The sequence below is a fragment of the Pteropus medius genome, unplaced genomic scaffold (genome assembly GCF_902729225.1).
Source record: "Pteropus medius unplaced genomic scaffold, Ma_sr-lr_union100, whole genome shotgun sequence".
Classification (NCBI taxonomy): Eukaryota; Metazoa; Chordata; class Mammalia; order Chiroptera; family Pteropodidae; genus Pteropus; species Pteropus medius.
Window position 1 is genome coordinate 7,279,919 of NW_024340696.1, and position 269,902 is coordinate 7,549,820.

General features: G+C 35.1%; 2 long non-coding RNA genes and 1 other non-coding gene across 16 annotated transcripts; 1 reads left to right on the forward strand and 2 right to left on the reverse strand.

The window, feature by feature from the left end:
- Positions 1-15,172: 15,172 nt before the first annotated feature.
- LOC120605280 (uncharacterized) lies at positions 15,173-240,302 on the forward strand. 11 transcript variants are annotated; one of them, XR_005653580.1, is made up of 4 exons: positions 15,173-15,333; positions 15,441-15,570; positions 155,411-155,553; positions 157,045-157,567. It is a non-coding gene; the product is annotated as an uncharacterized LOC120605280 (long non-coding RNA). The 11 variants fall into 11 exon arrangements; XR_005653587.1 differs by lacking the exons at positions 155,411-155,553; positions 157,045-157,567 and adding an exon at positions 240,284-240,302; XR_005653586.1 differs by lacking the exons at positions 155,411-155,553; positions 157,045-157,567 and adding an exon at positions 196,148-196,166.
- LOC120605301 (uncharacterized) lies at positions 34,044-215,151 on the reverse strand. 4 transcript variants are annotated; one of them, XR_005653604.1, is made up of 5 exons: positions 214,887-215,151; positions 213,590-213,668; positions 197,617-197,771; positions 105,117-105,177; positions 99,961-100,302 (listed from the first exon to the last, which is right to left on the reverse strand). It is a non-coding gene; the product is annotated as an uncharacterized LOC120605301 (long non-coding RNA). The 4 variants fall into 4 exon arrangements; XR_005653602.1 differs by lacking the exons at positions 99,961-100,302; positions 213,590-213,668 and adding an exon at positions 34,044-36,989 and having other exon boundaries at positions 214,887-215,143; XR_005653599.1 differs by lacking the exon at positions 213,590-213,668 and having other exon boundaries at positions 214,887-215,143.
- On the reverse strand, positions 144,935-145,027 carry LOC120610820 (small nucleolar RNA SNORD116). The gene has a single exon (XR_005655008.1). It is a non-coding gene; the product is annotated as a small nucleolar RNA SNORD116 (small nucleolar RNA).
- Positions 240,303-269,902: the final 29,600 nt, after the last annotated feature.

The following is a 269,902-nucleotide window of genomic DNA, read 5'->3' on the forward strand; positions in this document are numbered from 1 at the left end:
GTAACCTAGAAAAATAATAAATGCTTGGCAGAATGAGGCAGTGGAGAATTCAGGGGTTCATGACCTGTCTTAAGTGTATGGTTGCCATAGGCCCCCAGCAATTGTTGCTATGTAGATATGTAGCTCAAAACTGCCAGCTATTCTGATTTTTCCAGGAGAAAAACAGGATCTTTAAAATGTGAAAACTACCAATTTTTACACGTTGGCAGCTATTTTGCAATTAAAAAAACCCTCTCAAGGCCAAACAAAACACGTTTGTAGGCCAAGTATGGCATGTGGGTCACGATTTTGTAAAATCTGTCTAACTCTCTTATCTGGCAAGGTTATGGAGCATTCTGGTTAGTCACATTCTGACTGAGTTGCCACATATGTTATATAAGGCTTCCCAACCTTCCAAGAATAGGAATACATTAGCTACACTCAACATGAAAGTTTTATTTAATATTATCAGTTTTCCCTCTTAATTCAAACTTATATTTACTCAAGAAATATTTATCATTTAGCTATGTTTGATATACCATGATAGTCATCTAGGGATATTGAACTGTGAATGAGATAAACCTGTTCTCAACAGTTTGTTAAGTGTATAAACAAAAACATGAATAGTGACAACACGAAAGTCTGACAACTTGGAATAATTTAGTATTTCAAGAGTATCAATGATCAACATATAGAAAACATGGATAATGGAAGTTGGTAGCATTTTCCAACTGATATTCTAGAAGCTATGTTCTACAATGTTAACTTTCGATACTTGACAATTTCTCAGAAGCACTGTGTCAGATTCTCAAGCAAGATTCTGTGCTAGCCTCTGTCTTTTCTGAAAATATTTTTTAAGACTTTTTTTAAAAATTTGTGCAACAGGATCTGATTTCTAAGGATTAAAAAAAAAAATTCATTCTAAAGTATCTGGGCTTGTAAATTAAGTTCCACAGGTAGGAAAGAGGAAGTAAGAGGAATGTGTCTGGATGCTTTCCAGGAAATATTCCCCTCCCATTCAGTCTGCAGCACCAACTTCTCTCCTAAAACAGTTCTTCGCTACCCTGAAGAACAAGGTACACACTATGTCTCTCCATTCTGGTCAATACTGTTCAGCAACGTAAGGAAATATTAAAGAAATAACTACAAAAATGAGTATTGATTATTCTGTCTCTCTTCTCTAACATTCGAAATCCCTGGCTACATACCCATTTTTATTTTTCATTTATTTTTTGCATTTTATTTATTTATTTTTAATAATTATAGTTGACATACAATATTATATTAGTTTCAAGCATACAACATAGTGATCACCATCTGTCACCATACAGTTGTTCTGATATTATGGACTATATTCCCTATGCTGTATATCACCATGAGTTATTTGGTAACTGGAAGGTTGTACTTCTTAATCCCCTTCCCCTTCTTTGCCCATCCAACCTCCCAGCAACCAGCAGTTTATTCTCAATGTCTATGAGTCTATTTCTGTTTTGTTTGATCTTTTGATTTTTTAGATTCCACTTATAAATAATATCAAGGGTATTTGTCTTTGACTTATTTCGCCTAGCATAGTAGTTTCTAGGTCCATCCATGTTGTTGCAAATGGCACGATTTCATTTTATTTTATGACTGAGTAGTATTCCACTGTGTGTGTGTGTGTATGTATTCATGCATCTATCAGTGGAGACCTAGATCGTTCTATATCTTGACTATTGTGAATAATCCTGCAATGAACACAGGTGTACATATTACTTTTCAAATTAGTGTTTTCATTTTCTTTAGATAAATATGCAGAAGTGGAGTTGCTGGATCTTATAATAATTCTATTTTTAATATTTCGAGGAATCTTCTTACTGTTTTCCCTGGTGGCTGCACCAGTTTATGAAACCACCAACAGTGCTTGAGAGTTCCTTTTTCTCCACATCCTGGCAAACATTTGTCCTTTGTTGTCTTTTTTATAAAAGACATTCTGACAGATGTGAAGTGATATCTCATTATGGAAACTAGTATTTACATTTGTTTCTTCTTTAAGTGTTACATGTGAGGCAAGCAGAGAGAATATATTTTTATATGCAGTTTTGGACAAATATTTAGGGCAAGCAGCTATAATTCTTTTCGCTTTTAATGTAAAATCAGTGAACCTCACCGACCTCCCTAATTCTCATCATCATTTGTTGTCCCTAGAAAACTGTTCCAAAAGTTCAAAGTCTAGACATAAAATGTTATTTTGTTTTTATAGTTGATATATCCCAAGATACGAACAGGTCTATTACAAAAGAATCCACAGATCAAGAAAATAAGAATTAAAAGTATAAAGTCCTCGGCTCAACATATGAAACAACTATTTTTCCTTTATGGTAGTATATATAACACCATGTATCCTAAGCTGTGTAGAGAATAGGAACTGAATGATGCAAGATTAATTACTTCACTATTGTCATCTGTAGCTAATAACAACATAGAGATCAATCTCGCTGTTAAAGCCTCTCTGGATGTATTTGTTTGCTTTCGGCATAAATTAGGGAAGCATACAAGTGGGGAAAAAAATAACACAAAATAAAGTTTGTGCTTTGGGAGAAACAGAATTTGTTATTACTTTGTCACTGCAGGCAACAGGGTGTGAAGCCAGTAAGAAATCAAGCCAGTTCTTGACGTCAGTTTTTCTTAATTTGGAGCAATTGAGTGCGTCTTTGACTTATGTGCAAGAGCTGATCATTGATTAAGCTGCAGGGGTGTTTCCTATAGTGTTCCGTTGCCCTTATTACTGTGAATAGCAATGCGTTGTCAGGTTGCTTTGCGTTTTATGTTTCTGTTTTGTTATTTTCTTTCTCCAGAAGACCCTAAATTAAAATCTTCCTGAATTTGGTTACAACCAAACTTAATAGTTTCCAGAATATTAGACACAGAATTTTCCTTGAGTTGTTGACCTTCAGCTTTGGGAAAGCAGATGTAACATTTCTGAGGTTTCATAGACACAGAGAAACATTTTAATCTCATGTTTTCAAATTGGAATAAGTGGCATAAATAGCAATCATTTTGACAAGAAAAATAAACTCTTCAGTTATTACACATTCATAATTAGACTTTTTAATTTAAATGAAATATTGCTTAAAAGAAAACACAACTGGTATAAATCTCTTTTTAAGGTATAGGGAAGTTATGGGGTATTTTAATATTTGATAAAATTAACAGCCATTATGCAACCTAAGAAAATGGCTAACATCCCAAGGTTGTCATGAAGAAAAATGAAAAGAATTTGAGTCTTCAGAGACTTTATAGACCTACTAAATTACCCAACTCTGACACTATAGCCTATAATTATGTTTGTTATTTGCGACTCCCATGTCCTAAAGATCTCGTTTTTTACTACTAGACTGTGTATCAAGATATTTTCCTAAGTACGTACAGGCTCTTCCCTGAGATCAGTTTGGATATCACTTGTTAAGATAAGATTAAAAATAATCATCTCTGTACAATGAAAATTTACTAAGCTTTTACTATGTGCCAGGTATTATACTAAACATTTTACACAAATAATCTTGTGTATAGTTCTGGAATTATGCATTATCATTATTCCCATTTGATAGTGTGGGATGGTATTCCGCTTTGAAAGGAGACTTTGGATTCAGTGAATTTTAAAGAATTTGTCCATGTCCGATAAAGTCTCTCTCTCAGTATTGAATTACTTCTTTATGGGAAAAATAAACTCTCTTAAATTAGTGATTTTTAATGTTGAAAATATACAAGACTATTTCCATTGTAAATCTCTTTATCTGAATACGGAGTATTCTCTCTTCATCGGTTCTCACCTTCCCAAGAATTATGTCTGTATTTTGGATGCCAGCAAAGGTTTTTCTGTTTTCTCAGTTTTGAATTAAATTGACTTGAACCCCCTATTTCACTTCCTCTGAGAAGTCTAATGCCTTCTCCCAGGTTTCTCCTGGTGTTGTCTCTCAGTTACTGACTCTTCTGGATTCTCTCACTTTCATGAGTTATCTCTTACTTTTTTGGTTAATGTAAACTCAGATGTAGAAATTGGCCCCATTGCGATATTTGTGCAACTCCCTGAACAGAAGGCATGTGGCGCACAGAACATTTTGCTAATATATACTCAGTAAAAGTCCAATTAGTCTATGACCAACAATTTCTTATGGATCTTTCATCTTGCTTTGCTGGATTATCTACTTGTCTTGGTGATTTCCACTCCATGCTCTCCTATCCCTTCTCCTAGTTCACATTGTCCTTTCTAACTTTTATGTGTGTTTATTATACAGAGTACTTTAAATATACTATTCAAACTAGTTTTTAATATTATGCCTCTAAAACCTCTCAATTCCACATCCAAACTTACTTAGCCCAGGCACTCCTGCTAGCAAAGTCAAGCTTCTCCCCAAAGTGTAATCTTCTGCCAATTGATAACATAATTAATTTACATCTGGGTTGTTAATTCCTTAACTTTTAAACACTTAGATACTACTGCCATTTTCTTTCTCAATTCCTCAGGGACCAGCTCCACTATCAGTTGGAATATAAACATTTTTTATTTATTTAAACATAAAAATGAAAATACGTTGGCCACTTGTCAGATAAAAAATGATAAAGAATGTTTTGTTATGCATCTGCTCTATTGTAAATACAAAACAAGCTTATTTACATCCATTTTTCATTCTTTATAATAAAACTGAGAGATAAGAACTATTTCCACCAGATGACTTTGAAAAGGAAACTAAATCTTGGGTTAGTTAAGAAAGTTGCTTGTCACATAATTATTAAGTGATAAAGCCAAAATTTCCAACCAAATCTGTTTGATTCTAAACTCATGCAATTCCATTTGATGATTCTGAGCACAGGCATCCTACTCCATCTCATTTACAATATGCTTTACTAAGAGGGAAGAGGTAGGATGTAAAGATATCTTCTGAGGTTCTGTTCTTTAACATAAATAGAGTAGGTTAATAAAAAAATAAATTATTTCCAGGATTGAGAAAGGATGCAAAAACTGCTTTACATCTCACAAGGTTAAAAAAAAGCAGAAAAACAATGAACAAAGGGGAGGCGGAGTGACAGATGCTGGGACAGATTGTGTACCTTCTCCCCAGCCTCAGACTAGAAAAGAAAGGGAGGAAAGAGAGAAAAAGAGAGAGAGAGAAAACAAAACCTGATCTATTTATACTCGTGGGATGTTTTAGGTCTCCTCTGGCATAGTTGATGTCTATCCCTCCTAAAAACACATTGAAAATGTGCCATCATCTGCTTTACACCTCTCCTATTGGCCAGAATAGGACAGCTGGCTCCTTGCAGTCAGTCTCAAGTTTCTAATGGTTCAGTATTTCAGTATTTGGTTGATATTGTCTTTAAAAAATCTCATGCTTTATTATGTCGCTGAGCAAACTGAGTTTGTTAAGTTGCTTAGGAAATATAATGTAAACATATAAAAGTCTCTCCCCATATTTTCACCTCCCCATCTGTGAGGCATTTTGAGTATCTGCCATGACCTCTTGTGGGATGCTGCTAGTTTATATATGGCATTACTTATGTACCTACTTACTTCCTTCATCCTTGCTTTATTTAGTTCCATGTTTGTTGGTTTTTACAAGTCTCAAGAAGAAAAGAAGTCACAATCACTCTGTTGTTATAAGGTAAATAAAAGGCTGAGAAAAAAACAATTTTAAACAAAACTGAAAATGCTCAGCCAGGTCAATAGGATGCTAAAACATTTGTCTATAATATGAAAAGTTTAGTCAATTGATGGCTCAGTAAATATAGCGAATATCCATTTGGGGATTTGTTTTGTTCTATCTCTGGCTTCACCGAATCTAGAAGTTGGTCATATTGGCACAATATAAACCCAGCTATAGGTTGGTTTTCATCTTGTAGAGTGCTTGAAATATACAGACTCACAAGAGCATACTTTAAACAACATCTAGAGATGAGAAGAAAAAAGGAATTAATACTTGTTGAACACATTGAAAATTATACCATTATGTAGATGGTATCCGCAATTTACGAATGAAAAGTTTAGAAAACATAAAGAATGTAGCCTACAGTCAGGGTTAATTAAATGCAGGGTTAATTTAAATTAAATTTAAAATTTCATCTGTGGAACTTCAATACCTATGCTTGTTCCACTATGCAAATATAATGCTATAAAATCATGTTCCTGAGCTTACACAAAACTAAATTTACAAAACATTTATTTTTCAATTATCTAATAAGGATTTTTCGATACATAGTAGGTGAGCAAAGTGCACATACTCCTCAATAGATGAAATAAAAATGACTATTTAATGACAATATTTCAATGTACCAGTTATTTAGAAGACTCTACTCAGATCTGAAAAATCTTAAATTAGTAATTTGAGACCTGAGGAAACAAGGTTTCTAAGAGAGAGGAGTAGAACTAATGTCGATCGAGCTCCTGCTACGTGTGAGATGATATTATTTATTTAACTTTTTCCAGGGCCAGGAACATGAGTATTCTACATTTATTACATCCTTTAATATTTACAATGACCTGGTATGGTATGACACATTATTAATTTCATTTTACAGTGAAAAAAGTGAAGTTACACAGTAGTGAAGCTAGAATTCGGACCCAGGTCCTTTGTCCTTGTCCTGGAAGAACATACCAAGCCAGTAGCTCTTCCAAGCAAGTTCTGCTTAGAGTAACTTCATGGTTGCTTCCTAGACCAGAAAATGAGCAGAGAATTTTTATCACTTTAAAGATTCATCACTCAGGATTTCCCTTTATTTGTTTCATTAAGTCTTTCCTCAGCTAGTGTTAGTGTTTGGCCAGTTTAGCAGTCTCTCAGCCTCACTGTGTTTGTGGACAGGTCAACCAACAGAATAATTTTCATCCAACAAGCTCCAATTGAACTTGTTTCCCCGGATCATTAAGCACATTGGCATGTACATTTACAATCATTTTCTGCCTTGTTAGTTTCCATCTACTTCATTCACAAATTAATAAGAACATAAAGAGGACTCAGTTAATGCCTCTTCGCACACCACCACCAGCCTTCTTGGTGGCAGATAGTGAAGATTTGATGTTAAAAGAGAAAGCCTGGAAACAAGCTAAACTCAGAATGGAATCAAGATTCATTCATCTTTTGGGACTTGGAAACTATGCCAATAGGAATAAATCCCTGGTTTTGTAATACCAAATTTGCTTTAGACATTGTCAACATGCCCTATCCAGAGCCCTTTCACCTGAGGGTCTCATCCTCAGCACTATTGACATTTGGAGCTGGAAAATTGTTGTGGGGCCTGCCGTGTGCATTGCAGGCTGTTTTGCAGCATCCTTGTCCTCTATCACTTGATGTCAGGGGTATCCCCATCTTCTCCCTACGCCTGTGGTGACAGTTGTCAAAAAAGTCTCAGACATATCTAAATGTCTCTTTGGGAAGCAAAATACCTCTATTGAGAATGACTGCTCTGTCTTCATCAACACTTACCCCTCTGTGCTATTCTCCTAGACTTCTGAAAGTAACACCACAAGTCTTAAAGATCACATTCTCTCATTTCACTGTTAAAAGAACTAAAACCTTAGAAGAGGAAGTTAGTTGCTTAAAGGTGCAATATTTGATGTGTGCCAAGATCTTTTACATATACTAAGGGGATCCTCATGGGATAATCCCCACTATTCTTAATTTATAAATGAAGAACTGAGGACCAGAACTTGCCCCCAAAGTCACAACTACTAAGTTGCCTTGCTAAGACTCATATATGAGAAACTCAAGGTTTAACCCAATACAGATATCCCTCAATATTTTTTAAATTCACTATAAAGACTTGAAAAAGTTTTTATTGCATATTTACTATCTGAAATGAAAATCAGCTCTAATGGATTCACATAGTCACAGAAAAAAAATATTTTAGTTGCCCTCAAGTTCAGGCAAGAGGATATTGAGTCTTCTTTAATTATAACACAGCTGTTTTCCAGTGGGTATTATCTCCTGCTCTGTTGTTTAACATGTTTTTTGTAACCATCTTCTCCACCTTTTTTCTTAAGATTTAACTCTTCATGGGTACCAAGTGTTTCCTTCTGCCAGGTCTGGGGACACTATCAAAAGATTTCAATTTATATAGTACCTTAAGATTTTTAATATTATCTCATTGTTTGTTTGCTTAAACATTCCTTAATTCCTTAAACATTCTTGAAGTGTAGAAGGAAAAAATCTCAATATATATCTGGTACTCTATAGTATTGCAACTTACTACATAGATATATGAGTTCTTTAAGTGTTAATAATTTGATAACTGGCCATTTAAATACTGTATCTTATGCTGAATTCCTGCTTAAAAGTGTTTTAATACTGTTTGGAGAACTTATTTAGGGTTTTTGGATGGATTGAGAGCACTATTATTTTCCCATTTGTAATGGGAAAATTTAATAACCAAGACATTTACAAGAGTACATTAGAAACGGTAAAATGGAATCCCTCTAATCCTTTTCTAAAAGCATCCAGGATCCACATACTTTTCAGTTTCTCAATAACCTCCTTTTCCTGAAAATTTGCTTGTTAATAACCTATTCTCTGACCTTGAACTTACTGCCAATGAAAATGTATGTGGAAGTTTTAAATTATAGATCTAAATCCTCCGATTGTCCTCTCATCAAGACTGGGGTCTCTATTTTCTCTCCTTGAATCTGGGTGGGCTTGTGACTATTTGGCTGATAGATTTGGCAGATGTGATGCCATATGACTTCTGAGGCTAAGTTATAGGCCATGTAGCTTCTGCCTTTTTATCTTAGAAGGCCCATTTCTGAACATTTCCTCTCAAGGTGTTTTATCTGATAACCCAATGTCCATGTTATGAGAAGCACAAGCCACATGAGGTCATGTGTAGTTGTACTGATCAACAAATTACCTAGCTGAGACCAGCCTTCGGTAATCATAGCACAGGGGCTTAAAGACATGTAAGTAAAGAAGCCAGTTGGACACAGATCTTCCAGCCCCCGATATTTCAATTCATAGCTATATTAGTCACCTCCAGCCTTTAGACTGTGTAACTCATGTCTCAAACAATATGGAACAGAGACGAAATATCCCCACTTTGCCTAATCTAGATTCAGGACCATAGAGACTATGAATATAATAAAATGGGATGATTTTATGCCACTAAGTTTTTGAGTGTTTCGTTATTAGCAATAGATAATGGGGACATTGCATATATCCTGGTCCATTCCCTCTAGGTCCTTTTTCAAACAATTAATAATGGAAACCACTTGGAATAATCAGGAAATCTCATTAGTTCTAACTTAGTTAAAATACGAGAAAACTTTTTAAAATTTTTTTGCAAAAGATTTCTGGCCGACCATATAGAAAATAACTTGGTCATGAGAGAATTCATGTCAGGCCACTTTTCCAAGTAGACCTAGTCACTCCATGTAGAAGTTTTCAAGGTGATAGGGGAAAATGGGAAAGTAAATTCTAAGAGATATGAATAAAGGACAAATAAAAATATAAGTAGAGAGAAATGTTTTGACATTAACAAAGAAACTAAAAACTTTCTCTTGCAAGTCTGACCTGAACAAGTGAAACTGACTTTTGTAATCAAGGTGCAGTTAGGTTTGAATTGTATTTTCAAACTATGCTCTACAAAATAATATTTCCCATTATGTAGACATAAATTGATATACATTTGTGCATACAGTAATGGTTAAATGTTTGTCTAGATGTTGCTCTGAAGATATTGTTGATGTGATTAAAATATACAATTAGTTTAAGTAGAGAATATTCTCAATAATGTGGGTGGGTCTCATCCAATAAGTTGAAGGCCTTAAAAGCAAAAACTAGTTTCCTAAATTAAAAGGAAATCGGTGTAAAGATTATAACATAGAAATACTGCATCTGTATACACACATACATACACATATACACACACACACATTTTATTGCTCTGGAGAACCCTGATTGAAACACACATTGAACTACACACACACACACACACACACACACACACATTATACATACACATGGACATGCAAATATAAGCTCTAAATTTTGAAAACATTAGTATATCTCAACATTTATAACATAGGAATACCTCCGAAACTTATTATGCATGTCACCATATTTCACTGTGTACACACTGTTTCTCAAACTTATTTTATCATACAACCCTTTCATTACAAAGCACTTTGTGAAACTTGTGTTATATGAAAACCATTTTGAAAAATTCTGGATTAGCAACTAGAGGGAAGCAGAGAAAGTTTGGAGTACCTACCAGGGAAAGTGAATGAGGTAAGTCAGATGCTTTTTAAAAAGCACTGATGTCCCAGATATTTTATGGAGCACAAATATTGTGCAGTCAGTTGGCCTACTTTATGATTTTCTTCGTGGATAAAGTAGATGGTGGAATTTATACACTTGGTATTAGAAAAGGTGCAAAAGAAAATCAAGAGGATATGTAACCCTAACTTATTTTTAAATTATATTTATAAGGCAATTAGACTAGGGGAAATTTTTCTAACTACTCAGGCTATTTACCTAAGCAAGAAAGCTGGCAATCATTACTAAACTTCTCCTTCAATACCTTATATCAGAAGAATGCAAAAGCAGATAATTATACCTCGTAATTTCTTTTAAATCAGTATCTTTTCCTCAATCCATTTTGCCTTAAATGGGTCCCATCATCTCAAGCTATATTTATTTACTAGCCTAATAGACTTGCTTTAGTTCAGTCACCAAAGGATTCTCCTTGCTATAACCAGAACATATATAACTAGAACATAAATATGATCTTATTACTCTGAGACTTAAAACCCATTACTTTCATAACATTCAAATTCAGAAAGGGTATGGCTTACTAATAGCTACATGATGTCACCCTGCCCGATCCTCATTCCCTCCTCCTTCACCGTATCTGCACATTAGTCATAAATCCAAACACACCAAATGGAATATAGTTTTCCTACTCAGGATAAGAAGTCTTCATGTCTTCATGTCTTATGTATGATTTTCCTATTGCTTGGGACACTATCCACTGAGCCATTGAGATACAAAGCCATGTCTAAAAACTATACTCACAGTTATATAAGTGAATAGAAAATAAACCTAGGAAATTGGAAACCTTTGTAGTCACTTCTTTTAGGAGACAGGGGATTAGAAATTTATTTCCAAGTTAAAAACACATAAGAATATGCAATACTTGTGGAGCACCTGCAGTGTTCAATTAACTGAGGTCAGTCATTAATAAGTAATGCTGCATCTCCATTGGCTCCTTTATTGTTTCAATATTACATTTTAAGATGTATGTTAATATATTATGAAGCTGGATAACATAGTGTACAATTACTGCAATTATAATAATCACATGAATATTTATGATGAAAAAAGTGACAAATGTGTTATATTAACAAATAATTATGTCTTAAACAGCTAAACATAATAACCTTTTTGCTATCCAACTAGTTCTTTTTGAAAAACATTTTCTTGTAATATGAATTCTTTATTTAGAAATTTAAAAAAACATGCACTTAAAGAAGAAATGTTTTAAAAATTTTATCTGTATATGTATTATTGAAAAATAGCCATTACTAATATTTTGTTTTGGCTTAATTGCTTTATCAGGTTCTTTATGCAAATATCATCTTTTGTAGTAACAAAACTGGATTAAATGGTAATATTATCTAACAAACTTTTCTGGAATAAGATATACCATGTTTATCTTTTCATATTATCACATATTTTTCATGGAATAATCTTCAAAGGCCTCATAATGTTGCATGATATGAAACTACTATAATTTAAATAATTAATTTCTATGACTGGACGTCAAGTTTCTTTTCATTGTTTCATTATTATAAGATTAAACTATAATAAGATTCTGATAGCTATGTCTTTGTAAACCGAAAGGTCCCTTTCTGCTTTAATATTGATTCCTAGAGGAGGAATTGCTGAGTCAAGGGGTGCAAGTGCAAACACACTGATAATGTATTGCCACATTTTTCTTCAGAAATATGCTGTAACAATTTTCATTCCCATCAGCAAAGTAGGAGTCTGCGCATTTTCTACACCGTTTCCAGATTTAGCTGTTTAACCATTTCTAAAATTATTATTTAAGAGTTTTTTAGACTTTTATTTCTCTAAGACCTTGTCTTTGCTATCCTGGTTTTCTTTTCTTTAAATAAAATAAACTTCAATATGGAAAACATAAATAGTAAGAAACAGCTCACCTCCCAATAAGCCTAGAAGACGGGAGCAATGCAGGGAGGAGGGGATCTTGCAAAATTTATAGGAAGGAAATAACCACAAAAAGATGTTAGAATTTAGCTGAGTGGTTTTACAATGTTCATAACTGTCATTTTTTAGCCAGTTAGATAGTATGGAAAAACAGGGAACTGTGTGTGGGTGGTTGTATGTGTGTGTGTGCGTGTGTGTGTGTGTTGTGTGTGTGTGGTATGTATATATATTTTAAATTTTAGTTAGCTTAAATTACCCTTGTTAGATCAGAATTAGGTCCACAATGAAATGCTAAAAGAAATGCTATAAGATATTATGATGGAAAAATGAGAAAGTTCTATGTTCATGTTGGACTAATAATAGTTAAGTGGATGAAACACTTAAAAAAAAAAAGGAGTACATTGAATTATCCGATTGTAAAAAATTAGTGACAGAAATAATGATACATCTACACAGGCTTGTACGCAGGATCTATTTAGCTAAGCAAGCTGGCATTAATATTCAGCTGACATTGGGGAGGGGACAACAGCAACAAAAACCTCACCATTATGCACAGAGGGTTGTAAAGCACAAGACTGTACATATGTCTATTTTTACACTCATACTCCCTCATTTTACACATTCTCACTATACTCACATTAATTCTACCAGGCAGCCTTTACATTTACATTTCAGTTTTCTCTAGGTCACTGTAAAGGAGCCTTTTTTATTGAACAAGTATAATTATGACATTCAAATCTTATTCCTGTCTTCATTTTCTTCCCAAGAAAATATGATTGTTTCATTTCAACAAAGCCATGTGTGTGAAATGAAGAATGAACTATGGAATTTTCTATACTCAGAAAATAAATATTACATATAAGCTTTTTCCTCTCCTTGGGAGTTGCCCAGAGCTAGGCAGAGCACCTACCCTGCCTGATCAGCTCCGGGTAGTGCTTGTCAGTGGAGTAAAAGTAAGATATTTAATTATTTTAAAAAGATAGGGTAGCAGCTTAGGATAAAAAGGAAATATTATTAGCCGAGAAGGCAGTACTCCTCCTCCAGCAAAAGCTGGGCACCCTAATGAAAATATAAATAAATGAATTAGGTAAGAAATGCCAGCAGGCCTGAAAGGGCACTGTCATGTGACTGTCCAGCATTTATTTAGAGAAGTATAATCTTTTCTAACAAAATGAGTGGTAAGGGTAAAGGGACTGAGATTAGTGGGAAGAGAAACTGAGTCAAGACAAAGCCTTAGGTTCTTTAAACAGGAGATCTTTCCCACGTGTGTGTTCTAAGGTGAGTTCTCATGGCCTTTCCCTTGTGGGACCTGGGCTGGAGGGTGACGAGAGAGACAGACGGCTTGCTCAAAATTCACAGGGAAGAAATACGCTCCCTGGTTTCACATTAATTAGCAGGTGGTATTTTTCATGACTAGGTAGGAGTGTAACTGCTTTTTCCCCTTTCTTTTTTTATTTTTAACCCTTTAAATACACTACCCAGCATCCTAGCAATTGCCAAATCTGTTTGTGCATATGCCTGTGCATGCACATGTGTGCGTGCGTGTGTGTGTGTGTGATTTGCCAGCATATGAATGCTCTGACAATGACATCGTATTGACCATATTCTCCCCCATGAGCTATATGCACAGAGAAGACTAATTAAGCAGAAACCTGATTTTTATAAATAATCTCTTTTTCCTTTTGCAAAGCAGGGGTTGTTTAGAGTGGCTTTGTGATCACACATTTGTAGCTTTATTCCTCAGATTGTAATGCTGAAACCAGGCTGTCATTAACACTTGCACTCTCTTATTCCAAAGAAGCATTTTAATTAAAAGGCCATTGGTGGCAATGGTGGAGTGGGTTGGGGCGGAGAGAGTGGATTTTAGAATGTCAAGGTATCCCATAGTCATAAACACATCGTGCTATTTAAGTTATATCTTTACCCGCTGCAGTTGGCAACTATCAGAATGCAGAGGAAGCCAGAAGGGGGATAAAAAAAACGACATCTTTTAAAAAGAGTGAAGGGATTGATTTTTTACATCAGTCACTTGAATGAGTGATTCTCTCCAGGGGGTGCAGGGAGGAGGCTTCTCTCTAAATGCTAGGAGTGTCTATGGATTTGAATAATGGATTAGGAAGTGCACAAACATCACGATTTTCAGATTTCTCCTGCTGAATCAGGACAGCTTGTCCAAAGCTTCAGGAAGAAAGCTATTCTTTACCTTGGAAACACTGCGACAGGGGGCCCAAATAATGACATTGCAATAGGGAGCAAGTCTCTAAAGACCAGTGTCATATGAGGCTGAGCTAAAATGATCAGAGGCAGTTAGCTATAGGTGGGTGGGCCTCTGAGCACTTTTCTGCTTGTCATTTTCTCTCCGTTAGGGCGGGTGTGTGTGGAGGCTAGGGACTGTAAATTCAGAATGCTTTAGGGAGAGCAGGTTGTGGAGGTTGGGGCGGAGGAGGGATTCTAGTTATTTTCTGACTAGTATCTTTGATGGCACTGTCCCTAGAGACCACCGTGCTGCCAGCCTGTTACTCATCCCCGGAGTGAATATTACTTTAGGAGAGGTCCCCATTTATGTGGCATCTGTATTGAAGCCTAAGAATCATTTCTAAAAAGAAGAATAATGCTGTTCAAACTATAAGAATTGGAAATTGTGTTAAAATCCACCCCTGGATCTTAGGAAAAGATTACATATTAAAAGTATGCTACAGGAGCTAACGTAAACAATCCAGGCCTTCAGCACTTTCTCTGAAAGGGAAAAAAAGGGTTTTACATTTGAGGGATTATGGGAAAAGCTGTGGGGAAGGGTCGGCCTGCTGACAGGAAGAGGATAAGACATTGAGTGGGAGGGGAAGCATAACCAAGTCATTTTTCTGGTCAGTGAACACTACCAAACAATTACGAGGATGGAAGCAGACATCTCTCATCTTCTTCAAAACAAAAAACTGAGTGAGCAGCCATATGTGAGGCTATGTAAACAGGACACTTCTGATCCCAGGAGTTAACAAAGACAGTGCCAAAAAAATGAGTCACTCAAGCATTGCCAAGGCTGAGGTTGGGGCTGAGTCATATGCGAATAAAATGTAACCTCACGTCCCTGCCTTCTTGTCCAGCTTCCCTGGATGGTGCAGGTGAAATGGACTTTTAGCTGCACCTCCTATGAACATTGGCTGTGTAGGTAAATAAGCCAGAAAATTCAGGATTTTTTAAAAGGATTTTCTTAAAAGTAATTTTTCCCACTGAATTAGCCAAGTCAGCCACTCGGGCCTTCTTTTCTTTCTCCAGAGCTAACCAGGCTGGTGTCTAGATTGGGAGAAACTGTACCCAAGTCCAGAGAAAGCACACTCCAAGGAGTCCTCGGTAATTACTGAATGGAATTATCCACATGCCCATCTGGCCAAATCACCACTATCAGGTGAGTAACAATCTGTGTACACAGCACACCTTTCCTCTGCCTCCTGAAGCAAGTCCTTGGATCCCTGAAGAGCTCTCTTCAATCTCTGACCACGACATTTAATGCTGGCTTAGTCAGCCAACGTGTCTAAGACAAGTCATTGACTATGACACAGTCACTGCCCTGAAAGAATTAATTGTCTTTTGGTAAGATAAATTAAGTAAACATATAACTTTCAAACATAGCAACAAAATAAAAGTGTTTATGAGAGAGAATCAAGGTGAGTATATAGACATAGATTTAGGCATCTCAAGGACAGCTTTTTAAAATATAGATCTATATTGTTGGTCATATTGTACAGGCCTCCAGTCACAAGATGAATAAGTTTTAGGGAGCTAATGTGCACAATAGTGATTATAATTAATAATGATGTATACTTGGAAGTTGCTCAAAGAATAGATCTTAAATTTTGTCAACACAAGAGTTGATTATATGACCTTATAGAGGTGTTTGATAACATTACACTGGTAATCATTATAAACAAGTATATAACATGTTAATTTGATACACTTATATATTACATATTACAAATTAACATATTATATACCTTCAACTTACCAATGCTTATATGTCAATTATATCTCAAAAAGCTGTAAAAATAAATAAGAAAAATATATAATATAGATAAATATATACACATTTATATGATATGTATAAATGTGTCTGTGTTTGTGCAGGTGGTCTGAAATGAATTTTAAAACCGAGATAGGATGCTCTCGAAGTCCTTCAAAATGTGTAATATTGAGACAGGCAGAAAGGAAAAAGGAAGATAACTCTAATCACAGGTTAGTCTGAAATGAAAGAAAATACTGTTTTTGACCCACAAGTAAGCACCACATAAACCACTTTAAAATGATTCTGTCATCTTTATAACTCCTTGAAAACTTGGTATGAGGCAGTCTCTAGGATGACCGAGGTTACACATGAGTAGAAAAGTCAAGATTTGCAACCAAATTATTTCCCAACTTCAAAGCCAACACTGTCTACACTGCACATATTAAATTAAGGCAGATACACTGAGAAATTGGAAGATTCTACTTTTCCCATCAATCAAAAGCATGAAGTAAAGTCAAATGGGTAAAAGATTTGCACATTATTAAAGAATTTCTGTGTGCATAGGATGAATATATAGAATCTTTGCTTGACTTCAAAGTTTAGCTACAGTTTTTCAAACATGTACTATCATTTGTTCTTTTGTTTTCAAAACTGAATAGTCAAGAGCAACCAGGTTGAGTTCAATGAGAGTTGAATTGAGGCTAAAGAATTACCTCTTTCTGGAAGACCAATGATTTTCACATTCGTCTTTATTTTATCCAGTTAAGGAAACCTACTCTTTTATCACTAGCTTCAACCTTCTTTCTTGGTCTTTTTTTTTTTTTTTAATTTGACAACAAAACATGAATGAAGCGTTTAAGTAATTGCAGACACTATAGCCAAAGATGATGATTCTGATCAAATTCTTCTGCTGGCTAGAAAAACAGTATCTGCATGTAACATTATTAAATGTTCATTTGGGAGCTGACTTATGGAAATGCCAATTCTGGGTGCAAAAAGAAGCCTCAAGTTGTTGAACAATGCATATGTAAAAAAATAAAGGTTGTAAAGAGCCAAGTCTAGGAATGCCATTGCTGATTATTATAAAATGAGTCCCTGCATTTTTAACAATCTGGAAATGTGGAGAACAATTTATTCTCTTTGAAAGTATAATAATTTTGTATTAATTCACTAATATTTAAGACATTTTATTGAGAATATAACCATGAACAAAAACAAAAAATCTTTTTAAGTGCTTCTCAAAACCAAGCTTGAGAAACATATCTATGTTATTTTTGAAATATGATACATGCTATATATATTAATCATCAGAATGATCAGAATTTTGCATATTTGGTATGACATTTAAATTCCCAATTCTTGGTAGCCTATGTGGGACTAAGAACTCCCTTGGAGCAGTAAAATTATAGGAGTAAGTTGCCTTGAGATAGTTGAGCTGGAGATAAGTAGAATTCCTTACACTGTATCAAAATGAATCTAAAGAAATATGTACATATAGTTTTGTTGTGACTAAAACAAACTAGCATTCACAGTGAGAAGAATGACCCAATTTACATGCTGGAATATTTTATGTATTTTATGTTCTGAAGAATTATTATTACTAACAATGACCTACATTTTGAATACTTAAGATCAGGAATATCTATCTATCTATCTACCTCTTTATCATATTTTCAGAGTGATACAGATGTAGATATGTATATAAATATTTGTACAAGTATGAAATTTATTTCAATCAAAAGACGCAAGAGATATCATTTTTTTTTTCTTTTCTCTAAATCAGATTCAATTGCCTTAAAGCTTTCACAGTGACACACAGGAATTCCAATTTGAGTAATTTTGGGACTCCTTATCTGCCTACAGAAATTTAAACATGGAGGAAGCTAAAGTCTTAATCCATAGAGATTGTCATTTTTTAAATTGTGCCTATGACCAATAATGCTGTTGCCAACTGCCAGTCCTGGCCATCTGGCTTTTGAAAATTGCTGCTCCATGCTATCTCTGAGATGACCCTCATACAAACTCCCCTATCGACCTGATATCCCACAGCCGTTCCCTTATCTGAGGTGCTGGGACATGCCAACTGTCTCTGCCACCCCATCATTTGTCTGTCTCCTCCCGATCTAGGGAGGAGTTAGAACTTACTCTCTGGAACGGAAACCTGAACCTCCTCTATTCAAAGCACTTACTTCCCTCTGTCCCCTTCATCTTCCCCCATCTTGACCTTTAGAGACATAACATTTTTGTTAACTTCCTCTGTTATATATGGAATTTTCATACCATATAATTTTTAAAAGTTTATTTCTCGCCAACTGGATTTTGAAAAATGTTTCAGGCAGTTTACTCCATTCAAAAATGTCATATGAGTTATGAATATGCATTAGGTCAGCATGCATCTGAACATGCAATGCTTAAAGGACTGACCTCCAAAATCTATTTTAAACTATGTTGAACCAAGCAAATAAATTTGACTCCAATCATTTAAAACAATTATTTAATCAGCAATCACGCTTTAGTTGGCTGAGTGCCTTTCAAGCTCTCCTCTCATTTTTCCCTCCCTGGCCAAAGAGATCAGGAGCTGAATAAGCTGGTGTGATGTGTTCTTTTCGAAATGACTGCTTTTACCATTAAATTGGCCAGATGATTAATTTAAAAAATTAAACTGTTTGGTCAGATACACGTACCCCTTTAAAGATCATTTGATACTGGATGCTGAATATCAAAGACTCACAGTAGAAAAAAGGAAACATGGTTGTTAAAATAGCCTTGTACAGTCGCTATAAACAGAATTTTTTAACATGCAAACTGTACAGTGAGTACAGTGTTTAAATCCACAAAGATGCTTTAAATAGAGTATTTCTGTAATGTAACATCTTGTGTTTTCATATTTCCCCTCATATTCAAAAATATTCTTCAACATAAAGAAAAAGTACAATATATTTGCATAGTAGGAATTAAGAGCTGAAAACACCAGAGACTATAAAGAAACTGGAATAATAAAATATAGTACTTTCTGATTTCTGTATATTTTAAAAGGGAGTATTTATACTTTTAAATTATTATATACAGAATTACTATCAAATTCATGATGTTTTTAAAAATAGAGTAACAATGTTTTCTGTAAATGCTGGACTCACAAGGATTAGGCTATGATTATTTTCTCAAGGACATGTAGATGTCAAAGTGATGTATATGCTTATGGATTATCCTTTATAGAGAGGGAAAAAACTAAGCAAAGTAATATAAGTAAAATAAATCTAGCAATCAGTGAAAAATTAATTAAGGCCTTGCTTACACATCTGTAGATAAGGAAACCGACTCACGTTTTTTAAAGATTATCTGCTTTCTTAAATAATCACTTAGAGAAATGATTAATCACTTATACTCATTTTAATTTTTATAATTAAGCTTGTATTTTATTCATGTTACACTTCCTTGAAGGAACAAGACAGTGCTGAGGGAAAGGAAAGAATGGTTTATGGGTTGCTTCAGGCAGCATTTTCTTCATTCATTTAATAAATACGTATTGTGTTAGTTTCTAAGAATATAGCTGAGAATAAGACAGGCACAGTCTAAGCTCTCATACAATCAATCCTAGGCCATTATTAAATTAATAACGATTATTCTTGAAAGTATATATAGACACAGTTTCTTGATTTTGAATTAACCAATTATTCTTTTTAAAGGTGGATACTAAAAACACATAAGTACACAAATATTTTATTTCTAGCAGTAAACTTGGCTATAGTTTATATTAACTCTTTCACCACACATTACATGTGCTCTCTTGTTGCTATAGTTCTATTATTCCTAGAAAGCTAAACTTTCCTTCCAAAGATGATTGGATAATTCAAGCAAGAAAATTCAACAACATTTGAAAAGGAATATTTTACAGTTAATGATGGACCTTAGCTTATTTATGGTCTTCTCTTAAAGTTTGGTTCAAACTGGTAATTTGCTTCTCGTATACTCTAATTGTATTATTTCAGAAATTCTGTCAATTTGTAACATTCCAAAAGTAGAATAGAAATGGAAGTTGTTACAGTCAGTTATTGCTGCATAACAGACAAAACCAAACTTAATTGTATGAAATAAAAATCACTTTATTATGCTCATGTATTTTGTCAGTCGGGAACTTAGAAAAAGCATAGCACAGATGGCTTGTCTCTGCTTGACAATGCCTAAGATCTCAGCTGAGAAGACTCAGAGACTTGAAGTGACTCGAAGGCTAGGATTGAAATCATCTAAGAACTCACCCACTCACAGGTCTAGACAATGATGTCAGCTGTGACTGACCCTCACTCAGGGCGTCAGCCAGAATAGTTACATGTGGCTTTTTTATGTCATCTTTCTTCCTCTTCACAGCCTGGTGACTAAGTTCTAAGAGTGAGCTTCTTGGTAGAAACTGTATCACCTTATATGACTTAGTCATATAGTGTCACTTTCATCATATACATAGGCCTACAGAGATTCCATATTTTAATAGGAGGAGTATCAATAGTACAATGTAAAAACATGGAGAGTGAGATAGCTTACTGTGGCCATGTTGAAAAGCTCAATCTACCACAGAAGGAACTGAAAATTAAAGACACATAGTTCTCATCACATTTTTTGTTTATAAGCATTCTGTTACACTATATTCTTTCATTCGGGACCGAAGGACTTTAATAGCAATAATAAGATATATAGTATATATTAATATAATTATATAATACATATATTATGTATAATAAATAAATATAACAAATACATATATAATAAATAAAATAATAATAGTTATTGTTACTTTTTTATATCATACCTATGAGAATTTCTCTAAACGTGTTTTTTATGACATACTAATAGATTGAAAATGAATTTAGTAAATAAAAACTAAAGGACTAGTATTTTTTTAAAAGTTAAGTGTCATGTTACAATAAAATGGGAAATGTGATAATGTTTTACACATAATAAGTATTGCTTCAAGAATTTTTTTTTATTTTAATTATCTATGTGGGTTATGTGTGTGTGACTGGCTATGAATTAAATGCGTGTCTTCCCAATTTTCAGTCAAAAAAGTGTGAAAGCCACTTCCCTAAACTATAGTAAGGAACCTCTAAATAAAATGGTGAATTAAGAACAAGGAAAACAAAACAAGATGATTAATCCCATAAGATTGTTGCTGATAAACTGGTTAAAATTAGGTTACTATTTGTCAATGAAAATTATTTTACTTTTAAAATAGATCAGATCCCTCCTTCTACAGAAACCACTAAAAGTGTCCATTGTTTTTTCAGAATGCCTTAAGTTTTACTAATAAAAACCAAATGTTCTACATATAAGTTATTGTTTCTCCTCTTCATCTCTGTATAAGGGAAGGAGGTGAGGGAAAGATGAAGGCAGTTCTTTGAAAGTAGCTGAATATCATTTTAAAAAAAAACGTTAAATGAATGGAGAACAAAGTTCTTGTTTTATTTTTCTGAAATAGTAGGACATATGCTCTATGAGTATTTATAAATGGTCTCTTACGGTGAATTTTTGCAACTTGGCCTATAAATGAATCCTGTCTAGAAAGTGAAGGATGAAGTGACATCAGTGAATGCTACATAGAGTTGATAGTGTCCCAGTAGTCTTCCACATGTAAAAGTGTGGTTTGAGTGTCCTAAGTTTAAATTTACTATTTTAGTAGCTGTCCTACAATTGGAAAAAAATGTCCAATAAACCAGAAGGCCATAACTGAAATATTAGATTGTTGGTGTTTGGAAATATGACATCAACTCTTTCCTAGATTCCATTGAAATAATGATTGATATCCACAAAAAGTACATATGAATTAGCTAGTGATGATTATTTATTCATGCCTCTATGTGGTTAACAAGTATATACTGACTACTTGTTATAAGCCAGGCACCCTGACAAACCCAGGAAATGCAACAGTAAACTAAACGATTAAATTCTTTATTCTCATGAAGTTGACATTGAAAAGTTCAATTGCAGAGAATGACTGTGAAAAGCAATTCTTCTATAATGTTTCAGGTGGGTTTTTTTTTCCCTTATCTCTCGTGCACATAAATTTTCCTATCCAATGTATTTTGTATCAAGAGCAACACTGCAGGTATATTGTAATAGGCTAAGAAGTTACATAAACACCTTTTTGCTTTTTTTCATTGTTAAAAAGTATGGAGTAATTTAAGTGAAATGAATCAGTATCAGCAAAATATTGAACCTAGGAACCAGAAATTTTAGCGAAAGCAAGTATGTATATTCTTTGGTTATAAATCATCATTATAAAAACAAAAACATTAAAATGTCTCTGGGCCTTATTTCCTTTACTAAGGTCAGGTATCTTTTGTTATCATTTAAAATTTTTGTCCTTGTTTTGTTTTGTTTCATTTTCCTTTTGAAAGAGGAAGTGTGGGGAAATTACCAGGTGTATCTTAGTCACGTTTAAACCAATTACATAATTTGTATCAAGGGTGTTGTTCAATAGAATTTTGTTTAAAAAATTAACATTAAGAATAAATTGCTTTTAGAATTTGTGTACAAAATGGGGAGGAACAATATGCAGCAAAAAAATGTGTGTGTGTCTGCTGCAGTGTGTGTGTAGTGTGTGTGTGTGTGTGTGTGTGTGTGTGTGTGAGAGGAGGCAGAGGGAGTAAGAGAGACAGAGAGACAAAGAGAAACTTGTGCTTAATTTTGAAGCTGTTATTACTATTGTTGCCATTCTTTCTTGGGGGGAAAGAAAAGACACAGTACCGATCCTTCAATATTTGGGACTGAAAGCCATGTTCAATTGATATTTTACCCTCACTGATCTAGAGCATATTTATAGGATGGTTAATGAGCAGGGTGATCACACTTCCCAACTTGCCTTGAAGAGCTCTATTTTACATGCCAGTGTTCCCAGAGTAGTTATTAATTGTGTTTCTTATAACTCTCAAAACTGCTCTTATTTGTGCAATAAATTCTGTGGTCACCTTGCTAGTGAGGGATTGTGAAAGTTTTTTAAAAAGTTCAGTGTAAAATATTAAATTCTATTTGATTTTAGCTTTTGTATAAATAGAAGAAATCTCTGACAATCCACAAAATAATACATGGCATCTGAATTTTAATCTTGCAAAGTGTTTCCTAAATCGAAACTCTAGATTGATGCCTCAACTTGCATAATAACTAGTTATGTTTATTTTGATGAAAGCCAAGAACAGTGAGAGGAGAATCAATTGAGGCCAGACTTTTGGGATTTCTAGTCCTATGTGGATCGATCCTATAATACAGCTAATATACCATGTTCCCCTAAACAAAATAAAGCAAAACCCAAAATGACACTGCTGAATTTGAAAATCTTTCCAGTAACAGGAATGAGGCTGAATGATGAGATGATGAAGTTCGAGGAGTCCGGACCTATGTTTTAATCCTTACTTTGCCCTTGTCTGGAAGTGGGGATCGGTAACTTGGAAAATCACTCACCTCCTTTGAGGCTCAGTTTTATCATCTATTAATTGATGAGGTTGGGCTCCATCCAGAGTTTTCAAACTTTGTTGTTTGTGTGGGAGGCAGGGAGGGGAAGTCAGTCAGAATATCCAGAAGCTCTTTCCTCTAACTGTATCTCAGGAGAAACCCGAAAGGAAAAAAAAAAAAGATAAAAGTGAACTACTGTACTCAGTTCGAAAGGAAAACAGGGATCCAGAGCTCTGTCAGTTGGACTTCTTCTTATCTTCTATTATAACGTGCAAGAGCTCTGAGGAACACAGACTTTTAAAAATGCTATAAAAGATGATTGCTCAGGTGCTTTCTTCATCAAAAATTCATAGGCTCAGAGATTTCACTCGATGCTGGCACTAAAGGTATTTTGCTGTGTTTTTCACTCATCATTTCAAAACAGTGGTGGGAAATTAACAATTCTGCAGTGATTAATAACAATGAGGCTGAAGGCTCTATCTTTTAAAGTACCTCTTTTTTTCAACTCACCACAACCATATATGAGTGGTTGACAGGGAAAATGTGATTATTTCTGCTTTATAGATGAAGAAACTGAGAGTCAAAAATGTTAACAAACATGTGCAATGACAGATAACTACTAAGAGGTGAATGTGATTCATGTTGCTTCACTATCAAACATGCCATATTTTCTATTCAAAAGGATAAAATAATGAAGGTGATTGTTTTATTTATGGACCTTAAAGATGTGGAGTTAAATATCTTCTTGTTTAGAAACAGGGTGAGTTTTCTAAACCGCAAAATCAGTGACGAAGAAGAAAACTCATGGGACTTTTAAATTTTTCTTATGCAGAAAATGTAACCTAAGGAAGAAGGTGCCATTTATTGCTAATCCAGTAGATAGGAGGTCATAAGAAGAAGTACATTACTATGGAATTCAGTATTACGACTGTATTACAAAAGATAAAGTGACGAGTAACAGTGACGATGGCAGTGGTTACTCAGTGTGTTGCCCCCTTTAATGTCTCTGTTTTTAAGGAAATGTAATTCATCAAAGGAAATACTATTATACACTCCTGTGATAGGAGGTGAATGTGGGAGAAAGTGGAGGCAGAATTAATATTGAAATGGAAAAAGCAATGCATTGGAGGACAGAAGGCTTAGGTATATTTTGCCACAAAGTAGCTTTATAAAATGAGGTAAATATCTCTCCATTATTTTAAGTCTCAATTTCCTTATCCAGAATTAGAGTGTTGGACTTAAAATTCTTAGTTTCCCTATGGTGATCCTTCCCTGAACAAGCCCGATCCCATCTGATCTCAGAAGCTAAGCAGGTTCAGGCCTGGTTAGTACTTGCATGGGAGACCTCAGTTCTCTGTTAGCACAAATATTTTCTCATTTTAGGAGTCCCTTTTAAGTTAATGTGACTATCAATATTACTTAGGAGATCCAAGAGGGGAAAGTCAAGAAGTTTCACCCATACTGTAGAGCCACCTATCTGGAAAAAAAATAAATCCATTTCCTTGCATGTAATCTCGGTTATCTCCATGTCAAACTTAAGATGCATGTTCTGTCAAGAAAATATTCTCACACCTCATTGCACTTGTGCCTGTCAGAACTCTTGGTGGCAAATGACAGAAAACACAACCCAAAACAAAGTAATTAATAAAGGGAAACGATTGGCTTATATAATAAAAAATGTCGAAGGTACATAAGACTTGAGGTGGAAACTCAAAAGGTATCATAAGGAGATAATCTCTATTTTTGACTCCATTTATCTCTACATTGCATTTATTTTCAAGTTACACAAGGTGTTAACATGGCTGCCAAAATCTTCAGGCATGAGTTATTCCAGATTCAGATTCCCCAAAATCGTTCCAATATCTCTAATACAACTCCCAAGATTCACATAGATTGGAACATTTTGGCTTTATTCATCCTTTAATCAATTATTATTGTCTGGGGGATGAAGTACCCTAACTGGTCAGGCCTACTACAGAGGCAAATGTTAATTCCTATGGACTTGACTGTTACTGATCCAGTAAATGTCAGATCCTCAATTTTTCTTGAAACTGCAATAGCACTCTCCATAAATAAAGTACTTTCCAACTTCATTTTTCTCCATAGCACTGGTATACTTATTTGTACATATTTGTTTGTTTATTGTATATTCCTCCTCAACTAGAATGAAAACAAGTTGCATGAGAGTAAGAATTTTTATCCTCTGGTCTGGAAAAGTGCATGACATTTAAGAGAGCTCATTAATGAATAGCACTGTGAGAATCATATGTTATTATTCACCTTTTATAGATAAGGAACAAAAACTGAGGCACAGAAATAAATGTTAACATGTCTGAAGTCATAGATCTATTAAGTAGCAGAGCTGGAATTCACACCAAGGAGTCTGACTCTAGAGATCATACACTTGGTTGTTACACTAGTCACCAGAAAAACTTGTTTATTGTTGTTGTTGGTAGCATTCTGAAATTATCAGTGACATAGAGACTCTGAATATCAGGTTTCCTCAATAAAATAAGATCCTAATACAGAAGATTATGTCATTTTGATAAAAGAACAACCCAACCTCCCTGAAAATTAGTTCAAATACCAGCTACGTTTGCACATCATAGTTGTGAATATTTCAGCTAAATAAATATCATTAACTTTTACCTGATTGAGCTCAGACACCCCTAGGTAACTTTCTCAAACTTCTCCCATTCATAGATGACACAGCTGGGTAGAAATTAGTCTCTAAAAATACTTTCACACAACCGGCTTGTTTTCTAGTCACTGTCTGCTTATGTTATGCTCATTCCATCTGTCAATAGATGTGAGTCACACATTCGACCTTTCAGCTTCACTTGCGCACATAAATTTCTTCCAATTTCCTGTGAAACAAACACTTTTAACTCTTTAGGGTTTAGTAATTTGTACACAGGTCATTCAGGGATGATTCAAGGAACAAAGTAAGCCCTTGTCTGTGTGACAAATTTGGCTTGAGACCTTTATTACAGAAATAGATTTTCTTTCTCTGTTTGACTAATAAATGTAGGTCAATATATAGAGACAGACATGTATATTTATATTTCGATATATTTCTGTGTACATATAACCAAGCTTTCCAATGGCTTTCCACGATGTAGGATATCTAGATTCAAAACATTTTAAAGGAGGCACATGCATTCGCTATCAAATCCTGCTAACTCCCCCTACGTGTATATAGTTCTCCCTTTCACAATTCACATGAAAGAAGAAAGTTGAAGTAAGAAAGCAAAGTTGATCCCTCTCTAATATCTACCTGTCATCATGACTGACTGTTTTATCAAATTGGTCTAATCTTTTTTTTTTTTGATTCTGACTCTACACAATAAAGAATCCAAATCAGAAGATATGTTGGCAGAAATACATTTCTGTTTTCAGAAATTTTATTTGACTGAGTTTAAATCAAAACTAGTTCCTTGATTTAACAAAACCCGCAAAACTCTTCCCGAAGCCTTTTATGATAACAAGCACACAAACAGTGAATAACACAATGACAAAATCAACAAAGGCAGCAAATAAAACAAAGTGTTCTTATCTTCAAAAATATTCTTACCCTGAACAAAAGAGAAATAACAAGACCCTTTTCTTCCGTTTCCTCCAATCCCAGAGTGCCTGAAGCGATGGGATCTGTTTCTTCAAGTGCTATGGATGGGAGCTGTACCTGCAAAGCTCCAGGAAAATGGGAAGGAGATATTCTTCCTAGTTTTGTGCCAATATGTTAAGGACTATCCCTCCACGTCTATTTTTATTTATTTTTTGTGTCTCCTTTCCTCTTATTTGGCAAATCTGTTGACCTCAATAAGATTTTTTGACTGCAACTCCTGCATTATGAGATCACAGGGACAGATAGTTACTCAGGAGAAGGTCTATGATTATTAGTAATCTAATCAAAACACCTCATGTGAGACCAAGTGGCTTTCCTTGGTCACACACTCTGGTCATGGAACCTGAAGATCTGAATTCACTGACCAGTGCTTGTTAGGTTATGCCACACTACCTGTTCCATATCTCTATTCAGGCTGGTAGAAGTGGGTACTGTGAATCGTCCTACCAAAGAGTACAGAGTATAGGCCATGGTTTATCCTTAATATATAAATCCCAATATAAGTCCCAAGTCCTGGCGTGACATCCCCTGAAAACTTTTTGTGTTACTTCTGTGATTAATCTGAAATGTAGGAAGAAAGACAAAATGGCCAGGGACCCAGGAGCAACAGATAGCCACTGAGCATGATGATTGCTTAGTAGCTGCTCTAAGCATATGGGAGAAGGTGGGAGATGAACGAAATTTACTTCAATGGCACCCATGGAAGTTTAGAGATATAGCCTATTCCAGCTTTGCTGACTTGGAAATGAAAGGAGACAGAGCACCATGTAGTATAGTAGAAATAAGTCTGTCTTTGAAATATAAAGCAGATATGGGATTCCAATGTAACCTCTGCAACTGAATGGTCTTGCACAAATGGCTTAATTTTCTCAGCTATAAAATGGAAACAATGGGGGACAATTTGATGATGATTACTAGCTTGATAATAACTAGGGATTAAATGGCATGGGATCCTGTCTGTGTTATTCACCACTGTATCCCCTATTCCTTGGTGCTGTCAAGGAATGGCTCCCCCAGTTCCCTAAGTTTGGCACATAGTGAAAGATCTCTATATGTTAGTTGTTTTTCTCTGCTCTCCCTCAACTTTCTATTTACTTATTTTTTGTGTCTAAAAGTAATGGGTCCTCTTCCAATTTTATTTATATTCATCATCTTGAGAATGTCTGAATAATGAAAAAACTAATCAATTTATTACTGATTTTTTTGTTTAAATTAATTATTATGATAAGCCTCAGGAATAGAAAATCCTAATGTAGGGCATGTCTGGAGCATAAGCAATAATGGAGATACCCAAGAGGTAAGAAGGGACATTTAACGTGTGACCAGGCAGTTAGTCACAGGGTCTGTTGTCCCAAAGGCTGCCTTATTAAGGAAATAGCCATAATATATCTTCCTATAACTTTGGTGATACCAAGTTCAGAAAAGCTTAGACTTCATTTAAAAGTCTAATGAAATATACTACTAAGAGAACAACACTCAAATTCCAAACTAAAAGGAACATACTCTACATAGAAAATGTGTGCAAGAAGTTTGGAGCATAAGAGCCAGAATGATGCCAAATCTGAATTTGATCCATCTAGAAGGAATAACCATTAAGAATATCAGCCTCTTTACCCAGGCCCCAAACAAACAATCAAAGAAGACTTAACCAGAAAAAATGAAGAAAACAAAATGTTAGTTGAAAATAAACCTTCTTGGCAGGAAAGTTTATCAAAATGATGACTCCTTCCAAGAAGGTGATTCAGCCAGCTTCCCAGGAGGCATATGAACCCAGGTTGCACAGAGGAATCAAAAGTACATCATGGTGAACCGTCTGCTTCCCCAATTCCCTGGGTGTGCACTGAGCACACCAATAAAGTCGTTCCATCTTGTTTCTCTGTGATTTCAGCACAAATTGCTCTGGGGGGTTCCTGACCCCTGCTGGAGCTCGGGAAGTTGCCAATAGGTGACTAAATCAGTGGAAAAGATAAAAGTAAGGAGACTCCCTAATCAGATTACTGTGTAAATATTAGAGATGCTTCAGAGGGCCCAGTGTATTTGGACTCTGGCTTCTGATTCAAAAAGCAGATTTGTTCTGCAGGTATCTGTGTTTATGGCCTCAGCCTACTGCCCAGTTGTCGGTATTTCTAAACTTTATTTCATGACACTTTAATCACATCCCAAAGTTATTCTTTATAGGCAGTGAGTCAAAAGAAAGCAGCAAACAACATAATCAGTCTTGTAGCCACTTTCTTTTGCCTAGAACTTTAGTAGGACAAGAGAACTACTTAAGGTGGTCACTTCATATTGCTTTTTCCCATCATTGGATATTCTTGGAAGTCTATTTATACACTCTCTGGAACAAGCTGGGATATAACTAAATGATGAAAAATAATCCTGTTCTAGTAAGAAAAACCACTACTACTACTACTACTACCAAAAAAAAAAAAGAAAGAAAGAAAAGAATAAATCAGAGGAATAGAGACCTTAGTACCAGTTATGTAGGATTCTTATCTAGAAATTTTTCTCCCAAAATTAAGACTTTATAAACCTGAACTAAATCAAATTGGCATATTGAAGAAGGCAAATGGAAGGCTGGATACACAGTCAGAAATTTAGCTTTGAAACTTTATATTTCCACTCTTCATTTTAGCCGCTGTGTGTGTTTCAGCTAGTTTGCTCCAAAGCTAGTTCAGATACGGCAAGCTCCATTTTCTCTTTTATTATCTTCAATATAAGTGGGGCAGAAGACACAAATGAAATGAATATGTGTCCTTTGATAGGTGATTGGATAAAGATGATGTACATATATACAATGGAATATTATTCAGCCATAAGAAGAGATGAAATACTGCCTTTTGTGACAACATGGATGATCTTGAGACTGTAATGCTAAGCAAAATATCTCAGATGGAGAAAGTCAAGAACTGTATAATTTCACTCATATATGGAATATAAAAATAAAAGCAACAAATGAACACACAAGAAAAGCAAACGAAAATTCATAGACACAGACAAGAGTATGGTGGTTACTGGAGGGAAAGGAATTGGAGGGTGTAGATAAGGGTAAAGGGGGTCAAATATAAGGTGATGGAAGAAGATTTGACTTTGGATGGTGAACACACAATGCTATATACAGATAATGTATTTTAGAATTGTAGAGTTGAAACTCATATAATTTTATTAACCATTGTCACAACAATAAGTTTAATAAAAAAAATTTTGAAAAGCAGTGTTGTAGTTTAAATGGCTAGCCCTGTTACAAATTGGACACAGGAATTATAAAATAATAATGTGTAGCGTTTATAAAAGGTTTTACATTGTCCAAAGTATGTTCACATGCAGTCATCTAGCTGTCAGGAAGTTAATTGAAACGACAGAAGAGTTTGGACACAGATAGTCATAGAACAAAATTTACTCAAACCACAATATATTCTTGTTCAGGTTAGTGGCAGACCACATACAGATGACTTTTTTTCCTTTGGTATCATTTTGCAACCAATATTTCTGCCATTGGTGTTAATTTAATCCCACTTTGCTACTCTAGATAATAGGTTTTCAGATCTCCGGTAGGTAAAATCTCCAAAAAGAATGCAGTATGGATACGTGGGGGCCAAGGGCTAGTGCCTACCACTGTTGATTTATTTGATTGCTCTTAACTCTGGAATCCTTGTTTCCTCAATAACTACTCAAACTTGGCTGTCAGACAGATCTATGTAAATCAAAGTTAAGCTACTTAATTGTGAGAAATGTAGTAAACTCTTTGAAAATGAGCCTCATAATAGCTACTGTTGATGGTTGTTTTTAGGAGCGAACAACTGACAATGCACCTAGCTGCATATCATTAACGATCAATAAATGTTTTCTTCTTTTACTCACTCCTACTTTCCCCACCTCAGATCTACATCTCCTAAGTTACATTGTGAGATGTTATCACAGTATTCTGTCTTACCCCAATAGTCAATGACTTGCTATAAATTGAGGACCATCCCCATTTACTTAAGAGCAGATTATTGCCAAAATGCAACTGATACATGAACTACTTTGTCACAAAGATCTTAGAAGACACGATATTTATTTTAACATTTTATTGTGAAACTATATCTCAGAAAAGTTAAAAAGAAAAAAAATATTCCAGAATAATAGTTATAATCCAAACAGTTGCTTAATTAGCACTCAAGAGATAGAACACTGCTATCAACCCAGATTTTCTTGTGAGGGTACAACTTTTCTTAGACATGGTCACATACATGTATGAAAAGCAATTGTGATATAGTGGAAAAGACATAGATTGTAAGATCACACAAATCTGAGATTAATTTTGTTTGCCTAATGTATAAGCTATGTGACTTTGGCCCAGTCACTTAATCTCTTTGACCCTCAGCACCCACATCTGTAAAATGGGAATGATAAAACCCACATTTCGGTGTAACTATGAGGATGTTATATGTACACAAACACGTGGACATGTGTATGTGTGGGCAGCATATATAGTTCCACAATGAGCAGTAACTATTACTATTAGAAATCATACATACATCAAAGGCATCATGACATATATTGGCTTCAATACATGACTTCACTTATTCTAGTAATTTAAATTATAAACCGTTGCCTTGCCTAAAATTGTCTTTTCAGTGATTACTAGTCTGGAGAACAACGATTCTTTTAAGCAAAGGGATATTTTAAATAAGAATATTGAAGGTTTATTTAATAAACCTTTAGGTATTGTTTGTATGCACTGCAAATTAAAAACATTTGTTAAAAGATACCCAGCAGAATTTCCACTTAGATTGTACATTGTTATTACTAAAATGTTAAAGAGATATTTTATTAAAATGTTCTAAATTCATACTTTGAACTAATTGACCAAAATAGCCATCTCTACTTAATCTGACTTAATGATGTTTTGATGAATTATTACTCCATTTCTATCGATAGCCTTTTGTAGTAACATAACTTTTAAAGTATTATGACTAAATTAAATGGATCATTAAACTCTCTTCTTACAGAATAAATCTTATATCAGAATATTCTAGCATTCCATTCTTGAGAAAATCTCTATATAAATTAAGACAATGAGAGAGGTGGTCCCAACTTTACTAGAATTCCCAGAAACTGCATCTTTTTGCTTAAAAAACTTCTGCACCTATGTTAATAAGAGCAAAAGAAAGTTTAAATGCCTTTTATGATGGCAAGATTAGGGAAGGACTAATGGGAAATATATTTAGATAATTCACACGAAGGGTTACTTCATGTTTAGTCTTGACTTTTGTCCTCCACCTGAGAGAACACACATGGACAATTTTATTTTCCCACAACAGTAAATGTTTTGTGTTCTTATTATGTCTTGGACTTGATGTAGTCTCATTCATTTATTTTTGCTTTTAATTCTCTTGCCTTTGAGGTCAAAATCATAAAATTTTCTCTAAAACCAAGGCCCATGAATTTAGTATCTATGTTTTCTTTTATGCAATTTATTGTTTCAGTTCTTATATTTAGGTATTTGATCCATTTTGAATTAATTTTGGTGTATGGTGACAGCAGTCTAGACTCATTCTTTTGTGTGTGGCTTTCCAATTTTCCCAGCACGATTCATTGAAGAGGCTTTCTTTTTCTCCATTGTATAATTTTGGCTCCTTTGTCAAAAATTATTTGCTCATATATACGGGTTCATATCTAGGCTGTCAATTCTGTTCCATTGGTCTGTGTGTGTGTGTTTTTCTGCCAAAACCATGCTGTTTTTATTATTGTTTCTTTATAATATGGTTTGAAGTCAGGCCATGTGATAGCTCTGACTTTGTTCTTTTTTCTCAGGATTGCATTGGCTAGTTGAGGTCTTTTGTGATTTCATACAAATGTAACATTTTTTTTGTTCTATTTTTTTAATGCCATTGGGATTTTGATGGAGATTGCATTAAATCTGTACTTTGCTTTGGGTAACATGGACACTTTTAACTATGTTGATTATTCCAGTCCATGAACATGATTATCTTTCCATCTCTTTGTGTTTTCCTCAATTTATTTTAATAATGTCTTGTAGTTTTCAGTGTATAAGTCCTTCATATGCTTTGTTAAGTTTATTCCCAGGTATTTTGTTGCTGTTGTTGCAATTGCAAAAGAATTATTTTTCATTTGTTTTTCTGACACTTTATTATTAAAGTATAAGATTTTTAGACTTTTGGCTTTTTGAACATTGATTTTGTATCCTGAAACTTTACTGTATTTTTTAAATTAATTCTAGTAGTTTTTTTTAGTGGAGTCTTCAGGGTTTTCTATATAGTGTGTCATGTCATTTGCAAATAGTGACAGTTTGACCTCTTTGTTTCCTATTTGGATGCCTTTTATACCTTTCTATTGCTTAATTACATTAGCTAAGACTTCCACAATTATATTGAATAGCAGAGGTGATAATGGACAGCCTTGTCTTGTTCCCGATCTTAGAGGAAAAGCTTCCAGTTTTTCACCATTAAATATGATATTAGCTAAGGGTTTGTCATATATGGCCTTTATTATGTTGCGGTACTTTCCTTCTATACACATTTTACTAAGTGTTTTAATCATAAATGGATGCTTTGTCTTATCAAATGTTTTTCTGCCTCATTGATATGATCATATGATTTTTATCCTTTATTTTGTTTATGTGGTGTATCATATTGATTGCATGTTTTGAGCCATCCTTGTGCCCCTGGAATGAACCCCACTTGATCATGATGTATAATCTTTTTAATTTATTGTTGTATTAGATTTTGTTTAGGATTTTTGCATCTGTATTCGTAAGAGATATTGGTCTGTAGATTTTTTGTGTGTGTTGTTCTTACCAGGTTTTGGTATCAAGATAATGTTGGCCTCATGAAATGAGTTAATAAGAAGTAATGCCTTTTCATAATTTTTTTGGAAGAGTTTGGGAAGGACAAGGATTAAATCATGGTTGAATGTTTGGGTTTCATCTCTGAAATTCTTCATATTTGATATTGATTTCTTAATGTCTTTTAGTTTTTGTTTCCTCATTATCAAAATTGAAATAACAATACTAGCAGTATCTACATCATAGATTTATACTAAAGATCAACTAATAATGTATGTAAATATGTATGTTTTAAAAACCATGAATTGACATGCCAATGGAAATTATGATCACTATTTTCTCACCATGCAAGGGTTTAGTCAATGCAATTTTTATAAGTTGTAATGTTCTTGAGATGGATTATTTTATAGGTCCTACTTCACTGTTTACCTAACTCTGGAGAATGTCTTTAGAATATAAAAGGAAAAGTTATGTTTATCACTACATACTTTGTGGATTAATGGTTCTAAGAACAATCTCAGCTTTATCTTTTAGTTAGGTCAATCAAGTGGGATCTCACCTCTCAGGAATGCACTAGTTATGATTCAAAAACTTTGAGAATTCACTCTTACATTAAGATGGATAAGTCTGTTTATTTACTGAGACTTGTAGCTAAGATTATTCTTTAAATTATCTGACTACAGATTTAGTATGGATACAGCATTAAGCATATTAAGCACATGTAGATCCATCAAGGAAGTTGCTATAATGTTTCTTTTTTCTGAAAAGTTCTTACACCTCTCTTCCTATTGAAATCTGACATATACTTCAGAGTCCAGATCAGCTATTACATTTTCTATAATGATAATTCCCCAAACAGACTCAATTTATGGCCTCACCTCATTCCTAAAACATCACCTCTCTTTCACATTTATGCTGCATCTCTCATTCATTGGATTCTTGAGGTCAGGAACCTAGTTAGTCTCATGCATCCTTACATCCTTTGGGTTATCATAGTGCTTTTCAAACTTCCTCATTGTAGTGGCAAATGCTAGATTATTCCAATTCCCCAGGTATCTGCAGAGGACCCCCATACCAAAATCCATGGATGCTCAAGTCTCTTATTTAAAATGGCATAGTATTTTCACAGGTACAGCCGGGTATGACTACACATCACTTTATTTCACATGGATTCTACATAGTGCTTGGTTTGTGAAGAATTCAATTTTTGCTTTTTTGAATTTTTGAGGATTTTTTATCTGAATATTTTTGATCTGTGGATGGCTGAATCAGCCAATGCAAAAATCTCAGATACAGAGGGCCAACTGTATCTTACCTTGCCTTCTTGTGTTTTTCACTTGGGCATATGCCTGCCCAGAATAATGACTATCTTTCTCAATTTAGGTGTGGCTTTGTGTCAAAGTTCATCTAAGTATTGATTTAAAAGCAGAAATTACGTAAGAAAATTCTGAGCTGCTCTACTTAAAGGGAAATGTATTTTTTTCCTACTTCATTTCCCTTCCTATGAGCCATCTTGAAACATGCAGATGAGGGCAAACATTCTAGGGATAAACGTATAAACTTCTATGTTTAAGCTTCTATTGCTTTGAGCATTTGTCATAGAAGTCAAAACTAATACTCTAACAAGTGTACTACTACACTGGGCATGCAAATAATAATGTTTGGACATAATATAATCATGTTTATGTACTATAAATTGAAATAGTATATGTATTAATTAATACAACTACATTACTCTCTTTGGGCATTTTTCATTGTTTTTGCTGTTTTTGCTTATAGGTCATCTAAGCTTTGGAGTAAAAATACATTTGGGTTATTTATATCTGATATTTTTGTGGTATTTAACAGCAGGCTCTTATCTTTAAGAATAAGATTCTAAAAGGAGATTGCAGAAAGAGTATCATTCACTCTTTGGTATAGCGTTGGCTGTGAATCTAAATCTGGAATATATTAGAAATAGGTTCATTCATTTTCTATGACTTCATGAAGGCTGTTTCCATTTTATAGGAAGCTTGTATATTTGAGATTGCTTTATGACCTAGTCATCCTTTTGATCTCAATTTAAATATTGTTTCCTTTGGAAAAATCTTCCCTGAACTTACAGACTTATTAAAAATTAATATAATATGGTATCATATTTTATAGCACATATTATTATATAACAGTTCTGTAACATTTGTACAAGTTTTATTTTAATGCCTGATCCTTCTACCAGATTATGTTTCATGAGGGCCAGAACTATGTCTGTAAAATTTACTGATGTATCCTAAGAGCTGGAATAGTCTATGTGGTTACTAATTATTTGGTGAAAGAAAAAGAAAGAAAGAAAGAAAAATGAAAAAGAAAAGAAAGAAAGAGAGGGAAGAAGGAAGGGAAGGAGGGAGGGAATGAGAAGGGAGGAAGGAAGGAAGGAATGCAAGAAGGTAAAAGGGAAGGAAGGAAAAGAGGAAAGCAATGCAGCCATGGAAAGGAGAACTAGAAGCCAGTTGGAGATCTGATTATTTGAAATATCCATATAATGGAGGAGAATATGTTTCTAAAGAGAGAGAGTTGAATCATTAAAATTAATTTACTAAATTCTCCTCTTCATTCTGTGTGGGTAGTTATAGTAGGAAAGGAATAACTCTTTTTTGTTTTTCAATTTTCTTCCAGATCCAAATAAATCAAAGCTTGAAAACTTTGCATATTTGCAAATCAGCAGTTACCTCCAAAAATTTCTCTATAGTATCTTGGGATGTATGCCCAGGATCTTCCATTTTCTCTTATTTCCTGAATAAGAGTTTGCCAAAAGGGATTTGATCAGTCCCACCTCTGGCGCTGCCAGCCTGACTGAATTTCCTGGTCCTCTAGGTGGTGTTGGAAATGTCACTCAAAGGAGCAATGCCAAGTTAGAAAATGACTGCTTGTGCCTCCATATGCGGATAGGGACAGGTGTCTTCATCTGGCTGCTGGCACTTCCAATGCCATGAGAAGTTTCTGTAAATAAAAGAAAAAAATGATAAAGATTTTTTGAAATAAGGATTTAAAATTTTCAGTACACTTCATATCAAAAGTCTTTGACACAGTTGATCTTCCCAGTTGTTGATACACTTTTTTCACTTGGCTTCAGGATACCACATTCTACTGGTTTTCTTCCTACCTCACTGGTCACATACTCTTGGTCTCTTTTGCTTATTAGAATGCCTCATAACTTATTCCTAGGGTCACTTCTCTTTCCTACTGCAGTTCCTTGAAGATTTCATTTATACTCACAGTTTTGAATACCAGTTGTGCCCATGACTCCCAACTTTGCATCCCCAGTTATACTCCAGAACCATGTATCCAAATGCCTACCTAACAATTTCATTGGCTGTCCACAGTCATCAAAAATTCATCATATCAAAAGCTGAACTTCCATCCCACCTCCAGATTTGCATATATAATCTCATTTGATCGAAAGTCAAGCTTCCAGTTGTGAAAAACAAAAGCGATATTAGGATGCAAGCTTTGATGTCTGTCTTTCACATTCCACTGTTGACCCAGCAGGACATTTTGTGTACTCCACCTTCAAAGTGCAGTAGCTCCCCCTTACCTGTGGGGATACTTTCCAAGATCCCAGTAGATGCCTGAAACTGCAGATAAATACCAATCCCTACATATGTTTTTTTCTTATACATACATATCTATGATAAAGTTTAGTTTGTAAATTAGGAATAGTAAGAGATTAATGAAAGCTAATAATAAAATAGAGCAATTATAACAATATACAACAAAATTTATCAAAGTTATGTGTTCTCTGCCTCTCTCTTTTAAAATAGCCTATTGTGGTATACTCACCCTTCTGCCAATGTGACAAGATAAAGTGAGGTGAAATTTTCCATTTAATATTTTCGGACTGTGGTTGACCATGAATAACTGAAACTGCTATATATAAGGGGTGATTAATGTATATCCATATTCTGACTATTTCTCAATACTGTCATTGTCACCACTCTGGCCTGGACCCACACCATCTCTTGCCTGCATTGTTGAAATAATCTCCTTATATCATCTCCCTGATTTTACTGAATCTTTGGTCCCTATCACCTAAACTTCAAACAAAAACCAGAGTGATTTTTTTAAAAATATATGTCAGATCATGTCACTTTTCTCTCCAAATACCATAATGGCTCCCCAGTCCATAGAGTTACAGCCAAAGTCCTTTTCTGCATGGCTTTGTGTGGTCTGCCCCCAGGGTCTGCCTAACCTCATCTCCTTCCCTGCCAGTTGCTCACTCTGCTTCAGCCACGCTGGCCTGCTTACTGGTCTTCAGACGCACCAGGCACACTCTATCCTTAGGTCTTTACACTGGCACTTCCTCTACCTGCAGTGCCCTTTCTACAGATATTGACATGCCTAACTCTCTCACTACCTTTGACCCCTGCTCAAATATTAGTTCCTCATGAGATTTATCCTGTACCACCCCACGGATGCCTGACACTCCCAATCGTCCTCTTCTTATTTTTTCTCTGCTGCTTTTTCGCTAACTACAATAACTTCACCTTCTACATTTTATCTAATTTATGTATTTATGATGTGTATTACATATCATACTTCATCAATGCACAAAAGTTTATTATTTTATTCGATGATAACTAGAATAGTTTCTGGCATATAATAGAAGTTTAATAAATATTTATTGAATAGATGACACTTTCTCACCAAAGACAGGGACATGTCAAGTTTGCCTGCTATCACTGCTAGTACTGAGTATTATACTGGATGAACAAGTCAACGCAGGAGGACAAGGAAAATAAATGAGTTATAAATGATAGAGAGGGAGAATCAAAATTGTGATTCTGTGCATATAATATGATTATCTTCCCATAAAAGTAAGAAAGTCACCTAAAGAGATCTAAGAACTAATGAGAGAATTCAGTAAGAAGGATACAGTCTTGCTAAATAAGTATTTTTTCAAAATTAATAATTTTATATATGTGAAAAGTAACCGAATATAAAAAATAAACTCGTGGACAAAAATGGATTTACAATATCAAATGAAGAATAAAATGCCTAGAAAGTCACCTAATATGTAAGGATCAAGGCTTACATTAGAAAAAAATTCAAACGGAAAATAAATAAATTTATATTTAGCATTCCAAGTTGATAAACAGGAAGATGTATTATTCTATACAGAAAATTTTTTCCAAAGTAATTAATTATTTTAATGTATTTTAATAAAAATGTAAACAGGAATTTTTTAGAATTTGACTTTTTTTCAAGTGAAAGAAAAATACATAAGTATATCCATTACTCTTCTACTAAATATTAAAAAATGTATATTAGTACAAGAAGAGTATTTCAAATCCCTTAGGAAAAGATGGACTATTAAATAAATCATGTTTGGATAATTGGCTATTTATTATAAAAATAATAAAGTAAGACTATAACTCAGATATGCATTGAATTAAATTTCTGATGGATCAAGGAGCTAAAATTAAACTACATAAATATCACGAAAAATGTAGGGAGATATACTTTTACAGTAGAGAAGGGCTTCCTTAAGAAAAATACAAAACCCAGAAAGTCTAAGAAATAAATCACCCACTTTGACCTCATAAAAATGAATATAAATAATTTTTAAAGATAGGTTATCATAGGCATCATTAACTTTCTGGATGAATATCCAGGCTCATGGAGTTCCTTCAAATCAATAGAAAAAAAGATAGGCCGTCCAGAGGACAAAATATACAAAAATACAGGTTATAGAAAAAGAAAACACAGACAAATAAATATGAAAAGCCTTAATCTTACAGATAATCAGGGAAATCCAAACTGAAAGAGAGTATTTTTTTACACATCTAACAAATGTAAAAGTTTTAAAGATTGCCAACATGGAATATCGACAAAGATGTAGGGGAATGTATATTACACCGCCAGGCTAAAAGATGAGTACTTTTTGAAGCCATTTATTTAATGACTTGACTCCCTTGTCACTCTCTTTTAAAATATTTCCTATTAACCTAGAAGGCTCAAAAGCTCATCATTTTTGTTTCCTTTCTTTCTAAATAAGGGAAGGAAGAAAATAAGAGGGGCATGTAATAAGCATTCTCCTCTTTTTGATGCAGATCCCATTCTTTCTCATTGATTCCAATTACTCCTATCAATTCAACCAGCATTTATTGACTACTTACTGCCTCCCAATTATAAATGTTATAGCAAAAAAAAAAAAGATAAAAATTAAAAAAAAATACTGAATCAGAGCCCTGTTCGTTTTCTGAGCTGCACAATCTGTTGGATGAAGAAGATCCTCTCATAAGTATCTCTTATTCAAGATAGATTGTTAAGTGCTCTGATAAAGGCACACTCCAAGTGCTACGGGACCATGGAGAGGAAGAGATTAATCGCTACCATTACCACATTTTTAAAATCAATTTATCAGGATCCCAGCTTTGCAATTAAAGGAAATTTGCCAAGGCACTTAGAACAAAAGTATCTGCATATAATTTTCTTTCATTAATCCTTTCTTCTAGGCCCTTTCACCCAGTGGGTTGTATAAATTAGTATGGGTTTTTTTTTTCCTTATTTTTTTTTTTTTTCCTACTCGCTGGTCAAAATGTGACTAAGAATGGGAGATCGTCTTTGGACACAGTATCAAAGCCTTATATGGCTTCACTCTTGCCATTTGTAATCTCAGAAATACCATACAATAAAGGTCATTCATTCTACCAGCATGACAAATAGTTTGGAGAAAAAAAAATTGCACGTAAGAATATTCTGAATTACTTACACTCCAAAATTGTGAAGGATTTCTACCAGTCATCTCTTTGGGAGGTATTGTTCTGTTGATTATTTCCAGTTTTCTATTTGTTGCAAATTATATAATTTATCCAAATTTACAACAAAACATTTAGAACATAAACTAATTTTTGTTGCCAAATTACTAATTAAATTTATTCTCAATGTTTATTTACTTATTCTTTCAACTAACATTTGTTATGCACCTACCAAGTTCAAAGCACCCTTCTAGATGCTAGGAATACAGAGGTAATAAAATATACTAAGTCTCTGAACTCATAGGACTTGTTTTCTGATAGAGAAAAACAAACAAATAAACATAAACAGAGCACAACTTTAGAGAACAATAGGTGTTAAAAGGTTCAGCACAGGGGCAAATTTAGGGGATAGCAAGTGATAGGAGGAAAGGCTATTCTAAGATAAACTGGTAAGGAAGGAAGGGGTGACATTAAAGCAAAGTTCAAAAAAAAAGGGAGAGCACATGACACATGAAAATATGAGAAAACACCATTCCAGGCAGAGAGAATCACAAGTACAAGGACCCAGAGAAGAAATTAGGTTTGTTTCAAGAACTCTTAGAAGTGGAGTGAACAACAATGCCAGTTGTTGGACTGAGAGGATTCTGGCGATGCTAAAACAGAAAATCCCAGAAAAACAGGGATAAGATGGTCATCTTACATGGAAAGCCAAACTGACCAGAGTGGATGAAGAGTAGACAAAGTGGTGGGAGGTGAGTTTAGTGAGGTAGACAGGGGCCAGAAAATGTGCAAACTTTAGAATCTGGTAAAGAGACTGAACTTTTTAGTGTGACAGAAGTCTTTGGAGGGATATAATCAGGAGAATCATGTAATTTGAGTTATTTGTGGTATTACAATAAGTAGGCATCCCCTTTATCAAGAAGGGTTATTGTTTTCTCTGAAGTCAGAAGCATAGAATGTTGGGCAGCCTTCCCATTAGTCCAAGCAATTCTGAAGATCAGAGTCAGAAAATTCTGGGCAGAAGATTCACCTGCCCTCAACAATATTTCTAAAGATATATTAGGAATAATTTTTGTAAGTGCCTCAGGGATTGTCTGTTAAGAATCTGGAGGAAACGGCCTTCCCTTAGAGGAAAATGTTGAGATAAACCACAATGGCTTTGTGTCTGGGACAGGTATGAGTCCCAGACTCTGGCATTACCCATTAGTCACCTCTCAGCCATTTTGAACTGAAGGCACCAATGTGATCACTGATAGGATTTGAGCCCAAGAGCTCTTTATTCTGCAGAAATACTGGAGGCTTTTCTCACTGTACTTTCTGTGTTAATGTCTTTTTTTTATAGTGTATTTCCTGAAAAGTCTCAAAGCAATTTCTCTAAGCTATGAAAATGTCCTTATCTTTTGGTCCAAATGGAGACATATACCCCTTCAAGGCTAGGAATGACTTCCTCTGAATGCAGTCATGTTCAGTCCAAACTATAACAGAAAAATACCTGAAGTCTTGTTTTTTTGGTGCTGTGCTTTACTCCACTGTGTTTCATTTTGTCTGAGGCATAGATACTGAGAAAGAATAAAAAAATTAAAATGACAGAAAAGGAAGAAAGAGGTGGGGAACATTATGAGCCAAGGAAGTACAGGATGAAAGAGGAAAGATGAAGTAAAGGTGAGGGAAGGATTCCATTTAGCAAGGATACCACGAAAAGCTCACTCTCTCTTTTGAAGACCATGAAGGGCTGGGGCAATTCCAAGTCTTTCTCTAACTGAAGGATGTCTCAAAAGACTGAGGTGAGATCCAAAGTGGAGAGGGTAAAGACAGCAAGAAAGAAAAGAAGAAGTTATAAGCACAGCGTTTTTCTTAAATTTCCTTTGACCCTCAAGTCCTCCATGAACATGCCACTGCCCCTTTCTGATCAGAACGTAAAATTATTTCTTCTTAAAAATTGAGGCTGGAAAAAAAGAAGTTTAAGAAATATTATTAATAATTTTCAAACAGTTATATCAGAATGAAAGAATCATTAGCAAATCCTTTTAATTAAATTTCCTTCTATGCCTTTATTTTTATGCTGTAAATTGAACAGAAATCAGTATACAGAAAGATACATGTAGATAGAACCAAATTTATTGTTAAATATATCTAGTTTAAATTAGTTCAAGTAAGTGGATTTGTAATTAACGGGATATTACATAGGTATATATAACATAAAGTATACATAGCGTATACATAGCACAAGGTATATATCACAGAAGGACAGAGCAGATAGACTGTTTAGGAGATTACAACCCTAGAATATTAATCATCACAGTCTTACACAAAGAATAACCCATGTATAATAACTGGTTTCTAAAAGCAGATAATAAACACAGACAAACTGAAAATATATAATTATGTGCACAATCTTAAGAAGAGACTTTATACTGGACAGTCATTAAGAAAAACATCTCAAAATCATGTATGTCGTGTCTTGGGAAGAAGCAACAGAAATTTGAAGAGAAGATGGGACCAAGTCAAGGACTGGCATAAAGGGAAGCATTCCCAGAGGATTACCCTGTTTTAATTTGAAAACAGTAATATTCATCTAGGCATGAGCACAGTACCAAAGAGAATCAAAGGGAGATATACGGGGCTTCAAGAAGCTCCTTGAGAGGAAATTAGATCAATTATCCTTTATTGAGCTTCTCTATGTGGCAGATACCAGTACTTTCCAGTATATTATCTCATTTTATTCTGACAGAAACAGTCAGGGGCATCTCAGCCAATTTAAATGACTATTGTAATAGAGATCTTTAGGGCTCATTCATATCCACTTCTCATCACCTTCTTGGCATTCAGGAAGACTACAATTCTCAGGTGCCATGAAGCCAGGCAGAGCCATATCACTGGTCAGTATTAGCCAGTGAAATGTAAGTGGGAATGAAAAGAGTCACTTTCTGGACAAAGCAGTTATCAGCTTGTATGATGCTTCCATACTTTCTTTTTCTCTTCTGAATAAACTTGGAGGCCACATATGAAGATGGCAGAGCCACAGGATAGAAATTACATGCATCCCTGAGTCATTGATTAGAAGAGGGGTCTGACCCTCAAAAGCTGCCCAATTCACATTGAACTCAGTATGAGTAAGAAATAAATCTTCCTTGCATTAATTCACTGAGATTTCAGGATTTATTTACTATTACAGAAAAGCAGTTTATTCTTAACTAATATACTTATATGTGATATACAGCAGGCAAAGGTAGAGTTAGATATTGAAATCTATATTTACCTGACTCCAAAGACAAAGCACTTTCCACTGAATCATACTACTTTTAATGAGCAATATAAAAACACTACTGATATGTGGTGACACTGACTCTACATGCCTTATAAACTCAGGATAGAGGAGGTATCATTTTTAACTCAGGCTCATCATTGTAGGTGGGCTTTGACTTGGATTTGAAGTGAATGGTGGAGGATGTAGGGAACTATCAAAAAGAAAGGGAGGCTGTCATAGAGGTCATATAAAAACAGGTCATAGAGGTAGACATGAAAATGGCCTATTTGAGGAGAGAGAGAGAGAGATCACAGAGTATAAGATTAGAATGGAAGAAGAGATTTTCTGGAGAATCTCAATACCAGATTGGGGAATTTAGGTTTAAGACAATGGAAAATGGTGGAGAATGCACTGGACTGAGAGTTAAGAACACTGGAATTTTTCATGCTGTCGTTAGTAGCTTCATCTCTGCTGACCATAAGCGCCTCCTTCTTAAAGTGTGAGGTATATCCTGAATAATCTCTAAGATCCCTTCCAGTCTGTGTATCTTCAAGTCTACATCTCAAAGTTCTTTTGTGTGTATTCATTAGTTGTTCTGTTTAGGGAAAATTAGAACCAATGACTTTGATAATCATCAACTTTTTAGTGAAATGTCTAATAATCATCTAGATTTAGAAATGTTCCCATACTTAGACCAGGACATATAAATATGTTTACATTGACTTAGCCACAGGGAATAATGTCACAGGAATGATTCTGCTATTGTAGGAAGTTATGGCAACCTATCCATAGGCTAAATTGAATAACTATTTTTTTTCCTATTGCAAATGGGTACAGCCATCACTGCTTTCTGTTGGGCAAAGTTTACTATTACCAATTTCTAGGAACTTGATCACCAGGCCCTCTTTCCTCTAGTTCTTATTCCATTTCTCTCTAAAGCATGTCCCTCCTAGGAAGTCCCTTCATTCAGAGGCAGAGAGAAAGGTAGTATATATGACTGCATATGAGCATAGGCATACATTGACTATCCTATAAATGCTAGCAATCTGTTGAACACTAAAGATTATATAAATCTTAGCAGCTTTACTGATGCTTCATACACAAGCAGCTGTTGTTTCTTGGTCGCCTGATTAAATATGCTGCAAAATTTCTCCCAAGAAAATCTCACCAAAGTTGATTCCAGCAAATCCTTCATAACAACTCGGCTAGCGAATTCGGTTTCTAAGCAATTCGAAGAAAAGACCCAATCAATAGCAATTCTTTCAAGGGGGTTGCTCTTTTTCCTTTTAAGACAAGGGAGTAATAACGCCTGACCAAGTGTTCTAGTCCTGGCTCCGCCATTAACCAGCCATCACTCAACATTTCCAAAATGAAGTTTCGACTATTTTGAAGAGACATTATATGGATTGAAATGTGTGTTTTTTGACAATATGTCTCTCTATATAATCTGTAACTATTTCTAGATCATATACATACATATATATGTGTTTATATATGTATATATATTCATAAATAAGAAGAAAAATTATGGTCTACATATTTAGAAATAAATTCAGAAAAATATATCTAGCCAAGCCTAAAGCTATTAAAAATCATATTACATTCATGAAATGTTTAACATTTACTGGAGAAATCAAATCAAAAGTCTACATAAAATATGAGTTACAAGTCTTTTGTTCACAAGAATAGGGCCTAATAGGGCCTAAGCCTATGCAAAATTTTTGCGAACTTCTTTGAGTCTGAGTTATCTACCTTTTATTTATGCTTCTACGGTCCCCAATAGTTACCATGTTTGTTTGATTTTCTATTAAAATGTACTTTTAAGAAATGAATCATTCTGTTTTGAATATTGTATCCTTAGCAGAAGGATACACATAGATGGAACCAAATTTATTGTTGAATATATCTAGTTTAAATTTAGTTCAAGTAAGTGGATTTGTAATTCAATAAATTATTGAATGAATTATTGACATTTACATGTAAAATGTATTATTATATTAAAGTGGTACACATAAATTAAATGTCACATAATGACTGATCTTTAGGATATGCACCATATTTTCTTTCCTGCCACAAGACTTTCATATATGCTATTCCCTAAGGCCAGAATGCTTTCCCCAGTGAATTCATTAGTGGTTGCTATACCCCATTCCAACATCTAGTGGTATAGCACTTCTTCAGGCACCTTTCCTTGACCACCGACAAATCCAAACCTTCCTAGTGCATGCTCTGTGTATCCACTAACCTCTCTTACAGCACTTATAATTTTCAAAATTTTATATATCATTGTATAAATATTTGTGTAATGTATGTTTTCCCCTCTAGACGATAAGCCCTAAGATGGCAGGGGCCCTGAATGGTCTTGCTAATCACTGCACCCCTGGGTCTAGCAGTGTGACTCGCATACTGAAGAATCCCAATAATGATCTTCTGAGCTAATGAATAAGTGACTTACCATTTATGCATAAAATAAGAGATTTAAAGAGCAAGAAATTGCCAACAATTTTCTAATATTGTTCAGGGAATAGGATATACAGTAACTGCTCACTTACCATCAGTCGGTAGATTCTGCAACTATGTACAATGAAATCAGTATATCATAGGCCAATTGATATAAACCAGAGTTAAGTTTTTATAGCATCACATCAATATTATAATGAAAATGTATTGAAGGAAACAACATTATTTGAGAACTTGCTGTATTTTATTTATGAATAATGGCTATGTATATAGAAATGTAAAAAGAAATATTCTAGACTTTAATGATTGGCAGGAATGATCTACTAAGAGCATATTTTTTGTTATCGTTTGCTCTAGTTTCATGGTCACCCAGAGACCTGATCTGTAAGTTGGTCTTGATTAATATAAATAATAAGCAAGAATATCCTGTGCAGATATTCAGAGTTAGGTCATCTGCCAGAAACATCCTCTACTATACATTAATCAATTTATATGTCAGTTCCTTGAGTTTAGTTACTGTGTGAATATAATCAAGAGGAAAGTGATATTTATTGGCATATCCATTTATTCACACATTTATTCATTTTTTTATGTATTTCTGGAATGCCTACTAGGTGCCAGCACTGTGCCAAGTATCACTTTGGTGAGCACTGGGCCTGGGCTGATACAGAATTGGGAACTCGGTGTCTGTCTTCTCAGAGTTCTTCTTCCTTGGAAACTACGGAGTTAAGAGAAATGTGGAACGTTGAGTCTGCCTCATCTGCTGCTGTATTGAGCTATACCTGCATTGAGATAGCTGGGATTAGGCATGCAGGCCTTGGGCCTATGTAAATAGAGATGTAAAAGATTGCTGAAAAATTAAGGAGTAATTTCTCTGAGTCAAAATGACCCATACACTTCTTAGTTCTTAACGGAGGCAGCTGGGCTTATCCTACATGGGTGTGGGCACTAACTCTGTGAACTCGGGTAATTGCAGGTCTTCCCTTGAGATGAAGATGGCATAAATGCTGAATATCCTGTCTTATAAAATTAAATAAACTAGCATTAGATTGAAGCCTATTTGTGGCTCATGCGAATAATTACCTTCTCAAGCCTGTAATAACACTGTGGTAGTATACTGACAAAATCTGGAACTGAATTTCCATGCCAAAACTATACCTTTACCTGAAAAAGTCCCACCTCATATCTTGCTGGCTTTTCTCTATTTCTCTGTCTACTCTGTTGAAACATCCTATGCTCGTAATAGCTTATGGTCAGCATCTCAGTAAGAGACAGATCCGCATTCATATCTCAGCCCCACTACTTCTTGGCTCTGTGGCTTTGGCAAGTGATTTAATTCCTTACATCAGTTTCTTCTGCAGAATGAATTCACCTCTGTGTCTCTGGCCAAGTTGCTAAACCTCTCTGTGCCTCAGGTTCCTTCACTACAAAATGCAGAGAACAGTGAGGATTTAAAAAGTTAATATATATATAAAATCCTTGGTACACTCCCCAGCACAGAGTAAACCCCCAATAAATGCCAGCTATTAACTATAATTATTATTATATTCAAATTTCAACTTAATGCTTATTCTTCCAGTGTTTCTACTTCACCAAAAGCAATGAAATAATAGGTTATTTGCCTGGAAAGATTAAGTAATAAGAAAAGGGCTACAAATTCTAAAAATGCATAAGAAAAAACAAAAAAACAAAACATAACTAATCTAGAGGGGTCACTCTTTGTCTCTTAGACTGAAGAAATAATGGAAATAAGTACAATGAGACAGCATAATTCCCAAGCAGCAAATTAATTGAGAAACAGCAAGAAGGCCATGGCACATATGAAGTCGCCATGGTGATCCAGAACAAATCATCTTCATTGGCTCAATCTATTTAATATGTATTACTCCATGTTTCACCAAGGATTTATACAAATGGATACATTGCTTCCTTTCTCTTAGAGCCTCATTTTGCTCTTCTATTAAACAAGAGGGTCAGATGAGATGAATTCTATGGCCATTTGTAGTTCTAAGTTTATATTACCCATTCAAACTAAGGAACATGAAGATGAAAACTCTCGGGTGCCTAGTCCCACTGGACAAGAATTAATGTATTTTTTTAGCCAAAAAAATTTAAATAAATGTGTAACTCAACTTCCTCTTTAACTAAACACCTAGAGATTTTTTTGAAAGATTAGTCTATCTTATATTCTTCATCTGCTTATTTTAAGTTTTGTGAAGAATTTCCATTTGCCTATGGAGAAATTGAATATTCAGCCATGCCCAGCATCTAGTCATGTTTGTCTCCCACACAATCCAAATGTTTTCGTGACATTTTCATTGGTTCAATAAATTACTCTGCAACATATACTTGCCTTTCCTTTGTCCCCCCAAGGAGAAATAAATAAATAAATATAAATGAACCTGGTCTCAGCTGCAGAGATGTTCCTAGTTGCCTCCCACCCACACTCACCCAACTCACCTAGCAGCTGTTCATAGTGATCATTTCAATTAAAACAGAAATCACTTTTAATCAGGAATGCTGGTCGGCTTTGTCTGTTCCGTCTTGTGGCAAAGTTTCCTCAAGTTCCACAGATGCACTGTAGGTGATTCAAACTTCTTTATGTTCGTTATGTTCATATGAGAGTTTAACGTGAGTGAGCTGATATAGAAATAATTGCCTTTATGCAGCTGGGGAGGAGACCTTCAGCTACAGCTCTCTGGGGCTGGGGGCGCTATAGGAATGTTCTTAGCCAACCCAGCCAGTGAGTGACTGCTCACAGACACCTGAAACCACAGACTAGGAGGGCTCATGGAACATAGAGCTCCATACAGAAATTCGTGGTCATCACAGCCTCTTCTGTGTGTTGGGATAGATTCAGAGTCAGGAAGTTTACGTGATCCCTAGGTGTGCTCTGCCCAATCTCCATAGAATTCAGAAGTTTTAATGTGGCATCATGTGTAAGGGTTTTGGAATTCGAATGACCTCAACTGAGTTTTGTACTTTACAAATTATCTGCTTGATGTTTTTGAAACCCAGCCTTCACAGCTGAAAAACAGTAAAAAAGTGGAATATACCGTATAGGACTTTTATGAATATTAGCCAAACTAATTCATTTAAGGTGCTTTAATACTGTATTTGGTTTCCAGTATTGGTACAACAAATGCTTCTTCTTATTATTATTATTAGGGATAAATTATGGCTGTGATTCCTATTGACTCACTCAACTTCATTTGGTAAAAACCACATTCCAAAGTTCTAGACCTTTTCCAAACATATGCTATTGAGTATACAACAAATGTGCCAACAGTGTCAAAAATAAGAGCATGCTCATTGCTATTTCTACAGAGCCATCTGAGATTGGATATTTATTTCTGAGAATGGCTTATGGCATTATTTTAATATGCTTTATAGTCATTTGAAGGATGATGCATGGTAATATGTTCATGTACAAATAGTATGGAGATGAGGTTGAGAAATGTTTCTAGGTGCGATGGGAAGAAATCTTCAAGTGCTTTTAAAGCCTGTAGGAGGCTCTAGTTTGGGCCATTACCAGGCTGCCCCAGTTTATTAAAGATCTCACCCTAAAGTTTGTAATGGATGAAGATGCAATCTAAAATTCTATTAATGTTTTTATCTACATGTGGCAACAGCATCACTTCAACCCAAGCATTATTAGTCATACAACACTTTTCAAACAGCAGTGTAATCTGGTAACTGTTCTCTTCCGATGGTACTGCTAGAGATGCTTCTGATTAAAAGCTACCTAGAAGGAGGCTCAGGACAATTTGTTAAACATTCATAGGGAGAAATAGCAAACATTTGATAAGCTATCAGAGATACTACAATATTTATATTGCTTTAGGTATAACAAAATAACTAACATACAGTGTATGTGAAGAGATCTAGTGCATTGTGCTTTTTATGATTTTTAAGGTGTTGATAAACTTGGCCGTCTATGAAAATTTCAAAGCCTTTGTGGCATGTCTACTGCATGCATTGGCTGAAGAGTTGATCACAACCTCCAATTGTGAATTGAGCATATGGATAGAATTGGAACAAAGAGCTAGAATCAGGGACCCATACATTTCAGTCTTAAACATTACTTACAAGGCACATTTCATTGGATACTAATTTTAGCCCTGACATGTTATTATCTTCATTTTAAAGATGAAAGAAGGTGATGCTCAGAGAAGGGAAACAACTTGCCCATGATCTTATAGCTAAAATGACAGAGCTGAATTTTAAGTTCATTAATACAAATACGATCTCCTCTTACCTAAATTAAAAGAAGAGTAGGAGTTGAATGATGAGGTCTGAGGGATACTAAAGACCTGCCATGGCTGCGGGGCTTCTCCTTGAAGCAGGCACTTCTTCTAACATTATGATAATTACAAACTGTGAGAGGGCTTTTTTCAAGCGTACCTTTATTTAATGAGTGCCAACTATTTGTTCAGTCTTGTTCTAGGCCTAATGAATAGAGATGTAGAAAAAGAGAAGAAGGTGGAGAGAACAAACACAATCTCTTAAAATTAGCTTATAATCATCAAATACATGTAAAGAACAGCTTGGGAATTCTGTTATTTAAACCAGCGTTTGATCCAACAATAAATTTTCTGGCTTATGCTCTGTTTTAAAGCAGATCTACAACGCACCAGTAAGCCTACAACCTGATCAATCCTCCCCAAAACATAATTGAATGTCATTCTGTTGGATATATTATATCATGGGTTTACAGAACAGGAATGACAATAATACCTCCCATGTAACCTTACTATTGAACAAGAGTTGTTTGAAATCCAGTCATTAAATCATCAATTACCACACTTAAAACTGCTAATTAGGTTTATAGATTAACTAATTTGAGTAATAAACTACAAATCATTTATTTTGAAAAAAAATATTAAACACGACTAACATAACTGAAACTCTAAGATAAAAAAATCACTACACCATGAAACAACTTTGAAAATAAACCTAATTATGTAGACTTAATTACTGACTCCTATAAACCATGTGTATAAATCATTTGACTTTGCAAACAAACTGGTATCTGACAGGTATTTAGTAAAGTAAAATTTTTTTACAAAGCCTTAAATTTTACTTAATTATGTGCTATAAATATAAAATGAATTCAGAGCATAGCGTGAGAATCTCTCATTTGATTATGAAGTTGCTTGTGCCCTTATTAGGTGAATATGAGCTGCGTTTGTTGCTGTTGTTCTCTCTATATGCCATGGTTCTAGATTTATTTTTCTAGAACGTAGCTCTGTTCTCTTCTTTAAGACCATATCACTTCATATTACTAACTAACCTTTCAGGAACTCTTTATTGACAGGTCATACAATCTGTTGTTGTCTTTTTTTCTGGGTTGGCATTCATCACTTTCTTGGAACTCATTAAACTCTCTTTCTAGCAGTACCTTCCACTCCCCCCCCCAACTCAAACGTGGCTTATATTTTGCTATATTATTATTATTTGCTATGCTGTTCTTTCCATGGGTGATTCTCTTCAAAACCTACTCATCCTGAAAGTTAGTGACAACACCAAGTGGTGGCTCCAATGAGCCTAAGCACAATCATCCATAATATCCATTGGTTCACTTAAGTGACCTCAAATAAACACACTTTCTAAACTGAAATAAACCTCAAATGCAGGTTAGGAGACTGAAAACGAACACGCACTTCATTATGAGGTTATTTACTAGCATGTACTACTCAACCTGCAAACAAGCAGTTCAAAGGGAACACGGGATCAAGAATACAAGCAAGAGGCAAGACTCTAATGTCCTTTCTGTTCTACAGAGATGTAAACTGAATTTGAAGTCATTAATTGGCGTATTAGAATGACAAGTCCACTTAATCAGAGTAGCTCAGAGTCACAGACTCACAGCATTTGCCATATATAGCTGGAGAACAGATCGTGTCAAGAGTCAAAAGTGCTCTCATTAACACATATAATTTTTTTTATTATGTCTGATATACATACTCCCACATTCTATTCTAACTGCAACACTGGGCCTATAGCTAGTTAGGCAATAGTTCACCATAAAAATAAAATAGCATGTGCTTGCTCTGCCAACGTAACCTTGTGACAAGTCACGTAGGTAGAGGTACACCCTCAGCTAATCCTTTAACCTGACCACCACTGCAAAACAACTTCTGAGCTGTTTCAAGGTAATGTTTCAAGGTCAAGCTGAAATACTAACAATGTGGGACATTTTCTAGACATATCCATCTTCTTTTTGCAACTGAGAGTAACCTTTCCCTCCAAACCATCAAGAGCTTCTTTGGCTGCTTTCGTGAGTTTTCACATTTTATTTTCCATAAAAACCATAGGAGCGGACAAGAGTATATCAAGCCTGGTATTGGCCAGAGACTTCATTGAGCCATTTATTAAAAGAACAAAAGAGGTGAATGAGGGGTTGTTGATTTCTTTTGCTGCTTGAGTGAGTGAGTTAATTCTCCTTTTCCAGATGGCTGTGGTCCCGACCCTTAGTTCTTTGGATCCTGACCCTTAGTTCCCCATCAATATCGTGAAGAGAGAAGCTGAAGAGAGAGCCACAAATGTTGACAGATATCCAAATGACAGAGACACATATGGAGTAAATGCACTTACTTGGCCCATTGCCATAAAAATGATATGAGAAAGAAGTGGTTGTACCTTTAAAAGAATGGAATACAGCAAGCTAGACTTTGCACATTTCTTAAATGAACCAATTAATCAGTGGTATAAAAAAAAATACCAGCTTCTTAAACATAAAGCCAATAGAACAAAGAAATAAAAGGAAAGAATTTTTTCATCTGTTTCTGTATGAGATATAACTATGCACCAAACAGAAATGAAAGGAGTTAAAATGTAAAGCAAATAACTGTGAACTTGACACTCAGGGCCTTTGATGTTGCTTTTGTAATGAGATTCTCCTATCAACCCCATGTACCTCCATTTCACCAATGAAGTATCAGGAAATAGTGTAACTTGCCCAAGATCACACAGCCCCATGTGGCAGAGCTAAGATCCAACTGTAAATCTGACTCTAACATGCATGCTGCCTCTCTTGGCTGAGCAAGTATGGTGCTACTTTCTATAATAATCACTAGAGAATGGCATATTATAGAATAGCTATTTAAAGAGAAAGGTGAAACTGTTTTGAGGGACTAAAAATAGATTGAGGTTGAAGAGAAGTTCCCCATGCCAGAGAGATTAATTAAAAGTAGATATTTAATAACATTGTCATTGAAACACAGAATGGCAGCTGTAATCAAATCCATAAAAGGGGTGAAGTATACAAGCTCCCAGTGTGTGAAGGACACAGCTATTTCTGAAATCAAAACAGTAACATGAAGAGATTACAGTTTGACCCATTTCCTGGCATAAGAACTTGGTATTTCCAGATTGCTTCAGAACACCAATAACCTTACCACAGCTTGAAAATATTATTTAGGATCAACAGATCTGCAGGCAATGTTGAGAATGGATGCTGAGGCACTTGAAACAGATTTATCTATTACTTAAATTAAAATGTTATTAATATCTTATATGCAGAAATGGCCTGGGGGCCAGATGGCTGCACTATCGCATGTTCTAAAGCTCACAAAGCACATTTGATTTTGGTTTCGAACTCACAATTTCTGCATTAAAAAAAAATTATTAAAGCTACATATAGACCCCATTCTCAGTAATTAAAAATGACTTTTAAAGACTTCTAAAATGCTTATAGCAGACAGAGGACACAGATTTACTTCTAGGATGATTTGTGAAAGGCAAGTGATATGGCATGAATGGTTATTTTCTCCAGACATTCATATTCTCCTTCAGTGATAACTAGGGGAAGTCAAAATGTTTTCCGTTATTAGGGATTGAACCCTGTCCCTAGAAGCTGCAGATCACTGTGTTTTTAAGAAAAATAATTTGCTTTAGGAACACATAAAATGTCTTATCTGCAAAATGACAACATTCCAATGAAAAGTGGAAAATGCAATTTACTGTTTTGCTTTTGGGAAACATTTGGATATTCATCTAAGTATAGCTCCTTGGAATGGCTTTGTCTATGTGACCCATGGAGATGTTTGTCAGAAATTACCACTTTCATCTGGGTTAATGATAGCTTCCCCTGGAAAGAAGTATCCAATAATGATATTAAAAAAATTTCATTAAAAAATAAAGAAATCAGAAACCACCCTTAAAAGACAGTGGACTTTAACAGCTTGGACTTGGGAGTGGGATAGATCTAGGTTTAAATCTCAGCTTCGACTACTTAATCGTGATTTGACTATGGCTAATTTATTTTTAACTTCTCTGATATTTAATTTCCTAGTTTGTAAAATGAGAAATTATTAAATAAAATAATGTATACAAAGTACTTATATAATATTTGAACTGTAGTAACTACTCAATAAATGTTAGCTATTGTTATATTAGATTGAACCACGTGAAACTGCCACTTTTGTATGACAAATCGAACATTGGCGGTTTTATATGATTTCATAGAATTCTAGCTTGCATTATAAATTTCAAAAGTGCTGAAAGAGAGTGGAAAGTGAAGGCTTAACTTGCCTAACCAGATCAAAGGAGAGGAATTCCCCAAAAGGCAAGGAAGCATCCAACAATACCCACAATCATACGGCGATATAATTAGATCGAAAATGGTATTGAATTTTTAGAAGAAATGGCAAATTTCAGATTCGAGCATGGGACTGAGGGTGAATTCTTTGACAAAATTTGAATATCCAGGATGGTGGAGGAGTAACTATCTACAGGCTTATATTTTTTATTGATTTTTTTTTTTAAAGAACCTTAATAGATCAAAACAGAATAAAAAAAAAAGAACATGGAAAATAGTCAATTTCACATACTCTCTTGAGTAACTTTTCTATGACTTCAACTCAGGATAACAGTTCAATGACAACAAAGAGGATTCCTTTACCCTGTTCATATCTTTTTTACAATTTTTTAAAAGCTATCTTTGAACTTTTTTAAAAAAATTTTCATGCCCAGAAGGAAAAGTTGTAAAAATATTTTTAATTCTTATAAATTGCAGGCAATGCCCATCCTATTTTTCATATGTTTTAAAGTCATTCTAGTGGGCAATTTTTTTGTGGCTGTTACTGGGAAAAATACTAAGGCTATCCAGAAAATAGGAGGAACGTGTATTTAAATTCATCTTGATAAGGACCAAGGCTCCCCTAAAACCTTGAAATAGCCTAGAATTCTGAACACCTCTGCCTACACTCTCCAATTCTATTGTCGTGTATTTATACTCATATTCCATCCTTCAAGTAGAAATGCACGTCAGTTCACAAAAAAAATGGATGTGTCCCTGAGATTGTCGATTATAATAAAACATTCTGCAGTTGAATGATTTTTACATTTGCTTCCAAAACAGAAGGTGTTCTAAGAACCATATAATGCTAAATAGACACACTGTACCAAGCTCACATTCACACACACACAAAAAGAATATACAGTAGAGAATGAAGAGAGCAGGGCTCCGCGATGAGGTTGGAGAGTTAAACAGGTCCCCACCAAGGGCCCCGAAGGCCATCTTAGGATGTGTTATTTTACATTCTGAAAATTTCACCCTCGTGTTAGAGCGGAGAGGAAGAATAAAGAGAATCCAGGTTAGAGACCCATCCTGTCGTCCCTTCAGGAGATGGCGGTGAAAAGGAACCAAAAACCAATTTGGGCCGAGGACTCAGAGGCAGAGTCTTCTTTTTGATCAGTTCTTTGGTCTCCAGAGGTAGCATAACTATGGACAACGGTTGGGGGAAGGGGTCGCACATGCCCCAGCCACAAGCCTCAGTACCGACTTAACGTGGTCTCCAACTTCTGCTTCTTGAGTTAGTTGTACTAACTGAACATCAAGGGGCCAGAAATACTTGGAAAACATATATTTTTCTCAGCAAGTTTTAGTGTTATTTTAAGCCAGAAATTCCCTCCACTTTGTAAACTCAACTATCAGGAATTTAGTATGTCAAGTTGATTTATGATAAAAGATGCCTTCTAGTTTTTTGAAGGACCTCTTCAAGGATCTTTGCCAATTAGCTCAAGGAAAATTTTAAAAGGCAGGGGAGGGAGTGGTTGAAAAGACTCTGAACCACATGTAGAATTTGATAGAAGCAAATACAAGCAGTGCTCATAGGAAATGTTTCAGATAACTACCCTGTAAATCTTTTTGAGTCCACATTTTCTCTCCTATCTGATATTTTCTTCACATATGTTCCATTCTCCTCTGCAGAGTGATTTCTTCTTCTTACTCACAGCAGCAGCTTCCCCGTGACTGCAAATTACTTATGGCTTTGGTTTGCCTGTGAAACTCTTACTCTGACACAGGGTGACTTTTCTACCCTACAGCCGTCCTCCTTCCTTTGTCTCTCAGTTCAAATTTTTTCTTAGGCATCTAGATGGGAAATTTCAGTTTGTGGTTGCTTTTTCTCTTGGTTCAAATGTTTGCCCAGGAAACAATAGATTATCATATTAGGAGAGTTTGGTTAACATGACTGCCCAATTTTTGAGTTTCTCATCAAGTTGGATCAATTTAGAAGAAAAAGTTGAGCCTAGAAGAAATCGAGTTCACATCACAGATTCAAAAAAAAATAATAATAACTACAATAATTTTAAAAAAAATACAACTTGAGTTTTCACTCTAACCAACATCTCTAGAAAGTACATAAAAGGGCAATTTGGGTAAAGCTAATGTTCACCAACGTACTTTAAGCTTCCCCTGGTCAAGTAAGACTTGTACATTGGGTATCTTTAATCTGTTGTTGTGCTATTACATTCCCTAATAGCCCCAACCACCTATGAAATGCTATAAAATTTAAGAACAGAGAGTTGCTTCACAATGCCAGTATACACATATCATCTGGCTGGGTTTTAAAGTTTGGAACGTGGTGAAGACAAGCGTTTTCCTGGTCTGAGGTATTTATTTTTTCCTTTGGAGACACCATCACTGGGCTACTCTTGGAAAATGAAGGAGAGAAAATGAGACATCACTTTTGGCTGTGCGGGAGTCACCGGCGAAGGAAGATGGCTGGGGACAGCTCACAAAGTACACTCCATTTTTCAAATTCCTAGCCTTTCGTGTGCAGGACAGACGCTCGAGAGCCATCTAGTGGTGTAACATCATAGAACTAAAACATTGAGAAGAGCCAGGTTTAGACTTGAGGGCAAACCCATATACAACTCCAGTGGAATCTTACTACCTCTGGGAACAATCTCACAAAGAGGAATCATTCATTTCAGGAAGGCAACTCTGGCTGTAGATGTCCTGGGTCTAGGAAGGCAATGGACATCCTCTCGCTCTGCCTCATTCTCTCTGACTATAGCTTCCTGTAGCACTGTTTCAAAATGTGCATCATCTAGTGACCTAGATGTGGTGGAATTTATAAGTAATAGTTATTTCAAACAATGAATCCATAAAATTCAAGACTTCATCTATCCAGTAGAAATTAGAATCTGTTGGTGACCTTATTAATGACTTCTACAGAACTTTACCTATTTTCAAATAAACACTTTGGGGCTGAGGTTGGGTTGTCAAGGGTGTATAATGGCTTTATGTTGTAAGGATAGAGTTTTATTTTAACTGATATTTGTGATGCTTGAGGAATAGAAGGAATGGAAGCATTATCCTGTCCCTGAGACTGAAAACTAACCTTCCCTATAAAGATTTGGACTGGATGAGATTGATTTGCAGTAGTTAGAAGAAGTTTTCCTTAGAAACTGCACTGGTACCTTCTTTCTATTCATTTTGCATTTCTTTTACTTGGGAAATGAATTAAGCCCTGTGGCAGTTGTTGTCAGACTTCAGTATGCATCAGAATCAACTGAAGGTTTCTTCAAATGCAGATTTATGGGCCCTACCCTAAGAGTTTCTGCTTCACATAGGTCTGGGAAGAGGCCAAAAATTTGCATTTAGGACAATTTCCCAAGAGATGCTGATACCTGATACCATTGACTTTGCGAACCACTGATGTGAGGAATCAGGCATGGAGGCCCACCTTTTATTGTCTCTCTAATTTAAGGATAAGGCCCAAACATTCTTTCCCAGCTCCCGATGTGCAACAGGTTTTTATTGTTGATAATTCTTCTATTTTTTAAATAGACCTGATTCTTTAAATGAGATTCTTCACAGAATTCCATTATATAAAACAAATCAAAATAAAGCTGCTCTAATTAAAATGAAGATTAGGGAATATCAGCTCACATGGCCTTCTTCACTATCCACAAATTTCCACAGCTTATATTGAAACTATCTCCGCAGTACCTCCAAGCCATCATGGAAAAACAAAGCAGTTGTTAGTATGACTGCTGTCCCATTAGCTCCTCCCCAATGGTCACTAGCTACACAGCTTCTCAGGAGCTTCTGCTCATCATACGGACATCTCTCACCAGCTGTTCCATGCCAGCCTCAAATCCATTTCCTACAAAGTGTCCCTTTTGCACCTCACCACTATTTACCAATGGGCGGGGTGGATTTTTCTTGTGAGGGTAACACTTGATGATAAAATTTTTGTTTCACAGAACTAGTCCATGAGATATTGGGAACAGTATAGAACATTAATAATGCTTGAGGAGCATCTTCTTCACAGCCTGGTTCTTTAGGACTTGCAGGAGTAGCGCACCGTGATCACCACTGCCCCAGATGCTACCACTGCCACTATGCTCCCTACTGACCCCTCCACACTACAAAGCAAATAATTTTTATTGATATATGATTTATAATTTATCCCAAACAATCACAAGTATTTATGCGGGAATACTTTTAAATCATACCTTTTAACTCGATATTTCTTTTCTTCGATAGCCCAATACTAGTTTATTGTAGAGCAGAGAGAAAGAGCAGGTTAAGAACTGTCGTCAACTTGAAGACTTTCTAAGTCACAGCCTGTATCGAGCTATCTATGGGAATACATAACCATGTGATTTTTTTTCCTCTCCAAATGAATTCTTGAATCTAAACCAATACTCAATAGCATAAAGGTTAAAGATTCTGTATCTCTAAGTACTAGGCTTGCTTTAGGTTATATATCTAAAATCAATTCGCCTCAGGCTGCTGAGAATTGTATTAGATCCTGTGAGATAAGAGCCAAAAAAGAATAGTCCCATGATTTTACTATTGGAGATCCCACCCATTTTGACGATCAAGGATAAACAGACTGGTCATATTACAGACAGGTACATTTTTGTTATTGCTGTACCAACAACATAAAGGAGAGTTTTAAAGAAACTCACTACGAAGTATCTGTTCACTTTTGGCTTGATGTTTTCTTATTTTTACAGATTTAATGTGAATTTCTTTGAGCATATTTCAAATAATCAATATTCTTTCTCCATGAATGCATATAGTCTCTATACCCATTGTCAAAGATCTGTTCCTTAATCTGAACTATAGGGAGGCCCTATTCTGAAGTCATTAATATTTATACCTACTACATAATTTATTGGGGAATCCAAGGCTCTTTCAATGAGGTCAAAGGCAAAATTGGCTAATGTAAAGTGTAGATCCAGAAGTTAGGAATGAGTAGGATGATCCAGAGGTAAAGACTAACACTTCTTACAAAAGCCAGTCCTGCAGATATCATTAAGAATAACATTAGAAAATCCAAATGTGTGTGTGGATTCAAGAGGTGAATATAAAATGAGCAATGGAAGATAAAAGTTAAAAAGTCATTTTCTAAACAAATACAGAGGTGCAGAATTAAACTAAAAATAATAAGAGTGGGCCAACGTCACATAAGAAAACAGACATAATAAATGCTTGGTGACTCTATTTTATGGGTTTGTATTGCTAGGCATATAGATTGAAGTGTATATTCAGAATACACATATAACATGTCATAACAATTCCCAAATGTTTTGTCCACTCTTTTCTATTGCTTATGTGAGACACACCAGATGCCTGAAAAGGGGGATCTAACAACAGGAAAAAAAAAATCAACCAAATTAAGTTTCCGAAGGGACAATAGTGGAATACACATTTAAAAATATGATCTTGTTTTCTGTTCCAATCCCTTAGAAATTGGTGTCCACTACCATATTATGCAAGTTGCCTATTTATTTAGTCACAGATTAGTTCACTCTCTATGGAGCACACAAATTCTCAAAGGAAACTTTACAAAAATTCTTCAAATGACATCCATCAGGGGCTTTTTACATAGAGTGCATAAGGACCCTATCCGTGGCAGGGTGTAGAAGATGTGACATTAAGAAATGAAGGTGAATTGCCTGACTTTCACATCGCAAGGTGATCCTGGAATCATAAACATCTCTCAAGGTTTACTGCTCTAGCTCTAGCCACTCTCTCTATCTCATAATTAAGATCTATATGTAACTCTCTCCAAATTCACTATTTTTAGACTTGGGAAAGAAAAAAGAAAAAAAGGAACCACCCCCTGCTTATCCCACCCTGGAAACAACTGTTCAATTTTCTATGAAAAAAAAAAAATCAAGTATTTTATAATACACTGAGGAAATTTGGATAGCCGTCCAAATAAATCCTCCAAGCCAACAGACCTATGATTTTTCAAGGGTTGTTACAAAGACTATGCCCGTAAGCCAAATAAGCATCATCTTTGGGGAGATTTTATTTGTGTGATCAATTCATATCTGGACAGGTCTTCTGCTGGTTGGCATAGCAACTAACTGAAGTTCATTGAACTTTTAGATGTGTTTGCTAACAGTCTAAAGCCAATTTTTCCCCAATAGGGACCAGAAAAGGCTGTCTTTGTTAAACCTCTCTAGTTGCATTCAAAAATACATCATTTTATTCTAACCTACAAACACACACATTTGAGATTTGGGAAGTAATATTAAGAAAATCGCTTCTATCGTATAATCCCATAATAATTTTCCTCTATTTTCTGAAAAAAAAAAAAGGCTAAAGTTAAATATCACTCTATTTTTATCGATTTCTAGGTCTTTTCATAGTAATCTTAGGAGATTTTTTCCAAGAATTTTTTTTAAGATTTTGTTGAATAGTCTGAGCAGTGACTTTGAAAATGTTGGTTTTTACTTTAGCATTGATAAAGTTTTAGACTTGAAGTTGTTAGATCTTTGCTTCTTAGTCAGGTGAAGCTCTCCAGTAAATCATTTTCATGCTATGTTTGTTAAGCAAAGAGTTAACCAATACATATAGAGAGAAAGGCTTGTCATAAACCTGTGCAAAGCACTGTGGAAGATGAAGAGCAATAAATGCCATTGGCTTTTCAATAATTTATAATACCATTTTTTTAAAAGGATTAAAGAAAAACTAGCAAAGACAATGTCTCTACTACAAGGAACAATACAAAAAAGACTTAAAAAGAACAAATTTCTAGTTATTTCCTACTCTTTCCTTGCTTAATTCCCAATTTTGAAAGCATTATTACTAGGAGAATTGAAGAAGCTTAAGGCGTAGGGTAGTTTCCTCCAGAAGAATGTAGTAATCCTAACCTATGTCTACCTTAGAGAATCATCTTGCTATTTAAATAGGTAAGAAGAAAAGATAGCATTTAAGAAATCATCCCCTTATGAAGAATAGAATGAATGCTATTCTAATTATTTATACAAGAAATATTCTTGTTTCTTGATTTTTCTTTAAAGTCTGCAAGCAGTACCTAATTTTCCCAATTTCACAAAGATTTTATTTGCCTCACTTCTTTGGCTTTCTAGAGTAGAGGAAAGATGTCTCAAACATGGTTTTGTAGTCGTTTGTCGATTGTGAATCTGTTGGAGGCCACACTGACTTGATTAAATAATTACAATCTAACTACTCACAAAGACTGTTTCCTTCCAGCCTGGACTCCAGCCAATCTACTGCCAATGAGGCTGTTACACTTCAATGACTTTATTGATTAACAGCGATTAGGTCAGGTTGCTGACAATGTGTAACTGACCACTGCTATTTATAAACAACCACTTGGCAACCCCCCCGAACTAGGGCTCAGTTGCATGTGGTTTTGTGGGCAGCCGAGCCTGGCCTCCTGTGTCTGGGGGTCTTTTATAATGAAGCTGATGTATTGTATGGATCTTCATTCATAAATGTCCTTTTTGAACTGAAGAGCCTACCTTTGTTTGATTCAGAAAAGGGGGAAATGAGAAATGTTTAGAGCTGGGGCTGCAGGAGGCTGTGGGCATATGGAGAAAAGGAGAGTTGAGTGCCAATTCTGAACAAAACCCTACTGTGGGATTTTGAAGGGGGGCATGTAGAGTGAGATTTAACATTAACCTATACTGCCATCCTGTGGAGAAAAAGAAAATTCTTGTCCCAGTGAACATGCTTCAAGAACTGCAGGGAACTTAAAGATAAATAGGAGGCCAAAGGCTGACTTCAAACAGTATACTTTTAATTAAAAATATCTTGGAGTCCACGTTATTGCTTTAAATTACAGGCATTGGGGCACTTTCTAGAGTATTAAACAAAGCAATCCTCCGGGACTACTAACAGCCTCTATGGGCCTGAGGCCAAACCTCTCTTACACAAGGGGAAGGGCGAGGCTCTGAACCTAAGTTCTTTCATCCAAACTCACAAACCAAGAAAAAAATAATGAAAAGTTTGCAAACAAAACTCTCTAAAGCTTAGACTAGAGAAAAGAAGAAAAGGCAAGAGACATAAATTTCAATAACAAATAAGTATGAGTAGAAGGGAAATGATAGAAGAAAGCGTTCGATTTGAAACCAAGTGACTCTGAATTTAAGCCTTGGCAATCATTTCCTGAGTGTTCTTAAAGGAAATTATTCCCTTATTCATGTCAAAGAAAAATAGTACCAGGTGGAGTTAAACAGGAAAGGAAGACATTACGACAAAAGTACTAGAGGACTTTAGGGGGAGGTTTGATCAATGTGATTAGACCATCTGTGTTTGCTAATTGATGCTTATGAAAGTTAGGCTCCTACCTTCCCACAGAGACTGATAGATAGGGTCTCAGTATTGATGATTACACTTGAAAGGGTTGGCTCCCACGTCTTTGAAAGAAATTCCTAGATTGTAAAACTGGTAAAGCTTGGGAGAATTTTTACATTTCCAAGGAGCAGAGAAAGAACTTAACCATTACAAGTTTTCTAAAGTAAATCTTTAAAAAAGAAAGGTCTTTAAAAACGAAGGTCAGGGGCCTAATGTCAAGGAGAAACTTGCCTAAAATTTAATTAGGTCAAAGGGAACATTTAGGTCATCTTGGTGAATCAGTCTCCCAATCTGTAAAATAGCCAGAGTAATCTCAACTGTCTTTATCTACAAACGTGAATGTGGGCATTGGGGAAAATATTAACAAAAAAGAAGTATGTAAATGTGCAGGAAACCACTAAATACAGTCAATGTTAACGTATTGTTACTATTTTTCTCCATCTTACTTTGGGAATATGCAACTAAAAGGAAAAATGTTTCTACAAAGTAGAGGCAGGTCTAACAAAACCAATCTCAGATTCAGGTTTAGCTCTATAACTTACTAAGCATGGAGGCTTAAGAAAGTCATTTAATTTCTCTAAACTTTAAGGGAACTGAGTGCACCAACACTTACCTCACATGGTGGTTGTAAAATTTAAATTAGAGAATATGTGAAACTCCTAGCACAGTGTTAGCCCTTAGTGAATACTAGCACAATCTAAAGTTGCATTATTCTAGCTCTGTGTTGTGGACTAATTTCTAACATGATTTTCTTATCCCTGATTCGATTCATGCATCTGGCTATTTTCACAAAAATATGATATTATAGACCACCTTCAAACTTAGTGTCTTACAAAAATGAGCATTTATTTCTTGAAAGAATGTATGAAAATGTGCTGTAGGTTTCATGGTGCTTCACAAGGCTGGGGTTCAAGAGATCTAGACTGGATTTGGCTAGACTTCAGTCTAGGTTGTAGATATACTTCAGCTCTGTGCCATGTGCCTTTATGTATTCTGGGACCAGTAAGCTATTATGGTATGCTCTTCTCATAGTGATAGCCCAAGTGCCAAAATATAAGCTTTTGCTCATGACATATCTGTTGAAAATCAATTGGCTAAACAAATCATATAGGCAAACTGAAAAGCAAGAGATGGAAATATATAAAATTCCAGAAGGGCAAGAGGATGAATATATAATATTACTACAAAGAAATAGAGGACTAAAACTTAATCTCCCACAGTATATCATCCATTTTTTGTACATGTCGTAGCTTCCCCTGTATACCTGGGTGCCCCCAATCTTCATATCTTCAGTGGTGATTAGTTATGGAAGTAAAGAAAGTATTTGAGCATAAAGCAAAATCTAGGAGAAAAGTGGGAATATTTTTAACATGTTCCCCACCACATATTTGGAGAAAAACATGACCCAAACAAAATCTTGCATCTTTTTGCAAAAACATTTCATTATGCAGGTTTTTATATTTTTCAATTTTTCTTAAAGGTTTTCCCTTATTGAGAGGTATTCTTATGACAAATTAATGAAATAGAGATGCCAGGCCAAAGCAAGGACTTTGAATTTGCCAAATACAGGGCAAGTAAGCAATTATCAAAAGGTGATCAAGAGATGGATAAGAGTGAGTACTTGCCCCCTGCCTTTTTTTTAATCTCCTCACCTCCTACTCACATCCCAACTAACAAATCTGCGTCATTTGAGCTGAAAGAAGAATTCATCTCTGAATATAGATCTGAGTTAAAATCATTCTGCAATGGTCCTACTGAGAACAATGCCATCTCTTAAAATAACTGTTTTCAATCGTGACCTTCAGTGCGTCTGAAAGTTTGTGATGATGAATAGCGAATGGTGAATGGCATGCTACAGAATGCAGTCCCTAATCACTCACGGAGAAGTCACATAGGATTTTCAATCTTTCTGTTTATCCCAATGCTTGGAAAAGATCACTGAATCTAGACCTATATGGAGCTACCAGACCGAATTAGAAATGAAAATTTTCATTTGAACCAGCTACTCAGTCTTTTGTGAAACAATTTGGGGGAAGGGGCGGTAAGAAAGACAGTGTGTAATGATGGCGTGCACAAACTTTGGGGTCAGACATGTGTGCTTAAATTGTGGCGTTACATTTAATAGCTGTGTGACCTTGAGCAAGTTGGTAATTCTTTTGCATTTCAGTAATGATATCTGCAAAATAGAAATCATCATCACTCATGGGGTTGTTGTGAAGATTTAGCATACTAATATATGTAAAATATGGCACATAGTTAAGTATAATAAGTACACAAGAGAAGACAGCTGTTGTAGTAGCTATTATAATGTATTAGAGAATTTGTTTTCAGCAAAGAATAAGAAACCCAGTCTGCTCCTACAGGGGTAGAACCTGAACTCAGGATGACAAATCTATGCTGTGGACAAGGCAGGGCTGTGGGATAGGTGAGGAAGGAGTTTGACAAGACAGGTTGGCGGATTTGTAGGGAACACATCTGGAGGAAATGTTCCCCCAGAAATGTGAAAACAATAACAAAAGCACCTCTTCTTAAACTACTTCTTCTCCAAGGCTGAGCATTGAAAGTTTCTTCTGGGATGTTATATTCAGGTCAATGACCCTGAATTTGATGACTATTGTAGTGTAAAGTATGCTTTTCAGCCACTGGAATAAAGGAGGGAAGGGCATGGTGGTTAATGTTATGTGTCAACGTGACTGACCCAGAGGGATGCTCAGATATTTGATTAAACATTATTCTGGATGTGTTCGTGAGGGTGTTTATGGATAAGTTTAACACTTGAATCCACAGAGTAAAGGAGATTGCCCTCCACACTGTGGGTGGGCCTCATCCAGTCTTCTGAAAGCATGAATAGAAGAAAAAAAAAGCAGAGGGAGAATTCTCTCTCTTTATATGACTGTCTCTAAGCTGGTACATTGGTTTTCCTCTGCCTTTGAAGTTGAACTCAGACTGGAACATACCCCGTCATCTCTCCTGGTTCTCGGGTCTTTGGACTGGGACTAGAACTCTACCATTAGCTTTCCTGGGCCTCTAGCATGCAGCAGATCTTGAGACTTCTCAGATGCCACAACCATAAGATCCCATTAATTATAATAATTTATATATCATTTTCTACAGAGATATTTAGAGAGACAATCCTAAAATAGTACTCAAAGGCAAATAACCCTAGGAATTCCTCTCCAATGTCTGTATTCTTAGGAAAGCAGATGACAATCAACATCCTGGGTAGCTCCGAAGGAGGAGAAAAGCAGCTAACTGTCAGGGGGTCCACCTAGAACAAACTTTGAAGGGCATTACCAAAAACTAGAAAAATAAGGAGTTTCCAGGCAAGTAGATTGAACACAGGAATGGGGAATTATAGAAGCAACACTGTGTAGATTCTGGGAGACAACAGAGGGACTTCTGAGAGCAAATCACAATGAGTCCCACCTGAGTAGGGAGTGGGAGTAAGGGGAAGAACCTCCACTTGGGAAAGAAATGGAATCGACGTTACCAGACTTTAGTCTTGTTGGATTGTGTTTGGAGCTGAGGATTAAAATTAGGCCTCAATTTAGACATGGGGTACAAAATGGTGTCTTGTTCTCAGGAGCCAGGTGGAAGCCTGGTCACTGGTACTAAAATGCAAAACACAGGAGGGCTGGAGGCTGATATGTCTGGATGTGAGGCACCAGGGCTGCTAATTAGAGTCCTACCAAAGCATCCAGACAGAGGACAGCTCTGATCCAGGCTCAAAACTGCCTTGGATAAGACACCTTGACAAAACTTTCATAATGATCAGACTACCAAATAGGCTTTTGAGCAGTGAATCTCCCTGAAATGTCTTCTTCCACGCTCATGGAAAGGAGGAAGTCCCTGCTTTTATCTTGGTCCAAGTCCTTACATTCATGAAGCTTCTTCTGGTGAAATCCCAGAAGAGAGGCTAGATTTACAGACAAAATCCTGAAGTGCCGGCTCAACTCACTGTACTCATGATCCAGTCTCAAACTGTTCTTTCATCTCTGAGTGGTACTGACTCTCTCATCTTTAACTCTACTATATCTCACACTTCAGACGTGATGCTCAAGACTGTTTTCTTAGAGCCATCCTTGGATACCTTCTTTGAATTTGTTGAAGTAGAATCATAGATACACAGGGGTCTAATTACTGAAATAGACTTAGAAATTAATGTTCTCCATCTCTGTCAGAGCTCTTGAAGGCAAGATGGATTTATTGATCAGACACATGCAGGGGCTTTCCTTTACCCTGCCCACGGCTCAGAATATGTCTGCTAAACAAACACTCTACCATACTCTGGACAGCAACATGTTAATCTATATGAAAGGAAGAATAAGAATAGGTTTCCTAGGTACAAAATTTATCATTTCAATTTTTTTAAGACTTAGGGTGGGATGCCAAGTAGCCTGGCAGGGAACCCTTGGAAAATTAAAGTGTGAGATTAGACCTTCCAGAAAAAGGGCGATGGTTACCACAATAGACTGTCTTTCCTGATAATCTTTCCTTCTGCTCTTCTGCCCCAGGGGTATGAGTAATCACCACTTGTGTTGAAGTGAATTTGAATTTGAGATGAGAAGTTACCGACTTTGAGAAGGTTAATAACTCATTATAAATGTCTCTCCTTTTGAATTAGATTTGGATTGGAAACCTTTTCGGATTCTAATGTTACAGGGGCAATAAAATATCTTAAAATTCAGCAAGCCAAATGGTTTCTGTCTCTTCCTGAATTTATTCTTATGTTCCAGTGGGAAACTAGGCAATAATTCTTTACCATTACTGAACTTAGTAACATTGGAAGTTAGCAGAGCAATTCGTAGACTCTTTCTGGCCCTTTCCCTTCAACCTACTCTCACCTCAATTCTCTAATCATTTGAGATAAACCATTTTGAATGAAAGCAATGAATATGTGTGAACAGATTCTATTACCAAGCCCGAGTTCACGTATCTGACTCTTCGAAAGGCTAAAATTCAAAACATCAGAGTTTGGAATAAGAAAAGTTTTATTGATCAAGAAGGCACCAATCGAGAAGATGGGAGAACTAATGGTGCCCCAAATCCATCTTTCTCATTGGACTAAATTAAGTGTTTTTAATGAGTTAGCGAGTATAGGTATGTGGAAGTGCTGGCTGAGCAAGTTTTCATTGGAGGACCTTAGAATTTGGCTATTATATGGTAAAGAGGTGTCAACATCTGATCTTCCTGGACAGCAGACCCTTTGCTTCTGAAAGGGTTTCAGTGATCAAGCTCTGCTTATGTCCTGGTCCTTTGGTCCATGGGGAGGTGAGAGGGGGTGGGGGAGAGGCATGGAGACTTTGGTTCCAGGTACAGATGGAGGTCAAAGTTCGCTCCTCTGGCATGTTTTGGCTTCCTGACTTATAGTTTTGGTATATTGTCTCTAAAAAGCAACTCAACATCTTATTAAATAGAATAGAACCATTTTGATCTGATTCTGCAGTTACAATTCAATGACTTGAAGCAAGAGATCCTGGTTGGCCAGGTTGCCCTTTATCTGTCAATAAACTAAGCATTTTACTTGACTGCGCAGGGCTAGTAAGGCTTGTTTCTCAGGCCTTTCCCACTAAGAGAGTTTTCGAGCTGCCATGGAAGCAGAAATAAACTGTGATGTTATGATTTATAATTAGAGATATATATTTGTGGCCCAGAGCTCCTGGACTTTCCTAAGTGCTAAGACAAAGGTATCTTTTGTTACGTTAATGAGGTGACATTGAGACTGCACCTAAGGATGGGAGCTGGTTGCCAAAAGAAGGAACCTTGTATTAAAAGGTTACAGTTTTCAGTTCTACCTCTCTGACTTTTGGGGAGGAAGGTGGGACTGGCGATTGGGTTCAATCACCAATTGTCACCAATTTAATCAACTTTGCTTATATAATGAAGCCTCCATCATAACCCAAAAGGACTGGGTTCGGAAACTTCGGGGTTGGTGAACACATAGAAATTTGGGGAGAGTGGTATACCCAGAGACACCATGCACTCTCTGGGCCCTATCTTTATATCTTGCCCTATGTATCTCTTCCATCTGGCTCTTCCTATGTTATCTCCTTTTATGATAAGCCAGTGCTCTAGTAAGCAAAATGTTTCTCTGACAAATTAACCAAAGGCAAGGATGAGAATTTTGGAACCTTCAATCTGCAGCTGATCAGTCAGAAGCACAGGTGACAACCTGGACTTGCAACTGGCCTCTGAAGTGAGGGGGTGGGGGAGTATTGTGAAATCGAGCCCTTAACCTGTGAAATATGAGGCTATCTCCAGTTAGGTAGTGTCAGAAGTCAGATGAGTTGTAAGACACCCAGCTGTTGTCTGAGAACTGCTTCTTGGTGTTAGGACTTCATCCCCTGACATTGTAATTGGGTGCAGAATTCTTACGAGCATCAAAGATCTTTCAAGTGTGGCCTGACTTTATTGTCAGACATCTTTTTCTGTCTTCTGAGTCAGGTACCAGAAAATTGATTAATACTCTCTTTTCTTGATGCACCCACCTTGCTGTGAGACCACATGGGCTATATGGGAATTTACAAAAGACATTGAGAACAAAACATTCTTAAATGAGTTACTGAAAGAAATTTGTTCTGTGTGTTTAAATGCTGAGCTCAAATAATACTTGTGTATTTATAAAAACCCTTTATTATTGGAAGAAAATTTTCTAAAATGTAAACAGAAGCTGTCTTCGAGTTGTGGAATTATAGATGACTTATCCTTAGAATTTTTTTCTTTACTTTTATTACTATTTTTTATTAAGTTTATACTATTTTTATAACCTAAAATGGTATAAAATTAAAATCCTACTTATTTTTATGGGCACTTTAATATCTTCCTATTCGTGTGTATGTGTACGTGTTAACGTGGCTGCATCTCTGAATTATTATATCACAACTGCCTCTTTGCTATATTATACTTTTCTTTGTCCCTCAAAATTATTTTTAAGCTAGAATCAGTGAAAAAGAAAATTACATTCTGTTGTGGTTTGCTTTTCTTACACCCATCCATCACTTTAATTTACTCTGATGAAATGAACTCAGTAGGCATCGTTAGACAATGTAGCATTCAAGAGACAATATACCTCTTCATTGGTGCATTGCTTAGTATACGTGCCTCCCAAGAGATCCCCATCAGGGCAGACAAATTCAGAAGATTCAACTTTACCAAACACCAAACACATACAATGAGTTATCTCTGACTGCAAGATTGTTCACAGTTCCCCAAGAGGTCAAGAGTGGAGGTCCTGACAATGATGTCTAGATTTTGCTTAGAAGCACTTAGAGCAAGAAGGGTCTCGATTAACTGAAGATTAAACAACTTCTTATGAACTTGTATGTCTGCTCCAGGTTTGACTTAACCTGTACGATGACACTCAGAGGCAGATGACATTATCCCCATTTTGTAGATGAAAACATGATCAAAGAGTAAAGCAGCTTTCCTGCCTTTACATGTAAATATATGAATATTCATCAAGTGACAGATTTGGGATTTAAGGCTAGGTCCTATGACTCTAAATTTCCGTGCCATGACTTTACAGAAAAAGGGCAGAGTATATAGAAGTAGAGCTGTTCTATATAAACAAGTGGCAGGGGGCCAAGGAGGAGTAAAATGAGAGAATGCAAAACAGTGGAGAAAGTACGCTTTCAGATTTTCACCTATATTGACTCCAAAGAGCTCCTCCATCCTTTCCCTCCTTGTATGGCCCACATTATTTCCCTAAATTCAATCTCTTCTCCAGGTTGGGCTCAAGAAAAAGTCCCAAATAAAGAGTAACTAAATCTCATAAAGTTTAGGAGATTTCTGAATTTTCAGTCACCTTATTTTAAATGAACAAATTCTCTAGAAACCGTCTCAATTTTTGAGCAAAGGAAGATATTAGTGATGGCAGGGCTGATTCTATGATAGACTGAATAGGCAAGCATTCAACTTCAAAATGACTTAAAAGGATATTTTGCTTCAAAATATTTGTAATCAGAATGTAGCAGGATTTAAAATCAGACAGATGAAGGGTTTGAAATCTAGCCCTTACCAGATAAGTAAAATTGAACAAGTCACTTCACCTCTCTAGACACAGGAATAAATGACTAAAGTATATGCTTACTCAAGGGCACACTGGGAAGTAATGAAAGAACTGGGCTTGGAGCCCAGGTCCATTGATTCCTAGCCAACCATGTTAACCAAGAAATAACCCACAGTGGGCCCCAAGTAATTGATTGACGCTTTTTAATTTGCCTTCCTGCAGCCTGGAGCCTGGACTCTTTTTGATGACTTGATAATCACAGCATATTTCTGATTCAAATGATAAACTTTGAGAGTCTTGGAATAGCCAATTCTGGCCGCCAGCTCCCACCATCATGGAACGCAGACTAGAAAGAAAAGGAGAAAGATTTATTTTTTGATAACCCACCAGACATCAAACACTGTAGTGTTAGCACATTATCTCACATGTTGATTCATGTCATGATCATGGTTATTCTCAACAACAACAACAAAATGGAGAAATCGAGGCCCAGAGAAGTAAAATAACTTTCTAAATATCACAGTGCTAAGAAGTAACTACAACATGAATGAAGGTCCATGCTGTTTCTCTGTCCCCCATGCTTTTCTCCACGGAACACTGAGAAATGGGTTTGTTAGAGATGTAAGAGGTTTCTATTAACCCACACAATTGCTAATCCACCCTAAACATGTCCTTAAGATTCCAGAAAAAGGGGAGAATGGAGAAGCCTATTCTGCACAGTGGTCCACGTTGTTCTTGTTTTTCTCTGTTCTTTCCCCCAGGTGGAGGTAAAAGCAGATTCCTTTCCTGTCGCCTCAGAGGCCCCAATAAAAGATGAAAAACTAGGAGAGTAACGGCTCTGCTCTCTGGAGTCTTCACGGGGGCCGGAGTTGCCTCCTTGAACACCCCTTCTCTGTCAGTCCTGTTCGTTTCCCATCCAGGTTGACCAGGAATCTGCAAAGTGTGGGTTAAGGAACAGTGGTGTGGTTTTCTGTTCCTCGTCTTTTACAAAGAAATGCAGTTGGTTCTGGTTCAGCTACCTCACAAATCAAAACCTTCCACAAAACAGCATTAGGAAGAAAAACCAAGTCAATCCTGCAGAGGGCATGGACAGCAGAAATCCTACATCTGTGACAAATAGGTTTATGTGATTTTCTGAGGCCCTGAAAAAAAAAAGACACCGCCTGCCTTAGAGAACAAATAGTGGTCCACAAGGTGGCAGCACACTCTACATCTGGCTTCCTAGGCTGCTGCTTTGGAGAGCTTGCCCCTCTCCATGGGAAGGAAAAAGGAGGAAAGGCGGGGCAGAAAGGAGAATGGAGGGAAATGAATATTTCTTGAGGTTCTCCCGTGTGCCAGATCCTGATGTACACGTTTTAAAATACATAATTCATTTAATTCCCACAGCTTCTTGAGGTAGATACCCCTGTTTTAAAGTTATTCATATTCATATTGAATATTAAGGATATTCATATTGATATTAAATATTGAGGATATGAATATTGAATATTTACTCCATGCCAACCACTTTATGTATATTCACTACCTTATCTAACTTCCTCAATACCCAAAAAAATGGGCACTCTTATTAACCTTCTTTAAAGACGAGCAAATCGAGGTTTAAAGAGGGTCAGTGATTAAAATCACACACTCATTAAACCAGGGCATTGGAATTCGAAATCTGGGGAGATAATATCAGAGTCCGTGAATGACTGTATACACTCCCCGAATATAAGAAAGATTAAATAGCTTCAAATGTAAAAAATGACAAAGGTAGAACTAAAGCCTATGCTTCTAATCATACTTTTTTTGAGTATAAAAAGAATATTGTTTTTCACGAAGAAATTTTACATACAGGATATTGACCAAAGGAATGTAATTATCATCTATAATCACACGATCCAGAGATAACTACTATTAACTTCTATAATCACACAATTATCACCTATAATCACACAATCCAGAGATAACTACTATTAACTTCTACTTCTCTCTGTGCGTATGTGTTATTAATGGATCCAATCATATTGTCCATATAGTTTTTGAATAGCATTTATTTCACTTAATATTCAAGAATTTTCCCAGGCCATTAACTATATTAAAAATATAATAGTCTACAAAATGCATGACATTAATTAATTATATACATGTTTTAGAATCTGGATCGATTCCAAGTTTTCACTACTCTAAACTTTGTTATAATGTATAGCCTTGACTATAAATCTGAGCACATATCTCTACTTCTCTCTGCAGGTAAGTTTCCTATCAACAGAATTGCTGGATCAAAGGATCTGATGCATTTAAGTTAATGCCTGCTATCAAATTTATTGCCAGAAATATTGTATCAGTTTTCATTTCCTCTAGCACTGTATGAGATCTTCTGATTCATTTACTCCTTTGTTTTTGAGCCTGTTCTACGGCCTCTTATGGATTATTTGGCCCACAATTACATCCCTTCCTTCTAGAACTGTCAGCCTCTCCATCATCCTAGGCTCTTTTTCTCTGCTTTTAAATATGCATCCCACTTATCCTCTATCTTGACTCAAAAGCAAAAATTCCTTATTTGACTCTGGTACTCCTTAAGCCATAATCTATTTTCCTCTGCCAGTTCATTATCAGTTTTCTGAAACACATTGGTTCCTTTGGCACGCTGCCATGTGTCACCACTCTGTCAGTTCCCTCCAATTAGGGTTCTACCTTCTTCAGTCTAATGAGGTAGTCCTCATAAAGAGAGCTGATGATCTCTTACCTTTCCTGGTCTTTGTTATTACTGCTTCTCTGTATCATCAAACTTTGTCACCAGATTTCACTCACTAAAACTTTTATTCTTTAGTCTATATAACATTGTACTTTTCTGGGGTGTTTTTTTTTTGGTTTTTTTTTTTTTTTTTGGTCTTATCTTTGACTAACTTTTCTCTCTTTTACTGGAACCTGTTCCTTCCCCATGGAAATCCTCAAACTGTTATCAGAGTCTACTTTTTCTAGGCATAGCTGAATGCATAGCTTGACTATTTTGATGGCAACACAAACTTAAAATATACTAGTATTTTAATCTCTCAAATAAGCATAAGATCTGTCCAAGTAGATGGAAGAGGCAGAGTACAGAGAGAGTTTTTAAGGCAGAATAGTAGAGCAAAGATAGAGACAGAGAGGTGGATGCTGCTTGCAAGAATGATAAAAGTAGCACTTCTGCTAGCATGCCAGGGCATTTGACAGGTTTTGCTCAAAATAAAAGAGAGAGAAAGCAAGGAAAGGTATTTAAATATCAAACTAATTTGGGAAACATGGCACAAAAGCAAAGGACTAAATGAATCTGTGCTTGAAGACATGAAAACTGATATAATGATACAATATTTCTGGTAATAAATTTGGTAGCAAGTATTGACTTAAATGTGGTCAGATCTTTTATCCAGCAATTCTGTTTATAGAAAACAAAATATAAAGACCTGTTTAATCCAACCTTTCTAATTCTCATTTGACTGTTGGACCTTTAGTGGTAGATGACCTAGTAGGATACAGTGTAGGAAATTCCAGACTGAGAAAATGAGGTTCCCCATGATGAGCTCAAGAAAAGCCAGATCATGGCAGGTCTTAGCTGCCCAGGAGCAGTAAAGGGATATTTCTGATGTTTTGTTCAGCTTTGCAGACTGATTAGGGGTATTTAAAAAGGGAGTACTCTGGCGGAAATACGCTTTTTAGATAGATACTTTGAAGTATTATGTTATCAAGGGCCTAAAGCAAGGTGATGGATGCAGAGGATTTTGAAATTGATAGGACTTCACTGAGGAAAGATGTGCTGCTCAATTCTCATTATGATGCTGGGGGTGGAGAGAAAGACACCCAAAAAGGGAGATGGAAAGAGCAAAACTTCGTAATTGATTAATAGAGAGAGTGAAGTAGAGAAAAGAATCAAATGGCACTAATGTTTATTAATTCACTTATTTATACCTACAACAAATATCTGCAGTGCTAGTAGTTGCAATTATAAGTATCAGCTAAGTTTTTTAAAGCTCTTGCTCTCAAATAACTCAGTCTGGTGGTACAAGAAAAATGCTCAGAACACTACCGGTATATATCAATAGCTACATCTATATCTGCATCTATGCCTATACCCATACCTGTATCTATGTCTATATCTATATCTACATCTATCTATATATCTGTATCTATATCTATATTTATATCTATATCTATATCTAGCCACAGAGATAAAAAGAATTTTTAAGTAAAAAAATTAAATACACAAAATGCATGCATAAATAATTATGTATTAAACATAAAATAAATATTGAATATATAAATACATAGAAGTAATTATACATAAAAATGCATATGGAATATATTTTATGTATATAAACATACATAAATAATTTTTTATTGGATGTATATGTAAATAAAATATTCAAAAATACATAGTTATTACATGAACTATGTACTTAACACGGAATGCATGTGAATAAATATACTTAAAAATACATACATAATGTATTTTATGTACCTAAAACACATACATAAATAATGTTATATTATATGTGTACATATATATAAAATGTTCACTTTCTATAAGGGAAGCTCTCTCTCTTTCTCTCTCTGTCTCTGTCTATATATATAATGGTATCCTCAAATTCTATAAGGAAATAAGATAAATCCTGTAATATAGAGAATAACTGATATCACACCTCCCAGAACTCCTGACCTGATATTGATGCAGCATTAGAAATTCTGCTTCCAAAGCAATCAACCTATTATGCACTATTTCACTGCACTGTTCTTTTTTAATTTTTATAATAATGATAACAACAAATTCATCAACACCTGGTGATCAGAGCATTCTACCACCAGAGAAAATCCATTGTGAAAGATAACCAAATTTTCTGATTTGAAATGACACTAAAAAATAAAAAGGAACACAGAAAAAAATAGACAATTTTGTATCTAAAGAGAGAATTCACTCTCTTTGCTGCAATTTTAGAGAATGGGATATAACAATCTCTTTTGGTTTAATGTCTGTGCATGTCTCAATATTTTTGTAGAAAATGGTAATATAATTTCTAGTCTCAGAATTGAGCCGACATAGCTAGCAATTTTTAGTGGCCCCTAAAGAGGAGATAAGGTTAATATGAATTACAGCTTTGAAATGATCTGTATACGCACCAGCATTATTCATTGAAATAAAAGCCAGAATGTTATCACAGAATCAGAATGAGACAGAAATGGACAAAACACTTGATCTCACAATATTTTGCTGTTTCTGGATAAATAACAAATCAAATTGCCAAGCACGTACTTAGCTGCCCAGTTGAGGGAAGCTCCATGCTAAGCGTGAGAAGACAATGACAAAAGAACATATGTGCTGGAGTCAAATGGTTATGGAGTCCGTCACTGACCAGCTGTGTGATCTTGGGCAAATCATTTGACCTCTCTGAACCATGATTTCCATTTTAGAAAAATGGGGAAAGTAATTCTAAAACATCTTATATGATTGCTATGAAGTTTCAAAGACATAAAAATCAATGCCTGTCATAGAGATAGGACTTAATAGTTATTATCTCACCTCGGCCAACATCATTATTTTATTGTGAGGTCAAATTGGACCCAGGTTCTTTGAGACCAGGATGTGGTCCCTATTCTTGAAAAAGTTGTAATCTAGCTAGAGAATCCAAATGAAAAGAAAAATAGACTAAGCAATTTTTTATAAGGCCCATTCAAGAAAAAGTAGTGAGCCTTTTCTCGATGAGTTTCACTGCTGAGTGTAACCAGTAAATATTCCAGAACTGAGATAGTCACTCATGATAAACATTGATCCAGGCGTGAAATGATTTTAAGATTCAAGAAGGTGTGGAGGGTCAGGAGGAAGTCTTCCAGGTAGGCAGAGGGTTTCAGTAAATATGATGGCAGAAAAACATATTTCAGAGTATTTAGGGAGAGTAGGCTCCTTACTCGGAAAATTGATAATTGGCTATATTTCATCTTTTACAGCTAAAACTATCTTAGGCCTGATTGAAAGGAAAGTTCAGTAATTCGAGAGAGAGAGAGAGAGAGCGAGAAACATCTCGATTAAAAACTAGGAGTCCAGGGAGATGAAGATACTACATTGACAGTCAAAATATATCTTTCTTTCATTTGCTATTAAATTATTGATAGGTTTCTCAATAACTATATGACCTTGAGGAAATCATGTCAGTTCTCTGAGCCTGAGCAACTTCACCTACAAAACCTCATCTAAATTGGATGCTTTCTTATGTACTTCTAGTTCTAAAATACTATAAATTTGTTCATTTCTAAACACAAAGAACTTTACAATTTTTTTTTTAAAGAACCCCTACTTTAGGGAGACACATTTTCTAAATCTATCTAAACCTATTCAATCTATTTAAGAAGGAAAACAGATGGTAAATGTATCCTAAAATGCCATGATTTCTCATCTAACTGTATACCTTGAATTTCCATGAAATTTCCTAAGGATAGTCAATCTGAAAAGCTTTCTATACCTTAGCCTGAAAAATGACACACCAGCAACATGCTGGGCCTCCTAATTATCAGGAATGCAGGGCCCATTAAACTGTGAGAATGCATATGCACACCTAATTATGTTTATGCCTACTTATAAATCAGCAAAGTGAAAGCATATGCATGTTGAAAATTACCCATCATTAACTTTCCTAATTGCACTCAAATAAAGAGGGAAATAATTCACTTCAGAATATGTTTTCATCCTTTGGGCAAAGCCTACACTCATCTTGTTTAGGTTTTGAAAAATTGTCTTCTTGCTCATAAATGGAAATCAATTCTTTGGGTGCCAAAACACAACATAGTTCTTCCCTGGGTGTTGAACCAGAGAAAATGAAAAGATTTAGAATTGAATGTCAGAATACTAGAGCATGGATCTAAGAAGCAAACAGCACAGAGAGGAGATACTAGGAAAATGAAAACAATTCCATCATTCTGAAGAATGCAATGTAGATGGTGACAGGCCAACCACAGTTACAATAGAATGCAACAATGAGGGACAGATCCTCGGGGAAAAGGAAACATTAAATCTAGATGTTAGACAGAAGACTCAATTTCATGACACTAATTGAGATCAATTGGAGGACTGTCTGCACTCCTCATTCACAATCTCCCTTGTAGTTTCTCTGAACAATTACTGTTCTATTACTGGCAGGATTAAGATAAAACAGACAGGAGTTGTGCATGCCTAATAGGGTTTCCATATATGGTTTATTGCTGTCCTTAGAGACAGGAAGCAGAAAGGTGGGAAGGTGAAAAACAAGGCTTTTGATGTTCATAACAATGGGAAACGCTTTGGGTACTAATTCAGTGGTGCAGAGTCCTGAATAAGAAATCTAAGGATCTGCCTCCTAGTAATTCTCTTCTAGGCATTTACATATATTATTTCATTTAGTCTTGACAATAGCACTGCAGACTTCTGTTATTGTTCCCATCATACAAATGGAGAAGATGAGGATAAGGACATCAACTAAGATGACCCAGTGACTAATCGATGGGGTGAAGATTTAAACTCTAACTCCTGACTCACAAGCCCTTGTTTCAAGCTATACTGCCGCCCAACACAAAGGAGCACAGATTTCCGGATTCAATCTTCATTTTGCCAAAGATTCAGAAGGACTTTTATTTTCCCTTCACACTACTATTTTTTTAAAAAATAAAACAACTGAATTAATGACTGTAATACGCAACATGTACCAGATGACTTTACTGACTTCTGTTGATCTGTGCTTGGGCGATGTTTTCACTTGAGTCCACACACCATTTTTGAAAATCCTCCTCTATTTTAGCATATTCCAAATTATAAGCCTAGCCTTCCTAAAGGAAGAAGCTAGAAAAATCTGAGCTAGACTCTACCAATAAGATTCATTTGTGCAAGATTTTGACTGAGAACTGAATAACTCAAGGAAGCCATGTGTCTGGGATATTGAAATCAAAGAAAGTAGAATGCTGGAAGAGTCCAATTTTTCGTAGATGGCCATGGCAGTACTTCTGGTTTCTAATCTTGAACATAACAGATGTTGTGCTATGGTATCTAAAGTGGACTTGGGCATTGATTGTGGCTCTAGTGCTCAGTGTCTTGTTCTCTTACCTCTTGGATAGTCTGTAAATTATCTAATACTCTAATAAATCCCTTTTTACTTTTACTAGCCAGAGTGGATACAATTGTTTGCAACTAACTCTAATTTTGACACCAACTGAAGTAAGTACAAACTCTTCTCTGGCATTCACAGTATTTCCCACAAAAAGGCTCCAGTAACATCCCCTATTATTCACTTTTTCATACCAATATTCTAGTCAGTGTTACCTCTACTTGGAAGTGATCTTATTAAATTAGACATTGCACTAGGCTTAATGCACCTGAACCTATAGAAAATCTAAGGTAACACTTATTTTCCAATATTCTTCCTCTCTGTGAATTTTCCCATTTTTTTAGACAATATATGTAACTCATCCCATTGCCCAAACCAAAACTCTGTCATCCCTGATTCTACACCTTTAGTCCTTAAATCCAATCCTTTTAATTGCATCTCCTTTATATTTTTCATATCCTTCCTGTGTTCCTCTATTCAAGCCCTCTAGCAGCAGCCTCCTGCTGATTTTCTTACTTCCACTTTCTCTGCTGGTTTTCCGTTCTCCATAAGTACAGTAGTGTGACTTTTCCAGAGCAAAAATACGATCATGTCTCTCCCAGCCTAAAACTCTTCCAAACACCCACAGAATGAAATCCGAACTCACTGACATTGTATGCAGGACCTCCACGATCCACAGAATAAATCACCCACAGAATAAAATCTAAACTCACAGCCAATGCATACACCCCCATTGCCTAGAAGAAGAGACAGATCCGATGTCTGCCCTGTTGTCCGGCTTTGGTCAGTGACTGATGCTTGATGGTTTGTATAAATTTTCCCAGCTTATTTCCATGACATAGTTGGATCTTATGAATTCCTCTAAGAATTCTTTATCGAATTCACCTGTATCTAGCAGTGAATGAGGCACATAATATTTTAATGATGATGATTAATAGTAATGATGATAATTAATAGCAATGATAATTATTAGCTACTATTATGGGAGGCTACTATATGACACTGAGTCATTTACCATCCACCACAACACTGTGATAATAATCATTAATAATAATCATTATCAATTTGTAGGTGAGAAAAATGGAGAATAGAAGAATTAAGAAAATTGCCTTGTGTCATAAAGCCTAGATATAGCAGAGCCTGCAATTGAACCTTATTCTCTTTGATTCTCTGACTTTGTCCACTGGTACCCCTGCCTTCAGTCTTCAGGTCCACATTCCAGATGACTGGGACCCAAGAACTTCCTGCCCAAATGCCCCGGGGCCTTTACATCTTCTCAAGGTCCTTTCTCCCAAGAATGGACCACACCACTGGGGTGGCTGTTTGTGGTGGAGTATGAATAAGGCTTTGACGTGAGGGCTGGGGTGTCCACACACATGTAGACAACGTTCCTCACACAGTGCAATGGAGTTGGTGTAGGAAAGTCAAGTGTTATGCAGATGAACAACAGAGCAATTTGAGAATTCTAGGTTTGAACCTGTTTTGATGTTGCTACAAGGCTGTATTTGTCAAAGTAGGAGGTACAAGATGTATTATTTTCCAGTTTCTAGTTTATGACTTTTAAATATTTAGATATGTGATATCTTGGCCTCTTTTTGTCTTCATGCCCTTGACCTTGTAAAATGTTAGGAGTGGGGCTTCCTAAAATCCAGGTTAACAGGCCGACGATGTATTCCACATCAGGTCATTCATAACGGCATTTTTACAGCAGCCTTCTCTCTCAGTATCAAAGGAAGTCAAAAGAGACTGACGGGTTAAGTCTGTCAAATCCTTTGGAATCTTATTTGTGTCCACCACGTACACTTTCAATCTGTATCTCATGTCCCTCCAGATGTCTCACCAGTTGTATTTAGGAAGGACATCAACTCCACAGAGTCACATGCCTCTCTCAGTCACAGTCTGTATCCATATAAAATTCCTAAATCTTTTCGAGCCTCACTGTTTAACACTGAGAAAACTTCCACCCTTTGTGTAGCAGTTCCCCCTGAGTGCAACTCTTGTGGCCCTCGCAAGCTTAGCCATGGTACATCGTTATGAATGTAATCTCTGAAGTAATTAGCATGCTCAAGCACAAAAGAAACAAGTTTTTTTCCCCCTATTCAATACAGTACCCAGTTAACAAAAATTTTCTAAAACTATTCAATAAGAGAAAGTGGAGATAGTTATTTGTATTATGATTGCCATATTACCAGTGAGCATTGTTGAAAGTTGGGTTAAAGAATTATTTCTCAGCGGATGAAATGACAGTAAGCAATTATTATTATCTTTTATCTTATAATATTATCATAACATATTTCACATACATTACACGATTTTATGCTTTAATTTATCTCTCTTAAAAAGAGCTTCATAGTGATTTTCTGCAGCTTAAAAATATAGTCCAAAAAAAAAAAAAAGCTGTATAACCAAAGCATTTAAATTCTTTGGACCAGAGATTCATTTGAGAACCCTTTAAAAGCTACGAATTCTCTTCTCTGGAAGAAACAGATACACATATATGCAACTGTTTGCTATAATTTTCCAGGGCAGATGTAACCACAAAAGTCTGAAAGAGTACTCCATAAATTACTTAGAACTCCTGAATAAGGATCTTGCCTTTCCATGTGTCTGGAAGCTTTCTTCAATATTTTGATAAGAAGATTATAAGAGAGGGAGTATGTGGAGAATAAAAAGTGAAATCCTCTAAATTGAGAATTTAGACATACGGGAAATAATAATAGAAGAGGGAATGGAAACATGAAGAAATGAAAATGTAGAGATCGAATTTGTGGAAATGGCCAAAAAAATTTTATCTCTTGAATCTCATATTAAAATTATTTACTGTGTATCGTGGTCGTGTAAGCTCCTAGTTTGTACCTTCAAATCTGCAGTAAAAGTTTCCTGTACATGTCTGCCTCATGCAAGATGAATCTGTGGGAAAGCGCTTAAGGAATAGAGAGCTGTTTTCAACATTTGAGTCAATGACAAAGCAGAAACAGAGGAACAGATGCAAGATGCAGAAGCCAGAAATCAGAGCCAGAACAGATGAGAAATATAATTTTTCAGAATGTGAAAAAATTTTGGAGTGTTTGAATTTCCATAGAATGTAGGACTGTCCTTGGAGCCCATCCTATCCTTACTTTAAATGGGTAGGCAACCTCGGCTGGTATCTCAGTTACTCTAACATTTCACTAGCTTTTGAAAATTTGCAAAAGGCAAGCACGTTAATTATCTCATTTTATCCACTTTAAAAGCCCGTGAAGTGGGTCGTGGTTGCCCTTTTATGAGGAAATTGAGGACCAGAGTATAAAATAACAGAGATCATAGAATTAGAAAGACTTGGCCCACAGAGCTGTGTCTAAGGGTTCTAACTTCTGTCCCTAACAAATCTCACACTCTGGGCCTCATTGCTTATTTGAAAGCAAAAGTTAAATAATGGACAGCTGGTTCTTGGTCTTTATTACTCCTCTTCCACTTGTGCCTGTACCCCACGGCTGCATACAGTTAGAGCATCAGTACACGACTAAACACTCTTCTTCCAGGGGCCACTCTCATCAGGTGAGAATTGGCAGTTAAAGTGAAACCTATTCAACATTGCTGTCTGACATGACTAGGAGTCAGACTTCTCCTGGAGGTCACTGAACCTGGACACAGGAATCAAAATCAAGGTTTTGTAAAAATGATTTGGCCATCAGCAGTTTCCAATTCCAGCTCTTGCTTTCACACGTATGTCCCACTCCTGGACTTTGAGTGTGAGCTTCCCACAAGACATTGCAACGCAGATCCACTTGTGACCTGACTTGTCCCAAAGCCAGGCAGAGAAGCACATGTGTGTGAGTCCAGGTATAACAATCACCCGTTGATGTTATATGAAACTATCCTTACAGGATTGTTTTCTGATTCTCATGTTAGATTAGAAACAACATGATTCTCATGTTGTTTAGCACCAGGCTCTTGCTTATTTGAAAGAGGGGCCTGCTGCCCTTTGCCATCACAGTTAAAGTAGGTCATCGTCAGAGAGGCTCTCCCAGCCTCCCTTTTCTAATATTTGCTAACCTTTTCCCCACCCCATTTTCCTCCTTCACAGCTCCCAAGTCATTCATCTCTCCTTGCACTTATCATGACTGGAAATTAGTTAATTATTGTTTAGTTATAACCACTACCACTCTGGTGTACCCTTCACAAGACAATTATCACGTCTACTTTGGGCACTACTGTATCCTCTGGCAGAGGGCCTTACACATAATAGGTGCTCAACTAATATTTGTGGAATTGAAGAATCTGCGAAACATATACACCAATAAATAAATGGTGGTGTCATCTCTGCTGGAGCCTAAGGATCAGTGTAATTAACCATGCAATCCCTTATCCTTTGTTCTAATAAACAGACACATTCTTCTGCACTGCTCTCCATTCCCACCATCATTTGTTCACCTGTTGTAGTAGCAATGCCCCCAGTCTCTGAGTCTGTGCCTTGGATCACTGCCCTGGACTGGCTTCTTCTGTCTTGCATTTCCTACTCCTCCTAGACACTGACTTTAAGACCCTGAGTGCAGCCACTCTGCTTGGGCTTTGATTGCTACTGTTTGTTCTCCTGATCCCATGATGCTCTGCCTAAAATGATGCTCATTCTCCCTTTTCGGTGATAGTAAAAGTGAGGTAGTGATTCACAAACATTAATAAATGCCCTAGCTTTTTGTATATCATAGCTACTCAGGGCCAGACTCTAAAGAATCAGAGTCTCCAGGCCTACGTATAAGGAACAGGTACTTTCTAACAAGCTCCTACAGTGATCATGATGACCAACATTTAGGAGCTACTCGAGTAGAGAAGAGCCTACCAGTTTGGAATCACATATGAGTTTGCATTTTTGCTCACAGATGGATTAGCTTGATGCTAGTTAATTAAAATGAGCATTTCCTGCTATAGAAGATGGTAGGGAGATTGGCCTTGACCCTCCCCCAGTCTATTCAAATGCAGACCTACTTTTCATACTGACTGAAAATTCTGTAAGGACCCAGGTTCAACCTTTTTAGCTTAAATAGCTTTCCTAAATTCTAAATTATAAGGTAAATCCATTTTCTAGAAAATGTATTCAAATCAGAATATACCAAATTATAATTATACTTAAACATAAAAGTAGTGCAGAATATATGATAACCCAAGCCGGTTATAATAAATAGATGAAAAAAACTATTGTTTAGATACTGTTCTACTCCTTCCAAAGTCCCTTACCTTGCTACCACCAGACGCAGAACTGCTGTCACTGGTTCTACCTCCGGTCCTCATCCCCTTTCACACTCTACTGCCTTTAGGCCAGAAAGCATGCTGACCTAACTCCACTGGATTCCCAAGGCCGGTAACTAATGTCCCCATTATTGGATTTATTAGGAATCTCACTCCTGCTCCTGCTATGGTCTTCATTACCCTGACCTGGAATTCCAAATTAGTCACTTTTTACAACTGATATTGCATATAATGCATAGGATTTTAAGGGTCATCGCCAGTAGTGGCATAATTCATTTGCATTAAAAGATAGATAGACATTTGTGGTGTTTTAGTCTGGCTAAAGGTGAATTGTCCAGTTCTAAAGGTAGAACTTAGAGCTGTTTCTTTGCCTAAACAAGCTTAAATACCACTTCCTGCTAACCTTGACCTACTGGGGAGGGTATAAGGTCCATTGCCTTCACTGCTAATAGGGTAAGGTCTCCCCTCTCCTTATTTGGATGCGACACAGCTGTGTCTTCATGTGGTAGCAGGCATGTAAGCTGGTACCCATCTCCATCACCTATTGGTCACACTTCTCTCCTCACACAAAACTAAACAATCAACAGTACAGTCTTCTCAAGTCTCCGGCAGTCCATCACTCTTCCTGGTTAGATGCTCCTGTTCATATCTGAGCAATGACTCCCTCCCCTGCCTTCAGGGGCAACTCCATTTTTTGATGTTTTCTTCATGACATCATGGAGAATGGTGAGGGGTGTGTAAAGAAGAATTTAAAGTGATGGGGCACAAAGACCTGGAAGGTAAAAGTGGGAGAGAATGAAAAATAAAATCGCCTTTTCTTTTCTCTCTCTCTCTTCCAGAAAGAAGAATGAGAGAGAAATTAATTTCAACATATATTTTCTGACCACACTTAAGCCAAACCTATATTTGTAGTTCTGTCCAGTGTTTCACTAAGGTGAAAGAAATATTGAAATTACTAAAGATCCAGCTAACGCCAACCACTATGCTTATGTCATTAAATAAAATAATTTTCACTAGATCATCAGTTTCCAAAATATTGTTGGAGAAAATATGAATAGGCTTGTCTCCTCCTCCCAAATTGTTTGTTTTTAGTGTTTAAATAAGTCTAGGAAACTGTCTGCTGTTCTCCCCTCTTAGAGAGCCACATTCATATATTAAAGACTACCCTAAAATCTGATAGAAAGAATACTATTAAACATTGCTTAACTCATTGTTTTCCCATTTCATTTACATCCCTCCCCTCTCAAAAAGCCCCTGTACATTATTTGTTTTAGAGATTGCATTAATATTTCTAATATATTGATTTGGAAAAGACTCTAGGGCTGCCTTTGTCCCATCCCCCACCATTTGTAAATGTGTATGTGGGGCTTGATAACCCCTCTTCCAAGATGTTATAGAGACACTGGCAGAACTAAATTTCTCAGCTCCAACTTCTCTCATGTTGATTCCCAGGAAAGACACTGCGATTTGGTAGTAAAAATAGCTCTGGAGATTGTAAATGGCAAAAGCAGGGGGAAAGGGAGGCAGAAAATGATAAGAGATGGAGCTAAATATTTATATATACAAAAAATGAAAACATGAAAAACGTTCCTTCTGAAATACATAATTAAGCTCAAGACAGAGTAGGCAGATGGAGTCAGTAATTACAGGTTCCTAATGTATCTAAAATTCCCAGAGAATGAAAGCGCTGGTACTAATTTTGTAGCTTCACAATTTATATAGCTCGTTGCTCTACCAAACAGACTCTGCTCCATTAACACTTGATGTTCCAGTTAGATAGCTTGAATTTTAAAAATAAACCTAGCAGAGCGAAGTGGCACAATTTCTGACCTAATTAGACTATTTTTGTAAAAATGCAATGTAAACTAAGGTTATTATGCAACTATTGAATTTGTTATAGATACTATCATCCTCATTATTATTACAGGCAGTTGTGGTGTCACAGAAAACACCTAGTTCTGGAACCTCATTTAATTTCAGCACATATTGTTTGAATGCCTGCTACTGGCTAGACACACTTCCGAGCCGTTGGGACACATCGGTGAACAAAAAAGACTTTTATTCCTGTCCTTGTGGGGCTCCCATTCTGACAGAAATTAAGGAGCAGGGAGACAAAAATAAATAATAAACAAAACGAATAAGTAAATTATATAGTATATTAGTAGGTGATAAGGGCGACTATAAAGGAGATTGTATTGGGTAAACAGGTTTATCAATAGAATAGTTGAAGCAACATTCATAGAGAACATGATGCAGGAGCAAGACTGAAGGAGCCGGCCATGTGGGTGTCCGTGCGAAGGGGAGGGGGGCAGCCAGGGCGAAAGCTGTAAGGCGGGAGAATGTTGTCAGCCCTGTTAGGGAATAGCAGGAGATGGGCATGGCTGGAATGGGCTGACAGACCTTGAGACAAAAGGTCAGGCGGCTGACAGGGAGATCTTATAGAACCATGGTGGCCATCATAAAATTCTTGACTTTCACTCTGAGAGAAACTGGGATTTGTTTCAGGAGTGCGGTAAATTGACTTACATTTAAATTTGGGACCCTGATTGCTAAAAGATTTGTTTCAAATTCTCTTCAGGTTATATGGCCTCATTTTTTTTTTTATGTGTATAGTAATAGAAAAAGAATGTGAATTCAACCACGTCGCTTCTAAACACAGGACGGTGGTGGTGTGGTGTATTACTTTTAACAAAAGGAGTTCTTTTTTAGAAAAGCACTATAACATTTTTCATAAAAGTGATGCCAGTTTTGGAAGACGGCCAAACCGTCTATGCCAGGCCCACCACATTTTCCCCACTATCATTCATAGATTCATTTTCCTTTCCCAGGGCTTGAATTAAGAGCGTAATCTCGGAGACAGCTTCTCTGATGATGAGAAAAGTTATACAGCAACTCTAGTCCATGACCTCACACTCCTACTCCATTTCCACAGTCAGGATTATAATTCTATTTTGTTTTTTAACCCTCATCTTCTAACCCCTTCAGAGTCGAGAATAACCAGAGAAAGCCAAATGTGCTCCCTAACCAATCACATGAGAAGCCTTTTCATCCAGTTAGCCTGGTTCCAGCTTCCCCATGCCGACAACTGCCAATCAGGCACAACTGAAGCCTTCTTTTCTTTTTTCTTTTCTTTTCTTCTTTTCTTTTCTTTTCTTTCTTTTCTTTTTTTCTTCTCTTCTCTCCTCTTCTCTCCTCTCTTCTTTTTTTTTAATCATGAAGCTTTCCCACTTCCCTATCTGCATTGGAGTCTCTGCCAAAGGTAAATAATGATGGCTGACTCCCTTGCTACGGCACACAGTGGAAGGCCTGTTTTCATTTTTTCCGTGTTTATCTCCATAGAAGCATCTCTGTTCCCCACAAACATAGAAGAAAAGATGGAGACAGGCAGGGAAGAGAGAAGTGCCCCGCGGCGGGGGCGGGGAGGTGGGGACAAAAACAAAAACACCGGTTTACTCTCTGCGGTTTCTCCCAGTTGTGGATAGAGTGGCGGATCTGGCACGTAGGGCCAGCCAGCCTCTCCTCTTGTCCTTCCTGAAGCTCCTGGTGGATTTTTAAAGCCTAAGCTCCTTGGTTAATTGGTAGTCAGTGCTTTTGAAGGCCATGGAGGTGCTGGATAGTCACTTTGATTGAACTTGTTGAGAGAACAGTGGGGCACTTTGCACACCTTCATCTTCCACTGGCCCAGGAGCCCTGCGTGAACAGCAGCAGGCACTACTGGTGCAGCTTGCATGCTGCTGCTTGCATCCAGCACCCTTTCTTTCTCCCATATCATCTTATCAGGCTCCGTGGAGCTGGTGATCTTCATTCTCCATGTAAGTGTGGTGAGCGAGGCTTGGCCTCTCAAAATTATTTTTCTTTATCACTGCCTCTACTGCCCACCATAAGAGGTCTGAGAATCTCCACTCAGTCTTTGCTTTCAGGCCACTTCAGGCTAATTCTAGCAAACCTGAAACAGAGTTTTCTGTGCATAAATCTGAAAGAGAATTCTCTGCAATTCCCGGTGGCCCCCTGCCAGACCTGGTTGTTGCTGGAAGGAAAGACTGGAGTCACACCACAGGGGAGATTCTCCTAGACACAACTGTAAGGGCCACCTAGTATGGACAGTTTCCCGGGCCAGTTGGTTGAGCCTAAGGCAGCACCACTTCTGTTGATGTTGTGAACAAAAGTGAAGGCCATGGGGACACAACAGAGGGCTGTGTTTGGCCATATATGGCACCTCACAGTGACTCTCCATTGGGCACAGCCTCAAGGCCTGGTGGAGTCACACTGAGGCCATCTTGGATGCTTGGTGCAGGCAGGGTGGGTAGAGACATGAAGGAAAGCAGGAGCCAAAGAGGCCCCTTCTTTGGCGCAGTTAGGATGACTTTGCCATTCTGGATGGAAGCCTCTCCAAAAGCAGGAAATGCTTGCTTTGCTTGTGCTAGTAAGGAAGTTGCTATTTCCTGAGGGGCGAGGGAGTTCTCCCACTCCAAGCTTTGGTTGGGGATGGGCAGACATTGGTTGTGCTGCTAGTTTTCCATCCTTACTCGTGGTCCTCCTCAGGCCACTAATTTCCTATGTTGTTACTCTAAGTATTCTCAGAGTAGGAACTAAAGATGGGATGGATAAGCTCACTACAACTCTGACGGTTGGGGTTAGCAGAGATGCTATGGTGTACCTTGTGGGATGGGGAAGGAGTGTTGCTATCGGTCAGATCAACTGGAGGCTGGGGCTTTAGGATGATGTGTAGCTTGGATTCCTTGTAACTCTGGAGCAGACAAGTGGCCATTGCTTTGTTGTTGACCTATCAGGAGACCTGGATCTCTTCCCATGTGTAGCCCATGGACACCATCCACTCAGACCTCTGGAGGTTCTTATAGTCAGGGGGTAGCTGCACATAAGTCCTTAGTTCATTATCTTCAGCACTCACATTCATCCATTGATCTTTCATGATTTTCCCATGCATGCTTCTCTTGCTGGCATTGAGAATGAGAAATTTCTTGAGCAGGTTTTCACACTACATGGACATGTAGAAGGGAATATGGTATTGTCCTCTCTGTACTTCAGTATGTACACTAGGATTTTCTATTTTCTTGGCAATAAAATGCATTTAAAAGAAGTCATACAAGGTGTGTTCTCTAACCACAAAGAACTTACTAAGAAATTAATAATACCTAGAATTACTCCAAATAATATGAAATTAAATAACACTTCCAAATAATCTGTAGATGAAAGAGGATGTCGCAAGGAGAACTGGGAAATATTTTAACTTAAGTAAGATTGAAATACAGCATATTAAAGTATAGCAAGAACTACTTTTGTCCCCTCTACTCTTTCTATTTTAAGTACTGATTCAAACTCTCCAAATATTTCTTTATTTTGATATCTGAACTAGACAGGCTTCCTTGTTTTCTTGTTATCAAAATTTCTATACCTGAATTGGGTCAACTAGATAAGCATTCTATTTTTTAAAACAAGGCGGAAGCAATCTTTACTTATTTTGGAACGTGTTGTGTACTACAGTTTCATAAATACCTTGAACTTCCTCTCATAATCATATGTTTTAAAATGATTAGTTTATTCTCATAGCACAAATGTTTCTTTTTATGAATATCATAGAATCTTACCAATTAGGAAACTGAAGTCTAAGTGCCAATTAGCGATATAGCAGAAACTAGAGAAAACCAGTTGTTCATATTTCCTGTGTCCTCTTTCCATTAAATTATCTTATTCTCCTTAAAAACCAAAAATTAAGTTCATATGGCTGAAAATGTTAACTAAAATTGTTTCCCTTTTTATGTATTAAATACAATGGCCAATTAGGAACTCTTTCTTCTACTCCCTTTTACATCCCTTGTTCCTCCTAACTCGCTTTTCCTGACATGAGACGCCAGATTTGAAGACAGATAATTCATTTAAAACAGCACTAAAGTGACCCACATATTTTTATGTTTACAACCTTTACCTCCTTGATTTCCTCTTCTAGTCTTTAAATTAATTCTTTGTGACTCTTCCATAATTTCTTTAAGAAGATCACCACTACTACCATCACCATCACCCTCATTATTATCGCCACTATTTCTAATCTTTTTTGAGGATTTATTAAATACATGCAATGTTCTAATTTTTGACTTGCATTATTTAATTTAATCTTCACAAAAACACCAAGTAACAGAAAACACTGAAAACTGACTCAATACTTTAGGCTGGATCAGTTAGTAAGAATATCCTGAGGGAGGAATTCAATTTCTAATTCTTTTAGAAAAAATAGCTTCTAAGTCAGAGTAAACATAGATCCATATTTACAAGTTGCCCTGAAGGAAGCACCAATCTCCCTGACAAGTCTTTTATCTTTGAATGTTTGTTCTCATTACAGACATGTATTTGTTTCACTTTCAAGAGAGGAAAGATAAAATTAGTGTATTTAGCTTCTTCTTGCATAATTTCTTTAGGTTTTGGAAAAGCTATTAGGGTCAACTGAAACACAAAGGAAGGTCTGTAATCCCAGAGAGGAAACATGGACATGGTGCCACGGAGATGTGGCTGCAGAATCAGCAGACATCTGGACATTGGATAAAAACCAGAACCATACCAGAGTCAAGAAGTACTAATGCAGCAGTTGCTGGTGAGGTTTGAGTGGGAAGAACACTAGACTGAAGTCAGCAGGTGGGACACTGGAGTTCTAGCTCCACAATTTATAGTTTTATGCTACATGAACTTGACCAAAGTAGTACTATCTTTCTCTAGGCCAGCCTTTTTTTTTTGAGAAGAGGTCCTTGATTGAAAGGAAATCTGATGTAGTGGTAAAGGCACCAATTTTGAAGTCTATCAGAAATGAGATTGAATATGAGCTTTGCTGCTTACTGGTGTGCGTTCTTTGACAAGTTATATAATCTCTCTGAACTTCAGTTGTGCTAGAGGGAGTTATAGGATGGAATTTTTAAGAATGAGTGTTTTATTTCAAATATTTTATAAGAAGTTAAATAGATACTCATTTCTTAAAGATATTGTGAGGATTAAATTAGAACATAGTTAAATGCTAAACATGGTATACACCCAATAAATATATCTGACATTCACTCTTTTTATTACGTGTTTCACCTCTATTCCAAGGGTAAGCTAAGAAATCAATCTCCTTCATTGCTGTGACGTTATGTAGATAACAGGTAGAAGATGGCATCAGAATACATAAATCCACTGCCAAGATCTTAAGAGAAAAGAAGTCTCCTAAAGACATCATAATGAGGAATAAGTAAGATCAGTATTGCTGCTGTACCTTGTTGATTGTTCAAACTTTATACACTGGTACTCCATATAAATTTTACATATAACCAGTTATAGAGCTTTGACTCTCAACCCAAATATCATTGTATCGATATCCTAGCAAGAGCTAAAGGACAGGGATCACTGCTTTTTCTGATCTATTTTTTCAGCCATTTGATAATAATTTAATGATAACTTCCTCTCCTCCAAAGCTGTTCAGTAAACTAATTGGCATAACTTCCAACACCAGGTTTTCTAAAGTTTATCATTGTGGCCTTACCACTTCTTACATCCTTTTCTTTATCCTTTTATAAATCAATTTTAATAATTTTTAAATTACGTATACAAAATATATGATGAGTTGACTTTTGGACCTGTCCTGAACATCAAGACACATTTGCTTCATGCTAAAAAATTCCAGAAATTGGGTCCTATCAAAAAGAAATCAGGTTATTAAAAGAAATAACCTAAACCTCTTATACATCCTGAAAACTCAATGAACTACAAATAGAATAAAGGTAAAGAGACCTATAAAAAGACACATCATATAAACATGCTGAAAGTAGAAGACAAGGAAAAATCTTGAAAACAACAAGAGAAAAATAATGCATCACTTACAAGTGAATTCAAATAAACAGTTGACTTTTCAGAAGAAACAAAGTGTTCAAAAGTAGTTGAAAGTTAGCACTAATCTTTACTTATGTTTATTTTGGAGCATTACAAAAATTTTACATTAAAAATATTATTGACTGTCTTCTATATTCATACACCTCCTAACTACTCCAGAGCTTCCTACTCTCCATCTACATATTCCTTTTACCAAGAACTTTCTATTAAGGATCAGCCTACCCACCTCTTGTTTTTTGTTGTTGTTGTTCCTTCTTTTTTTTTTTTAATATGCACCTCTTTAATGTTGTCTTTCTGTACCTATTTCAATATTCAACTGACAAAAAAATGACAATTCTCTTTAGGGGCTAAGATAGTACTGAACTTAAGCAGGTGAATATTAAATTCTCTTTATTAAGAATTGGACTGTGGGAGTACCAAGGAACATTAAAAAGTAGTACAAGTTAATCCATGGGATCTAATGAATTCAGGGGATATGTGGTCTTCATTTTGAAAGAGTCGTTTGAGCCATTATGAATAGTTGTAGCTATGTGAAGAATGGGAAAGAATATTTTAAGCAAAGAGGATTATTTGAACAAATGCCTTGAGATGGGAATGAGAATGATGCATCGGAGAGGCAAGAAAAAAAGAGCTTTGTTGGTTGAAGAAATGAGTAAATTTTAAAATGGCTGGTAAGGTATGTGGTCTAGAAATGAACCAGAATGTGTTAGGCTTTGTACTCCATATTAAGTAGTGTTTTCCTCTATTTTTCCTTTTAATAATTGAAATTCAATAACTCTTTTTCAATCATGAAATATTAACATACTTTCACTGACCTACCTGGAGAGGATCCATTGAAGTACAATATTTTAATTCAAAGAGTTCCAAAAGAATGTGGTTTTGTTATTTTTAAGCTTAGACAAAACTTGGAAATGTTTATGTGGTTATTACAAGTCTTAAAGGGAGCTTAGTGGGGTGGATGAGACTCATCAGTAAATATTAGCAACATTTGCATATAATTAGTCTTTCGATGTCTTATAAAACAGTTTTTCTCTTAAGAAAACTTCAAAGTTTTGTTTATACTCCTCGATTTTTTTTTTCAAAAAAAATCGTGTTTCTATCAAATTTCATATAAGGGAGTGAGTTAACAGAGATTTTACTAAAACCATCTGGCTCACCTAGGAGGCTCTAAATTCATACAGGATCTCCTAGAAGAAAGTTTTGACTACAGATCAGGGACCGAGGAAGTCTCTCTGCCTGAGGTAAAAAATACAAAACAAACAAACAAACAAACAAGCAAACAAAGATAGTATTTTCTTCACCTGATTTAAATAAGTAGATATATCTGCCCTCATCTCTCATCCAAAATTTGCATTTTCTCTTCTTTGGCAATTTTTTCTATCTTGATTGTATCTAGTACTACATACTGGGTATGGGAAAAAGGAATGGGGAGGGAGAGTTGTAAGGCAAAATAGTGTGCTAGCTGCTCAGACCTGCACCCCAACCAAAAGGCGATCTGTAGGTGATTGTGTAAGTGGAGAGGGACTACTTTATTGAGCATGAGTGTGTGAGATTTTGTGAACATTAGTGTGCTGAATTTGAGTATTTTTATATTTTTATTATTTTGCATTTCATTCATTGTGAGAGATGTGAATGTATGTGATACATGTATGCATGTATGTATGCATGTATGTATATGGATATCTTTAAAACTTATTCATAAAACAATAAACAGACTATTCTGGTCTATGCATTGCAAGTGCTTTTTCTTTGGCTGTGAGAAACTAGAGAAATGGAGACTAAATTACTTGTGTTTGATACATCTGCCTACAGCTACATATTTCCTGTTTAACTCTTACTGTTCAACCTGTTAGTCAGCAACATTTATTGACTTTACTGTGCTAAGCAGGAAGAGGTGCTAAATTAGGAGACCTTGACTTTAGAGAGCTCATAGTAACAAAGGAAAATAGCAGGAATCAAATTGCTAAATATAGTCTACCCTCTTGAGTAAACAAATGAAGGTGATTCTTTTCAAGAGCACTCAAGAGTGAAAGGGTGGTAAAGAACAGTGTTCTTGCAGAGAGAAATTATAATTCCTTTCTTCTAAGTCCCATCTTGCGGGCTGTATATGTCAAGCAGTTTGTTTGTGGGTTGGTTGGCTTTTTTTTTAATGCACCATTGGACATAATATTGATGAAAGACCATCCAAAGCTGCATAAAGCTTTATAATAGTTTATTTGAGTCGAATTTGGAGGACGTGACCAGAAGCAAAATCTCAACAAATTGAGAAAATGCTCTGGAGAATGGCAGTATTGCAGCTTATTTTGTACATTTAGAATCGAAGGAGAAAACCTAAGGAAGGTTATGTGAATCTACTGGTGGCTGATTAGAGGAGGAGAAAGCAAAGAGGGAAATCTCTAGGATTGGATAAAAAGCAAAGTGCAGAGATACATGCTTGTTTTATATTAGTGGGTATGGGATAACTAACACATTTATAATACACAGAAATGGTATATGGGCAACAAAATAGGACTTTTGTGGTTTTGCTGGAGGTTGTGCCTTCGAGGGATTTGGAAAAGAAAATTACTCTGACATTTTAAAGGTATGTTATCCTAGATGCATAAGAGCAATCGGCATGGCTCACTTAAGATAAAGACTGACCTTTGCTAAGGAAGTGATAGGCCTGGGACATGACTACCCACCTGACTTGCCCAGTTGGGAATTTGTGATCAGATCATCCTGTGTTATTACTTTTGGTCACTGAGCATGCCAGGCCTGCCAAGTAGCCCTTAAGCTCGTCAGGTCTACTATGTCACCTCTTTTCATTCATAATGAAATGAACTCCCATCCTCTATTCTTCTTTATCACCAGTGAATATTGTGGAATATGACATTAGTGGACCTGTTACTTTCTTATTTGACAGTCTTAGCTGTATGGGGGTTTGGGGAAGCATAAGGAGAAAAGGAAGGAATAGGTGAACCCAAGGAAGAAAGGCACCGGAGAACAGTCTGAAAGATAAGGACACAGAAGTAGCGAGTCAGCAGTCTAGATTCTAATAATTACTTGGCCATTCAATGTGTGCAATTATATCCTCCAACTCTTCTATTACTAGAATAAAATGATTATCTTCAGTTTTAAAATGTGAACTGTAGATGTATCTTACAGGTTACCTTGGCAGATAAGAAGTAAGATTTTTATCTATCTGACAATATGAATCTGATTGGGGAAAAACTGTCACTAATAGATATTTGAAAATCCTTGGTCAAGTACTCTCTCAGACTCTTTCTGGTTGCAAAACTCTCATGATTGAACATTCTCCTAAGAAGCCTTGACCTATCAGGGTCTGATTACTCGGAGGTGACAGTTTCTTCTTATAGTCTCCTGGAGTCCAGAGAGAAAAAGATTTTTAGAAGATCACAGAGGAGATTGATTTTTAAAAAGATTTTGGTGATTTCAAGGGAGGCACAATTCTCACAAAGTCTTATTTGTAAGATCCACTTATTCTGCCACCTTTTTCTTATTCTCCTTGTATCTGTATCCCTAGCTCACACCAGGTTAAATTCCATAGTCAATTAATATGATCACTGCTTCTAGTATCTTTCAACTTCCTTGTCCCTCTAAGTATTCTATTCTGTGATGTTAGAATCACAATTCTGCTTGAATGCAACTCTTCATATACTCAGAACTACATTAGTATAGTAATTGTGGCTGGAGAAAAAGTTTAACATATTTTAACCACTCAGGTTAAAGTATGACCACAAATGCCAAGCACACTGTTTATTGCTCAGCGATCAAACTATATTTCCCTAGACCATTCATTTTATTACTTGCCAGAGGTTATTTCGCACATTGCTTTTTCTCTTCAAACCTCATGCACATTTGGATTTCTACTTTATTAGGAAAGTTGAAGCAACCAGAGAACTTTCACAAACTTCCCCTACTACAACTACTCACATACTAGCATTTGGGTACATACAATTGACCTTCTCTTCTATTACTACATAAGGATTATTAATCCTCCTATTTAATGCCACCCCCTCATATCTGAACTTTGTATCCCCCTTTCACCTATTAAAGTACTTCATTCAAAAATGTTCTCAACTTTCTTCTATGTCATTATTTCCCACTCTACACCAATATTCAAACATACTGCTATTTTGTCTATCTTAAAAGTAAAATTTCCTGATCTCGCTTCTCCTTCAACTACCATCCCATTTCTTTATTCCCTTTTATAGTAAAACGTCTATAAACTATTGTCTTTATCCATCAGTCTCTTTCCTTTCATTCTTTCAACCCACCCACATTCAAAGTCTTCCCACCACCCCCACCAAAACTGCTCTTGCTAAGGTCACCAATAATCTCCACGTGTTAAGTAAGGCCAATTATATATCCTAAGCGCTTATTTTACTTCTCTCGTCAGCAGCATTTTACAAAGCTTATCATTCCCTTCCCATGTAAACGCTGTCTATTTAGTTTTTAGGATACCATACACTTGTGGTGCTCTTCCTTCCTATTCATCTGTATCTTCTTAATCTGTTTTGTGTGTTCCTCTTCTTTCTCAGACATTTCACCTTGGATATGCCCCAGGACTCAATTCTTAGACCATCTCTCCTCTCTACATTCATTACCAGGATGAAATCATCTCAAGGGTCACGGCTTTAAGTATTATTTATCTAATGACTCCCTGCTAGGTTGCCAGGTCGTCTCCTCTGAAACCCTCATGTATCCATCCAGTCACTATGTTGCTCCTGAAATCTAGACTCATATCCAGTTTCCTACTTGACATCTCCACTTGGATGTCTGATGAACATCCCCCAATGCTTGTGTTCAAAGAACTTTAAACTTTCCACCGACTTCCAAACTCACGGCACTCACACTTCCCTCATGTCACTTAATGGCACACATCTCTATTCTTTCATTTACTCGGGCTAGAAATCATTGTCTTTTTAAATTTCTCTCACACCCCACATTCAGTCCAACAGAAAGTCCCCCGCTTAAATTTTACATCCAGAATCACATCACTTTACCGTTTCTCCAATCTAAGCCATTATCTTTTTATATAGATTATTAAAATTGATTTCTGACTGATTTACCTACTTTCACCTTTGCCCCTCTACAGCCTATTCTCAGCACAATGGCCAGGATGGTCATCCTAAAATGTAATCAGGTCATTCCATTCCTGCTCAGAATATTATGGTCTTCTCCACAGCACTCAAAATGAAAGCCAAAGCCCTTATAATAACATGTGAGACTCTATGTGACCGAACTCCTTACTAGCTTTCTGACCTTAACTTCTACTATTTTCTTCACACTCCATATAGACATCTGGACCTCCTTACTTTAAGTATATACCAAACATGCAACTGCATAAGAATTTCACATAGTCTTTTATTCTGCCTGTAATTCTTTCCCCAGATAGTCACATGTCTCATTACCTCATCTCTTTCGAGACTGCTATCATGTTAATTTCCTAGTGAATCCCACTCTGACCATCCCTCTTTAAAACTGCATACCTAATATCCAGCACTCTTAAACCCAAAGCCTTTGTATAATTCAAATAGGAGAAAAGAATCACTCTAGATTTCTTAAATATAGGACATTTAATACAGGGAATTGATGACAAAGTTGATGAAAAAGTTGAGAAGCCAAAAAGGATGGAGAGGCAGACATTAGCCGTCCCAAAGAACTAGAATTTCATAGGACTAGAAAGACTAATAAAAGGTTATCAGAGCTCAGAATTGGGGGCTGTCTGGTGTGAGCTAAAATCATGATGGAGGCTGCCAAGCTGTAGCTGAAACCATAGACGAGACTATTTGGCTAGATGCCACAGAAAGCAGAGATATAGAAGGAGAAACACCCAGACTTCTATTCTTCTCCCAACCTCCACTATTTCGCATTGCTCAAACCCCCACAAAAGCCAAAAAGCTGGGGAGCATGAGAAATGTATTTCCCTCTAATACATAATAAAACTTTCTGTTGACAGAAAGTAAGTAGGCAGTTGACTTGTACTTCTGATTCTAAGTGTTCCAGATAATGTCATTGGTTTATTATCTCTCTACTCCCACATTATCAAAGGTCCACAAGGGCATGAATTTCTTTCCATTTTATTCACCGGCCTATCCCTAGAACTTAGAAATGTGCCTGCCACATAGTAGACACTAAATATATTTGTTGAGTTGAGTGAATATGGCAGAGGATGAAGGCAGAGAAATGGATTTGCTTCTTAATATCAACATAAAACTAGTTAATTGTTTTTATGAGCTAAACATATCTACCTAAAGAGAAAATTATTATTCACTAGAAATTACCCATAAAAACTTATTGGGGAAAAACTTATCAGAGTGAGGGAACTAAAGTTCAAAATTTAACATAGTACCTAACTCAGAGTAAATATTTGATAAATGTTTTCTAGTTTTCTCTATATCTTTATTCATTCTTATCAATTATATCAATATTTTAATTGTAAAAGTCTCTTGGAGTCAAAATGAAATCCAAGCCATTCCCCATGTCACATATGAATGTCCCCGAGTCACATCTCCTGGCCACTACTCATTTGTCTCTTTTTTCTGTAATGTCCTCCTTCACCCCAGCTCTATTTTTATTCATTGAATTAATTTGTACTCATCTTCTAGGGATCTATTCATATATTAACTTCATGTATCCTTCCCTTAACCTTCTTTCACCTAAGTCAAATCCATCTCTCCCTCTCTCTCAGCTGTATCCTCATAATTCCTGGCATGCACTACCACTGTAGTACTTACTATGTTATATTAAATTTGTGTTCATTTTTGTGTGCCCAGAAGAGACTGTGTTATCTTTAAGAGTGGGCATTATGGCAAATCTATCTTTTCATTACCATTATTGTCATGGTTGTGGCCACAATTTACTCTGGGTTCCCGTGAGATAAGCCTTGTATTAAACATCTGTTTCTAATGCTTTGAAATCTGGGGCTTTGCTGACCTTGAAGGAATTGCCCCTCCCAGGGCTAGTGAATTCCTGCAGAAAATAAATGAACCATCTGTGAGCATGTTTTTCATAATAAAACCAACCAATCCAGATGTCAAACTCCAGTCTCTTCCTTTATCAACCTCATACACTCAGGATCCCTATTCTCCCTAATCACCCCAAGTTTAGGCATCAGATACCTGGGGACAGACCCTGCTGAAATTATTCAAACTGGCCAGTCCCAAACCTTCTGCCTCTGCCTTGCCCATCCCTTCCCAGGTAAACTACAATGAAGACGCTTGCCTACATTTTCTGCTCACCTTTTCTGGCTTCTGCCAAACCCCGGTGCCTCCTCTAGTCCCCCATGGTGAGGCATACCCCCTTCCTCTTGGAATCTGTGAGTATAACAAACTATCTTTTCAATGGTAGTTGTCTACTGATCTGTTGGACTTGCAATACCTAAATAATAATAAAAACTATATTTTAAAACAAATCTTTTAATAAAACCATTAAAGGAAAAATAAAAAGGCAATTTGATTCATTCTCTTTTAAGAAACTAGTTCTGTAAGTAATAAGAACTCAACATTAATTGAAATCATCTTGTACTAAGCTCTAGGAATCTGTTCATGAGCAACTTAGAGTATCAAAATGGAGTAAAAGAGATTAGAAATAAGATCCTTTTCAGAGTTATAGAACAGAAAAAAGGTCTTTAAGAAAGTTGGAAAAGAAGGATCCGGGATGAGCATCCCAGGTTGAGAGAAGCACCTATGTACTGTAGGGCAAAACCTCCTGAACTGAGATTTCAGTGACAAAGTCCAAGCTTGTAGTTGTGAGATCTAGCACAAGTCATGTCCCTTCTCAGAGTCTTATTCTTCTCATCTGTAAAATAAGGGAGGATTCAGTAAGTAGCTGCTCTCTAGAGTTCTACTTAACACTGTCTTGATTCTCAACTAGTTTGTCTCTTTTTAATTTTGAATGGCGCCACTAGATGGCAGCAGGAATTAAATAATATCTCTCTTCACCTTAGTTTTCTGAAGGATTTTCAAAAGATTTTTTTTTTTTTTTTGCAATAAGAATCATTTTGGAAAATGATAATACCACCACCAATGCCACAAAAACACAATTAAAAATGATATTTAAAGCACGCAAATATTAAAACAAACAATTTCTTACTCATTCGTTAGTTTATTGCTGCCTCAGCAAAATGTCCAGTGATAGTAAGAATTTAACCTGCTCCCCGTTGAAATATATTATCAAAAGTCTAAATTTTCATTATTTATAGATTAAATGTCTTAATCCTATGAACTCCAGGCACATATACAGAACTACTTGCTCAATATTTCCATTTGGATGTCTAATAGTATCTCACACTTAAACACAGAACTCAATTTTCTTCCCCCAATCCTGATATTTTCCAAACTTTTGTCATTCCAGAAAATGAAAGCAATATTCTTCTCATTGCTTAATCCAAACATCTAGGAGCCATAATTTATTTCTCTCTTGTTCCTCCATTCTACATCTAATCCATCAAAAAAAAAAATGCTTTGACTCCACCTCCAAACACATTGCAAACATTTCTACTTATTTCCAAATTCACTGCCACTGTTGCCATCCAAGCCATCATTATTTCTCACAAAGAGAACTTCAAAAGCCACCTACCTGGACACCCTACTTCTCTTTTTGCACGTACAATCTATGTTCCATGTATTAACCAGAGTAATATTTTAAAATATACCTGTCATGTCCTCTCTTACTTAAAACCCTCCAAAAAATTATCAGTGCCCTTAAAATGGAACCCAATCTCTATAACATCATTGGTGTACCGCTTTATAATCCAATGTTGCCTGCTCCCCCTACAATTTACACACTCATTTGCTGTGCTCCAGCAATATTGAACTTCTACCCTTTCCCACATGCATGTCGATCACTACCTTAGACCTCTGGATTGATTCTTCCTTCTGCTCTACTCATAGCTGGAATGTTCTCATCATTCGGATCTCATCCAAGTCTAACCCAGCCAGTCCATGTCTAGTGCCAACAACTACTTTAATCACAATAACCAAGTTTGTTCCCATCTGTCTACTTGCCACTCTCTCAATGAGCTTGTTTGCTCATTTGTTTTCTTGTTTATTGTCTTCTCTTACAAGAATGTGTTACTTAGGCCAGGAATATGTTAGTTATTCAGTAGGGTACATATATTCCTGTCTACAAGAACAACACAAGTACTCAATAAATACTTTAAACTGAGTAAATCAATCAATTATAGACAGGATTGCATCTTTCTTTAAAGATTAAAAAGATATACCTGCATGGCTTTGACAAACAGGATCACCATATTGACCTCTAGACTTCACCGAATCCAGTCATTAAGAATAATTCATTTTCTCTGTATAAATCCTCAATCACAAGCAAGCAGCATTTTTAGTGTTGAGTAAATTTTCTCTCTCAATAACCATTTAACAACAAAATCATATTGTGTATAATCTCTTAACAGGGACAACAATTAATATTAAGTACATACTCTGGGCTAAGCTCTGGGCTAAATGCTACATTAACAGCCTATTAATTCTTAGAACACCCTGTAATTAGGGTACATATGGTCATTTTTTAAAATATTATAGACAATGAGGCAAATGAGGGTAAGGGTTGTTGCCAAACCTGCCCAGGTTTGACAGGTGGTATGTGCTAGAAGCAGGACCTCAGCCCTCACACAGTCACTCCGGAGGCTGCTATAACAAGTTGTCACAAATGTAGTGGCATAATATAATACAGATTTATTCTCTTACAGTTCTGGATGTCAGAAGTCTGAAATCAGTTTCAATGGGTTAAAGTTAAGGTGTAGAGAGAGCCGGTTCCTTCTGGAGGCTCTGAGGGAAGAATTCGTTCTCTTGCCTTTTTCCACTTCCAGTGACAGCCTGAGTTCTTTGGCTGTGACTTCAAAGTGCATCACTCCAATCTCTGTTTCCCTCATCACTTCACTTTCTCCTCTGACTGTGATTCCTCACATGCACCTCTTATACAGTCCTTAGTGACTACATCAGGCCCTCTCTGATACTCCAGCATAATCTCCCCATCTCAAGACCCTTAATTTAATCACTTCTACAAAGGCACTTTTGCCATAAAAAGTAATGTTCATAGGTACCAAAAATTAGACTGTAGATATATTGGGAGTGGGAGAGGTATTATTCAGCCTCCCACAGTCCCCATGCTAGCTAGTGGTAGGAAGAAGATACCAGGCTAACTCGTTTACTACATAAGTGTCTTGTTTCCACACACCAGCCTCTCTATATATGCACTTCAAGCTAATGCTTTAGCAAAATCACATAGCACAGACATGGGACTTTGGCATCACCCACAAGTAATTGATGTTGAAAATGCTTACGGTCTACTATATATTGATAATAAATAGGCCTGTGAGGTATTTAAGACTATTTAAACCTGCAAGGTATTAAGCACAAATATTTAATACTAAGTCCTAATGCATTCCCTTTCTACCTCTTATCCACTTCAGTCTGGGCTTCCTGTTTAATAATCCCTCTACCATACTATGAATGATTTTTATTTAAAAGGAATGGATTCTTTTTACAAGGTTCAGAAACCCTTGCCTAGTTCAGATATGACCTAAATGATTTAACTTGAAAGAAAATTGATGCTGGGTTTTATTAAACCAGCTCCTAGATACTAGTTACAGAAAATGAACAATGATCTTGGCGAGCAGTAAAATATATTATAAAGTGCCCAATAGCATCTATAAATAAATTTGCAATTCACTTAGGATGTAAACAGTACAGAGTAAGATTCAAGTACATCAGCTGGGCTATAAAACGATGCCTTTACTTTCCTTCACTTCTGACCTCTCGATTACAAAGGCTTCCAAGAGTATGTGTTAGAACATTATTCTCAAATTTCTGCTCTCAGAATGTCTGTCAATCCAGAGATTCCATTGCAACGTTCATCTCTTCATATCTCTGGAGACAGAACAACTTTCTAAGTCTAACGTAGCTCTATAAAGAGGAATAGTTTAAGCACGGGACAATTTGCAATCAAGGTCAAATGATCTCCTAGGGGACAATCTGCCTTCAAGATCATTTAAGATGGTGGCAGAATTCAGCTCCACGCAGTTTTTTGTATGACTGAGGTCCCCACTTCCTTGCTGGCTGGCCGTCATTGGGGGATAGGGATAGTTTTCGTCTTCTGAAAGCTGCCTGCCTTCCTTGGCTTGTGTTCTCCTTTGTCTTGGAAGCCAGCAATGGCTAGTTGAGTTTCTCTCATGCTTTGAATCTTTCATCCTTCTTTTCCATTTCAGCTCTCTCCCACTGAGTCTTTGGTTTCCCTCTTCCACTTTTAAGGGTCTATTTAATTACAATTGGGCCTAACCAGATAATGAAGTCTAATTACCCTAATTTAAGGTTAGCTCAGCAACCTTAAAATTCCTTTTTGGCAAGTAATAAAATAATATTTATAGGCATAACTTCAGGAGGCAGAACATCGTGGAGGCCAAAATCCTGCCTACCACACCAGTCCTGTTTTGTTCTTAAAACATGGGACTGGAACTTAAGTACACAATACTTATACTCTAGCAAATTTACACTGGCCTTTTCAGTTAACACACATATCACTGTTGCGAACAATTTGTTGACTGATGAAAAGAACACTTGTTACAAAGTGGTGTTTGCTTGAGGGTGCTCTGTTCCTCAAAAGAAACCAAAGAAAAAGGTTTCATTACAATGTAGCAGTTGCTTAGGAAAGATACTCCAGAAAGGGATTGTCCTGGGGTTCCTCGCCAGGTGTGCTCCCCTCCCCCAACCCACACTTACTTTCTCTGTGCTTTCAAATCACTTACTGGCTTCCTGGCACAAGGAGTTAATTTTTTGGTGGCGAGCCCAGTCTACCAAACAGGGTTGTAAGGAAGTAGGCATTATCTGCCTTGAATTTCTTTGAATCTTTAGGAACAAATGGTTCAAAATATGAACAGGACCATACACTGAATAGGAATCTGTAGAGACAGCACCCAAGTATAAACTTGGTTATCTACAAAACAAAAACAAAAACTACCCGCTAGAATCCAGGGAAGTTAAAAATTAATAGGGAGAAATATCCTGAATGACTTGTTATTTGATGAGACATGGCATCCTAATTTTTGATATTTGTTTTTCTCATATCTGATGAGAACTTGATAGTCTACGGTTCTTTTCCTTCTTGGTTATATTGTGATTCTAGTATCTCAACAGCCCTTTTATTGTATGTCTTCTTTTAGAGCTTTGAGTTAACACTTTGAAGGACTATTAACCAGGTAATTCCTCGTGCAGTGATTATACTGGGGCTGAAAGGGAAATAAAGTTGTCTAGCCAGCCCTAAAAAATAACAGGTTGGAAAGGAAAAAAGGTTAATGAGAAAAAGGGTAATAACCCCATGATTACAATACAAAGAAATATATTAGTTTGAAGTGTCAAGAAGGAGTGATTCGAGACAGTTATGCAAATAGCTACCTAAATCCTACAAAGCCATCAGAGAAAAGTGTCATTGCAAGAACAGTTATGAACAGAGAGAATAAAACCTGATTTCATCGCAGGAAGTTTCTGAACCTCACTGAAAAGACTTGACTTTCCATTCCTTCTTTAGAGGTTCACTACACACTTGAAAACCAACGTGCTTACTGCATCGATTGAACTATTCCATTCTAGTTTGCTTACCCAATCTATGTATAGGTACCAGTGGTTGTAGATCAATTCTGTAGTTACATGGACCTTGCAGCTGCAGGACAGAAAAGAAAATGACATGTGCATAATAAATATTCTCTTTATACTTAGTTAAAAATATTAATGAAGATAAATGTGGCTAGTAATGCTGCAAATTTTGAACTGAATACTCAAAAATTAAGAGCATCAAAGATTCTATGATATTCCTACAGAAAATCGATGTTTTAAAATTTTTCTCCCTTATGAAAGAGAAACATTCTCATGCCATGCTCCTAAGCACCAGAAGAAGGCAGAAGATGTACATGGTTGAAAATATCCAACACCTCTGGATTCTGTTATATAAAGTAGCTTTTTAAACAATATCTTACTTAAACACTTTGCTGAACCTAAATTGAATGTTTTAGTCTTCATTCAGAATTTTTCCTAACAAAATAATGAAAATATGTAGGTGGGTTACAGTTTTACTATATAGTGGTGATTCTAAATTCTGATGATTCTACATATTAAGGAATACTATATATTGAATCTTTAGTTACAAAACAACATGTGAAATATTTGCTAAGTGCTTATGCGAATGGTGAATTTTTGAAGTGCTTTCCAAGCATCGTACGGTAAGCTGAAATCTAAGGTGGTCCCGAAGATTTTCCACTCTCTTGTGTACATGTCCAACATAATCCCATGGACTTTAACTCCGACAGATTTTACTCTTGTGATTAGATCATGTTATATTGGCATAGTTGACCTTAAGATAGGGAGATTTTCTGGGTTAGCTGACCAAATCACATGAGCACTTTAAAAGCAGAAAGTTTTCCCTGGCCAGTAACTGAAGGAAGTCAAAGACTTGAATCACGAGAAGATTTTGATGTACCATTTTTGGCTGAAAGATGGTGCAGATTGTACATAAAGAAATACAGTGGCTCGTAGATGCTGAGAGTGGCCCCCAGCTGGTAGCCAGCTAAGAAACAGGGACTTAAGCACTATGACCACAAGGAAATGAATTCCGTCAGAAGCAAAAATTAGCTTGGAAGTAAATTTTCCCACAGAGCATCTAGATGATAATTTACTTTGATTTTAGCCTTGTGATACCCAAAGTATAGAACCAAATCCATACTTCTGAAGCACATAAACTGTAAGATAATAACTAGCTGTTATTGGGAGATGCTAATTTTTTAGTATTTTGTTCTGCAGCAATAGAAAACTAATATAAATGAATTGATTTGATTTTCATAACAATTATATGAAATAGCAGCTATTATCCTTATTTCCAGTTGTTTTTTTTTTTCAGTTTTATTGAGGTATAATTGACAGAAGTTGTACATAGTTACAGGTGTATAATGTGATGATTTGATATATATGTACACTGTAAAATGATTACCACAATCAAGCTAATTAACATATCCATCACCTCACATAGTTCCCATTTTTTTGTGTGTAATGAGAACACTTAAGATCTACTCTCTTAGCAAAGGTCAGGTATACAATAAAGAATTATCAACTATAGTTATCATGCTGTACATTAGGCCCCTAGAATTTATTCACCTTGTAATTGAAAATGTGTACCTTTGGTCAATCTCTCACCATCTTTGCCAACCCCAGGCCCTGACAACCACCATTCTACTCTTTGCTTCTGCAAGTTTGACCTTCTTGTCTTTCTCTGTCTGGCCTATTAAAGTGAAAGAGGGAAAACTTGATCTGAATATGCTCACTTAGGTGAGTAAGACAAAAATAATTGATGACATTACAGAGAAGGTGTTTAGAGAGAAAAGGGAGGGAGGGCTGAGGAGGAGGCAGATGTATTTATTTAATGAGGCCCTTAGGCTAGAAAGTACCAACCAGAAAGCAGACTCGAAAGCATCTAATAGCCATATTGATATTGCCTCCAGACAATCCTGAATTCTTGGTGAAGAAAGACTGTAGGGGCTGCTCGTATAGAGTCATGCTGTGAAGAGTATATCAATATATATTTCATAAGGCTCCTTTCCTGCGAAATGTTCAGATTCCTCAAATATTCAGAGGTAACATAGTCATCTTTTCTGATTCTATAAAATTTTGATCAGTGGTCCCATTTCACCACACAAAGAAAAGCAGAGAAATGTTTTCTAAAAATGACAAATTTGAGTACCTCAGAGTCTTGCTTGTTGGTTACTGAATTATGTTCCTCCCAAAATCTTATGTTGAAGTCCTAAACCCCAATGAGACTATATTTGGAGATAGGGCCCTTAAGGAGGTCATATGGGTGAGGCTCCCTCTGATAACAGAAGGAGACACCAGAATTTACACTCTATCCGCTAGCACACAGAGGAAAGATTATGCGGGGACACAGAGAAGGCAGTCATCTGCAGGCCAAGAAAAGGGGCCTCACTAGAAATGAACACTGCTGGCTCCTTAATCTTGGATTTGAGCTTCCAAAACTGTGTAAAAATTAATTTTTGTTGCTTAAGCCCTTTAGTTTGTGGTATTCTGTTATGGCAGCCTGAGCTAATACATATATCTTTGTGGTAGCAAAAAACTCTGTTTGGTGAACAAATTGTGTGATAAGCTATATCGTCTCAGGCAAAATGATCATATGTGACTGGTGTCCTCTTCCAGACTCATTTCCTGGGCTAGGATCAGAAAGACACTGCCAGGACCCGCTTATTTGCTCAGGTCAGTGCTGGGGCCACAAAGTACCTGGGGGAGTTAAGATTGAAGCCTGAGGGATATAAGAAAAGAGCCACTCTCTGCCTCCACACTTGATGTGTGAAGCCTAATCTGCCCATGGAAACAAAATGGCCATCTTTTCATGTAGTTGGGTCTCTAGTAAGGACATACCTGTAATCTGAAATTTCTGAATCATGACCATAGCCTCAAATACTAAAAATCTTAAAGAGAGAGAATCCCAAATGATATTTCAGACCTATGAACACTCTACATTTGTAGCTGAAATTGAGCAACCAGCACTAGCAGTTTCCCAGTCAATTGGGAGAGACAAGTTAGAAGCCACAGGAATGTTTTCTATTAAATAGGTAAGTAAAACAAGCTGACACAGAACTCTTTCCTCCAGAACCCTCCCTAGTTTCCAAGACAGTGTTCTAAAATAGGGTAGGAGGGTATATCTCTCTAAGTAGGAGGCCCCAGGCTCCTCTCACTGTACCAGCCTCACTAGAGAAAACAGACCATGAGTTTGATCTTCCAAAAGAAGTATATTAAAGAAGAATCACGTGGGCCATTCTTCATGTTCACAAAGACATTTACTTTTTCCTACCTCGCATTGTATATGAAAGGCTTAATGTTTTAGTATTGTGACAAAATTTTAGCACAGCTTCTTGTCTTTGATGTGAGTGGTTAATATAGATTTGAGTGCACGTAAACATTACACACTTGTAAAACAGTAATATTATGATTGAGATGGCTCAACTCCCCCATGTGCCACACACTGTGCTGACCATTTTACATATATTATCTTATATAAGCTCTACAGAAGCCTAACATATTGTGGCTATCTGCTATGTGTGAATCTTAATATCCATTTATTTTAACCCTGTCTAATAAACCTCAGTTTCCTTCTGGGAAGCCATCCTTTCTTCACTTCGTTAATTAACTTCCTGTAGATTGAGAACAGAGGTGAAGCATGTGAGAAGTCTAAGGCAATCAACAGTTCATAAACAATGTAAATGACAATGGCATTGTCACTGGAATTTATCAGAAAGAAATATTCTTATTTTCTTCTGTGCTGAACCAGGAAAGATCCTTGGCAGTTGCTTGTTTTGTTATCTTAAGTGAATGAACTGCTTAAGATGGAACCAAAAAAAAAGGGGGGGATAAGAGTTAAAGTGAAATTATAAAATAAAAATAGAAATTGGACCTGGGCGATACTGTTTGAATCCATCTTGGATCGAGCTTCAACTGAAGCCAATTCCCATCTTTGATCTGTTTAGTTATACATACTAAAAAAAATTATTTTCAGCTTAAGCCATGTTAAACCACATTTTCTGGCATTTTAAAAAGAATTCTCGCTATTGCACTTTATTTTATACATAAGTTCCTGAATCTTAGGGAAGTTAAGTAATTTAACCCAAAGCAATACTATTAACTACAGCAAAAATGCTAAACCCTATATCCAAACATATGGAGAAGTTGAGTGTAAAATTCTTCATGTCTGAACTGAAGATAATTTATCATCAACTGGTTCAGGAAATTCATCAAAAGAAACTCCCTGGTAAAGTTTGGCCTGACATGTCTCCTAGTGGTTTTTCACTGAACAGGTTCATGTCAAAGTAGAATTCCATCCTAAATCTGACCAACTTTATGGCCTACGTCCTGCTGTATTTTTTCATGCAGCAGAAGCAATAATGGATAACACTCTATCTTATATGGAAAACCTGATTATTTCTCAATAGAGCAATAGAGTCAAGAGAAGAAAAGGTGAAACATGGGGGGAAAGTTAGAAGTGTTCTGTGATTAAGGTTTCTGAGCCTGAAACACATGCTAAAATAGAGTATGTGAGCTGCCTTCAGAACCATGGGACAAGGCTACTTTCTTAAGCTACTAGGAAGCATTAGAAGGAACTGAGCAGTTCAAAGAAAATGGGCCTTGGTCAGAAATGATATTATTTGGGGTATATACATGTATTCTTAAACTATTTGTCCCCAAAATATGTTCCTTGCAGCATTGGCATCAGAGATGCTCTGTGAACATATTCTAAATTGTAACTAACAGAAATTTGACTCTAGTAAAGGAAGAAATAACTATATTGAAAAGATAATGGTTATTTCTTAAGTTAACAGTAGGCCGAGCATCTACCTTGGTTAATGTTGGGGTCTAATACAACTGGGAGCACGGTAGCAGTCTAGTTTACTGAAACCAGACTCTAATTACCAGTAGCACCAAGTCATCAGATTATCAGTGGTCACCAGATTGGTCACCACTCCAGGGGTGAATTCAAAACTGTCCCTCTGCTTTCTTTATCATTGGTTCCAGATTAAAGTCCCTTCTTTTATAAGATAATCCTACTGACCAAACTTAGGTCACTTCCTTAAACTCTAGTTGCCTTATTTCAATAACAACAAATGTCTGGTTCTTTTGGCTTCTTTGGTAAGAAGCAGAGCCTTGATCCACATAAAGACTCATTCCAAATCAGAACTTTCAAACATAAACATAAGCTAATGAATAAACTACAAATATCTGCATTATTCTGAAAAATGTTTAAAACAAACAAAAAAAAGAAAACGATGGAGAGGACTGATACTGTAATTTCTTCTTAGAAACTCACAAATCTCTTTATGTAATAAAGTCCCTGAGAATTCTTACAGATAAACAAATGAACCAAAAAATAAAAGCTTGTTAACTTTATAATTTAGCATTCCTAAATTTATTTGAACATGGATGCCTTTTAATTATAGAATATGTTAATTCACTGAATATTTTTCCTTAGATTATAATTTGAGAACTGTTTTCTTGAGCTTTCTCCAGACCTTTTATTTACGTCCTCCCTCAGCCTTCTGTAAACATACCCTGAGATAGCAATTTAGAGGTAGAAACTAAAAAGCCTCATTTTTCTGTTTCAACTAGAATTTTACCAAATACCAGTGTCCTTTGGAATTCATTCACAGAATCTAAATCCTGGACCAGAGTTTACAAAATAATAGAGATTAATAAAAGCTAAGAAACTTCTGGTCTTAAGTTGAGATGCTAAAGGAATTCCAAGGAGAGGTCAAGGAACAAAAATAAAATGGCCTAATATCACGGTGGGTAAGTGATATCTTTACCAAGATGATGTGGGAGAGAGAGTCTGGCTTCCAACTGCTTTTGTGTGTTCCTCTGCTACATCATGGATGTGTCAAGTCTAGGCCTATTGTACACTGCCCTTTTCCCTGAAATACTCTTCATCTGCTTTTTCTGGCTGATTTCTTCTTGTCATTCAGGAATTATCTTAAATAGCCCTTCCTTTTGGAAGGCTTTTTTTGTTTTTTTTTTTGACTTCCTTTGCCACCCCTTTCTCCACTAACTAAATTAGGAGTCACTCTTATATGCTCTCATGATACCTTTTAAGTTCTTTCCCACTTAACAAATAGCTCACCTTATATGACTGCTCACTTGTGTTTCTCTACAATGGATTATAAAAAAACGAAAGAAATAGGTCTATTAAGCAGTAGATCTATTTTCTTTCTTTTTTTGGATAAATCGCTATGAATTTCATCCACACATAATAAGGCAGATGATATTCATTTCCTACCACGTTAAAGTAGGTATATTAGTTTCCTAGTTCTTTTGTAATAAAGCACCACAAACTTGGCGACTTAAAACAGCAGAAATTAATTCTTTCATAGTTCTGGAGGCTGGAATTTTGAAACTGAGATGTTGGCAGAGAACCATGCTCCCTCCAAGGCCTCTAGGAGAGGAATTTTTTTTTCCTTTTCTAGCTTCTGATTGCTCCAGATGTTCCTTGACTTGCAGCTGCAACACTTCAATCTCTGCCTCAGTGTTTTCCTTGTGTATATCTATCTGTGTCTCTGTTTTCTCTTCTTTTATGGACACCAGTGATATTGAATTAAGACCCACCCTAACAAACGCATCTTAATTTGATTATATCTTCAAAGACTATATTTACAAATAAGGTCATATGCACAGTACTGAGGGTTAGGACTTCAACATATCTTCGTGGGGACATAATTCAACCCATAACAGTAGAGTTCATATTGATCTAATTTATCCACAGCCTCCTTCTAAAAATGTTAAGGCACAGTATGTAATTAGTGATGCTTTCTCTCTCTCTTTCTGTAGATATACAGACAGACAGACAAGAGTGGGTTGTGTGCATCTCTATGTGTGACAACATTTGAGAGAGGATGTTATGTGTTTTCTGATTGCTCTGCTGTTCTTCAGGAGGGCTGGAAGGACAACAAGGCAAATTTATAAATTCCTGCTTTTGAGGAAAGGTTAAGAGAAATAAATTGTTGTTGTTGTTGTTGTTGTTGTTGTTGTTGCTGTTGCTGTTGTTAGGACTCAAAGATATGAGACTGCAGAATGAACTTGTGTTTAACTTTAATCTGTTTGATCAGATGAATTCACAAAAAGATAGAGGATCAGAAACAATCTGGCCATTATTTCTGGAGCAAGAATATACATTAATATCTTTCTCCTTGTCTTTCCTCACCTTTTTCCACTTTTCCTTCTTCTTTTGTCTTTTTCTCAATTTCCCTACAGCTCAACTGAAATTGAAAAGGTTTCCTCTAACTACCTGTCTCTTTTTTCAAGGAATCATTTCTCTCTCCCTTTCACCCGTCTGGCTTACTCATTGGCTTTCAATCCTGGTTGAGCACTAGAATCATTTGGAAGATTTTTAAAAATACAAATGTGATGGCCATATCCATGAATCTTCTGTTTCGTCATCTGTGATTTTATTGTAGGATTAAGATGAGATCTACTGGCTTTCTGATGTAAGAAAGATGCATTCAGGATGGCAACTCTACCATGAAATCCATCAAGTGTGAAATTCTGAAGGCAAATAATTTATTTAATAAAAATATCTTGAGCATTTTGTGTCTTCTTTCTTATAAAATGTATTAGCATTGTGTTATATTACCTGAGTAATTTAATTCACCTCCAACCTACTCCTTCCCGACTCTCCAAATTTCTACTTCAATCTTACCTAACAGGTAGACTGAGCCCCTTGAGGATGAGAACCTTTTGTTTGATCTCTGTATCCCAATCATCTACCACAGAGCTCAGCATACAGTATGCCCTTAATGCATTTAGTTAAATGAGGAACTGTTTCTATAGCTTCAATTTTCAGGAAATAGCAAATTTCTCCTACTCTCAACATCTCGGACTGGCCTTAGCCTTAGATCAATCTAAGGCAAAACAACAGCCACATTTCTGGCTACATTTCCCATGCCAACTTAATTTTTTTTTTTCCTTTGATCTCAGCTGCTGATGGAGAGACTATGAGGTAACAGAAAGTTCTTTTCTTCTTTGGTTAAAAAAATGTGGTACTAATGCCCAGGAGGGATCTAAGGTTCTATTTTTACACCTCTGAATTATCAATTTACTGGTAGGCTTTGTATTGAATTTCAGGGCTCTGACAGAACAGGCTCTGTCTTTCAGAACTGACTGTTCTGCAAGATCATTTAAAAAGTAGCTTTATTAAAATAAACACATTAAAAATCAAAACAACTTTGGTGCGTCTAGAGATGTTTCCTAGAAAGGAGAGTGAAAAACAAGTCAACTGCTTAAAAACCATTTTATTACCTCTAATTAAAATAGTTTTCTTTTCCTGTCATGGTGACCTTTTAGGTGGAGAGATGGGGCTTATTTAAGTAATTCCTCATGTTTTCTAGGGACCATAGAGTCTCACGATTTTGTTTTCTGACTTTGGTCCCCTTCACAGTAGGCTCTCAAGTAAATTTCAATTGCTCTAGACTCAGTGCTGCAGATTTGTTTACTTAACTTTAAATGTTGCATAAATTTGCATTTAAATAATAATAATAAAAAAAAAAACCTTTAAAACATTTTTATTGAATTTATAGCATGGAAATAAAAGCCTAAGATCTGGTAAGGCAGTGTGATACAAAAGGAAAAGGCATAGATTTGATGATCAAAGACTTGAGTCCCTGCACCACATGAATTATGTGACTTTTGGAAGGTCATTTCACTTCTTTGAATCTCACCTCCCTACTCTGCGAAATGGAAATACTGAGCACATAGCTTATACACACTTTTGAAGGTGAAAGAGAATCAGATAAAAGCACCTGACACATAGCAGAAAGTGTTAAATAAAATAAAGTTCTCTCCTCTTCCTATAATTTCCTTTTTCATCACAGAATTAAAATAGCCACCATAATAGTCTCTTCTCTGTCAAATTATTAGCCTTATTAACTAATCTTTGTCCTCCGTCACATCTATATTCTGGTGGTAACTGCTGTGAAAAAAAAAATGATATAAATGAAACAAACAACCAGATGAAAGAGAAAAGGTGTAACTTTAACTCTCAAATATATGCTGGAAAATATCATTGATGCATTATTTTTTTTGGTACACCTATATGTCAAGGACTATACTTGTTGCTATTAATTCTTAATCCCTCTCCTCAAAATATGGCAGTCTAGTAGGGAGGTTAGATATTATGACAAAAAGTTTAAATGTGAAGCTGGCATCGATATATACTATGAGAAAGGCATAGATGAGGACTATAGCCATTCAGAGAGAGAGGCAGTCCTTCCATCTTGGAAGACCAGTAAAGGTTTCTGAGAGCAAGGAGCATATTAGCCATCAAATGAAAGACCGGTAGGATTTGGAAATGAAGAAACTAGAAAGGAAAGCATCTCAGCAGAAACAGTAACATGAGCAAAACATTGAGAGGAATAAGCAACAGGTGCATTTGGAGAAGTGAGAATTCAGTTTTGTTGGAATAAGTGGTTCACTGGAAGAGAGAAGCGAGAGATTAGTTTCATGAGTGTACTGTAATTGTAAAGTACTATGATTATGAAATTTAGAAATCCTGGTAGGTATTTGAATTGGCCTTAAATTATTTGAAGCTGGAAATGTGTCTTCCTATGTTGGAAAACAATAAATTGTGGCTCAGAGACGACTCCTTTTTGACTGAAATATGACTAATTAAAACCTGGATTGAGCATATATATTGAGCTACATCAACACATGACCCAAAAGACTGGACTGAGAACACCATGATTCAGGTCAAAACAATCCTTTGAATATTTCCATAGCCAGTACTTAAATATTGAGGAAGTAAGAAAATCAATTCCTCACCAAATCAGACAATTAGGTATTTGAAACCAAATTGTCAAAAACATGCTTTTATCTGGATGTATCTGCCCATAAAAACCTTCATCAATATTTGAGGTCCATCTAAATTGCCACTTCTACATTAAGCCTTTTTATCATTAATGTTGCCCTTAGATTTTATCTTGGTTGTCTTCTGTTTATTTGTATATGCATTTTTTTTTTTTTTTTTTTTTTTTGGTAATTTTATAAGCCTCATGGCTTAAAATATCATCCACATTTGACAATGACTCTTAAATATATGTCTCCCTTCTAGACCTATGGCTCAAATTGCTGATGTATTCCTTCAACTCACTCAATATAACTACTTGAATGACTGATAGATATCACAACTTAACATGTTTAAAACAGAATTTCTGATCTTCCTTCCTAAAGCCGATCAATCTTCAGCTTTCCCAGTCTCAATTAATGCCAACTCCATTATTCCAATTTTCCTAGTCGAAAAACTTGGAGTAATCCTTGTCTCCTGTCTTACTCTCACATCACGCATCCATTCAATTGACCAGGAAATTCTGTTATCTCTACCTTAACAAATTCAAAATACTAATTCTCATCATCTCCTTAGTCCAAACCACCATCATTTTCTCACTACAAATAGCCTTCTAAATGGTCTTCTTGCTATACTTGACCTCTCCCCAGACCCCAGCTTAATCTCAACACAGCTACTAGAATGATCCTTTTATTATGAAAGTCGTAGCATATCGCTCCTCTGTTCAAATCTTTGCATTAGACCACCATTTTGTTCAGAGGCAGTGTGCTAGCTATCCTGCCACTTCTCTAACAGAACTCATTCTCAACACAGGACCTATCCAGTGGTTGTTCCCTCTGCTTAGAATGGGGTTCTAAAGATATCGTCATGGTTTACTTCATCTTATTGATATTTTATCAATAAGACCTATTGTGATTCTTGTATTAGAAATTACAACTATGCCTACAGCACTCCCAAATCCTATTACTCTGTGCATTTCATCTTCTTCCTTTATTCATAATGTTTAATACTTATTTTCTATCTTCCTGTGCTAGAATGTAAGCCCTTTGAAAGGCTTGCATATTTGCCGTTGGGGCTATTTTTAAGTGCCTAGAACAATGTCTGACACAGTGGATGTTCAAATAATAGTTAACAAATAAAATTAATTAAAAGATATTTCTTTTACCTCCCTTTCTACATGTTCTTTCATTTTACCTAGTCCTTGATACAGTTTCTGGTAGAATCCTTTATATGTGGAGGTGCACAGAATATGTGTCATGAATGCAATAGTGTTCCACATTTTATTGGATTCTTTTAGAGTCATAGAGTTGGTGCATTAGTAAGAGAAAACAAAACAGAGTACTATTTGCTTATATCTCTTGTTACCAATGGAAAAGATCGTGTTCTCTAACAAAAATTCGTTTGTTAGCAATAGAATCTGCAACCTGAATTCCCTGGACTAGTGGCTTTTAAATTGTTTTTCACATCCTTCTTGGGGCTCTGAGGATCTGCTACAAGGGCTGCTGAAAACATAAGAGAAAAGCCATGAGGCACTTTCACCCCAATCCACCTAGGGTCCTAACTGAACTTGACCTCGAGTTTCTTCTCACCGAGGCTAGCTCTGCTATTTCTACTTCCTATATTGAGGCTTGGGGTAAAATTTTGTTGGAATAAAGGATTGCAGAGCAAAAAGAAACTTTGGAAACAACTAAATTAGGTCATTTTCTCAACTCTACTTAGTTTGATCTGTATAGACACTATTTTTCCTTTCAGTCTTTGCCAGTTCTGGAGCTAAATGGAATGCCATTGAATATTAAAAATGTGAGATTTTTAATATTCTTTCCCAAACTGACACTTTCTATTTTTTTTTTAAAAAAATGAAGCAGATAATTTTCCTTAGCTTGTATTGGATTACAGTTTTATTTTATTTATTTATTTAGCCATTCTGTGTTCCTCGTGGTAGACTGAATGGCTGACTGATAATTGCTACAATTAGTGTCCAGGAAAATTCATGTTTGCTACTAAATAAAGCCGATAGAGAAAGAAGAAAGGAAAATCAAAATGACAGAACTTGTAATGTCATAACATGTCATGCTGTCAGAATCTTTAATTTGATGTCTGAAAAAAAAAAAAGCCCCCACCTACAGATGTGCTACAACCAGCAATTTTGAGTCATCCAGGAATATTTAACATCAACTCATATTTTATTACCTTGCTTGGTGCTGTTCTTTTTCACCTAGTTTTAGTTTTTTTCTTCCTTGGTTTGTTATTATAGTCGACAAAAGTGTATCAATATGTATCGTGTTCTTTCTTATTTGTATGATCCCTACTTTTCTACAAAAAGAAAACTGAAATTTTCCAAATTCCCTTTCTGCCCATCCTCTCTCCTCTGCTTAGGACATTCTTAAGTGGGCACATAATATCTGTACATCATTTGATCCTTTCAGTAATCTGAATTTAAGAGATAATATACTATTTCATTTTAAATCACCAGTGTGAATACAGATTTTATTAGCCAAATGTAAATAGTATTTTAGAATTTTCAACTTCTTCGGTCAGTGATTCTTAGTTCTGGCTTCACATTACAATTACCTTAAGAGTTTTAAAACACTGATGCTTAGACCCCAGTAAGGATGAATTAAATTAGAATCTCTTGAAGTAAGCCTAAGCATTGGTACTTTTTAACAGTGCCCTGGGTCATTGTGTTGTATGGCTAGTGTTGAAAACCACTTTTCTAGGAGAACTAAGTTACTGAAAAGTGAAATAGGCATTTATTTTAAATTTGGTTGCCAATGTATATTACTTGAAGAAAGGCATTAAAATGCAATAAGGACTGAATTAGCTATTGCTTTACTATTTTAATATGACCTAGAGTGACTTACAGTGGAACCAGAGGTGGATTTGCTGCGAACTTGATGAAATTTAAACTTTGGTGTCCCCACTTGGTCTTGCCTCTGTGAGAGCTAGGATTTGCTAAGGGTTGAACAGTGTTCAGGTAGGTAAGTCAGGTAACAACTGGAAAGCATCTCTGTTTAAGAACTACTTATAGATTGCCTAAAGAGCTCTCAGAAAAAGGGACCTGAGTCATCCTGTCTACAGAAATTTATTGTGATTTCTTTTCTTACTTTATATGAATATTTATTTTCAAATCTAATTTCATATTGGTAATTTTGTGTTTTCTCAAAAAAAAAAAAAAGAGCAACAAACTATATGTTCTTAAAGCCTCTCAAAACCAGAATCTGTCCCTAAATGGGACAGGTTTGAAGAAGCAGAAGGGATTGTTGGTCATATGCCTAACTAGGAATTTAAATTGTTAGAAATTCAGAATAAAGAAAGGCACATTGATCCTTTTCTGAAAAATAATTGCCCATTTCAAAGATGTAGTAGCTCTACCCTCGAAACAGTCTTTTAAAAATAATTTAGTATTTCTGTTTTGTAGTTTTGAGTTGCTTCTCTATCTCTTGATTCTTTTGAGTAACTTTCATATATATTCTTAAATTCCACTCTGAATTAGAAGTGGCCCAAGAGTTTCCATTTGATGGCATTCCCATTTGATATTTACTTTTTCCTCCTTGAATTCAATCACAAAAGACTCTAATACACATCATCATCGTCATCATCATCACAGATATTTATAGATAATATTTTCACATATATTCTCATTTAACACTTAGAATATATCTATGAGTTACTCTTTTTTACTCCCATTTTCAGAGAGGATGCAAACTTAGAGATAAAACCCATCCCCAGCATCCAGAATTCAAGCCTAGAACTATCAGATACAAAAGCCTGTATTCTTTCCATCATTAAATTTTTCTTTTATCTCAACTGTGCCTAGGTGTCTATATTGACCTGAAATGTTAACATTACCTTGAGGTTTTCATTTTCAAGTCTTAGATCTCTAATAATCCAAGGTTTACAAGTAAGTTTTGATTTTTCTTCTCGCATATGAATTCTAATTGATAAACAGTGACTAGCTGAAGTCCAATGTTGAGAAGGATTCTAAAGGTTAGTCTGAGATCAGCGGAAGACTGACGTGAGAAATTAATATCTATCTTTGATGCACAAAGTTATAGTACTTATGCCAACATTATATTATGTATTCTAAGCTACTAATTACAGCCAGTCCCTAATTAATTTTCCCTCATTTACATTTCAGACAATAGTTTAATGGCCTTACCAACAATTTCCAGTCTTGAACATTTCTCTCCATAGCAGTCTACAAACATCAGTGACATAACGTCCACTGAATATTATTCTTCTCCGATCTCAATGCCACTAGGTGAAGGTTAAAAAACATTAGGTTTTATTTATCTCCCTTAATTTTCAATTAGAAGATGTATACTGAAACTCGTGGGACATGGAGGAGCTGTGAAAAATATATTTTATTTAATGTAGTAAAGCACCTGCTTATATATCGTGTTGTTTTGTATTTGTATACCCGAATTCAAAAACCAGTTCAGGTGTGTCTTAAGGAAGCCCTTCTTGATTTTATTTTTTCTTTTATTTTCTATAACTATTTCTGTAACTAAAATAGTTAGGGATGCGTTTAACTGAAAATAATAGAAACCCAAAATATAAGGGCCTAGATAAATATGAGTTTATTTTTTTTCTCACTTACTAAGAAATCTAGAATGTGAAGTTTGTTGATATTTATTTAGTAAATCAGCAATGTCAGGGTCAGCATCTCTGGAATTCTCTTGGCCTTTACCTTATGGTTGAAAGATGGCAATTGAAGCACCAGGCTTCACAACTACATTCAAACCACAAAAGCATTACCATGCTTTTCCTCATCATCAGAAAAAAACTGATGTCTTCCCAAAGCACTGATTAGAATTCCAATTCCATTCAATTTATAGTTTTGTTGCGTGATTACTCCTAGCTACAAAAAAGTCTGAATAATTAGTTTTCCCATCTTTTTTGGTAGAGATGAAATGGGGTGAGTATAGTATCAAGCTACTCAACAATCAGTGTCAATTACTCTTCCCATCTTTGTTATATTTTTCCAAATATTGTCTCCTTAATAAATAATTCACATAGTGAAGACAGAGACAGTGTCTTATCTCTGAATGCAAGATCTATACTTGTTGCAGAGTAATTACTCAGTACCTGTTTATTGAATCTCACTGTGTGATGGTCCTGTTCAATGTCAACGTGGTTAAGCAGAAACTGTATTTCTCAGAATCCTTTTCCCTGTGTGGTCCAGGTTTACTGTTAGCGCAAAAGTGAAATTTATGTGAGATTTGGAAAGCAGAATGCATTTGTGGTCATTATTTTCTGAAGGCTGTCATGGTTAGACATGGTGAGAGACAAACACGGAGATGCCAGTGAGTTTGAGTTTATCTTTTGCTCTTCCCTGCAGTAAGAAACAGATATAGAGGTGCTAGAGAAGTCCAGTTTGTTCTCTTTCCCACTCCTGTCCTGTGTCCATCTCTTTTTTCCAGCTGCTAGCTCTGTTGACCAACAGCAACAAGACAAAGAGCAAACAGCTTTCTGCTGACTTCTCCACCAGTCTCCTTTGTGGGCTCACACATGGGCTGGGCATTCCTGAATCCCAAATTTCCCTTGACCTCCAGTGCCCACGCTCCATAAGAGCTCATTAGTGACTTTCCTCCATTTCTCCCACTTTTCTCAAAATTGTATAAATTTTAATTTCTACAAGAGATCCTTTATTTCAATCTGATTACCTAATTTACTCAACTGATACAGAGAGATTAAGTGACAATTGTCCATGCAACTTTGGGGAGAAAAAATTTTCCTCTGTCTTCTAGGTTCTTTTGGCTGGTCTAATAATTAAATTGACATAAGGCAAATTAACAGGAGAAAATTAAATTTAATTTCATGTGCATGGGAACCTCACATATATGAGAGTCGGAGACCCCACATACATGAGAGGTTCAGAGATAGAAAGGTAAAATAAATGTGGCTTCCTGAGCTAAGGAATAAGGTAAGGGATTTGGAGCTTCAGAGGGGAGGAGAGTAATTTGCAGGATGATAAAAGCATATATTTAATAATTAGATGTTTACCCTGCCATATAAATAGGCCATAAAAAGTTATATCCGGTAATAACTCTTATTATGGGAAAGGTCTCAATTTAAGTTTGTTTTTTTTTTTCCTTAAGAATAGTTCTTCCTCAATAGTCTTTCTCTCTTTGTCTTGAGGCCGTTTTGCTAATATTTCTTATTTTTTTTTACATATGAACTTTAGAATTCTTAGGATATCAAGTGTTATTTTACCAGCATAGTATTAAATTTAGAAAGCAACTGTTTTCAAGTTTCCTCCATTTAAGTTTGCACATTAATTTATTTTTAAGTATTTTATCTTTATCGATAATTTATCCTATTTACTTGTTTCATTTAACTGTTCCTTTGTTTCTACATTAAAAGGCTGCTGAGTTCAAGTATTATTTTTTCTATCATTATTATTTTTTACTCCACAACCTTATTGAATTATTTTATCATTTATAGTATTTTTTTTTTGGTTGCTTCTCTTGGATTTTCTAGGTATATAACCATTTCATCTGCAAATAGTGGTCACTTTTCCTTCTTCTTTCCAATACTATCTCTAATATTTCTTTTAGTAAATTTTATTTGTTCATGTCCTAATACAATATTAAATAGTATGGATGATGGTGGGCATTTTTACCTTAACTTTAACTTTAGTGTTTCCCTATTGAGCACGGCACTAACTCTTTTGAAATATACATAGTTTTCATACTTAGAAAGAATCAATTAATTCCCATCCCACTGAGACTTTTAAAATGAAGAATAGGTGTGGAATTTTTTTAAATATCTTTTCAATATATAAATATATTATCATATAATTTATTTCAATAAGTTGATTTATATATTATCTTAATATATTTCCTAACATTGACCCAACATTTTGTTGCTGTTATAAAACACTCTTGGTCATGATTTATTAGGTTTTTAATGAGCTGTTGAATTTTATTTGCTAATATTTTGTTTGTGATTATTTTCATCAATATTTATAGTAAGATAAATCTATAATTTTTTGTGTGTTCAGTCTTTGTCACATTTTGTAGCATTGCAATGCTAACTTTAAATAAAAATTTTCAGTTAAGGCCATGTTCCAATCTGGCTGCTGTGGAAGAGATAATATCACTGGAATTATCTGATCTTTAAAAATGTGTCAAAATTCCCCTATGAATCTATCTGGGTCTGTTTCTTTGTGGAGGGGAGGGTGTTTATTATACTACTATTTGCTATTTATTTCTAAGAAAATCAGTCTTCAAACACATTATTTTCTCATTCTAAAAATGTTTTTGATGAGAAAAGTGGTCATTAGGCAATGATAATGAAACACCCAAAATTTGATTGTTAACTATCAGATTGGAGAAGAAGGGAGTCTATTTTTTAGGAAAATATGAAGTGCTACTCTTCTTCCATTTAATTCTCAATAAAACTCAGTTAGATAAATATTACCATCTCCACTTCACAGTTGAACAAAATGAAGTGCTAAGATGTTATATAACTTTCTCAAGAATTTATGCAACCGAGCATTATTCAAACTCGTCTCTGTGACAACAAAGCCCAAATATTATAGATTGCATTATCTTTTTCTCCCTTTTGCTTTTCAGAAATGTGATGCATAATGTGTAAATCAGGAGGTAAAACCATCATACAGTTATTAAGAAGTTATAGTTCATATATACAATGGAATATTACTCAGCCATTAAAAAAATGAAATCTTACCATTTGAAACAACATGGATGGACCTAGAGATTATTATGCCGAGTGAAATAAGTCAGACTGAGAAAGATAAATACCAAATGATTTCACTTATATGTGGAATCTAAGGAACAAAAAGAACAAACTAATCAAAAAGAGACTCAAAAATATAGTGGACAATTTGGTGACAGAGGAGAGGGGGATTGGCGGACTGGGAGAATAGAGTGAAGGGTTAAAGAAGTACAAATTAGTAGTTGATAGTTGGTCACAGGGATAGAGAGCAGTTAGCATTAATATGATAGCTAGGTAGAGGGCTAGGGGAGGGAGGGAGTAATTGGGGGAATTGTTTTATAAACTATATAGATGTCTAACCAATGTACTGTATACTTGAAACTAATTTAAATAAATAAATTTAAAAAATAAAATAATAACAAAATAAGTAACCTCCTCCCCCAAAACACACATAAAGATGTTTAAAATCAAATAAATACTCAACAGCTTACATAACAACTCAGGTAGTTGTTTGTATCTGAATGCAACCAGTTCATCGAACAAAAGGAAAAGAATGGTGAAACCTCCACGGTGTTAAGGGATCTGACTTGGTAGTGAGAAAAATGGAGTTAGCGTTTGTTGGGATATTTTGGCCAGACTGGCTCTATACTGAGTATAATCATCTTGTCATCTCTTTCCTAGCATCATATTGGGCCAATTCCTAAAGAACTGGTTAACTGTTAAAAAGTATTTTATAATAAATCCAATCTGTAGCTGTGTTTATTTCATTAAATAAATCCTAGACACTTCTGCTGAAAAAAAAATAATACTAGAATTACTTTATTGATATCTTAGAGCTAAAGCTCATACAGGAAAAGTGAAATATGAATCAAGAAAGCTTCCCCCAAATCTCATATTGGCTTATCCCTGTTTTCCCCAAAAACTTTTGTACTCTACTCTCAATTTGAGACCCTACTGATCCTAATTCTATAATTATCATCCCGAAAACTTCCTGTAAGCTTATCATATCTGATGTTTTGCACTGTAAATTAAACGATATGAATTTCAGGTTAACCTGGTAGCCCTCAACAATGTGTTACCCAATTATATAAATCTTAATTAGTAACTGAAATGCAAGGAATATGAAAATAAGTGAATCTGTCTCAGCACAAATCACATAACATATTAATTTTCTCTTTATTCTATGACTGTCAAGTATCTTAGATTTAATAGCAACTTTGCACATCGACTTCAATAATTTTATAGAATAGGTACTATTCCAAGTCTTTGGAGGAAAATAAATCAACACAAATTAGTCTCCATTGTCACCTCTTTTAATTGGTCGATGTCAGACAAAAATAAAGCAAGATCAAATCACCTTGCTGCTTTGTAATTAAATGCATATACCTATTATTTGAATTAACTGACTATGATAAATAACAGCTTTGAATCAATATTACATAAACAGATACATACTCACATTTTTTCAGATCATATATTTGCATATTGTTACTGTTTCCCGATCATTAATAAAAAGGGTTTATAGACTAAAATAATAAAATCGTCAAATAATATTATTCAAAAGTTAAAACTATGACATATCAATATAAAATGAATATATATTAAAAATAGTAATAGTATAGAAATACTATTACACACCTACTAGGAAAAAAATTTTAAAAAAGATAATCGATGATATTACTTGTTGGAAGGATGTGGAGTAGTAGCAACTCTCATGAACTGCGGTCAGGAATGCAAATGGTATAGTCATTTTGGAAGATAGTTTGGCAGTTTCTTACAAAACCAAGTATAGTAGTATAGTCTTACCATACTGTCCAGCAAGTGTGTTCTTGGGTATTTACCCAACTAATTTTAAAATATGTGTCTTCACAAAAGCCCATATGAAAATGGTTATAGTAGTTTTATTAATAATTGCCAGAAAAACAGAAGCACCCAAGATCTTCTTCAATAGGCGAATGAATAAGCAAATTGCGATACAGTCACACAATAGAATACTGTCTATTATTAAAAAAGAATAACTTTCCAAGCCAAGCAAGACATAGGTGAATCTTAAATACAATATGTATTGCTAACTGAAATAAGCCAGTCTAAAAAGTCTACATACTGATCCATTTATACGACATTCTGGAAAAAGCAAGACTATAGAGATGATTAATAAATCGGTAGTTTCCAGGAGTTCAAATTGTGTGTGTGGTAGAGAGAAGGGGTTATCAAACAGTGGAAACACAGAGAATTTTTAGGATCATGAAGCTATTCTGCATGATACTGTAACGATGGGTATAAGACACTATGCATTCGCCAAAACTTATGAAATTTTACAGCACAAAGGGTGAACTTTAATTTATACAACTTAAAAAAAAATTCTTTTGAAGTCTGAGGGAACCCAAGGATGAAATGCAGACTGTGACCAAAAAAAATATCCAACTGTATTACAAATGTATGATACAGCCTCTCAGAAAGGAACGGAGGTAAGAGGTGCTGACCTAAGTAAGTTTGAAAATGAATGGAGTCTGAAAAACTAGCAAAAGCATTGTGCATATACTCTATATTTTAGGTATTAAAGTTGTTTTCTCATGAGGATATGGATTAACAATTCTGAAATCGCTACACATGTATACTAGAATTGAACAATAAAGTAAATAGATAGTAAATGGTGAGAGGAAGTTTTTACAATGTTGGAGTGGGATCTAAGAAGGTTTCTATAGTAGTAATATTTGATTTGATCTTTAAAGGACATATAGAATTCCAGCAACAAGAAAAAAAAGAAAGGATATTTTAATGAGAGAGAAGAGTGTCATTCAATTGTCCTCAAACTTTTAGGTCTCAGAAGCGTTTTATACTTAGAAAAATTATCTAGTGCCCCAAAAAGCTTTTTTAAAATGTAGATTTACTGATATTCCCATATTATAAATTGAAACAAATAAAATTTTAAAATATTCATTTGCTGATTTATTTTTAAATAAAATAATAAACCCATTATATGTTGATAAAGTTTTTAGAAAACTCCACTTTATATTCATGTGAGAAAGAGTTTTAAAAAGCAAGTAATATCTTAATATTATTATGGACATAGGTTTAACTTTGAAGATTATGCAGAAAGTGTCTTGGTTATGTCTAGTAGTCATCCTATCACACTTTGAGAAGCAGGCACAGAGGACAGAAGCTCAGAATGTTGAAGGGGAAAAATGCATAGATTAGTAATAATAGAATCATATTTAAATGGTCTAATGACATGTAGCTAAATTAAGAATTAAATAAAAATTAAATTGTTAGATATTGAAGGAGTTTACATTTTCTACAGTGTAATTCGATTGGTTTATTGATTTATTTTCTAACAGACACAGGTAACAGGTTTTTGAGCAGAGAGTGACTGTCTTTAATTTTTGTATTTAAGGAAATAAATTCTAATTCTATAATTTGGAGGGTTTATTTCTTTTGTTTTATTTTTTAATTTAATTAAATTTATTGGGGTAACATTGGTTAATACAATTATATAATTTCAGGTGTACATTATCTTTTGACATTTGTATATTCTATTGTGTGTTTACCACCTAAAGTCCAGTTTCCTTCAGCTACCATATATTTGATACCCTTTACCCACTTCACTCGCCCCCTAAACCATATATTTGACCCTTTTTACACATCCTGCTCCTCCTCCCCCTCCTCCCCGACCTCACTAGTAACCACTAGTCTATAGTCCTCTGGTAACCACTAGCCTATAGCCCATGTCCCTGAGTCTCTGTTTTTTTTGTCTTGTTCATTTGTTGCTTTTAGGTTTATATCCCACATATAAGTGATATCATATGATTTTCAACTTTTTCTTTCTGGCTTATTTCACTTAGCATGATTATCTCGAGGTCCATCCAGGTTGTCGCAAATGGCAGTATTTCATCTCTTCTTATGGCTGAGTAATATTCCATTGTATATATGCACTACAGCTTCTTTAGCCAATCATCTACTGTAGGATACTTCAGTTACTTCCATGTCCTGGCCACTGTGAATAATGCTGCTGTGAACACTGATGTGCAAATATCTTTTCGGATATGAGTTTTCAAGTCTTTGGGGTAAATATCCAGTAGAGGGATTGCTGGATCATATGGTAGATCTTAGCTTTTTGAGGAACCTCCATACTGTTTTCCATAGTGACTGTACCAATTTGCAGTCCCACCAGTAGTGTATAAGGGTTAATTTTTCTCCGCATCCTCTCCAACATTTTTATTACATGTCCTATTGATTATAGCTATTCTAACAGATGTGAGATGGTATCTCATTGTGGTTTTGATTTGCATTTCCCTAATAACAAGCAATGTTGAGCATCTTTTCATATATTTGTTGGTCATTTGTATGTCCTCTAGGGGGAAGTGTCTGTTTAGGTCCTCTGCCCATTTTTTGATTGGATCATTTGTTTTCTTTTGTTGTTATTGAGTTGTATGAGTTCTTTGCATATTTTGGATATTAGGCCCTTATTGGAGGTATTGCTTGCAAATACATTTTCCCATTCGGATGGTTCTCTCTTTACCTTGTTGATGATTTATTTTGCTGAGCAGAAGCTTTTTAGTTTGATATAGTCCCATTCATTTATTTAAGCTTTTACTTCCCTTGCTTTTGAGGTCAATTTCATAAAATCCTCTTTAAGTAAAGGTCCTTGAATTTAGTTCTTATGTTTTCTTCTATGCATTTTATTGTTTCAGGTCTTAAATTTAGGTCCTTAATACATTTTGAGTTAATTTTGGGGTGTGGTGATAGACAACAGTCTAGTTTCATTCTTTTGCAGGTGGCTTTCCAGTTTTCTCAGCACCATTTATTGAAGAGGATGTCCTTTCTCCACTGTATGTTTTTGGCTTCTTTGTCAAAAATTATTTGCCCATATAAGTACGGGTTTACTTCTGGACTCTTGATTCTGTTTCACTGGTCTGTGTGTCTGTTTTGCTGCCAATACCATGCCGTTTTGATTACTGTCACTTTGTAGAATAATTTGAAGTCAGGAAGAGTGATGCCTCCGGCCTCGTTCTTTTTTCTCAGGATGGCTTTGGCAATTAGGGCTCTTTCGTGCTTCCGTACAAATCTAATGATTTTTTGTTCTATTTCTTTTAAAAAAAGCTGATGAGATTTTGATGGAGATTGCACTAAATCTGTATAATGCTTTAGGTAATATGGTCATTTTAAATATGTTGATTCTTCCATTCTAAGAAGACAAAATATCTTTCCATTTCTTTGTATTTTCTTCAATTTCTTTTAATAAAGTCTTAGTTTTCATCATATAGGTCCTTCACTTGTTTCGTTAAATTTATTCCTAGGTATTTTATTCTTTTTGTTGCAATTGCAAAAGGAATTATTTTTTCCACTTCTTTTTTGACACTTCATTATTAGAGAATAGAAACGTTATGTATTTTTGAACGTTGATTTTGTATCCAGAGACTTTACTGTATTTGCTTATTGTTTTTAGTAGTGTTCTTGTGGAGTCTTTAGGGTTTTCTATAAAGAGAATCATGTCATCCGTAAATAGTGACAGTTTGACTTCTTCGTTTCCTATTTGGATATCTTTTATATCCTTCTCTTGTCTGATTGCACTCGCTAGGACCTCCAATGTTATCTTGAATAACAGTGGAGATAGTGGACAGCCTTGCCTTATTCCTAATCTTAGAGGGAAGGTTTTTAGTTTTTCACCATTAAATATAATGTTGGTCGAGGGTTTGTCATATATGGCCTTTATTATGCTAAGATACTTTCCTTCTATACAGATTTTGTTAAGTGCTTTGATCATAAATGGATGCTGTATCTTGTCAAAGGCTTTTTCTGCATCTATTGATATGATCATATAATTCTTATTTTTTAATTTGTTTATGTGGTATATCACATTAATTGATTTGTGCATGTTGAACCATCCATGTGCCTCTGGGATGAAGCCCACTTGATCGTGGTGCATAATCTTTTTAATATGTTGTTGTATTCAGTTCACTAGTATCTTATTTAGGATTTTTACATCTGTGTTCATGAAAGATATTGGTCTGTAGTTTTCCTTTTTTGTGTTATCTTTACCAGGTTTTGGTATCAGAGTAATATTGGCCTCATAAAATGTGTTGGGAAGTATTGCCTCCTCTTCAATTTTTTGGAAGAGTTTGAGGAAAATAGGTATTAATTCTTCTTTGAATATTTGGTAGAATTCATTGGTGAAGCCATCTGGTCCTGGACTTTTAATTTTTGGTAGGTTTTGATGATTGTTTCAATTTCCATACTGCTCATTGGTCTATTTAGGTAGTCCAGTTCTTCTTGATTTGGCCTAGGAAGGTTACATTTTTCTAAGTACTGGTCCATTTCTTCTAGGTTATTAAATTTGGTGTTATGTACTTTTTCATAGTATTCTTGTAAGATCCTTTGTATCTCTGCTATATCAGTCGTAATTTCCCCTCTTTCATTCCTGATTTTTTTATTTGTCTTTTCTCTTTTTTCTTTATTGAGTCTAGCCAGGAGTTTGTTAATTTTATTAAACTTCTCAAAAAACCAGCTCTTTGTTGCATTTTTTTTTTTTTTACTGTTTTTTGTTTGTTTGTTTTCAATTTCATTTATTTCCGCTCTAATTTTGATGATTTCTTTCCTTCTTCTGACTTTAGGCTTCATTTGTTTTTCCTTTTCTAGTTTTTTTAAGATGAAGAGTTAGGTTGTTTATTTGGGCTCATTCTTGTTTTTGGAGATAGGCCTATAATGATATGAACTTTCCTCTTATGATCACTTTAGCCATGTCCCAAAAGTTTTGATACATTGTACTATCCTTATCATTCATTTCTATATATCTCTTGATCTCTTTTCATTTCTTCTCTGACCCAGTCATTCTTCAGTAGCATGTTGTTTAATCTCTATGTATTTGTGGTTCTTCCTGATTTCTTTTTGCAGTTGATCTCTAGTTTCAAAGCATTATGATCAAAGGATATGGTTGGTATGATTTCAACCCTCTTATATTTGTTGAGGCTATCTCTGTGTCCCAGTCTGTGGTCGATTCTTGAGAATGGTCTATGTACACCAGAGAAGAATGTATAAGCAGCTGTTTTGGGATGGAAGGCTCTGTAAATGTCAATTATGTCCAGCTGGTCTAATGTGTCATTTAAAGATGTTATTTCCTTATTGATTTTCTGTTTGGATGATCTGTCCATATCTGACAATGGGGTATTTAGGTCCCCTACTATGATAGTGTTTTGGTCTGTTTCTCCCTTTAGTTCTGTTGGTAATTGTTATACATATTTCTGATTGGGAGCAGTGATATTAATAATTGTTATGTCTTCTTGGTGCATGATTCTCTTTATTATTATGAAATGCCCCTCAGTATCTTTCTTTGCCTTTTTTATTTTGAAGTCTGTTTCATCCAATATTAGTACCGCTACTCCCGCTTTTCTCTGAATGCCATTTACTTGAAATATCATTTTCCACTTGTTCACTTTGAGTCTATATTTGTCTTCGGAGATGCGATGTATCTCCTGAAGGCAGCAAATGGTTGGGTTTTGTTTTTCGATCCATTCTGCAACTCTGTGCCTTTTTATTGGTGAGTTCAATCCATTTACATTTAGGGTGGTTATTGAAATATGAGGTCTTCTTATAGCCATTTTATCTTTTGCTTTCTGGTAGCTCGATGTTTCCATTACTTTCTTGTCCTTGTGCTTCTGTTTTCTTCATTTTGGCTGGCTTTTGTGGGTTTTCCCTCTGGTCCTTCTTGTTTTATGTTATATACAATGGTTCTGAATCTTTGGCATGTGATTACCATTATGAATATGTAAAGGATAGTTATATATATATATATATATATATATATATATATGAGAGAGATATATAATGTGTATATATATATATAATATATATATACACACACATACATACAGTCGTCCATTTTCTTCTGTGCGTGCCTTATCTCCACTCCCCTTTGCAAATTTGTATCTTCGAATCCCTCACTCTTTTCAGTCATTATTATCTCAATTTTTTCTGATATATGCTGAATGTTAATTATTATCTTGTTATAACAATTCTCTTCTTATTATTTAAGCTTATAATGCCCTGTTCTTAGTAAGGGTTGCACTCCTCTGCTTCTATTTGCCTGATAGTTGCTTAACTCCTAATTATGTTTTTTTTTTTTTTTTTGCCATTTTGTTTTAAGTGAACTGTCCCCTTTCAGTATTTCCTGTAGTGTAGGCCTCGTAGTGGAGAATTCCCTCAATTTTCGTATGTCTGGAAAAGTCTTAATTTCTCCTTCATTTCTAAAGGAGAGCTTAGCTGGATACATTATTCTAGGCTGGTAGTTCCTTTCACTTAATAGTTTAAATATTAGATTCCATTCCTTTCTGGCTTGTAAGATTTGCGCTGAGAAGTCCGAGGATAATCTAATAGGTTTACCTTTATAAGTTATCGTTTTTTTTCTTCCTTAGTGCCTCAAGAATTCTGTCTTTGTCACTGATTTTTGATAATTTTCATACAATGTGTCTTGGTGAAAGTCTTTTTGGGTTGTGAAAATGGGGTGTTCTGTTGACTTCTTGAATTCTAAGCCCCATCTCATTCCTTAGAATTGGGAAATTCTCAACAACTATTTGTTTGAAAATGCTTTCTAATCCCTGTTCCTTTTCCTTGCCTTTGATAATGCCTATTATTCTTATGTTTCCTCTCCTGATGGTATCAGCCAGTTCTTGGATTTCTCTTTCATTATTTTTCATTCTTCAGTTTCTCTCTTCTTCCTTCTAATTTATTTCTAGATTTCTGTCTTTGATGGCACTGATCCTTTCCTCTAATTGGTTGACTCTATTTTCCAAGCTTGCTACCTCATTTTTCAACTCTTGCAGTGTGTTCTTCATCTCCAGAAGTTCTATTTAGTTCTTTTTGAGGGTTTTAATCTTGCTCTGCTTATCTAGATGTTTTTTTCAGTTCCTGAAATTGTTGATTTGAGTTGTTTTGGATTTCATTGAGTTTTTTCAGAAGTACCATCCTGAAATCTACGTCATTTAAGTTGTATATTTCTATGTCTGTAAGCTTATTTTCTGGAGATTTTTCTCTTTCTGTCTGAGATGCCTTGTCATCTAGGCATTAAAGGTAGTGTATTCTGCTGTTTTTCTAAAAAGGTTTATTATATAAAGATTTCTCTTTAACCTGTTGCAAAGAAGGCACTTTTCTTTTGATTTCCAGTAGGTGGTGTCTAAGCTTCTTGGATCCCTGCTTTATATAAAGTCTTAATAATGCTTATTTAATTTTCTCATAGATATTTAATCGTGCTTGTTACCCTAAGTGTCAGCAACAGTCTCGGCAGCGTTTGCTCAGATTCCCCTGGGGTTCCGTGGTGATCAGTCTCGGAGGGTATGGGGGGAGGGGCCTTCGGTGTTGGGAGTTGGGGGCTGTGGCTCAGCCTCATTTTGCAACTGCAGTTGGCAAAAATCAGCCATTGTTCCTCTGTGGTCCAGTCCCGCTGCTCTGCGTTCTGCCCTGATGACTGGGCCCTGCAGCCAGCCAGCCATGGGGAGCTCACAGCTAACCCAGGCAGGAATTTTCAGGGAACTCGCCACTCCTTCTCCCCTTCCCCTACTCCTGTAGGGAGCTCCAGCAGCAGTGGGAGGCAGCTTCTTTATTTCTCTCAGTCCACTGCCCAGGATTCTGACCTATGGTAGCTCTTATGCGCAGATCCCACACTCAGACATGCTGGTGTGCAGTTTGGGTGTTTTTTGTTGAGTTTTAGATGTTCAGCTTATTGTTGTTTCAAGGGGAGAGATCTGGGGACGTCTCTCACTTCACCATGTTTCCCTAATTTGGAGGGTTTAAAGATTAGAATTCTGAGGTCATCATCTAGGAAGTGATTTTAACAGTCCAGGTGAATCATGATGGGACCTAGTAAGAATTTTTAAAGGGTGGTAAATTTTATAGCCAATATAAAGAGAACTTGGGGTTATTAAATATGTGGTTAAAAGAAAGGGAGAAAGATCAGGAATGGATATTTATGGCCTTAATTTGAAAGAGATCTATATAATACTGCATTTCTGTTCTCTATACCTATACTCTGCAGAGAAAACTGTGGTAGACTTTCCAAACACATTAAATATATTTTCATAGAAGATTAAAACTAAAATCTTAGCAGTAGCATTCTCCCTAGAAAGATGAATGAATATTTTGGATTTGGGGCTGGAACCACACAAAAGTTACTCTTGGAAAACTATATGTGGACTTCGTACCAGTTTTTTTAGAAAGAGTTCACTGTGGTAACTCTTATAAATTATAAGATGGATTCTTATAAATTAAGATGGTATGTTTGGTTTACTCTAGGCAATTTGTTTTTCTGAGTGGGTATAAAGACAAATACAAAGCTGAATTTCTTAACATTGAAATGATTGGAAAGATGGTGTTATGTGCTGAATTATGTCCCCAACCTCTTGAAAATTCATGTCTTGAATATCAATCCCAGAAACTGTATTTGGAGATAGGCCCTTTAAAGAGGTAATTAAAGTTAAAAGATATCATATGGATGAGCCCTAATCTATAACTAAATTTGGAGATGAGTCCTTTAAAGAGGTTATTTAGCTAAAATGAGGTCACTAAGTTTGGACCCTTTATCCAATAGGACTGGAATCCTTATAAGAGAGACCAGAAATGCTGGCACACAGAGGAAAGGCCGTGTGAGGGCACAATGAGAAGACAGCCACCTACAAGCCAAGAGAGGCCATAGGAGAAATCAAGCCTACTGGCACCTTTACATTGTACTCCTAGCTTCCAGGACTGTGAGAAAATAAATTTCTGTTGTTTATCCTCTCAGTCTGTAGTATTTTGTATGGTGGCTCTAGAAAACTAATACAAATGATGAGGGAAAAGAGATAGGGAATACATTTGCTTGCAAAATGGAAAGGCACATTTGGGAATGAACACATACATCTAGCAGGGATTTTGTTTACTTTGCCTTGTGGCAAGCAAAACCTTTTCCTTACCTCCTGCAGAATCTTTAATAAAACCTATGCTACTCACAGCATTTTGGAGTTGATTTACTTTTTATTTTTTGGCAGAAAAGATAAAGCTTCAAGGCAGATTTTAGCTCAATAAATTTTGCACCTAAAGACCTGACACATCTCTGTTAAATAAACAACTAGATTTTTTCAAAGTAACGAAAATTTGTATTTTAGCAAAGAAATAGCTGTCTATAATTCACAATAACCAAGATATACAAACAGCCTAAGTGTCCATCAACAGATGAATGGATAAATAAGATGTGATATACATATACAATGAAATCCTATTCAGCCATGAGAAAGAAGGAACTCCTCCCATTGTGACGATATGGGTGGACCTTGAAGACACTATATTTAGTGGAATAAGCTGGACGGGGAAAGAAAAATACTTCATGGTATCACTTATATGTGGATTCTAAAAAAAAAAAAAAAAAATGTCTAAGTCATAGAAACAGAGTAGAAAAGTGACCTGGGGGTGGGAAAAATAGGGAGAGGTTAAAGGTACAATTTTTCAGCTATAAAATGAATAAGGTACAAGGATCTAATGTAACACATGGTGACTATAATTGTTAACACTGTATTGTATAATCGAAACTTGCTAAGAGAGTGGAACCTAAATGTTCTCACTCCCCCAACCCCGCCCCCCAAAATGATATAAATGTGAGGTGATGGATGTGTTAATTAACTAGATGGAGGGGGGGTCCTTTCACAATGTATATGTATATCAAACCACCACGATGTATACTTTAAATATTTTAAAATTTTATTTGCCAATTATACCTCAATAAGCAGAAAAAAAGAGAGAAATAGCTGTTTATTAATGAATGAAAAATCAGAAAAGTAAAAGAAAATACAAAAAAAAAAAAAGTTTATTTTTGAGCAGAAAACCTAAAAAGTAAATCAGGATAGTTTGAAGAGGAAACACGGTGAGGTAAGCCAAACCACAAAGCCTGGTCCAGAGATAAAAATTGGTGAGAATGACAACACTAAGTTCACTTCCTTCATTCAGCAAGCAACAAAATGAATCTATGCAAAATTAGGAACACATAATACAAATAAAACAGCTCCCTGTTGCCTCTCCTGCTCCTAATATATATGTTTTTTTAAAAAAATTGAAGGTCTCCAAGTAGGGACTTTCTCTCAATGAGGGATTTACCAGGTCAGAGGAACTCAGAATAAAGACTTTGCTGCTTTTTTTTCCCTTCCATTATCAGCTGTCAGTGTGTAATTGTGAGCCTTCCTGAGCAGTGAGGGTGGCCTATCAGTTCTCAAATGCATGTCTCATTAGCAAAACCTACTTTTCGCTATGCTAATTATAGTCTTCCACATGTTATTTCTTGCCAAATCATTGGGCCTATCTAAAGTTTCAGTGAAGCAGGCATGGCATGTCCCTGAGGTACACATTTTAAATGTTTTTAGAACTATATCCATTGTTGAATATAAATTTTAGGGATAAACATCCAACAAATGCTCATATGGGAATTACAAATCTTTTTTTAAAAAAAAAAAAAAAAAAGAATCTTCTTAAACTTCAGAAAAAGTTTAGGCCCATATGATTTACTATGATAAAATCAAAGTACAGCCAGTACTACAGTCATTAATTCTACTCTTTGGCTCTCAGCTCTCTTAATCTAGAATTGAACTTCCATATCCCACTGAGGGTGCTTGTGGCTACAAGACTTATTTAGTCAAAGAAATGTAAGCAAAAGAGACAAGTGCCATTAGAATTGGAATATTTTAAAAGCCAGTGGATAATTTTCCATACTCTCTTTTCCATTGCCATGATAATGAACAACAGTGGCTGTTGTTGAAAACAGTGACTGCTCTAATAGCCAGCCTACAAGGAAACACCCTAGTCGAATACTGACAGACATAAACCATGTGCAATAAATAAATCTTTGTTGTCAAAAGCCACTGAAATTTGAGGGGAGAGGGTGTTGTTAGTTACCGTGACAATAATATAGCCTATCCTGATTGATAGAGTCAGATCGTTCAAGATATAAATGAGTCTTCTGGCTGTTAGAGAGATAAACTACTTCTCTAGATATTTTAAAAAGTTATTTTAGTCTCTCACAACCAAGTCTTTTCTGTAACCACCATTTCCATAGGACGAAAGGGTTTAGCTTTTCTGATTATTATGGGAAACGTTTATCGGGCATCTAAAATTGCCTTCTCATGATTCTTGTTATGTATCTTTTAAGTTGATATTATTATTTCTATTTTACAGATACTGGAACTGAAGAGGAAGAGTTTATCAAAATGTACATATTATACAACCAGTACATAATGGACTCTTGATTTGAGTCGAGTGCTGATTTTGATGTCTATGCTCTTTCCATTTGCTACAATTCCTCTGGTTAATCTACAGATAGAAAATTGACTACTGCCTTCTAAGAGAAGTCTCTTATTCTTATTCTCAGTGTTTAGAATCTCATTTAGACAATTTTCTGGATCTTCTGGGAACAATTTTTAAGTGAGCTTTTATGTTCTGAAAATGAGTTCCTCTTTAGATTCTTCTGCCCTAGATACTGAATTCTTACACATAGGAGTTTCAGGTGAATTCCGAGAGAAACTGGCTCTCTTGCCTTATGGAAAAGACAATGTAAGGAAAACAAAAAGGAGATGCAGGGCTATTTTCATGTGTTACTCAACTAGATAGTCTTTTTCCCCTTTTGAGGGGAAATAGAGAGACAATTATAATCATACCAATCACTTTTCTAGTCTTTCCTCCAGCATAAAAAGACCATGGATATCTAAGTTTTGAAAATAAAAGAACAACTATGTAAAAAAAGAAAATTTACTTTTCTCACTTCCTGGATGAATGACTTAAATTAGTCAAATAATCTCTGATTATATTTTCTATTTACACAATCAAGAAAATGATACCTTTCTAACAGTGTTATAGCAAAGTTGTGTGTTTTGTTTTTTTTTAATTACATAAATAACTGGCACAGTGTTTGCCATAATGGTGATTATATTTTCTTTCCTCCAGATTTTCCAATTAAAAGAACCACAATACCTAGCCTTTAATGCTCCAGTTAAACAAACCTTTTTAACATAAAGGTCTCGAAATATGTGATCTGTTTCATTTGCATTGAACAGATAGCTGAAAGTAGCTTCATCCATTGTAATGATAAAATAAATCAGAGTGGAAGTTTCTGTGATTAATTTGGCTGTGATGATCATTATCTACCTTCCAACTGGCCAAAACAGCCACCCTGGGTACATTATGTTCCATTTATTTCATAAACCTACAGACGCCTGGTTAAAGGAATGTGAGCAATTTATTTATCTTTACCCTCAATTGCTAGTATCCTGGGCAATGATCAGAGAAAATGCAGACACAGCTGAAAGCTCACAGAAGCTTCCAACCTTGGAGCCACAGATAGTCCTAGACAAATTGTTTACTCATTTGGTGAAAATAAGAGGTAAGATATGGAATGGCTTTACTTTTTAATAACTGTTATTTATATTTTCTAACTACAAAGGTAGTATTTTAACACAGGCATTGTTTTTAAATTTAGAAGACAAAAAACTTAAAAAGTAAGATCAGAAACTATATAATCCCATGATAAAAATGCAATCCTTATCTGATAATAAATTTTCATCAAGTGGAAAGATTTTAACTAATTATTCTCTCACTACTAATATATTCATATTTATATTTGGTTATATTTAAAAAATTTATAAGAAAATATTAAACCAGTAAACAAAATGGAATAATAAATGATTTGTAACAATAAACTTTTTGACTATCCCACAGATAAATTTCCATATTTAGTAGATAATTTTATTTTAGTGTATGGATATGTTATACCTCCTTCTGAAGGATATTTAGTTTTTTCTGCTTTGTTCTAAATATTGCCCTGTGAATCTGTTTACTTATATGTATAATTTATTTAGCAAATTCTAGAATTAGAGAAACTTATCCAAAAGTTTTAAACCATTTTAAGGTTTTTAAATGGTATAAATATTAATGTTAAATAATACAAGCCATGAAAGAAAATATTCATTTTTATATACTCGTGCCAATATTAAATATTATTAATCTTTTAGTATTTTATATTTTGTCAATCTGATAGCTCAAAACAAAAATTACAAGAACAAAAACACCACCAAAGGACAATCCTCATTGTTTTCTTGGAAAGTTAATTTTTATGTTTATTATTCGTATGTATTGTGGTTTTTTTTTGTGAGTTACCTGTTCAAATTCTTTCTTTTTGTCTCTTTGACCTCTTTTCCCTCTCTTAATGGCTTTTAAGAATATAACATTGTATATATCATATAAAATATCAATCTTTTATCTTTTACAAATGTTGCATCTTTCGTGTTTGCCATCTGTTTTAAATTTGCTTGTTTCTTTTCGTTACCACTAGGTAGTTTTTCATTTTCATGTAAAGAATCTTTTTTTATATTTTCAACCATGTTTCAAAAGTTTCGAAATTTCAAAATTACACTTTATGTTTTAATGATTTAATCAATAATGCCAATTAGGAAATCCTCCATAAAAACCCAAAAGGACTGGGCTCAGACAAAGCTTCTGGGTTGGTGAACACATGGGAGTGCTAACTGGGTAGCAGTCCAGAAAAAGCATGGAAGCTCTGCTCTCCTCCCCCCATACTTTGCCCTCTGCATGGCTTTCATTTGCTGTCATTTGCATATAAAAGAATTATATATACTTTTATAATAAATTGGTAATCTAGTAAGCAAACCCTTTTCCTGAGTTTTGTGGGCCACTCTACCAAATTAATTAGACTCAAGGAACGGGTTGTTGGAACCTCCAATTTATAGCTGGTCAGTCAAAATTAAACTTTTGATGAGCATCTGAAGCAAGCAGCAGGGGCAGCCTTGTGGGACAGAGCCCTTAGTCTGAGAGATCTGATGCCATCTCTAGGTAAATGGTGTCAGAACTGAGTTAAATTGTAAGATGCCCAGGTAGTGTCTGAGAATTTCTTCATGGGGGAAAAATCTCCACACATTTGGTGATCAGAAGTGTCAGAAATGTTCAGGAAAATGTTGAAAATGAAGTGCTGAGTTGTGAGTAGTGAAGGGAAAAATGGTTTTTCCTTTACAACAGAATATTCTTAGTGTTCCATTTATTTTTTTTTCCTGTTGGCTTCTTCTCTATACCTCTTTTGATTATTTTTGGTATAGCTTTAGGGTTAGCAATATACATCCTTAATTTTTCTGTGTATAAAGGTCAGTATTTTACCACTTCACACTTTATTTTTAGCATTTAAAGGATATCATTTCATTGTCTCCTGTTGGTCATTTTTTTCTAACAAGGAGTTAGGTGTTACTCATGTTGTTATTTTCCCTCATGGTATGTGGTTTTTTTTTTTTTCCTCTCCTGATGAAATTCAAGATTTAAGTTTTATTTTAGGTTATAGAAATTTAGTTATGATTATTCTCCTATAATTCTGCTTGCATTGCTGTACCAGCATCATGATGCTGCACTGGTGTTAGGAAATGTTCCTCAGGTCCGGGCTTAGCTTGAGAATTTCCGTTCTTTTAGGGATGCCAGTCTTTTGTCGACAGTTGTCCACAGCCTGATTACAGTTACCTTGTAGAGTTTGTACAATATGATTATTGATTATGGCAAAAAGAATAGTGCAGTACCATTGACTGTATCATAGCCAGAAGCTGAAGTCTCTGCACCTAAAATATTTTAATGTATTTTTTCCAGCCACTTTCCTTATGTAATTTAATAAAGATGTAATTGTGATATATACATATAATTTTCAATCCTTCTATTTTTACTGAACACTAGAAGCATTATCCAATATTCCTTAAAATAATTATTAACCATCGAAAACAATAGAAACAAATAGTTGGATTTGCAATAATTTTCTATAATTATAATAATTCAGAACTGTAAAAATCTTCTACTTTGTAACTAATTTTGTTTTATGCCATAATTATCATTCTTTCAGAGACTTTGTGATTTAATCCTTGCTGTCAGTCACCCTGAAGCATAATGCATACATTTGTCTCAGGAAAAGCAACTCAGTTACAAATCAATGCTTATAATCTGGAGTGGCAAATGTGATTTATTAGTAGTAATGACAAATATGACACTCATATGTGGCAGGTAAATACTTATTCCTCTCTATTCTTGTCCTTCATTTTAATGTATTTGCAACCTTCTCTACCTTTTTTTCGATGCACTATCTCCATTAAGGATTTTTGTGGCTGTGTTGAATTAATAGCAGACTTCAATATGACCTTTCCATTGATATAGTTTATACTTTTAGTCTCATCTTTTCATTTCAGGTATTGACATTAGTAACAGAATTCAGACATTGAATAAAAGTTATATTTCTCAGCACATATGACTTGAAACCACTGTCTCCTTTGTCCACAATGTTTTAATGTATATGGCATGTCTCTCCACATCTGAAGCCACATGTACCTTAATCTAGAGTTTGAATTCAATTCCAGTAAAACTTCCTGTTATTCGCAATTGGCGGCAATAGGCAATAATGCACTAGTAAGCATTTAATAACAGTAGTTCAGAAAAAAATAAATACATGATCTGCTCCAGTACACCACTGGCCATAGGATTTTTTCTTTAGTTCCTGGAAGATGACCGACATCTCTTTGGGTATTCAAACATTTCTCATGTCAGGCAGCAACTTCAGTTATGCTTGATGAGCAGAGTTCTGCAGAAAGATCACCAGACATTTGTTCCATTATACATCACTTCCATGTGTCTTCAAAATAGTCTTCTTTCTCTAATGAATATTTAGGTATATTTAGGTGGTCATCTTTTTGAGTAAAATTCAGGAAATCTCAGATCTTTTTTTCAGTTTTTTTCCCCCACCTTTTTTAAGGTAGAAATTAAAAATAAAATTATAAGATATTTAAAGTGTACAATGTGATGATTTACAATGAATTGTGAAAGGGTTTCCCTCATTGAGTTAATTAGCAAATCCACTACCTCACATATTTACTTTATTTCTTCTCTCTCTCTCTCTGTCTCTCTGTCTCTCTGTCTCTGTTTCTGTCTCTCTCTCTCCTCTTCTTCCTTCCTTCTTTTTTCTTTCTTCCTATCTTCCTTTATGAGGACATTTAAGTTCTACTCTCTTAGTAAATTTCAAATATACAATATTACAGTGTTATCAACTACGGTAACCATGTTATACATTAGCTCCTCAGACTAATTCATCTTATAAACTAAAAATTTGTACCATTTTACTAACTTTTCCCCATTTCTTGCATTCCTAATCTCTGGCAACCACTATTCTACTCTCTCTTCTATGAGTTTAATTCCTTCCTTCCTTCCTTCCTTCCTTCCTTCCTTCCTTCCTTCCTTCCTTCCCTTCCTTCCTTCCTTCACTTTCGCTATTTTCGTTCCTTTCTTTCTTTCTTTTTTTTTTTTAATATCACATAAGTGATACTTAGCATAATGGCATAATGCCCTACAGGTTCATCCATATTGTTACAAATAACTGGATTTCCTTTTATTAAAGGGTAAAAAAAAACCCCACAAAATTCCATTGATATCCATTCATCCATTAACAGACAAACTGTTTCCTTATCTTGGCTATTGTAAATAATGCTGCTATGAACATGGGAGTGCAGATATCTTTTCAAATAAAGGTTTGTTTCCTTTGGATATATACCCAGAAGCAGTATTGCTGAATCATATAGTAGTTTTATTTTTACTTTCTTAAGGAAATTCCATAGTGTTTTCTATAATAGCTGTACCAGTTTACATTGCCGCCAACAGTATACAAGGGTTCTCTTTTCTCTACTTCCTTGCCAGAATTTATCTCTTGTCTTCTTGATAATAGACATCCTAACAGGTATGAGATGATATCTCGTTGTGGTTTCGATTTGCATTTCCTTGATGATTAGTGATGTAGATTACCTTTTTATGTATCTACTGGCCATTTCTATGTCTTCTTTGGACAAACGTCTTCAGATACTTTGCCCATTTTTCAATTCGTTCGTCTTTTTGCTATTGGGTTGTATGAACTCCTTGAGTGTCTTGAATAATTTAACTTTTATTGGATATGTGATTTACAATAATTTCTCCCATTCCCTAGGTTGCTTTTTTATTTTATTTATGGTTTCCTTTGCTGTAAAGAAGCTTGTTAGTTTGATGTAGCATGCTTGCTTATTTTTGTTTTTGTTGCCTTTGCTTTTTATGTCAAATCCAAAAACATCACTGCCAAGACCAATTTAAGGAGCTTACTCTGTATGTTTTCTTTTCGGAGTTTTACAGTTTCAGGTTTTATGTTCAAGTCTTTAATCCATTTTAAGTTAATTTTTGTGCATGGTGTAAGATCAGGGTCTAGTTTTATTCTTTTGCATGTGGCTATCAAGTTTTCACAGCACCATTTATTGAAGAGACAATCCTTTCCCCATTGCATGTTCTTGGCTTCTTTGTCTTAAATGGATTGACCATATATGTACGGATTTATTTCTGGGCTCTCTATTCTGTTCCATTGATTCGTGTGTCTGTTTTTATGCCAATAACATAGTTTTGATTATGAGAGCTTTGTAGTATAGTTTGATACCTCCAGCTTTATTCTTCATTCTCATGATTGCTTTGGCTATTTAGGGCTTTTGTGGTTCCACACAAATGTTAGAATTGTTTGTTCTATTTTTGTGAAAAATGCCACTGAAATTTTGATAGGGATTGCATAGAATCTGTAGATCATTTTGGGTAATGTGGACATTTTAGCAATATTAATTATTTTAATCCACGAGCATAGTATATCTTTCCTTTGATTTGTTTCATTTTCAATTTTTTTTCATTGATGTCTTATAGTTTTCATTTCCTAGATTAAATTTATTCCCAAGTATTTTATTCTTCTTGACACAATTATAAATGGGATCATTTTCCTAAGTTTTCTTTTTGATCATTGATGCTGTACATTTAGCTCTTAAATATAAGGTTTAATGTAGATGCTTGGTGCATTTCAGGTTGACTATTTGGTTTCATTTGTTACATACACACTCAAATATATGTTGAAACAGACACATGCATCACACACACAATATTTCTTTCAGAAGTTTAATCTTTCTCAACTATTATTTCTTCAGCTGGTAGAACTAAAAATTAAGATGTACTGTAGAACCAAATTTGTTTGCTTTCGAAATAGCTAGTTGGCATAATTTATTTAAATATACTGAAGTATAAATGAAAACAAATAAAATTAATAACTTAAAAATCATCTTCTTGTTCTTAGAGAGGATTATACTGACCACTCCTATCACTCTCTATTACCCTACTTTATTTTTTATCAAAACATTTATTGCTGCATATTATATTAAAATTTTTATTTATTGTGTCATCCATAGCACCTACAATGGTGTGCATAGTCACATAATAAATAATCTTAGAAAAATTCATTAGTATTTGGAGTCCTCAATCCCCACCAAAAATCTCCATTAAAATTAATTAAAATAATTAAATTAATAAATTCCTGAACTTTACTCATCGAAATGTTTTAAATATTGGTTTCATAATACTGTGCCAAATAAGAAAGTAATTGATGTGCTACATTCAAAGTTAATTTCATGTACTCCATATAGCTTATATTTTAGGTCATAACCTCTAGATGTGGTTAAAATCTATTTACATTTTAGCCTGCCATAATTGTAAACAGAAAAAAAATCATACCTAGATACACTTGTATTTTATATATATAATTGCAAAAAGCTTTTTCATTTATATTAAGTTCTTTCTGAAAATTATTGTTAATGTTTACATATCTTATCATAAAAATATGTAATGATTTACATATTAGTTATCCCAGTTTCTCAAGACCTATGGCTACCAATGGGATTCTATTTGCATTACTTATCCAACTTTCACTGGCTCATGACATTGCCTCCTTACATACGTCCTCAAGCCTACAAAGATCTTGGAAAGTATTTTGGAGAGTTCCCAAATGGTTACATAACAGCATCTCCCATGTCCTCATGAATATGGATCTGATTGGCACCATGTGATTGCCACAGGGCACTAACATTCTCAGGCCACCATAGTGCCCGCAGGCAGTGCTGCCACCATTCCTGCTGGGTTCCAGAATATTTTGGAGGAATGGTGGACACTTTCCTCACATTTACTGCGACTCACTGTCTTTGGCCAATCTATAGCCTCTACTACATGGTGTGACTGCTATTTTTGTCTCCTTTCAGTTGTATAAGTAGTCTGCTAGGGTCTAGCACAGATTCCTAGAAGTCACCACAGATACTAGAGTGATCTACCACAGAGTGGAAAAGAATGTCATATCTTGTGTAAAGTAGTGTTGTTTGTGCTCTGATATCAGAGAGGTGAGTTAGCTTTATATTTTACTAATTATTCTCTTCCCAGGAATACAGACAGAAGCCTATGGGAATAGCTGAGAGTGTTCTCCAATGACAGGTTTAGAATTACCCCTTTCTTTTTCCCTAAGATTTTATTACATAGTGAAGCTTAAGATATTTGTTTGTTTGTTTGTTCGTTTGTTTGTTTTTCCATAGGATTAGTTCTTCACTAGCTTCATCCTCAGGCACTAATTCAAATTGATTTCTGTTAACTCTCTCTCTTTCAACCCTCTTTCTCCTAGTTCTCAGACCATAACAACAAACTTAAGCACTACCACATAACAATTATCCTACTGTTAGACAGTGGTGGTTTAAAATTTCCCCTATGCTGCAATGAAAATCTTGGTGTTGAAAGCTCTTTTCAGTGTAGAAGTTATTTCTTTTAAAAAAACATGGATTTTGGGGGCAAAATTTTTGAAAAGTTGTAGGATTCTTAGTATGTATAAAAGAGTAGATGTTCCTCTCTGATTTTTTACCTGTAGATAATACCTCTCCTAATCTTAAGAAAGCCATATCCTCATTAAGCAATCCTTGTGGTAAAATAACAGCCATTCCTCAAAACAACTTCATCACTTGCTTTAAGTAAATGTAATAATGTATCACCCAGAAACACCAAAACTTTATATTTCTTAAAAAAAAATTCACTTCAATTTCCTGGCTAGCAGAGTATGACTCTCAAAAATTTTTGCAATTATTTAAGCCTTCAAGTTTGAATGACAAGGTTTAGGTCTGGTTTTGAAATCTTATACCCATAAATTGAGTATGTTATACACACAAAAGTTTCTCCAATCTAACATGAGATACTGGTGCCTTGATAGAATGTTATCTCCCTGACTTATCATTCACTTATCTCTCTCTAACTTATCACTCACAACCTTGAAGAGTTTCCATAGGCCCATGGTAAACAATGTTAATTATATTTATAATCAGCTCTTCTTGGCTCTAAACTAACCAATTCCTACTCTTTGACTCAGTGAGTTATACAGGCCAATATTATGCTTTGTTCTTGCCTACAACAATCCTTCAGCTATGGACATTTAAAATGATTTTCATTTTTTGTTTGTTTGTTTGTTTTTCATGCTGGACCTTAGATCCGAAGAGAACGATAGTAGGGAGTTCTCACTTATTTCGTTCAGATTCTAATATATTTATAATTGCTGAATAATTTCTAATCTTTCCCTCTATTTTCCTTTTCTCTCTTACTTTTTAGTAAGAAGGCAAAATAAAATCTATATAGTAGATAAAGCAGTGTGTGCGTGTAGAGAAAAACATCCCAGACTAATTTGCCAATAGAACTGGAAGGCACATTAATGTAAATGTTTTAAAAATGCATCTTACAAGTCTGTCAAAACAATCTAAAAACAGATCTTATATAGGACTATGCACATTGAGTGAATACTTTGAAACTGCTGATTTATAAAAGAAAATTATCTTGATCCTCTTAATCATCATTCTCATTATCCCAGATATGATTATTAAATGCCTACCATGCATCAGGTAATGCCCCGAGCAGTTTACTAATTGTATTAATTTCCTAGAGTTGCCACAACAAATTACATGAACTTGGTGACTTAAAACAATAGAAATTATAGTTCTGGAGGCTAACAGTCTGAAATCAAGGTATCTGTAGGATTACACTTCCTCCTAAAAATACAGGGGAGATTATGTTCCTTGCTTCTTCCAATTTCTAGTGGTTGCTAGCTTCTTTGAGATTGTGGCCAAATAACTCCAATCTCTGCTTCTATAGTTGTATTGTTTTATTCCCTCCATATATCTCTTCTGTGTATCTTTTATAAAAATACTTGTTATTGGATGTAGGACCAATCCCTATAATTCAGGATGAGCTCATCTCAAGAAACTTAACTACATCTGCAAAGACCTTTTTTCTAAATGAGGTGACATTCACAGGTTCTGGAGATTAAGTCATAAACATTTTTTTGAGACACTATTTAACCCACTATACTTAAATTATTTTTAATTGTCACAAATATAGACATACACTAAGAGTGAGAGAGGTTAGTGATTTTCTTAAAGTTGCACAGAATTCATCCCATTGCATTTTGTTTTGTTTTGTTTTGTTTTTGTTGAGGTATGACTGGCATACAAAAAAAGATGTACATAGTTAATGTATATATCTCAAGAAATTTGTCATTATTTTACTTGTTCATTTACTCATTTGCATATTGCTCTCTGGGTCTAGGTATCTTGGTGGCTGAGATACTCTCTTATTTTGTGTTATGTTCCCAGTGCCTCACTTTTAGCCTTTAATATAGATTAGGTACTAAATAACCAATTGTTGAATAAATAGATGTATGAATTCTAACCAGTAAAACCTCTACCAATGATCACCTATAACCAATAACCATGAGAAAATGTATCTGTCACATTGCAGCTGTTTTACCTAAAAGCATCAAAATTCAATAGCAAATGCTAACCTCTTTCCTGAGATATATAATAAGAAAATTTAATTCTTTAAACTATCTACTCAAAGAACAGTCTCTAAAATATAAGTATAGGAATAAGAATCAACCAATTTTTTACCTTCTTCCTTTGTCTTTTCTTCTTATTTTGTTTTCTTAAAGTTAGAAATAACTGAAAGAAGGAGAAAACCTTGATAGATAACCTCCTTATTTGGTCTTTAAGCACAGCCACTACCACATATTGACTGGTGTGTGATTTGTACAGAGCAGGGAGATCCAATTTGTTGCCTAGTTATTACTGGTGACTGAGGATAGCTTTTTTCCCCAAAATTGAGTGTTAATGAGGATGGCCGAACACCACATCAGTCATTCATTGTAGAAGTAGTTTTGTGAATGAATCATTCAGCTTCCCGTTCTCTCCTTGAGGAAATTTCTATAAGCAACTAAAATTTTGATAATATAGAGGACTAGGGTTGAAAATTTTAGATCTCATCTATTTGAGGAGTAATTTTCACAGTTACTATTTTTTTCTGAGCTATTTTATTCTAAGTGTTTTTTGTTTGTTTGTTTTTTTAATTTGTTTTGGGGAGTTATTGGTCCTGTTATTTTTTATTCATTTATTAACCTTTCTTATGCCAGGGCACCTACCATCCAGGTAATCTTAGTGTTGTATCACAGACTTTTTGTTTGGTTTAGATGTACTTTCTTCTTGAAGGGTTTCAACATTGTGGTCCTTATCTGTTCTCTAAACATTTCTGAGTTTGGGTATTTCTGAGTTTGGGTATTTTCTGAGTCTTTGGGTATTGCAAGGAAGATATCAACAAAATTTTTATGGTAAGTTGGTATCAGATTCATGGATTTGAGAATGCAGTTGTTTGAAAGGACAAAATTCAAAAACGCTAAAGCGTTAGGATTAAATATAATCGATTTGAGGCACCTTGATTCAGATTTATTTTAGGCCATAAGAAACTAAATCTTTCTGGTATTTCTTCATTTATAAAATGCATATTACATAATACATTTCAATCAGGGTTTGTGTGAAATTTAGACGAGTAATACATGTTGAGTATTTGGCACAATGCCTGGAACATATTAGGTGCTCAAATATTGTTACTTAAAAGAAGTTCAGGCAGGGTAGATAATTTTAGAAAGTTTTTTCCACATATTTAGTGAAAATTTTATCATGTAGTTATAAATTTGTTATCTTTGTGAGCTTTTCAGTACCCAACGCTGACCCCTCAAGCATACTAGCTCAATAAACTAAATTGAGAGAGCAGATATGTTTCTCATGGAAAAATTTGCATTAACAAAATTTATGAACTGGCAGATAAAATCAGAATGCAAATTTCTTAATCTTCTGCTTAAAACATAATTGTCATTCAGTTTGAAGTATGTGAATGCTTATTATTTTATCTCTGTAGGCAGACTTCATGGGAAATAAAATCATAATTAGAATGCTATGTAGAATCTGAATAAGAAACCATAGATGGAAAGAAATGTAATTACCATCAAGTTTATGTAGTTTAATAAATTCATCTTTGCAACATGGATGATCTTATAAAAAACACGAGAATGTTTAAATTTCGTTGTCTAATTTTCCCTTTCCTTAGAATGTTGGTTGGGTGAGTATTACACTTGTTTGCTTCTATCACTAAACTTATGATCAACCTTCTGGCAAGTTGATCTTTTTTCCTTCACAAATGTTGGCATTTTTAGTAAGTAGTCAGTCCTTGCTTGCTAAGAGCAACTCTCTCTCCTTACAAAATGTTCTCATCTATAAGCTCTCATTCATTGTGTATTGATTTTTACACTATAAACATCAGAAAGCAATCTCATTTTTCTTATTCCCATAATTCTCAAGTCACGTCTAACTAAAGATGCTGCTTATTTCTTTGTGGCTTTTGGTGTTCTTGTTTTTAAAAATGGAGATTATACTAGTATCTTCCTCATATGGTTTTTGAGATGCTTCATAAAATAATGCTTTTAAAGGACTTAACACAGTACTTGCCATAAGTACAAACTCAGTAAATGTTTTTTAAAACTCTAACTCACCTAACATTTAATAGTGTTTTGCTATGGCTTGATTTGTCATAAAAAGGGAGGCCTGCCATAGCAAGACTTTTAATAATGCATACAGCTCACTCTCTGTATCTAATACAGAGAAATGTACAAAGTTAAGGCCATCTTTATTTTAACTAGCTATAGAAAAGTGTTGGAAATGCCTGAACTCCACTTCAAATGGGTATCTGGAAGTTGCAGCCTTAGGTCCCTTTTGAAGAGGAGTCAGGCAAGTGAAATAGAATAATGGACATGAATTTTCTTTAAAAATGGCAAAAACACATTAATGTCAGGATTATTATTAGAAGGATGGTAACTTTATAGAGAACATGGGAACAGCAAATGCATCAACGAAGCTTTCTAGAGTTGGTGAAGAGACAAAATCCACAAACTTTCATGCAAATCTGATAAAAATTCTTGAGCAATTACTTCCTTCTTTAATAATAAAATTATCACAAGGCAGTCTATGACATAACAAGACAAAGTGCTCCAGTTGTTAACGCCTTCGGTTGACATCTGAAAAAGAATCTCCCCTACAGAGATTATAAAACGACATTATTCTTGCTCCACTATTTTCATAGGCAGCAAGAAGAAACTACAGGCTAATGAATCAACAAGTCACTTATCCAACCTCCTCCTTTCAGCAGCTTTGCTTTAAATAATCTTATTTAAATTATTCAATAAATCCGCCAGAAGCGCAGAAAGGATTATTAGTCAATCTTTCCTACACGAGGCATGGTTGGAAGGCTTAACAGTTTCAAACTTAAAATTATTTCTTAGTTATGTAAATGTTTCTGATCTATCATTTGCTCATGAAATATTTCATGAAATAGTGAGAGGCTGAAACAAGATTTTGACTTTGAAACAAGAAACCATTTACTATATGAAGAAAGCAGTCCTGGGTTTACCGGGTTGATAGCAGCCATAGATCCTGTAAGAATATACAAATGGGAATTCTTAGCAAAAAGTGGATCTCAATGCCTCCACAAATTAGGCTGTCTCTCTGTTAAAGGCAACCTATTAGAAAGGTGTTTTGTTTTTTTAAATGCAATCTTCCAATTTGAAAACCTACATATTTCTTTCTAAAAACCTCTCAAGGTGAACACACCTTGATTGTTTCCATATTGGGCAAAATCAACTTGATCTAGCTTGATGTCGGTGCCTGTTGTAAATCACGCTAATTGCCAACTGCTTCTATGGCTCAAATAATCAGATTGGACCAGAGCATATGTTAGCAGTTTACCTCTTCAAAGATCAGGGCCTTTATTTTTATTTGCTTTGTCCTTGATTGCCTTGAACAATCTGGACAAATAATCTTTATTTTAATGGAGTTATATTCAATCAGTCTATTCGAGTGAAATAAGTCATGTCCTGACATTGTAGAGAAGCAGATTGAGCTTTGGAAGCAAAATAGGAGAGAGAAGCAGGCAGGACATAGCAGTTCTTAGTAGTGAAAGGTGCTTATGCTAAAAACTTAATTGAAAATCATGCATTTAAGTGAATATATTATGTTTTCTTGTGGAGTTTTTCTTAACAAAATATTTACCTAGCATCCAAACAAGCAGCACCAGAAAACCGTGAGATAACCTCAAAAGCTGTTGAAGCATCATATGGTAAGTCCTCACTTAATGTCATTCATAGGTTCTTGGAAACTGGGAATTTAAGTGAAACGACATGCATTTAAACCAATTTTACCCTAGGGTCATTGATATAAAGAGTTAATTTCCTACAACAATATTTTTGATCACAGAAACATCACCAAACTCTTAAATAAAGACCCAAACCTCTTCTAAAACCTTTAAATATAAGTGAGGTATACATATATTTAAGAAAGAGTTCTAAAAACAAGTAAGATAATTCTTTTTCAACCCGCTTATTCTAGTTTGGGGTTGCCGGCAGCCAGCGCCTGTCCTGATAGTGAAGGGTACCAGGAGTGCATCCACCCTGGACGGGGCACCCTTCCATCACAGGGTACACTCACACTCATACTCACTCAGGCTGGGACAACTGAAACACACCAGTTCACCTCACTTGCTCATCTTTAGGATGTGGGAGGAAACCAGAGTCCCTGGAGAAAACCCACACAGACAGGAAGAATGTACAAACTCCACACAGTGGTCTCTGCCAGGAATAGATATATTTTTTCTCATTAATGTTATAATGAAACAATGTTGACTAAAAAACATTATTTGAGGACCTTCTGCACATTGATTTCAGGAGCTCGGTTAGGTTTGCTAAGCATGGCTACATGCTAGTGTAGTCTATGAATGCTCAACCTTGCTCATAATTAAATAGAAGTAACTTATAAAATATATATCTTTTATGACTTGTCAGATTAAAAATATTTCAAAAGTATCACCGGATGTTGGTGTCAGTGACAAAAGTTTCTATTAAGAATGTTAAATGGTATATGGTACAATGGTACAATATTTGGGATAAATTTTTAGTACATATATGTAATTAAGTTCTATGTATGTAATTAAAATATATATGAAATTGCTATATGTAATTGAGATATATATACACACATATATAAACATACATATATAGTATATATGAAATTGATATGGTATTTGATCCAGTAATTTTAATGCTAGAGATTAATGCAATAGATATGTCATAAAGCTTATTGCCACATTGCTTATAATGGCAAAATACAAAATTGATTGCTTTCATTCTCTCTCACTCTCACACTCTCCCTCCATTCCTCTTTTTTCACACACACACACACACACACACACACACACACACACACTACCACCAGCAGAAACCTCAATCAAGTGGTCCATTAATAGGATTAATAGAGGACTACTATGAGAGACAATATGGGAGGAGCCCACCTCCCTGGTTTTAAATGTTAGCTAGCTGTACGAAGCAACTTTAAACATATTACTCAACCTCTCTTTGCTACTCTACTCATTTTTAAATCGGAATAATAATGATAGCACCCACCTTATGAATAAAAATAATAGTACCCATCTTACATGGCAGTTTCAAGAATTAAGTTAATATATGTAAAGTATTTTTAAAAGGGCCTGATATGTAGAAATAATTTCCTAAAATAGCAATTACTTTGAACAGCCATTAGAAATAATGACTTAAACCTCTTTATGCTAAATTGGAAAGATTGCTAAGCTACTTTATAAAGCAAAACAAAATCAAATGAATAAGTAATAGCATGAATACTTTTATCTCATTTAATTAAAAATCATAAAATTTTGGTAAATGCTAAAGATTTTTGGAAAGATATACCCAAAACAGCTAAAGAGTAGTTTGCAGCAGTTGCTTCTGAGAAATGGTAGTGGAGGTCTAAGGAGGGAGAAGAATTTAACTTTTCCTTTCAGTCCTTTCCCCATTAAATGAAATTTTAACTAAATATGTCTGTACTTTCATAAATTAAGCAAAAGCATACAGGCATAATTGGCTGTTTCTTAAAGACAAATTTAGTGGCTCCTTATTTTTTTCACCTCGTATGTCTTCAATATGACTTAGTATTTTAGTAGGACACCCATGGCAGGGGTTACTCTAGGAAGACCTTCTGTTCACACCCACCATGTGAGTTAATGTAACAATTCAGAGTCTCCTTCAGGTGGTGTCTTGTGTATGATCACATGGTATATCTTGCCAATAGTTTAATTAAAGCGCTTTAATAATTCTCTCTGCTCCAGGCTATGACTGACTCTTGCATTAAAATATAAAGTTTATGTTAGAGAAGGAAGGACCACACTCCAAACACATAGAAACATTACTTTTGTCTTCAAGTAATACATATTTATCTTTTAGAACTCAGGTCCATTTTGACAAAAACTGAGAAAATGACAGATTTTGATTCTTGTATTATTAAAGCGACTCGTACATCATTTCGGCTTTGATGTTCTATTTCACCCACTTTAGATGAGTTTATCTATTCGAAATGATCATTCCCTAGTAATTCTCAGGCCTCGCTTAATGTCATGTCTTCCTTGAGGTAATGAAAATACTAAGTAAATTAAGTCTAAACAGACAAAGTGCTATATTACCTACAATATTGAGAAATCCCTTGAAGTTAGTGGTAGGTTTTTCAGGAAGTGTTGAAGTAATGAGGGTGTGATTTTTTTTCATAGAGGATCTGACCAAAGATTTTTTTAAAAAATGAAAGCTATATTTGGCCAGGAAAGAAACAAAATTTTCAAGTTATGTGATATTTGTGAAAACTATGCAATCAGGGATTATATACTCCACCTAAGGGCATTCAAACAAAAACCAAGTGCAGGCAAAAGAAAAACAGATTGTAGCCAAATCTAACCTCAGGGTCTCCTAGTTACCCATTTCTGTATTGCTTTATCTTTAAATCATACTTTAAGGCCATCTATCTGTTTCAGCTACATGTTATTTAAAAGTGAACAAATAAAAATAATTTGAGGATAAATAACATAGTACTCTTGAATTTGTATTTCCTTTGAAGTAGTAAAGGCTTTTCTTATTCCATAGATTAAACAGGATCACACTGTCAAAAACTGTTCCAGCTCCTACTCTGTGCCTGTCACATAGTAGATGATGAATAAATAAATGAATACTGGCACAGATGATATTCAAATTATTGTCTTGCCAGTGTAGCAAAGTATCAAAAATTTCCTGTTGTGTCAGAGTTTTTGACAGAGTCCACAAAGGGAGAAAACAATATAAAATATGTCAGATACCCTGTATTCTAAAGAGAAATCCTAGACCACTCAGGTAAACATTAGCTCATTAAGCACATCATGGGTGTATAAGAAGTAAGGAGTTAAGAAGAAAGCTGTGGAGAATTGTTGGCATGAGCGGCATTTCTCTCTTTCTTCCCATACCTCCCCTTAATTAGTAAAGATTCCAGGAGGACTGTCGGAGAGCTAACTCTTTGACGTTTAGGGAGAAACAGTGTTGATATTTAAAATTTCTTGAAAATACCTAAAAGTAAAAGGGTAGGATTGGAGCTGATCCTGTCGGCAAGTATAGCATGGAGAGGTGAATGTACTAAAAAAGAACTGCCACCACCAAAGGCTGTGTGTGTGTGTGTGTGTGTGTGAGAGAGAGAGAGAGAGAGGAGAGAGAGAGAGAGAGAGAGTGTATTTGGAGGGATGTACAAATGAGGGCTCCATGGAAGGGAATGGCTGCATTTGTCTTAAAATGAACCTATCTCATGACAATGTTCTGGAAAAGCAAAGGGACTTCAACAAAAGTATTCACTTACAGAAACTGATGACGAAGTCAAAATTGGACAGCCTGAGGAGGCATGATCTATAAGGAGGCAAATGTAGCTGGAAGTACCTGAATTCTAAGAAGTTCCGAAAACTCTGTATAAGCAACTCAAACAAACAAAAGAAGTCTTGACTGTGTTGCTTTCACCTTCAGAGGATACCAGCATCAGATGTCAACAGCATGGCCAGATAAGACCATGAGGTTTCTCTTTAATCATCCCCCTCCCTAACCCAGCACTGAAGGTATCAGAAATATCTGTTAGAAAGGAGGGCAGTGAGAAATGAGGCAAGGGAACAAATGAGACAGATTACTCTTCACCCTGCTACTACAGGCTTCTAAACCTGAGCCAGTCTAAAACATGGAGTTGGAGCAACAGCCTTTAAATTTGGATTAAGTAAGATTAGATTAGTCACTTTATTATCTAATAGTCACTGAGAGTCTTTTTGAATGTGCCCAAGTTTTTGTCTGGATATAGAGAAGAGCAAATTCATTGAGTAAGTTTAATGATGAGAGAAAAGAAAAAAGTTAACTTTAATGCTAATCCACCCTGTCAGATCCAGCCCATTCAATAAACTTATTACTCACAGAATAACTCTTGACTGTAACAATGAATGAATAAATGAATGAATGGATATATTAAGATGTATGAGTTAGTTTCTTGAAAACCAGGTCTGGGTTAGCATAATCATAGAAAGAAGCAATGCAACTTTAGGGGCTGCTAGTATTAAAACTGAATCAGCATGCCTTTTTTTCCTCCTCCTCTCTCTGGCCTCCCTTTCTCCCTGGGTAGTGGTCTTATTCACTCAGAGGCCACATCCTTATAATTTCATTTCCAGAAAGGAACAGGGAGTTAGAAAAGAATCCCAAAAGGAGTCCGGAATGGCTTATTTTTGGTTATGAACCCACAATTAGACAAATCACTATAGAGACGGGGGATGATATATGGTAATTGCTAAACCCACCAGGAAACACTAGAGTGTGAGGGGAAGGCGCTGTTCACCAAAGAAAATGAGGCATGGCGAACGATTCACAAAAGACAAAAGTACTGTTATATATTTGTCCTCCAAATTTATTCTAAAAAAATGATAAGCGCTCCATTCACTGTGAGAGGGCTGACAAACCGATTTAGGAGCATTGAGAGCTGACAGTTTTTGTCAGTGATGGTGATGACTTACTGACAGCCACAGTTAACAAAGATATGGGGGGGAAATAAATGCTCTGAAACAGGCAGGAAAATAATGCTTTGTAATAGTATTTTAGGTACGGAAATGCTGCTCATTTGTCAGAAACTGTACTTGCTGATGTGAATGGCAATTTCTTCAGCCAAATTTAAAGAGGCGTTTTGTTTATAAGATTATCTCTTTTAATTTTAATTTTTTTCCCAGCCACATACGTTCTGTATAGAACAAGATAAGTATATTCAGTTTCAGAACACAGAAGTTATCAAATATTTTATGAAGCATCTGTTTTGAATTGATTTATTTGGGTTTATAGGGCTAGGCTTTTATAGCCAGTCTCCACAATCTAAGTAAAGTGTCACTATGTAAACAATGGTACCTTGGGCATGTCTTCATGATCCAAAAACTCATCTTACCATAAATTTACAAATAATATTATTAGAATTATTCTCCTTTTTAATTATTGTAAAATGAGGTTATTTTTGTAGTAAAGTTGATAAAATTGATTTAAAGAGATTTAAAATAATTCAAAAATTATAGAAGTTACCATAGTTTTTAATGTTCACATTTTAAAAAATATTATTTTCTATGTATGATTGTATAACCAATCACCTTATGGTTCACTAAGTTTTCTCAAATCATTTTTAGTCAATGCAGAGTCTGAAAGGCTATAAATTAAATTTCCTAGACTCATTGCAACCACTGTTCTGGATGCAAAAACTGATGAGATGCACATGTGTGAAATCCAGAGTGCAGATTAATGCAAAGGTCATCATCCTTCTGCTGCTGGTTGTGCAGGCAATCAAGGTGATGGGAACTGAATGCTAAGAGGTAATTACAGAGTGCAGACTCCATCCTCTAAGGTCTATTCACAACATTTGGAGAGGTTGAAAGGCCGTTGTGGGTTGCTAGTAGCAGGGATGGCAGCATTTTCAAATCACAGCTCTCATATGTGGTGTGCTCCTAAATTTTATTTATACTATCCAAGATTCCTGCTATTCCAATCCTTTTAATAATTTCATAGGCACACATTTATCTACATTAAATCATTTGCTGCTTAAAAGAGCTGGAGTGTACACTACTGATCTGTACTTAATGCAAGCCCCATTCCTCCTGTTCTTTAGTACACACTCTGCACTGTAGAGTTAGGGTCACTGTGGGGCATCACATAAACCTTGAGATTCCCTGGTTCTAAAGTCTTCCTCTCTGAAAATCTCACCTTTACATAATGCATTCTTAATCATTATTCTCCTCTAGGTTCAGCTCCAACCAAAACTCTTTCATGGGACTCTTTTTCTCTCCTCTCCTCCCCTCTCCTCTCTTTTCTTCCCCTCCCCCCTCTTCTCAATTGGCCTATCTCACTACACACCTCTAAATGTCTATAGCAAGTCTGTAAACTCTTCTTCTTTACTGATCAGGTAATATTTACCTCTGTTTTATATATTGATGTCCAATTATCCTAAAAATATAAGAACATGCCTCATATTTGTTTGCTTGATTATATTGTGTGTGTGTGTGTGTGTGTGTGTGTGTGTGTGACAAATTCACTATGGCCTATTCCAATGTTTTGGTTGTAGCTATAGGTTGATACATATATTCGGGTTAATCACTTAGAAATTCTGCTTTCCACATACAGTCTTCATAGACTATAGCAAATAACTTGCAAAATTAACACCCCACATTTGTCACATGACATTTGACACTCTTTAACATTGAAGCCAAAATAGAATGTGCATGAATTTGTCAGTGGCTTCTAGCTGAAGATAAATATGCACTTTTTAATCATTAGAAAATTAAAAAAAAAAAGATCATGTAATCAATTTGTGCATTATTTGAAGTCTGGCTCAAGAACTGGAAATTTACATCTGCTATTACTGAATTTCCATAGAAGCATTTGTTGATTTGTGGCAATTAATAAGTTGTTTTTTATGCTTTTATGACATCTAAATATATATCCAAACATATATTTGCATCTCTGTTTGAATGCATATATTAAAAAGTTTTGGGCCTCTCAAGAGCACACTACAGAAAAAATAAATACTAACATGGATGGCTACACAGAGAGTGAATAATTCCAAAATATAAAAAATGGAGGAGAAAATACATTGCAAATTAAAAATGACCACACAAATATAAAATACTGATACTCTATTTTACATGAAGATGCCTTTGTTAACAAGGAAGTTGTAGATTTGAAACTAAGCCTTCCTGCTACACTTAACTTTGTGAATGTGGGCAGCTTGTTTATTGTCCCTTGAGCTTCATTTTAGTCTTACATCAAATGCAAAAACTGGGTTCTCTTTCCTTTTCTCTTGAATTAAGGCACAAAGACAATCCCCAGAAAATGCTCATGAGAATAGACTGGATTTACAGCAGATGTTCATCACATCTTGAAAACACTCATCATGCAGCTATGGAACATGGCACAGCGGCCAAATAGAATACTTTTGGCTTACAGCAATCACTTCTCAGGTCTGTGGTAAAATTAGAAGAAGAAAAAAAGAAAACTGCAATGCAATACTTCTAGAAGACACCAGCTCCTGTCATAAGATGCCAAAATAGCTGCATGCATGGGAAGTGCTCAGTTTCCTTGATCATACAGATGTTTGGCACAGAACAGGTACAGAATTCAGATGCTCAACCAGTTAGTACTTTGTATCCAGATGTTTCAGCACCATGTGGAACAAGCTTTAACGTATTTCCTTTTCCCTTCAGTGATAACTTTCATTTTTATTTCTCCTTTATGATTCTCAGGATTGAATCTTTTAATTTACTCAGTCTGCGATGGATCATTAGTTAGCTTATGTTTTCTACCCAACCATAATGCATATTAGAATATAGCCTTGTAGTCATAGCATTTATTTCAAGAAAAGTTGTGGTTTAATGAACATAAATAAAGTTTGAATTTTTTGACTTTAAAAAAATAATTTCAGTGTTAATCATTTTATTCGAACATTTTCGAGAAAATTAAATTTGAATAAAATTGAAGCAACTAGCATTGACATTTTCGAGAATAAAGATTATGAATTCTCAGTATCGATGTCCCTGAATTAATGAATTATATCTAACCTGGTTACATGGCTTAAATCAGCATCTGCCACGGACTATCCTAAAAGTGGTTTCAGTCCTCCCCAGGAAACATGCTCCTGAATTTCCCCCTAGTGATTTTTTCTGAAAAATTCTACTTTGTTACCATTCCATTATTCACGCTGGTGATTTTCATCTGATACTGAGAACAATGCATTTTTGGGGGGTCATCAAATCATTAGCTACTGAGCTATCTCAGGAAAGATGCACAGACAATGTACAAATGATTACCTCTTTGTCCATATATTACATCACCTTAATGTACTCTCTTTCCACTCCCACTTCTGTCTTTTTTGGCGGAATTTCAAATCAATCATAAAATAGTTTGTTGTTAAATTAATGGCTGCACCTGGTGTAAATAGAATAGAATACAGGTTTGTGATAATGTAATTGGAGCTGTCACTGTCATATAGTGGAGATATTATTAAATTTGGAATTAGAAAAGCGAGATCGCAGTTCTGTTTTATTTTTAACAATATACGTACTAAGAGATGTTTCGTTTATCCTGTTGAGTTTTAATTTCCTTATTTATCAAATGAAGGCTTGAAAAAAGTGGTCTCTAATGTGCCTTCTACTAAGTAGCTTCCTGTTACAAGTGATATGTCTGTCCTGGAATAAATATGAAGTCCCTATATTTGTTTTCTTAACTAGTATTTCAAATATACCTTTTCCTTTCATACATACCATTTATTTTCTCTATTAGATAAGAAGCTATCGCATAAACTGTTCAAATGCTTTACAGAGCAGATGCCTTAGAATAAGCATCACAAGAACAAGGACTTTGAGGATTCGAACTCTAGTCAAAGCGTAGAGACTAGCACATAAAGATCACACAGCTATGAAAAAATATAAATCAGCTGGTTGTTAATTTAACATGTTCGGTATGCTTCGAAGAGGGATGATAAATGTCACTCTGTATAGGGTTACTATACATCAACAACTTTTTAAAAAATTACACAATTTAAACTGTGTATAAAATATAAAGTACTTTAAATTATAAAGTATTTGTTTTTTACATTTATAAATGAGTCTATTAAATGAACCCAATAAAACATCAGTTTTTAAATGCTTTCCAATTCCTCATTTGTTAAAGAAAAGGAAAATACGTGTAAGCAAAAAGTAAAGGTAAAATGACTAAGAAAGAGGCAAATGAGGAAAATCAGTAAGTTTTAATGTGGTTTAGCGTCAGGGAAATTAATGTTTTCATACGCATTAATTCACTGAGATAGTGAATTTTAGAGCATCACTGAATGTCATTGCCCTTTAAAATGTCAATTTACCAATATTCACAGTTCATTAGTCGAATTAATCCTTAACCTTCGGAAGCCTTCTCTTTAGCAGGCATAATTCAACAAAGAAAAACTCTCTTCTGGAGAGAGAGCAGCCACGAAACTATAACTACCATGGACCCAAGTACATATGAAAATCTGACAGTACACACACATACACACTGGAACATCTGGAAAGATAAATGAAAATATTTATAGAAGTTATCTTTGAATAAGAGATTATGAGTGATTTTTCTAAGATGCTTATCTTCGTTTTTTAACTTTCTAAAAGAAATGTAAATGATTTTTGAAAGATAATTTATTAACCAATTAACTTAACACATATATGTAGGAATCATTTGAGTATTTCAGCAATTTCTTCAGCGAAAGAACGTACCATCTAGAACAGTAAATATTAAAATTTTCCGCATATTAGAATAATCTTGGGAGCTTTAAAAAGATCCTATTACCCTGGCTTCACTCCACACCTATTAAAGTGGAAGCTATAAATGTTAGTATTTTTAACTCAAACCCACCCAAGTGATTCCAGTGTTCAGCCAAATTTGAGAACCAATGATATAGAACACAGAAATATGTTATATATAAATTTGAGGACTTTAAATTATGAAAAAATGACATAAAGATGCAGTTGCACAGTAATGAGTTCCGGTGATGGCATTCTTAATCAAACTCTTTCAGCAACCTCGTCGCAGCCAACTACTCATTCACCTGTTCTCCCTTGATTCATGCTGCATTCCACACCTGCTTTATCAGCATTTCTGTCAATTCTGTGAGATACCAGATATTCTTCCAATAAATTCTTTTTCAATATAAATTATTCAGTTGTTTGAAACCTATTGCCTTAACTGGTATATTCTTAATGTATTATCAATATAATTAATAATATAAACTGGTAAAAAAAAAAAGGGAAATAAATTTCTATAAAGGTAGAGTTAAATTGGATACTTATAAAGAAAAAATTTGGACCAATATGATATATAATAATTCGTAAGATATATAGTGTGTTTTACATGTATTTTTCTCATTTATGTTCTCACCATCATCATTAGGCAGTTACTATAAATATACTCATGTCATAAATGAACAAACTAATATTTAATCAGGCTAAGGGTTTAAAACCAAGTGGTTTTTAGAATCTATTCTCGTAACTACAATACTATAATATTATTAATGGATATGGGTTGTTATGATAGTGAAAGAATGTAGAGGTAAAATAGAGACCACTTGAAAGTGATTGCAAAGCTGAAAGAGTCTTGGGGTACACAGGCCCTTGTAAAAAATATTTTTAACATGATTTTGGTATATTACTTCACTTACTTCGATCATGTTGTTGTGTTAAACTGTTAATAAGACACAAATATTCATCAAGTTGAATATTTCATCCATGACAAAAAGAATAAGGAGAAACATAAACTTTTGTATACATGGTAAAAGAATATTATCCGTTTATGCCTAATTATAAATTAATCACCTCATCATGCAACCATGATATGAAATTCACATCACATGAATGTTTAAATGATATAAACACCTTAAAATCAGGGTCGGCTTTTGATTTGTCTTTGCATCTCTCATGACACCTGAATAAATATTAGAGTGTTTTTTAGTTTTAAGTACTGAGTTAGTAGACTCAAAATTCTTCAGTATATTTATTATTTCAAGATATATTTAATAAAAATTGGCAATATTTGGAAGACTGGGTCACAAAAACAAATGAAACAATCTTTTCTCTTAAAGAGTATTTTCTGGAAGAAGTTTTGGTTTCAAATATTTAAAAAGCATAAATAGTGTTATCCTATTTCATGTAATTATTAAGTAAGATAATAAGTAACACTCATTTTGCCTACATTGTCTAGCTAAGAAAACTATCACAGTTCTATGTCTATTCCTGACCTTCCCCCTAAACCTCAGAATCTTACATCTAACTTCCTACCTGGCATGTACATGTGGATGTTAAGACCTAACAATAACAAAATCAAAATACTAGTTTCCGAACTTAAACCTGCTCTTTCCCATGCTTCTCTAGCTCAATAAAGGGCAACTCCATTCTTCCACTGGAACAGCCAAAATAACTGGGAGTTATTTTTGCCTCTTTTTTCTTTTTATATCTTGCACACCTCACACCAAAATCTATCAGCAAATTCTGTAAACTTGATCTTCCAAATTCATATTAAATATGATGCTTTTTGTCACCACCCTTATTGCTACTACCTTAGCAATATATGATAAGCCTGCAGCTAACATACTCAACAATTAAAGGTTGAAAGTTTTTCTGCTATGATCAAGAACAAAACAGGGTGCCCACTTTCATTACTCCTGTTCAACATAATACTGGAAGTTTTAGCCAGAACAATCAGGAGGAATAAAGAAACAAAAGGCATCTAGATCAGAAAGGAATAAGTAAAATTGTATTTGGAGATGATAGGATCTTATATAGATAAAATCTTAAAGACTCAACCAAAAAAAAAGTTAGAACTTATCAACAAATTCAGTCAAGTTGCAGGATATATAATCAATATATAAAAATCAGTTGCATTTCTATACATTAACAATATACTATCCAAAAAATATATTTTAAAAAGAAAACAAAAAAGAGAATAAAGAAAAAGAAATGAAAAGTCCATTTCATAATAGCATCAAAAACAATCAAATAGGAATAAATTTAACCAAGGAGGCGAAAAATCTCTACACTGAAAAACTTTAAGACTCTGATGAGAATAACTGAAGTAGATACAAACAAGTGTAAAAATATCCTTTGTTCATAGAGCAAAATAATTAATATTGTTAAAATGTCTATACTACAGATTCAATGCACTCTCTATTAAAATTCCAATGGGTTTCAAACTATACCACAAAGCTATACTAATTAAAAGAGTATGGTGCTGGCATAAAAAACAGACACAGACACCAATGGAAAAGAATCAAGAGCTCAGAAATTAACTAATTTACATACAGTTACCTATTATTTGACAAGGGAGCCAAGAATGCTCGATGGGAAAAGGATAGTATCTTCCATTAATGTTATGGGAAAACTGGATAACCACAGGTAGAAAAATTAAATTGGACACTTACCCTATACAAGTCACAAAAATTAACTTGAAATGGATTAAATATGTAAATGTAAGACCTGAAATCATAAAACTCTCAATAGAAAACAGAGAACTAGAGCTCATTGTCATAGATCTTAACAATGGATTTTTTTTTTTTTTTGGCTATGACACCAAAAGCACAAGAAATAAAGCAAAAATAAATAAGCAGGATTACATTAAACCAAAAAGATTTTGCTCATCAAAGAAACCACCAACAAAATGAAAAGGCAACTTATAAAATGGGAGGAAACATTTACAAACCATATATTTGATAAGAGGTTAATATCTAAGATATATTAAAAACTCATACAAATCAATAAGAAAAAAGCAATCTGATTAAAAATGGGTAGAGGAAATGAATAGACATTTTTCAAAAGAGAAGATACAAATGGCCAACAAGTACACGAAAATAATGTTCAACATCATTGAGCATCAGGAAAATGCAAGTTAAAAATGATATCACCTCACATGTTTTAGGATGGCTATCATCAAAAAAATAATAGATAAAAAGTGTTGGCAAGGAAGAAAAGGTAACCCTTGTGCACTGTTGGTGGGAATGTAAGTTGGTATAACCACTATGGAAAACATTATGGAAAAAATTAAAAATAGAGCTACCATATGATCCAGCAAACCCACTTCTGGATATATATCCAAAGGAAATGAAAACAGATATCAAAGAGATATCTACATTCCCCTGTATACTGTTTATTGCAACATTACTCACAATAGCAAATATATGGATACAACCTAAAGGTCTGTCAATGGATGACTGGATAAAGAAGATACACACACACACACACACATACACACACAATGGAATATTATTTAGCCATGAAAAAGAATGTAATCTGTCCACTTATGACAACATGGTTGGTCCTTCAGGACATTATACTAAGGAAAATAAGTCAGACAAAGATAAATACTGTATAATGTCACTTATACATGGAAACTGAAAATGCTGAACTTGTAGAAACAGAGAATTAAATGGTGGTTATAGGAGCTAGAGGTATAGAAAATGAGAAGATGTTGGTCAAAGTGTACAAACTTCCAGTTAAAAGATTAATAAGTTCTGGGGATCTAATGCACATCATTGTGATTATAGACAACAATCTCATACTATGTACTCAAAAGTCTCTAAGAGAGTAGAACTTAAATGTTCTCACCACACACACACACACACACACACACACACAAAAGGTAATTATATGACCTAATGGAAGTGTTAGATAACACAACAGTGGTAATCATATTACAATATATAAGTGTATCAAATCAGCATGTTTTATACCTTAAATTTACACGAGTTATATATCAATTATATCTCAATAAAGTTTGGGGAAAACAACACAGAAATTCAGGTTGGCATCAGACTTTTCAACATCAACATTAGAGGAAGATAACAGTGGAAGACTAATTTTAAGAACACCAAGGAAAGACATGAAACAATTGTGTTAGATAAATGTCTTTCAAGTACTAACGCTATAATAAAACAAATCTAAACATGCGCAAAAGTAGGAAATTTATGGAAAATTATACCTACAAGCCCTTTCTATGGAATCTACTAAAATAAGTTTTATTCAACCAACAGATTTTTAGAAAAATGAACAAAATATTTTGTTAAAGAATTTACTATATTTATCTGTAGATTAAGACCAAAAAAAAAAAAAAAACAGTGGGAATAACAGCGGAAGAATAATAAATGAATCTTACATGTTCTGACAAATTAGAAATAATACAACTAAAAGTGGGTAGAGGAGGGAAATAGAAAAAGGAAAGTAGAATAAGAGTCTGGACTTTTTTAAAGGGAAAGGTTGAAAGTCTAATGATATAATTTAAAACTGACAAATTAAATAGTAGAGGCTGAAGTAAGGTGAAAAAGAAACCAAGAAATAGTATACAATTATTGATATAAAAATAACTAGAACAAAAATATAAACCTTTCTTTAGGAACCGAAATGTAAAGAAAAGAAAAAAGACAACAAAATAGTAATAAAACAGATCACATTGATAAAGATACAAGGTAACTATAACATAGTATGCAGTAAGTGTATCATAAAGTTGTCTGACAAAATTGAGAAAGACTTCAAAAATGACTGTATTACATATATTAGAAAATTACATAAAACAAAGCTCAAGTCTAGCTATATGCAACAGTCTAATGTTAAGTAAAATGATTCAAAAGATAAAAGAGATAGTCAAATGCATACCTTATCAGTAAAAGCAAAAAGACTACCATTTGATATTTAATAAGGTAGATTTCAAACCAAAAAGCATTAAACAAAAATTTGGCTACAATTCACAATGCAATTATAGATAAAACAGTTATGAGTTTCTATGCACTAAATGACATAGCGGTGACCTTCATATAGGATAAATTATAGAACATAAAAGAAAAAAATAGAAACATGCTATTTTAAGAAAATTTTAACTTATATTTATTAGTCCAAGTCAATCAAATAAACAATAAGGATATAGATTACCAAATAACAATCAATAAAGGGAATCAAAAGTGAATATTTATCAAAATATATACCTTCAATAAATAGAAAATATATCTGCTTATAAAGTGCAGTAATAATATTCATAAAAATTTACCATACAGTAAAAAAATCAATAAATTTTATAAAGAAAAAACGATACCAAAAATTATCTTAATTCAATAAAACTAAAAAATAATAGCAAAATTAAACAGAAGTTTCTTCCATTGGAAATAAAAATATGTCAAAATTTCTGAAATTTCTAAATAATGTTAATGAAAATAATATATTCTAGAATATACATCATTAGCAAAAGAAGTACTCAGATGAAACAGCACAGCTTTAATTATATCACAAGAATAGGAAAATGAAAATAAATGTAGCATCCAACAAAAACAAAACAAGAACAAAACAAAACAAGCACTATGAAGACACATTAATAACAACATAGAAATTAACAGGTTGGATAGCAGAATAACAGTGAGAAAAAAAAATTTGCCATCACTAAAGGTGATTGTTACCCTAACTTCTTTCTCAAAAAAAAAAAAAGGAAAGAGAAAAAAGTTAATTATTTACACTGCCTTTTTATGAGGAAACATAGTTAATTAACAGTTGAAAATAAAACCTTTTTTAAACAGAAGTATGACAGCTAATAAATAATGTACAATAGGTTCTTTTAAAGTACCATTTTTAACATCAAATAAAATAATGTATCAAGCAAAGATCATCAGTGGATGCTCAAAGGAGGCAAAAATTGATGTGGACAGGATATTTGCATACTGCCAAAATATCAACACACAGAATACTTGATAATGGCAAAGAGAAAAATTTATTTTTATAATGAAGTTTGGTTGTCACCCCTTAAACAAGTGACCAAATTTAGCATCGGTAATTTTGAAAATACTTGACAATATGCTCCACCTGATGTGATACGAGTGAAACAACTGTTATGAAAAATTCCCAACAAATGAAATATTTAACCTGAACATAATCAAGCCATTATATCTAACTTCTATTTTAAAATAAATTCAACAATATATACAGAGATGTACCTTGTAAAGAAACAAATCAGCTAAAAGAAAAATTGGCCTGGTATCTTGAAAAGTCATTGCTATTTTATAAAGGGCTGAGAAAAAAATTATTCTAGATTAAAAGAAATGTGGTTGATATTTCAATCAAATACAAAGTGAAAAATTGATGAGATGTAATCTTGAAAAGGACTTGATAATAAGTGATAATTAGGAACTTATTTTTAATTTCTATAGATATAATAATATCACTTTGGTTGTTGAGGCATATGCCTTTATTCATGCAATATTTTTAGGAGTTAATTATCATGATGTCTGCAACTTTTTTTTTAAGTGGTCGACAAGGAGATTGAAAGATAGAGATAGAGCGCAAAGCATTAACGTGTTTTGAATGGATCTATAATAGTGGGTGTATGTTACTCATTGTCATATTCTTCCATAGTTTGGAAAGTTTAATAACAGTTGAAAAATAGCCTGTTAATTAAAAAAAAAAAAACAACTGAAGTCCAACAATGTAACATTTTACCTACTTCCTTAGTCTTTCCAGTTTCAGTCAAACGAAGTTCATTATTCCTGAAAAGACTTAATTACTTCGAAAGCTAAAGTGAGTACATTAGAAAGTTTATGGTTATTTTAGCCACTCCACATTGAATTAATACAACTAAAAATCTTTCACATGTCTTATTTGTTAAAGAATCCAATGAATTCGCTGAATAATCATGCTGCTAATCTCGTAACAGTAAAATTTTTTTAAAAGAACCAATCCCCAGTCCTAGGTAAAATTATATTTTTGGAGCCCCATATATGATGTTCAAAAGGGGCAGAGGAGTGATTTATTACTGAGTAAAGGAAACAGGAAAGGAAATAATATTCTTGATTTCCACCTTCCTATGATGTCTGCCATCTATGATAGTTGTGTGAAGTCCATCATCTGGGAATTTAAATTAAATTAGTCAAGAATTAATTTTGGCAGAATGTATTTACCTATATGGATGTTGGGGGTGGAAGGGACCCATCTTTCTCTTTTTTCAAAGAGTAGCATTTGATGATTTGCAATTATGGTAGCCTTCATTGCCAGGATTACTTATTAAGGTGTCTTTTATTTCTCATCCATCATATTCAAAGCTTCTTAAATTTCATTCCCCTTTGAGTTCTGTGATCCTGGTTCACCAATGCTGCATTGGATATAGGATGATTCTGGCAATCGAGTTTGCCAGATGTTACTAGTGTCCACCAAAACTTCCCTCTCCTTCCTGGGCATATTGATACTAACACTTTCTAGATGCCTTATAGTTAAGGGGAAACATGTGACCAGTTCTGGCCAATGAGATGTGGGCAATGTAATATGTTGCAAGTCTTTCCCAGGCTGAAGCAGGGAAAAGTCATGGAGAGAAACTCCAGCAACAGCTAGGCTCCTTGAATGCCTGTGTGAAAAACAGGACCCCTTCCATTGTATATTAATACAGTTAAGCCTTTTTTTATTTTTAGGCCCTGAGATGCGGGACTTAATTCATTAACACAACATAATCTAGCCCATCCTGACTAATACGCTTGGCTTCTTCCATTTCCTGTGAGCAAAGATTTTTGCTTGATTGCTACAGTACCTACCAATACTGTCATTTAATTTGGAATTGTTAGGCTCGTAAAACTAGCTCTTCAGGGAATCTTACCATCATCTCTTCTTTTGTTTCAACTAGAGAACCAGCCTTCACAGATTCTTGAACCAAAGCTGCAGTTCCTCCTAAAATCTGTATTTTAGGCACCTCCTGAAGAGGACTACATCTGGCATTTACTCCCAAAGACACCTCAATTGCTTACCTCAGCTATTGATGTTATGTGTCTGCAGTAGCATTTGTTCTGCTATATCCCTTTTTGGTAAGAGTAGAGTCTATTCTCCTGTTCCCTTTAGAGAGGTCCTAATTAAATTTTAGCAGCTTAATATGCTTGTTCATTTGGTTCTATACCTCCTCAAACATACCTAGAACTCAAATGATTTGCTGAAACTCAGTGCCCTTTTATTTTTCCCTTTCTCTTGGTTTTTTGGGTCAGATGTTTGTTTTTCAAATACTCCTTAGGCTTTGAAGTCTGTACTCTCCTATAGTAAGATATATGAAATCAATTAATTCCTTTCAAGCAAATCCTGTCAGTCTTCACTCCTTGGTTTGGATAACCTCATCCGGAAGAGTTCCAGCATCGACTCTGGAAGTGGACTGATTAGCTCTCCTTAGATATGGTTCTGATTTCTTGTGAATTAATGTCCTAATTCTATAACCTTGAGTGTGTTCCTTTAGGGCAGAGACAATTGTTAAATCTCCAACTATAAAAACTGTGTTACACAGAATCCCTTCTAACATTGATTTGATAGTTCATGCTAATCTTTTGGCCTTTTTTCAAGTCTGAACATTATTTTTTTTCCTTCTTCCCTCTCAATGTCATCTGTCCTGGACTATAAGATTCATTTTTTTCCTTTCATATAGTATAGTTTGGCTCTTGTTATTTCAATTTTTAAAGAATTATCTTCCTCTACTTTAATCTATTGGTTTTTATTTATTTATCATGAACTGCTCTACTCTAAAACAAAATTAAAGCATTTTTTTCAAAACCTCCTAGATCTTCTGTTATGTCCTGAGAAAATAACAGTTCTCAGAGGCAGCTCTGTAGGCACAGGCCTTTTTTGACCTCAGTGCCTACTTTGGGAACTTAATAATTTCATTGAGTGGTTTCTCATCCTCAGCTCTATGTATTAAATTTATAATAGGGCACTTCCATTCCTTCTTGTCTATTAATTAAATCAATTAAGTCATTGTTTTAGTGCTACAAGTGCTTGTTAAGCCTGAGTATTTTAGGCATATTTGCTAAAGTCTAAAGACAGCAACACACACACACACACACACACACACACACACACACACACACACAATCTAAACAGAATCTTTCATCAAGATAAGGCCCATACAGTTTACCCACCTAGCCCTGAAGACTGCAAAACATCAAACAGGAAAAGGAATTTGAATCAACTAGTCTAGAAACACCTATTTATGTTTAACGTTAAATAGTTTGAGCTACAAGCTCATACTAATTCTTTTACTGTATATAGAATATAGTCTCTTCAGCATAAAATCCTAGCCTGTAGTCCTATCTGATAAACATAAACACGGGGAAAAAATATTCAGCCCATTAATACCATAACATCTCTTAGATACAATCAAAGGGTTCGGGTTTGCCAGCATTTAATGAATTAAAGTTACTCCTAGCTTCACCTTCAAGTCTCTCCAAATTGGTCAGATTCTACAAATATAGCATATGACTGAAAGATGAGTAGACTTCCTGAGGAAGACACAGAATGGGTGGAGCCATGGATTTTTTTTCCATTCCATTAATTTCAAATTTTGTTTCTAACAATTAATTCTTCTTATTTAACTCTGGTTTATAACAATTTATCTTATTATAATCATATGTCATTTTCTAATTTTTTAAGAGAGTACAGAAGTCATTTATTTTTAGTCTTTCACATTTAATAATGTAGGCACCTACAGCCATAAATTTCCAGAAAATAACAATTTTATCATTTCATAGAATTTTTTAATGAAGCATTCACTTTTCATTACTTTTTAATAAAAGTTTAATAAGTTTGGCGATTTTTCCAAGATTGTACGAACAGTAAATACTGGACTCAGACCTAAAAGTTTCAATTTCCTCATTCTCTTTCTACCGTATTAGTGAATTTGTGCTGTGTAGTTGTGTTAAAATCTGACATAGACATTGTCTTAAGCTGGAACTAGAGTTTAAGGAGGCTCTTAACTTAGTACTGATGTCCATCCTTCTAACATGTCCTCTTTCTAGCATGGGGAATAGCTTCAGCTTTAATGGTGAGAAGAAAGATACTATCTCTTTTTCCTCTTGCTACCTGTAAGGCCTACTTATCACAGGCATTGGGAAGGCACTGCTGAGATCCTGATTAAGTATGCAACAAATCTTTCCCAAGAAACAGATAAGAACTTCTGAACTCCCAGACCTCAGAATAGATCTTTCTACATTATAAAAACCTGGAAATGGATACTTAGAAAAATGAGTGGGAAAGTTTTACCAGGAAGAATTCAAAAGAATTACAAAATATTTACTCCTCTGTTTTCTGCTGTGAAGTACTTGAAGTTAACTTTAGTTTTAGTCTTAGAAATATCCTACAGCATGCAGTAGCCTTTGAAGTTTTATTAAAGGAGCAAATGCTTTGATGATCTACTCATGGGCCCAGAGATTGCACCTCTATCATTCAGTCTCCTTACAACCCTTGCCAACTATCCCCACTAGAAGTTAAAACTCTGGAAAAGGTTTAGCCCTGCTTTAGTTCTTTTTAGCACTTGCTGTACATTCAAAATTTGAAAAATAGTCCATGATGAAAAGTACAGAAATGTTTTATTAGATAGTAACTACGAAAAGTTTAGGTATTCCCTTGAAAAATGTTTTGATGAATGTTTATGCGTCTGTGTAAAAGCAAAATATTTTTCTAAAATTCTTACCAATTCTTTACTCTTGGAATAGTGTATGCTAGATGTTTTCCATTTGCTCATTAGGATCAATCTCCACCCTTCTTCATCCTAATCTATCCCCCAGAATACTGGCTTCTGCTGACTGTATGAAAGGACCTCTTAGCCCATTAGTATCCATTTGGATTGAGTGAATAGAGGTCATTGAATAGAGAGCACAAGAAATAGGAAGCTGAAAGAGAGTGAGGTTGGGATATTTATTTTCTGTTTTCTTCTTTCTAAGCACCACAGGTTGGCAGTTGCCTTTTATCAAAGGCTCCAGCTCTTGTTTGGTGGTCCTTTCCATACTGCTACCCACTTTAGGTAGCACTAACTGCTTCCTCTCTTCCCATCTTCATATTAATGGATTGCAATGACTTCTTGCTATTGCTAGTACTGGGTAATTTATTATCTTTCACTGATTTCTCTAATCCCTGCTGACAAATCTTTTTAAATATTTCCTTTAACTAACTCTCTATAACAACCCAGGATGAGTATGTCATATGCTTCCTGCTAGAACCCTGATTAATATATAATGTAAAAGTATTCAATTGTGGTTAGTGTAAAGTTAATAAAGGGAAGTGTAAGGATTAATTATTACCTGAAATCAAAATACTTTGTCTTAATTTGAATCTGATTTCTGCCAATTTCTAGAAATTTTAGAGGATTTCATTGACCTCTCTGAACCTCAGATTTATCAAGAGAGAAAGACTTTCTCAGAGGACTATTTTAATGTAAAAGATATATGAGATAGAAATCGGTACAATGCCTGAGAAACATGATTTTAAATACATATGGGTTGTGGTGGTTTCTGAATGGTGTCTACATAGCTAAGCTAGACTTACATCTCCTAGAATCTCCTTGCCTGTATGGTTTATGGTTAGGGTTGGTTCCAAGAGAAATTTGCATATTTGGAAGGCAGAAGTGAAGCAGTAGACATTTTGTTCTGAACACAAATGTAGGGCCAGGAGCTCTTGCAGATGACATACATCTTCATCAATCTGCTGGCTCGCCTTGTGTGGGACAGCATCTGGATCCGGAGTTTCTTTAGCTTCCACTAAGTTTCTCTTTCAGTTTTTCTGTGTCCTGGGCCAGGTGCAAGAGTGCCAGGGTCTTGCAAGTTGTCCACATTATCAAGGCTAAAGATATTCAGAGACAGATGCTAGTTCCAATGTGTCCTCATTCTTCTGAATTTTATGTCCAAGTTTCTTCCTAACAATTGGTTCTGGGGGTTTGTGGCATCTTTAAGCTCCTGCCAAACTCAGAAGCAATTTTCATAAACTTATTCACAAATTTGCACAATTGTGGATGATCTACTCCGTATTGTATAGTATTCCCTTATTTTCCATCACTCAGAATGGTTCTGGTCACCTGACTGAATTCAACTGATAGGTTGATCCTCTTCTCTTCTTCTCCTGTTAGTGACATAACCACAAACATGACTGATCAGATAACACAGAATATTAGAATATGGTCTCTAATGTAAAAGAGGAGACCAGAATAATGTAAAAAGCATTTTATCTTGTTGAATCATGAAGCTGAAGAAAAATAATATTTAAATTTGGAAGCCTTTATTTCATTAATTAAACCCACCCCTCCACCTTAGTCCTAGATTTCAAGAATAGCTTAAAGTTTAAGTCATTGTGACTTTGTTTTTCTCCATTCTGTAGGCACAAGACAAAACCTTTGATCAGTATTTGGGAAAAGAAATGGGGAGACAATTACCATTTATTAATTTTTACTGGATTTACTGAACAAACCCTACACTTCTTTTTTTTCCTTTCAGGTTTCTGTCATTGTCTAGTCAAGTTGAACTTCCAATGCTTTGCTCCCAGATAGAATTTCATGCTCATTTAGCACATGATACCTTTGGAGCTGACAGACGTGATCCACTTGGAACCCTATGCTTGGGCCCAGAAAGCTACAGAAATAGTCTTCTTTGTCTCCTTGATTCTCTATGGGTCATTTAATAGAAGCAGTTCCTCTTTATTCTTTTCCTTTTTGAATGGTGCTTTTGTGAGTTGGAGTCTTGATGCAGCTGTCACAAACCTTCCACTTCAGAGGTTAAACTACAGATCTAATGAGGGAAAATTATTTTTAGCTTAGCCTCTGGCAATATAAATTCCAGGAAATTTTTGAATTAAGCTTTATGACTTTATAGGAAAAAATAGCAGGCTGCCAAACTGTCTTTTTATTTAACTCTTTCTCTCTCTTTCTTTCCCTTAAGTAAAATCTAACTAGGTGATTTTTAAAATATTACTTCCAATTTCCTTTGTTAGCAAATACATGGTAGTTTAATTCAACAAAAAATCCAAATCCTTCTTTATTTATGTTTGTTTATTTTCTAATTGGACCTCTATCTGTGACTACTGATGCTAAACAAGCAAAAGCATTGCCCATGATCAATGATATATGAGCATTGATTGTTGTCTTCTCTTCACAGTAGAAACTAAAATTTACTCCTTAGGTCTAATACTGAGGCTGAAGGGAAAAACATATATATATATATATATATATAAAAGTGTATGCATGCATGGTTAGTATAATAACAATATGTCATCACACATACTACCACTTTATCCTTAAAAGTTGAAATATTTCTCCCAAGGTAGAATTTCATCTTAACTCAGTCAAAAAATAAAGTAGAAGCTGAGTCATATTAGAAACAAGTCCAACTGCGAATCAGTCAGGAATTTCTCCTCTGCATTATGGCTTATCCAAGCCCTAGACTTCTCTCCTCTGAATCCTAGCTTTGGACATTCCACTATTAACAACTTCACCCAAGAGGAGGGACTGGAAGAGACAAAAAGTAAAAGTGAAGAAAGGCCTTATTTTTCAGGTTAATAACCATTAAAATAAAATATTTATTGTACAACTACTATGTGCATGGCAATGGGGAATTGTGGGGCTGTCACACATGGGGATACAAATAGGTTGGGAAGAAAGCAATGCATTACTACATATTAACTGTAAAGTCAATTAGCATTGCTTGCTAATTATGTTGAAAAGTAGGTTTTTATCCTCAAGAAAATTTCAATATCATTGGTAGGAAATGGTGGGCCTTGTAACTGACTGATGGAAACACCGCTCCTATCTAATACCAGGGAAGAGCATGTTTCATCAGGCAGACCCTACAGAAAGGTTAGAACGTCCCCTCGGTGAAAGTGGCTATGTGTATTGTAAGAGGGGAAATGTGCTAAGAAACAAAGAAAGATAATCTCATGCAAATAGGATAAAGACCTTGGAGTTTTAGTTTGAATATTAAAAAGACATGCCCATATTTTATTCCAAATACGCTAAAAACAGCCTGTCAGTCATGATGATAAGGACAACATTTATTATTTTTTATGACCCTGCAGTATGCTAAATCCTTCACATACATAAACACATTTATCCTCAAATAAATATTATTACCACCATTTTACAGAAGTGGAAACAGACATTCAGAGAATTAAAAAGTTCACATAGCAGTGAATAGAAGAACTTAGACTTAAGTCTTAGATCAATCTTATTTCAGAGCTTGTGATTTTCATACTAAAGATAAAGAGAATAGCCCAGACAATAAAACCACTGTACCATTGTGATTTTGGGTGGTAAGATGAAATGTTATGGAATCTGCAAGAGAGAAATTTGAATGGAGTCTTGAAGAATCGTAGAAGCAGAGTAGGGATATAGAGTATTTTATGAAAACAAATTGAATGAAAAAAGTTACATAGGCAAATAAGGAGTGATTGGAATCAGTGAGTGACTGCCCTGGATTTTCTCAAAAGGCTTGTGGGTTGATAATATACTATTTATCCATGAAAAATTGCTATTGCAACATTATCCAAAAATGCTATCTAAATTTGTAGATATGTTATAGAAAAACATCTTCTTGAATCTATTAAGTTGAAAGATAGAAAAACATTTGACAATTTATTAGAAATTTTAATTGGGAAGCCTAGTTGTATCAATGAACTATTATAAATTTCTGTTACCTCTAAAGTATATATGTATGTATATATGTACATATGTACATAAGTATTATCAGAATTGCTTTTTAAAAAATAAATAAAATCCTCATTCTTACTTCAAACAGGATCAAGTCTCTATTTGCAAATATTTACAAGGCCATTTTGGAGTGACACAATTCAGAATGGACTTAGACCCAAATTATATTCTACATTTTGGTAATTTTTTTAAAAAAATATCTCTATCTCCAGGAGAAAGTCCTCATATAAGTCATGGGAGGAAAAGCAACATGGAACTTCACTTTGAGAAAAATAAGGTTATTAGGACATTGTAACATCGAGTCCTTGTGGGATGAATCACACTAGAAAAAGAGAAGCAAAAATACAATAACTTTATTCTTATTAATAACTCTTAGCAACATGTATAGAGCTGTTATAGGCAAAGTAAATCTGAAGTAAGCTGAAGATCTAGAGGGCACAGCCAGAAGGGCACAATATATCATAACTTCAATGCTCCTGATTCAAAATGGCTGCCACTGTTACTTGTTAACACCAAAAAGACTGAGGAATGATATGATGTCATGGTAATATTTCTAATGGATCTTTGAACCTTCACATTAACTTTATGTTCTACAAGTGAAATTGCAGAAAGCCTTTTATTTTTTTTTTATATAAATCAAGCTTTGTCACATATTAATAAGAACTTAAGAACTATAGTACTAATTTGACCTAGATAATAGGATCTTCTTTTCCAATGACTTCGGAGTTGTTGGTTATAAAATCCCATCCCCCGCTAAAAATAATGTCTGTAATCATAGATGAAGGCTGCATTTTCTTTGTTTGGAAAGATTAATATGCTAAATGATTTATAAGTGAAGACAGTTTCATAGTATGCAATATAAAGCAGAGTGTGCTACATTGACTATATGATGTGATGTGTTAGCACAATTTTTCCCTTAGAAGACTGTCAAATAAACACATTCATATCTGTTAAGTTGGCTCTAGAGCAAGCACTTAATGCTCAATTTTTAAAAAAATCTGGCTCATATTAAATTTAACTTGCTCACAAGGGAGTACACACTAGTGAATCAGTTAATCGATGAATTTAATGAAATTCAGTACCTATAACCATAATCAATGGAGTTCTTTTCATTAGCCTGGGAATGCTAACTGTGGTCTTCAATAAGATATATCTGGAGTAACTACCAACACTTTGTTTCCTAAAAGAGGAAATCCATGGTGTTTTTTTTATTTAACATTAACAAGATAAGCATAGACATTAAAAGGAAATAGTAAATTTCATTTTTAATACAGGTTAAATGGTGTTTACTCAGAAAGACAAATAATGAAATATAGCCTAGTAAATGTCAAATCATTTTCCCCCAATTCTCTGGTTCCAAAAACCAGATTTCCATGAAAGTTTAAAAGTCAGGATAGGCATGGAAGAAGCAGGAAGCCAGCCTTAGGGTTACTGGAGATAAGAGGCCAAGTGTAAGCCTGGCAGAAACAGATTATAGGAGAAGGTTTCAACTGGATCAGAGATAACTTAAATCAGAGGGGTTTTATCATTAAAGGGGTTTTATCATTCTTTTGTTTCCAAATATCTTGACTCTTAAAGAAGCCTTGCCTTCTTTGATTCTAGATATGGTTTCTTTGGCACTCGGTACTACTTTCATTTTACCATATTTTCTGGCTTGAATGGAGGTCCCTCAAGAAACTCGTGCTTTAAGAATGCACACCTACACTCTCCTTGGCATTAAAGGAGTATCTTTAGAACAACAAACCTTAACCTGTCTCCCCATCTCATCTCTCAGCACTCACACAGCTGAGAAATCACATGCAAACCCAGTGGTAACAAAGATATAAAAGTTGCAGTTCTTCTTAACAGAGAAATTGGGGTGGGAGGTTACTCAGTTTGACCTAAGTAGATTAAAACAGCAGTCCAGATGATTCCGATAACCTCGTAGAGAAATGTGCATCATTCTTTCCTCCTCCAAGCTTCGTGTTGAGAATCTTTTGTCTGGGAGGTGTATGTTCCCAGGCTGGTAAGGTGCTAGTTTACAAATAGATTAACCCAAATTTTAGGCCAAAAAAGCATAGGCACAAGTATAAAGAAAAGAAATGAACTATTTAATGATTGATAACTTTAAAATATACATATTATTATTGTCATCACAAAATTAGAACTCTGTTTGATGTCTTATTTTACAGTATTACTTTGTCTTTATTTTGAAATATACTGTACTTGACTAGGTAGCAGTGGGACTTTTTTATGGCTTCACTGTTGAAATGGTACAGTTCTTAATTTTGTCCTGGTTTAGGGTCAGAGACTCAGCCCAGGCAATGCACTATTAGGCTTTATTAGAACTGTGGTAATTCTGGGGCTCCCTCAAAAGCAAACAGGCCCCCAAAAACATAGTCCTCTAAATATGTTGGTGTACCAAGATTTCAAATAGAAAGCCGTGACTCAACTTTTCCCAGTTTGCCCTGTGTAATTATAAAAATGTGGTTTCCAAGAGAAAGCATACAAATGAAGTGCATGGTAAAATATTATTTGAGGTAAATTGACAACAATAGTATCCTCTCTCAGGTGATATAGCTTCCAACTCTGTCACGACCCATGGACCACAACATTATGGTAGGCTGATGAGCAATCAATTCTTAGATCCAGCCTGCTTTTAATAGACCTTTATCTGAGACTTGGTTCTCTCTTTTGTCCTATATAAATAGTATCTGAAGAAAGGCAGTTATTAAGGGGGCAGGACAATGATCTCACCCTTCCCATCACACCAGGCATTGGTATTTTTTTTATTCCTTTCAGTTCTGGGTACCATATTTAAGTATTTGCAGATGCTCCATGAGGCTAAAACTCAAATTTCGGGAACCTAGAATAAAAGAAGAAGGTTCTTTTATGGAAGACATCAATAGTTTCTTAACCTGTTCTTTTTGATGCCATTATTATAATTTTTGCTTTCAAATAATTTCAGTCTTACAAAAAAACTGTAAAAATAGCACAAAAAAACTGTATAGTACTCTTATCCAGAGTTTACAGTTAATATTTTTAATATTTGCTTCATCTTATATATATGTTTGTAATATTTTTTCTGAATAATCTAGTAAAATGTTGCAGTCATAATGCTACTTTACTGATATTTAGTGTGCACTTTTTAAGAATATTCACTTATATAACCAAAGCACAATTATCAAAATAATGTAACCAATAGTAGCATAATCTATTATCTAATCAATCAGATCTTACTCAAATTCCACCAATCTCCAAAATTAATGTCCTCTATTGCTATTCAGGGTCCAATCCAAGATCAGACATTGTTTGTCAGACTTTCTTTGTCTTCCATAATAATAAATATTTTTGAAAAGCGCAGAACAGTTATTTTTTTGAATGTCTCTCAGTTTAGGCTTGGTCAACATTTTCTTATGATAAGATTTAGGTGACTCATTTTTGGCAGGAATATTACAAAAGTGGTGAAGTGACCTTCTCAGTGAATCATACCTAGAGGCACATGATATTGGTTTGTCGCATTAATGATGATAAATTTGATTGCTTGGATAAAGGAACATCCGCCAGAACTCCATGGCAAAGTTACTGTAATTAATAAGCAACTTTTTTGATTGTAATCAATAAGTAATAATAAACTTTTGAAGAGATACTTTGAGACTATGCAAATATCCTGTTTCTCAGCAAATTTTACTAAGTAGTTTGAAATTTTTTGTCTAACTGATTTATTACAGTGATCATTGCCAAACTGCTATTTTCTAACTCAATTTTTTCTTTTTTTATTTGTCGATTAATTTATTTTGTAGATGTTTGAATCCATCTTGTTTACAGTTTAAAATGTTTCTTTAGGAAAGATTAAACAGAAAAGGGAAAGAAAAAGAAAAATATGCATTTGGGTAACAGAATTAATACACACTGGATTTGTCAGCATTTTACTATAACAAAGAGCTCTTTTTCTCCCATTTATGTGTTTATAATTAAGAAACTTAAACCTGGGCACAAGGCATACTCATTACTATGAAGGTGTCATGTTTCTTGGACTTTTTAAGGGACATAACTAGAAAATAAATGTAATGTGTACACACGCATACACACAGACATACACATATCTATATCTGTATCTATCTATCATCTATCATCTATCTATCATCTATCATCTATCTATCTATCTATCTATCTATCTATCTATCTATCTATCTATCTATCTATCTATCTATCTAATCTATTATCTTTCTGTCTTCCCGTTTGCCTGCCTGTCTGTCTGTTGTGTCTATCTATCTAATCTATCTCATATATCTTAAAAAACATGAATTTATATTAACACCTTCAATTCAAATCCAACACCATTTGCTTAATTTTCATCTTCTCTTTTTCAATATGTTTAACTTCTTTCTTTACTTATTTGTTCAACCTTAGAATACAGAGAACGTAGTTTTAGAAATATTACCCCAAATAAACTTACAAATTTCCTTCTACAAATTAATTTAGCAACTAGGTTTACCGTTCTTTAAATATTTAGTTTGAGAGTATAGAGTGAAAAAATAATGTTCAATGATCACCTTTTGAATTCGTTTCCACACCCTCATTAAGTGTAGTTATGTATTGATTGGAAGCACAATTAATTGTCTGTACTCTATTTCAGTTTTTTCCCTACATCTTTGTTGATTTTTTTTTGAGTATATAAAGTATTAACATGATTCTGAAGTCAGAATTATACAAAAAGATAAAGAGTATCAAGTCTCTACCTGAAACTCTTGTACTTCACTTTCAAACACTTTGTAAAGATAATCACAAACTAGTTTCAGTTTATTTTCACGTACGTGCCTGTGATGGTGTTTTTTTGTTTTTGAAAAAATAGGCAGATATATATGTGGCTGTATGTATATATATATTTTCATATTTCCTCTTCTTTCTTACAAAATAGCTAACATGAAATATGATACATTTTGCTTTTTTTCACTTTGCTTTTGCATTTAACAATATATATTAAAATTCACATCATTTCATTTCTCATTATTTGTTGTAGTTTCACGGTAATTTATTGTGTGGATAAATCATAGTTAATTCAACCAAATTCCTATATATGGGCATTTAAGTTACTTCTAATATTTTGTGTTTGCAATCGATTCTCTTGTATACATCTATTTTCATATTGTTGGCAGTGTGTCTACAAGGGTAAATGATCAGAAGTTGAATTGCTGTGTCAAATGCATATATAGTTTTGAAAGATTTGCCAAATTTCCCTCCATAAAGGTTGTACTAATTTGCATTCCCACCTGCAATATATGGTAATGCCTGCTTCCTCAGAGCCTTGCCAACAGAAGGTGTCAAGTTTTCATTTTTGCAGTCTGAGAAGTGAGAAACGACATCTGTGTGGTTTAAATGTGCATTTCTCTTATTATGAGTGAAACTGAACATCTTTCACATGTTGAGGAGCCATTTTGAATTATTTGTTCATTTATTTGGTCAATTATTATATCAAGTTTAGGTCTTTTTCCTCTAAATTAAAAAAAAAAACATTTTATAGACAGGGCGATAGACAGACAGACATATAGATTTATAATGGATTAATATAGAGAATATTAGTCCTTTATCTGTGATATATATTACAAATGCTTTCTCCCTGTTTTTAACTTATCTTTTGACTTTGCTTATGTAATATTTTTCTAGGCAAAGGTTTTTCTTGTTATTGTTTTAGTTTTACAAAGTTACATTTATTTATTTCATCATGATTTTGATTCATAGGCAAAATGTCTTTTCCTACATGCAGGTCATAGAGAAATTCACTCAGTTTTCTATTATTTGTATGATTTCATTTTTACATTTAGTTCTCCTTTCTTTTGTGAGTATACTTTTGTTTTTAATGTGAGATATAGGGCAAATTTTATTATATTTTCCATACAAGTATCCAGTTTCTTCAGAACCATTTATAAAATGTTTTAATATTTTGCCTCAGTGATTTAAGATGCCACCTTTATCATATATTACATTTTTCTATGTACTCAGGACAATTTTAGGCTTACACTCTTCCATTCATGTTCTAGTACCACACTGGTTTAGTAGAATTTAGTATTTAATAAGGCTAGTCACTCATAGCTTTTACTTTCCAGGTTTTTAAAATTTTTTTCCTGTTATGTTTCCATATGAACTATAGTAACAAGAAAGTTATTTGGAATAGTTAATGAGATTGAGGGAATTTATACCTTAAGGAGAACTGACTTATTTATGATGTTGAGTCATTCTAGTAAACGAAAAGGATGACTTTCTATTTGTTCAAGTCTAGTTGTATGTCTTTCCAGAGAAGTTTAAAGTTTTTATTTCATAAGTTTTGCACATTTCTCATTAAGTTTATTCCTAAATGTTTTCCTTCTTTGTTTCTATTGTATATTGGGTCTCCTCTACCATCAAATCCTCTGATTATCATTTTTGTTTATGGAGGTCATCAATTTCTTTGTGTTGATGTTATGACAGCTACTTAGTAAATTCTTAAAGTGCAAGTGTTAGTTTTGTTATTGATCCTCTAAGATTTTCTAAGCATACTATCATCTCAAAATGGAAAGGGTTTTTCCTCCCCTTTTCAAAGACTTACATCTTTATTTGACTTATGTAATTGCACTGCTAACAGCTCTAATTTAGTGTGAAACAATAGTGGTTACAGTAGTGCATCCTTGCCTTGTCTTGGCCTTAGCAAAATGTTATCAGTGTTTTCCATTTCCAAGCATTTTAAGATGCTGAGAAATATATTTTATTGTACTAAATATTCATAAAACCCCACAATTGAGTATGTTTTTGAACTTAAAATCAGCAATGAGTGCAGAATGTCAAAGTTTTGTTTTTTAATTTTTTTCTCTAGCATCTGTGGACATCTTTGTATTATGTCTATAATTTTCTTTTTATATTGTCTTTACCAGATCATTAAAGTTGTCATAGAATGTCCTTATGTATTTATTTAGGCCTAGTTAACTTTCTCTCTTTTAGAGAAATTAGTAAATTTGGAACAATAGACATTCCCAATATATTACCCATTTCATCTATACAATTGAAAATGCATGTTAGTGGCCCCTTCATGATCTGTAGGGACCAAGCAAGAACATAAATGGTGATCCACATAATACATCTAAATGTTTCAAAGCTTTAAAACAAGCACATAAACAGCAAAAACAAAACAAAACAAAAAAACACACATTTTATCCTTCTGCCTTGACAAAAATATCTCTATAAGGACCTGTAAGGCCAAATTTGATTTTAGAATCTCATATTCCTCAGTTTTACTCTAGATCATAATGGCATGGAAAGAGGTGATAGCAAACTCTTGATCATTTCCTCTGTTCCTGGCCATGCACAGCAGATGTATGTGTGTACATTTGAGACCACATGACCAAATTCTGCTACATTCTCCTGTTCCTCGCTGTACCCACAAAGAGCTGTCTTTTTCCTATTCCTTAGGCAATTTGTCCTTAAGTGTACTGGCTAGAGAAGGAGGTTCTCAGAGGCCTCTGGAAATGAGTTTAGGTTCATTTGAATGTGAAATCTAGAGTGCAAGGTACCCAGGACATGGTCAAAAAGGGGTAACATGGGTTTGGTGTTCAAAGTCCACACGGCCCTATGAAATACTTGTTTCTCGAACAGAGGCGTGGCTAGAGGAAGGCCAGGGTGATCCTACAAAGGGCTATCCTTCGGTCTAAAGGCAACAATGTTAAAGAGTAAAGCAAAACATTTTAGTCTGTCGAATTTGTGTTTTCTGTGTGTGTATATGTGTGTGTGTGTGTGTGTGTGGTGAGATAAATGAGAGTGTAAACAATGAGATATTCATTTTATTATTAGTAGTAAAAGTCTTTGAAAAGCAATTTGACTACACATATATTCATACATAAATATATATTTACCTAGTAATTATACATTTGGGAATCTAAGTTTAGAATCTAAGTTAAAGATCTAAAAGCATTTAGTTTTGGATATTATCACTATAGAATTATATATGATGACCAAAAATGGAAAACAGCACAAGTCCGACACTAAAAGATTAGCTAAGCAAATTATGATGTTTTCACCAATTAGTAAATTATTTAGGTATTAAAATTTTTATTTGAAAAACTATATAATCCCACAGGATAATGTTTATGGCATAATATTAAGTGAAAAATAATATACAAATTATATATAATTATGTATACAATTTGATTTAAACTGGGTTAAAATAATCTTTTCATAGAAATAAAGGAAAGGATAAAATTAATTTTGCATAGCGTATCAGTAATTCTAGGCAAAAAAATTTTTTCAACGTTTTTGGAGAAAAAATATTCTGTACAGTGAGTGCATCAGTGTTTGTGTTTGAATATTGAGGGAGAATGAATTATATTCCCTAATAGCCTTTCTGAGTTTTCAGATTTTCTTTCCTCGGAATTTATTACTATTATAATGAATAGAAATATGATAAGAAGGTCAGACTCACTTATCTCCAAGGTACTTTGCAGCTCTAGCATGGAAATATTTTGATCCCTGAACAATCACAAGCTTGCTATATTCCAATATTATAACATAAAAAGTCAAAATTGAAATGTTAATTTCTTACAGAACCCCGTGTGTACGTATTGTACTAATAGAATCAACTAATGGGGAAAATACTTGTCCAAATGTGGATTCTTGCACTGACTCATTGGATGAAAGCGCAAACATTAAGAAATGCTAAACTAGAGAAAAGATGGTGACATGACTGGTAACAGTGAATTTTGGGGCCTCAAAATTATAACACTAGCTATGAGTCTGAAATAAGAAGGAAAAGATTCTTTATAGGAAAAATAACAAGAAATTAAATATATTGATAAATAGTTAGATTTAAGAATCACATTACTAATAAAATATTATTAGTTAATATGAGACAAGTATTTTACATTATGGTAGAATTTGTCCTTATAATCCTAAACTTGATTTACTTATACAAAAATAGCAAAAATTACTACCACATAATTTTACTATGGATGTTAAAGAAAATAATGCTTCTAAAGCACTTAACCAAATGTTTGACATCTGTGGGTGCCGAATTATCATAGCCCCCTTTATAACCACAGTAACTTGGGAATAAAATTCCCTCCTTAAGAATGAACACTGAGCTTTAAAACTAATGCCTCAGTATGCTAGGCAGTGAAAAAGATCTAAAACGAGAAAGGCAATTTCTAACTCCAGTCTTTTTTTTTTTTGCTGTACTGGCCTGAACTCCCTTTCCCAGAGTTCTGTTGTACATCAGGCTGGAGTGTGACAGTGAATCATCCCCTAGGCTGCAATTTCTTCCTGGGGATGCTTCCAGATGCGGATATTACCTGGGTGTTGCACAGTTAGAAAAACGAGGAGCAAAAGCAATGCTACCATGCTTTAGCCAAAGCTTATTAGACTCTTCTAGACTCTCAGATACAGAAACCCCGACCAATCTATGAGACCATGGCTCCCTAGGTGCTTATCTGGACATTAACACCACTTTAAGGAGCTCCGTGGGAACTCCCTCGGGTGTCCTTAGAACATATGGTGTGTGAACTGAAACAAAGAGCAGCTGTGGCCCTTATTTGTTCTGTGGCCTTACATGAGTCACTTAGCTTCTTTAAGTCTCACTTGGAAAACTGGAACAAAATCTCCTATTCTGACTACTGTAAAGGGTTATATGAGGGTCAAATGGGATAATGAATCTAAAAATGCTACTGGGAAAACAATGTAATACTCTTTAAAACATAAACTAGCATTATTATCTTCAGAGGCAAAGAAATTACACTTTAAAGGGCTTTTAAATAACGTTAAGAAATATGGCCTTGCAAACACATCCAATAGTAAACTAGTAAGGTCAGTGAGTGAAGCTGCTAAGACTGATAAGGACATAATTGAAAAGCTTTGGAAATCACAGGCTCTGCTTTGAGTCTTCCTCTGCTGGCATTGTCCTTTATTCCTTGTGTTATTTAAATTCAACTCCTGAAGACCTGAATTTATTTTTCTAACTGGTATTACATCCTGAAAATGCTTCCAACTATAGACAGAAGAAAAATATTAGATGGTAAAGATGAACAAGAAGGGAGAAGGAGAAAGATAAAGAGGAGACGGAGAGAGTCCTGCATAATGCTCCAAGGCTCTACCTAAGAGGTCCACTCTGACCTCACCCATCCCTATATTTTAGATCTCAGGAACCAGTCACCACTTAATCAAACATCATGGATCCCATAGTGAGTTAACTGATATTTTCGTTTTTGCCTAGTGGTATATTTGCATGTTTACTGGTTATTTATCATTCACTGAAAGTTTCAAGGGCAAACAAATGTACTATAAATTTGGGAATAACTTACAAAGTTATAAAATATTACCTCTTGATAGCAAGATATTTTACAATGATATTGTGTCTGGTGGGCAGGGCTGTCAGTATAACACGAAGATTAAATCCTCAACTGGCAGTGAATTTTTATATATCACCAAGGACAGAAGCATAAAAGGTCCTTTTAAGTAAAGTGGTATCTGCAGAAAGTGGTGCAGCAAAATACCTGTGGATGGCTAGCTGAAATAAGAATGAGAGCAGCTAAGTACAAGAGGGACTTCTGCAAGGTAAAGGTCACAGATGCTGATACAGGAATGAACCACAGAAGATGGCAAACTGTATTCACAAGAAGCTGTCCATATAAAAAGAAAATGAATCCTAAGAAATTGCAATGAGAGCCCTTGTCTTTGATTGTCACAAAGCTCCAACAATCCTCAGATCACTACTGACTTACTAGCAGTACTGGGAAGCAGAACAATCCCACAGGAGTTTAACCTTTTCTTATAAATGCATGGTGTCAATTAGCTAAGACCCACTAAAACAAGCTATGATTAAAGACCTGGTTTCCCAATCTACAGATGAAGAAACTGAGGTTAAGTCATAGAGCAAGCAAGTATTGATGTCATTTGAGTGCAAATCCAAGCCACTTGAGCTCCAAAATCAACTATCTTAATCAGCTTATTTTATGTGTATAGCTTCCAATTTATAACAAAGTGTGTGCTAGTAAGTAAAACAGAAGTGTGGAACAGTGGAAAAGTTACCCAACTTTTCTTGATTTGGGGTTCGTTTGTTTTTTTCTGATTTTCAAATTAATGGTAACACCTAAGGCATGAGACTTCAGTAATGAAGGAAAAAAAAAATTTCTGCATGTTTTGAGTATTATATTAATATAAGTCAATAATAATTTATTTCCAGAGCCTAGAACATTGTAGAAATTCAACAAATTTTACTAACTTAAATCAGTCAAATATCTCCTAGTACTCAGTGTCTTCCAGGCATAAATGAATTAATTCCAAACAGGCACCATGCTAAGAACTGGTAAAAACAAAAACAGAACATGGTATACTGGAAGATAAATCAACGGGGATGGTAGAGAAGACAGGAGACATATATGCCCATATTGCGTCATCATTCTCAGTATCAAATTCTGATATTTAAGAGGGAGGAAATTAAGACCATCAGAAATGTTTTACTGCCTTAAGACTGTCAAAGATAAGTGAAACACCGGTGAAAAACATAAATGAAATAAGTGTTTTATTATCTAATAAGTGTAAAAAAACTACACTGTTTTTTTAAATATATTTCTTTGGCTAATTTTATTTGTTTATTTGTTAGAAATTATGTTTGGAAACAAGGAAAAGCAAGACACATATGATTCCTGTCCTAACTGAGCTTATAGTCTAATGGAAGATACAGAGAAATAATAAACAGAATTTTTACAATTTATGATCTTGTAAACTGCTACGAAGTAAAAGAAGAGAATTTGGGGCAGCATTGGTATTTCAAACAGGCTCTTTACAGGTAAATTTTTTGGACATGAGACTAGATGATTGTAGTACTAAGAGGATCGTTATTGATTGTTGGTTACGTTTAGACTCCTGCTATGAAGGGGGAACTCAACATCCTTAACTTCTTTTGAGTAAGTTCAACTTTTCTTCTTAAGATAATAGAGAGGATTTATTTTCCCAAGAGTCGGTTATTTTTAGCGCTAAAGAGTTCAAATGCAGTTCAAAATGCCAACCTGATACATTTTGACTGGGAAAATACAGCAAAGCATAATTTCCAAGAATTAATTGTATCATGTGAGACACATGACAGCAGGATTTGCTGGTATAAGAATTATATGTGATAGAATTCATACTGCAAGTATAAAATGAAGAGACCAAATTATGCTTAATAAGAATAATTATTACAAAGAAAATACAACTGTAGTGCAATGGAAAGATGTGCAGAATTTGAAAATAACCGGAAAAACTTAAGTAAATCATATTATCTCATTCAGCCTCCTTTTTCTTATCTGAAAAATAAATGTGGGTAATAAAAGTTGGGAGCAAGTATTTCTTTGCAACTTCTGATATTTCCTTCCAGGTAAAAAGAACACAAGTTAATAATTCTGACTTCTTTCTGCTCTATTTGTTCTGCTCCAGAAAAACTGGAATGACTTCATTGGAATTGTAAATTTATGGAGAATAACCTGGACCTGCTCTTTTCAGTTCCTCTTTTCTTTTTGGGAAGGAGTTGGGAAAGGGGAGGCCCACTCATGGGGAGAACCTGCTGACGAGCTGATTGACAGGTGGATAAGTCAGTCAGTGTTAAGAAACTTGATGGTATTTTTTAAGGTCAATAACTAAGACAATAAGGAAATAATGTGTAGACTTGCTTTGAATTTTCATTTTTTAATATTTCACATTCTGGTGAGGAAGAAAAGTTCTATTTAAACTCTCAACAATAATAATTTGTTATTTACAGTTCTTTTATGAGAATCAAATATGATGACTATGAAACTGTCACACAAATTCAAATCTGCATGTAGATTTGTACATTCTTTTATTCTAGCAATATACTTTATTATTAAAACTTAATCTTTGAAAGTAAAAATAACAGTGGAAGCATAAGATTAAGGCTGAGAAATTTTTAAGCATTCCTGGGGCACTTCCAGAACACCTCAGCTTCAGGTAAAGCACACTACATTTCTATTTATCTTTGAAGGGCTCATTCCCATCTCTCAGGTAATGGTCTCTCTTATGAGTTGGATTGTATCTCCCCCAAAAAAGTCCTAATCCTTGGTAGCTGCGAATATGATCTTTTTTGAAAACAGGATCTTTGCAGATATACTCAGGTTATAATGAGGTCATACTGGAGTAGGAGGAGCCCTTAAGCCAATATGGATAGTGTCCCTATAAGAGAGAAGAGACACAGAGACAGGGATACACAGGAAGAAGACAGCCATTGACAATGGAGGCAGAGGTTGTAGTCATGCATCTACAAGCCAAGGAACACCAAAACTTGCTGGCAAACACCAGAAATTAGAAAAAACAAAAAAAGGATTCTTGCCCATAGATTTCAGAAGGTACATGGCCCTGTCAATACCTTAATTTTAGACTTGTAGCCTCCGAAACTGTGAGACAAAAAATTGCTGTTGTTTTAAGCCACCTGATTGTAGTACTTTGTTATGGAAACCCTAAGAAATGAATACAATCTCCACACCTTGTAATAAGAAAACCCAGGCATCACTTTCAATGCTTCATTGAAAAGACATTATCGTTGTAAGAACTTCTATTGTATAGCCTGGTACTGCTCAGCCTTGGAGAATGCAACCAAGACTATGTCCCAGTTGACTCCACTTTCTCAGATGCTGCTGAACTCAATTCTACCTCAAACAGCTTGCCCAGACCACTGTTTGTAAAGTAGTCTTGTGCCCAAGGATTGTGTAGACAGAAGAATCATGGAGGTCAGGTGGATGGCCAAGTGGAATATGAATGTGCTGACTCTCAAAATCAGGAGAGACTCAAAATAAATGTTAATAATATGGTCGTCATTTAGTATAAAGTAGTCTTGATTTTGTGGTTAACAAATTAATTATTTCAGAGACATTTTTTAAATGTGCTTTATTCTCTTAAGATTGCGGTGAAAAAAGCATTTAACTATCAGCCTGCAAACCGACCTTTGTCATTTTGTAAAAGACAAGCTAAATATTTTTACATGTTACACTTCCTCCCACTTTCTAGAAAAAAAAAAAAATGAGGTTCAGAGCTGCATATGGACCAGAACAGCAGAAGAATAGTGAATGTCCCTCTTCGGAGTTGGTTTCCTAGGGTCAGCAACAGCTCCAGGCATGAGCATAGTAAGTAGGCGACAAAATTGATTCAATAGATGTTTCTTTTCAGTATAGTATAGCAAAGTGATAAGAATGCATATCTAAAAATATATTAAAAAAAATCTTTTCAGTATAGTATAGCAAAGTGATAAGGATGCATATCTAAAAATATATCTTTTTAAGTGCAGCTACGTATAGTGATTAAGAACAGAAATGTTGGAGCCAATATGATGTTTTCAAATCCTGGCTCCACCTCTTAAAAGCTGTGTGACTTAGGTCATGTTTTTATATGTATGTGGGCCTCAGTTTCCTCACCCCTAACAAAAAGATAATTATAGTGCTTACTTTTATAGAGCCATTGTGAGGATTAAAGTGTTTAGAACTGTGACAAATGCTATTGTTGTTTTTATATAAAATAAAAGTAATCCCTGAGAATAACATTATTCACAGGATGATAAACATATAAATTATTTTCTTAAGGATCCTTGAATCCAAATGTACCTGTTTTGTTTTTTTTGTTTTGTTTTTTGGAAGAAAATTGTCTTGCTCAGGTCACACAGTGAAATGGGGGCAGAGAGAGGGGTATAACTTCCAACTCTTAATGGCTATTCTAGATCTTTTGCCATCTTGCACCCTCAATATTTGTTAGCCATGAAGAGATGCCTTTAGCTCTTCTCTTTCTTTCCTCTCAGGCTGGGAGTTTCTCAGTTTGGTAAATTTGGGAATTTAAAAGCAATTTCTTGAGGTTTCAAAGCCTTCCTAGTCCCAGAAGGTAAGAGCAAGGAGGACAGTACTCTTTAGAGCTTTTGAGTTAAAGAATTATATCCTAAAGGCCATGGTCAAGATGTAAACTCTTTATTATACTGGGGCACTGAATAATATATCTTAAAAAGGATTAATCGAGAATGGGACCAGCTCGAGTAGATTAAAATGAGATAATCAGTTTTTAGAAAATGTCATTGGTAGCAAATGACAGAAGAGTTGGAGGAGTGGGGTGTGAGCAGAGTTTACTAAGAAATAACTAGAAGCCAGCCCACAGAACAAGAGAAAGAGTAACAATGCACATGGTACCTTCATATCATGGAATGTAGTTTTTCTTTCTTCAAGGATATTATTAATTGGAAAGAGAAAGATAATGATGGAGGGACAAGAAGGATGAAGAGAAGATGGAAGGTAATGTTCATTGGTACTATGCGTAGGTACTGTTTTGGCATTTTCTTCACAATAACCCTGTGAGCTACTGTTTTTAACCCCACTTTCTGATAGGGAAACTGAGTCTAAGATAGGTTTCAAAACTTACTAATTAGCTAAGAAGAGGCAGGGCTGGAACTGAATGAAATACAGGGCTATTCTATGAGGTCCAGAGTCCTTCTGTCACAATGCCTGGCTCGCTCTCTCTTATAATAACACTTTTCTCTCACTTGCTGAACTTGATTGAATGGATTTTCATTATGAAGCACTTTTCTCTTACCACTTTCCTGCCAAAAACCCATCACTCCGGATTAGAAAGTACTTGACTGCAAGTCAAAGAGAGAAGAGAAATTGCTCTTCTTTAGTTAACTATATTTAGCACAAATTAACTGACTAGCAGGTTTATCTTAAATGATGCTGGCACTATTCACGGGGCCTGGACTACTACTGAAAATACAGATGCTAATTGTGCTGACAGCACTCAGAACAACTTTGACTTTCAGCTCATTCTAATCGAAAGCCAGACTATAGCGCCTTGTTTCATGTGAATTTGTATGAACCAGAAGTTTATCTTAAATTCTCAGCCTTATGATCATACTCTTTGCTGTGTTTAACATATTCGCTTCCCTGAATAGCTCAGTTGTTTGAAAATTCAGTTCATCCATGTTTATTGAAAAGAGAGAAAGAGATCACTAAAAAGTATTAGAATCCACTTGGGAGGCTCACTTATACTGAAAAACAAAATTATACGAAAATTCATGAATGGAAGAAAATGTGATATCTTCTATTTCACACTCTCCACATGACCCAAATAATCCCAAACAAAAGAGAAAAGGTAATAGTGAGTTTGTGGCTGAAGGTAAAGACATTCACATTCAAACTTAAAAATTTTTATGACCAGAATGAACATTATCTTTACTGATAACGGTAGTTAAAACAGGAATAAATTTTGTAGGTTCATAAATTTTAATATATGCAACCATGAAATTTTCCTTGAACTTTCACTGGCTACCAGATGCTTTTGTTAATGATGATAATTAGGGGTTCTTTAAAGTGCATAGCCTTGTAAATAATGTTGTGTTTTGCTTTTGTGTGTTTTAAAAAAAATATCTTCTATCTACCTGCAATTTCTATCTCTACTCTGAGGCACCAAAAGATGACATTTATTAATTGACAGTAATTGGTACTGAATATGTACACAGCAGAATGAAAGATATAAGGAAATGAAACACTTAAAAAAGTTACTTAATGTTAGCTTGCACATCAGTTCTGGTTCTCTCACTTATTAGTGAATAAATGACTTTTGGCATGTAATTTATATCTGTAAGCAGCAACTTCCTCAACTCGTAAGAAAAGAAAAAAGAAAAAAATAATAGCGGTCTTCCTTAAAACAACATCTATGAAGAGTAAATGAAATAACATTCGTAGTTGTTCAGCATAGTTTCAGCCATATAATGCTCAAGATATGATATCTTTTAAAAATTATTATGGACAAAAATAAAAAGAACTACTAATTTCATATTATTTCATTATTTTCTGTATAACAATTGACTAGATATATAATTAAACATTTTTTCTTTAATTTATTGTATCCTTTGATATATTTCCTTAACTTTTTTTATATACTGTTTTTGTTTACATAACTGTTCTTATTTTGTTTATGATATTTTGCTTCCTGCTTTTCAAATGTAGTATTCTGTCAGAAACACATTTACATATTATCTGTGCTCTGTGGCTAAATTGTATTTCATGCAGGACGGATATCGGATAATTACATTTCAACCACAGGCTGTGGTAACCAAGTCATGAAATTTATAAATCTTAATGCTTCATTCATTCCCTGCCCAACTCAGTTCTGCTATCTTTTAAAACTATCCACTTATGCTTCCCAACAGATGAACCCCTCCTTTAGACCATCTTCACTTCCTTTATTTCACCTGACGATAACAACAGCTGCTTTCCTGAGATCTCTACCTCAGATCTTGCCTCCTTTATTTCAATCACCCCTTACCCTGTAAACAAAGTAAATTTCAAATATGACTACTTTGTTTGTTTGTTTCTCAGAGCTTTTCCATTTTGGATCTCAAAAAATGCACTTAAACTCATTGACCTCAAGGAAAAAAGTCCAAAGTCCATGAGGTTTTTACAAAGCCTGTAAGATCTGGCTGTCCTTTAAATGTATTGTTCCTAAGTATAGATGAATGTGATCCTTCGCAGAACTTAATTTTTTTAAAGAATTGGATTAAAAGAATTCAAAGTTAACATGAAAAGGTAAACATCCTCAAATATCCAAGAACATTTAAGAAAATAAAGAATACTTAAGAAGGATGTGCTTTTTGATACTACGTGAACTAGATGATTGCCTTAAATTCAAAATTGTGTGATATTGGTTCAGAAATAGATGAATAGGCTGCTGTAACAAAACCAGAATCAACAAATAGAATAAAGTAAATATGAAAACAATATGCAACCAAGGTGGCAGTTTAAATCACAGAAAGAAGGAATAATAAATTTTAATAAATTTTACTAGAATAAATAACTTCTCATTAGAAAGAAAAATAAAGCTTGATTTTCTTCTTCACATCATATACAAAATTTAAAAACCACATACAATGATTAGTAAATGCAAAAATAAATAATTAAAATAATTTAAGCCGAAGCAGAACTGTGAGTCTATAGAAAATAGGATTTGTGTATAACTTATGGGTAGGGGACATTTTTGACTATGACAATACAACTAGAACCAGGACGTATGTAGATGTTTATAAATGTAACTTTATAGTGCAAAATAAACGTTATAACAGTTGTAAGATTAATAATGGCATTAAAAAAATGTTTACAATAAAATATACAACAAAAAGTTATTATACTTACTATTTGAAAAACTTCATCTACTCATTCGAAAAAACCAAACAACCTTATAATAAAGCTGTCAACTGGATACAAATAAGCAACTTTCAGAAGAGAACTGAAAATGTCCAGAAAATATGTACGAAGGTGCTCAATCTCAATTATAGTAAAGAAAATTAAAAATAAAGCAACGATTAAATACAGTTTTATCAGATTGGCAATAATTACAAAGAGTAGTAAGACCCACTACTTGCAACAATGTGGACAACCGTTTTCCCAACCGTTTTGACGCCGGGAATGTGAATTGTTATAAAATTTTGCCAAAGTAGTCTGTTTATGGCTGGTCAAATTAATATTGCAGAATATAACAACAAAACAATCTCATTTATGGGATACTTTTCTATGGTACATAGGCAGAAGTAACGAGATTTTAATATATAAAATGAGGGATTATATATAGGTAACAAATATAGAACAAGCACATGTGTGCTTGTAGTGGAAAAAAATGCAGCTGAAAAACGTGTTTGTAGCTGAAAAGATGTGGAGAAAACATCGAGCATGTGAATATATGTCTGTAAGAGAAAGTGGTTGAATAAAACTAATGAATATCCATTCTACAAATATAATACAAATATTAAAAATTATAACTAGGCTTTTTGGACAAAATGGCTAACTTACTGTACATGTTTTTCTCTCTTCTTGTAAAGACTTAATTAAATAATAGTAAAGAAATAAAATGGATATAAATCAAAATAAAGAGTGAGAGAGAGGTGGGCTATTAAAAGATGAAGTACTTTAACACATTTTCACAAGACAGTAAGCAGATGGAAGATGGAAATCTGATACAGGAAATTGGAGAAAGCTACAACAGATAATAGAGGTGAAAGAAACTTTATAGCCAAGATAAAAAACAATTTGCCTTGAAAAATGCTACAGAAGTCAAAAGTCCAGAATTTAGGAATTCTAGGTACAATGATGGATAGGACTGATGCTAAAAATAGGAATGTTACCTGAAAGGTTATATAAGATTAGACAACAGTTTTATCCACAGAATTGTGAGAAAAAAACTTTTTTTTGATAAAGCAACTGAAAAAAATTGATGTAAAATACACTTAATATCAATGTAATATGAATTAGTTTGTCCATACTTTATGCATTTACTTGAGCTTTTATTTTTTGTTCACTGTTATATTTTAATATTATCCTGTTTCAGTTCTGAAAGTATAAAGTATGAGTTGTGGTATACAGGCTTCATTCTAGATGCTTGAGCCTAGCATTCATTCATTCATTGATTCATTCATTCACCAAAAAGTTATTGAGTATCCACTATCCTGAGTTATGAAGAACATTAAAAACTTAGGTGAAATGTATAACTTACCAGAATAATCTTAATCGCCAAAATTAAATTAAGAAAAAATAGAAAACCTGAATCACTAAAGAAATATATCAGTAGTAAAAAAATCTCACACACCAAAAATGATGGTTCACAGATGAGTTCCCCAAATATTTAAAGATTAAATACTTCTAACAAATTCTTTATAAAAGGAAACATTTACCAACTCATTTTACAGACACCGACATTATACAGCACTAAGATCTCATTTTAGAGATTAGAAAGCAGAAGGTCAGAGAGGTCATTCTATTTGCCAAAATTATTTATAAATTTTAATGCAACAAACTACCATGTCATATGTGTCTTTCCCCAGAAGAGATAAAAGTTGACATAAATAATAGGAATTTAACTTAAAGATATTTGAAAATCTGCCATCAATTACAAATAATGCTTTCCCTACTATCTAGTAGAGGTTTATCCGAGTCAACAAGCTTTTGAGTTAACAGAAACTGAATAGAAATTTTTCTATAATCAGTCAACAAACGATATGTTGCAACTCCTTACTGGCAAGGTCCGAAAGGGAGATGAAAAAGAGTACTCTGTCCCTCAAGAATTTAAAAAATGTCGACAAATAGGCCACCAAAAATGTAGTAAACAATGTCACAAAATGAATGATGCAGATAATAAGGGCCACGGGAGATTTCCAGGTGAGGAAAAATTCCTTGGGCTGGCTGGGACAAGTTAGTCTTCATGGAAGAGGGGAGGGATTGTTAGGTAAATAGATAATGAGGAAACAAAAGGACAACTCAGTCACTCAAAAGTTCTTGCTATTCATGGTATCCATTTCTGTTTTTTCTTTTTCTTTTTTATTGTGGTAAAAACATTAAATTTACCCTCAACAAAATTTTAAGTGCATAATGCAATATTCTTATCTGTAGGTATAATATTGTACAGAAGACCTCTTAGAGTTATTAATCTTGCAGAATGAAACTTTATACCTGTTTAATAGCAACTTCCCATTTTCTCAACCCTGAGTCTCTGGCAACCACCATTCCACTCTCTGTTTCTATGAGTTCGACTATTTTAGATACTTCATGTAAGATGAATCATGCAGTATTTGTTCTTTGATTAGCTTTTTAAGCATAATGTCCTTAAGGTTCATACATGTCAAATATGACAAAATTTCCTTCTTTTTAAAGGCTGAATAATATTTTGTTTGTATATACAACATTTTCTTTATCCATTCCTCTGTTGATGGACATTTAAGTGGTTTCCACATCTTGGGTATTGTGAATAATGCTGCAGTGAACATGAGAGTGTAAATATCTCTTTGAGATCCTAATTTCTATTTCCGGGGAAAGTACCCAGAAGAAGCAAGATTTCTGGATCATATGGTAGTTTCATTTTTAATTTTCTCAGAAATATCCATAGTGATTTCCGTAAATGCCATATCATTTTATATTCCCAACAACAGTGAATAAGGGTTCTAATTTCTCCACATGCTTGCCAACACTTGTTATCTTTTTTTTTTTTTCCCTGCCATTCTGCTAGCTGTGAGTCGATAGTTTACAGTGGTTTCAATTTGCATTTCCTTGGTGATTAATCTTGTTGAACAATATTTCATTTACCTATTGGCCATTTATATGTTTCTTTAGAGAAATGTCTATTCAGGTCTTTTGCCTAATTTTTAATTGGATTGTCTCTTTACTGCTTAATTACAGGAATTTCTTATATATTTTAGATATTAAATCCTTATTAGATATATGACTTGCAAATACTTTCTACCAATTCCATGGGTTGCCTTTTCATTTTGTCATTTCCTTTGCTGTAGAGAAGTTTTATAGCCTCACTTGTCTCTTTTGCTTTTATTGGTGGTACTTTTGGTATCATATCCAAGAAATTACTGCCAAGATCAATGTCATGAAGATTTTCTCATTTTATCTTTTAGGAGTTTTACAGTTTCAGCATGGTATCCATTTCTAAATAAACATATTCAAAAATTTTAGCATAGAAGCACTGTGAACATACAGTTACCCTTGATAGATTTTTATTCAATTTTCAGACCTCAAAAGTTTTTAAGAAAGATGAGCATTTTAAGATATATACAGAAACATTATTACAGAAATAAAATATGTATAATCAAAGTAGGTTAAATCACAGATAAAATGTTAAGCTCCAAAAACCTCAATTTTTCTAAGGAACTGAGAGCTGAGAAATCAGGATTTCATAGAAATAAAAACTATAGCTATGAAATTTGATAGGGTTATTTTTTTTAAATATAATTTGTCAGTAGACAGGCATAACTTTTTACTTGATATTTTCTATTTGTCTCAGGTAGGAATGTGCACAGATATTTATGTTGCTTTATTTTTCTAAGTCTAAATGTATTTTTCCCAATCCGGCTCTGTGACCCTGCTTGCTAATGGTGACCATTCATTCATACCAGACATTTCTGATGAGCACCTCTCCATTTCTGGGATTTTGCAGGCATCTTGGAGTTTATGTTGTCTGAATATTCCAAGCTAAACTTCTGGTCTTCAGCCGATCGCGGTCATTGATGGCATGCCCACGCTCACATGGACCATTCAAATACCTGATATCCAGCTCTCTATCTGACAATCTTGGAAGTGAAAACTTTCACTATAGCCCCAACTCCAAGACAGCCTTCATCCCCTACCTTCCTGACCTATGGAACTTAAATTCATTCTTTGAATCTGAAACAAAATATTTTGCTCTTTTCTCCCATACACACATACCTGCTCAGGCTTTAAAAATACACTACTGTTTTTTTCTTCTTCAGAACATGGGGGTAAAAAAAAAGTTTCTTTTCTCTGGTGATGTAGCACAAGAAAAAAATATATAAGATTTTTTTTTCTTAAAAGTTCAACTTCTGATGTATTTTTTAAACCTATGTTTCCAATTAAGTATTTGAGCATCATGTTATGAAAGTGGAAATAAAGGTGGAATCAAGATTTTTAAAATCTTATTGAGCTCCTTTGGTTTTCATCTTGTGTGTTGGTTTGTTAAATTACAATTGTCAAAGAAATACCAAAATATCTCCACAGCCCCTCAGGAGAACAATCTCACCTTTCATGTAGGCAAACCTGGACATGGGCAGAAAGGATTCTGGATTTAGGCTAAAAGGTAGAGTGGAAAACTGTGTCAAGTCTAATGGCAGTATAATCAGTGTCTTTTTTTTTTTTTTTTTTACTAAAATTACTTGGGAAAGGCACCCCAGGAAAGCATTAGTCCTTTGAGGCTTTCATATTGGGCACCTTTTGTTTGTATCCAGGGTGATGAAAAGATTTAGTAGAGTGAGGTTTCAGTTATATCTCATTTGCAGGTGTCAGGGATAAAGTGCTACTAACGTACTGAGTAAAATTTCCACAGTAACACAAATTTCTATGTAAATTGATTATTCTCCTTACATCACCTCAGGAAAGATGGAGAGAAAAGGGCTAACCGGAAGGAAATCTCTGCCTTCTTGTGAAATGCAATGCAAAAAACGGTTTCCTAAAACAATGAAAAGGGGGCCCACAAGGAGGATATAACCAAAATTGCTGCCAATCTGAAAATCTCAACCAGACAGACAACTAGAGACTTTCTCCTCCAAATTTAAACCAGAGCAACAATCACCAATCAATGCAAAACACTCCAGGACAGAAATTCATTTGAATGGCATAGCTGGACACCTGGTACTCCTGTCTGGTTAGCTCATCAAGCTTAGCTGTTCATTTCATTAACATGGCACATTTTACTTGGCTCGATTACATAAAATTGAATTGTAAAAAAATTGGATTGGAATATGATATAATTTTTGGTAGGCCAGGGAGATAACATTTTTCTGTAATCCAACATAATTTTTATTTTAAACTAGTAATTTCTCAGAGCAGCAGAAAAGTAATGTCAATCAAATTGGAGCCTTCGTTTTTTATGGATTTTGTTTAAGATCTTACCTCATTCCAAGGCAAGATGTTTGGGAGAACGGGGAGAAATTGTTTATCAGTATCTCTTGAGTTGTCCATCATCTCAAATGATCATCTATCACTGATTTCAACGTCACTTTTGTTTTTCTGGCTTCTGTGGATCTGCAGGATCTTCTCTGCTATGTCTATAATACAGAAGAAGACTTAGAAATGTCTATAGCCTATCCAAGAGCTCATCTTTATGGGGGCATATTACCTCCTTAGGGCTCTGCCTAGAGAAAAAGCACAGAGCTTCCCCCTCTGGATCAAGCTTCTTTCCATCTCTTTTACCCCAATGTGGGAGAATCTGTTTTTTGGTTGCCACAGAGATCCCATTTTCTTTCAGAGATATGATTTAGTTCCTAATGGAACTCCATCTCAGGACAAATTTTTATGATGGCTCAGGTTCCAGTTCTCTCATAACCATGGGCTTTTTTCAAAATCACTCACTAAATATAAGGTCACTTAATTTTAGATGCTGTTGATACGACTTTGTCTACATCCTTTGACATTTCAAGTATGTGTGTTTACATAAGCCATAGACCCAGGCAGTAGCCATAATGTGCTTTTGACTACATTTCAGTGAATAGTGAGTCCTGCACCTACCCCAGGTTTTATGCAATTTACTCGACTCTGGTCTCCTGCCATGCACCTGGAGCCATGGCTCCCATTACTCTGCAGGAGGCAAATCCTAGCTTCGACCAGACCCAGAGCCCAGCAGGCCCTGGCTCCAGTCCCCGATTACTAGTTCACTACTGATTTTCTATTGCCTTCCTGTTCCGTGGATATATTTTTCTTGTTTTGAGTTTGCCATATCTTAATTTTTTTCTCATTCTTTTAAAACTTATTTTTTTCTGTTGTATTTAGAGTTGATAGAGAAGTTCAAGCCAACTCTCATTTAATGTCATCCTGACCCTTAGTCCCAACTTGTGGGTTTCTGATCATTTACTTCTCAGAGTGAATTTGGGTACTGTGCACATGAAGACCCAAAGAGATAGGCAAATAAGAATCCAACCTGTTCACAGCCCATTTGATCCAAGAAGGAAGATTAAATGTAATTATATTCTACTAGTTCAATGGAGATGCAAAGACAGAATTAAAACACTGAAAAATCTTTTTTGTAATGAAGCCCTTGTTCAAAAACAAAATCTCAAGAAGAGCTGTGATTAAATTACCATGGTATTGGTATGACTATGAAGAAAAAATGAAACACAGCCAAATGATGCTATAAATCTATGTTTTGAGATTAATCTTTGCACACTTACTCATAAGTAAAATGTAGCCTTAATTTCATTCATCTTAAAAGAGAGAAAAAAAGCTAGCTAAGTATATGTCATTCAAGAATCTAGAAAAATAACTAGAATAAGTGATGTAATAAAATTACTAAACCAAAAAAGCTATTTTCTTTAAAATGTTGATGAAAATAAAACAAGATTTTAAATATCTCATTTTACTGAGATTAATACTCAAAAATGATGATATTTTTATGCTTTTAAAAAATAAAATGATATTAGGAACAATTTCATGATTAAAAAACTTGAAACTGTAGATAAAATGAGTTTTAGAGAAAATTTAAGTATAAAAATGACATAGAAGAAACAGCTAACCTAAATAAATCAGCCTAAATAAATTAACCTAAATAAATAGTGTAATGAATATATAGTCAAACTTATAAATCCCCAGTGCCCCCAAATTACCTGATGGAGTTGTGATTCTGGCCAAACCACCAAGGATCAGATAATCCTTTTATACATTATGACCTTTCCAAATATTATTTAAAAAGGAAAAACTGTCTAACAAACTTTATTATTGTCTTTAGTCTCTGGTGATAAGATGGTCCATTTGCTGATAAATTATTGGAACCATTATTAGAGTTTATTATTATTGCTGGAAAACTAAAACAATATTCAAATATCAATGGAATAGAAAAGTCAACAGCAATCACAACAAAAAAGAGTTAGAAAACAAATATTCATAAAGCAGAAAAATCTTTAAGATACTAAGAAATCTAACAAAATGGAAGCAAAACATATGGAAAAAATAATTATAAAATATTAGTGGAAGATATACGTGCCAACCAAAACAAGTGGTAAAAATCTTATTATTATAGACAGGAAAATTCATAGCAGTAAGGCTATCGATTTTTCCAAAATTAACGAACAATCTTCCTCGAGAATTTTTATGGTTTATAACAAACTAATTTTATAACTAATGTGAGTATGTAACATCCAGAAATACTCAAAGTATCTTATAGGGGACTTGTCTTAACAGATATAATTTTTTTATAAAGTTATAACAATTAAGATAGCATAATATTGGTACATAATATTATGAGAGAATTGACAGCTGAGGTAGATACTTATAAAAATATTTTTATAGCTTATAAATATTATAGCTTAAAAATATATCAAGCTTATAAAAATATTTTTAAACAACTTTACAAAAGTATATTTTGCATACAAAAATCACACATTTAAAAAATAATAATTTGATGTTTTACATTCGTATAAACCCATGTAATTGCCACAATCATATATATGATCAATGCAAAAATTTTCTCCTATTCCTTTTTAATCTGTTTCTCAAGGCCCTCTCCCTTCTAAGAGACCAAAGGTCTCCTTGTTATCATTATAGATTGGTTTGTATTTTCAAGGGTTTTCTGTAAATGGAGTCATAGTGTATATGTATTTTTTTGGTGTGGCTTATTTCATTCACCATAAGTGATTCATCAACGGTGTCAGTTATATCAATAGTCACTCACTTCTTTTTATAGCTAAGTAGTATTCTATTGAATGGATGTATCACAATTTATCTGTCAATGCTTGATAGACATTTGGATCATTTCTAGTTTTTGGCTATTAAAATAAAAACTACTTTGAAGAATTGTGTAAAAGTCTTTATATGGACATAGGCTTTTATTTCTCAGGTACAAATTTAGAAGTGAAGGGGCATGCTTAACTTTTTAAGAAACTACCTAATCATTTTCCAAAGTACTTGTACTACCGGGAATAAATTAGAGTGGATTTTTTTCATGTCCTTTTGAAATAGTCTGGCATGGCCAAATTATTTTGTTATCGTCATTATAGCAGGTGCACAGTGGTACCTCATTTTGGTTTTAATTTACATTTCCATAATGACTAAGGGTGATGAGTATCTTTTCTTGGAATTTTTGCCATTCATAGATATTATTTAAGGATAGTGTCAGTTCAAGTAACTGTCAGTTTTTATTTTGTCTTATGTTTTTTTATTATTGAATTTTGAGAGCTCATTATATATTCTGAATAGAAGTACTTTATCAGATACATTATTGTAAATATTTGCTGACTGTTGTGGTTTTTCTCTTAATTTTCTTAACAGTGTTTTTCAAAGAGCAAAAGAAAGCTTCTAATATGAAAGATAAAGACCAAAACATGCAGACATAAAGTGACTTGAAAGAATAGAAATCAATTCAGGGAGAAAAAAAAGTTTTTTTAAAAAATCTTCTCAAGTATTAATATTCTCAGAGAAAAGAGGAGATATACATTTATGAAAAATAGGATAATAGGAAAAATAAATATTCAGAAAACAAAAAAAAATCTCCATGTTTGAAAATATGATAGCTAAAAAGAAAATACTTTTAAAAATAGGAGGAATGGAAAATAAATTTGAGAAAACATCCCAGAATTAACAGAGAAATGAAAAATAAGAGTGAAAATGATAAGAAAATTAGAGCATCATACAGGATGTCCATGGTCTGTATAACAGGAATTCAGAGAGAGAGAGAGAGAGAGACAGAGAGAGAGAGAGAGAGAGAAAGAAAAAAAAGAGAGAGAATACAAAATAAACAAAATAATTTAAGAAAAAAATACATCAAGTGCTGAGCTCAATGGCTGAAAAACGAGTCCATACCAAGGCCTATCATTGTGAAATCTCATAACACTGGATACAAAGAAAAAATTCTCTAAGTTTACAGGGGCAGCGGGGGAGAGAGATTGAAGGACAATTTTCAAAATTCTAAAGTAAAATTACTTCCAACTATAGAATTTTACTACCAGGCCAAAAAAAAAAAAAAAATACAGGGTAAAGACATTTTCAGAAAAGCAAAAGCTCAAAACGTGTACCATCTATGCACCTGTCTCAAGAAGTTATTGAAAGTCTTGCTCTAGCAAAAAGATAAACACAACCAATAAAGAAGCCATTACATGACAAAGGTAACTGAAGATCCAGCACAGGAGAGCTTAATGAGATATCTCAGAGTAACAGCAGTGTACTTTAGAGCAGTGTGACTGGAGAAGTACAGGTGCATACTGAGGGCCGTCATCACTCATATTTTTTAAAAGACTTTTTTAGAGCAGTTTTAGGTTTGCAACAAAATTAAGAGGAAGATACAGAGATTTACCATATACCCCCTACCCCCGCACATGCACAGATAACCATTTATCAACATCGCTTACCAGAGTTGTGTGCTTGTTGTGCTGGTTGTACATTTGTTACTGAAGATGAACCTACATTGACACAATGATCACTCAAAGTCCATAGTTTACCTTAAGGGTCACTCTTGGTGTTGTTCATTCTATGGGTTTGTACAAATGTGTAATGTCATATTTCCATCATTATAATATCATACAGAAGATTTTCACTGTCCTAAAATTCCTCTGTGCTCCACCTATTCTTCACTCCCCTCTCCCCACCTTCTGGTAATCACAGATCTTTTTACTATCTCCAAAGTTTTGCCCTTTTCCAGAATGTCATATAGTTGGAATCATACAGTATGTATCCTTTTCAGATTAGCTTCTTTAAGTGCATTAAGTAATATACACTTAAGTTCCCTCCCTGCCTTTCCATGGCTTGATAACTCATTTCTTTAGCACTGTATAATATTCCATTATTTGGATGTACCACAGTTTATTTATGTGTTCACATACGGAAGCACCTCTTGGTTGCTTCCAAGTTTTGGCAATTTATGAACAAAGCTGCTACAAACATCCATGTGCAGGTTTTTGCATGGACTCATATCATTTTTCAAACTTAATGACAAGACATCAAAGTGATCTTCGCCTAGGTCCTCATCTACATTCAGCTTATGTTCACCACATGTGGATAGAGTTGTGCTTTCTACTCTAAGCCCTCCTTCCCAGATCAGTCATGGGCACTCTTTTCACCCAGCAGAACTGTTTCATATTTATCTTTTTGCAAAAATTTTTATATTATAGTTGGTATACAATATTATATTAGTTTCAGTTTTACAACATAGTGATTAGACATTTATATACCTTCGGAAGTGATCACCTTGATAACTCTAGTACCCACCTGGCATCGAATATAATTATATTATTGACTGTATTTCCTATTCTGGACATATTTATGTTTCTAATGATTTTTGAAAGAAAGCCAAAAAAGGTTAGAAGTTGAAAATACTGAGCAGTCCATCCTCCCTTCTCATAATCCTTCTCAGTATCCAGTACCTGGCCCACACCGCTGACCTGCCTCAGCAAACCACATGTTCCTAGGTCTCCCTCAGGACTCTTGCAAGAGTTAGTGATAACAAATTACCAAGGAAACTGAAGCCAGAAACTGAAGCCACCATTTTAAAATCTTGTTTCAGCTGAACTGATAAACTGTCTTTGAACAGCATCCTGTGAGGAAACAAGATCAGTAAAGCGAGTTATGATAAAGTACATAGTGGAAAGAAAAAGAGGATTACTCTCAAGAGCTTGGAGCCCAATAAACCCTGGTCTCCACCAATGCTATTGTAGCATCTTCACTTACAGAGGCAGCCGTCATCCTCTGAGGCTTCTCTGATGGGTGGGGCTGTGCTCATTATCCTGCATAGCAAAGGAGTCTCTACCCACCTCATGGCTATTTCTGCATTGCTTATTATAAATAGATCCTTTTCAAAGTAGTGTCTGTTACACATTTTCACTATCTCCTTAACCATCTCATACAAAATTATGCATACCGCAGTACTGAAGAATTGTATCTTGAAATGGACTGAATTTACTGTTTTATCTCAGATAATACTAATTTTAATCTCTGGCCTTCAGCGTTGGCACTGTGCACAAACAAGCAGGAAGACAAAGTAGCTCAGAAGCCTCTTAAATAACAGCATTATTCTCTCTGGAATTCTGTTAAGTGCGATGAGAAGCTATGGTGAATTTTGAAGGTTTTGTAATTATTACTTTTAACACTTTGTTTAGTATTTTATCAAATTTTAAGATAGCAAAATTTTATCATTTTCTCCATATTTTAATCAATGATATTTGCGACATTAAAAAAATTGCCAAATGGTGCTGTCACTGCCTGCGTGGACAATATTGTACTATATAATACACAATTTTTCTATTGTGAAGAACCCTTGAATCTAAAAAAAAAAAAAGTCAAACTCATAGAAACAGAGAGTAGAATGATGGTTGCCAGGGGCTGGGGGTAGAGGAAATGGGAAGATGCTGGTCAAAGGGTACAAAAGTTGAGTTATAACATGATAAATTCTGAGGAGCTAACATGTGGCATGGTATCTAGAGTTAATCATACTGTACTATATACTTGAAATTTTATAAAATTAAAATTTCCAAAAAGAAAAAATGTAGCTATGTGCAGTGATAATATATGCTAATTGACTTGATATGGTAATCATTTCACAATATATTTGTTCATCAAATCGTACTGTACACTTTACATATATATAATATTATCTGTCAATGAGATCTCAATAAATATCAACAAAAGACTTTCAAAACCTCATATACATTTTAGAATCTAAATAGTTTTTTATGACAGGAAATGATTTGAGGAAAAAGTCTTCACGCTACGGTTGAGGGACATAACTTTGTGGTGTCTTCTTCCCAGCAAACAGCTAAAAGTTGACAAAGCTAGAACCTGAACCCAAAAGTTCTGACTCCATATCAAATGCTTTTTCTGCACTACTCGGCTTCTGTTTATGCAGCAGTTCATCTGCCAGGGAGGAAGTTTCCTGCCTGCCTCTGAGCTGGTGAATGCCATTGAATTATTTGTTCATTTAAAAAATATTTGTTGAACTCCTACTGTATTTCAGGTGTTAAATAAGACCCATATGGTGCTTGCCCCTCCTGACATTTTACTGTCTGACAGGGGCAAATATGTGAAATTAAAAAGTAATATAAATAATTCTTTAGTTATAAATTTAATAAATTGTTTTGAAACAGAAATGTAGGCTGCATGAGTGTGTGCAAAAGGGAAGTTAACTTCATTTAGGATGGTAAGACTCCTCTAGGAGCATTGATGCTAAGACTTTAAAGACAAGTAGGTACTTTCAGGAAGTTAGGATTGCTATGAACTAAATGTTTGAATTCACAATTCATATATTGGAATTCTAACCCGCAATGTGATGGTATTAGGAGGTGGAGCCTCTGGGAGGTGATTGGGTCACGAGGGCGGAGCTCTCATGAGTGGGATTAGTGTCCTTATAAAAGAGACCCCAAAGAACTCTCTTGCCCCTTCTGCCATATGGGGACATAGGGAGAAGACAGACATTAATGAACCAAGAAACACGCCCTCACCACACACAGAACCTGCTGGCCCCTTGATCTCAGACATTCCAGCCTTCAGAACAGAAATAAATTTCTGTTGTTTATAAGTCACCCAGTCAGTGGTGTTCTGTCGCAAACTCAGAGAGGGATGAACAGAATCTTCTCAGGAAGGACAAATGACTTTCCTACAAGAGCCTCACACAGTAGAGTACATCTTTGTACATTAGGAGGAAAAAAAAAAAATGAAGTCAAATGTTGGTAGACTATACAGAGTGAGGGGGTAGACCACACTCACAGCTGAAGAAAAGCCCTGCTCCACATCTGTCTTAAGAGAGACACTCTTATCTATTGCTCCATGTTTACTTGCTTCCCAGTACCCAGGAACAGTGATTACCTGAAATAGCTGTTTCCCCTCAGTGCAGAGAGGCATTTTAAATTTCATATAGAATTCACAATGTGCCATTGCAAAGATCCCTGTGTGCTTGTCTATTGTGGTACCTAGAGATGGAAAAATGGGAAAAGATAAATAATCTATCTAAGATTTGGAACACTGTGTAAGACTGAATTTTCTCTGCATTTCCATAAAGAGAAGATTCAAAAAGGAATAAAAATGAAGCTACAGTCCAAAGGAGTAGAGAGGAAAAAAAGATTCACAATTTAAATTAGAACGTTTTAAACTATTCACTTTATAACCTGGCCAAGAACTGAAGTCCCAGTAGTTCTAACAATCAGGGATTTGCACAAGTGCCAGCTGCTGAGGGGGAGGAAATTTTTTTTCCTGTTTTTTTTTTTTTTTTTCTTTTTCTTACAGTAAAACCATGGACCTTAGCTTTTATGCCTTTTTCTCCTGGTTAGTTTCCTCTGTATTTTGGGACCAGAAATTTTTGACTCTAATTAAGTTACTTTTTACTGACACTACCTCTTCTCTGAAGTCTAAAGTCTATGACTTTCTATATCTACCACTCATTCTCTTCACTAGTAGGAATTCTAGAAAGACATGACAATTTTCTCCTGAGGATCACATTTCTTACATATTTCTAACCAGTTACTTCTTCTTTTTTGTTTAGGACTAATTTCAGTGAAAGAATTACATGTATATATTCCTATATCTTTAAACTTCATTGTCCTAATTCCACAAAAGGACTATTTATATCCTAATTATGAAAAATTAATGATGGCGCAAATGCCAGCTCAGCAAAAGATACTGTTTGGCACATGATTACATAGTCACCTATTAATTGAATGAGAAAGTGGCTATGCTGGTACTTATTAATAGCAACATTCTCATCCCTATCAGTACTATATATATTAAAGACTTATCCTGAAACAGAAGAATGCTCTGAAATTGTTTATGAGTAAAATTGCATATAATATATCCATCAGGAACATTGAAAATTGACACAAAGTTAGAGAGAGCTGACAATGCCAGACTTCAGCATACACCATTCATCTTCACCAAACAATATGGAAGGCCAAGCTAAAGGCTAAGATTAGCCTCCATTCTCAATAGCAAATTCAGGGAACACAATAATCCCCACAAAACTCACCTGCATAGATGGATCCTTCCATTGTTATGCTAACTTTTGCACTCCACAAATGTCTTAGTTGACTATTTAAAACATTAGCTCAAAACTGGATTTTCCAATGTCAGGGACATTTCTGAATATATCAGTTTATAGCCACTTTGTAGTCTCTGTCAAAATAACCTAACATTTACTTAACACTTACTACAGTATGCGCTAGGCAAGTCTTTCCTAACATGTAGAACTCTTACCTCACATAATATACTGCTTGGTTTTAGGTAGCACATATCTATACTTAAAAAAAAAAAAATCTAAGAATTGCTCACTTTAATTATATTAGAAAATAGAAGTGACATTCTAAATTTAGGATTTAATACTGTGATACATAGAAATTTCAGAAGATAAGTTAAATAAAAACACTATGAGTATGAGTGATGAGTATTTGGCAATAGTTGTAGTGGTGTGTTTTTTGATCAGGAGGAATATAATAAATGCTTGCTCACCTTTAACTGGGTTAGAAGCTATAAATCCTCAATAACTACATCCATTAATTCAATAAAGTTTTCTTAATTCACAATTTTTGATATTTGTTGTGATCCCTTGCTTCGGTTTTCTTCTTTGCAGAGTCCTGTTAGCCATATGTTGAATTTTTATCACCTATCTTCAATACTTGTTATTTTCTCTTTTTTCCTTTTATATTTTATTTATTTATTTATTGTTTTGACTTCTAATTGTTCTAAGGCATTATGATAGGCAGCCTCTACAGTGATTCCCAATGATCCCACCTCTGGATAGTCACATGATTTCCTGCAGTGTGGACTGGAATTCTCTTACAAGGGATACACTAAAAACAATGGATGTAGTTCTGAGATTAGGTTACAAAAAGCTGTGGCTTCCATCTTCCTTGCCTTCTCTCTCATTTGTTCACCTAGAGAGCCTCACTTAACAAGGAATTGATGTCTAGCCAATAGCCATAGAAGACCTGAGGCATGCCACAGATACAAGAATAAGCTTGAAAGCTAACTCTGTACCATCAAGACTTGAGATGTCTTCATTCAGGCTTACATCTTAACTTTTAGCCTGTGATAGTCTCTGAGCAGAGGCACCTAGTTAAACTGTGCACATGTTCTGACTTGCAAGTACTGTGAAATGAATGGGTTTTGTTTGAAACTACTAAATTTTGAGGTGATTTACAATGCATCGATAATATGGCATTATTTTTTACTTTATTCAATCCTGTGTTTCTTCTACATCAGTATTCATTTCTGAAATTATTTTTTTCTTTTATTTCTAGTTCTTTCGCTATGTTCATGTATGTCATATCAGACTTTTTGTACCCATGATTTATATTGTTCTTTCATGTCTTTATCATTTCCCTAATGTCTTTTAGTAATTTTGCAGGTTACAGTTTTATAGCCATGACTTTATTTCATGTTTTCTATAAAGATATTTTGCTCCTCGTTCTCTCTCTTTATAATAAACTTACATAGGATTTGACTTTGATACTCATTGAGTGCTCAGGTTTATGTGAAATTAGTTTTCCTGAACTTTTTGAAAGTATATTTGAGGTAGTTTTTCTAACTTTATATAGCTCCATCTTCTTTTGTCTTCAAGTAGAGTTATAAAATTTGTCAGCTTTCTTTTGAGTTTTCCTGTCACTGTTTTTCCCCCATCAGCAAATTCTCTTTTCTCCATTTCAGTCATTTCCTATTCTGCTCAGCTTTTTTTCCAGCTCTAGCAGTTTCTTCTCATTGTGGAACTCTGTCCTAGAACTGAGCCCTGGTTGGTCAGTTTTGAGAGTTCACAGACCTTAGCTTGGTCCAGCCCCATTCAGGCCTTGCCAAGAACCCTATGTACTCACCCACAATCAGAGTGGGCAGATTCTCTTCAATTTCAACTGTCATTTTCAAATTAGCCCCTAAACCTTCCTAGTAAATTCCTCTTGGCTATTTGAGGAGTTCTTTGTGTTATGGTCTATAATACTCCCCATTATACTCTCCTATTTTCTGGTACCAAATAAATTTTGTAACTATTGGTGGTTTTCCCTTACCATTTATATTTTGATGTTTATGGGGATAACTTGTACCTAGATTTAGTGTAAATGTCCATGGCTTTTTTATTTCACTATTTGGTTCCTTTTAAGGTTTTTATGTGGGAGTCCAAGAAATTAAAAATTCTACCCCACCACTGCTGTATAGATTGTGCATTCAAACCCCATCTGCTACCTCTTCTCTTTACCAAGGGCATAAACTACAAGAGGGAGGTGAGGTAGAAGGTAACGTGAAAAAAAGGTAAATTTGTTGCAGTGAAGAAATATATTTTTTTTATTTCTATAAAATATGATATATAACAATTACTAATGATTAGCTGTAAAAATGCCTTTCTCCTGTGCTTATATTCCCCCATGGCCTTCTTATTGCTCAGTGAACATGCTCTATGCTTCAAATGAGTCTATTGAGAATAGAATGTTGATTTGTTTAGGCACACAGGTTTCAAGAGTGTCATGGCAGGGAAAAAAAAAAATGTATATCAGTCTTTTTTCTTTTAATCGCAACTTCAGTCCCTGATTAAAAAACAAAAAAATCCAAGTTCTCACATGCCACTTTTATTAATAATAGTTGAAATAGAGATAAAAAAGCAAAAATTACCATTTCAGAAGTAAAAAATATAATGAAAAGAAAAGCTATAATCTTATGTTTTTCTCTGATTCTTTTATTCCTTTGGTATGAGATTATTTAAAAGTTAGCAATATTGTCCAATAACTACTTAGCTGTTACATTACATTTGTTTAGGTACTCTTTTTTTATGACAATGTGGTAGGGAAACAGATACAGTATTCAATTACCAAAGTCAAAATGCATGATCGAGTGCCATTCTGGGCAGTAGTCCATGCCTCTAGAAGAGATCTACTACCTACCAACTTCCTTTTCTCTCCACATTTATGAGCCATTGCTCACAATGTGAAACATACTTTGAGCTGATGAGAAGGAGAGGATTCATCACAACAGAAACAGAATAGACTTGCTCCAAGTCCAGGTCTGATCTTTTGGTCATACATGAAAAATGAGCCTATGAGCAACACAATGCTGAGAGTTTAAATTATAATATAGATTGACAGCATTTTCATCTAAAACGTTCTATGTTACAGACAGCTTTTACTTCCAAAAATGATGGGCTTAACAGCCAGTACATGTGTGTTGTGTGTATATTATGAGTGTGTCTATGTTTATGTACATGCAAGTTTATATCCTTGAAAAAGGTCAGAGAGAGAAAATAAAATAATGAACCCATTCAAACATATTTGATAACTGCCGAGAAATTTACTTTGATATCATTAAAGAAAATGAAAGATATTAAACCTACTGTCCATTTGAACAAGTATCATTCCACACATTTTGAGGAAGAACTGATATCCATAAGGATACCAAAGGATCTTAATTATATTTTTCTTTTTAACTGAAGTCAAGAAGAAGACAAGAGAACCACAATACTATGTAACTGAACAACGTTTGCTAGTAGCGACATGGATATTTAAATCTCTTTATGTTTCGCTGTGAAATTAAGCAAAAAGAAAAAAAGAATTAAGGCTAAGTATCACCTAATGCCAACATTAATGATCTTATCTTAATATTACAATCAGTGTGCTTACAAAATCAATGGCAATAGCTATAAAGAATAGTGTTTGCTCATTACCTAAACAGAATAGTGTTTGATCATTACCTACACTAATACAATTACTAGTAATCCTTCCTACTTTGATTAATGATCATCAAAAATTTTGTGATTGCAGTTTTACAAATAACAGTTGCTTTAAGCTTTATAAAAGTTCTGGGAAACAGTTTATCATAATAGTAGAGAGCAGAGGCTCTGGAGTTAGAGTCCACAGATCAAATTCAGTTAAAAGCTAATTAAATACATGTTTAAGGGCAAGTTAGATCTCTCTAAGTCCTATTTTCCTTAACTGAAAAACTAAAATGTAATGGTTCTCAATAAATATTTGTTGAGTAAGGGACTAAATAATATACTGCCTGTGAAGTCTACGCAGTGACTGCCTAGACCACAGAAATTTATAAATGATAGCTACTGTGAGTATTATGATAAAACTATGAGTATGGCTTATTTTTCTTTTTCAGGTCATGTGTAGTGTATTTGTAAATGGATTGTTTCTTGCATACGAGTGATGAACCAAGTCGAGTCCCATTGATTTGAACATTATAAAACTACAAAGTGAATTTGAAATAAACTTAAAAAAAATATTGGACTATGCCTAATTAAATAAAAACCACTGCATTAAAATTTCAGTATTATCAATTAATCATGTATAATCTTATTTCTAAAAATATTTTTAAAAGAGTTTGAGTTTTAAATTAACTGATTTTTAATTCTCTCAAAATGTCTTACAGTCTTATAGCTCACTAACGCTTAAATAAAGCTTTTCTCTGCCAATTTTCAGGTGGAAAAAAAACACTTACCAAGTAGCAATTTATCCACACAAATAATAATATATATCAGTATTACCAGAATGCTTTCAAACTACTTCTCAATACAGATTGTGGCCAGTCAGAATGAAAGCCAGTTATGAGAAATATATGGTTGTACAAATGCATATCAACTGGATGTCATCCTTAAATATTACAAATACTATAGTCTCTCCTCCTCTTTAACTTGTGGTTTGGTTTTCCTCAGCTTTAATTATCATGGTTAATCATGGTCCAAAAATATTAAATGGAAAAATTAACAAAGAAATAATTTATATATTTTAAATTATGTGTCATTCTGAGTAGCATGATGAAATTTTGGTCCAATCAACTCCACCCCATCCAGAATGTGAATCGTCCCTTTGTCCAGCATACCTACTCAGTATATGCTACCCACCCTTTTGTCATTTAGAAGCCATCTAGATTCAGAGAGAGAGAGAGAAACAGATAGGCAGAGACAGAAAGAAAAACAGAGACCACATTCACATAACTTTTATTACAGCATATTGTTATAATTATTCTATGTTATATTAGTTATTGTTCTTAGTCTCTTACCGTGCCTAATTTATAGATTAAACTTTATCATAGGTATGTATGTATAAGAAGAATGTAGTCTATGGTCATGCCACCCTGAACAAGCCCGATCCCATTTGATCTCAGAAGCTAAGCAGGGTCAGGCCTGGTTAGTACCTGGTTAGTACCTAGGAAGACCAGATGCTATAGGTGTAAAAAATTTAAAATAAGGGATTGTAAGCTGACAAGGTCCTTGCAATCTGTGAGGTCAACCAAGGGTTGCCTCGCCTAAATTAGATAGATAGATAGATAGATAGATAGATAGATAGATATAGATAGATATAGATATAGATGATATAGATAGATATAGATATAGATAGATATAGATATAGATAGATGATAGATATAGATATAGATATAGATATAGATATAGATATAGATATAGATATAGATATAGATATAGATATAGATATAGATATAGATATAGATATAGATATAGATAGATATATAGTTATATAGATGTAGATATAAGGTATAGGGTTAGGAATAGTCTCCAATTTCAGGTATCTGGAGATCTCAGAACATATCCCCATGGATAAGTGGGGACTACTGATATACTTTCTCACCTCTTGTTAGCACTCACCACTCATATTACTCATAGTTTGTATCACAAGTCCAGTTTTCTTAAAGGTTGGAAGTTATGTATAGTTAATAGGCTCCCATCCCTCATACTTAGAGATAAGACAAATAGATATCCCATCCACACAAAACCTATATGTTAATACTAGTGAATCATGCAGGGTCTCTGTAGTTTGAAATAGCACACTCATATTTATAAGAATATCAGAGAGGATAGTACAGAGCCGTAAAACTAGTAACTCTAATAGAGCTGCTATCACCTCAAGGCCTGAAGAAATAGGAGATGAGAGGTCCTCAGCACTGGTTGGAGAGAGTCCTATAGAGAGGGCCATCTTGAGAGGAGCAGAAATGTTTCATGGGAAAACACAGCTAGCCTGGAGCAACCCCCCAGGAGGGAGCCAGAGGACATAAAACCCTATCTTTCTCCTCCCTTCTCCTGATCTCTCACCATGACTTCTTGACCAAACACTGTCAGAAGCCAGAAAGCAAAGAGCCCTTCTCCACTGTGTCCATAAAATTCAGATCTTTAAGGCAAAATATAAAATGAAGACGGCTGGAGAAGAGATATGGAGGGACAGAAAATTGATATTTGATACAACTAGCTTGTCTCTTTCTGTCTCATTTTCAGAGGTAAATATTTGATATTTAACTCTGAAACCAAACAAACTTAAAGATGTTTTGACCTTAGATCGTACTTTGATTTAAATCCTAACAAAAGAGCAAAAACACTAAGAATGGAATAAATATGTGATGCCATCTGTCATCAGACTCTACTACCTGAATTTTTCCCTTTGAAAATTAAATTTCTACTGTTTTTAATATTTAGACATTTACATTATATATCAATCCAGCCTTCAGAATGACATAGGAAGAGTTAAAACTTGGATTTTCCAACTTACTACAAAGACGTATTTTCCTCACATCAAAGAGAGAGAGAGACTGAACACTGAATTAGGAAGGCGTGCTCAATGCTCGCTTGAACAATTGGCTCTGACACAACCAGTCGAATGCTCTAATGAATTCTAATAAAATATTATTACTTCCAAATAAGAACAATCACTTTGCTAACATTTATTATTTAATGTCAACTGGTGATGCCATACTTCGCCCTGTAGGGAAAGAGCTACAAATTGCATGAAGAGTCCACTAGAAAATAAAGTTTCCAGATACAAATAGGGGAATTAATGGAGCAGGAAAGAATTTTAATACCTTGTGAGTAGAGTAACCATCTCCCAAAGACAATGGTAGCCAAATGTTTTCTGGGAGGCTAGGCTCAGCTGGGCTCAGATAAAGCTGTTTACTAGGGAGGGAGAAGAAGAAAATATACCTGGAATCTCCCAAACAAAAAGAATTCTCTCTCTGTGAGGTCCATGGAGGCCAGGAGTGACAGTATTAAAGATATGACACTGTAAGAAGGAATAGGAAAGTCTAGAAATTAATACAGGCAATGGAGTGTGACAGAACCATTTTGCTTGTGGTGAATAAAAATGTATTTTATAATGACAATCAGATAATTTTCCCTAAGGTCTAAAAATCTCACAGTAAAATCAAATTAGAAAGCATCTCTGAACCTCTTGAACATCTTCAAACAAACGGTATAAGAAAGGCAGGGAGATCAGGCTAAAATATCTAAGAACTGGTATTAATGATCTATTGTCAAAAAGATCATTTTGCACCTGCTACTCCAATAAGTCAATATCGTAGTATTCTTTGGATCAGTATACATTTCATTTTCTTATTGAATAAATTGCCTCCTTATAGAAAGTGCAAGTCAGAAAGTGCAGTCCTTTTTAAAGGATCTTAGAGACTCATCATTGACCCAGTGACATCATATAGAATTAGGATGCTTCCAAATGGAATAAGTCATAGGTGATCAAATATTCAAGGATTACTCCAGAAAGGCCTAAATCCTTCCTCCCAGGAGTTCAAAGTCTTCATTTTCCTCCTGTTATTCAACTTTGAAAGATGATCAATGGAATGGAATATACTAGGGTGAGCCATTGACTATTCTGTTCCTCTTGATCTTATGACAATTACAGAAAAGCAAATGATTCTGTAAAAGAAAAACAGAACCATCTGCTTCCAACAACCTAAACTTTCTCAAAATTTACATTGGGGGACTTAGTACTGAAATTTCAGCTCTTAGAAGGAACTATTTTTACACCATTTACACAATCGATTTCTGACATAGAAATCTTATGTAACCTGGTAACTATGTAAGCACGCTTTATACCCACATCCTTGCAAGGATGTGGGTATAAATTCCATTCCATTGATCATTTTTCAAAGGGTTTAGACAGCCACTGCAATGAAAGCCCAAATAGAAGCCTAAATACTCAGTGCCAGGTCCAAAGAACAAATAGAAAACTCAGAAACAATAATGTAATAATTGCATAGAGCATGGATACAAAAAGCAAACTAAAATCTTCATTTGCAATTTTTTAAAGTATCAGCTGAAATCTACCAGCATTTTAAAGGCCTGTGCAATGAGACAAACAGTAAAAACTTATGAAATCATAATTTAACATCTTTAACAAAGTCAGTGATAGACTTATCTATACTTATTTATTTGGATTCCATTGCCACTGAGATTTTCCTGGAGGAGGATAAGAAAGAAAACCTACCTATATAGCTGGATAGAACTCCTGCACTTAAAGATACTTCAGAGGCCATCAAATATCATTGATTCTCAGTCTTCACTATTCATCAGAATCTGCTTAGAGTATTAAAAGAAATGGTATCTACTCCTAGAGGTTCTGGTTCAATTGCTTTGGGATAGAGCTGGTCACTGCTATTTTGTGTGTGTCTCCAAGGTAATTTGGTTGAATAGTGAAGGCTAATAGCCACTGATCTAATTGAATCTGAATCACTCATTCTATAAGTGAAAGAAGGACTCTCTGATCCACACAAAATCACTATCAGTAGAAAGAACTCAATTTGTGATTAGAAGATATGGATTCGAGTTGTGGCTTTCTTGCTGAATAACAGTGTGAAACAGTACAAATCACATCAACTCTCAGTTTTAGGATACTCATAAGGAAAATGAAAAGAAAATGCTTGCTTGACTTGGGTTGTTGAGGTTGTTGAGAGGATCGACATAAAACTATATGACCTAAACTGTGTAAAATTACTTTGTGACCTAAACTGTGTAAAATTAATATTAAGAATTGTTATTTGTAGTAGAGAAAAGCCTAGAACCAGAAGTTTCTCCTATCTCCTAGTTCTTAAACTTTTAAACCATTCAGTAACTATATTAAACTACAAGTTATCAGGCATTATATAAATCAGCACTTAGTATTAACTAGCTTATCCCCATACGGTGGTAATTAATTTTCATAATCATGACCCAGATGCTCTACAACTTCACTATTCAAAGTATGGTTGGTCTAAACCAGCAGCATTCACATCACCAGGCAGCTTGCTAGAAATGCGAATCTCACGCCTTACCTAAGAACTCCTGAATCTCGCCAAATCTTTGATTCAACAAGATCCCTAGGTGATTTGATGAACATGAAAACTTGAAAAGTACTGTTCTACAAGATCTCAAAATGTCTTTGGCATGATGAAACTAGGTTCAATGCCATTTGAGCAATTATTCTTTTTCTATTTTAATTATTTAAAAACTAAAAACGCATATGATATATATGTGTGTGCAGAAGTGTGATTTTATCTGATACTATCGGGTTAAGTAAATGCTCCCTTTCTCTGTTCGGGCTAAACAACAACATTCATTGCATTAATTTAATCAAATTCTCTTTAGATTTCTCCTCATAATAATCAATTCTTAGCAGTAATTTTGATTCATTTAAACTAATCACTATTAAATTCCTGTGGAAGCTTAGAGATTCAACAGTCTCTATTCAATCTCATTTTAGATGAGATTCTTTGAACAGAAGTGATTAGACTCTATACAATCAAAGTCCCCCAATGAGTATTCCATGCCTTTTCTCCCATTCTCCAAAGCCAGAAGCTCATATTACCCAATCCACATTGAAACTAATTTGTGATTCTTAGGGACGACCAAGGCATACAGTTTATTATTTGGATTACATTTTCTTAGTTAAGGAAGACATATCATTGGTGATTTTAATTTAATCAGAATATTGCCGTTTAGGGGAGTTAACAGTGGAGAATGTGGTCTCCATATTCAGACATTTTTTTTAAAGGAAAGAAAAGAAGTAAATAATTTTGCTTTTTTTTCTCTCAAAGATGTTATGCTCCAATTAATTACCCTGTCTTAAGTCATTCCCTAGGCTCTGCAGAAATTAGGAGTGTCTGAGTGGAAATTAAATAAGGTGAAATCTTAACAAATGGCAGTTTCATGAGTTATTCAGCCATCGCAGAGACTCTGCATACTGAGTGAATGGAAATTTTCTTGCAACTCCAGATTTCCCTCCACATCTAATTGGGAGTAAATTGCTGCCTATTTATAGTTGATCTATGAATAGATGTCAGTCCCAACATGTCATGGACTTGAGATATATTGCAAGAGGCTTATGATGAATTTGTTTCCATAGGAGGTAACGATTTTTTTTTTTTTTAAGTATGGCCGCAAAACGTGAGCAGGGCAACAAAATGTAGCTGGAAAGATGTTTCTTAGAATATCTTTTAAACCTTTTGTGAAATGAGCCAGCAGTAAGGAAATTTAAAGTGATCCACAGGGCTTTGGCAGAGGAAGAGAATAGGGGCTCGCACTTATACCACTGTCAATTTCACTTTGGAAAGTATAAAGATGAAAAACAATCAAAGGTTCAAATATAAGGCAAAAGCTTGTTAATGAAGATGAATTTGCTTGAATAGATTCCATCCCTCACTTCTATCTCAAAGAAAAATAGTGATAATCAGCTATTAAACATATTTTCTGGCAGAGTTCTTTGGAATGCAACTTGTAGTAAATGAATTAAATAGTGCAAAATGTACAGCCTTAGTACTAGGATTAACATAATCAGTTATGTACAGAGCCAGGCCCCTTTTACATTAATTTATATAAGTCTTCATGTCATATGTTCTTTAACTTTCTGCAGAAATATTTCAAGCTAAGGCAACAAGAAATGCTCATTGGTACATTCACCAATATTGATTGTCATTTTGGTTATGTTCTCAGTGTTTCTCTCATCAGAAGCATTTCTCCCTGTGCTACCTCATCCTCATTCCAGTCATAAGGACTCAACTCTGCCTGGGATTTATAGGCAGGCTTTATAGCTGTAAGCATGTTCCTCCTCAGTTTATAGACAAAGAGATAGATGATCTATCAAGTGCAGTGCTTGGGGATGATAAAATGGACATTTACAATTAGCAATAAAGAACTCAAATGCTCAGAAGTTTTCCTGAAGATGAAGAAGTTTCTAAAAGTTCACACTTTTCAGTAAATACTCTACATATTGGAGTACTTGAGGGGTGTTAGGCCCAGCTCATTCTAACCAGTTAGGTTTCATGGGACAAAGTTGCACTTCCAAGATCCTGTTCTGGTACTAGCACTAGAGTCTGTCCTCCTTGATTAGTGTCTGTGTTATACCTATTATTAAATAGTTGTGTCACTTACTCATCTATGTCTAGGTCCTTGTCCTTATTTCTCCTCAATATAGCAGAGAATATCAACATCAGCTTTTTTCCACAACTGCTGTGACTTCTGCTGGTCCCAGCTCCTCTGCTATTCCACTTACCCTTGACAATAATAGTACTAATAGAGCCTGAGGATAAATTTCCTCTTTTTATTCCTCAATTTTCACATTTTCTGAGTCACGTTGGATCCTCCTCTCTTCACACAAAAGTGTTGGATCTTTATCCTACTCTAGGAAATGCTAGATGCTTCTTAAAGGACAGAGATACAAAAGAAGAGCAATTGGTCTCAGTTAGCTCTGCCAGAATGTCTTCCAGAATAAGGTGAAACAATGAAAAGCCAGGGTCAATAGTATGAACGAGTTACAGATTGTGGCTATTCAAGGCTGATCAGGGCTTTGTTATTTCACTCTTTGGGGGTGCTGGTGATGAAGTTATACAGAATGATAAGAATATCTGAGAACAGTGAAAGACTCAAGGCCAAGGTTTCTGCTCTAATTCTATATGTTTCCCTCTAGCTGCCCCAACTATGAAAAGAACACCAGTTGGTGAAGGTCTGCCCCAGTTCTGCCTTCTGCCTTGGTCCTTGGTAACTATTCTGATTTTTTCGTTCTCCTAGATTCTGCCTTTTTTGTCTCTATTTATCCACTCTTCAAATTCAATGATTTATATAGTTTCTCCAGCATGAATCATTGTTCCCAGCTTTTGAGGATAGAGATTTGAATGTGCCCTATGACTCTACACAATTTCTGTGACTCTTGAAAACTACCCTTCCCTCTTCTGTTTTCCATGTATTCTATTTATTTGTTTCTATATTACTGTAACCCACAAATTGAATATAACCATTCTAATTGCTCGTAATTATTATATAATTAAACATTAAAAATCACATTAAATTATTTAATTTATATAAACTGTTAATAAATATACCATTTATACATATTATTCCAGACTATAGGAAAAGGCCACAGAACCTTGACTTCTAGGTATGTCTCTGAATTGTGTAGAAAAGATGATCTTTCTCCTTCCCCAGCGAAAAAACAGCCACTAAAGACAATTCCAATCCTGGGCCTCTTGGTAGAGCAATGTCCCGAGCCTTCAACCAAAGACTTCGAGCTTTCCAAAAGCAAAGGAACTGGATGCACCTTGCAGCAGGAGTAACTGTACTATGAAAGCACAGGGATTGTAAGCTCTTTTGTGAGAAACTGCCTTTCTATTATTGGTTCTGTTTTCACCTTGTTCTGATTTTATATGCAAATTAGCTCATCTTAATTTGTTGATTCTAAATATGGTTAGTGAATGTTAATGCAATGACCCCTTCCCATCTGGCATGAGCTTTCTGGATATGCAAATTAGGCACTTTCAATATGTTAATGCTGATAAAATGTTGTGGCCAGAATTGAGACAGAAAAATTCAATTAATTAATTAATCCTTCTGGTTCTCCCCACTTGGCTAACTCTCCAGCCTAGCCTATCTCAGTCTGTCCTATTAGTATGTCATTAAGCGATGCCAAAGGAAATCATACTTATTGATTTGGGTGGTAGTCAAAATTGTTGCATTTTGAGCAAAAATATCTCCTTTCTGGTTTTGTAGCTTATACGGTGATATAAAATCTCTTTCTGTGCCTTTAGGCAGAGAAGAGATAAAATAGATACCCATTAGAAAAAATGTTGTATGAATTTTCTTTCTTCCCATCTACAAACTTTACCTGGAAATTGGCTGGTAAACTTATTTTTAAACGTGGCCCCCTGGGCCCCACCCCCAAAGACTCTGGTACAGACTTTCTGAAGAATCAGAGCCCAGGAGTCCGATGTCTTAACTCACATCCAGCACAATGTTGATGCAAACTATGCACTGAGGCTCAGTTCACAGGATAGTCCAGGCCATTTCAGAACAGATGGTGCCGACTTCTTCACTGCTCAGCAGATTCAGTCAAATATATTAAATATGCAACAGTTATTTGATCAGAAAGAGAGTTAATGAAATACAATAGAAATCCAGAAATAAATCAAAGTGCATATGGCAATTTGATATTATAAAAATGGCATCTTGAATTAAGGGAGAAAAGAGATCTTTTTAAGAAATCATATTAAGATAAACAGCCATTTGAGAAAAAAAGATAAATTGGATTTGTACCTTATCCTTTATACCACACACAGTGTAAATGCAAATTAATCAGAAGTCTTTATGTAAAAAGAAACTCTGAGTAGAAAAAAAAAATAGAAATATCAGTGTATTCCATTACAATCTCTAAGTGAGGACATCTTAACTATAATTTGATCTAGAAGTAATTATAAGAGTAATATACCCAACTGCATTTTTTAACTTTCCTTGTAGAAAGCAATATTGCAGGAAAAAAGGGGCTAATGTCCCTTTACATAAAGAGGTCCTAGCACAAACAAAAAAGAAGAAATCACCCCCAAAGGAAAAAAAAAAAACAATTAAAAAAAATAAAATATATAGAATACAAACTGCCCTGAGACATTATAGAATGCTTAGAGAGCAAGTCATTTTGCTATCTTAGGAAATGTTCCAGGCAGAGGGAACAGCAAGTATAAAGGTCCTGAGCAAGAGCTTGTTTGATGTCAACAAGGAAACAGTGTGTTGGTTTCTGCAGCACAGTAAGTAAGGCAAAGAGAAGTTAGAGACAGGGGAATGGATTGTTCAGAGTCTTGTTGGATCTAGTGAGGCCTTGGATTTCATTCTGAACAAGGTGGGAAGTCATTGGTTTTAAGTAGGGAAGAACCGTGCTATGACTTCCATTATAAAACAACCATTCAGTATGCAAAGTGGGGAATAAACTGATGGTAAATTGATCCATACTATGATCACTATCTTTAGGGAAAAAACACAAGACTGTTACCTGCCTTGTCCCAAACTTTCCAAGAAAAACATGTAAACTCTCTCTGTCTGTCTGTATGTCTTTCTCTCTCTCTCTTGTTCTCTCTCTCTCCTCACTCTCAGAAAAACAGATGTTTCTTAAGTGCCAGAAAAAAACTGGGTTACAATCTGGCTCTGATGTGTATTAGCCATACACCTATGAGCAAATACCCTCCATAAACCTCAACATCTTCCTTTGTTGCATGAGTTAGTAATGAATACTTCTTAAGAGGGTTGACAGAATTAAATGAGGTCTTGTATGTAGGCACCTAACTTAAGATGCTCACCAATTGTTTCTTCTCTTCTCTTTCCTTCTCTTTCCTTTCAGGCTGGCCTCTAAGGCTTAACTGTCTATACATGAAGTTGTTTTCAGGAAGGTGACAGAGTCAGGGATGGGGAACCAGGTGGGAAATTGTTCTCTGCCAAGAGGTGGGAGGCCCCATTCTCAGACCTTCACTGTCCTTGATGATGTTCACAGTTCTGCTCCAAATTAAAATGGACCTTCCATATTTGGTAGGAAATTTGAATTTTTTGAGTTCCTGAAAATTCTGATTTTTTTTCCCCTCTCTAGTCTAATCAGAAATTTGAAGATAGAGTTCTCTATGCCTTATAGTGACTAAAATGGCCTTAAGTTTCCCCTCAGCTTGACTTGACTAAACTTTAGACAGTTTTCTTCCTGATATAGTCCCCCACACTCCCACCCCTGACCTTCCTTTGCTTAGCCTTAGAGCATTAATTTTAGAAAACTTGCAATTACAATGTTTTTCTCTGCCCCTTTGAGATGTAAATCTCCTCCCAGAATCTTGCCAAATTTACAGGCCAGGAACGTCTTTCTCAAGGAACTGGGAGCCATTCCTTTGAAATTTAACCCTCAATAAAGTGCTGCTATCCCCCAGTTTCTGTGAGAGGGGAAGATCTTACCTTTAATAAGCAATAATTTGCAAACTCAGATGGCCTAATCACTTAGACCAACCACTCCACTAAAATCTTTTTTTTGTGGGGGGTGACTTTCCATTAGCTCACCCCAGTGCCTAACACCTCTCCTGCCTTTTGTTTCAATGGAGCTGAATTCACTCTTTCCCCACTATTGCAGCAGTCTGGACAAGTCTTCCATGCATAGTTAATTCTGTCCTGTGCCATTATTCTTTGACAATAGATACTATCTTGCCAAGACCAGAGCACTCACTGTGGCCCATGATTGAGACTTACATCCAAGATTCCAAGGAAAGAAGTGTTCTGTTTCAATGCTACCTGGGACATTCCTATAATCAGACAAGGCAAAGAGGACCTACTTAAACAATTGTCTCTAGAAATAGAAATGTGTTCAGAAAGACATCATACCTTACTAGTAAATCTTTCTTATCTATGACATTATTGGTTAGCATTTTCAGTTATCTGGTTGTGTCATGTGGGGAAAATAAATTGCCAAGCTTCTGCATATGACCATGCTCCCCCCATCTTCTTGGATGTCCAGTAAAATTAATTTCCTACATGTTCCATCTTTCCCTGAAGTATGCGCTTGACCATTTCAACAGATAATCAGGGGCACCTGAGGGACCACTGGTTGTGGGGCTCTTGTTCAATGTATCTCTTTGATACTGAAGCTGAGGCTAAAGATCCCAGATGCCAGAAACATTTATAGACAGAAGGTTGTCCCCAGGTTTCATTTGCATCTCTTTGTTCTCATCATCAAAGACACTTCTGTAACAGTAGCCATAAGGAGATCCTTCTGCTTGCTCATAATGAGCTCTTTCCTGGGGTAGTGTCATAGCTGACATTTCCCTTGCTAAATCACAAAAGCCCTGATTAAGGCACTGCCCCGGGCAAGTCGCTTATCCAGCCTTAGGTGAAACGTGAGCCTCCTGCTTCTTAGAGCTTTTTTTGTGTGCTATGCATGAAGGAACAGTGAAACAGAAGCAAGCTCTGTGCATACACTAGCATCACAGGGCACATGGAATAATGACCTCTGCTTAATCAAGACTGATGGGATCCTGATTACATATACTTTCCCAAAAAAGAAAAAGTCACCTTAGACATGTTTGTCTGGACTGAAGACTGAAAAAAGGCTGTTACATCAGGAAAGCGATAACCTCAACTCTAGCGTTATATCATTGAGAATCAGTAGAGTTAGAAATCTCTGACAACTTGAGAGGGCACAGTGAAGGCCAGACATTTTGGGGTCAGCTTAAGGAAAAGACTTTTAACAATTAAAATGCCCAGAACTGCTGCTTTGGGAGGTGGTGAAGTTGTTACAAAGGGAATTCATGCATGAGAGACACTACTATTTCTACCATTTCTGAAATTATATGATTCTTTATGTTAAATTTCCAACAAAAATGAATTGAAGGCATAAATGAACTGGAATGAGAATGTGCACCGATTCTACTGGACTTTTGCAAGGCTTTCCTTTTAGTAAATTTGTAACTATATATTAAGCAGTGGGATTTGATAGAGATTGCCATTTGTTTCTTTATGAATTATGAGAAAGCTTACTTTCCTGCACTCTGGCAAAACCCATGGTGTATAATTAAACTTTTTGACCTTTGCCAATCTGAGAGGTAAATATGAAGACTTGAGTAGTTTTAGTTTACATTTATTTTATGATGTGTGATGGCAAACAGCTTTTCGTATGTTTAAGATCTGGTTGTATTTCCTTTTCTGTGAATCGTTTGTTCATTCTCTTTATTTATTTATTGAATGGTTGGACTATTTCTTGTAAGTTTATAGAGCTTGCAGCCATTTTTCTATGATATGATTAACAGATGCTTCTCAGAGTTTCATGTTTGTATTAAGACTTTATTTATTGTGTTTTTCTAACATAAATTTCAAAAGCTTTTTTTTTGTAGAATTTATCTATTTTTTTCTTTTTGTCCCCCTTCATTTCTAGATTTTGTGTCATACTAAGAAAATGATTTTTTTTTAATTCTCCATTTATTTGACCAATATTTTAGCAGTTCGTATTTCATATTTAAAGATGGAGTTCATTTAGGTGTGAACTATAAATCCAATTTTACAGGCGACTGCCCAGATATTCCAACATTTATTGAATAATCTATCAGTCCCTTACCAATGTGAAATGTTACATTTACCACATACTTAAAACCTCATGTATACTTGGTACTATTTCTGGAATTTTTATGATATCCCATTGATTGGTCTAATGTGTGACAGTACTACATTGTTTTAATTATTCTAGCTTTATAATATTTTAACATATGCAGTAGGACTATCCTCTCCCCCAATCAAGCCAACAATGTCCTGGATACTGTTGTTTATTTTTTCATATGAAATTTGTCCAGTAAGAAAACAATATCTGAACTTGGCATCCGTATCATATTCAATTTCTAGAATGAATAACAATATACTTTGTTAGGATTATTATGTGAGTCCTTCCAAAAATATGGTATTTTACTTCATTTGTTTGTATTTTAGATCCTACAGTAGTATTTTAGTTTTCTTCATGTAGATGTTGCATATCATTTGTCAAGTTTATTTTTTCATGTTTGTTTTTTTCTTGTTTTGTTCTTAACTATTCTTTCCTGAAAATGGGGTATTTTAAATATGGGGCAGGGATTTTTATTTTTAAAGGAGTAGAGTTGATGTGTCTGGAAAAAAAGTATATGATAAGGAGTGGCTGAATTTACTTCTTATGACTAGGGAAGAACATTGGAGTCAAGTTTTAAAAAGCCTTGGATGCTATGAATTTTGAATCTTATTTTTTTCTCACTTTTAAAATTATGTAAAATTTAATTTTTATAAAATAAATTTGACATGTAACATTGTATAAATTTAAGGTGTAAAGTGTGTTACTATGCTACATTTATATATTGTAATATGATTAGCATTCTAGTGATATTTATCATATTATATAATTATATTCATTATACTGTGCATTAGATCTCTATGGCTTATTTACTACTTGCTACAAGTTTGTAACTTTAAACACTATCAATCTTATGTCCCCATCCCGCCATCCTCTGGTAACCACCATTTTACTCTGTTTTTTTTGCAGGTTTGATTTTTTTTCAGTGAATCTTATTCTTCAAATACCAATTAATACCTAGTAATTTTTAAAAGGTGATATATTAGTTTCAGAAGATGATAGTTCTGGAAGCAGCATGAATAATAAGCTAAAATCACATTAGTTAGTCTCAAGGTATCTAATTGAGAAAAATGTTATACTCTCCTTCATATTCAGGAAGAATCAAGAGAAAGTCATTACTTATTAAGGGCCTATTACATACCCAGATATTGTGCTAGCACTTGGAGGATTTTCCTCCAAAGTAGACTCAAACTGTACCCCTATCTCTGGCTCTTTAAACCAGGACAGCCTATTCATTTACCATCCACTGCTGGTATATTAAAAGAGACTTAAATAAAAACAGGTTTATTCCTTATAATTTATCAACACTCTTCCCATGACTGACCTCTCCTTCTTTGGCAATTAGTCTCTACCTGTTTGCTATTCATCTTGTTTCCCTAGATCAAGGTCATATTTCTGTGACCTCAATCTTGAATCCATGGGTTCGGCAGCTTCGTTCAACTTTATCCTCACCTACCAGAACATTTAGGCCTCTATTATTCCTTACCGATTCTGGCTCGGCCTGGTTTCTGGACCCGCATTTTTCATGGCCAGGTAACAATCCCATTCATCAGTCTGGTCCCACAGAACTACATCCTCAGCACACTCATTGGATCAACTCTTTAGATTTGGAAAGAGGAAAATTGAAGGTAGATTGTATTTGAAACTCAATAATCCTAGACTTCACAAATCAGTACAAAAATGAGGTCTCACTTTACATAGATCTGGCCTTCATTGGTTTGATATCTTTCATCTGTAGAATGGCTGACTCTCAGCCACTCCCTACTCTCAATTACTTGAGATCATCTGCCTCCCATAAAATCTAAGAAGGTTTCCATCGGTACTACACTATTTTTACAAATCCCTCTGGTTAAAGTGACCAACTTGTCCCAGTCTGCCCAGAACTCTCCCAGCTTAGCACAGAAAATCCCCCATTCTGAAAAATTTCTCAGTCCTGGGAAAATTATTAGGTTTGGTCATCCTACCTCCAGTGCTCAGCCCAAGCTCCTTGCATCTCTTCTTGTAGCTTTGCTCTGTGTCTTCCTCTGGAATAAAATTTCACATCGTCACGGCCCCTCCTCATGCAGTTACTCATTTCCAGGACACCAACATTCCCTTTGGTGCTGCTGGCACCATCGTCACCTCTAATTATGACACCTCTGGTGCTTACCTCTCTCCAATCTACTTGAATACACCCCTCTCTCTTTTTCCTGGATCTCACTGTTCCATTCAATTTTCCACAGCCAGCTGGCTTGAGTGTCTAGGTGTTACAAAAATTTTAATATTTATAGATACAATGCTTCCCTTTTCTAGAAAGCATACACACTACTCAGATGGTTGATTCTAGCTGATTTCTAGTACAAAAACAAGGCACTTATTCTTATAGCCACTTTTACCATATAAGCTCAGGCTCTATTGTGAACTCTGGCTCACTGAGCTAAATCTTTCCTTTGCTCAAGTTGGATGACTCCTCTCCTGAGACTTCTGTACTTGTGTCCTCATTTCTCCACCCTCACAGTCTACCACATATGTTCATGGATCTTTAACCTCCAAATATGAATGGGCCTAAGTTCCTAAGTTCTTTGCCCAGAGGCTCTAGACCCCATGCAAATTACTTAGATTCGGTTGAGTACAGGACTGAAGGTAAGGGGCAGATAATATATTTTCAGTGCAGCTCTGGTCTGTAACAAGTTGTTCATACCCAGTCCAGACACAGAAAATTTCCACTCAACTGTCATATCGTTCATTCTCTCTTAATTTTCTCAAGTGGAATTAATTGTTTTCCATGTATGTTTTGCATCATTTTCACATCAGAAACTTTCTCTACTACTTTGAGACCAAGAAATCATAAGACAACATCCTTTACTAATTAACTTTCCATAAGCCACATAAGAGAGACAATGAAAAGGAGAGGACTTTTAAAAACTGAAAAGTTAAAACTAATTTCTTTCTTGTCTGTATATTCAGAGAAATTATTTCCCATGCTATCATATACCTGAAGAATGTATGCAGACTACATGGATACTCATCCATGTTTATACCTATAATTTCCACCAGAATGATGCTTTTATCTTCAATTAAAATTTGTAACACAGTCTCAACATCTGATCTAACAAATTTTCTTTCAGAACCTCACATATTCTAGATACTCTAACATATATTTGCAATTACATTCAGTCGTTTAATATTCAAAATAATTCTTGGAAAAAAATAACTATTTTTGGTATTTAAAAATGAGCAAACTGAGATTCAGAAGCTAAAATAATTATTCTTTCTATGTCACACCTCTACTACATTTTAGAATCATGATTGAAGCCTAAGGATGATTCTATTTCTCAAGAACAAAAACAAAACAAGAAAAAAACTTATCTTCCTTATTTTCTATAATACGAAAAGATGAACTGTTTCTAACAAGTATTTGGACTTATTGTACTCTGGTAAGCAGATCTCTAAAATGGTCCTCAGTGATCCCTGTCTCCTGGTTGTCACATCTTTGTGTAATGCCCTCTTCCTGGGTGAGGACTAGATCTTGTGACTTGCTTCTCACCAAGTACTGTAAATGCGATGGGATGTCACTTCTATGATCAAGTTCCAAAAGATTGTGACTTTTTTGGTTGCTTGCTTTGATTTGAGATACTATGTGGAGAAGCCCATGTGGTAAGGAACCAAGAGAGTCCTCCAACCAACAGCCTGTGAGCTGTTAATGTTTTAGTCCAATGCTCTGTGAGGAAGTGAGTTTTGCCAACAACCACACGAGCGATCTAGGAAGGAGATCCCAGCTGACTCCTGAGATGACTATAATCCCAGCCAATACCTTGATTGAAGCCTAGTTAAATACCTTGAAGAAGAGGACCTCAATAAGTCATGATGAGACTCCTGATGCACCGAAACTGAGATAATAAAAGTATGTGTGTTTAAATTGTTAACTTTTGAAATAATTTCTTACACAGCAATCGATACTAATACACATGCATTCTCTGTTATTGTTATTTGTTACTGCTGTTACAAATCACTCAAAAACTCTAGTGACTTAATAAACGACAAGCATTTATTTTGCTCCAGAAATTTCAGTGGGGATAGAGATTATTGGGTTGTATTTATCTCTGCTCTACAATATCTGGAACTTCAACTGTGATGAGAATATCTGGGAATAATCATTGAGTCTGGCAACTATACTGTTCTATATTTGTGTTTCTTATCTCCTTGAATGGCAAATTCTACCTTCAAAGAAAACAGGCTTAGCAGTTGGACAGATATGCTGCTCACTGTCTGTTTTTGTTTTTAAGTAAAACAGTTAGACTGTATGTGCCCTAGTATCCTAATCCATAAAATTAGGGTAAATATCTATACTGTAACTGGGTTGTGGCAAAAATCAGTGAAGTAAAAAATGTAAACTCTGAAACAGAGTGCTAGCAGTTAATAGGTGCTCCATGCATAGTAGATGGTATCCCCACATTTCTAATTCCTATATCCTCCACCAGTCTCATTCTTTCCAATCCTCTCTGCTAGGATTTACCACATTCTGACTTCTATTAAAGTTGTTTATCTACATTAATTATCTTCCCTAATAAATTATAAAAACATTATAGAAGTAGAAATTATATTCATCTTTACAAACCCATTAATTTAGCACCTAGCAGGTGCTTAATTGTCATCAATTAAATATTCACGGCTTACTCTTTGCACTATACATCTGGCACTATTTATTCATTGCCTTGTCCCTCAGTGAAGGTTAATTTCCTTAGTGGAAGTGACCATGCCTTTAACTCTTAACGTCTCCATTGCCAGCCTCGGACCCTGTACCGAGTTCACTAATTGAAGACTATGGAACAAATTGAAATATCCACTGTTTTCTTGACATATTCCCTTATTCTGTTGATTGGACCCTATCTCTTGGTAGGAAACAGCAGAGAAAAGTGGAAGAAGATAGAACAGAGAGATTAGGCACTCATACTCAGGGGTCAGACACCTTGGCTTCAAACCAGGTTCAGGCAGTTACTACTTGTAAACCTTATAAATTATTTACTCTCTGTAAGTTTCATTTTGTCATTCGTTTGGTAGTTTTAAGAATACAATGGGGGTAATGTGTGTATAACACTTAACACAATGCTTGTACAAAGCATGTGCATTATAAACCTTGACTTTGGTTTAATGTCACCTCTTCCAGGAAACCTTCTTAAATTGCCCCAGTTGAAATTCTGCCCAGAATGCCTATGTAATTTTGCTTAAAGTTCTTTATGGAAAGTGTCTTACTCAACCCTTTATAATAGTGAACTATTTGTTTCAGTTTACCATTCACATTAATTTATAAATTCTTAGTCTGCAGCATCTGGACAAGATTTGACAGGAAGTCCTGAATATAGCATAGGTAAAGGAATATTTTCGTATAGTTTCCCCATACTTATATCTCTGTCTGCCCTCTTTGTAGCCATTATACGAATTTTTAAAAGTTACTCATATTATTGGCTACAATCTCCTATTGGACTATTTCTTTTAGTAGGCAGCACTTCTGATTAAACTTGTCACTCTGATTGCTATTCTGTTGATAAGCAGACCCAGGATTTCTCTTGTAACTGTCATCTTCATCTCTCTCTCTCTCTTTCTCTCTTTTTTTCTCTCACTCTTGTTCTTTCTCTTTGAGTATGTGTTAACACTAATATCTATCTTCTTTTTTCTCCTTCTTGGAGATGAAGAAATGTAGAAATATCTAAATTTTATTTTACAACTCAACTTTAACCAGAGAGCCCACTTTGGGCATTATTGAGCACTGACTCAGTATTATTTACCCTTCTTTTATTCCATGTATATATTTCTCTCAGTCCAGAATTCTGCTGGAAGGTGAGGTAATACAGGGCAGGATCTGGCTTTATCTTCATTCTTGGAAGTAATACCATCAAAATTCCACCTCCAGAATATCTAATAATAGCAATATTAGTAAGAAAAATAGTGGCTAATATGCACTGAGCTACTCATGAGCTCTTCTAAATGTTTTACACAGATTAATTCGTGTAATCCTTAGAACAACACAATGAATAACACAACTGAGGCACAAACAACTTAACCACCTTACTAGTGTCAACCATTTGATAAGTTTTAAAGCTGGGATGCAAACCCAGAAGTTTTGGCATTAGCAAGTGACAGCTCTTACCCTTTGCAATATATTGCCTTTCTCTAGGTGTCTGTAAGTAGAAGGTGAATGCAGAAATTTGTCTGCTCCAGTTTACCTATTATGTATGAATTAGAAAGATAAGACCACCCCCCTTACTAGCTAGACTTAATTAATTAAAAATAAAGCAAGTATAAATCCATTTACAGAAAGAAATAGGGGGGAAATCTTTGACAGTATAACAGCAGATAAATAGGACACATATCTTACATTAATAGTAAGGAAGCAAAGATTATCAAAGTGGAGATATTGTTGGGAATAATAACTTCTTGTCTTAACTGAGTTTGAGGATTTCACATTTTTATATTGGGAAGTTAGGAATCAGATTCCAAACACACTGCCACATACCAAGTCTTCATATTAACCTGAAGCTTACCATACACTAATAAAGAGTTATATTTGTCCCCACCTAGAACCTGTCACTCCTTTATTCCTTTGTTTCTCTTGGCAGTGGATTGGTCTAAAGCCAATATCCCTTTATATCAACACTGAGCAGTATGAGATGAGTAAGTTTATTCAATAAAATTTAACTTTGGTAATTCACCTGCAAAGTCATAGAGCCAGAAAAGCCAGATTCCACTACCTTTTAAAATTTGCAACAAGATTTGCAACCTTGAAAAATAGACTAATCAACAATAGTTATATTGATTGATTAACTAATGTGGCTACAATGATCCTGACCACTGATCAATGTTCAATCACCGAAAAGCTATAAATAGGAAGAAATTCATCAGCAAATCAACACACATTATATGGGTACAAAATGAAGCCAAAATCAGCCCAGCAACACAATAATGAATGAGGTATAGATCCTGCCTTCAAGGAGCCTATGGTCTGCTTTGGGAACTAAGACTCAAATAACTTTTAAGAAAGGAGTCAACATAACATAGCGACAAGAGATATCGAAGACGATGAAGGGCTAGTGGTGATGGAGCAAAGAACTGGGGATATTTCAGCTAGAAACAGAAAGGCATGTAATTATATATCAGTTCTGAGCAACAGCATTGCATATATACATTACTATTCACTTGGAAATAAATTTTTTTTTAAAGTTTGAAAATGTATTTTTTAATATTTTTTACATGCTCTAAGTATAAAAACACAGCTCAAACAACAGAATCCCAGGATATATGTATGCTGGGAACAGGAAAATGTTAACGATAGAAGGATGCAATAGCTAAAAACTTCTAAATAAAAGAAGTAACCTGTGTTTTTTCTTTATAGCACTTATAGCTATTGTACTTAGTAAATTATTCATGTGATGATTTGCTTAATTTCAATATAGCCTTTTTCAAAAAAGAATTGTATCTGCTTTGGAGGGGGTTGTTTGTTTGTTTGGTTTTTGTTTTTTCTTTATCCTAGGAGTCTTTACAGCAAATGAGGCATAGTATGTGCTTAATAAAAAATTGCTGACTGAACAAATAGTGGATTAAAAAGTACTTAAACAATTAAGCACATGAACTAATCTCTCAAGTTATATGAAATTAAGAACTATAGACTAACAATAATCAAGTTACACGTAGAAAGGGTTCTTTCATTTTCTTATGAGAAAATTATGTGTGTACATGACATACACAAGCTTCGAGTGAACATGCACACACAGACGAACATATCTCGTTTCTCCATTTGCGACTCAACTGTGATTTGTTTAACAGGTTAGAGAGTGACATTTTTCCAAGACTCTAAAAATACACAGAGGGAACTTGTTAAATGATGTGTTGTACAAATGCCAAACACCCCAAATAGTCAGCATTCCCCAGCCATTTCATAAACAAACTTCAAAAGTCAATTGGTTTAATTGAACTCTCAAAGTAGGTCAGACTGAAAGGGCAGAGAGCATATATAAATAGTCCAATATCTGCCAGTCTCAGGGAGCTAGTCATTAGATTTCAATCTGATCATAATTAATATGTTATTAAAATCCTCACAAAAATAAATTGGCTTCATTTAAATCAGAGAGTTGAAGTAATGCAGAAGAAGTGAAGAGAGAGGATATTCAGGGTGAGGTTCTGTATTTTCCTGGAATTCCAAATTTAGGCGAACCTACATGGGCCACGTTATTTTTCTTCTTGGAGAAAATGAGAGATCTTTTTATTTAGTAGTAATCTACTCATATTTTAAAGACTCGAAACTTAGAACAAGCATTCCCCAATTTGTCCCTATCAGGTCATCACGATCTTCTTGATCCATTATTTTGCCTTCGACAAAAGAAACAAGTTGAGTGCATCCAGCCTCAAGATTTTAATATGTCCACAAAATATATGCGTGGCTAGCATAGTGCCTAGAGCAGGGCAGAATAGACACATAACAAATATTTGTTGGGATGACTGAAATTCTAATTTTCATGAATAATTCATTCATGCATTTTCTAAACTTTTTCTAATTTTTATTCTATATTTTCTTAATGAATCTACTATAGAAATACCTGTATCATGGAAGAAGTACAATATTTGTAAAAAAGTTTTAAAAATTCTTCACTGAATGCCTGCTCTGTGCTGGGCACCAAATCTCATTTTACTCTCAAAACAAGCTTATAAAGGAGGAGCTATTAGTATGCCTGTTTTACAGATGAGGAAATGATCCTTTGAGAAATCAAATAAGTGGCCTAAGTTTATGCAGTTAAAAATGAGAGAGAGCCAGGGTTTAAACATCAAGTTCCCTTAATTCTAGCTTTCAAATTAAATGCCATGAAAGAAACAGCGTAACCCTTTCCCCTGAGCATGTTTCTCTCTCTGAATCTTGGGATTTCCTACTTCAGAATATTTGGAGCTGAAGCAGGGGTTCAGAAGAGGTCTTACTGAAAATGCAAATTCATCAGCTTCACACAGACCTACAGAAGGATCATATTTAGACCTACTGAAGAAAAGCGGAACCCTGAAATTAAAAATAAATAAATAAGCAAGCAAACACCCGCCACACTGAAAGGAAGCTAAAAGAACTGAAATGAAATTTTGATTAAATACTATTAATATTTTCAGAACTGGCTAATGAGAAAGGCAGATATATTGTGTGTCTACGGCAGCCGAGACTAAGTTCAAAGCAGAATCTCGATCACTTCAAATACCACAATTACTCCTAAAGACCAAGGGTAACAGGTTAACAGAGAACATTCAGTACTGTTTAAAAGATGAGAAGAATTCTTAAGATAGAAACTGGAGACTAATTTGCATACTTTACTGGGTGGCCCTGGAACACATTATTTAAATCTCTCGAAGCCTCAGTTTACTCATGTATAAAATGGGGGAAATAATACCTGTAAAGGAACAACAATAATACTATGAGTAAATATGTATAACAGTGTCTGCATGTAATAGGCACTTAACTAGAAATATATTCTTTTTCCTTAAAATAGCTACCTTCTGTGTAGTAAGTCCTAAATTCTCTGTATATTTGTACAGTCCTCTGTTTAATTGTGGATATATCCTAAGCTAGAAGGCTGTTTGTATAGTCCAATGACTGTTCTGCAAAACCACCCTCCGTGATCAAAACTGAAAATAAACATGACATTGTCTTGTAAGTTCCCCAGAATAGCAACGTGTTCATTTCTTCACAAACTAAATGCCCTTTATAGACACTGACCAATTTTGAGGTCGTTCCGCTCCAGATATTCTAAAAATGGCAAAAAGACTTTTTCATGTTAACTATCTTTATTGGGTCAGACACATGACCTTGGAGCTAAGACAGCAGGATTTATCTGAAAAAAATTCAGCAACCACTGTAGAGTCAGTTCTGCTGGGTAGAGTTGCTAATAAGGACTGGGTCACAGGTTCAATCCCTGTGTGGGCCCATTATATTCACCTTTGTATAAGAACTCCTTGGCAGTGTGCCTTGGGCCAGTCTTCTCACCAGCACAGCAATAGCCACAGGAAAGATAGAGCAGAGGGCAAGGCTTTGGCAGAAAACATCTCTATTCTTTAAAAATTTCTATGTACAAACTGTATGTGGTATATTTCTGTCATATTCCCTTAAAAGAGATACCAGCCCTTACTTTGACTCTCAAAATATGTTCTGAATCTGTTTTCACTGCAAGAGAAACTTGAAGTGAAAGTGCTTTCTCTAATTATTGATTGGGGAGGTGGGTAGAAGAGAAATACATGTGTGCAAATTTGAAGCACAAAGACACATGAGTATCAAATATTTGTATTTTCAAAGATATGTGCTTCTGGTGGTAGGAAAAGGAAAGGAGATGATTGGAAAAGGAGGAAGGAAAGACATTCGCATTTATTAAGCACTGTGAGAGTTACTTCATATAAACCTTTTATCTATCCAGCCATTATTTCTAGGTGTCAGGTGCTGTGCTAATAAGTACTGGAAAACATAGGGCAAGGCAGATGCTGTTCATTGTTTTTATAGAATTTACTCTCTGGTAAGGGAACCAAATGTTGAACAATTAATTACAAGTGCGACATGTGTTATAAAGACAAGAGCAAAAGGTACTTTAGAGGCAAATGGCAAGGGAGAGTTCCAGTTAAGATTTTTTAGAATAAAATGCAGAAATAATTTCTGACTAAATTTAAACTGGCATGGGCTTATGAAATGAATATGATGATAGTTCACAGAATCCAAGAAAGAATATAACATCCACGCCTCATAGAGGACAGACTACAGTGCAATCCCAGAATTTCACGATCGGGAGGACATCTTGAGCCCACCTGAGGATCCTACCATCTCATGACTCTGCTATAACCACTGCCAGTCTCTATATTTCTCCAGGAAAGAGTAGCAAAGAAAAATATCTGATTGTTTCTTTCTCTTATGTGCCAAACTTTGGTCAAGGTAGCAGGATCTGTTGCCAAAAAAGAGAATGAGTTGGGAGTGAAGCAGCTATGTTCTGCAGATAAAAATATCACAAAGATCTCACTTAGAGTGTAGGATTAGGGAGTAGAATTTTAGAAGAAACTTAAACTATAAGACAGCTATCATTATATAAATTTTACAGATGAGGAAAGTAAGGTCTAGGAAGGTTTAGTGACAGACCTATCGATGGTCACACAGCCATTAAATTAATGGAATGAAAATGGAAATTTGAGATTATCTGTTTATAAAACTAATGACTTTCTTTTACATCGCATTTTCTCAATTTATAAGTAATTAATATAATTAAAACCTGAGCCCTTCAAGAAATAATGGATCAGTGTTTGTATAACGAATTTCGATATCATTGGCAATCCTCACGAAAACAAATAAACATTCTTTACTCCTCATCTCTAATGTATTTTGTACAGTCTGTTAAAGCTGTCATAAACTCAACTTTGTAAGACAGTGGTTGCATTATGTAAATATGTGATAAAACTGCAAGAAAATCAAACTTGGGGAAAATAATCGAGATAGCATTTGATTTCTGCTAATTACTGCCAGCATGACCAAAATCAAGGGAGGCAGTTGGACATGCAGTTAACAGATTGGTGAAGGAGGGGGTGCCTTTTCTCAGCTAGTCTGACTTTCACTGTCTCAAAATGTTGGGACATTATTCCCAATATAGTACAGCAAAAACAAGTGAATTACCAAAAGTTAGAAAATCGATGGTTTTTATTTTTTTCTCACTTTAACCATGGCAGACAAGGTAGTCGATGGGATATCCCATGGGGAAATATAATAAACAAGATACAAGGTTAGTTTTGAACAATTTCAAGCACTGACTATATCACCTTTATTACTTTTCCTCCTACTGAAGAATGCATACTAGAATACGCCCGGGAATGAATGCGATGTTATAATGGGGATAACCTGAAATGACTTTAATACATGTAAAATTTAAATGATTCCAGTTTACAACTTTATTGTGCAACACACTCATAAGAAATCATGATATAAAGTATATTCTGATGACTGTTGAGAAAATGAATAACTGCTTTATAGTCCAGATCCAAATTCACCTATTTCATGAACTACCTTTAACTACTCTAACTTTTCACTTTAAAAAGACCTATTGTACTTGCATTCTGAACCACAGAATGTTTACCATGGTTATATACTTTCCCTTCAGAATATATACCACTTTACAGTTTTCTGATTATTTCATGTGTTTTCTTCCTTGCTGGATGAGAAATGCATTGAAGACACAAATCAGCTCATAGTGCAGAGGTGGGCACAATTGTTAATAGTACAAGAATTTCTCTTTTGTGGTTTCAGTCCTTGAAATCATAAAGGTAACTTCATAAAATAATATATAAAACCATGAAAAGCTGTATTTTCTTCCTGAAGTTAACAGGTACCACAGGAGCAAACTACAAGTTGCCTTAAGCCTATTTTCAATTAATATATTTTTGACTAAGACTTAAAGCTAGAACTTGAGATAAACTTCACTGGGTCATGATATATTATCATCTTATGTACTGCTAAATTTTATTCACTAATATCTTGTTAATGATTTTTATGTTTATGTTTATGAGGGCCATTGATTTATAATATTCTTTTCTTATAATCCCTTTGCCTATTTTTGGAATCAGAATAACTTAGGCTTTAAGAAAAAAAGGTGGAAAGTATTCCTCCTTTCTGGTTTCCTGAAAGAATTTGTGAACGATTAGTATTATTGATTCTTTATCTGTTTGACAGAATTAACTGGTGAAGCCATCTAGCCTAGAGTTTTCTTTTTAATAAGGTTTTAAATTATGGCTTTCTATTTCTTCTTAAGTCAGTTTTAATAAATTGTGTCATTCAAAGAATTTAATTTCATCTACGTTGTTAAATATATTAGCATTAAGGTGCTCATAATATTACCTATTATCCTTTTAATGTTATCCTCTCTCTTATTTCTAATATTAATAGTGTATGTCTCTTTTGGTCTTAATCAGTCCAACTAGAGTTTTATCATTTTGATGCCAAAAAATAGGAAAAAGTCATGAATGTTCATTCTAACTACTTTGATGCAATATCAAAATGGAATTACAAGACAATATAATTAGACAAGTAAAGGAAATAAAAGGCATACAGATGGGAAGAAAAAGGTAAAGCTATCTTTCATTATAGAATATTTAATTATGTTTGTGGAAAATTCTAGGAATCTACAAAAAACAAGTTTTTAGAACTAATAAATGGTAATGACCTTTACCAAGATTGCAGACAAACAAGGTCAATATGTAAAAATAAGTGGTATTTCTACATACTAAAATGAACAATAGACAATGCAATTTAAAAACAATAGCATTTATAACACAGTAAAAAACATGAAATATTTACAGATTAAATTTAACAAAAACTATAAAACACCACTGAGAGAAATTAAAGACAAAATAAAAAAGCCTATCCTCATGAATACAAAGACTAATAGTCTCAACAAAATGACCTATAGAATCTGTACAATCCTATTCAAAGTCCCAGTAAGAATCTGTAAAACCTGACAAATTGATTCTAAATTTTATATGGAAATGCAAAGGACATAGACCAGCCAAAACAATTTTGAAAAATAACTAAGAGAAGTTAAACTACTTAACTTCAAAATCTATTATAAATTTCTGGTAACTAAGGAAGTGTGTTAGTGGCATAAGAAGAGTCATATATGGTAGAGAATACAAACTGCACATATTCCCACAATTTTTATCAATTGGTTTCCACAAAGATGCCAAAATAATTGAATGAGAAAGGAACGTCTTTGGAACAAATGGTTCTGGAAAAAGTATAAAAAATACATATATACATTTCCATCATATTTCACACAATACACAACATAATTAATGTAAAAGGACCATTGATATATATATAGAATATAAAATTATAAAACTTTAAAAAGAAAACATATGAGATAATCTTCATGACCGTTTTGTAGACAAAAATTTCATAGGAAACAATAAAAAGAAAAAAAAAAACTTTCAAACTGAAGTTCATAGAAATTCCAAACTTTTGCTTAACGAAAGACATTGTCGAAACTATAGAACAAAAGCTGTGGACTGAAAAGAAAACATTCACAATACACATATTCAACAAAGCATTTGTATCCAACAGACGTAGAGAACTGTTCCAACTCAATAAAATTCCAAACAACCTTATTGGGTGAAAAATTTTGAAAAGGTACCTCATATAAGATGGTATACATCAGCCAATATGCCCATGAAAAGAGGTCAAGATCATTATTTATCAGAGAAATGCAGACTAAAACTTTAATGAGATACTACTACATGCAGACTGGGCAAGATTAAAAGAACTGACAATGCCAAGTGTTGGAGAGAATGTGGAGAAACTAGAACACTTGTATACTACCATTAGAAATGTAAAATATTGCAATCATTTTTGAAAATTGTGTGCATTTTCTTATAAAGTTAATTGTACAATTACTATACACCCCAGCAATTTACTCCTAGGAATCTATAGAAGAGAAATTAAAACACGTATTCATATAAAAACTTCTATGTGAATATTAACAACAGCTTTATTCATAACAGTCCAAAAGTGGAAACAACCCAAATATCCATCAACTGATGAAAAAACAAATTGTACTATATTCATATAATAGAACATTATTCAGCAATAAAAAATAATAAATTATTGATACAACAACATGGATGAATCTCAAAAATATTATATTAAGTAAAAGAAGCCAGAAATGAATATATACTAGATGATTTCATTTATATGCAAAATTACAAAGACAAATCTCATCTATAATGACAGGAAGCAGGCCAATGATCACCTGGAGTAGGATGAAGGATGAATTGTGATGGGGCACAAATTAACTTTGGCTCTAATGTTCTATGTCTTAAATTGTGGTAGTGGTTACGTGTCCATTTAAATTTGTCAAACTCATAGAAATATACAATTACAAAAAGTGCCTTTCATCACGTTTAAACTATATTTCAATACAAATTAAATACAACTCTCTTTACAACATTTTTCATCCTCTCCCAATTTTCAGTTCTTTCCAAATGCTATCACACATGATAGAACATGGCAGGAGTGAAGGAAACACATTGTCAAGAGAGAGAAGTGTTAGTTTGTCACTGGGATCTTTACCACCCTTTCAGTGGTCTCTTCCTCTTCTGTTTGTTCTCTATTAGAAATGTGTGACCTTCATAACCTGGCTGTACACACTCATGTATCTCTGCTTTTGTGAGAATTTAGCCCTAAAACCTTTACTTGAGTTAACTCAAGTCCATATCAGAGAAATGTCTGAATTTTATAGATATGTCTTATCAACTAGAGAAGAGGTAAAAAGCATTGTAAGAAAATGAGACAATGCTGCTTATGTCCTGTGTTCCTGTTTAATTGCCATGGGTACAGAATGACAGAGGATTGCGACATTACCTAATCTTGAAGAGCCGTGATGAAATCTGGAGCACAGAAGATTTAGCTCCCCTGGTTAAGAAAAAGAGTCCAGAGAACTCCACATTTTCAATAAATTATCCATCCTTGTATGTTTCCCAGCATCAGTTAACACTAATATATTTAAGACAATTTAATCTTCTCATTTTACAGACAGGAGAAAGCTTTATTTTTGAAGTACAGAAAAGAAGAGAAAAAACCAAATGAAGGGAAGCAAGACGGGCAGGTGACAGGAATAACACAGAATAAGTTATATAATTAGTCTTGCTTGCTTGGTTAATCCCTGATCCTGAACTTCTTTTGCTTTACAGAATTTGATAATAATGAACAATAAAAAAAAAAAGAAAGAAAGAAAGAAAAAAAGAAATTGAAAATATTGATTAATTTACAAAATCAAGGAGGAAGAGCTAGAAAAAAGAGTAAGGAGAGAAATCAGAGCATCTCAATCCACAATTAACATCAATTTTGAGGAGAGAGGATGGAGAATGGAAGCTGACATCATGAAAAAAGTACAGACCGTCTGAGAATCACTGCAGTATGTGTGAGAGAGATCACGATAGAATTGAGAGAGATCTTAAAAGTTTTGCTTAGACATGAATTAGGGTACCATTTGATATGCTTTGAAAGATTCCAGTAACATCTGAATTGAAGTTTTAATCATTCTTGGTTATAACCTGCTATAATTGGAATATGATTTTCTATGGGTAGTATTTTCGAGAAACTTTGTGGTTTTATAGACTATAAAAAGAATAAAAAAAAATTTTTTCAAAAGGCAAAGAGAGAAAAGGAGAGAGAGAAATTGCATCTCTTGGGTGCTGTGCTGGATACTGAAACACTTTCAGTGAAAACACAAGATTCCCTTTAAACCAACGTTGGATTTCTATCATCTTAGCTTCCTTACTGGGTGAGACTTTCAGGGTTGGCTACAAAATGCTTGGATCCTTTCTTAGAAACTCAGTAACGGTGAAGATCATGTTGAATCCCCTCCAGTTCTCTTATTTTACTATCTTTTCAAAGTTTTTATTTTGGAGGAGGCGACACAACTATTTTTTAACTATTTCACTTTTTTTTTTTCCAGACATATCCTGACTACCGGAATGGCGAGACAGAGTGAAGGATATATTTTGTATATAAATATGTTTGAGTGTAGATAAACCATCGAGTTCACACATATAATAGCTTAAGTAAACATGGATTTAGAATATGAATACAGTGGTATAATGAATCCATAAGAGAAGATAACTCAGGAACCAGAAGAGTTTTTGCAGAGGCCTAATCCCATCTTCTGTGGGGTAACTGGGGAGTCCATATTTTAAGATATTTCATATTTCTAAACATATGTGAGAAACGGCCTGGATATCTAACTGAGGATGTTACAGAAGGATGGTTGTTTGGCATAGTACTAACAAGATACAGCTGAACTTGAGAATTTGTGTTAATATGATTCAACTTTTTACCCTGGATTTGGGGTTGGGTAGTCTGAGAAAACTCAGGCTATATAAGAGTCTAAGTTACCCTAAAAAAAAAAAAGTAATGCATCCTGAGTAAGATTTAAATAAGTTTTCTTTGTATCATCCCCTTAATCCAGATAGCCTCTTTAGAAACTTATAAAAGTGCTTATGTATATTCAGAAATTCTCGATATCTCAAAACTTACTTTTACTACTTCTAGAGAAGATTTCCAAACTTATTTTTTATCTGCTTTATAAAATATTAAACTGAAATTTTCTTGAAAAATGGAAGAAAGGGTTTCTTTTCTATTAGATTATAAATGATACCTTTTTCTCACTTACTGAGCTGACTAAACCAGAACAACTGTGCCTTCTGCTTAGAGATGGATCATAAATCACAGCAAGGCCTCTTTTCTCCCAATTTGCACACAATATTAAATAATGCAATATAATTTGAGTGCTCACTGTCAAAAAAGCTATGAAGGTCACCCACAGAATTCTAGTCTATATCTATCTTTCTAGCCATGAATCACCTTCTGATAAAAATCACTTAACATTTAGAGATAGTATTTAGGGTAAAATTTTAACCACAGCATAAAGGCCTTGAATCAACAACAACCAAATTATATTTTCTTGAAATATTCAGTATTTATGATCTATTTAAAGGACACATGAGCTTGACAGTAAAGGCAGGAAAAATAAATACCTGCCACGACCCAGTGACTGAAAGAGAAATAAGGATCACTATATCTACCCATATTTTCTCTCTTACTGTTTATTTATCTTAAATAAATTTTCTGTTTTCCTGTTACTTCATCCTATTATCTTATGTCGAATGTGTTATTGGTGGCTAACATTACAATTCTCCATAACTTAGAGAATATCAAAGGGGCCGATCACAGAACTAGAAGTAGAATGGATGCAGTAACAGATCAGGAAATACTTATACGTTAGAGCTTATTTTATGCCAAGCCATTTTCCAAGCACTTTACTTATATTAATTCATTTAGTCTTTCTAAGAAGATAGGGGTTGATACTTAAAAATATAATAATTAAAAAAAAAAAAAAAAAAAAGCCTTGAAGAAGCAAAGAGAGGTTAGTAAGTTGTCAAGGGTCAGAAAGCAAGCATATAATGAAGGTGGAGTTTTTCCCAGGCAGGTCTGGCTCCAAAGTCCTCCTTTTAACCTCACTGTTATAGGGATCCTGATCAAATGTTGGGTTGGACTCCATGTGGTAACTTGATTTTCCAAGGATATCGCAAATACCATTGGAAAGATCAGGGCATAGGATTCATAGGAGAGGTGCTTGCACAGCAGGCTGGATCAACGACAACATGGAATTGAACTACCCCGTAATGAGACACCTGCCATAAATATTAAACTCGTCAACGTTTTAAGGGAGAAGCCATGAGTGTTTTATTTTGTTTATAGAATAATTGCATTATGCCAGGCAGAAACATTTGTCGCTGTTGTAGTTTGAAATTTAAATATCATCTAATTGTATAATTTGATATTGGGCCAAAAAGGGATGGAATTGTAGTAGATAGGTTTTCTTTAAGTTGGATGCACCAAGTCTTTGAGCATTCTTTCTATATTTTGCAATTCAGTACCTTATGAGACCCTGAATCCCTTTATAAAACCATAGCCAAATCATTTTTTCTTAAAATATTCAGTGTTCATAATTGATTTAAAGGAAACATGAGCTTGGTAGTAAAGCTTAGAAGCATCCACAAGAAATACATATTCATATCAAATGATTGAATCAAAATCTAGTGATCTGCAACAATGTGAGCGTACTTCATGCCACAACATTATACACTTAAAATGGTAAATTTTATGCTTTGTATATTTTATAATTTTTAAAATTTAAAAAAATTTAAAAGCTAGCAATGTGAAAAAAGCAAGTCCTTTGCAGAAAGGATTTTACTGAGGGTAGCACATGTACATCTGCATCCTAGAGGAAACAGTGCAGAGGTTCTAGAAGTAGCTTCCAGAAGCCAGCACCCATACAGTTAGCTATGCGAACTTCAGTCAGTTGCCATCAGCAGTGTCACAACCGCATCAATTCTAGAACATAATTTTGTGAGTTATTCCTATTGCATAGCTTCAAAATCTAGTCCTATCATCCTTCTAAGAACCCAGTGAGCTACATAGTATCTTTTAATACATTTATTTCTGCTCAAACAAGTTTGAGTAGTTTTTGATATTTGTAACAATGATTGCTGATGAAAACAATAAGTTTAAATACTATGTGTCAGTATTTAGTTTATGCTAGGTACTGCATTAAATTATTAATCTGTATTTTGTTATTTAACAGTCACAGAAATAAAAAGAGATGCAAACTATGATTATCCTCTTTACAGATGAAAATTAAGCCGAGTGGGATTAAGTAATTGTCCAAGGCCACATGGCTAGAAAATGGAAGAGCCAAGACTGAAAGGCAGGTTTACTTAATGTCGGTGCCTATGCTCTTAACCACTGTTTTATAAAAGTTACTGATTGATATTCTTACATTAATATATTCCAGCAGTACCGCACTTCAGAGGCTTGAGAGAACTAATATAAGATTTGAAACTGATAACAACTGAACCTATGGTCTGAAGAGGTGATTTGCAGATTGTGTTCTTCCCTATCAGAGATTCATTCTTCTTGCTAGAGATTATTCTTTTATAAGATAAGAGGTGGGACTAAGAGCCAAGATTCTCTACAGCTGTGTTATTCCATACCTCCACCTCTCTAATTAAAAGGCTCTCTTCTTATCCGCCTTGTTAAGAAGAAAATGTGCAAAAAGCTACTAACTGCAGACCTTTGAAGCTGTCTTCACACCCTCCTCATCCCTCTCCTCCCTATGACTGGATAGAGTGATGTTCTGATTAAAAGTCCAAGGAACATTTTCATCTGCCAGCCAGATGATCCAAGGTCAGGTTTCAGAAGCTGTCGTGTAACTCCTGGTTGAAATCAATAGTACATGTCCCATATTTAGTAACATACAAATACAAATAAGCACGAATCACCTAGGATGACATCTGGTCCTTTGATTTCATAATAGAAATGACAAAGGGTTATATTTTTCTCAATGTCATTTTATAAAGACAAAGTATTCCCCGCGGTAGGCTTTGGACCCAAGTATGAGAATGGTCATTATTGCTGAACGCCACGATTCTCCTTGAGACTCAAGGCCACTTTTTTTTTTTTTTAGCCTTGAGTAACCAGTTCAATCGGTACTCACATATCAGTTCTTTTTTCATCATGACTGCTGTATCAACTCTAATAATGATACTTTGATCACCCAAATTAGTTTTCAGCACCTACTGCCAGACTAGGAACTCCAAGTTAGAGACTGTGTCATCCCACTGTAGTATTTGAAGATGGCTGAATATTGATAATAATAAAAATATTAATACCTGTACTATTTATTTATCTATGCCAGGTATTGGAATAAGAGGTCTACAAGCATCATCACCTCTATAAGTATGGCAACCTTATATGATAGGCATTATTATTATCATCTTTATTGTATATATGGAGAAACCGAGGCTTGGAGAAGAGGAATAATTTCCCGATCACACAGATAATGGCCCTAACTCCATGCTCTTAACTCATCTTTATTGAAATAATACTTCTCATTGAGAATCAGTCTTCCTAAAAGATACATGAAATAAAATCTTGTTTAGAAATTCTAACAGAATATCTGAGCTCATCCAGGACACATTACTAAAGAAAGTTTCTTTCTTTCTAAGAATGTCATCCATTTAGACTGGCTTGCAATACTGAGAGACACATGTGGATGTGCCAACGTTGACTTGGTAGTGGAAATGAGGCACGACCAAAGAGCACATGAAGACAGAGCAGTGATTTAATGTCAGGTGCAGTCCCAGGGGCAAAGGTTAGATTGGGGACCAAAGGCAAGGTCACTTGCTGGGTATCCAAATGAAACATGCCAAGTAAAGAAAGAACTCATGAAATCATCAGTTAGCAATAACAAAAACAATAGCAAAGTAGCTAGAAATTCGTCCTTATCAAATGATTGCAGAGTGGTTCAACACAAAGACAAAAGATAACTTCATGGTTTCAGAACTGTTTTTGAAGAGCTTGAATCATGCCTACTCACTGAGGTGTGACTCTGTATCTGAAAAAAATAAGCTTAATCATAGCTGGCATAGAAGGAATGGACAGACTTCACAATTAGATGAGAAAATGTTTACAAAGACTATTACAACATATATATATATATTTAAAAAAAAAAAAGTCTGTGATTCTAAATTGGAGGAGCCCAGATTTTGAAACAAGTATCTGAGTATAAACAAGGTTTATACTCAGGCTTATAAATCTTGGTAGATATTTCTATTAAGCCTTATTCCATAAGCAAGCAACTGTCTGCTTCAGAATTAGGCCTTGCCAAATAAGCCCACCAGGTTGGGAGCAAGGGACTTGAGAAGAATGCAGTCAGGGTATCACCTGCAGACACAAAGGTCTGATCAACAGAGATTTCTCCCATTGTATAATTTATTTATTTATTCAGTGGCAAATATTTTTCATGTATATTTTGGTTCTGGATATACATTGGTTAATATTATAGACGGGGTTTCTACCTTCACCAAACTTAGACTCAATTAGAAGAAACAAGAAAGAGAATAGTCAATCACAGCTGAATGGGATAGATGAAGCATGCAAAGTGTTGGTGATGGCTGCCCAGAAGAAACTATACTTCACATGGGACTAAGGGGTTAGTAAAGAAAAATGTTCTAGGATAAAGAAACAACATCTAGAAAGACTCAAAGTCTACTGAAAGTCTGATCAATTTTACAGTGTTGAAAATTGAATATGCTTGGGATATCATTTATAAAGGAAAGCAGATATTGATGAAGGTGACAAGGTTCATGGAAGGTAGTATAGGAGGGCCTTGTAAACTTATATTAAGAAGTTTATACTTTTTCCTGAGACCAATGGTGAGCCTTTGATGGATGCCAAGGAGAGAAATAGCATAATCATATTTACATTTGAGAAAGAGGATCTTGATTTACCTCTATGCTATGTTAGATTGAATGGTATGTGTTATGTCTCTGAGATAAACTGAAGAATGACTATAGTTACCATGGAGTGAGCTGGTGAAATTGACTTTACAGACCTATGAAGCTGAGGCAATTCCCTCAAGGTAACACCACTGACAGAAGCAGCTGGGTACTCTCACTTTTTAATTACCAAAATATAATACATAAGGACAGTGACTTGGGAGTCCCAAGTGCTCTATTTAAAAATCCGAACCCTCTCCTTCAAGTTAACTCTAATGCCAACTGACCACTAGTTCACATAGCTGTTGTTTGTATGCAAAAATAGCAAACAATTGTTCAAAATAGCAGGGGTAAAAAGATATTATTAGCCCTTCTGGGTCAAAATTTTTGATGGCCTTACTCTTTTAAAATAGAACCATGAACAATAATGCCTATTACTCCTTTTTACAGGTTCAGGCACTATTATAAACACTTTATATGCATTATCTCATTTAACTTTATGATAATTCTCTGAGGTTGGTACTAGTATTATTCCTTTATTTTAAGATAAGAAAACTTAGATTTAGTGAGGTTAAATAGCTTGCACAAAGACAAACAGCAAGTGGCAAAGCTTGTCTTCAGATCTATCCTATTGCAAAGGATGTGCTTTTAATCAGAATTCAATCCTACCTCCTATTTCATGAAGTAATGTAAGAAATGTTACAGCGCTAACTATCCTAACTGGAAATGGTAAAAACCATCCCAGAAATCCGTCAATTTTAATTTTACTTATATTTGAGTTCAAAGATAAACATACTCTAGGCCATAATAGGACAACCCTATTGAAAATGACAAGTACATGCAATTGTTAATCATATTTGCATTCTCCTCCCGAGCAGTTAAGGACCTGTAAACTCAGACTAGGATGGGAATTTTAGTAGTCAAAATTAAGTGGGTATATGAGTCCTATTAGGGTGGGAAGATTATTTAGCCTGTACCTTCAGAACAAGAAGGTGTTAGACAAAAAAGTGAAGACAGTCAGAAAAAGTGTCTAATCAAAAAAGAGAACAAAGAGACAAAATTTTAGTTCAAATTAAAGGTAAAGCAATTGGTGTCAGCAAGACTAAGCATGTTTTTACAGTTGAGAAAGTAAGGAGAGGCAGAAAAAAGATTCTGCAGGCACTCCCTGACACGTGACCCAGGCCTCCTTTATAGAAAACAAGTTGCACCCTCCAGACATATGCAGGAGATTTACCTGTGATAGATAGAAATCATTATCATTCATTTCTGCTTCAGAGAAGACCCTTCCTAATAGATTAGGATCACAGGTATGCCAGAACATTTTCTAGAGTCTGGAAAGTTCCATACAATGTAAGAGGCAGTAGAGGAGAAGGGTTGAGAGGCAGACTTCTTAAGTTTGACAAACAATTTTATTATCAACTGTGTGCCAGTCTACCAGCACCTGGCTTACATTCTACGTTTCAGTTTCTTCGTCTATAAATTAAGGATAATAAAATTAATATCTACGTCATAATGCTGATGTAAAAAATAAATGAGGAAATCCAGTAAAATATCTAGTTTAGCTATTTGGGCAAAATCAGAACCAATAAGTATCATCATCATCATCATCATCATCATCATCATCGTCATAACCATGTAGTCTATGCTTCTAAAGGTAGATCTTCAGAGTAAAGAATTTTGGTTAATAAGAGAATTTTAAGAGACCAAAAATGAAACCTCTAAAAAGTTCAAAGATTTTGAATAAGACCAGTGTGACTCATTGTGTAGAACAAATGAGAAAGCACTGAGAGGAGGTTGTAGAGATAGCAGGGATCTGATCAGGCAGGATTTGATTAAAATACCCAATTCCAAGGCCAACACAAATATCAATAAATGAGGTTTCTTCTCCAGTGGGGCAAGGAGACAAGGAAATAGGTCCGTGCAGTGTAACAGCCATGTTGGAAATTAGAACAGAGCTTTTGAAGCAAAGAGAAGGGAAGTTTCACTCAGCCTTCAAGGAGCCTGCCACACTTTGCAAAAAAGACAGTGGGCATACACATAGGCTACATTTCCATAAAATGTAAGAAAAGAGGCCTTGATTTGATACATGTCTTATCAGAATATGTTTCCATTCTTACTGCATTCAAAACACTGATGATCTGGTTCACAGTTGCAGCAAAAAAAAAAAAAAAGTAAATTTAGGTTTTATATATATGCCACTAAAGAGTGTGTCAGTGTACATGTTGGTTTCCCTGACTTTCTCACCAATGCGTCTCTTGCCAGGAAATCCCTGCTGTTGAAGGATTCAGAGCTTTATAACTTCTGATATCATGACAGGTTAGAAGAAAATTCAAGTCCATTAATGGTCAGCTGGGTATAAATTAGCAGGCAAACAGGTGTAGGTTGCAAACGATATCCTCAACAGAGAAATTAGAGCTAGTTATTTGTTTCCACTAACAGTCATATCGAGAGAATTGTTTGTGACAGGTGGAGAATTTCTTAAAGCCTTTGAGATGCTGAAGGACTTGAGGTACTATCTTCAGACTTCCTCTCCAGATGTTTGTCATTCTGAAAGCACAGTTGGCCAAGTATATTAGCAATACAGTAGTCATACATTACAAGGTCCCAGTGGATGCCCGAAAACACAGATAGTACCAAATCCTGTGTATACTATGTGTACCTATTCATGTAACCTTTTCACTTGAAGCACTTTCTGGCTTCTCTTTGGCATATCTGAATTGCCAGCATCACCACTCTTGGGCATTGGGGCCATTGTTAAGTAATATAAGGGTTACTTGAACACAAACACTGACAAACCATGACAGTGAATCTGATAACTAAGACTGCTATTAAGTGACTAAGAGGCAGATAGTGTATACTGTATGGGTATGCTGGACAAAGGGATGATTCACATCCTGGGTGGGAGGAAGCAAGAAGGCGCAAGTTTTCATCAAGCTACTCAGAACGGCACACTATTTAAAACTTATAAATGTTTTTATTCCTGGAAATTTCCGTTTAATATTTTCAGACCACAGTTGACTGACCGCAGGTAACTGAAACCAAGGAAAGAGAAACCACGGAGAAAAGGGGGACTACTATGTTGGCTGGAAAACTTATTCCAGGCTCAGACACCAGCTAGCATGGTCTCAGACCCAGAAGACTGGCAGGACTGTCACGCTGAATGACATTTGGCTCTTGCATTAATGAAGGGTATTTGAGATGTGGCCTCTTAGCTAAAGCCACTCTCCAAAAGTATTAAAAGGTTTAAATACATCTTAATGTCAGGAGAGACATAGTTAAACCTGATAGCAGAAACAAGATGAAAAATCAAGTGAAGATATATTACATATCAATTAAGCAAACAGTTTATTTTTATCTCTCAACCACCTCCAATGAGCCTTCCAAACTAGCCATTTTAGCCTGAGCAAATTTCCGTATATGTCATGCAGTTTTGCCTTCTATCTTTGACTCCTACTGGTCACCTCTCCTCTAATTGTCAAAATCCTATTAATCTTTTCAGATCTAATTCCAGAGACATCTCCTATTTGGAGAAGTCCTGCATTACTCCATCACCCCAGAGCAGAGTAATTGCCTTCTTGAGAACTCTCCCTTACGCCAGTTGATAGGCCTAGAAGAAAACCTTCAAACCAAACTCCGGATGATATAGGTAATACAGATAAAAAGGTAATTATCATAAATATGTAATAACAAATAAGTTGTCAAATGAAATTAGTCATTCCTAGCTTTTCCCATTAAATATATGTGTTTTGTCACTTTTTGTCACTTTGTCACTTCTATTATTCTTCTGGAAATCGGAGACATGTTAACATTAAGAGATGTCAAGTATGGGATATCTCAGTATGGATAGAATACCAGTGTTTGTTCTAAATGTATTGGGACCCGGTGACCCAGATTCTTTAAGAGTTCTGTCCAACCAATTTTGTATGCTCCCTCCAAAGAGGGACTGAGCCTCCTTCACCAGGCAAGGAAAACCAAATTACCTGCATTTTTACCTCACTGATCAGCTGCAGGCAGATAGTCTGTTGAACTTAATGTTTGACAGACCGACTGGTAGATTCCACTGGAAATATACAAATCCAGTAGAAATATATTAAAAAAAAAAAAAAGAGAGAGATGTTTAATAAGTCCTGGAAAGAAGAGTCCTCTCTAGGTACTAGAGCAGAATCTTATTGGCTTCCTTAGAATCCACAATTGACATTCACTTCTTTCTGGGACTTGTGGGAGATAGGGCATTGTTATCATAGCTATGTACGGTAATTGAACTGATGCATTCCAGGACCTAAACTAATGCACAGAAATGTCTTCCACATTGGCTACTGGTGTGGACACATGGCAAAGGGCTGATTGTCCTGCTGTTGGGTAGGACAATGTCATCCCTGCAAATGACAGCTAAAATTAGGTTCTCTCTTCACCCCAATGTACTCAAAACACAGGAAAAGAGGATCTGATAGAAGGCTATTATCAAAGACAAGGGATTTAAATGCATAAAGGTACACACACACAGGCACATGCCACACCACACACACACACACACAGTATGTCCCATGCCCTGAGTTCTTGTCTCAAGAGTAAGTCAGTTCCTTTTTTAAAGGAATCCTCTTCTCTAGACGGAACAAAACAAATAGATTTAGATACTTGTATCTTTGTTTTTAAACAAATTTTCCTAAAATATACACTTTCTGAATGTGGGGGATGCAACTAGGAGCATTTGTGCCCATGACAGGAAACTGGCAACATAAAATGTGCTCCTTAGATCAATGGGAGGAGCTCTTATTGCAGTCCATAGTGCTTCTTGCCTTAGGGCTGGAGGAATTAGCTAGGATCTGTTTGGGGCTTGCTACCTGTTTAATTTTTTCAGAAGGGCAATTAAACATAGAATGCAGAGTCTGTGTGTCTCCAGCAGCAATCTTGACCAGACTCTCGACTTGAGACTGAATGAACTATAGGCAGCCAAGAGTTAGACAGAGATCAGTTGGCAGAAACTTTGCTTCTCACCAATCAAATCCCAGCAGCATGAGAAAGCACTTCATCTTGACTCTTTAAATTTGGTTCAAATTAATTGTAACTCCAGGACCGAAACAACAACAACAAAAACAACAAGAACAACAACAAAAAACCCTAACAATTCCCAACCTATATGGAAAATTGAATTTTTTTCAGCCTCAACTTTCTCTCCTAACCCCCTACCTCTCTATCTCATATACGTAACATGCACCACATTTTCATCACATTACTTTACACAAATGACAACCCATTACTATAAGTATAGTATAAGTATGAATACGTATGTTCATATATACAATGATAGTTTTTATAGTAGGTACAGTGTTAAATATCATTCAAAATGGATTAGTATATGTATTTGATAAAGGATAACTATATAGTTATGTATAATATCAGACCTAGAGTCATGAAGCTTGGCTGTATTAAATTTTACCTTATAGAATCTTGAGAAAATCATTTAACTTATATTGGCTTTAATTTACCTACCTGTAATAATAAGACAATAATTTCAGAGCCACTGTTGTGATATGATTCAATGAAATCATAAATAAGAAAACTTTTCTAATGCTAAGCATCAATTTAATAAAGCATTATCCAAAAAGTCATAACATGATGGAAATTATTGAGAATAATGGTTAAGATCTTCAGCTCTAGAGGCTTTGTAATCAATAGCAGTGAATTCAAGTGTCAGGTCTGCTACTTTTTAGCTGTATAAACTTTATCAAACTTCCAAACTTGAATATAAGCTGCCTCATTTGTAAAAAGAGAATGATAATAATATCTATCTTACACAGTTGTTTTGTCACATTTAGGTTACATAATGAATACGAAGCTTTTAACACAGTGTCTGGCAAGGAATGAGTGCTTAATAAATTATCAGCCAGAGTCCCATTAGAAAATATATGGCTTCCACCGTTTACAGTAATTTGAAGAGCATTCAATAAAAAGACAATTTGCAAAGATGTGCAGAAGGCATTGTAAAACCACAAGAGATAGTGCAGGGCTTATTATCATTGCTGTATGGGAAATGAAGAAGATATGGAGTTATCTGACCCAGCAGAAGAGAGTATATAAGGAAGATAAAGCTGCCTTGAGAAGAGTTAAGAGCACTGGCAGAGGGACTCTCTAGCCCAGGAAGATCTTGCATGGAACTCTCTTTTCTCTCTCTTCAAGCTCTAGCTCTGTGTTCCATTGACTAACCCAAGTAGAATTTCAACAGCAAGTCATTGATGTAGTCTAGAATTCAGCACTTCTTTTTCTGTTAAGAGTTAGAAAATAAATATTTTAGGCTTCCAAGCCACAGGGTCTCTTGAAAACAGCAGTAGATACTGTAAACAATGAGTGTATAATTGTGTTTCAATAAAACTTTATTTATATAATCAGCCTACGATTTCCCAGATGCCTGATGCGGTTCATACAAATTATATTCCTGGTGGAGAGAGAAGATTGGAAAATGGATTAGGAGAGGCAGATGGAGAATATCCATCTCAAAACAATGTTAGCTATTTGTTATGCTTGCTCTTATTATGGATACCATTTAAACTAGATACCAATTGAACATATGGGCATATTTTCTTCAGCTATATAGTGGCTTTTACTTAATCATGCCAGTCTTACACAGGTGTACCACAGAAAGCTACAAATAACCAAGGTTGTATAAGGTCCATGAAGGTAGAGACTGCATTTTATTCACAACTGTAAATCCAGAACCGAGCTCAGTGTCCTGGTGTATTGTAGCTACTCAATAAATGTTCAACAAATTAATGAAACCAGAAAGTATTAGATGTCCTAGGAATGATAAATCAATCATCAATTTGCATAAAAGCATAACATATATAACAAAAAATTAACCATTTTTAAATATACAGGCTCAATAAATTTTGACAAAATTGATACCTCCATTTAATCGCCATTCAGATCAGAAAAAAAGTCCTTTTCAGATATATGTGTTGCAAATACCTTTTCTTACCCTGGCTTGTCGATTTTCTTTCTGAATGGTGTTTTCTGAAGATTAAAAGTTTATTCCAATGTTATCTGACTTATTGATTTTTTTCTTAATAGTTTCTTTTTAAGGATTCTTTAAGAAATATTTTCATACTTTACTAACATTAAAATATTATCCTATGTTAACTTCTAGAAACTTTGTTTCTATATTCTAAAAAATATATATATATTAAAGAAATATACTTTTGTGTATGTTATGAAGTAAAGGTCAAAATTCATTCTTTATTTATAGATATAAAACTGACCCAGAACCATTTATCCAAAAAAAAACATGTTTTACTCATTGCACAGAAATGTCACCTTTATAATAGTTTGAGTGACTATATAGTCAATAGTTCAAGTGGGCCTGTTCTTATCTTTCTGTTCTGATCCATTGATCAACTTACAAGTTACATCTTAATTTTTATACCTTTATAAGAGGTATTGATATCTCAAACTCTCTTCTTCAAGATTATCTTGGTGAGTCTTGGCATGTTGTATTTCCAAATATATTTTAGGATCAGCTTTTAAAATTTCACCAAATTATGGCAGATATTTTTTATTATAAATATATTTAATCTTCAGGTGAATTTGGGGAGAATTTTATTTTTATAATACTGAGACTTCTGATACCTAAAAATAGTATATTCCCCATGAATTCTGGCCCTCTTTAATATTCTATAGTTTATTTTTGCTTACACATCCTACAAATCTTTTATTAGGTATATCTAGGTATTTTGTGCTTTAGGTATATAATAAATAGTATAACTTTTAAATGTTCATTAGTGTCTGCTGTTCATACAGTGAAATACAGATACTTTTTGTATATTGTCCTAATGTCATGCAATTTTACTAAATTTAATTACTAGTTCAGTAGAGCCTTTTAGATTTTCCATGTTTAATTATTAGTTTTCTTGGGCTGCCATAACGAAATATTACAGACTGGGTAGCTTAAACAACAGAAATGTATTTTTTCACAATTCTAGAGGCTAGGAGTCCAAGGTCAAGTGCTAACAGAATTGATTTCTGATGCGGCCTTGTCTCTTGGCTTGCAAATGGCAAGCTTCTCACTGTGTCTTCACATGGCCTTTCCTCTGTGATCCTGGAGAGAGAGGTCAATCTCTGGCATCTCTCCCTCTTCTTATAAGGACACCAGGCCTATCAGATTAGGGCCCCTCCCTTATGACCTCATTTAACCTTAATACCTCCTTAAAGGCCCAATCTCCAAATACAGTCACATTGGGAACTAAGGCTTCAATATGGCTTTTGAGGGGACACGATTCAGTCCATAACACATAGGTAGATATAGAATAATAGGTAAAGATCTTGATTCATCAAAGTAAATCACTTTGGCAGCCTTAAACTAATTTTTTATCTTTACATCCTTGTGAGACTCTCAAAAATCTCTCCAGAACATCTTAGTTTCTCAGCAGCAGCTTACTACTCAGATCTCTCCCTCTTGGTTTACGACTATTAGGAATCAGTAAAAATCAAAAAAAAAAAAAAAAAAAAAAGATAGTATGTCAGTTTTCACTCAATGTGTGTTTCCTCTCTCTGAAATCTTAACCCCTCTGGCCAGATGCCTTGATAACTCTTTGAGGCTTTAAAACCACTTATTTTCATTACTCTATCTAGCTTTTTAAGTTGTTCTTGATGAGTGAGTTGGTCTCCTATAAGATAGGCCATTATAACTAAAAGCAGAAATTCATATAATTCTGATTGGGAAGTTCTTGAGAGAAAGGAGATTGATTAGGAGCTTAATGAGAACTATATAGCATAGAGGTAGTAATAAATATTGCAGGGACAATGTTAGGAAAGTTTCGGAAGCGAAATGAGTCTATGGTGGTAGATGATACGTGGTAGAGACAAGTATTGGTAGGCAGTCAATGACTGATTGAGCACTGACTACCAAGGTACATGCCAACAAAAAAATATGGTTTTTTTTTTGGTTTTTGTTCTTTTTAAACCAGGCATAAAGGAGGGAATATAGGAGAGGACATATATTATAAAATAAGGAGGAGAAGCAAAAAGTATGGTGTAAGACAGTGATTTTCAAATTTCAACATGAATGACTCACTCAGAGGGCTTAAAAATGCAGATTTCTGGGTTCCACCTTCAGGAGTGAGACCAGATCATCTGCATTTTCAACAAGTTCGTAGGTATGCTGATATAGCCGCTGCGGATGGTCTGGGAATCACGTTTTGAGAAACACTAGTATAGAGTAACCACTAAAAGAGTAGTAAGAGAATATATGTAAATAACAACGAACAGTGGTAAAGTTAAATAATAATTTAAAGAATTATTGCTTCAAATAATTCAAATATTTGCTTCAAAGATTGAAATGTGTTTCATTTGGCTGTAGCACAGGGCATGGGTATAGAGTTCTGGTATGTAAGATCATAAGCGATTTAGGACCATTATGAAAAATTATGAAAAATTGCTAATTTACTAAGAAATGTGATGGCCATACAGCTAGCAAAGAGTATAATCACTTTTTAAATCCTTTATCCTGAACTAGAATCCCATTATCTCCATAATTTTCTAAGTAGTACAATTTCCCTCTCCAATATTTTTACTAAAATTCAACCTGATTGGTTTAAGAGCCATTAGTAGCACTCCATACTTTAACATATTAATAATTGTAAGGAACGAAATCACTGTACAGTATTTTGTTTTAATTACACACCATGTGACTATCACTTTCCATTGACTACGTTCCTAGGATAGAGTTTAGTTGAACCATCACCTAAGATGGAATGAATCCAGGTGAAATAAATTTCCTTTAATGTTGGGGAAATTATTTAATAAAAGTGTCAAGTTAGAAAGAGTCAATTTGATATTTAGAGATAGCAAAGTATTACATTTATATGTGTCCGAAAAATGAAAAGAAAATACTGCTTATGGTAAAATTAAAATTGAGCTAAACTTACAAATAACCACCATACTGTTTCTATTTATTTTAAGTATTAAATAAAAATTCAATTATGGCAAAAAAATTTTCAACTTCATATTCCTCAGTCCTTGTTTGAAAAAGTCTGTCTACGTGTCTTCAATAATTATGCAACTACTTTCTTTAAATAAAATGCATGTGATTGTTTGAGGAAAACTGGACATTTTTAAAGGAGGTGCAAACATTCTGCTCACTGACTATCCTTCCAAGCTAGTTTAACAGCTGGAGATGGGTTGATCCACAGTATTTCTGAGAATTCTTATATAGATAAAAATCACAGTGGAAATTGCCAGAATTCAGTATATTAGTATATTAACAATTTGAAAAAAAGGTACTGATTCTGGAGATAGAATAGATGAAAACCTGGGGAAATGTCAATTGTGATAGCATCAATAATGGAATTCATTCTATTCAGGTATAGATGAAACTTGGTGAGCCAAATCTCTCAGCTCTTCAAAATGATTCTAAAATGTCCCATAGTTTTCATCACCCTCAACTGGGGTCTGACCTGACCTGCTAGCAATGTGTGTCCTCTCAGAATGTTCCAGTCTTTGATGATCAAGCAAACGCAGTCTTTCAGGCCTCCTGGTGTCCATGGGGATCACAATGGGACTGCTACAGCTCACTGGGCTGTTGAGTGATACTCCCATTAACATTCCACTTGATACAGTCCCCTCTCTCTAGCCTACCCATAAATGATAGAGAGTGGAGTTACATGTTTTTTAATTGCAACATATGTTGAATAGCTTTATATTTTTCCTTCTTAACAAAAGCAAACTAAAGATTAATAGACTTTCTCTCTGCCACAAACTAAATTTATTTCACTAGTGTAGAACCTTTGATAAATGTCTTCTGTTTCAGAATTCTTCAGTATAAAAAGGTTCTATACTCTTACTTTCAATCCAGGATATGTCAAACTATGTATTTCTTTAAAAGTCTGGATAGTAAATATTTTAGGTTTTGTAAGCTATAAAGTCTATGTCATAACTATTCAACTCTGCCATTGTAGTGGCATTTAAATTGGAAATAGACTAATAGCTCTGCCATATGTGACCCAGGGTAAGATGTAACATCCCTAAGTCTAAGAATTATGACTAAGTCTTTAAGTCATAATTCATCTGTAATATGGAATAACAAGTTCTTTCTCAAAGGCTTGTTGGAAAGGCTGCTGAGTCCCTAGTATGCTCCAGGGACAGCACCACACAATTCCACTCAGGGCTCCTCATCCCAGTAACGACTTATGAAGGTGTTATTAGCCCTTAAGGCAATAGGTTCAGAGAGATTAATTCTGGGCCGCACAACTAGCAATACAGAGCTGGGATCCTGAACAAAAGTTTCTGAGACTCCAAATTCCTTTGTTCCTTCTAATCTGTGATACCTGGCTCTCATTATACTTTCTGTTAGGAATGAGAAAAAGTACAAAACAAACTAAATGACTAGCACATTCTGTGGCCTGTGGTAGGTACTAAATAACCATTGTTTTTCTTTCCCTCCCTAGAGAAGCAACCCAAGGCTTATTAATGGCAGCACTAGAAAGACAGCCTTATAAATCTTCCTGAGGACAGAAGAGAAGGGAGAAGAAACCTATAAGATAATATTGATAGCTTCAAGTATAAAATTCAGTAATTGTTTAGCTCTCATGAAAGAGCAGTTTCTGATGGACGAGAGAATACAGCTTATGGCCTGAAGCCTGCTAGAGCCGTGAAGATTCCATAGAGAATACATGTCTGTTAAATTTTCAATTCCAGATTCCATCTCAGGTTTGTAGCATTCTCATTACCTTCAGAGGCATCTGTTAGTAAGCCTAGACATTAGCAGTGTGAAGTTTGTCTCCTATGCATGTATTTTGTCCCAGCCACCCAGAGATGAACCAGAGTATGTGGCAAGGCCTGTGCTAGAAAAAGAGACATATGCAGTCAGGACCCTGAGTACTAATTAGTTCCACATAACTCTAAAGACACTGCTGCTTATATATTATCCCCCTGGTCTTCCTTCCTTTTTCAGAAAGAACTTTTCAGTCTGACATAGGAATAAGGGTGCTGTGTGGTCCTGGAGATCTCCACTACAATTATACAAACCAAGTGGCCATGTCTATTGAGCACTGTAACAAAAATATTTTATCAGTCATCGTGAGCCAGGCTGTGGTGTGCCAACGAATTAGGCCTAACATTTCAGTGAGGTAATACAACGAAGATTTATTTTTTGCTCTTATGAATGCTCATACGAGTTGGAAAATTCTCTGGAAAATCTGTAGTTTCAGTAGTGACTCAGTACCCAGGCAGTTTCCACATTTGGATGCTTTGGTCCAAAAGTGATATACATCACTTAGACTTATAATCTATTGTTCAGATTGCCCAGAACTAGTCACATGACCTTTCTTCATTGTAAAGGTGGTGGGAAAATGGGGTAAGGGGTGGGTATAGGTGGAAATTCAATTAGCTGTAAATGTTTCTGCCAGAGATGTGCCTGCTGATAATCAGTGCAATGGAAATATACCTTTATCCAATGCAAAACCATTTAATACTCTTTTATATTGGCTTTAAACTCCATTAGAGGACCACAGTGGATGATGAAGTGCCATTAGACAACTCATTATGGCAAACATCAATTGTCTTGACCGAATGTGACCTGACTCTTGTCCTTTGTCGAATTAATACCTGAGATATGACGTGTCTGTGTTGTTCTATGAAGCAGACCTAAGACCAATGGATGTTAATAGAAAATAGGCTTTGTCTTTATATTAGTGGAGAAAGTCTACCTTGGGCCTAATCTACCTTTTTGCGTACAATACAGAAATATGAAGAGAATTCTGGGTTGCAGGTTAGACTGAGTCCATTTTTCTTTCCTAGACAATGGGCAAGAGGATCTGATCTCGATCATCAGGCTCCTGAAAGATCATCGGGCTCCTCAAAAAGAAGAGAGTTTGTCTTCTACTCTGCTCTGATATAAAGTTAGGTAGGTGAATCTCAGGCTCTTACCTGAGGACAGTGTTAGAGAAAAACACCCAAGTTACCTCCTAGAAATGAGAATCGGAAGAGAGTTGAAAATTCAGGATGAAATCAAGGTCAGAATAGAGGAATCTAGACAACTGGTCTCATGAGATAACACCTACAGCTAGAATTTTTATTTCTTCCAACTGTATGTATAGACTAAGACCATTCAAAGGGGCCAGGAATGAACATCCTGAGGACTTTTGACTAAAAGACCTTTAGCTAAAAAAGGAAAGATAAATACTTGCCTAACTCCTATGAGTGAGTTAAGGGGCCTTGAGAAGGCAAGGGTAACCAGTGCAGGCTGGGGACAGTGAAGGCCACATGTCTTGTCCTATTACACTGTTTTTACATAGGTTAAACCAAAACCAAAAACAAAAACAAAACAAAACATCTGATCATCCAGCCTAAGGTATTACTTTCACCAAGAGACCTCCAGTCGTCTCCTTGGGAACATGGTACAAGTTCTAATAGAGAGTTCTAAAACAGAAAAAATAAAAAATAATAATAAAAAAACACCAAGATATCTTTTGTGGGGTAAAGAATGATTATGGGGAAAATGACACACCTTTATTTGACACAGAACGAACTGTGGCAGTCAAGGGAAGAGAAGCTAAATGGAAGGCAGCAGCAATACGTGCAGCCAACTTCTGAAACTAGTCCCACCAGTCTGAGTTGGGGTCAATGGTGGTGATGTGGGTGGCATTGCAGAAAAGTAAAAAAGTTGAGGGAAGGATTGCTGATGGAATTGGAACCCCCAGATCTGTACTAAGCTGGAGTTGTATGTCAGTGATACAGAGTTAATTTCTTCCATCAATGTTATACTTGGGCATACAAAAAAGGGGGAGCCCAGAAAGGTGGCTGAATGCATTAGAATGAGCTACTACAAGAAACAATGAGATTACTCACTATTAATGGAAACATTTACGAGAAGGCAAGATGATCAACTGCCCAGGTTAGCGTAGAAAACTTCCTGCTTTGACAGAGAAATGTGGAAGACACCTAAGGTCCTTTCTAAAATCTATCACATTGTGAAGAGTCTGTTTTTTAATGGGGTTTAGTTATATCAAATCATGTCTGTGCATCCTCTTATTATTCAAAGCTCTGTAAATCCATGGTTGTGTCAAGAATCAAAGAGATAATATAAAGAAGGATGAAAGAGGAAGAGATGAACACTAAGAGCACACTGCCTAACATGTTCAATTGTAGCTTTCTCCCCATTTCTTTCCCTGTCATCAAGTACAGCCATCCTATCGAATTGCTGCTCCCAAGCTACAATGGCAGTGCTTCTTTTAATGACAGTCTAAACCTGAGTATTAATTCAGAGCAAGCCTTGAGATTAGTTGTTGAGACTGCATTTTGTGTTTTTCACTATAAATTGCAATGGCAGAGACAAAGCTTGTGAATCCCAGTGGCCATTTGACAGGTGAGCCTCTGCAGTCTCTCTGAAAACCTGTCCCAGAAGCACCATCATTCCAGTCTCCATCCCAGCCAGGTGGGGTATCCCATCTACTACTACTACAAATAGAAGGAGCTGGATGTCATGCCTACCCCCAGGGCTGGGGCCCACCCACACAGTGGTTCTCCCTTTGCTCAGTTCCAGAGCCTGGGCCTGCTCTGTGGCTTCCATTGGAACAGCTGGCATTCCAGACCTCCCATGATGAGGCCCAGGCTAATTCAGATGCATTGCAGCCTGCCTGCCAGCATGCATTTTCTTCCATTCTTGATCAGTAAGTCACAGGCCTATTTGGTCTTTCCCCAACCATGGGGAAAAAAAAAAAAAAGGCCAAAATAGACTCCTGCCTTTGCCTAGCATTCTTCTCCCACACATTCTCAGCCCCACAACTGAGCCCAGGCTCTCTCTCGTTTTCAGGCTAGAATTTATATCGAAGCATGTAACGAAAGAAAAGAAGAAAAAAGCTGAGAAAGAGGAATGAAAAGAAAGAAGAAAGAGAGAGGGAGGGCAGAAAAGGGATAAAGGGGAAGTCATTATTTATTGAATAAATAAAGAAAGGAAGAGTAAAAATATGTGTCTTTCTATCCTGGAAATATGCTCACACATTCTTATTCTTCTCACTGGCTTGAACCAGAAGCCACAGCTTAAGCCCTTTACTGTTCCCCTCACCCACCCTCCACTTCCTTCTCACCTGAGCCAGTTTTCCTAGCCGCGCCCCTACTGTATACTCCCTTAGGTTCACAGGCTCCCAAACTTGGAGACAATATTCAACCAACTGCTTTCACTTGACAAAATAGTGGCTACTAGCTTATTGACTGCTCCCTCTGATCCAGGCATCATTCCAAGTGCTCTATAAGTTTTTTTTTTTTGCCTCTAGTTGTCATTAACCTCCGGGTAAATTTTTGTTGGCTCGATTTTATGATGAAGAAACTGAGGTTAAATAACTTGCTTCATGGCACACAGTAAGTAAGATGTCATAATTCAACCCCAGGCAATCTGAAGCTGGAAGTCCTCCTCCTGACTTCCTTCCCCCAACACTGCCTCCTGGGAAGGAAAAGAGGGACGTGAAAAATGCCTAGCTCAGACTCTGAAAGCAGTGTCTTCTTAAGCTACAGCATCCTCCAATGAGAGAAGAGGATGCTCTCAAAATCCATGGGGATTGCAGAGTTTCAGCTACTTTTTTCTCCCCTCAAAATGTGCTCTGGAGCAAAGTAGAGCAGAAGTTTCATTAAATCATAGAAATTCAGAGCTGGAAAAAATGCATCCAAACTATTTTATAAATGAAAACCCTAAGGCCTTTAAATCTGACTGGACTTATAAGATTACTTTACTGAGTGTAACTAAGACTAAACTACCAGATCAAAGAACTTTAGAATTAGAAAGCATCTGATAATCCATCTATTCTAAGCCACTCATTTCTTCCGGCCTTTTTTTCACAGATGTGGACACTAAGAAGCATAAGTAACTCGTCTATCTTTAAATCACAGTATCTAATTTTCTACAAAATGTGGAGGCAGCTGTCATAGCCAATTTCAGAAAAATATTAGGGTCCACACCAGAATAGGTAGTGTCCTGAATGAGAAGACCAAGAGAAGAGCAGAGTGCCTGGATACGGAAGGTACTCAATGAAGAGATATTGGATGATATATGGTGTATGATTAAATGAATGGAAACTTAAAAGTAGAAGCAGAAACAACTGAAGTCTTTTCTTGTGGTTCTAAATACACCATCTTAAAACACTCCCTGATGACAAAAGACTTCTCTAAGAAAAATCCTAGCATCTCCCCTATTAAGAAACTCTTTACAATAGAATAAAGTGAGTGGGACACTTAACACTGGGATAAAAGCATGAGTGGGATTCAAACTCACTATTTGATTTACGGTTTCATAGACCTTCATTTGTGTGGAAACTACAATAGGAAACAGATTTCAGGTATCCTAGTGACCTTGAGACAAGGTTGCAGTGTCTGGTGCCTTAGGCTTTCACCCTGAACAGAATCTCAACAGAGATATCCTCAATGTTTGCGAATTGCTCTGCTTGCTTCACATTCATTCCAAAACACCTGATATTGTTAGCTATCATTTTGTATGTCTCCCTCCAAACATTTAAGGAACACCAGCTTACACTATAATGTAGTAGTTCATTAGAACCTTGGGCTCTAACTTCGTCTGTCAGACAGTACTTGTTCAGATTGTGTCTCTATCACATAACTGTAAGATCCTCAACACGTTGCTGAATCTCATCTGTAAAATGGAATGGGCTAATAATAGTCACTAACTTTTAACAGGGTCTTGGTGCAGGGAATTAAGCACAATAGTATTTCACAGAGATTCCCTTTCTACTCTCCAAGAAATTGTTCATATGCTCAAGACTGACCTAAGCGATACCATAACTTCATCTCCCTTCCTAGCTTTATTTTTATAAAACAAACTTCTCTTCTGGTTGATCATCAAGCTATTTAATCCCCAGGCATTAAGTATCAAGTGGGAGTCTGAATCAAGGCTGTTTCTCAGCTTTTAAAGACAATTTCAGGCTAGAGTGAAAACAAATTACTTGAGAAAAGCAGTGTGATTCCATTTATGCATACTCACTGTCTCATTGGTCAGTGAAGAGTGTCTCATTCAAAATTCAATTTGGGGAATTATGACACTTCTGAATGAGAGAAAGAAAAGTATAGATAAAACCACCACGAAGTCGCATTTGTCTATTTCTTGTCTATTTGAATCGCTGCAAATAGGAGTCCTGCTCAGAGGTCTCTTCTGGTAGGAATCCTAGGAGGGCAAAAATGGCAAAAGGAGGTAGTTACTCTCTCTCTAAAGATTCTGATTGGCACTGGTGAGTCTACCTCTGGCAGCTTCCAAGAAGGAAGGGAAGAAAGTACGACTTGAGGGAACAGCCAGAGGAGCCCTTGGTTTCCTTTTTTAACAAATATGATAGGAACCTAAATGATGCAGTTGCTCTCAGAGATGCTACATTAGATCACTAACCAAAAGATATCCTATGTCAGAGAGAGTTCTCCTTTCTCTATACTCATAAGAATTTAATATCTAACTTCAGGCCCTTTGTATTTGAAGCTGCTCCTAAAACTCAGTCTGGGCACTTGATCCTTCTCAGGAGGGTCAATTAGAGAAAGATTATTAATGTGATTTTTCTTTTCCTATCTTTCATGGTACAGAAAGGTAATCCACCTGCACTGTGGAACAATAATTGATGAGCCACCTCACTTCTGGCAGATACTAGACAAAATGAAAACATGTTTAGAAAATGGAATTCAGAGAGGAGTCAAAAAAGGAACATTTAAACATATATACTCTACAGTTGGCTTTCCATATGTCATCTCATTTGGAACTTACCACATCCCCCTAACATGAGTAAATTATATTCATTTTAAATACAGGAGAATTGAAGCTCAAACATGTTAAATATCTTGCCCAAGATCACAGAGTTACTAGGTGAAATCAGGTTCAATTTCTAGTGTGGATAGCAGACTTAATTTAGGACTCCAACTCCATAGTTAGAGCCTGGGGATAAAAGACCTTAACAGTCAACTAGAGCATGAGAGGAAGAGTTTGACTGGCAAGAATGAAACCAGGAAAAGAAGACAAGGTCATCAGGTCATCATTCACTTGTGTCCTGTGCTCTTGCCAAATCATTCTCTTTCCTAAGAAGTGACTATTAACCAAATAGACCAGGAGAGAATTCCTTCTCTTTACAGTCTTTAGCTTGTTGCTAAATGATTGCAGCTGGAGAGAAAGTTCTCCCTTCTTTATGTACAGAAATAAATTCATGCACATATATACGTACCTATCAAAGAGTTTAAAAAGACTGATCAGAATATAATTTCTCTTCCTCTTTCTCCTCCTCCTCCTTCTTCTTCATCCCAGGACAAAACTTAACTAAATAGATAAGGAATTTCTTTAACCATCAAGTTTAGTGAATGTTTCCATTATCTGTGAAACAGAACTGATCCTTAGGCAGTTGTAAGAATCAGAAGGGAAATAGATCCTTCCAAACGTTTGTCTTTCAAGCAGCACCAGGCAGAGAAGACTCTTGAGGACTGATAAATGTTTATCATCTTCCTTCCTTCCTTCCTTCCTTCCTTCCTTCCTTCCTTCCTTCCTTCCTTCCTTCCTTCCTTCCATACTTTTTTCCTTCACGTCATTCTCTCTCTTTCCTCTTCCAGAAAATGTTTCCTGATTGCTTATTATGTGGTAAGCACTGGATAAGGACCTGAAGATGAAACTCTCATCAAACTCAGATGTACCTGTTGAATAGAGGTACTAATGGGGGAAATACACATTAATCAAGTGATCACACACATCATTGTGATGTTACAACTATGATAGGTATACTGAAGAAGAGGTGCATGGGGCTTTGAGGGAAAGTCTGATCAGGGAAAGCAAGGACAGCTTCCTGAAGAAGGGATATATGAGTTGCAATATAAAGATAAACAAGAATCAACTTTCAAAGTAGATAAATATATTCCAGGCAGACTGGACAGCATGTGCAATGGTCCTATAGTGAGGGGGTCATGGCAAGTTGCAGGGAATGAACAGATGCCAGTATGGATGAAGAATAAATACGAAAGGGAAGTTTTCTGCAAGCTGAGGCTGAAGAGATGTTTAAGACTCTAAAGGGACATGGAAGTTATTGCAAGGAGTTTTTCATGAAAGCCTCAGAAGGAGTCTAAGTAGGAGATTACGTGATCAGGTTTGTGTTTTTAAAACTTCACCTTTGCTTAGGCATGAAGAATTGATTCTCTGTTTCTATGTATATGGAGCACAAATAAGTTCTCCTGCTCATCATGTGCTCTGAATCTCTGTTCTTATTTAGGTTCTATTATCTCACTTATCAACATGGAACCTGTGGTTATGATTCTCTCTTTCACCCTTTGATTCCCACACTGGTTTCTTTAGTTCTCCAAATACTGCTAACACAGGCAGTATATGCTGTTTTCTACTAAGGCTTAGTGATCACAGATTTCTGCAGAGTACAGATGAGGCAAAACATGGATATTGAACATTAGACTTCAGTCTCTTAAATTTCCCTGGATAATTTCTACCAGAATTATGTCACTGGCTTCCTCTTACCTTCAGCCTCACATCACTGCTATCTTGCCACAGCACTTATTTTTTTCTGTCAAGATTTTCTTCATCTTCTCCAAGTCTCAGGACAGCCCAAGCTCCTGCTTGTCCCTCACCAGCAATCAGAAGTAGGCTCACATTTCCTACTTCCATTTATCTGTTTTGCATCAAGGCAGTGGAGAACAAAACAAGAGATGGAAGGCTTTGCTTTTCATAACCGAGCAACCCAAGAGAGAGGTTTTTTTTCTAGGTAAAAAGGCAAATCTCTGACCAAAAGGAATTCTTCTACCTAACCAAAGAATTTAAAATACAATAGTCTTTTTAAAGTCATGATTATTTTCTTTCCTTTACACATACAAGTCATTAGCTTCTATTTGACTCACCTGACTCTATGTGATTATGCCATGTCAACACCAGAATGCAAGAAACATGAGGCATGTGTAATAAAAAATGACTGAGGCCGATCAACACCAGAAGATAAATCAAAAGGCTATCATAAAACTTAGAAGAGAGGAGATAGCAAACATATCCTTAGAAGCAAGTAGATAAAATAGTTCTGTGCATGAATTTGGAAATGGAAAAAAACAAATATGCTGTAGGAAATATCAGCTCCCAGAAGACACTAAGAAGTGACAGCATAAACAGCAACAGAGGCAGAAACTTAAAATGAGAGAATGAGAAAATACAAAGGCTGACAAGATGAACAGAACAATTTGCAACATGTGTCATTCCTCTCATAAATTAACTTCATCAATAGGCTTAATTGTTTGAACAAATGGGATGAAGCTATTTTCAGAGACATTATGTTTTTCTAACCACCAATTCCTTTACAGTGAAGGGAACTGCAGAGAAACCATACTATACAGGGCTTCATCATTTCAGTTAAATATTTACATGTTTAAACTGCTACTTGGTCTTTTGAAATAAAAGAGTTCATAGTAATAGAGTGCAGGTGGCAATAGGCAGGTCCCTCAGAGAAAGAACCCATCTTTCTGCATACTGTCTGCCAGCAAAGAGCTTCTTCTTTCTATTCAGACTCTGTGTGTGCATGTGCGTGTATGTGAGCGTGCGCGCGCGTGTGTGTGTGTGTGTATCTCAAATGAGCAATTTAATTTCTAGAGATTTAAACACTAGACTCTAGAAACTGAAAGCCTAAGTTCAAATATTGGCTCCATCATTGCGAAGCTGAGTGACCTTGTCCAAGTTACTTATTCTCTCTAAACCTTGGTTTCCTATTCTGTAAAATGAAGGCATTAATACTTTCTACCCCATAGGACTGTCATGATAACTAAATAAGGAAAAACATTAAAACACTCAGAATCATGGCTATCATATAATTAGTCTCAAAAGGATCAGTTATTGTGATTCTTGTTATGATTTAATAGATTAACTGATGTAGTTAAAGTGCAATAATTCCACCAGATATATTGGTCTTCATGCGAGTTCCCTCAAAAGTTGACTGAGACAAGATTCCGAGTGCCAGTGGTTTAGGTGGAAGGTGCAGCGATGACTTTCAGGGAAACAAGACAGTGATAAGGGGAGGGAAGACTATCCACACAAGTTAAGTCAGGCATCGCGCTGGGTGACGGAAGTTTAATCCTGCAGGGGATTTCCCCAAAATGCTTGCCTATCTCTTTAAGGTTGAGAGAACTGATATATTTATACATTCACTTGCTCCAATAACTGGTTGATGGTGCTAAAACCCCAGTATCTCTAGCCAACTGTCAATAGGCAGAGCTGCCTCCTGGAAAGAGCCCTTAAGCAAAAAGATGCACATTCTGGAAGTTGAATGATGTCAAGAGCACTGAATGGACATCTAAAATTAATAATAACTCAGGGACTTAAAGACAACAGCTTTCAGGACACAGCTCTTAACTAAGATTTCCTTGTAACCCTAAGATTTAAGTGGCCTTTGAAATGATCACATTAGATGTATTCCGGATAACATGTCACTGTGCAGGTATATTGATCCTAAAGAGAACTGTATCATTTTTTTCAAAAACAATATGAGATGAAATATTGAATATAAATGCCACTACAAATAGTGAAATAGAAATAATTTTGGAGTACAGAATATGTGGACTTGAGTCTTGGCTAAGCCATTCACTAGTTTATGAGTTTTTAATCAAGTTGTATTATCTCTTTGATCCTCTCTTCACACTTTTTAAAAAAATTTTCAATTAGAGCTGACATTCAATATTATTTTTATATTAGTTTCAGGTGTACAGCCCAGTGGTTAGACAATCTTAATATAGAAATAATAATAGTTACCATTCATAGATCATAAGATGTCAAAATACTTTACAGATATAAGGTATTTTTATAAACATCATGTTTAGATAACTAAAGCTGACAACTTTAAGAAACAAAGTTCATTTGGGGGGCCATTCTTGATGGAAATGTTTGCAAAATATACATCTCCAATAAAATATATTTGGTAAAATGATTGAATTATTTCTCAGAGCTCTTATACCACAATAGCCATGATCTCCAGTCTAATAAGATATGACACACTATTTGCTTTCATTCTTCCTTCTCCCTTATGGTATGTTTGCCCCTTCTTATTGCCGTAAGTTTCTATGGCAACTAAATAACTAAGCTAATTAAATCAGCAACCCAAGGTAACACCTAATACTAACTGAGTAAGCTCCAGTTAGCTTAAGGGTATGGACCAATGTAAATAAATTTTATGACAGTTATTTTCTGTGCTGCTTAGAAATATTTTAACTAATTTTAGATTATTTGTTGTATTTGGATAGTTGAGGATCCCAATAATCTGATCAATTTATAAAAGTAGTACTGTACTATATACATTGACTATAGCATTAAAGAAGATATTCCTCTATAAATGACTCATTTGTTCATTCAGCATTTCATTCACTCATTTATTCATTTATTCAACAAATATTTCTCCCCAGTGTATACTAAAAATATAATAAGGAATCAGACATGTTCCTCACCATATAATAAGGAATCAGACATGTTCCTCACCATAAACAAAAATATAATTTAAAATGCACATAAAGTTGGTACAACTCATCAGAATTTTATTATATGCTATAATAATTGTTATTCTTTATTAAAATTTGTGTGTCATAAGCCAATTGCAAATAAAGTGTTTTGTCATTTAGAGTGCGAGGAGAGAAAAAATACTTCTAGTTTAGGAGATCAAGAATGACTTTGGGAAGAGGACCTGAAAAAACATTTCACTGAAGAAGACATATAGATGGTCAACAGATACATGAAAAGATACTAAACATCATAGGTCATCAAGGAAATGTAAATCAAAATCACAATGAGATATCATATGATACCTGTCAGAATGGCTATTATTAAAAACGCAGGAGTTGATGATGACATGGAGGAAAGGGAACCCTCGTGCACTGTTAATGAGATTGCAAATTGGTGTAGCCACTACAGGAACCAGTATGGAGTTTCCTTAAAAAATTTAAAAAAGAACTAACATAACCCAGCAATTGTAGTTCTGGACATTTATCCACAGAAAACAAAAACACTAATTTGAAAAGATACATGCATCCCTATGTTCATTGCAGCATTGTTTACAATAGCCAAGATATGGAAGCAACCTAGATGTCCATCGAGAGATGAATGGATAAGGAAGATATGAGATATGCACAGACACACGCACAAACACACGCAAAAAATGGAATGTTAATTAGCCATTAAAAAGAATGAAATCTTGCCATTTTCAGCAGCATGAGTGAACCTAGAGGGTATTATGGTAAGTAAAATAAGTCAGACAGAAAAAGACAAATACTGTATTATTTCACTTATATGTGGAACCTAAAAAGAAAAAAAAAAGAACAAACCAATTAAAAACAGACTCATAGACACAGAGAACAAACTGTTGGTTGCCAGAGGGAAGGGGTCTCAGAGAAGGAGTGAAAAAGATGAATGAAGGGTATTAAGAGGAACAAACTTCCAGTTATAAAATAAATAAGACACGGGGATGTAATGAACAGCATGGAGGCAATAATATAGGGAATTTAGTCAATAATATTGTAATAACTTAGTATGAGGACAGATGGTTACTAGACTTATCGTGGTGATCACTTCATAAGGTACATAAATGTTGAACCGCTATGCTGTACACCTAAAACTAACAATACCATATGTCATTAATTAAAAAAAAACCAAAAAACAAAAAACACAAAAATGACTTAATGAAGGGATTAAGATATTAACTGAGTTCAAGAAAAGGTAGAATGTGGATTTGAGAAAGTAGAGGGACAGGCTGTTACAGGCTTAGAACAGAAACATGAACAAAGGCAGAGAGGCAACTCCTTCCAAGATACAGAACATGGAATGGTAAGTGGTCAGTCTGACTTAAGATAGATACATAAAGAAAGTCCTGGAAATAATTTTTCCAAAGTAAGTGTGGCCTAAAAGTAGAAAGTATTAAATGCCTAGCTAATAGGCATGGACAGTGAGAGCCACTGAGTGATTGTGAACAGGTATGGGTAGGGGTCATGAATATACTTAGGGTGTTATTGTGCTAGTTGGAGCAGGGACAGGCTGGAGTAGAAGAAACCAGTAAATAAGTCTTAGGAAGAGAGGATGAAAGTGATGAGAGAAGAGATACCGCCCACTGGAAAGAAAAAACATAAATGATGTCTCCTAAGGAAAAGGCAGAGGAGGGATAAGGAAAAGTGTTGTGACTTTGACAGAGCAGAGGGACACTCTGGATCACTCAGCTCCACAAATCATTATCTTCCCTTGGAAACAAGGCTATCTATTATGAACTCAT